Source organism: Odocoileus virginianus, chromosome 11 (genome assembly GCF_023699985.2).
Source record: "Odocoileus virginianus isolate 20LAN1187 ecotype Illinois chromosome 11, Ovbor_1.2, whole genome shotgun sequence".
NCBI lineage: Eukaryota > Metazoa > Chordata > Mammalia > Artiodactyla > Cervidae > Odocoileus > Odocoileus virginianus.
In genome coordinates, this window is record NC_069684.1 from 12,130,859 (window position 1) to 12,401,167 (window position 270,309).

The following is a 270,309-nucleotide window of genomic DNA, read 5'->3' on the forward strand; positions in this document are numbered from 1 at the left end:
GGAGTCAAGTACTGTTTTCTCCTACTAGCATTGAAAGTATTGAAAGTAAAGTGGTCACACTCTATGCTTCAGTATTATTTTAAGAAAAATTCATTTCAGTCTACAAATCCTGCTTATAGAACATGGTCTTCAGAAAAAGTGTGATCTGTGTTTGCTGATGTCTCTAATAATGCATGCTTCCATCAACATGCTTATTTCTGCAACAATAGGTCTTTTTAAAATAACTTTTTATTTTGTATTGGGTTATACAATGATAACAATGTTGATTGTTAATCAAAACTTATTAACACTGATTACCAATGTTGTGACAGATTCAGGTGGACAGTGAAAGGACTCAGCCATATACATATATCCATTCTCCCCCAAACTCCCCTCCCATCCAGGCTGCCACTTAACATTGAGCAGAGTTCCCTGTACTATAAGGTAGGTCCTTGTTGGTTATGCATTATAAATATAGCAGTATGTACACATCTATCCCAACCTCCCTAACCATCCCTTCCCTCCATCCTTACCCCGGGAACTATAAGTTCGTTCTCTAAGTCTGTGAGTCTGTTTCCATTTGCCTACAACAATAGGTCTTATTTACACTTGTACATCATGATCCTAAAAATGATCATCAAAACTAGTGGAATTCTCAGGGTGTTTAAAGAGGGTTTCAGAATGGAACCATTTCACATAAATCCTGAAACAGATTTGGAAACAGACAAGCCCAGATTCAGATATTAGTTCTGCCACTTACTAGCTCTTAGACCTTGGGCAAGCTTCAGATACAGTTCCCACACCTGTAAAATGGGGATGAAGAAAGCAATCACAGTGAACAAGCGGTGCTGCATCTCACGCACTATGCTGAGTGTTTTACAGCCATCATGTCATTTAATCCTCACGACCAGCCGGCGAGTTACACAGTGCTCATACCCATTTTAGAGAGGGGAACACTGAGGCTCGGAAAGGGTGCATGTCCTCACCGTGTTGACGTGGGGATAACTGAGGAGAACCACGTGGGGGGCTTCCCACTGGAACAGTTACTGCTGCTGCTGTTCATCATCACTCCGGGTCCCCTTATCGAATGTGTCCTTTTAATACTTTAGTCCAATTGTGTACTCATTTCTTGGAACACACTTTGGTTGTTTGTCAAAGTCTTTTCCTTCCTGTCTCACAGCCATCACTCTATAAGTTTTTCATTCCCAGTTCTTTCTACTTTCCTTAACTTGTCAGAAGTGAGATGATCAGGTCTGTGGAACAAAAAAAGGTAACTTGTATTCTTAAGTTTCACATTCTTAAAGTTAAAGGCATCTTCTCTCTTAACCGAACATATCGTGAATACTTAAGCTGCTGTGTTTTACATTATTTTGATTTATGGATCCACCAGATAAGCTTCCAGTTTAGGCAAACTTTGGAGTTCCTTTGATTTTTATTATTTATTTTTCTGATTGCTCAAATTATACAAAATTCAAACACTGTAGAAATAATTAAGTTTAGAAAGGAAAGAAAGTCCTCCTCACCAAAAATGTCAAAGATGGCCACAGTTAACCAAATGAAACATATCCCTCCATCTTTTTTCTCTCTGCATACTAAATTATTATTTCTATTACTTATTTACATATATATATATACACATTTACACACATATATATACACATTTATATATAGGTATAAATGTATTTCATTCTTTTCAATGACTCTTTAGTATTTTGTTGTGTGAATATACCTAACAATTCACGTAATTCTCATATATTTTGCCTCTCAGGAAGTCAAGCATCTAAGGAGCACACATCCATACATATATGCACACACAGGTGAAATATCTCCCATAAGCCCATTTCTGCTCCTGGGAAATTCTTTCATTACTTCTTTGCTATTGAAATACTTTATTTCTGGATGTGTGCTATTCTGTCCCAATCCTGGTACCCTGAGTTGGTAACTCATTAAATGATTAACACTTGGAGCTTGGTGCCTGGATAAATTGAGGGGGAAGGAGCAGAAAGAGAAAATGAAGATACAAAAGAAAAATTTTTGCCATTATGGTTGTTTTCTGAATGGTCATTTTCACAGGGCCTGGATAGTTGCCTGGGGTCAGAGTGCAAAAGAATGAACACAAAGAAGCATAAAGTAACTTTTTGGGGGTGATTATAAGCATGTAATTATATGTGTTATATGTGCAGTTATACATTTGTCAAAACTTATCTAACTATGGGCTTCCCTGATAGCTCGGTTGGTAAAGAATCCGCCTGCAGTGCAGGAGACCCCGGTTCGATTCCTGGGTGGGAAGATCCCCTGGGGAAGGGAAAGGCTACCCACTCCAGTATTCTGGCCTGGAGAAGTCCATGGATTGTATAGACCAGGGGGTCACAAAGAATCAGACACGACAGAATGACTTTCACTTATCTAACTATGCTTAAAATGGGTGCATTTTATTTCATGTAAGTTATATGAAATAAACATATAAAATTTTGTTTAATGTTATTTGTTGTCTATTATTTTCTCATTATCCCGGATTCATCTTGTCTTTGTTTACTGTAACTTTATAAATCAGGGGCTACTTTATAATCTTTTCTGAGTCTCTTACATCTCCTACTTGGCAGGCAGATTCTTTACCACTAACACCACATGAGAAGCCCAGTCACAGGCATTAATACACTTATTATATAGCCAATTAGGAGCATATCCCATTTCAAAGAAGTGTGCCTTTCTCTGTTTGGTGGAGAAGTGGTATGTGTTTTTTCCCAAGCTTTATGAATATTTAGAGTTTGCTCTTGTTAATCAGCTCTCTGTGACTTTAATTGAGATTAACTTAAATTAATCAATTTATTCAGGAAAAATTGTCAACTTTTCAGTTTCAGTTTTTATTTAGGTTTCTTATCTAGAAAAATGATAAGTATCGCTTCTCAAGCTGTTTTATGTGACTCAGGGATTTTTCATTAGCTTTCTTGAGTCTTTTCTTAAATATTTCTAACTATTTTATATTTCTTATGCTATTATATTTGAGTTTTCTTCTTTTATACATTCAAGTTACTTTTTGTTGATAAGGAGAAAACTATTGGTTTTTATGCCAGTATATTTACTTCGTAATTACTAATTTTTTCCTGTTTGTATATCCTGGTTTTCAGCCACAATACCTACAAATAATAAAATAATTTCCATTTCCCTCTCCAGTATTTGCAATTCTTATTTATTTTACTTGCTTATAACATTAGCTATTATTTCCAAAATAATATTAAGTAAAAGGGGTAATATTCTTATCTCTGATTATAATGACAATCAATGCCTACAGTGTTTATCACTAAATAAATGTTAGCTAGTGGTTTGTGGTAGAGTTTCCTTACCAAAAAAACTCAATGACTTATAAGGTCACTTTACCAGGAATTTATATTTTAGAAATATTTTCAGCACTGAGATAAAATCACCCCCATTGTTAAGTTGCTCCAGTGTCTTCTCAGTATAATGAGAAGAAAATCCCAAATTCCTTACTATAGTCTATAACAGGGCCCCATAACCCCGGGCCACACAGCAGGAGGTGAGTGATGGGCGGCAAGCAAGTGAAACTTCCTCTGCATTTACTGCCGTTTACCGTTGTTCACATTACAGCCTGAACTCCACCTCCCATCAGATCTGGGGTCAGCATTAGGTTCTCATAGGAGCACGAACTGTGAACTATGAACTGTGCATGTGAGGGATCTAGGTTACATGCTCTTTATGAGAACCTAATGCCTTATGATCTGATTCTGCATTAGGGTGAGTTGTATAATTATTTCATTATACAACCCAATGTAATAATAATAGAAATAAAAAGCACAATAAATGTAATACACTTGAATCATCCTCAAACCATCTTCCACACATCCCTAGAAAAATTGTCTTCCACACAACCAGTCTCTGGTACCAAAAAGGTTGGGGACCACTGTTCTATAAGCCCTGAAGAGTTCTTGTCATCAACAAACGCTTCAACCTTATCTCTCCCTTTGGCTCTGACATATTAACTTAAGTCTTATTGTCTTTTGGTTCATATGCATGCCAAGTTTTTTCTTAATGCAGGGCCTTTGCACCTACTATTCTCTTTGCCTAAAGAAAATTACTTCCAGATTATTTCATACCTGAATCTTTCTTTTCACTTAGATTGTGTCTCAAATATCCTCTCCTTAGAAACATCCAGTATAAAGAAATTATCCAAACTCTGGTCCCTCTCTAACATACCTACCTTTATTTATACTTGATACAATCTGATATTATTTTATGTACATGCATAATTTTTCTGTCCCAATCACCTCCCAACTAGAATATAAGCTCCATGAGAACAGTCTTGTCAAGGATTTTGCAAAAGTTTTATAGAAATGGCCAGATAGTAATTATTATTATTATTACTTTTGCAGTATGGGCCATATGGTGTGTATTGCATTTAGCTACTCTTCCCTTAAGGGAAGTCCAGGTGACTCAGTGGTAAAGAATCTGCCTGCCAATGCAGGAGCCACAGGATGCATGGCTTCTATTCCTGGGTCAGGAAGATCCCCGGAGGAGGAAAAGGCAACCTACTCCAGTATCCTTGCTGGAATAGTCCCTTGAACAGAAGAGGCTGGTGGGCTACAGTCCATGGAATTGCATAGAGTCAGACATGACTGAAGCAACTGAGCATGCACGCACTCTGCCGTTATCAGTTCAGTTCAGTTAAGTCACTCAGTTGTGTCCGACTCTTTGAGGCCTCCCTGTCCATCACCAACTCCCAGAGTCCACCCAAACCCATGTCCATTGAGTCGGTGATGCCATCCAGCCATCTCATCCTCTGTCATCCCCTTCTCCTCCTGCCCCTAATCCCTCCCAGCATCAGGGTCTTTTCCAATGAGTCAACTCTTCACATGAGGTGGCCAAAGTATTGGAGTTTCAGCTTCAACATCAGTCCTTCCAATGGACACCCAGGACTGATCTCCTTTAGGATGGACTGGTTGGATCTCCTTGCAGTCCAAGGGACTCTCAAGAGTCTTCTCCAACACCACAGTTCAAAAGCATTAACTCTGTCCTTATAGCATAAAAGAAACTATAGACAATAACCAAAATGAATGGTCATGGCTATGCTCCAATAAAACTTTATTTAAAAAATAGATAGCAGAAGAAATTTGCCCCAGGCACCATATTTGCCAGCTTCTGTCTAATCAGTCTTGTTCTTTTCTTCATCCTCAATGCCTAGAAAAGTATCTGGCTCATAGCAGGTAATCAATAATATTTATGGAAAGCATGAATGGTCATCACAATTTTATTTTGATACACTTACTCAGTCTTGCAGAATGTGGTACATTTACCATTTTTACTTTTAATTGATTTCATTTTTTAAAATAAAATTTAAATATTTTTTACTTGAAAATCTTTCTTTTATTCTTAAAATACATACTTTATACTTGATTGCAATAAGAGGTTTTTTTAATTCAAGTAGGGCTGATTTAAATATTAGTTGAATCACAAAGATTAAGGTGTGCAATATAAAGATATAAATTTTTATAGATTATACTCCATCTAAAGTTATTATAAAATGTTGGTTATATTCCCTTTGCTATACAACATATCCTTAGCTTATTTACTTCATACACAGAGTTTGTACCTTGTAATCCTATTGGGAGCCAGATCTGGCACGATGCAGTATCTGAGTGGAGAGAGGAGAGCCATTGATGGTGCTTAAAGAGACAGTGGATTGGGAGGAGTCCAGAAGTATCACTGGAGCCAGGACCATCCCAGTCTGCACCACAACCCACGCTGAACACCTACTCCAGCCCATCTGGCCCCAGCACTGTTTCCCTGCAGGGCAATGGTGCAGGTGCTGGAAGCAGGCATGTCTAGCTCAGACATGACCTTCGGGCTTCTGTTCCAGCGACTTAGGGCCTGACTTTGCCCTCCAATAGGATGGTGTTGGCCACTGAACAGAGGAAACGCCAGGGTTCACACCTGGCTCTGGCTCTGACCCCATCCATCTCCAGCCCCACCTCCTACCAAGTAGGAGCCAACTCATCCTGGGGAAAGACATGATTCTTGCTCACTTCAGATACCGTTCTCCCACCAAAGCCACTGGGAAGCCTACTACCACACAAGGACACTTCTTTAAGACTGGGAAAGGTAACTCTTTCATCTAATTTCACTGAGGCAGAGAGAATAGGGCAAAATGAAAAGGCAGAGAAATTTGTTTCAAATGAAAGAACAAGGAAATAATTCTGAGAAAATGACTACTGAAACAGATAAATAGTTTACCAAGTAAAGAGTTCAATCAAGGCTTCTAAAAAATGATGCTTCTGTGCTGAGAAAGCTTGATAAAAGCATTGTTTAAGAGTGTTTAAGCATCTATCAGGGTTTAGCTGTACAGAATTGTGCAAATTCACTAACACAGTAGTTTTGAAAGAAGAAAATAATAATAATTGTTATTATTTTTTAAACAATAATAATTAGAGCTTAAAATAGTTTATTATTCTCTTTGTGTTACACTTTGTACTGAGCAATTAACAAATCAATCATTTTATTATAATTTGTTAAAAGTTCCTAAGGAATAAGAATTTAACTTGATAGATGCATCCCAGTGTGGATTTCATAATTTTCAAGTAAAGTATCTTCTTTCAAGTATTACTCTTATAAATAAAGTTGAAATGATCTCTACTCTCATGATTATTGAAGAACAAAAAATAAAATATAAATCAATATGAAAGTTAACTGTCCAATTGTTACTATTTTGTAAACATTAAATATACTGAAATCAGGTCAGTGGTCATTAGACTCCATACAGACAGACACTGAGAGTGCAGTTTGTGAATTATCTGGGTCCATTAGCCCTCCCTTCCTTTCTTCTTTCTTTTCTTCACTCCATTCTTCCTCCTGACCTCTCTCTCACCCTCCTTCTTTCTCTTTCTCTTCCCCGGTCTCTCTCCTCTCCCTCTCTCCAAATAAGTTTGGTTGCTGGAACTGATCAGAAGATGTAAGCCATGTGAAGGTAATATCAGAAATCTGTCAATATCTTGGCAGTTCTGAAAAGACAGTTGGTAAGCAAAAGACCTAATAAGACCTAATATAAGATTTTATTGGTGTGTATTCCCATTATTTAATGTGCATTTCAGTTACCTAAGTTGACCCCCTCTATTCAGAGTGAATGAATAGATATGAATTGGCATCTATTGCCAGAAGGAAAGGATATAGTAGTGTAACAAACAAATGTGAAAAGAGTATATTTTATTTGGGATTTTGCTTTACATTTTAATCCTGAAATTTATCAAGAGAAAAATAAAATACTCTTAGTAGACAAATCTAACCCAGCCAACCTTCTAAATGTGACAAAAAAAGTGGGTATGAGTAAAACTATTTAGATCAGTTACTAAGGAAGTTTTAAAAAATTCTTTGAAGTAACTTAAGAACATATTATCTCTGCAGATGGTGACTGCAGCAATGAAATTAAAGGACGCTTGCTCCTTGAAAGGAAAGTTATGACCAACCTAGACAGCATATTAAAAAGCAGAGACATTGCTTTGCCAACAAAGGTCTGTCTAGTCAAAGCTATGGTTTTACCAGTAGTCATGTATGGATGTGAGAGTTGGACTATAAAGAAAGCTGAGCACTGAAAAATTGATGCCTTTGAACTGTGGTGTTGGAGAAGGCTCTTGAGAGTCCTTTGGACTGCAAGGAGATCCAACCAGTCCATCCTAAAGGAACTCAGTTCTGAATATTCATTGGAAGGACTGATGTTGAAGCTGAAACTCCAATACTTTGGCCACCTGATGCAAAGAACTGACTTATTTGAAAAGACCCTGATGCTGGGAAAGATTGAAGGCAGGTGGAAAAAGGGATGACAGAGGATGAGATGGTTGAATGGCATCACAGACTCAATGGACATGAGTTTGAGTTAACTCTGGGAGTCAGTGATGGACAGGGAGGCCTGGCATGCTGCAGTCCATAGGATCGCAAAAAGTTGGACATGACTGAGTGACTGAAGAAAATATTATAGTTTATTATACAATATTCATATATGTATTTCACAAATTTTTCCTCTAAAGTAATTCTTATACATTTATATGACCAGCAATCCACCTTCTAGTTGCTTACTCAAGAAAAGTGAAAACTTGTGCTTTCACACAAAAAATGTGTATTTGAATATTTATAATGACTTTATTCATAATTACCAAAAACTAGAAACAACTGAAATGTCTTTCAGTTGGTGAATGATGAATGGATAAAGAAACAGTTATATCCACAAAACAGAACATTGCTTAGCAATTAAAATGAGTGAGTTTCTAATACACTCAACAACAAATAAATTGCAAATGCATTACACTAAGTGAAAAAGCCAAATTCAAAAGGATAGATATTATATGGCTCCATTTATATGACAAAAATACAGGGATATAGATTCAATGGAATCTTTATCAGAATCCTGGCACGTTAATTTGCATATATCAACAAACTGATTCTACAGTTTATATGGAGAGGGAAAAGACCCAGCACAGCCAATGTGATACTGAAGGAAAGAAGAAAGAACAAAGTTGAAGAACTGACACTATCGGACTTTAAGACTTAACTATAATGTTATAGTAATCAAGACAGCCTGGAATCAGTGATAAAACAGAAAAATAGATCAATGGAACATAATATAGAGCCCAGAAACAGATCCCCAGAAGATAGAAAACATCTTTGATGAAGGAGCAAAGGCAATACAATGAGGTGAAGATAGTCTCTTCAACAAACAGTTCAGGAGCAAGTAGACAGTCAACGTTCAAAAAATGAATATAGACATAGACCTTAGACCCTTTACAAAAATTCACTCAAAATGAATCACAAACCTAAATGCAAAGTGTTGAGCTGGAAGACTCCTAAGTTGATAACATAGAAAAAAAAAGTAAATAACCTTGAATATTATCTTTAGATGAAAAAAAAATACACAATTCATGGAAGAAATAATTGATAAACCAGACTTCATTAAGATTAAAAACTTCTGCTCCACAAAAGAAAATGTCAAGAGAATGATAGATAAGACAAGCCACAATTGGAGAAAATACATGCGAAAGGCACATAAGATAAAAGACTGATTCAAAATATACATCATTACTTACAACTCAACACTAAGGGAACAAATATTTAACTGAAAAATTAGCTAAAAACTTTACCAGACAACTCACCAAAGAAGATGTACAGATGGTAAATAAGCATATGAAAGATACTCTGCATTTTATGTCATCGAGCAAATGCAAATTAAAACACTAATAAAATATCACTATTATTGTTCAGTTGCTAAGTCATGTCTGACTCTTTGAGACCTCATGGACTACAGCATACCAGGCTTCCCTGTCCATCACCAACTCCCAGAGCTTGATTAAGCTTATGTCCATCGAGTTGGTGATGCCATCTAACCATCTCCTTCTCTGTCTGTCCCCTTCTCCTTCCCCTTCAAACTTTCCCAGCATCAGGGTCTTTTCAAATGAGTCAGTTCTTCGCATGAGGTGGCCAAAGTATTGGAGCTTCAACTTCAGTATCAGTCCTTCCAATGAATATTCATGACTGATTTCCTTTAAGATTAACTGGTTTTATCCCCTTGCAGTGTAAGGGACTCTCAAGAGTCTTCTCCAACACCACAGTTCAAAAGCATCAATTCTTCAGCTCTCAGCTTTCTTTATGGTCCAACTCTCACATCTATTCATGACTACTGAAAGAAGCGTAGCTTTGATTAGATGAACCTTTATTGGCAAAGTAATGTCTCTGCTTTTTATTATGCTGTCTAGGCATAGCTTTTCTTCCAAAGAGCAAACGTCTTTTAATTACATGGTTGCAGTCATCATCTGCAGTGATTTTGGAGACTGAGAAAATAGAGTCTGCTGCTGTTTCCATTGTTTCTCCATCTATTTTCCATGAAGTGATGGGACCAGATGCCATGATCTTCATTTTTTGAATGTTGAGTTTTAAGCCAGCTTTTTTCACTCTCCTCTTTTACCTTCAACAAGAGGCTCTTCAGTTCCTCTTCACTTTCTGCCATAAGGGTGGTGGCACCTGCATATCTGAGGTCATTGATATTTCTCCACTTACCTTGATTCCAGCTTGTGCTGCATCCAGCCCAGCATTTTGCATGATGTACTCTGCATATAAGTTGAATAAGCAGAGTGGCAATATACAACCTTGATTAACTCATTTCCCAATTTTGAATTGGTCTGTTGTTCCATATCCAGTTCTAACTTATGCTTCTTGACCTGCATACAGGTTTCTCAGGAGGCAGGTCAGTTGGTCTGGTATTCCCATCTCTTTAAGAATTTTCCACAGTTTGTTATGATCCTTACAGTCAAAGGCCTTAGTGTAGTCAATGAAGCAGATTTTTTTTTTTTAATGCCCTTGCTTTTTCTATGATCCAACAGATGTTGGCAATTTGATCTCTGCTTCCTCTGCCTTCTCTGAATCCAGTTTGTACATCTGGAAGTTCTTGGTTCACATAGTATTGAAGCCCAGCTTGAAGGATTTTGAGCATTACCCTGCTAGCATGTGAAATGAGCACAGTTACATGATAGTTTGAACATTCTTTGGTGTTGCCTTCTTTGAGGATAGATGAAAGGTGACCTTTTCCAGTCCTGTGACCACTGCTGAGTTTTCTAAATTTGCTGGCATATTTAACAGCATCATTTGCTGCATGTAAATTAGCCTCAATAAAACTGAATGATAAATAGAAATAATCAAGGTAATAAAAGAAGACATTTTTTTCATATATTATTTATAACTTTGAGAATCAAAGACTATCAGAGTTTTTACCTGTTTAATCTTTGGTGTTAATTAGTAGTGGAGGACAGGGGAGTCTGGTGTGCTTCTGTTCATGGGGTTGCAGAGTCAGACACGACTTAGCTACTGAACAACAACAAAATAATTGTCTAAAATTTCTAAACTGCTTAGTAACCAGTACAAATTATATTTTAAAAATATATTTTCTTCACCAATATAATGGCATAAAATGAAAAAAAATGAAGCAGGCAAGAATACTGGAGTGAGGTGCCATTCCCTCCCTCTAAGGGATTTTCCCAACCCAGGAATCAAACCCGGGTCTCCCACATTGCAGGTAGGTTCTTTACCATCTGAACCACAGGGAAGCTCATATAATGGCATAGAACTCAGAATATGGTCTATTTAGCTGAGTTCTGAGGAATAAAATGAAAAAGTATTTCAAATGTCAATTATAATAAATTAGTGGTTTTGCTTTGTCTTCACCCAAAGATGAATGTTGATGCTTCCCTCTGGGTATCAGTGTTATCCTTCTCTCAGGGCTTCTGGTCCTGAAGACAACTGAAGGCAGTTCTCCCAGGAGAAACCTCCCCAGAGACATAGCGGAAAGAAAAGCTGACAAAACTACTTTTTTTAGCAGAGCAGGTTGCTGATGCTTCTTGAATACCAAGTATATTTTGAATCAATAATTCTAACTACAATTGTATACCTTGGCAATATGTACATATATTTATTATCATCACAGCCACTTGATATAATCACTTTGATTCAGTTTTATCTTCCTCTAGTTAAAATTGCTAGTATTATGGGATTTCTCTCAAGTCATAGAGACTCAATATAAAACCAAATTAGAAGTGACTTTCACTTTCACATTATCAAATGACCTTTGTGTCTAAATGTTGTGGAGCTGTAACGGCTCCATGATATTTCCTCAGTCTTCTTTTTATTACTACTGGATGGTCCTATTTCTGTTGCAGTGAGAAAAGATAAAATGCTTTGATATCATATGTGGGATGTTTTAATTAAGCATATATTGGCTGTATTGTAAATTTTTTCCAATACCATCAGGGAAAAGAATTTCTGAATAAAATCATTTGTGTCTTCAGTAAAATACAGAAAGCTGTGGTTCTGAGATAATGCTTTTAATTCAGTAGATATATTTGTCTTCATTAGCACATTTACATTATAATGTCTGACCAGTTGTCAGGTTTTTTTTTTTTGAAGGAAGAGCAAAGCCAACTATGTCTTTAATATATGACACGAAAGCCAATTTCATAAATTAGCTGAACTAAGTATCACTTAAATATAGAACAAATGCTTACAGATTGATGGAGCATATGGCTGCAGGGAAAAAAAAAAAAAATGCCACTTGGCTCAGAGCAAGCATCCAGAGGACAAAGGAGTATTACCAATTCATTAGGCAAGAACTAGGGCAGTAGCCACTTATATTAATAGTAGCACAGGCATGGTTAGATTGAAAATATGCACAATGCTCCATCACATGAATACCTAAATGGGAGTCTAAAAATGTAAAATATTGACCTTAAATCACATCCAACAAGGGGCTTCATTATAAACAATAGCTTACTGGAGATCCTTTTAACTCTGTTTTGCAGCATGTTGTTCACGGCTCTGAATGTTGATTTGCAATGACTCCTAGAGATCCAGACTTTTGTTATCCTAAATTGCTTTTATGAACTGTTAATATGTTGAAAAAATGTTGCAAAGTAACTCATAAGTTTATAACCTTAGTTTCTATTTTATATTTCCAGACTCATAGTATGTGGGATAATAATTTAGGTCAATTTTTGTTAACTGTTTCAATTTATTCAATAAGAGTGTCTTTATGATGACAGTGAAGAAATGAAAACCCATTTTAGGGATGTTTCACATATCTCATTTTTTATGGTCACTCAGTAAGAAAGTTCTACTGGAGATTCAGGATGCATGTTATAATAACAAAAAATTAAAGTGATAAAAAATAACTAGAAATAACCAATGGACTGACTGAAAATGTAGTGGAAATTAAAAATAACACTTTAATAACATATTGGTTAATAAACATCAACTTTTGCAACATGTTGATTGAGACCTTTTTTCTTTCAGCTACTTCATAAAAATATCTGATGATGGTGTATCTTTCACTGAACAAAATGAAAGCTAACAAGGATCATACTGGGTTATCTTGGAAAGTAATAAAGAATTTACTTGTTGATTTGTGTAAGAGGTGGCATGATTTACACTCTAGCAAAGTTAAAATGAAATAGCTTTTCCAAATTTTATCTAGGATCAGGTTTTCAGGGTTAGGATTCTGTCATATACAACAATTTCTGAGCAAAGTCTAAAGTTTATTCAGAACATAACACAGAAGGCATGAGAAAGGACTGAAAACCACCCACTAGGTAAATATTTAAATAGGAGCCAAGTTTACATCATAGTGGGTGAGGCAGATTTCCTCATGGTCTTGGCAACCTTCAGATATGATGTGGGCAAAGAATGACCCCCTAGGGGTCCATGCAGAAGTAGTAGCAGTTTTTTTCTGGAAGAACACAGCAGTGGGGGACCCAAAATTGAGGCCAAAAGAGAAACTTACTCTTGTGAACTTGGCTTAAAGCAAGGCTCCAACTTAGGTCATGGATGCAGGAACACTGAAAGTGAAACAGAAATCTTGCATTTCAAAGGATTTGGGCAGTTAGAGTGGAGATTGGCAGTTACCTGCGAAGTAGAGAATAGTGAAGGGTGCCAGTGACAAGCTCCAGGCCAGTCTCTCTGTGACAGGTTAACGGGCAAGATTCAATAGGCAGAGTTTATTCTGTACAAACACTCTTCTCTGCTTCTATTTGGTGGACAGTCAAGGATATTTTGATATAATAAAAAGAGCAGAGATTTTGTAGACTGAAAACTTGAGCTCAAATTCTGGGTCTTCTATCTACAGATTATGATAAAAGCTGCTGGCTGTTCACCAAAATGTTATCTCATTTTTCCTGGACACCCGGTGAGGTTGCATTTCTCAGCTTCTCTCACAATTAATCATATCACATATGACTGTGTTCTAGCTAGTAGAATGACAACAAAAATGATGTTGGTGTGATTTTGACAAAAACAAAGATGCTTAGGAGTTGTCCTAGAGGGTAATTAGGCGTTTGCCAGGTGGTCTATTTTAGAGCATGTGCTTGCACAGATTCAAAAAGTAAAAATGGAAGAAGCCTCATGGTTCTCCCAAACTCTATGTTCTTATTCAAGAACAAACTGAGTCCATGCTGCTAGTCCTCTTTTCACCGTGAAAAGAAAAGAGAGGTTTTTTTATGTACTAAAAATGAACCTCATTTAACTAATAAAAGGTATTTACAAAATATCAAAAGTAAGCATCACACAGCATTTGGTGAAAATCAGAAATATTTTTCTCTACTATCACTTAATTAAAACACTGTAATGGGGCATTTTGCCAGAGCACTAAGACAATAAATGAAAAACATTTTTAAAACCCTGTCAAAAAGAAATTAAAATATGCAAAACTTTAAGAAAACTATAAAATTATCCAGAATGACAAAAATAATAATCTGAATAAGTGGAGAAATTCATTATAATTCTCAAAAAAAAATAGTCTTAAATTTAACGTAGCCCAAATCCAAATTCCAACAGGATTTTTGAAGGAATTTGACAGGCTGATTCACAATATCATGTAGGAAGTCTTAACTATAAGATTATCAGAGACATTTTTGACAAAGAAGAAAAAAAGTATACTATGAAAGCTTATCTAAACAACATAGAGAAATTAAGCTGGCTAGGATCACAATAGGGCTTCCCTGGTACTCAGTTGGTTAATAATCTACCTGCAGTGTGCGAGACCTGGGTTCAACCCCTGGGTTGGGAAGATTCCTTGGAGAAGGGAAAGGCTACCCACTCCAGTATTCTGGCCTGGAGAATTTCATGGACTGTACAGTCCATGGGGTTGCAAAGACTTGGGCACAACTGAGCAACTTAATAAAAAAATAAAAAAAAAAGGATCACAATAAGAATAGCATATCAATCAATCAAGACAAAGAAGAAACAGATGCATTAGTAAATGTAGATTTTGTAAATAAATAAAATTGGTGTTTTTAAACCACCAAGGAAATGATACATTATTCAATAAATGGGGTTGGAACAATTGACTACTAATTTTTAAAAATGGTAAAATTAAGACTGTACCTCACAGAAATCACAAAATGGGTTATAAATTAACTCAAAATATAAATCTAAGGCAAATTTTAAGATAATCATGAATAATATATCTATAAGCCTGGAATAAGTGATGGAACCAAAGCAAAAACAATAGCCAATTGTGGATGTGACGGGTGATAGAAGCAAGGTCCGATGCTGTAAAGAGCAATATTGCAAAGGAACCTGGAATGTTAGGTCCATGAATCAAGGCAAATTGGAAGTGGTCAAACAGGAGATGGCAAGAGTGAACGTTGACATTCTAGGAATCAGCGAACTAAAATGGACTGGAGTGGGTGAATTTAACTCAGATGACCATTATATCTACTACTGTGGGCAGGAATCCCTTAGAAGAAATGGAGTAGCCATCATGGTTAACAAAAGAGTCCAAAATGCAGTGCTTGGATGCAATCTCAAAAACGACAGAATGATCTCTGTTGATTTCCAAGGCAAACCATTCAATATCACGGTAATCCAAGCCTATGCCCCAAACAGTAATGCTGAAGAAGCTGAAGTTGAATGGTTCTATGAAGACCTACAAGACCTTTTAGAACTAACACCCAAAAAAGATGTCCTTCTCATTATAGGGGACTGGAATGCAAAAGTAGGAAGTCAAGAAACACCTGGAGTAACAGGCAAATTTGGCCTTGGAGTATGGAATGAAGCAGGGCAAAGGCTAATAGAGTTTTGCCAAGAGAACGCACTGGTCATAGCAAACACCCTCTTCCAACAACACAAGAGAAGATGCTACACATGGACATCACCAGATGGTCAACACTGAAATCAGATTGATTACATTCTTTGCAGCCAAAGATGGAGAAGCTCTATACAGTCAGCCAAAACAAGACCAGGAGCTGACTGTGGCTCAGATCATGAACTCCTTATTGCCAAATTCAGACTTAAACTGAAGAAAGTAGGGAAAACCACTAGACCATTCAGGTATGACCTAAATCAAATCCGTTATGACTATACAGTGGAAGTGAGAAATAGATTTAAGGGACTAAATCTGATAGACAGAGAGCCTGATGAACTATGGACAGAGGTTCATGACATTGTACAGGAGATAGGGATCAAGACCATCCCCATGGAAAAGAAATGCAAAAAGGCAAAATGGTTGCCTAAGAAGGCCTTACAAGTATCTGTGAAAAGAAGAGAAGCAAAAAGCAAAGGAGAAAAGGAGAGATATTCCCATTCGAATGCAGAGTTTCAAAGAATAGCCAGGAGAGATAAGAAAGCCTTCCTCAGCAATCAATGCAAAGAAATAGAGGAAAACAACAGAATGGGAAAGACTAGAGATCTCTTCAAGAAAATTAGAGATACCAAAGGAACATTTCACCCAAAGATGGGTTCGATAAAGGACAGAAATGGTATGGACCTAACAGAAGCAGAAGATATTAAGAGGTGGCAAGAATACACAGAAGAACTGTACATAAAAGATCTTCACAACCCAGATAATCACGATGATGCGATCAGTCACCTAGAGCCAGACATCCTGGAATGTGAAGTCAGGTGGGCCTTAGAAAGCATCACTACGAACAAAGCTAGTGGATGTGATGGAATTCCAGTTGAGCTATTTCAAATTATGAACGATGATGCTGTGAAAGTGCTGCACTCAATATGCCAGCAAATTTGGAATAAGTGATATCATCACTTAAAATATTAAAGGAGTAATAAATTTCACTACATCAAAATTAAAGCTTTATCTATGATAAATGTGACAATAAAAATTTTTAAACCAAACAATAGAAAAGGGAAATATATTTGAAATCTCTATCACAAGAAAATAGTTAATGTCCAGCCATATAAAAACACAACTCCTACAAATTAAAATTTTAATGCTCTACAAAAATAAGGGAAGAATATAAATTGGCAGTTCCAAAGGGGAAGACCAAACAGCCAGTAAACAAGACATGCAGCCTCACAGGTCAGGAAGGAAATGGGAATTAAAGCTACACGATGATGCATTTTTTTAAAAAAAACAATCTAATTAGGGGGAAAATGCTATAATATCAAAAGCTATTGAGCCTAAAGGTGAAAAGAACACTCCAAAGCTGCTAGTAGTAAATTGGTGCAGTCACTTTGGAAAACAATTTTGTAGTATTTGTTAGATTTTTTTTTTCCTACCCATTTGATCTATTTTCATTAATGATAACATTCTTATGTATTACCATATCATTGTGTAATACATTGTGTAATACAATATTGTGTAATTTCAGCACACTAACAACTCTTGAGGTAGGCATTGATGCCATACTTCTGAACCCTTGTTTTATTTTAGAATCACCTTGGAGCTTTAAAAACTTTGTTATGTGCTTCCTCTCAAAGATTGTGGTTACATTTTTCTGAAGCATCCAGTAATCTTAATTTTTTTTTCATTTATTTTTATTAGTTGGAGGCTAATTATTTTACAATATTGTAGTGGTTTTTGCCATACATTGACATGAATCAGCCATGGATTTACATGTGTTCCCCATCCTGATCCCCCCTCCCGCCTCCCTCCCCATCCCATCCCTCTGGGTCATCCCAGTGCACCAGCCCTGAGCACTTGTCTCATGCATCCAGCCTGGACTGGCGATCTGTTTCACACTTGATAATATATATGTTTCAATGCTATTCTCTCAGATCATCTCACACAGATTTTTTTTTAATTGGAGGATAATTGCTTTACAACGTTGTGTTTGTTTCTGCTGTGTAACAACAAGAATCGGCTACACGTATACATATATTCCCCCCGCCTTGAACCTCCCTCACATTTCCCAGCCTCATCCCACTCCTCCAGGTCATCACAGAGCACCAGGCTGAGCTCCCCGTGCTGTTTGGCAGCTTCCCACTAGCTATCTATTTTACACGTGGTAGTGTGTACATGTCAATGCTATTCTTTCAACTTGTCCCACCATCTTCTTCTCTGCTGTGTCCACAAGTCCATTCTCTGTGTCCGTGTCTCTATTCCTGCCCTGCAAATAGGTTCATCGGTACCATTTCTCCAGACTCTACATATATGCATTAATATACAATATTTGTGCTTCACTTTCTGACTTACTTCATTCTATATGACAGACTCTGGATTCATCCACATCACTAAAAATGACCCGATTTCATTCTTTTTTTTTTTTGACCAATATTCATATATATAAATATATATGTATATATATGTACCAGAACTTCTTGAAGCACATCTGCTATGTCTTGCCACTTCCAGCCCTAGAGATCTCTAGAGACCCATTCTAGTAGTGTGCCTAGAGAGATATGCATGAGGTATTGCACCAATTTTAAGCAGTTAAAATTGCTTGTTTAAAAAAAGAGAAATAAGCATATATATCAACAAAATGATTATACTCTAACATACTATATCCTTTTTCTGAACTTTTAGTATCTTATGCGAAAATGTTATTTGGATATGGGAATATACATTATCATTTATATCTTTAAAAAATAATACTATGTACCATTTTTGTATAGAGACATTTGTTTATGCAAATATATAGAAAGGCCTCATAGCATATATGATATTCATTGATAGTAATGGCTACTTGGGCACTTCCCTGGTGGTCTAGTGGTTAAGAATCCACCATGCAATGCAGGGGGCTGGATTCAATCCCTAGCCAAGGAACTAAGATCCCACAAGCTGTGGAGCAGCTAAGCCTGTGGGCGGCAACTGCTGAGCCCGTGCTCCAGAGCCCAAGCGCCCCTGCTAGAGAGTCTGTACTCCACACAAATGATCCTGCATGACAGTGAAGACCTGATGCCGCCAAATAAATGATAACAGTCACCAGAAGGGAAGGGCCTGGACATTAAGTGTGATGGTGAAGTAAGACTTGGTGTTAGCATAATATTTTTACATATTTGACAATGAGAACACATTTATGTGTTCATTATTAGTTGTGTAATATAATAAAACTTAAAAATATTTTGGCATGTTTAGACTCCACTGGATTGGGTTTCAGGAGCTTTCTATATCCAGCAGCTAAGTGTGGCAGACAGAATAATGGTCCCCCCCAAAATGTGCATGTCCTAATCCTTGGAATACGTGAATACGTTACTTCATATTAAAATGGAGACTTTACAGACGTGTTAAAGACCTTGAGTTGTGAAAGTATCCTGGAATATCTGGGTGGACCCAATGTGGTCACAAGGTCCTTATAAAGAGGGAGGCAGCAGGGTCGATCAAAAGCTGATGTGACAATGGAAGCAGAGAAAGAGAGATTGGATGATGCCACACTGACTGCTGGCTTTGAAGATGGAGGAAGGGACCACAAGCCAAGGATTGCAGGTGGCCAAGGCTGGCGGGCTACAGTCCATGGGGTCGTAAGAGTTGGACACAACTTAGCGACCAAACCACCACAACCCAAAAGCTGGAAAAGAAAAGCAACCAGACTCTCCCTCAAAATCTCCAGGAGGAACACAGCACTGCTGATCCTTTGTGAACTTCGGACTTCCAGATTGGAATATAATAAACCCTTGAGTTTGTGGCAATTTGTTACTATAGTGATAGGAAACCAACAAGACTAGTTGTAACAATAATTTATCAGTCAGTATATAAATAAGGCAGGCGACCTTACTTATTAAATAGCTTCTACTTTATTGTTGTTGTTCAGACGCCCAGTTATGTCCAACTCTTTGCGACCCCATGGGCTGCAGCAGGCCAGGCCTCTCTGTCGTTCATCATCTCCAGAAGTTTGCCCAAATTCACGTCCATTACATCAGTCTGATACAAAAAAAGTGTTAATTTCAGGATATGTTTAATAAAAGTTCCTAAATACAGAGATGGTATATCAAAATACAGATAAAAGAGTAAATATAAATTATTAATGCCAGTGACCATTTTTTGTTAAAAATGCTGTTTATCACTTTTTTATTTCTGTCAAGGACATTTTTAGTGATGTTATCTGGCTTCTGGGTCAAGTTATGGAGATATTTTTAGTACTGTTTATGAATAAGTTCTCAGTTTCAACAAATATATATCTTACTTACCAGCTCATTCATCTTTTAAATCAGATGTTGGTCTTACCTGAGATATAGAGCAAAGGTTTTATAGCTCTTCTGCAGGCAGAAAGCAGCCTTATAGACAGGCCGGGACCATCAGAATGCATCTATATCAGAGAGGGAGTTTTTTGTCAGCAAACTTTGCAGGTCACTCTAAGCCTCTTTATCTTCTTAAATAACAGAAGAAAAACATATATTTTAAAATTAATTTTTATTGGAGCATAGTGGCTTTACAATGTTGTGTTAGTTTCTATAGCAAAAAAAAAAAAAAAATCAGCTATACATATACATATTTCCACTCCCTTTTGGACTTCTTTCACATTCAGGTCACCCCTCCCCCCCAAAAAAATTTTTTTTTTGTAAAATCTATTTTTAGAGTAGTTTAAGATCCACAGCAAAACTGAGAGGAAGGTACAGAGATTTCTCATATACTCTCTGTCTCCACACAGGCACAGCCTCCCTCTTTATCAACATCCCCCACCACAAAGTAGTGAATATAACAAAGAGGAGACTCACAGATACAGAGAACAAACTAGTGGTTACCAGTGGAGAGGGAAGGGGGAAGGTGCAAGATTGGGTTAGGAGTTAAAGGGCACAAACTATTATGTGTAAAATAAATAAGCTACAAAGATGTATTGCACAATGCAGGGAATACAGGCAGCATTTTGTAGTAGCTATAGGTGGAATATAGCATTTAAAAATTATGAATCACTATGTTGTACACCTGTAATTTATGTAATATTATATGTCAACTGCACTTCAAATTTAAAAAATGAAAAAGAAAATCCCCCATCAGAGTGGTGCATTTGTTACAGCTGATAAGCCTATACTGACACACCATTATTTCCCAAAGTCCACAGGATACATTGGGGTTCACTATTGGTGGTGTATAATCCTAAGGGTTTTGACAGATGGAGAATGTCATATACCCATCATTACAGTATTTTCACTCCTTTAAAAATCCTCTAGGCTCTACTTACTTATTTCTCCTTTCACTCGAGCCCCTGGCAACCACTGATCTTTTCACTGTCTCCATAGTTTTTCCAAGTAAAAAAATTTTTTAAAAAAAGACTAATAAAGAGTATTTTTAAATTCCTGTTTGATTTTCCCTTCTGTTAAAATCAAACTGATCAAACTCACTCACCAATTGCATTTTCCACTGACAGCATTTTTCCATAAAGTTGTCTCCTGATTTATTTTTCAGTGTCGAAAAGCACTTAAAATATCAATGACCCTCTCCAGAACAAGTTCATGGATGAAAGCCCTTGACTGGCTACTGATGGATCAAGTTTATAGTCTACTTCTTTAAAAAAAAACAAAAAAACATTATCTCCAAGTCCAAGAATTTAAAAAAGATTACTTTTTAGAGAATACTTAGGAAAGTCTAGAGTGAGAGATGCTATTTTGGGGAGAGGAGTGGGATGGGGAGAGAAGAGGTTTAAGATAAACTTTCCCATTGATGGCATTAGTCTATTATCTTGAAACTGAAACAAAAGACAAATTGCCTTCCTTTCCACTTCTGCTATTAATGTCATCTTTTCAATGGACAGTGTCTTATGGTTCTTGAGAAAGTTGTTCTGCTGACAGTCTCTCAAGCAAAATTGCACTCAGCACAGAGTGAAAGGGGGCAGGTTATGAGGATGATAGAGCACAGCGTTGCAGTCTGTATGAACCAAGCACTGAGGAAGAATTTTTTAAATTGAAACAGGTCATATTATTTTCTATTCTCAAGACAATTCCGTTTAATCATTTTATGGAGCTCCCTCAAGTAGATGTGATTTTGTTCTTTTTCAATAGCCTCAGCCGATCAAGCAGATCAAGATAGAATCTGAAATCGAGAGAATCAGATTTTGAATTACATCTCTGCCAGGTCCTAGCTTCTTCCCTAGGATAGTTTTCATACAGTGCTTTAATATTTTGTTTCCTCCACCATGGAATATTACTCAGCCCTTAAAAAGAATTCATTTGAATCAGTTCTAATGAGATGGATGAAACTGGAGCCCATTATACAGAGTGAAGTAAGCCAGAAAGATAAAGACCATTACAGTATACTAACACATATATATGGAATTTAGAAAGATGGTAACGATAACCCTATATGCAAAACAGAAAAAGAGACTCAGATGTACAGAACAGACTTGTGGACTCTGTGGGAGAAGGCGAGGGTGGGATGTTTCGAAAGAACAGCATGTATATTATCTATAGTGAAACAGATCACCAACCCAGGTTGGATGCATGAGACAAGTGCTCGGGCCTGGTGCACTGGGAAGACCCAGAGGAATCGGGTGGAGAGAGAGGTGGGAGGGGGGATCGGGATGGCGAATACATGTAACTCCATGGCTGATTCATGTCAATGTATGACAAAACCCACTGAAATGTTGTGAAGTAATTAACCTCCAACTAATAAAAATAAATGAAAAAAAAACAGCTGATAAGAAAAAGTTGATAAAAAAACCAAGTGCATGGGGGAAAAAAAAAAAGATTTTGTTTCCTAAGCCAGCACACACTAAGGATTCAATAGACAACAAATGTTCCTATTTGATTTGTACTTTTTAAATCACGGTGATAATCAGGAAAATTTATTGCTATGACTAATAAAATCCATCCACTTCTTTTAAGCCAATTTCTTCTTGCTTAAATCTCTGCAGTCCTGGACTGAACACTTACCATGACACCTACTTAATTATGCTAATTGGGAAAGAAGTAATTTAATCCATAAGGTCAGCCCAGTCCACTTATTGATGGAATGGACTAGAACAAAGAATTATGTTGGGTTAGGTAATAAATCTGAAGAAGATACCCTTTATATATCACATTTCTCCAGTAATGGAATACCCCAACTTAATTTCTATCAAGACTACAGATTGAGAAACTAACATTAAATTCTGTTACTTGAGCAACCCTCTGTTCCCTGAGACATTTATCCTCAAAAAGGAGAATGAACCAAAAGGGGCACTATGGTGAAAGGCTCCAGGTTAGAGTGTGGGTCCATGAATAATTAGTCTCATTTATTCATTTAATCAATATGTATATTTTGAACACCTACTAGTCAGGCATAGTTCCAGGATCTGGAAATAGAACAAAGAATGAAACAAAACCCAGATAAAGGTTTAGGTCATGTTCTAATGTGTACTAATATAAAAAATAAGGCAAGACAGAGTCAATAAGAGGTGTCAGCTTGGTAGTGGGAGCTAGGGGGTCAGAGATAGCCTTTCTGAAAAGATGATACCTGGGCAGAGGTATGAAGGAGTGTGCCATGTAGATATCTAGGTGTAGAATGTCTCTCCAAGGATTCTTGTACTAACAATACACATTATATTTAGTGGCTTAATGCCAGTGACTAGCTCTCAACTAAAAATCTTCCAGAAAGAGTAAAACAACATTCGGAATTTGTATAATTAATGACTTTAAAAATATTTTTTTCAGTTTTACAATTCAATGACATAACAAAGTCAGCAAGAATGGAATCTTAGAATGTGTATAATTTTCCAGTACTTTGGTAAAACCAGTCCACACAGGTGAGTCTGCAAAGAATCAGATGCAGAGCAATGTCCAATGAGGTGTTTTGTTGTGGACTGAAGAGGGAAGGGATTCCAACCTGGAAAACAGGAAAATGCTTCACCATAGCATGTGGATAAATTAGAAGGACAGTGGTGATGGGCTTCCCAGGTGGCGCTAGTGGTAAACAGCCCATCTGGGAGCTCTATCCCTGGATCAGGAAGATTCCCTGGAGGAGGGCATGGTAACCCACTCCATTATTCTTGCCTGGAGAATCCCATGGACAGAGGACCTGCAGGGCTACAGCCTATATGGTTTCAGAAGAGTCAGACACAACTGAAGTGACTTAGCATGTGTGCGCCATGGTGACCCGGCACTTGGTGCCAGCCATAGGAGGTGGAATTGTTCTATTAGGGAAAAATTTTCAGGCCAACCAAAGGCAACATTCTTAAGCAGTCTCAGCAGCCTTAGACAGGAGCCACACTTGTTCATCAACAGATGTACCTAACGTGTTCATTGAGAAAAGACACAGATGAATACACAAACAGCAGCTTCTTCTAAAAAGAGAATGATGCAAAAACGCCCTTTCTTGATGCCAGAGCAAACACACAAGTTTATTCCATTTCATATGTCTTGGTCACACACATAATAGGCATTCAGTTCTCAATGCTATAAGACACTGCGTGGTATGAAAATATTACATTTAAAGTAGAAGAAACAATTTAGCCTTACTCACCAAGCAGTTTTATGATGGGGAGTCTTGTTCTGAATCACAAAAGACCTGTCTTAATATTCTCTGCCATCATTTGGCTTGAGAAAACCTCTGTGTCAGTTTCGCCTTGGGCTTAGATATGATATTTTTATGGGTTGCATTTTCAAAGGAATGCAGGTGACTGCCAATATATCTGACACATGCTGATCAAGCAACTATACCTCAAGCAATCTGCTAATGCAAAATTTAATAATGTAATTGCAAAACTTGCACATGTTCATACTAGAGAAGCTTTCCCTGTCTGATTCTGTATCTACTTTCCAGGACTGATAAACTGTCTTGACCCTTCTCCTCGGTTTCTTCCTATTCAGTATCACAGGCTCCTGGGCTTCTTGGGAAGGTTGTCTGAGCTCATTCAGAATAGAGGAGTCATGAAACACATGTCAGATATTTCATGTTTGCTGTGGATTATCAGTTGTTGAAAGTGGTGCCATACTGTATAAGGCAGAAGCTATGAAGCAATTTATACCTGACAATCACATTATTAAATTTAAAGAGCCAGGCTCTGTGCAACATAAAGAAGAGAGTGAGAAAAAAAGTGTTTCTAATCATAGGGTGACTGCAGTGATTTAAACATTTTAATAGATTCTAATTTGTCAGTTACATTCTAAATGGAAGTTTAGATAATTGCATTTTGAAAAACTAGAGCAGTATAGATAAGAATGAAATAAAGATACCGAACTGAAGATGAAGGAAAAGATGAACAGAATAAGGACCAAGCTAACATAGTATAAAACTGTAAGATAATTACCAATTTAAGATTGTATCCCTCTATCAAATTTCATAGCCATACCACACTAAATGAAGAACAAAAGTTATCACTAAGGCAATCCACCATTAAATGCAGTTTATTATAGACCTGAACATTGTGCTTGAAATTATGGAGTTTCTATAAATTAGCTGAGCATTGGAAAGCCCTGGAATGGATGGGAAAATAGAGAAAGATGGGGGTACAGGACATATCATTTCATCAATTATTGACCACTTGTAAAACTTGAGAGAACCAAGTAAATTAGTGCTTTTAAAACACTAAAATTTCCCTTCAAATTTAGAGAAGTTGAGCATCTGAAATAAACAAGATGGGACATGTTTGAGCGATCAATTATAGAATACCTCTGATTGCCAAAGTCAAGATATAATTGCACCTGGAGAATTAATTGATCATTAAAACATGTCTGATCAATTTTTAATTCATTGAGGACCTTGGAATTGTGAAAATCTGTAAATAAGGTCTAGCGTGATTAAGTCCTAAAGGATGGAATCAGTTAAATGTGGAAGTTGAGAAAATGCACTTCTAAACCAGCATTTCGATTTCTGGCAAAGATGGTAAAGTGAATTTTTTTTTCATTTATTTTTATTAGTTGAAGGCTAATTACTTTACAATATTGTAGTGGTTTTTGTCATACATTGACATGAATCAGCCGTGGATTTACATTTTAAACATACAAACACACACACACATCAAACCATTCTTTATGCTTCTTCATTCTATCCATTGGCTTGAATCATTTTTCTTTTTAATTAATGCTAGCCCATATTTAAAGTGACTTCACAACCCTAGAAGGTTAAGGTCATACCAAATTACTAGTGCTAAAGGCTTTATCTAGAGCATCTCAATTAATCCTCACAATAACCCTGTAAGACATCACCATATTCATCCTGTCAGATGGGTTATTCAGTGAAAACACACTTGACCTCAAGAGCGTGATTGCTGAGTGTGACAGAGCATGACAAAGCATGTTAGACTGAGCAGACAGCCTCTTGGATCCAGCAAGGAGCCCTCATTGGACAAGGGCATAGCTCTTATTTTTACAGTTCACACCTTGGCAAGGACAGTGTGTTTCAGCAGTCAGTTATTTTCTTGACTTTTTCAGAAATGTATAAATTTAGGCACCAGTGTTCAAAACATTAAATGTAGACCAGGGAAAATCCAGCAATGTGAACAAGATAGCCTAAGTTCGAGGAAGGCAGGGATTCACCGATACCTCACAGATGTCTAGGAGAATACTTGACACATACACAATAGATACATGATAAATATTTGTTTAATAAATGGCTGTATGGATTCAAATATATTGTTTGAATGCAAAGTTTTAGGTTGTATGTACCTGTGTTTGGGGTCAATGACCCATACTTTTCATCAGATTCTCAAAAGGGTCTGTGAAATGAGTTATGATCCACAGCTGGAAGAAAGGGATCTATGTGTTGGGCAGCAAGTAGGACTAGATGATCTCTAAAGACTTTTCAACTCTAACGTTTGACCTCAAAATACTTATATCTTTTATAAAGTTAGTATGCTTACACATCAATTGCATCAGTCTTTAAAGCCCAACTTCTACTCATGAGATTGAAATTGCTCTTCTTAGAAAGAAGCTAAAAATTGTATTGAACCAGAGGGGAGCCTGATGGAATTCAAGAAACCTGTGATATAGGGCACCTCCAGTGCTGCTATTAATAGTATAGGAAGCCCTGCCCTTCTGTCTTTTTTTCTATCAAGATCAGACCACCATAAGCGCTTCAGCACAATCCACATGTTGTGAATTTCCAGCAGTGGGAGTAGATTTAATTTATGGCAACCACATTTTCTATCGTTTCATATAACTAATTAATTACACTACTATGTATACTTTCTAAACAACTAATTAGTGCCTAGAGTCTATAAATATTTGTCTGACTTGTGTTTATATTGAAAGTCTCATATTGTCATAAAAATAATAGCAAATCCTCTTGAAGAATGGATTTGTGGTGATCATAAATTCTAAACCTGACATTTGGGACACAAAGCCAAAAATTTTGATCCCCAAATTTATTATCCTCAAACCACATACAACTCAACAGGGAAACCATATTAAATTATAACTTTGGTATGTGTGTGTCTTATGGTTCACAGGTTAAGATGAGAAATTATGAATTTTATATACTTATAGCCTCAAATTATCATCACGTGCCTGATTCCAATTTCAATATTCTATAAAGGTCAAGAAGAAAGAGCAAAAATTCAGGAAGTTGAGAGTTCTCTGAAGTTTGGATTAAAAAAAAAAGCAGAATAAAAAGCAGGAAAAGGGGGAGGTCTGGACAGGGGATGCGGGCATGGTTACACTAGATGAGCAAGAATTTCTCTGAATCCTCTGGTTCTAAGTTTACTTTCTCCCTCACGACCTGCCCTGATCTCCACCTAGTAGACCCCCTTCCCTCCTTCTGCATTTCCCCCACTTTGTTCTTAAGGAAATTCCTCTAACATGGTGTAAGGATCTCTATTCACAGTGCAAGCTTGGTACATGCTGTTCAACTAAACAAACTTGATACCATTTTAATCCTATTATGCAGTCCTAGACTAAAGTTATTACAAAGTTCCTATTATTCCCACAGTGAGCAGAGTGCTATCCTTGAACTTGGAGCTGCATAGAAGAAAATCAGGTGGAACTATTATGTCTCTCTGAGTGCCTCATTATCTCTGCCAAGGAAAGGAGTGTTTCCTGACTCTTCTCTGTTATTCTCCAGCATGAGGCCTGGGTCTCATATTTATTGACACTTTTATAGTTGACCATCAAGCTGCTTGACAGATTTCAACAGTGATGTTTAACAAGGAGAAATAAATCACTCTTCCCTACCAACACTGTGCTGTTGATGGCTCCCGCTCCTTGCTTTCTTAGCTCTATTATTTATTATCATCTCATAATATAAATAAAGAACCAAAAGTGGACTCATATAGTGTTGGCCTGTGAACTGCATTAGAAAAAGTGTAGCTTGCTCCATATCGTTGAAAAATAGAGCAAAACACTAAGGATAAGAAAATGCTTTTCTAAAAGAATAAGGTTTGAAGCAGATGCTTTTGAGTCTATATTTGGTGTTTACAAATCCTGGCAGATATGGACCAATGTTTATAAATAGAGAGTTTTCTATGTGATATATTTTGTCATTTTTCAGAAAACACAAATATAGTGAACAGGTCAAATTTTACTTCTCTTGTTGTAATATCTAGTTTCTTCCAATTTAATACGTTGTATGTGCTCAGTTTTTGGTCACTTCAGTTGTGTCTGACTCTTTGCGACCTCATGGACTGTGGACTCCCCAGTCATGCCCTCAGGGGATATTCCCAACCCAGGGATCAGACCCATGTCTCCCGCATCTCCTCCATTGCAGGCTAATTCTTTACCACTGAGCCACCAGGGAAGCCCCGATATATTCTCTATGGATATACTAAATATACATGTGTGTATCATTTTTAACTATTTATTTATATCCAGTTGTGTGTGTCAAGTTTACATACATTATTTTAGGGTATTTGTTATTTTTTGAAGACTTACAGAAATGTGAATGCTTAAGACAGCTTAAAACTACATTGAAAACTAGAAAAGTGTTATTTAAAATTTAAACTGAAGGAAGTGGTCTTTGAAAACAGCAAAGAGTTAAGAGCATTTCAATTATTTTGAATTTAATGATTCCCTATGATCATAATATTCTGTTAATAAACATATTCATATGGAAGATAATATACTCTAGACTGCACTTGGGCTTCCCCAGTGGTTCAGTGGTAAAGAATTTGCCTGCAAGAGACGTGGGTTTGATCCCTGGTTCAGGAATATGCCCTAGAGAAGGAAATAGCAAAGTATTCCAGTATTCTTGCCTGGAGAATGCAATGGACAGAAGAGACTGGCAGGCTACAGTCCATGGAATCACGAGAGAGTCAGACACGACTTAGACACTAAATACACACACAGATGACACTTCAATTCAGTTCAGTCACTCAGTCACTCTTTGCCACCCCATGGACTACAGCATGCCAAGCTTCCCTGACCATCACCAACTCCCGGAGTTTACTCAAACTCATGTCCGTCGAGTCGGCGATGGCATCAAACCATCTCATCTTCTGTTGTCCCTTTCTCCTCCCACATTCAATCTTTCCAAGCATCAGGGTCTTTCCCAATGAGTCAGTTCTTCTCATCAGGTGGCCAAAGTATTAGAGTTTCAGCTTCAGCATCAGTCCTTCCAAAAAATAATCAGAATTGATTTTCTTTAGGATTGACTGATTCAATCTCCTTGCAGTCCAAGGGACTCTCAAGACTGCACTTACACACCTATAATAATGGGAAATTATATTAATTTAAAATAATGAATTAAAACATTTGATAAAAGCATGGATACCATGGCCTCTGAGCATTTTGCCAGAAGGAATCAGAGAGCTGAAGAAAGTATGTGATTTGAAAATTCATCTAAAATGATCTAAATGTTAAAAAGGAGGAGGAATGTGAGAGACTTGAATGTCATGAAAGAAATTTAAAACTAGCTAGAACTATCATAGGTTTTAGCTATACAGTTTCAGTTAAAAAAAAAAAAAATCAGTCAGGTGCATGTGTTTTTTCTACCCAATGCCAGAGATGATTTATACAAAAGCACTTTGAAAAACTGTATGCCTGTGACTAAACAGAACTTTGCTAATTGTAAAAATTTTTAGACCTTGGAACAGGTTGCTAAGATAGAAAGAGTGGAATTTTCTTCCCTGGATGCTGCTAATGCAGAATAAAGAGTTGTCTGGCCTCCTTCCTGCACAACCTTTTAGGGTTCTTTTCATTTTGCCACTTTATAAAATTTTCTAAGGCTACAGGATTAATATTGGCATTCTGCAAGCTCTCTTGACTTTGGACTTTTATTTCCATTTTCTTTAGTAAGGAAGAATCCAGTCTGGGTAGTAAATGATGGCTTTGAGCTTTAGTACTTCAAGATTTTTCTCCTACTTCTTTACTTGTTTGTTGTAAAATATGTACCAATGCCTCATAGAAGGAAGCTGTGAGCTTTCCATGGTATTTCTGGAACAAATGAATCTTGCATGCTGTCCTTGGTACTCCCTTGATTGTTGCCCACATATCAAATCCTGCTTCATCAGAGCATGACATTGATAATCCTCATAAATTCAGTATGACTGTGATGGACAGCCATGTAACCCAAATGTTCATGGGTTCACTGACCATGATGTGGTGAAGCCTAGCCATTGTACTCTCTACACAGACAAGATCTATGGATGTGGGTTTCACTACGTTAATTAACATAAAGCAATTTCACACATTAACCATCATTTTGATGTGGGTGAGAAAAATTTCGAGAATAATGACCTACCTGACTGTGTATTTTTTCAGTTCCCTTAGATCAGCATGACCATGTAATCTATTGTCCAGTTTAGGACACTTTTGAAAGCAAAGCAAAGGATGAGGGAGTCATCAATAACAACCCTGGGACCACACATACATAGATGGGGACCATCCTAGTAACCCAGGAAAAGTGGCTGCCCCGCTCTGAATCCGAGCACTAACAGATAAGAAAGACAGTTGTCCTGACTGAGGCACAATACTAGAGAAGTTTATCACTCCTAGTTATTTACTGAAAAGGAAGACTGCTAAGTGGGAAGACATAGAACAAGTGCATCTATCACTTTTCTTATGCACTATAACCTCTTCACTATTTTTACAAGATATGTATTATTAAAATTTAATTTCAGTAATTTTGTACAATTTAGGTATTTGCTTTTATTTGAAGGGTTTTGATTTAGGGGGCTCCAGTTCTAACATCTTGCATAATAACCACCCCGAACAGAGTAGCATAAAGAAGAAGCAATCATTTCTTATCTCTTCCAATTCTGGTAGTTGACTGGGCATAAAGTAGTTCTTGTTCCATGAACTTTCTTGAAGTTGCAGTCAAACGGTGTCTGGTACTAGTGTCATCTCAAAGGCTGCCCTCTTGACGTGATGGGTAGTCGTTGCTGACTATCAATCAGGACTTCAGATGGGCTTATCAGCCAGAACCCCTCACAGCCATTAACAATACAAGATAAATACAGAATAAATACAAAATAAAAAGTTAAAAAGAAAAACATAAAGATGTTCTTGAAAGAGAGAGAGATTCCTGAAGGTGGTAGAGTTCATCTTGCTCAGGAAAACTCACAGAAACAATACAGTAATGCGTGAGAGTTGGAACTCATTTTGGTCTGCTCTAGGGTAAACTTGGATTGTGACAATGAACTATAGGTCTTACAAGAACTTGTTTAACCATTTAGCTCTTTGGGGTGCAGAAGAGCATCCTTAAATGTATTAAAATTGATCCCTTTCTCAGTAATTAGTGTTATTGGAACTGCACTTGAAGTCATCATAATTTAATTTTCAAAGAATGACTTAGAATTGTGAGCCTCCAAAATTATTTATGTAAAAGACTCATTCTACGTGCCATACTAAAAGTTAAGTTCTAACTCAGAGTGACAAGTGGCTAGGGGGAAGGCACAATTGATGGAGATAGTGATAATGGTGACAAGGCTGGAGAAATGGCTTGAGACATCACATTCAAGCAGCTACTTTGATGTCTTAGGTCAGAGAGGCTCGGAGCAGAGAGAATAGGCTGGAAATCATGGACCCCTAAGACCCACAGGGCTGAATGAGAAAACATGCCTGGAAATGTCTGGTCTGTAAACCCACAGTAATTCTGTTCCACTCCTTGAGGATATATGAAAATAGTTAGAAAAATTTTTGTCTTGAAGCCAATTGTTCTGCTTCCTAAATTCTAACTAATTTGATTCAAATTGTTCACTGATGTTATGAATTTTCCAATGCAGCATTCTCTTTCACCATAAGCTCGGAAAGAAACTATTTGGAAATTAAGTCATAGTGCATTTTTCTTTAACTATTTCAAAATAATGGAAAGATCATCATCTAAATGTAAATACCTGGTCAGATGTCTTTCCACTCTATCAGCATTAATTTAAATAAATGCCTGTAAAATTTGTTTGGTCTTCTGTTACAGTTTTAAGTATAATAATGTTTGCAGTTTTATTTCTGGAATAAATCATTCGTGTTTTAATTATAAGCAGTACGTGCATGTGCATGCGTGCTCAGTCAAGTCAGTCATATCCAACTCTTTGCCACCCCATGGACCAGAGCCCGCCACGCTCCTCTTTCCATGGGATTCTCCAGGCAAGAATACTGGAGTGGGCTGTCAAAGGATTGAATCCACATGTCCTATGTCTTCTGCATTGCAGGTGGACTCTTTACCCGCTGAACTACCTGGGAAGTCCTGTAAGCAGGATAGTATTGAGGAAAAAGAGCTTCCCAGGGCCTCAGTGATGAAGAATCTGCTTGTCAATGCAGGAGATGTGAATTTGATCCCTGGGTCAGGAAACCTTCCTGGAGAAAGAAATGGCAACCCACTCCAGTATTCTTGCCTGGGAAATCCCATGGACAGAGAAGCCTGGAGGGCTACAGGCCATAGGGTTGCAAAAGATCTGAATGCTACTTACATACTAAACAACAGGAACAATAACAACTAAGAGAAACAGTGAGGGTTAGAATTCTGAATCTACAACTCACTAAATGCGTTACCTTGGATAAATTATTTAACTTTTCTGAGTTGCAATTTTTTCACCTATCAAAGGAGGAAAGTATAGTGTATAGTAGTATTCAAAATGATAACTACTAATACTAGATATTCATGTGGGAGGGCTTCCCTCGTGGCTTAGATAGTAAAGAATCTGCCTGCAGTGAGGGAAACCTGGGTTTGATCTCTGGGTTGGGAAGATCCCCTAGAGGAGGGCATGGTAACCCACTCTGGTATTCTTACCTGGAGAATCCCATGGATAGAGGAGACTGCTGGGCTAGAGTCCACGGGGTCACAGAGTCAGACATGACTGAGCGACTAAGCTCAGCACAGCATATTCATGTGGGATCTCACCACAGATCACATCAGAATTAAAAGCAATCATATTCTACCCATAAAGTCTGGAGCAGTTTGTTCTTGCAGTGACAAGCAGAAGCCACAGGAATTGTTGTTGTTTTCTGATAAATCTGTAAACCCAAAGCTCTTGTTAACCATCTCCCTATCAGGACAAACTGAGCGACTATCACTCACTATCAGCGACTATACCCACAGATATTTTTCATACTAAACATTTAACTCCTGAACTCTAATAACTCAAAATGCTCTCAGAAAATGACTAGTCCTTTGTTCTAAAGATAACCGTCCTTTTTAGAGAAGGAAGAAAGGAAGATTCGAATGTGGAAAGAAAGGACTTCTTTTAAAGAAGTCTATTTAATATGCAATACCTGTGGTTCCTAGACTTTCCATAAAGGGAAAAAATGAGTTATTTTAGTAACTCTTTGCTCAGATAATATTCAAGAGGGACAGAGGAAATGATCAAGGTGTCTGATTCTACTTTCCTGTGAGTAGCTTCTGGTTGTTCTGAGGCAATTGAAGCTAATCTCTTTCTACTATTTTACAATGACTGATAGACCTCTTCATTCAACATAATAGCTAGAAGTCATGAACTGATTCAGAATAACATGAAGAACTGTCCATCAATAATTTAGTGTATCAATTTTTCCAAGTACATCAGGGCTAGATTTCTGGAACATATTTAGCCTGTGGCAAAGAATGTCATATTGTAATTTGTTTGAACTAGGGTGGGTTTGAGATCTGAAGTAAGACACAGAAGATACCAAAATGTTTCTTCTGCTTCTTCCAAAAAGGAATCTACTTGGAGCAGTATAAATGTAAAAGAGGACACAGGATGAACAGGAGAAAAGGGAAATAAAATAGAAAATGATCACTGGACAATATTTTAAAAGTTGGAATTTATGAGTTTGCAATGGAATGAATATTTGATTTTTACCTATTGGTCACTCCATTTCCTTTCCTTAACTGAATCTGGATTCTTTGGGGATATTGCTTTTTCTGCAATTCCCTTAATGTGAAACTCTTTACTGACTTGTGCCCAGGCACTGCAGTGTCCAAATGCATGGTGAATGTTAGTTTATTTGGCTGCCCACACTCGTTGCTGCTCTCATTTCATTTCATTTTCACCTTCATTTGAACCCTCCTCCCTCCTTTAGTGTTCATGACGTTTGATTACACCAAAAACTAGCTGTATTTCTGCTGGTCATGTTCTACCTGACCTGGAGGCTGTCAGGGAAGACTTACATTCTCCTGGCTCCTCACTGCGGTTTCCAGGCCTCTGGTGACTGTCCTCATTTCACAGAAGCTCCTTCTTTGAACCTCATCCCTCCAGCTGACACCAGCTTAGTTTAATTGTCCACGTTTCTAGGCTGTTTCTGTTTAACAAGGATATTAGTACCAGGTTCACTGTTTTCCTCTCTAGATTGGCTTCTTCTGTCAACCAAGGAGATCTGACTGGCTCAAGACCTCTGTATCATAGCTCTCCAATCCATTCTACTATAATGATAGTAATAATTTGTATCTAATTTTATAGCCCGATACAAATATTAGTCCCATCTAAAGATGAGAAAACAGAAAAAGGTTAATTTTTTTTTCATTTGCACAGGAGCTAAATAAGAGAATTAAATATACACATCCAACTCTGTCTGATCTCGAAAGCTGAGTTTTTGGCAACTAAGTTCTGCTGCCTCCTAATGATCCTCGTCTCGATTCGGGTTTATCTCTTCAATTCTAAGTTCTTTTAGCATGAATTACATCATTGTCCAATTTGATTCACTTTTGAAATACTGAACTATGAAACCTCCAATTATAACTACCAATTTCTTGCATTCCATGTCTCACTCTTTCTGACTAAACCCTCCTTTTCAAGCTCACCACAACTTTTAATTTCTAGATAACTCCCTGTTTTCTCAATTTCCCTGCGACTCCCCTCTTTGTCATCCTGAATTCCATTGGTAGAATAATCCAACTCTATTTTCAGTGGTTTCCCTCCCTTGTCTTGCCTCAACAAGTTTGCCAGCTGTCCTCTTTTTCATTCCAGACCCAGGGTGTTGCTGAAAGGGGTACCAACTAGTTTTGTGCATATTTAACAGACACGGCAGCTAATACGATAGGATGAAGATATACAACCCAACCTCAAAGAACACATAATCTGGAGGAACATGGCATGCAAATAGTTGAGCACAATAAATGTTATTTAAACTGTTTGTATTCAGTGAATATAGATAGAGGTCCATTTAAGTCCAGGAAATAAAAAGTACTGTTGGTTGTCTACATGAAAATTGAGGTCTCCTAGACAACAGAACTTTGGATAGAAGAAGAAAAAACAGTGAGTCCTTTGTCAAAAGTTCTACATTATTAGTGAATAAAAAAGGGGCAGTTAGGAAGTTCAGTGTTGCAGTTGAAGTATTGGTGAAAATAGGAACTATCACTTTTCTTCTCCTTTTGACAACAATCTTGATTTTCCTTTGGGAATTTACCCTTCCACCTCTCTGTGTCCAAAGTTGGCCCAAATACAGTGAATAAGAGAACTTTGGCAAGAGCTACCAAAAAAAGAGACTCTCTGTTTAGAACTGAATTTGAACTTGAGCTACCGCAGACATCTGACCATCGTGTAAAGTTTGAGAGTGAAACCAACCTGCCAAAGGCACATAAAGTAGCAAAGACAGGAAGTCAGATCTCTGATGGAACTGTTAGAGACTGAAATTAGGCTGCACCTGAAACCAGCTCCACTCCTGGATAAGTTTTCAAGTTCATGAACTGTTAAGTTTCCATTTTTATTCTCAAGAGGTTTGGACTGCATTTTTCCATTACCCACAACTGGAAAGAACCGATAGACCATACATAATAAGGAAGGTAAATGGAGCCAGACCTAAATAAAATGTATATGTTCTTGTACATACAAAAAAAGATCAGAAAAGAGGCTAATAAATCACATTCTTACAAGCAGATTGCTTGTATCTAAATTCCAGATTTGCTGCTCATTGGATGTGTAACTTTAGGCAAGTTACTTAATTTCTCCATATTTTCATAGATAAAGTGAGAATAATAATAGTTCCCATCTCATAAATTTGCTATGAAGATAGAGGAGTCAAACTCTTAGAATGATATCGGTACTATTCGTCAGATGGGGATAATCTGAGAAAGGTAAGGAGAGTAGGAGAAGCGGAGAAGAGGAATTGCAGCAGAAAAAGTGAAAATTTATATTTAGAAAAATCAAACGGTGGCATATAGAAAGCAAAGTGAAAGAAAGTGTGTTAGTTGCTCAGTCATGGTCAACTCTTTGTGATTGCAAGGACTGTAACCAGCCAGACTCTTCTGTCCATGGAATTCTCCAGGCAAGGATGCTGGAACGGGTAGCCATTTCCTTCTCCAGGGGACCTTCCTGACCCAGGGATCGTACCTGCATCTCCTGCATTGCATGCAGATTCTTTACCATCTGAGCCACCAGGGAAGCCCAAGCTGGAGAAAAATCCAAGATCCCAAACAGGCTGATGTCAAAGAGAGTTTTGGAGGGAGAATGAAGTTTCAGGGTCTGAGGCCTATGAGGGTAAGAGAAATGGGGAAAGATTTTCAAAAAGGGTTAGAGTGGTTAGTAAATTGGTCTTTTACAAATCAAAGAGATAAGGCAACAAAAGTTGTTTTAATGTGTATCCTGCTCTAAGCCTGGGCCAAGCAAACTCCAGCTCATAGCTGGTTTATGTATTCTTTGACAGCATCACTGGTTTAAAAGCAAGATAAGATAAGCACAGAGGAGTGGAAGCAAAGTTGAGAAAAAATTGAGGAGCATGTGGGAGTTTTCAAAGGCTTTCTCAAATCTAGTGGTAGAGGAGTAGATTGATTTTCATGATGAAATTATCCTATTTCTCAAAAAAATAGAAAAAACAGCTTCCCTGGTTAGCCATGGTGCTGTCTCCTGCGGGGAAGAGGAGGTGTTTACACATACATGTGTTAAGTGTCAAAACACTGTTGACTGAATAATATATGTACCATCTCATTACTGACTTCAAATCTCATCTCCTGTTGTGCCCATGTATGAAAAAAGGAGGAAAAAAAAATACAGTCCATTTCACCTGCTGCTGATTCATAGAAACTATCAAGATTTGTAATAAGATTAAAATACTTGAGGGAAGTCTATGCAGAAAATATCCAAGGTATAACCACCTTTGTGCTCAGTCATGTCTGACTCTGTGGCCCCATGAACTATAGTCTGCCAGGTTCCTCTGTCCATGGAATTCTCCAGGCAAGAATACTGGAGCGGGTTATGCATGCCACCTGGGAAGCCCATCCAAGCTATGGTCTGTCTGTATTTGAATAGTAGCAATAATTACTCAAGATTTTAAAATTAATGACCTACTTGCCCAAGTGTAAAAACCTATACAGACAAAGATGTTTTCCATGAATTTCCTGGCACTAAAAAACTGCAAGCAATCTAAATGCCCATTAATATGGAGTGGTTAGATTAATTACAACATAATAAGCACATTTTTGTCTTGCTTAAAAGTGTTACAAGTGTGAATCAATTTATTAATTAGAAAATTTTGATGTCAAATTATATAAAAACTATAATGTATGATGTAGCTGCTGAAAAGAGTAAGGTGGATATGTATGCACTTACATGGGATATATTTATGATATAACATTTTTAAATTTAAAAAAGCTACAAATTATAGTAGAATCTCACTTTTTAAATGAATGATTAAAATTCAGCTATTATTGGTGCTATTTGTGTATCCTTAGCGAGAATTGTACAAGGTTACATATCAAACTGTTATCAGTGGTTACCTACTGAGATTGGTAAACAGAAGATGGTAACTTTTTAACATATAGCTTTTGTATTATCTGGATTTTTAATAATCACATATTTATTTTATTTAGTATAAAACAAAACAATAAACTATAAATAATCAAATATTTTAAAGGATATTTAAATAAGTGGCTTTAAAAAACTATTTTAAATCATGTGAAGAGCTCTTTTTCAAGATCTCGAAATATCATTAGCTTGATGCTTTTTCTGTGAGTATAATAAAGGAAAATGAAATACTTGTATGCTGGGAATAAAGCTATATGTAAGATTCAAAAAAATATAATGTGTAACTGAGAATCAGAATTCATGCTTATTAATTGTCAAGAACATTATCTGGATCTTTGCTACGATCTAGAGACACTTAAGAATGAACTAGGATATTTATCTGCTAAATATTCACTGTTTCAGTTCAGTTCAGTCAGTGTGTCCAACCTTTGTGACCCCATCATCTGCAGCATGCCAGGCTTCCCTGTCCATCACCAGCTCCCAGAGCTTGCTCAAAGTCATGTCCATCGAGTCGGTGATGCCACCCAACCATCTCATCCTCTGTTGTCCCCTTCTCCTCCTGTCTTCAATCTTTGCCAGCATTAGGGTCTTTTCCAAGGTGTCAGTTCTTCTCATCAGGTGGTCAAAGTATTGGAGTTTCAGCTTCAGCATCAGTCCTTCCAATGAATATTCAGGACTAATTTCCTTTAGGATTGACTGTTTTGATCTTTCAGGCCAAGCGACTCTCAAGAGTCTTCTCCAACTTCACAGTTGAAAAGCATCAGTTCTTTGGTGCTCAGCTTTCTTTATAGTCCAACTCTCACATCCATACATGACTACTGGAGAAACCATAGCTTTGACTAGACGGACCTTTGTCAGTATTGTCTCTGCTTTTAAATATGCTGTCTAGGTTGGTCATAACTTTTCTTCCAAGGAGCATGCATCATTTAATTTCACGGCTGCAGTCACCATCTGCAGTGATTTTGGAGCCCCAAAAAGTAAAGTCTCTCATGGTTTCCATTGTTTCCCCATCTATTTGCCATGAAGTTATGGGACCAGATGCCATGATCTTAGTTTTCTGAATGTTGAGTTTTAAGCCAACTTTTTCACTCTCCTCTTTCACTTTCATCAAGAGGCTGTTTAGTTCTTCTTCACTTTTTGCCATAAGGGTGTTGTCATCTGCATATCTGAGGTTATTAATATTTCTCCTGGAAATCTTGATTTCAACTTGTGCTTCATCCAGCCTGGCATTTTGTATGATGTATTCTGCATATAAGTTAAATAAGTAGGGTAACAGTATACAGCCTTGACGTAATCCTTTCCCAGTTTGGAACCAGTCTGTTGTTCTCTCTCCAGTTCTGTTGCTTCTTGACCTGCCTACAGATTTCTCAGGAGACAGGTAAGGTGGTCTGATATTTCCATCTCTTGAAGAATCTTCACAGTTTGTTGTGATCTACACAGTCAGAGGCTTTGGCGTAATCAATAAAGCAGAAGTGGGTGTTTTTCTGGTATTCGCTTGCTTTTTTGATGATCCAACGGATGTTGGTAATTTGATCTCTGGTTCCTTTGCCTTTTCTAAATTCAACTTGAACATCTGGAAATTCACAAGTCACATACAGTTGAAGCCTGGCTTGGAGAATTTTGAATATTACTTTGCTAGCATGTGAGATGAGTGCAACTGTGTGGTAGTTTGAGCATTCTTTGGCATTGCCTTTCTTTGGGATTGGAATGAAAACTGACATTTTCCAGTCCTGTGGCCACTGCTGAGTTTTTCAAATTTGCTGGCATATTGAGTGCAGCACTTTCACAACATCATCTTTTAGGATTTGAAACAGCTCAACCGGAATTCCATCACCTCCACTAGCTTTGTTCATAGTGATGCTTCCTAAGGCCCACTTGACTTCTCATTCCAGGATGTCTGGCTCTAGGTGACAGTCCTCCACTACTTAGCTATCTATCGTTTTCTCCTGTAATGCAACCACTGTTTGCAAGATCTAATCTACTGTTTTGCTCTGGAGAAAAATAAAGACAAAAATTTAAATAGTGTCTGTAAGCAAATAATTGCATATGTGAATTCTCTAATGTGTTATTATTTTTTCATTAAAAAAATAATTTTTTGAAGAGACTGTTTTCTCCTGCTAAAGTCCAAATGAGTTGCCTTTTCATTACTTATCAAATTGGTAATTCTTCCAGCAATGATTATGGAATGCATTGATATTGGTAAAAATCTATATTTTCATAGCAAATCAATATAAGAAGTCTAAATAATTATGGCAGTGTTATCATAAAAAATTTCTCTTCATGATTATAGTTTTAGCTGGAGTTCTGTTTAATTATTAGACTTTTTCCTTACTTCCAACTCTCCTTCCAGAGGGCTTAAAATTCAACAGATGTGACATATAAAGTGAAAATTTGTAAAAAAAAAAAAATTACAAACAAAATAAAATATTTTGTCAATTACTTTATTCTTTTTGACTCTGGGATGAACTTGTCAGAAAGTTTTATTTAAAGAGAATTATGGGGTAAATTATTTTGTTCTAAGCTGTTAACATTTTTTACATTCAAAATCACTTTTATCTATAGGAGAGCTTCCAAAATATTTTTAGTGAATATTATCTTCATAAATATTGATATTTCACTTCAGAAAATGAAGATGGGACACTAAAGTACAGAGCAGTAAATGATATATAGTGAAATTTTAAGACATAGATTTCTTGACTAATGCATTTTGCAATATAATGTGTTTGTATATTTATACAGCTTGACCAGGTTGCAGCTATGAAACTTCCTTGGGATTGAGAATGAGGGTTCCATTTATTGTCAAAAAAGGAAGCTTATATTAGTAATAAAAGCATGCTGTCCAAATGATCACCTCAAATTATAGAGAATTAAATTGGTTGTGATACATTGGGGAAAAAACTGGTAAAAAAAAAATCTGATTATACTTTGAGTGTTGTTTTGATGGCAGAGAGTATTTTTTTCCCTACTGCAACATTATTGTGCTGTGACTATAAGGAAAAATATTAGAAAGGAGTATTATAAATATTAGTCTTTTTGTTCCTTCTCAATAGAGAACTTACCCTATGTTTTGAAAATTGTCCACTTTTGAATCTTTGTTTTCTCTTGAATATACAAATTAAGAAGGCAATAAGGTTGAAAGATTTAACAAATCAAAACACAGAATGCCCAGCAAAATTTAAATTTCACATAAACAGAAAATAAATTTTCAGTAAAAGTATGCTCAATAAGGATAGCCTCCAAATTCTGCAACCCTAGAAGACAAGATCTTGCTTTCCCAGTCTCCTATGGAGTGAGGATGTGACACAGAATGGTCCTGTGACCTAAGATTAATCAATTAGATGCACTAGATTGACCAGATCTTGAATCAGAAGAAGCACGCACAGTGGGGACTCCATTTAGTCACTGGCCTGGCAGGCGCCACGGCAGCAGCATCAGGTTTCCATGGTAACAACAAGGACACCTGTGATGCAGTGGTGCCCAGGATGAAAGCTTTGGCATACTGTGGCATACTGTATGGCATGCTGTATGTATGTATGGCATATTTTTGGCATACTGTAGCAGCGGCAGAAACAACAGAATCTCCACTGGTCTGATTCAAGGGCGTGATTTGGCTCCTTGGTGTCTCTTCTTCCCAAAACATTACCAAGTTCAATTCTTTGGAATTCTTGATGATTATTTGATCTACCCAACATCCTTTCAAACCTAAACACCATATTGGAAAGCAGAGACATTACTTTGCCAACAAAGGTCAGTCTAGTCAAGGCTATGGTTTTTCCAGTAATCATGTATGGATGTGAGAGTTGGACTGTAAAGAAAGCTGAGTGCTGAAGAATTGAAGTTTTTGAACTGTGGTGTTGGAGAAGACTCTTGAGAGTCCCTTGGGCTGAAAAGACATCAAACCAGTCAATACTAAAGGAGATCAGTCCTGGGTGTTCATTGGAAGGACTGATGTTGAAGCTGAAACTCCAATACTTTGGCCACCTGATGTGGAGATGACTCCTTGGAAAAGACCCTGATGCTGGGAAAGAGTGAAGGCAGGAGAAGAAGGGGACAACAGTGGATGAGATGGTTGGATGGCATCACAGACTCGATGGACATGGGTTTGAGCAAGCTCCGGGAGTTGGTGAAGGACAGGGAGGCCTGGTGTGCTACAGTCCATTGGGTTGCAAAGAGTTGGACATGACTGAGCGACTGAACTGAACCAAACTGAACATCTTTTCAACAAATTCCTTTTCTGTTGAAATAGTCCAGAATCACTTTTGTTCTTATATAAAAAGTGTAAGTCATTCATTCCGTCATGGCTGACTGTTTGTGACCCCATGGACTGTCCCCATGGAATTCTCCAGGCCAGAATACTGGAGTGGGTTGCCTTTCCCTTCTCCAGGGGATCTTCCCAACCTAGGGATCAAACCCAGGTCTCCTGCATTACAGATGGATTCTTTACCAGCTGAGCCACCAGGGGAGCACAGGAGAGTGATTTGTGGAGGGAGGAAAAAAAGAATCTAAGCCTTCAAACACAATACATTTCCCGTCATTCTCTTGAAGACAGTAGAATCTTCACTCCCAAGAGCAACAGAGCAGCGTTAGAACGTGGGCGCTGGAGCAATGGCGCCTGGGTCTACAGCCCAACTCTGCCACTTACTACCTGAGGAACATTGAGCACGTTGCTTATTTTTTCTGTGGTTCAGAAAAGTTTGTTTCCACACCTGTAAAATGAGCACAGGAATGGTTTCTATCTTACAGAATTGTCTTAAATTTCAAATGGTTAATATTTAGAAGAGGTACTTGTATACAATAGGGCTTCCTTGATGACTTAGACAGTCATCAGTAGATGACTGGTTCAATTCCTAGGTTGAGAAGATCCCCTGGAGAAGAAAATAGCAACCCATTCCAGTATTCTTGCCTGGGAAATCTCATGGACAGAGCAGCCTGGTGGGCTACAGTCCATGGGGCTGCAAACAGTCACACACGACTGACCGACTAACTTTCACTTTACTTTTCACTGGTATATAAAGAGCACTATATACATGTTTAAAAAACAACAGCAGCAGCAAAAAACCAATCAGCATTCACAATTCTGAGCTGTATTCAGAGGCAAAATCAGTCAATCATAGTTAGCATATTGGCTTTCTCCTCCAGGTGCTAGAAAAGGGCTTCAGAGGAGAGAGACTTTCATATGATAAACTATTTCATGATCATACATGTCTGAACAAGCAAAACAGTCTTAACATTAGTACCCAGACCTCTAGCATCATAATACAAAACTCGAGAGGTAGGTGGCCATATTTGAAAGTGAAATAGGTGAGATTTGAGAGGAAGTATAAAAACATCTATAAAAACATCCATACACCAACAACATCACCCCCCACCCCCACCGCCAGCTTGTTGTGGTCTTAGAGTGTTATTATGAATGGGCTAAACAGAAAAGGTGTATTTGGAGTGATCAGAGAGCTAAAAAATCAATAGCAGATCATAAAGGAGAATGGATTTGATTAATTGCTATTACAGGTCCTGGAGTTACATCATATAGGATGTGGAATTTTTAGGAGAGTCCATGATGAGAAGCAAGAAAGGGGAATTTTATCACCTCTTGATGAAGAGAGAGATGTGTGAGTTGAGGTCAAGAGCAGGACAGAACAATAGACCTAATGTCAGGACTCTGAATGAGATGATATGAGAAAGGAGATGGTGGGAGAATGACATCTCCAACTGACAAAATGACCCTTTATTGACTCATTTAACAAATACTTATTAAGTGCCTCCCCTATACCAGACATAATTTTATCTAGACTCTGTTTGGAACCAAAAAAATATAAGACATAGAATATAATATTAATGAGATAAAGTTAAGCCTAGAGCCAGTGCTAATTCTGCTTGTATTTCCTTAATCAATGGGCTGAAAAAGCAATAGACTTCAAAAATCATTTGGCATAAACTAGAATCAAAAGGAACCACGGGAATAGATAGCACTTATTCCAAAGCCAGAAACACATGTAAGAAATGGAAACAGATTTCTTTTCTTGGCAATTAGTTCTGGAAATTCTTTTAAGAAAATACTGAATGTATTCTTTAAAAACTATGTTGATAAACATTTTGGCAGGAGGGGGAGGTCCCAGGGGACATAGTCAAGTGAATAGAAACACAGGTACTAAATTCCTTGTAGGGCTCCATTAAACTTAGAACACTGCCCAGTTACCCAAAGGGTAAAGATCATTCTTCTGGGTGTTTGGTAAACTGATTTTGCTTTAAGCCCTCCATCCTATTAATGCTTGAATTTAAGCAGGAAGTCAAAACAACTTTCAGTTTTTCAAATACTCTATTTAGGACAGAGGGGTCTATAACTACAGATTTAGGATATGTTGTTATAATTTCTTTGAAAGTTCTTGTTTATCTTCAATTTTTTGGCTTAGTTGGTGTCCGTAACATAAGACCTCTAGCAAAGAGTAAATAAAGCAATCTACTAACATAATTTTAATGGCTCAAAATTCCTCCTTAAAGAGAAGTTGAGAAGTACTCTGTCACTGAGAAAGGTGGTAATGAACAACCTTCTTAACAACTTTCACATTTTAAGAAATATCTGTGTTTGGTGACAACAAAAATTGGAAGAAGAATTTAGATTCCAGAAATGAAGAGATTATTGCATTAGATCAAAACTGACAAGAATTATTTGGTACTTACTGTGTGTCAAGAACCATTTTAGCATCTATTAAATGCATTACCTTAATTTGCAGAAGAATATTGTGAGTGTTAATCTCACTTCTCAGACAAAGAAGCAGGTTATAAAAATATTTGGGGGAACAAAAGTACCATAAAGCTAGAATAAAGTATTCTAATTCTACAGATTTGGGTACCAAAATACAGAGAGTTTGTTACTTAAAGTCATTCATTAAATTCAAATATAAAGCTGATTTTCTGCTCCATTATTTTTGGAATACTCACAGTTTCTTAAACTTTCTAGAGCGTTTGTATTTTTAAAAGTGATAAATCTCCCACTGCAGTTTTGGGGAAGATTACGCTACTTAATACATGTGAGACACTTGGAACAGTGCCTGGCAAAGATAGGCACTCAGTAAATACTATAAACTGTTACTATTCATAATATTAATGCCAGAGTTTGAGCTTCTAACAATATGAAAACATTTGGGGATGGGAGAAAGATATCTGGAACAAGAGACTAAACAAATGGTCAGGAAAATGTGGTTTAAAAATTGACCCTGAAGTTGAGTCTGCTATCTAGACTCAATTTTTTCTGTTAAATCAAGCAGCATTTATTAAGCGTCTACCTGAAGTACAGCATTATGTCAGGTACTGCGGGGAACATAAAAATAAATGAAACAGTCCCTATAAAACAAAGCATAAAGGGACAAGGACCATGTGAAATTAATTCATTACCATGGCAATACAGAACAGATTCCTTTCAAATAAGGCTGTGAGCAAGAAGTAGCAGCTGAGGCAGATAATCAACACGGAAGCTATTCAAAAAGATGAACATCTCAAACACAGGTACAGTATGAGCAAAGGCATAGAACCAGAAAAGAATGGGATTCATTCATTATCCAGTCACTCATTCACCAAAATATTATAAGCCAGACGCTGTCTGAGGCCTAGAGACATAGAAATGAATGAAAAAAAAAAAGACAAAAACCACTTCCTGTACTTAAAGGCTTTGTCATCAACTGGGAGAATACAGGGAAGCTAGTAAGAGTCACAAATTATTAGAGATACCATAAAAAATATAATAAGGACAACTAGGTGGGAATATCTGGTTATAGAGGCAAGTTTATAGAGTTTTAAATACTTTACAGGAAAGGGTCTGACCAGTCAATAGTGGTTTACGGCAAAAAGGGAACAATTAGTGAAAATAAACAAGAAGTGAAGTCTCATAGGGATAAAAAATAAACCACTTACTTACTTAATGATTTCTGATAATCCCAGGTAGTCTAGAGTCTGCAACTCAATAACCACAAAAATATAGAGGTATGACTAGACAGAAATCAAAATAAGACTGCTACATGAAGCTGGTATACACAAAGATATTCTACATTGGGTGTAAGATCCAGGTAAAAAGCAGCCACAAGAAAGGGACTTCCAGTCTCAGATTTGGCTCTGAGTAGACTGGAATTGAAAAGAAAAATGTCTGCCTTAAATGTGATAAACCACTGGGTGATATTCATGTGACACAAATTTTATGAATGTGGCCCAAAAATGCAAGTCAAAAGTTTAGTCTGGAGTAGATTCAGGTTGACAGTCCTCCCAGGTTGCTATTAAATAGCTCGCCAGCTATCATTTTTATAGTTGCCAGTGACAAGTCAGCTGTCAAGTTAGTCACCACTTTTTGCAGACACTGGGATGCAGCACAAGACTGATCAGAATGAGCATTGTTCAGTTCCCAAGGAAATAATTCATAGAAAAACCACAAGTGTGGAGTATACATCTTGCATAAACGTACTTGGCTGCCCTCAAAATTTCTTTCCTACTTTATAGTTTCTTTGGTACTTTTTATATTCTTGTTTGTCTTTGAGGTTCTCAATTTCACTGCAGAAAACCTGTATATAGATTTCTTTTTTCTTATTCATTGAGTTCATTTAGATTAATGAATCTAAATTGTGATGCCTTTTTTTTTCATTCTGAGAAAAATCTCAGCCATTCTTTCTTCCCATGTTGCTTTCCCTCACTCATTCTTTTCTTTTGTTCAGAATATGCTCTTTTTCTTCTATTTTTTATTTCTCTCACTCTCTCTTTGATATGCTTTATTTTTATCTCTCTGTTAGATTTTGTGTAATAGCTTAACATTATCCTCCAATTCACTAATTTTCTCCTTGGTTTTGTCTAATCTTCAACTTAGCATGCTTGATGAGATTTTTCAACTTTTCCAACAATTATTTATTTGTAAAAGTAGTTTCTTAATATTTGCTTGGTTAATTTTTATAGCCTTTTATAATTTCACCATACTTGAAATTCTTTTTTATTTCTTTGAATATATGAAGTATATCCTGTATCTAAGACTTTTAATACTTTTGTCTGATTTTTCAGTTTGATTTCTGCTAATCTTGCTTATGGTGACTTGTTTCTCATGTGTTTAGTGAATTTACAAATTTTGAGCTTATATTTCTTCTATATTTGTTGAAATTTTTAAGATCTACTATTGTAGATAGATAGAATATTTTAAATGCTAAGATAAAATAACTTTCAATGTAAAAATTTGTATCCAAAGAAACTATCTCCCAATATCAAACTTGAAATAAAGAAGTTTTCCAAAAACTGGTAAATAAAAACTGAACAAAATTACCACAAAGATGCTCCACTAAGAATCTTCAAAGGATGAGTGACATTATCAGAGAAATGCAAATCAAAACCACAATGAGGTACCATTACACACCAGTCAGGATGGCTGCTATCCAAAAGTCTACAAGCAATAAATGCTGGAGAGGGTGTGGAGAAAAGGGAACCCTCTTACACTGTTGGTGGGAATGCAAATTAGTACAGCCACTATGGAAAACAGTGTGGAGATTTCTTAAAAAGCTGGAAATAGAACTGCCATATGACCCAGCAATCCCACTTCTGGGCATACACACCGAGGAAACCAGATCTGAAAGAGACACGTGCACCCCAATGTTCATCGCAGCACTGTTTATAATAGCCAGGACATGGAAGCAACCTAGATGCCCATCAGCAGACGAATGGATGAGGAAGCTGTGGTACATATACACCATGGAATATTACTCAGCCATTAAAAAGAATTCATTTGAATCAGTTCTAATGAGATGGATGAAACTGGAGTCCATTATACAGAGCGAAGTAAGCCAGAAAGATAAAGACCATTACAGTATACTAACACATATATATGGAATTTAGAAAGATGGTAACGATAACCCTATATGCAAAATAGAAAAAGAGACTCAGATGTATAGAACAGACTTGTGGACTCTGGGAGAAGGCGAGGGTGGGATATTTCAAGAGAACAGCATCGAAACATGTATATTATCTAGGGTGAAACAGATCACTAGCCCAGGTTGGGTGCATGAGACAAGTGCTCAGGCCTGGTGCACTGGGAAGACCCAGAGGGATCGGGTGGAGAGGGAGGTGGGAGGGGGGACCAGGATGGGGAATACATGTAAATCCATGGCTAATTCATTTCAATGTATGACAAAAACCACTGCAATGATGTAAAGCAATTAGCCTCCAACTAATAAAAATAAATGGAAAAAAAAAAAAAGGATGAGTGAATGAAGAAGAACAATTGAAGAAGGTCAAATATTCCACTCATATTATGAGCCAAAAAAAAGCACTGCTAAACTTGAGTAGATTGAACAAGTAGGCTATATAAAACAATAATAAAAATGTTTAATATGTGGGATGCATTTTTAGATAATAATGTCACCAATTGAGAGAAGTATGATTTGGGATACAGAATTTTAAGTTCTTTTTCTTGATTGACAGGATGGTGAAAAATATTAGTTGACTATAGAATTTGCTAACTACATCAGCAAATATTAAAAGAATAAAATTACAAAAGTGTAACTCTCAAATTAGTAGGAAGAACAAAATTGGGGAAAAGGGAATTTCAAAAACACAGAAAGGAACAAATAGAATGCACTAAATAAAATGAAATAAATAAAACCTAAGACCTCAATAAACATAACCAATTTGAATAGACAAATTTCTCCAGGAAAAAAAAATTATGAAACTAGACTTTTTAAAAATTAAGATATATTCCAATTAAAAGAAATGTACCTGATACATAAAGTTTTAAGTAAATTTCTAACATAAAAATACATACAAGTGCTAACCAATAAAAGCTGACATGACAAAAACAAACATACAGATGAAAGAAACAGAAGAGAAAGCCCAGAAATAAACCCACAGGCCTGTGGTCAATTAATCTTCAGCAAAGGAGGCACGAATATACCATGGAAGAAAGGCAGTCTCTTCAGCAAATGGTGTTGGGATACCAGGATAGCCTCATGTAAATCAAAGAAATTAGAACCTTCCCTCACACCATATATAGAAATAAACTCAAAAATGGCTTAAAGACAAATATAAGATTCAAGAGCCAGAATCTCAGGTCTGAGTTTGAATTTCCGCCACTTGGTAGCTTTGTAATACAGAGCCACTTATTTTTCTAAGAAAAGTACATTATATACTTATATCCCTGATAACTCAGTTGTTAAAGAATCCACCTGCAATGCAGGAGACCTGGGTTCAGTTACTGGGTTGGGAAGATTTCCTGGAGAAGGGAAATGCTACCCACTCCTGTATTCTGGCCTGGAGAATTCCGTGGTCTGTATAGTCCATGGGGTCACAAAGATTCAGACATGACTGAGCGACCTTCACTTTCAAGAAATCAATTTACAAAAGTTAGATTATCTTTTCACTTTCCATATGTCATCATTCATAAAGTGTACTTTTTTCAGATTTTAACATCTTCAAAATTGATATAATCAATGGTGTCTCGGTGTCGCTGTCAGTGATGTTGAAATTGTGAAGTGTTTATCATTGACTGTGAATCTACAAACATGACTGTTTAATTCCTGGTAATTCGACTAATTGCAATCCCTTGATGTTTTGGTCAGTAAACCAAATAAAGATATTTTGTGGAAGGAATATAAACTCTTACTGGCATCTAAATAGTTAGATGGAATTGACACTGTAATTAAGAATATTAATCCTTATGAACATTCTGAGTATCTAATGTACAGCATAGTCACTAGAGCATAGTCACTATTATACTGTACTTGAAATTTGCTAACAGGGTAGATAGTAAGTGTTCTCACTGAATACAAGCAAGCAGGGCTTCAGTGATAAAGAATCTGCCTGCCAATGCAGGAGAAAATAGTTGGATCTCTGGTCTGGGAAGATCCCACATGCCCCTTGGCATCTAAGCCCCTGGACAACAACTACTGAACCTGTACTCTGGAGCCTGGGAGCCGAGACTAATGAAGCCCTGTGCCGTAGACCCCTTCTCTGCAATGAGAGAAACCACCACGGTGAGAAGCCCATGCTCGCCGCATCTAGAGAAAGCCTGTGCGCAGCAACAAAGACCCAGCACAGCCAAAAATAAATAATAAAATCATTAAAAAATAAAATAAAGTGGGAAGAGATATGATTTCTTAAAAAGCAAGCAAACGAAAAAAAATTAAAAGGTATGTGAAATGAAAGTTGTGTTAACTTGATTGCAGTCATTTCCCAGTGTATATCAAATCATCCCATTGTACCCTTTAAATATATTACAATTTTATTGTCAATTATGCCTTCATAAAGCTGGTGGAAAGATCCTAATCTAATCCTCCCCTGCTCTCCTGACCTGATATCTCATTCTAGGTATGAGCTGCGTAGGGCAACCATTGTCTCCATCCAATATACACCTTACATTCTTTGCCTCAAACACCCTGAAGTCATTTCAGCCCCAGGCCTTAATACTGGTTATTGATTCTACTTAGAATTCCATCCCCCACAAATTCCCGCAATCGCTTCTTTCTACCCCTTAGGTTTTCAGTGAAATTATATTTCCTCTGAGAAAATATCCATGGTCACATGACTCAAAATAACCCCCTCTCCACTCCTCTATTTCATCTTGTCCTCATGTTTGTGATTCTATGTCACTTGCTTCTGTTTTAATTTCTTTGTTAAATGTCTGCTTCTCCCCCTAGCCCGCATAGACACTTAAATTGGGTATAACTTCAAAAGGGCAGTGTTCTTACCCATCTTTGCAACAGCCACTCCAGTTCTAAATTTCCTCCTGGCCTCCAGTGGGATCTTTGCCTTGAACTAGTGAATGCTCACAGCCACCTAATGCAGTGGGTAATGGCATTCTTGTTTCACAATTGGAAATTCAGGCTTAGAACACTTGGCTCAAACACTCAACTGGTAAGTAAACAAGATTCCAAATCCAGGTCTGTCGTTCACAACACTTGACTCTCCTCCTAGGTCAGGAAGTGACTCTTTTTAAGCAACAGGGAATTGAGAAGACATTCCACTCAAATGCATAGTGGGAGTCTGTTAAGATATTTGCAACTCAAGATCCCTTGGTTAGTAGGAAAAATAAAAGATAATTTTAAGACATTTTTTCATGTGATTTTCATTTGGCACAACTTGCCTTTTGCACGTTTGTAATATTCTACCCTCTTCTCTATGTTTGGCTAACTTCTACTTGTCCTTCATGCCCCCCTTTGATGCCATCTCCTCTTGGATATGTAGTCTGACTTTTTAGACCTGGGCTGGGTGCACATATTATGTTCACCTAGAACACCTTGGGAATGAATCCTCTTATTACTCTGTACCGTAATTAACTGTTTACTTGCTGAAAGTCCTTGGAGGGACATAGTCTTGATCACTGCTGTTGTATACCTGCTACTGTGTCTAGCATAGATGGTCTGTGTGCAAAACTTATGCAGTTGAATATGTCATGCTCCTTCAAAGGCAATGTGAAGGAAAAAACTGTCCACACTTTTAGCAAAATAATCACAACAATTCCATCAATGAATATTTACTATTCTGATCACTGAGGTTACAAAAGGGGACAAGGCAAGCTGCCCTCTTGGAACGTACTGAAAATCAACCAAATACAGAGCGTCTACACTATATTGTTTGTGTCTGCATGCATGCTCTGTCTTGTCCAATTCTTTGTGACCCCACAGACTGTAGCCCCACCAGGAGCCTTTGTTTATGAGATTATCCTGGCATGAATACTGGAGTAGGTTGCCATTTCCTCCTCCAAGGAATCTTCCTGACCCAGGGATCAAACCCATGTCTCCAGCTTCTCTTGCATTGGCAGGCAGATTCTTCAGCACTGAGCCACTTGGGAAGTCTACACTATATAGTACATTATGTAAATGGTGATGAGTCTTATGGAGGAAAATAGTCTAAGAGGAGCAGGCAGTAGCCCACACTTGCTACTTTACACACTATGATGGTATCCTCAAGTGGGGAAGACTAACTAAGCAAGTATATGAGTGAGAAAAAATCCAGTCAAAGAAAAGGATGAGCAAGGGTCCTGATGTGAGAGAGGACCTGGTAAGTTTCCAGACTGCGTGGCTGAAAGAGAACATTTACAGGAGAAAAAAGAAAATAATAGGAAACTAGGTTAAAGAAGTAGCCCAGTCCTACGGTGGCTTTTAGCCATCAGGTATTGCTCCAAATGCAATAGCAGCCATTGGGGAAGGATCTCTTAAGTGCTTGACAAAGCGAATTGGGACATACTGACCTTCTCTACCCTACTGGGGTCTCTCTTGGTTAGATTTCCTAAGTAAGTCATTCTTCTAGCTGCTTCAGCCTCTAGCAAGCCTGTATGTCTTCCTGTCCATATTGTTCTAGATTTTCCCCAGTACCACTGCCTATTCTTCTTCCAGATAATTCATGGAGAGCTTCTGGTAGGAAAAGAATTTTAACATCTTATTGTTGGGGATATGTGGGTCTCATCTGGATTTAATGGATTCCAATGGTTTAACTATGATAGTGTCTTCAGTTAATATTTGTTGCTTGGGTTTATCTCCTCTCCGCTAAGGCTACCATTTTGTTTCTCTTCCTGGTAAGCCATACTTTCAACATCTCAAGCTATAGCACATTATGGCAACACACCTCTGGGAATGAAGTCACCTGGGAACCAAATCTTCTGTTTGATATGCTAGGTTTTGTGGGAGTGTTATTAAGTAGTTTGTGGGAATGGCACTGAGTTTGTTCTTTCATTACTAAGTTGCTTTGTGTGGGTCCACACACATACTGTTACACAATCAAAAGTAAGAAGCTACAGTGTTTTGTGATTTTGATGTTACAATGTCAAGATAATAATTTTTTTGCTTTTAAATTATGTGGGATTACTGTATTAATCTTTATGAAACCTTGTAATAAATGATTATGATACTTAGGAATATGCAAGAAAATACAATGAATTCCCCAGGAATAATATGGCACTGCATTGACCAGCACAATTTACTGACAAAATGTGAATTGAAAAGTCATAAGTTAGTAAAGAGTGCCACAGTGTGGTTATAGTACCTAATTTCATATAAACTTGACCACAGTTTTTGAAGCTAAAATAGGATTACTTGGTTGCTATTAAAGTTTCTCCCATAACTGCACATTAAAATAAAAAATTTTAATCTGTCAGTCATTTAGCTTAAAAATTCTCTTAAAATAGACACATATGGTGATTTGTTATTATTAATTAAAGGCCAAAAGTCACACTACTGGTAAATGGATGAGCAGTACTAAATTTTACTTTTATCTGATTTCAAGTTCTATGCTTTCAATAATCTATGATGTAAGCAAACGCCTGTATAACCTAAAAGATATCCTCCACCTCACCCCACCACCACTGCAATAACTAATGATCTTGGCTTCACAGGCCTACAGGATCAATTACTACACATATTTTTCAGAAATCACATTAATACCTCAAACAGGACTTATCAGGTTTGAGGGACTTTACAGTAATCTTGTCAAACAGAAGAGACTGATAGTAATAATCATTTTTTTTCAAGCAAGGAGAATAAAATTCAAACTATATAGGTATAAATTTATATGGCACTTAAGTGACAGAAATCAGACGGGGGTTTCTGGCTTACAGTCAGTGCATTTGGATGATTATGAGAACATGTGGGGTCAGAGGTCAGGAAACCCTGTCTGATTAGTTGTATAGTGGTAAGCAGGTCACTTAAATGCATGAGTTTCTAGTTGTTTTTTTGTAAAGAAATTAATCCTACTCCCCTTGCTTGTCTTTAGAGACTCTCCTATCAATCAAATGAAATAGTATGTTAAACACCTTTTTGCAGACTGTGAAGTACTATGCATGTTAGCTGTTTTATTATTTTCTTTCTACCACCACAATATAAAAATGCTTCAATAATGTGGTGAAGTTTAATAATTGTTTTTCAAAATGCAATTAACCAATAACTGTAACCTAAGCTAAAGTGTCCATTTTAAATTACTCATTCAAAATTAGGATTTTTATACCAGTCTGAAAAAATGCATAATCATCAAATTCTTACTGATATCCTATCATTTAGGGATACAATGCTATTGGCTTAGTAGAGTCTCCGTTAAGTACAACATATGTATTACATGTAGTAAAATAGATCTGGAGTTACAGAAGGTAAGCTTCAAGGATAATGTGACAGTAATTCTGATATTAGATAAACCTTCAAAAAATCCAAACACTGTACACAAAGGAGATGAAGATAACTCACATCTCACAGGACCTAACACGGTAATAAATTTAGATGTTTGCTCTTTAAAACTGGCTAGAAGACCATCTCCTTGCGCAGCAGGTGACAGCAGTGATTTCATAAAAGGTTCTTGAAAGTATTGCTAAGGAGTCAAGGGGTGTATTTCCTATATGTGGTTCAGACCTGTTCAAATTCTGTAACTCAAGGTTATCTGTTTTTATACATATCATTAGTTATTAGTCATGAAATGAGTTCAAGCAAGTTCTGAAATAAGGTTATCTACATCCTTTTATGTTACAACATTGTTATAAAATTAACGTAGCAGCTTTAAAGAGCACTTCCCCATTCACAAAACAAGGTAAGAAATTCTGGACGTTAACAACTCTTGTTCAGTCCCTGAGTCCTCCAAAGGACAGTCACCTATAGGGAGTGCCATAGTGCAGATAAACACGGGAGTGCAGGTGAAGGAAAGAACCATAGAGGAGAAATGGACCTTTTTTGCCCTTAGGAAGAAGGTCAGGAAAAAAGTTGAGAGCAGTTCAGTTCAGTTCAGTTCAGTCGCTCAGTCGTGTCCGACTTTGCGACCCCGTGGACTGCAGCACACCAGGCCTCCCTGTCCATCACCAACCCCCGGAGTTTACTCAAACTCATGCCCATCGAGTTGGTGATGCCATCCAGCCATCTCATTCTCTGTCATCCCCTTCTCCTCCTGCCCCCAATCCCTCCCAGCATCAGGGTCTGTTTCAACGAGTCTGTTCTTTGCAACAGGTGGCCAAAGTATCGGAGTTTCAGCTTCAACATCAGTCCTTCAAGTGAACACCCAGGACTGATCTCCTTTAGGATGGACTGGTTGGATCTCCTTGCAGTCCAAGGGACTCTCAATAGTCTTCTCCAATACCATAATTCAAAAGCATCAATTTTTCGGCGCTCAGCTTTCTTCACAGTCCAACTCTCACATCTATACATGACCGCTGAAAAAACCATAGCCTTGACCAGATGTGAGAGCAGTTAGCACCTGGAAAAGCTAGGATTTTGCAGAAATTACAGGCCCAGGGACAATATGTATAAAGGCATGGCTGAGAATGTGTTAAAAATGGGAAGGCGATTCTCCAGTGTGTTGGGTAGATCATTCACTTGTAGGTTTTCATTATGTCTTTCTCATTACTCTATTTTATTCCTGAGCATCTTTAAATTATTCACAGTAACAAACAAAATGAACAAAAAGATGGTTGAATCATTTTTAAAAACATGTGTTACACTATTGCAATCCAATTACATATTATACATGTTTTCTAAGTGCAGGATATGCTCTGAAGTTCTATTTCTCATTAGAGAAATGTAACTATATGTGCATTAACAGACCTATTGACGTGGCAATGTTAGTCACTCAACTGCGTCGGACTCTTTGCAACCCCATGGACTATAGCCCACCAGGCTCCTCTGTCCATGGGATTCTCCAGGCAATACTGGACTGGGTTGCCATACCCTCCCCCGGGGTATCTTCCCTATCGAGAGATCCAACCCTGGTCTGCCTCATTGCAGGCGGATTCTTTATAGTATGAAGACGTGCTAATGTAGAACAATTTTGGAAGAATGCTTCCATCTAGTGGTCAAACCGAGAATTTCAGTCAGTTCAGTTGCTCAGTCGTGTCCGACTCTTTGCGACCCCGTGGACTGCAGCACGCGGGGCCTCCCTGTCCATCACCAACTCCCGGAGCTTGCTCAAACTCATGTCCATCGAGTCTGTGATGCCACCCAACCATCTCATCCTCTGTCGTCCCCTTCTCCTCCTGCCTTCAATCTTTCCCAGCATCAGGGTCTTTTCCAATGAGTCAGCTCTTTGCATCAGGTGGCCAAAGCATTGGAGTTTCAGCTTCAGCATCAGTCCTTCCAATGAATATTCAGGACTGATTTCCTTTAGGATGGACTGGTTGGATCTCCTTGCAGTCTAAGGGACTCTCAAGGTTCCTCTCCAACACCACAGTTCAAAAGCATCAATTCTTCAGCACTCAGTTTCCTCTTTAAATTCAACTCTCATATCCATACATGACCACTGGGAAAATCATAGCTTTGAATAGACGGACCTTTGTTGGCAAAGGAATGTCTCTGCTTTTAATATGATGTCTAGGCTGGTCATAGCTTTTCTTCCAAGGAGTAAGCATCTTTTAATTTAAGGCTGCAGTCACGATCTGTAGTGATTTTGGAGCTCCCCAAAATAAAGTCTGTCATGGTTTCCATTTTTTCCCCATCTATATGCCATGAAGTGATTCACTTACATGCAAATATATTTCTCAGTGTTTCTTATGAGTTTTACATACTGATTAAATATCTTGTTATTCATCAATATTTAATAATTTCTCATTTATTTTCAGTTATTGGGGGTGGTAACAATTAAGTCTTATATCTGGTCTCTTGATTCTTGAGGAAATATCTGCTATAAAGAAAAAGTAAGTCTCAAAAAAAGACCTTGCATTTGTTAAAGTTTTGTTGCTGTCAATTCTTAATGAATTAATTTTAATTGGAGGATAATTGCTTTACAGTACTGTGATGGTGTTTGCTATACATCCACATGAATCAGCAACAGGTACACATGCGTCCCCTCCATCCTGAACCCCCCCCCCGCCTCTCCCCACTCTACCCCTCTGGGTGTCCCAGACCACTGGCTCTGGGTTCTCTGCTTCAAGCACTGAAATTGCACTGGTCATCTATTTTACATATGGTAATATACACGCTTCAGTGCTGTTCTTTCAAATCATCCATTCTTGCCTTCTCCAATGAGTCCAAATCTTTATACCTGTGTCTCCCTTGCTGCATGAATGTAGGACCATCAGAACCATTTTTCTAAATTCCATATATATTCATTAATATGCAGTATTTGTCCTTCTCTTTCTGACTTACTTCACTCTGTATAATAGGCTCCAGATTCATCCACCTCATTAGAACTGACTCAAATGTGTTCCTTTTTATAGCTGAGTAATATTCCATTGTGTAAATGTACCACAACTTCCTTATCTATTCATCTGCTGATGGATATCTAGGTTGCTTCCATGTTCTAGCTATTGTAAATACTGTTGCAATGAACGTTGGAATACATGTGCCTCTTTCAATTCTTGTTTCCTCGGGGTGTGTACCCAGGAGTGGGATTGCTGGGTCACATGGACTCGATGGACATGGGTTTGAGTAAACTCCGTGAGTTGCTGATGGACAGGGAGGCCTGGCATGCTGCAATTCATGGGGTTGCAAAGAGTCGGACACGACTGAGCGACTGAACTGAACTGATGGCAGTTCTATTCCCAGATTTTAAAGGAATCTCCACACTGTTCTCCATAGTGGCTGTACTGGTGTACATTCCCACCAACAGTGTAAGAGGGTTCCCTTTTCCCCACACCCCCTCCAGCTTTTTGATGTGACTGGTGTGAGATGATATCTCACCTGGTGGTTTTGATTTGCATTTCTCTAATAATGAGTGATGTTGAGCATCTTTTCATGTGTTTATTAGCCATCTGTATGTCTTCTTTGGAGAAATGTCTGCTTAGGTCTTTTGTCCACTTTTTGATTGGGTTGGTTTTTTTTCTGGTATTGAGCTGCACGTGTTGCTTGTACATTTTGGAGATTAATTAAACTTTTTATACACCCTTTGTCATTTGATAGTCATAGTCATCTTATGAGAATATAAAAGCATTTAATCTTATTCCCCCTTTTATAGGTGAGCAAACAAAACATAACAGAGTAAGAAATTTATCCCAAGGGTGTCATGCAAAAAACTGACTCATCAGGACCATTCAGTTTGAATGCTCCATTTTCTTGATGCCTTAACATTAACTCTCTTGGTAAAGCTATGAATCCTTTATGTGATAATAATCATATTGATTTTGTAAGCCTGGAATTTGGAAGATGTGAAGGTTTTCATAATATAACATATCAGTCGGCATAGGCTACTTAATGCCAGCGTAATGACTCCTAGATCTCAGGAATTTCACACAAGAAAGTAGTACTTCTCATCTTGATTCAGCAATAACTTACATCACATCTGCTTGCAATTCATCAGGGAAATAAATGGGAGCAAATTACAGGTTTGAGGAGGATTACTTTCCACCACAGGAGCTATACTCCATTTTCTCATTTATTAATGGGTATATAAAGTAAAGCTCTTCGATCATTGGGCTTGCAAAGCATTACTGTGTTTTTGCTTTTATTTCTGTTTTGTTTTGTTCCCATAAAGGACCTCAAGATCACAGAGTTGTTTTCATGTTAATCCTTAGCTCCTGGCGTTTTCATGACTAGTCCATGTATGCATGCACGTGTGCTAAGTCACTTCAGTTGTATCCGACTCTGTGTGACTCTCTGGACTGTAACCTGCCAAACTCCTCTGTCCATGGGAGTCTTCAGGCAAGAATATTGGAGTGGGTTGCCATGCCCTCCTCCAGGGGATCTTCCCCACACAGGGATCGAACCCACATTTCTTATGTTTCCTGCATTAGCAGGTGGCTATCACCAGTGCCACCTGGGAAGCCTGGGCCATGTATAGCTCTCTTCTAAGTATGTATATATGCCTGCGTGTGTGCATTTAATAATGTAATAAGCACCTCTGGCGGAGAAGGCACTGGCACCCCACACCAATACTCTAGCCTGGAAAGTCCCATGGACTGAGGAGCTTGGTGGGCTGCAGTCCATGGGGTCACTAAGAGTTGGACAGGACTGAGAAACTTCACTTTCCCTTTTCACTTTCATGCATTGGAGAAGGAAATGGCAACTCACTCCAGTGTTCTTGCCTGGAGAATCCCAGGGATGGGGGAGCCTGGTGGGCTGCCATCTAGGGGGTTGCACAGAGTCAGATATGACTGAAGCGACTTAGCAGCAGCAGCAGCCTTTAAACATTTCATTATTGTTGTTGTTTAGTCGCTGAGTCCTACCCAACTCTTTTGTGACCCCATGGACTATAGCCTGTCAGGCTCCTCTGTCCAAGGGATTCTCCAGGCAAGAACACTGGAGCAGGTTGCCACTCCAGAGGATCTTCCCAACTCAAGAATGGAACCTGGGTCTCCTGCATTGGCAGATGGATTCTTCATCACTGAGCCGCCTGAGAAGCCCACAAAAACACACAGACCATGACTAACACAAATTATGCCATTGAATGAGAAAGTTGTGTGAGATCCAATTGCCAGTTTGGATGGTCCATTTGAAATGGGAAAATTTGAAATGTCAAATAGGCAGTTTGAAATGTCAGGAAGCAGTGTGATCAGGAAGCAGTGTGATCAGGCTTCCTCGGGTTGTGTTTCAGACAGGTAGAATAAGTGAGGCAGGCACACTTTTGGCCGTGTTAATGTTTCCCCATCCCCGCCCCACTGCACTGATTCAGGAGTCCTCTTATTTTGTCAATACATTGAGGTTTGAATGCATTTACAGCGGGGGAGGGGTGGGTTTTAGCACCTGTAGTAGGGGTAGGTTATTATTTGATCTGAACCAGTATTTCTCTTTTTTCAAACCAGTACTTTTTGAATTTCCAATCTAATTTTTCCTTTTCTTAGGCCACTAACTGGGTTTTTCTAGCTAATTTTTCTTAAGTTACCATTTGAGGACATAGCCCTTCAGACCGTGACAGAGATCTGGCGGCTGATGTTTCCTTGAAAGGAAGCAATCCTGTAGAAAGATTAGCAAGGTGGTTTCCTCTAGCTTCCAGAAAGTCAAGTGGAGAATGCCCCCAGAATCTTACTAAGAGCTAAAATGGCAGGTAACAATGTCGTATTCCATAATTCCTGGCCATAAGGGCCATTTTAAATTTTATTTCTGCTGGAAGTAAGGAAGACATGTTACTTCCACAGCATTCCAAAATCATGAACTACTTCAAAATATGTCCACTGTCAGTGTAAATATTGGCAATTTTGCCCTTGGTTAAAGTACAAAGTTATATAAAAGTATATAATTCATCCTGTTGGGTTGACACAGTCATAGGGAAGTACGCTGCCTCAACAATACCAACAGGATTGCAATAGCATATCCAGCACAGTATTTGCCATTGTAACCCTTTAAATAAAAGCATCGGTGAACCATGAGAAGTCAGTGCTACTCAGAGACTTTTCCTGCAGATGATCCCTCTGGGGGAGATCTGTCAGCATTAAGTAGATAGAGATAAGGATGTTGATACTTTCCATTTCAACCTAACACTAATGAATACATTCTGGTTTTCATTAGCATATTTTTTGAGAATTTCATTCTTCCTCTGAGATGAGAAACCTGGCTTTCATTACATTTAATACATTTAATTAATCTCCATTTTCATCGTCAGTGCTCTTTCTCTACCTGGATGTCTTCTGACACTGTGCTTATTCTGATGTCCTACTTTGATTCATGGTGGCTCCATGACCATCACCATCTCTGCCTACTGGTCTCTGCCCCACTTGATGACTTGAGGATGAAATACTCTAGGAATTAAAAAGAGAGGAGGGGGAAAAGAAAAGAAAGAGGAACAACTGCCAAAATGTTTTATGAAAGTTTTCAATATCAGAGTAAAGCACTTGTGTCCAAAATTTTCTATTTCATAAAAATGAAATATGTGTTTAGGTACACATACACAAACACATGCACACACACTAAACTTTATCTTAGTGTTTTTATTACTTAACAAAAAAAAGTTACCTGAAACTTTTCAGCCCGTACTGGGTGAAGTAAAGTAGGGTCCTGGTCAAGAACATGAACAACAAGCAAATGCTTATGTCAAAAAACAAAGAACTAAGCCAAAATTACCGGTGCAGGTGGACAATTTGCAGGAAGACTAAGAGGACATCTCACTTGTCAGCCATTCATTGAGTCAGAGATGATAGGATGAAAAAACGCATTTATAGATTTAATTTGCCATCAAAATGTGTTTTTATAAAATCAGAACTCTAGCAAATTTATAAATGAACAAATTGTTAACACTGAACTAGTGAAGGAGCCTCTGTAGGTAATGGCATTTAAGAAACCAGAAGCCTGTGAACAAAGAAAAAGCAAGGATCCTAGATCATTCCAGTTTTATAATCACTAGTCTTTAAAGTTTCCATCTAATTAATTTCTTGGAAACACATCAGTTATGATATAAATGCCATGAGGTCAAGGGCAGACATTAGTCTGCTCAGACATTAGTAACCTTGGACAAGTCTCTTAAGCTCTCTGGTGGTGGTTTGGTCGCTAAGTCGTGTCCGACTCTTGTGACCCCATGGACTGTAGCCCGCCAGGCTCCTCTGTCCAGAGGATTCTCCAGGCAAGAATACTGGAGTAAGCTAGCCATTTCCTTCTCCAGGGAATCTTCCTGACCCAGGAATTGAATTCTCGTCTCCTGCATTGCAGGCAGATTCTTTACCGACTGAGCTACAAGGGAAGCTTTCTGGTCTTGTTATTTCCCAGGGGGTATTTTGAAAGACAAATGAAATATGAACAGTATAGCCACAGCTTGAAAAAAATAAGTGAAAATTAATTTTTTACATTTCCCACCCTGTTCTGGGCACACTGGTCTCTTTCTTATTCCTGGAACATGCTTGGCGCTCTACCTGAGAGCATATGTATCTGCTATCCCCTCTGCTGGGTATGTTCTTCCCTTAAATATCCACAGATTCTGCCCACTCAGCTCCAATATTCCTGCCTGGGAAATCCCATGGACGGAGGAGACTGGTGGGCTACAGTCAATGAGGTTGCAAAAGAGTTGGACACAACTTAGCGACTAAACAGCAACAATAGCCATCTCATTGTGATCATCCCTGGGGCTAACATTCTAGGGACTTATTTGTACAGTTTATTATTGGTCATCTCCATTAGAAAGTAAGGGCCTTCAAAGTGTGAAAGTGATTGAAGCTGGATCTCCTGCATTGCAGGCAGATTCTTTGCCACCTCAGCCACCAGGGAAGCCCAAGGTCGGTGAAGGTAGGCACTTTTGTCATTGTTGTCCAATGCTGTGTCCCCAGACCCTGCAACACGCCTGATGGCCTAGAGAGGGCAATCATTTGCCATGTGCATGGATCAACCAATGAACGAACTTTCAGGGGTTCCCTTCCGGTTACCATGTCTTTCTTCACGGGTAGAAACGTGAATGAAAGGTGAGAGGAAAAAAGACACATGAACAGAGAGATTCAAGAATGGTAGACTCAGGGGAAGAAAAGTGAGGAAGCCCTTCTATTTGGGATACTAACTCTGAATGTTAGTGGTTCAACAGGAACAAGCCACAGTCATGCAATACAGACTGTCCCTAAGACAAGTCTTTCAGATACAGCACTTGTCACTCTTCTGGATTTTTCTCTGAGGTCAACTGCTGTCTGTTGCACAAATAGGATAATATCAGCAAAGTAAACTAAAAGGGGTTACATGTTTTTTTCCTATATTCTGAATAAATCAACACCATTTGCTCAAAAAACACATGCTTTCTCTTCTAAGAGAAATCACCATGATTTAAAATGTTGTTTCACATTTGAGTTTAGGGTTAACAACTTTTGTGTCTGAAAGCCATGAATCTGAGCATCTGTCATAGCCACAGCGCAATAGTTCATTAAAGATAACAAACAAAAACTCAGTTACCTTGTTTATTTGTATACAGATGTATTTATTTCATATATGCATATATAAATAAAAAATAGTGTTGTCTCATGGCATGAATAAATCCAGTCAGTGAATTACACTCACACACAATACAAAGTCTTACTTTTAAAGATTGAACCGTTAAATATTCTAAAAAAGGAACCACCTTTTAAAAAAGAGGACACATAGATAGTTGGTGAGGAATGTCTAAAAAATACAGTATATGTCCCTACATTTGCATCAGGAAATTCATACTGATAGAAAATGTAGCTGAGTTATATTTTTACAAAATCAACATCATCTGTCAATCTAGCAAAGTTTTACAAGTATTGTTCTCATGCAGCTAAGTAACTGCAACTTTGAGTATCAACCAGTCTCTTAAGATCAGTGCTAATACCTGTCCTGGGCTTTTAAATCCAGTTGTGGAATTTCAAACTGCCTCCGCATCAGAAATTGCTACCCTTTCCAGTACACAAACTATGCTGTGGGTTTGCTTAGAAACTCCTTGTTGAAGAATCTTCTTGCCTCAACACTACTGAGGGAAACAGAGCAACGAGATGGATTCTGCCTTCTATATTCGATGCTTTCGACTATAGCATTCTTTATTACCTGCAAATAGAGGCAAAAGATGTATAATTAGTGTTATTCAGAACTCACTGAAACAGTTGTTTGGCCAAGATATACATATCTCTATCTATCTATATAACCTATCTATCACTTATCATCTGTCCATCTATCTATAAATAAGGCAAGTCAAGAAGTTTACAACATCATAGCTCCTCCCACCCAGAGCTGGTGTGGCCCACGTGACCTTGGAGATGTGTAGGGATTTCCCATTTCCTCATCCAGTCTCCATGGGTAAGCTGGGAGAAATGTGTGACTTGGGTGATGCTAACCTACATTAATCTTCTGTGACTTATGTGAGACCCGCTGGGCAGGGCCCTCTATTCTCTAATGGTAACTTTAAATAAACCGTCATGTTCTAGGAAGAGGGATTTATCATGGGAATGTGATACCTTTATTTGCTTTGTGATTTTTAATTTTATATGAGTTTTTCCCAGAAGATAATTATATATATAATTTTAATTTAATTTTAGCTTTATTTTATAATTTTCCAATTTAATTATAATTTTATAATCATAGTTAAAAGTTACAATTTAATTATAATTTTACAATCTATTATAATTATATATATAATTGTCTACTGAAAAAGATGAGTTCAAATGTTACTGAGTCTTTTAAGTAAAGCAGATATCCACTGACCCCATCTTTCCCATGAGTCAGGGAAATATAATTCTACAGAAATTGAAGAGGGGGGCTTCAGGTCTATAATGGAGACCTTGCTAGATGGCCTCCAGGCACAGGGACTTCTTGGCTGTGGAGATCAAGGGGAATTAACTTATATCCCCCAGTCTATTTCTTCTTCTTTAAAACAGAAATAATAATATTAATCTGGGCTTTTGTGGGAACTGGAGATCATTTATTAATGCCTGGTATATAGGAAACATTTCACAAGTAGCATCTATTTATTGTTGGTATTTTCACTAACCATACATGAGAAAATTTAGGAACTTTACCTTAGGTGGGAGGCTGTAATATTTACTAGAAATAAACCCCCCATATATAGCCAATAGCAGACTTTTTGTGGTAAAAGTCAGCAAATCAATTCCACTATCAAATGTGCCCTACTATGTCTCCTTTTAGTTAATCTCACTGTCATTCTGGAAATCATGTCAGCAAGTTTTCAGTTAGTTTCTCCTGAAAAGAGCACCAAAGCAACGTGAGACATACCAACCCTCATTTCAGAGAACCCAAGTAAAATTAAAAATCAGCTATTTACTTCCCAAGTACCTAAATACCTTTAAAATATATAAAAGATCACTGGGGACATTACATTGATAATGACTGCAGTCAACCCCTTCACAATGAATTCATGAGCACAAAAAAAAAAAATCAATGTTTGAGCAAAAACAACAATATGAATATCACAAATTAGTGGGTTTATCATAGGTGGAATCTGGCAGATACTTTTAATAAAGGGTCATTCTTGTCAAGGAAAATGGATATCCACATTTATAACTCTGAAAAACCCAAATCATATGCAATTAGAATATGCAAGCTGAACCACTAGGTGGCACATTAACCCTATTAAACACTTAACAAGGCTTTCAGACTATTGCAGGAAATACTCATTGATTGTGATGTATCAACAGGAATGGCTGAGGCTTAATACTATATCAGTTGCTAAATTCAAACCTTTTGGCATGATATGTGGTACAACTAGACATGTTCAAAGAGGCATTAAGTTATGTTTGAGGCTTTCTATTTTCTTATTAGAGTAGGAGTAATTATAAATAGGAGATAGTCACTCAGTCATGTCCGACTCTTTGCAATCCCATGGACCGTAGCTTGCCAGGCCCCCCAGGCCATGGAATTCTCCAGGCAAGAATACTGGAGTGGGTTGCCATTTCCTTCTCTAGGGGATCAAACCCAGGTCTCCTGCATGGCAGGCAGATTCTTAACAGTCTGAGTCACCAGGGAAGCCTCTGTTGTAAATAGTGTTTATATCTCTTTTATTTTTTCAGTCCCCTCTGAATGTCATTGAAACTCCAATCCTTCCCATCAGTGTCATTCTAGCACAGCTCCTCAGATCTCAACCTCCTCCATCCACATCAGTTAGTTCAATTCAGTTCAGTCGCTCAGTTGTGTCTCTTTGTGACCCCATGAACCGCAGCATGCCAGGCCTCCCTGTCCATCACCTATCCCCAAATAAGATATGGGTCATCTTTCTGGTGCCATTTAATGGTCTCCCAATCTGTCAGATCCTTTAAATATTTGGCAGTAAGGGCAAAAAGCAAGAAAACATGCAAAATGTCATCACTCCCCAAAAGGAACAAACTTAGAAACATGAGATTGGAAACACTCCACAAGTAAGCACTGAATTCTCAGAATAGAAAATTTTAAATGAGCCTCAAAAGAAAGTTACAGTACATTCTGCCAGAGAAAGAAGACTTCTAAATATAACAAAAGGAAAGAGGATAGTCTGGCCTAAATTACTGTGGATTTGCTGGTTAATGTCTGCCTTCTGAATAAAAACTGAAGTGTTATGAAAGCAAAGGCCTTATTAGTCTTGTCATTTTTGATTCCAGCACTTAGAACATGGAAGGGAAAGAATAAATATTTGTAAGATTAATGACTGTCCAGAAGGTGCTCACTGGAGATCAAATTAAACAGGATAAAGCTCAACCCGTGGGGACAATGAGACTTGAGCTGAGGTGAAGGACAAGCAGGATTTGCTACGAGAGTGGAAAGACCGGGTCTTCTCAGTAAAAGGATAATTTCACACAGAGGCGGAAGGCACGCACAGGAAACATCTGGGAAGTAGGCTGGCTGGAAAGGAGGCTGTGTAGGGAGTAACTAGGAAATAAGGCTGCTTGAGAGACAGATGGTTCAAAAGTGAGGAGTGAGGAAAAACAGAACAAAACAACCTATGACCCCATCTCAGCCCCTCAACAAAACTGTGCGTCTTCCAGAAATCAGCCACAATAATCCACGACTCAGTTGTCTCACATAGAAATAAAAATGCCTACCTCAATAGGCCAGCTCTGAGTGCTCAGGATTTGAAAAGGATGTATCTGATTTATATCAAGCACTCAAAATTTTCCTTGTTTTTTTCATGGTGTGCATTATTTATCCTAAGTTCCTAAAACAGTGCCTGGCACTGTAGGTAGTCAATAAATATGTGTTGAATTAATAAATAAATAAGAAGTAAAAAGATTCTGGGTAGCATTAAAGGTAAATGAATTTGGGCCTAATATTTAAGGCCATGATAATCAACAAGGACCTAGTGTACTCCACAGGGAACTATACTCAATATTTTGTAGAAACCTAAAAGGGAAAAGAACATGAAAAGGGATATATATATATATATATATATATAGAGAGAGAGAGAGAGAGAGAGAGAGATATGTACATATATATCTATATATATCTATATATATATATAGAGAGAGAGATGTACACATATATGCATATATATATAACTGAATCAATGTGTATATACTTGAAACTAACTTGAACTTTAAAATTGTAAATCAGTTATGCGTGTGTGCATGCTAAGTCATTTCAGTTGTATCTGACTCTGTTCAGTCTCTTGGACTGTAGCCCACCAGGCTCCTCTGTCCATGGACTTCTCCAGCAAGAATACTGGAGTGGGTAGCCATTCCTTTCTCCATGGAAATCAGCTATACTTCAATTTAAAAACAAAGAAATGCCTAGAGATATCACACTTTTAAAAGGCTATGATATATAATAAACTTCTAAATTATTATGTAAAAGATAAAAACTTTAACTTGTACCTAAATACTCTTAACATGATGAGGAAATATCAACAAATAAAGAAGTAGATACAAATACTTATGGATATATGTTTTTCCTCATTTTGAGTGATAAGTGAAAGTTGCTCAGTTGTATCCAACTCTGTGACCCCATGGACTATATAGTCCATGGAATTCTCCAGGCGATAATACTGGAATGGGTAGCTGTTTCCTTCTCCAGGGGATCTTCCCAACCCAGGGATCGAACCCAGGTCTCCCGCATTGCAGGTGGATTCTTTACCAGCTGAGTCACCAGGGAAGCCCTTTCTTCATTTTAGTTAACACCTAATATCGAATACTTTATAGGATCATTGCAGAAAGGATTTTAAAAGCTCATGATTATGCAGCATTGGTGTATTATTGAATAAACTGTCACTGTTTTTATAGTATGCCTGCTAAGTTAATACATTGAATGAGTGAGACTGTGTAACAGCAATTTTCCTGGGATAACTGAACCATCAAGGTCCTGGAAAAGAAACCTTGGACGGTGTGTTACCTCCAGATCAAGGTGGCAGTTTATGGGTGGAGCGTGGAAGCACGTTACCTGCTCAGCATGCATTTCACGGAGTTACTCCAGGGTCAGGCATCTACCTCCAGAGGCCTGTATCCTGACACTCGCTACCTCCTCCTCCTATCATATTAAACTCTTCAACAGTTTCAGCCAGTAAGTCGATGACATTTTCTAAATGATTCGTGGACATTTTATTACATATTTACTTTGGTACTGGCTATTGTGATCAGTATCTCTAGAGGAAACAAGGTGAATAAGGCAAGCCATTGCTTTTAAAAGATTTAAATTTATAATTAAAAGCAGAAGATAAATATAAACACGAATAAATATTACCATCCTTATCAATATTACACATTTCAGTTTATTGAGTGTCTCATACATGCCAAGCTCTTAAATTATATTCTTTTACTTAATCCTCATCCCGATCTTGTAAAATATATATCACTGCTTCCATTTGCAAATGAGGAAAGTAAAGTTTGGAAAAGTTAACCAACATGCCCAAGGTCACACAGCAAAAATTTGAGCACCAAATTTGGTCTGACTCCAAAGCCTCTGCATTTTCCACATACCACCTGTGTACCAGTGTAAGTCACTATATGTTAGGTTTCCTTAAAAAAAGACAGACAAAAAGAAAAAAAAATTGATATGCTGCCACTGTAAAAGCACTTGAGCAATGTTCAGTGAGAAAGAATTTGGGAGGACTGAGTAAGGGTGGAAACCCGACGCTGATGAGAAACCCAGCCTGCTGTCACAAAGTGAAAAGAAACAGAAGCTTCTTAAGATGAACTGGAATTCAGCTTCAGTGAAGCAGGCCCACTGAGATCTCTGGAAAATGAAGCAACGAAGCACATAGCTGTCAGAGACAGGTTGGTCTTTTCAGAGTCAATGTTTAAGTCGGAATGTGAATCAAAGATGAAAATTTGCCTTAAGTCACAGTGGTGGTGGCCACAAAGTTGAAAACTGCCTCCATGGGACGGGCAGCCAGACATCTGTGCGTGAGAAGAGTTTATATACACAGTGTCCACAACTGGTGAGCAACTCTGCCAGTCTATGGCAAGTAAGCATTTGCTGTGTTACTGTTGTATGAATTACTCACTTATCTCATCAAATGGTGTGGGAGTGAGTGACTTAGCTCATGACTGAGCCTAATGACCTAGCAGCCTAGCTCAGAGGTCAGCTCTTCTTTATTTCTCATCATTTATCAAGAAGCTTTGATTCTGATAAAATATATCTTCCTGGTTAAAGACAAGGAGTGGGCATCATCAAAGGAGAGGTAAATGTCAGTGAAAACTGGAAGTCTTACCTGGGTATGAGGCGCACACACACATATACACACCCAAGAAAAATCTCAGTGGCCATATAATTTAAGAGGGAAGCCTAAATTCATTCCTTCAAAAATACATGCATTTACCGCCTAGGCTGCTATTACCTGTACTGACTTGTTTATATTCTTACTTCTCACCATTCGCAAAGGTCTTGACATAGATCCATCATGGTGCAGGATATAGACACACATAGGTATCCTTCCCAATTATTAAGCAGCTTCGGCTTGCAGGGAACTGTTTGTTCATCCATCACCTGATTGAAAATTCACTATTGCCACCATGATAGGTACTATTACACTTGTTTCAGAGATGGGGAAATTGAGGCTCAAAAAGTTTAAGTAGCTTATTCAAAGTCATAAAAATAGCCCATCTAAGAGCTAAACATGATATAAAGTCCATGACCTTGCTTCTACTTACTGTGTCAGGTAAGTTTAGAAGTAATTAAAACCTGCTTAATTGGATGGCTTGTGAAAAATCTGTGTTTGATGAGCTCTAAGTCAGGACAGTTATTTTGGGATTCAGTCTGGGTTTTTTTAGGTGTGAACTTTTTCACCTATGTGTCAAACAAAGAGGAATTCTTCATACTTTGAAGAATGTTTGTAAAATATATAAATAGAACTATATCATTCCCTAAATAGCTTAGTGAGTTTTATATAAACCAGAACTGAAAACAATGACAGAGGTAAAGTTGTGTAAATTATATACACATATATGTATATATATGCCATATATATACACATACGTAAATATACAGATATACTTGTATGTTTGTGTATGTATCCTTTTATTTTCCCAAGTCCAATGGGTATTTATACATTCCTATAATCTATTTTTTAAATCCATTTGAGGACAACTGACCAAGTTTCATACATTTCATCCCAATGAGACAACAATATAATTATTTGTTTACTGGCTTCATACTGGAAAATTAGGATTATTACTCTATTAACCCTAGTTCTTTTTTGTTTTAACAGCATGAGGTTTTATAAAACACAACTCTATTCTGAGAATATCTGTTTGCTCCCTAAAATCGTAGATTAAAATGTTGATTTTCTTTTAATATTCTTTAAATTTTCACCATCACCACAGAAACAATGTAGCATTCAGATTTCAGATTTTCACTGAATAATAAGGTAAAAGAAAAGGAATAAATCTATTTAGAAAATGATATGTACTATAAACGTTGCTACTCATGTTTTACTTGAACTGCCCCATATTACTCACAAATGAACACTAACAAGAAACACTTTGGAGTTGCAGAAACTGAAGGTTATTGGGGAAATTTTCATATGTTTAAAAAAATTAAAGATATTGAATAATAAATAAATTATGGCATAAATGTTACAACTGCACACAATCGATCATTACTAGTTTCAGACCAAACTAAACAAACAAGCAAACTAGATGTTGCCAGAATTCTAGTAGATCACAAAAATCTAATGTAATCTCATATGCACAGAAGACTCATTCACACACGGTACGTTCTTTTACTCCATTCATACAATCTCCAAAAGGACTGGCAAATCGGGTGTGATGCCTTTTCCTCTTCATTTAATTTGTCTTTCTTTTTCTTTTATGCTTTTTTCTAATGTACAAAATCCAAGCAGACTCATGAACTTGGACTTTTACCACTGATCATCATTTGTCAGACACTATGATGTGGAACCACAAGCCAACATGACTCCAATTACACAACAGTGGTCCTAAATGGTGAGTTAGCAGCTAAAGAATTTTACACAGATACAGAACCTTAGCAGCAGATACACTCGTGATAGGAATAATACTGAAGAGAATGACTTGTTTTAATGTTTCGGAAGCAAAGCACACTTGATATCTCCAGGGCTAAACTTGGAGAGGCTGCTACTTCAGGAGACATTTCCAAGATCCGCAAAAACAAAAAGACATTTAAAAGCATGAGTCTGTTCATTAAAATTCATGCTATTTTGGCAGATTAACCACACTTCTGGTAGCACTCACTTCTCTACTCGTATTTCCATTGTATCACTTTTCTTCCAACTTACAGTTTACTTTATCATATGATAAACCTACTAAATACTTTGGGAAAGAAGCTGAGGATTAACTAATCCTTCAAACAATAGCATAAAATGTGGGCTCTGCCAATTTGGAGGCACTGGGTTCCTTATTTGTGAATCTTATGGGGTTCTTCTAGTGATTACTAGAATTCACAAAAATGAAAATGATGCATTTTGGGTTTGTATCATTCATAAAAGTTATTTTTAATGAATTAAAATGAGGTATTGCTATGTTCGTGTGATATGGAAATATTTGACGTTGTCAATGATCATAGGAGATACTTACATCAATGTTGTTCAGGGTATTGAAGTACATGAGATCATGCAGCCTTTTAAATGCTTGGTTTGGGTATTGAAAGTTGAAGGTTGAAAATGGTGATTCAGGGTCATCAAAAATATCAAAATCAGCTATTTCTTTCTCTTCGTTAGTTTCTCTTGGAACACCTAAGTATAAGAAGAGTTTCAAATGATGTTATTTCAAAAACCACAAAGTATCTCTAAAGTCCAGGGCATAAAACATACAAAGAGCCATAAACACAGCCTTGGGAGCCCCTTCGGGAGTCACACGATCCTTAGTTTACACTCTGAGGCCCCTGCTCACATACCCTGGACTTGACCATTTCTGTGTACTCTGACTGGGCACCTTCCGATCGCCAGTACCTGCATCTGTGTGCCCCTAAGGGCTTTCCACTGCTACTGTTCAGTTGCTGAGTCGTGTCTGACTCTTTTGCAACCCCACAGGCTGCGGCCCACCAGGCTCCTCTGTCCATGGGATTTCCCAGGCAAGCATACTGGAGTGGGTTACCATTTCCTTCTCCAGGGGATCTTCCCAACTCAGGGATCAAACCTGTGCCTCCTGCTTGGCAGGTGGACTCTTTACCACTGAGCCACCTGGGAAGCCCTGAAGGCTTTCTACCCCTCCCTGTATCTGCTCACTAGCAGCAGGCTGGAAGTTCCAGTCAATAATCCTCTGTCCCAGGAAGCAGTCAACCAAAGACCCTATGGTAATGGTATATAAATTCCCTGGTTCCCTTGCCACCTGCTATGCGAGTGGAAAGGCTGATCTGACTATAGATTCCATTTCATTTCCTAGAGCTTCCCAGTAGGATCAGGTTCTCCTTGTGGTAGCAGGCTTACTAACACATCTTCTGTTGTCTGCTTTTCTTCCTTTAATCAGTTCTCAGCTCTCTGACTAAGGTTTCCAACTTCACCCAAATAAATTATTTGCACTTGAACCCATTGCTTGGAATTTGCTTCTGGTCGAACCCAAACCCAGACATTAGTTAACTGTACTCATGTCACAAGAATCCCCTCCACAACCTGTTTTTGAGAATCAATAGTGATAGAAAATTCAAAATTGTCTATGCTTAGGTATTTCACTGTTCAATAACTAAAAATTCCACCTAATTCTTCCTTCTTTTGTGTTGAAGTATGACTCAGGAGAACCTCCACCTCTATTGACCTTTTCTCTGACTTCATCCACTATCTAGAAAAAGATCGCTTTCCTCCCCATAGTCTCAAATCTTCCATGACTATTTTTTCATCTTTTCTTTAATAGCTACATTTTCTGGTCTGAAAATAATATAACTTTGAGGCATTTAGTATCTTGCCAGTCAATCTCTAGCTCTCCTTTTGCTAATCAGTATCTTCCAGGATATAGAAGAGTCCATAGACTCCTTTGGATGTGGCAAAACAAAATGCCAGTGCCTTGAACTTGATTCTCTTTTTCTAAAGGAATGTAACATGGTGACCTGAAATTACTATCCATATTATACTGCTAGATTTCATGAATTTTTATGGTCAGTTAACAGTCCCACAATTTTTTGCACGATTTGTTCTGAAACAAGGCCTCCCTTATGAAGGTAGCAATCAAAATATTTAACAATGCCTATGACAAGGGCACCAATCCATCAGAACAAATATAAACTGAGATTACGGAGTAAAGCCCCAGAGGTTTTATTGAGCTAGTTAATCACCCTTCAGTTTCCAGATTGTGAGGACCTCAGGAGACTGTGGTGAGAAAGAGGGGGAGTGCTTGGGGTCTCAGGATGGTCTCCTTTACCATTTACCAAGGTGAAGGAAGTGTTCCATGTTGTAACAGCTGGTATGACAGTGCCAGCATGAACCGCCTTAATGTCATTCTTACGCTTTATCAGCTTTCTGCCTTACAGACTATAACTCCCGATGTACCTGGAGCCTTGTACTTTCTGAAGTTGATGTTGGCCAGAACAAAGTGAATGATAGTTGGGCAATCTTTCTCGACATCAGGATTCTTGGGTTTAAAAACATAGCATTCCTTCAGTCCTTCTCGATCAAACACGTAAGGATCAATCTTTGGGAAGGGGAGCTTGTTCATTTTAGCCCACTTTTCTGCAAGTAGAAGTTCCTATGGAAGAGAGGGAAAGATCATTTGTTCAGCTGCTCTGCTCATCATTCACTATTCATTAGCTATCTACGATGTGTTAGTATGCTTCTTTGTGAGATGAGTAACAATCCTGTTTTTAAGAAACTTATCAATCTCAAAAAATACAAAATTACTCCATAAACAAACTCATGATCATTTTTTTTAGTTCTTTATATAAGCCTAGTTCCATAGGAGGCATTGGGAATATTATTAATGAACTGAGCTGACTGAAATTACACTGATTCAATTGCCAGAGATTCTGGGCAGGCTTTCCCGGTGGCTCAGTGGTAGACTCTGCCTGCGAAAAGGTGGCTCAGGGAAAATAGCCGGAGTAAGAAGTGACAACTCACTCCAGTATTCCTGCCTCGAAATCCCATGAGTCGCAAGAGTTGGACACAACTGAGTGACTAAACAACAACAACAATGGGTTCTGGGCATTTACAAGCCACGCGAATGTTTTTTAACCCTTCAAAGTTAAAAAAATCTGTTGAGGCAGAATGAGGAGCACTCTGTTATTGAATTTTTACCTGCATATTCTCCACAAAACTGATTGAAAATGAATACATCTTATGAATGCAAAATCATTTGAGCTACTCTGAATTGGCTTCTTTTTTCTTGCTTCTTTTTATGAAAAGAAGCTGTTCTGTTGACATGTAACATGACCAAGAAGTACATGTTTGCTGTTGACTACTGAGGTTTTAGGTTTGTTTTCGCATCAAGGATGACTAACAGAGGGTAAGCACAAAAAATAATTAATTCAAACTGGAGAACATAAATCAATACAGAGAGGTGCAGTGAATAGAGCTTCTTTCTATTGAAATGCAGCTTAAAGGCACAGGTAACAAGTAAGAAACAGACCATGGTAGCTGGGAAAGCACAGACTCTGGGGCCAGACTGCCTGAGTGCACGCGCTGGGACCTTGGGAATGTTCCCTGAGGTTGCTGCACCCAACACCCTCAAATATAAAATAAAGATGGTAATAATACATATCTCATAAGACTGCTATTAGAATTAAATCAATTAACATGAGTGCAGCAGTTAGTAGCATGCCTGACACATATTCCTTTCTATACACATGTTTGCCAAATAAAAGTCAGTAAAGAGAGGAAAATATTTGGAAGGGGGAAAGTGAAGAAAGAAAAGAAGCAGGAAGAGAGAGAGCAACAGTGTTAGGGAATCCCTGAAGAGCAGAAGTTTTAGAGAAATGATCACTACCATCTTAAGTTTTTTTTTTTAACTAGTCTTGTCATCACATTGATTCCTTCAGTGATAATCATTAGTCGTCAATCTAAGCTCTATGCTAGGAGGTGGGGACATAATGGTGAGTAAAACTCTAGTTCTTACAAGGTGTACGTATCCTGGTGGATGAGAGACAGTAGTCAAACAACCCTTTAGGTTTAAAACTGTGGCAAATGCTATGAGAAAAGTATTTATTTGCCATGAGATTTTGCAGCATACCTGGACTATTTCCTCACAGTGTATATTAATTTACTCAACATTATGACCGAGCACCTATGTTCCAGGCATAAGAGAGGCGCTGTCCTTGAATACTTGGACTTTCCTTGTGGCTCAGGTGGTAAAGTGTCTGCCTACAATGTGGGAGACCCGGGTTCAATCCCTGGGTTGGGAAGATCTCCTGGAGAAGGAAATGGCAACCCACTCCAGTATTCTTGCTGGAAAATCCCATGGATGGAGGAGCCTGGAGGGCTGTAGCCCATCAGGTCGCAGAGAGTCAGACATGACTGAGTGACACACACAATCCCAGTTTATCTACATTTCAGCTGTTCTTATTTCTCAGCAACTCATTTGTAAATAAATGAGCTGTAAAATGAAGTTGATACTACTATCTTCCTGAGCATTGCTGTGAGGATTAAGCAAGATCGTGTATTTTTATAAACTCAGTAATTTATATTTAAGAAAACTATTTACTTATTTGTGAGTTTTCCCCATAAATTATTTTTTAATTGGATGAAAATTGCTTTACAAAGCTGTGTTAACCTAGTTAAGAAAATAGTTACTTTAAAATAGCACCTTAAATTTAGAAAAAAAATGCTTTTCACTGAGCTTTCACTGTTCCTAATGCTTCTGGAGTGTCGTGAACATTAAGTTGATCGACTCTCTCAATGCCATTTACTGAGAAATAAAAATCTGGGAAAACAGATTTATATTAAAACATTTGTTCCATAAACTGTCAAGCTAAATGTGATTATATTTCACTGAAAATCACATACGTACACAGGGACAGTTGCGTGTTTGAAACTTGAGACACCTTATCTCTAAACCCTTTTTCTTCCTATTCAGCTGAATTATTCAGCCTGTTATCTCCTGTCTAGCACTGTTCACAGTTATTCATTGATGATTATTCAACATCAAAATAAAACCAGAAGTTCACATTGTGGAGCTGCATGAGAAAGGGAAAGAAAGGGCTCTCCAGTGTTTACAAACATGACTCAATGACATGACCAACGACGTGTGAATGTGTGGAGAAAGAGGAAAAGGGAATTGCGTGAGGTAAAAGACCAAGCTATTTTTAGATAGACATTTTATGCAGGAATCAGGAAGTGATGGAAACTTTCCCTTTCCTTATATGAGCCTGATGTGGAAAGGATTAAAACCCGATGACTATAAACGCAGTGATTACAGGATGGAAAAACCGTCTCCCCTCCGCTGTCTCGCTTTACTGTTTGTAAAGGCTGAGAAACAATGACACAACTATGAGTGGAACAGACAAGTTTGAAAAGAATATTTCAAAAGAATGCAGTGAGCAAAAAAAATTGCTATTCCACAAATTACAGCAGAACTGAGTTCTAACCATCCATTTTGGTTACTGCCTGACACCTCAGATTTCCACAGACAAATTCATGGTAAATTTACATAGTATTAACTAAAATGATTTTCTGTGAAGATAAAAAGTTGAAAGCATCCTTCAAAGAGGTACTTTGTAGGATGTTTATACTCATCTAAGAGTACTAAAACACTTTGAAAGATAGGAAAAACAATCTGCATAATATAAAAACATGTACGAACTATAGTGTGAATGGCATATATATGCCATTTTATTTATTTATACATGTAGATAAATATATACTTTAAATTTATTATATATGTATATATATAATAAATTAGCTTTTCTCCAGAGGAAACGAGGTTTTTTTCTCTATATACCTAGGGCATGTGTTTTCTCATTTTTTAAAATCTATTTTTTAGATTGGATAGAGGAGTATAACTGTGTAAATAAATTTACAGAATCTAGAAAATTTTTGAAGGAACTAACGTAAGATACAATGGATAGAAACAACAATTTAGAATTCATTATTTTGTGGTTATGATCATTCTCACTTCCAAAAAAAGGGCTAGGATCCCAGAGCTTTACAATGCAATAGGCACAAAAATAATTTTCTATATCTAACAGTGTACAGAGTACTTTACATTTCTCCTTAGCTCTTCTTCACTGAGAGGTTGCTATACATTCACAAAAATACGCAAGGAGAAATTAATGTTGGGTATATTTCCTCACGACAAGGCCTCTAATCCTCCATGAGCAAACAGGTGTAGTGGGTCGAACGTGGCCCTCCAAAAGATAAGTCTCTGCCCTAACCCCCCAGGACCTGTGAATGCAACCTCATTAGGAGAAGCGGTTTTTGCAAGTGTGATTAAGTTAAGGGTCTGAAGAGGAGATCATTGTGGATTAGCTGGGTGGGCCATAAAATCCAGTGATGAATGTTCTTATGAAAACGCACAAACACAGAGGAGGCCATAGGAAGACAAAGGCTGAGACTGGAGTGATGTAGCCACAAGCCAAGGAATGCCTGGAACCACTGGAAACTGGAAAAGACAAGGAAGAATTCTCCTGTAGAGCTTTTGGAGGGAGTGTGGCCCTGAAGACACCTTGATCTTGATTTCTGGTCTCCAGAACTGTGAGAGATGAATACATTTCTGTTGTCTGTGGCAATTTTGCTGCTATAACCCCAGAAAACAGACTAAAGCAGGAAGCCTATAAAGGCTACACTCAGTAACATACACTTCCCTTCATCAGCCCTGTTGGACTGATGCCCAACAGAGCTAACACTTGGACTGGTTTGGCCCTGATGGTTTAACCCAATTTAACAATCTAAGTACAACGTATACAGAGGTTCTAAACCAAGGAGCATGCCATAATGTCAACAAATAAATCAGGTTAGTGTTGAAAAACACAGATTCCTTTTTGTATTATTTGTGGTGGTGGTTTAATCACTAAATTGTGTCCGACTCCTGTGACCCCATGGACTGTAGCCCAAAGGGCTCTTCTGTCAATGGGATTTTCCAGGCAAGAATACTGGAGTAGATTGCAATTCCCTTCTTCAGGAAATCTTCCCAATCCAGGGTTCAAAAAACCCAGGTCCCCTGCATTGCAGATGGATTCTTTTGGAATAAAGGAAGCCCCTTTTTGTGGGTAAATGAAATTTTGACCTTGATAAAGTTAATTTAGATACATTACTTCTATAATTTGTAAAGAATATCTACTTTCAAATTTCCTTTTAATTCTCTTGTCCTTTCCCCCTTCCCTCATTGTTTCCTTCTCTCCTTTTCTCCTTCTTTCTTTCTTTCCCTTTATTTTTAAGAGGATGAACTCATTGTTCCGGCTTCCAGCCACTAAGCATTTAAAAGGACACTGAAAAACAGCTAGATTCATGTCCAATATATGGCAGCATAATATAAAGTAATATAATTTATGGCATAACAATTCAAATCCATTACTCTACATAAAACTTTATAAGCTAAAGGAAAATATCTACAATGGTAAACTCTGAACTTCCCTGTATTCCTTGCTTATTCCTCAAAACATTCAAAGCTTTTTTCCCCTACCTTAAATTCAACCTACTTATTTTGCAGACTTGACTATGAAGGTATTGGCTTATTTTTATGACCAATATGAAGAATAAATCTTATTAAAATTTATCTTGGATGAACCCTACAGGTAAACTAAATTTGCATCGCATATATCTAAGTTATTAAATGGTAACAAAAAAACTTGATAAATTGAAACCCAAAATTATTTTTTCTTAAATCAATTAATAACACTATTTAGAGTTATGAGGTTCTGTGTATTTGGACTATTATTAGAGTGTGTAGCCACTAATCTACAAAAAACAAAATCCTTCATTATCACTGACATTGACGTCATGAACTTTCTAGGCTAGTTATAAAGTAGATATAATATGAACTGTGTTGCCTTTATCAAAGGCATGATATCCATCATTCTATATCTCCCTGACAAAATCTGAGATTTAACTATATTTATGAAATGCCTAAGAAACATCGTTACTGGCTGTAAATTTTTGCTCAGGATTTATGCTCTACTCCTTAATTCAAATGGTATCCAATTTCAGTCTCACAAATAGAACATTTGTTGGCGTCATTGCTGTTTAGTCATTAACTTGTGTCTGACTGTTTGTAGCCCCGTGGACTGTAGCCCACCAGGCTCCTCTGTCCATCAGATTTTCCAGGAAAGAACACTGGAGTGAGTTGCCATTTCCTTCTCCAAGGGATCTTCCTGACCTAGGGACTGAACTCACATCTCCTTCACTGGCAGGCAGATTCCACTGAGCCACCAGACAAACCACCCAAATAGAAAATTATTCATTATTTAATCACCTTAAAAAATCATATCGTATATATCCAGGTATTGCATTGGAACTTCCCTACTATCAAAAACTTCTATGTACAATTCATTTTTTATGGCTCAGGAGTAAAGAATTTGCCTGCAATGGAGGAGACACAGGATACCTGAGTTCAGTCCTCGGGTTGGGAAGATCCCTGGAAGAGGGCATGGCAACCCACTCCAATATTCTTGCCTGGAGAATCCCATGAACAGAGGAGTCTGGAGGCCTAGTCCGTAGGGTCACAAAGAGTCGGATATGACTGAAGTAACTTGGTACGTAGTATACCTATAATAAGTATTCCACTTTAGTATGAATAGTATTTTTAAAATATTTTTATTAATTTAAAAATTACATCTGAGAAATCTTTTAAATCTATATTGAAATGCATATTATTATAATGACAATCTATATAACAATACTCATAAGTTTAAAAAATCATTTTCAATATTCCAAGTGAGACTGAAAGTTTCATTTCACTCACTTTGAATTTTCTGAAGTCCATTTTTAGAGGAAAATGTATCATATATAATATGTTACAATTTCTTTTATATTAAGTCTCTGAAAATACAGTTCACTATTTCCAGAATGATAGGCTTCATGCTATACCAAACCAATAGTTAAAGGATATATTCACACAGGAGGAAGAGGGTAAGGTGTAAGGAATAGACTAATTCTAAAGCACATCCATGAGCATAAACAGCTGTAATATTTTTCCATGCCAGTAAAGCCATGTAAAAATAAGGATTTACCTGTACAATCTAATACAGTAATATAAACTGGTGCAGCTTTTTGGGAAGGTGATCTGGAAATGCTTATTAAAAATCTTAACATATACATATCTAAGAATCTAAATAAGGGAATAATAAAAAGTGTGATTAAAGATTCATGTGCAAAGATGACAATTAGAAGAAAGAACTGACAAGATAGCAATAATCTAAAAGTTGAAAACAGAGCACTGATAATAAATTATTGCTTATTCATATATAGAGATATCATTTTGTGTCTAAAATTATGTTCAAAAATACTGAATGGCATAGGAAAATGCTTACAATGTAACTTTAAGAAGAAAGAAGCAGATTGCAAAAATATATGACCCTGGTGTTGATACACACACATATGCACACATGTATGCACATATGCAATGAAGAAAGAAAATAAAAACAAAATATCAGCAGCCATTGTCTATGAATAGCAGAAGCACTTGATGTATTTTTATGAGTATGCTTTTTAATCAGAAATAGTGAATCAAAGTATGTTTAAAAACTACAATAAAGTACAATGGCTCTTTTCAGAGGTACAAAGTAATATTCTTAAACCTTTTAATATAAGTTCATTAAGGTAGTGGAGCTCTGATTCAGGTATAAAATGATGACTTTGACATGTTACACTTCCATCGGTGAACTGAATAATCAGGTTCTTCCACCTCCAGAATGAGCTCCTAAATTATCACAGTGGAGTCATGCATTGAAACTACCCCCCCATTGCTGCTCATCCATCACCAAATCCTGCTCTTGGTTTCTTCACAGTCACTCTCCCTGGTGCATACACTTACATTACAGTAAATCCCTCTTAATTTTAACCTTTTGTTCTCCATCCTCCAATTCATCCTATTTTCTGTTATCAGATTAATCATTCTAAAATTCCAATTTCATGAAGTCATTTGTCTGCTGGAAATCCTTCACTGATTTTCCATTTGCTATCATCCAACCATAAATTCTTCTTTACAGTCCTCTTAATGGGAGTGTAAAATTTATCACTTTAATCAGATCACTCCTTAGATGTGCTTATTGCCATTTCTGTGCCATTTTCACCCTATTTCACTTATTTCCCTGCTTTTCTACTCCAGAACACACCAATCTATTTTTGAATGGATCTCCTATAACACACACAGTTGTTGTTTAATTACTAAGTCAGGTCCAAGATCTTAGGTCCCCAACCAGCGATGGAACCCATGCCCCATGCATTAGAAGGCAAAGTCTTAATCACTGGACCCCTGGGGAAGTCCCCTGGGCTATGTTCTTTTCACCCATTGTTGTTGTTTAGTCACTTAGTCATATCTGACTCTTCTATGACCACCATGGACTGCAGCCTGCCGAGTTCCTCTGTCCATGGGATTTTCCAAGCAAGAATACTGAAATGGGTTGCCATTTCCTACTGCAGGGGAATCTTCCCAACCCAGAGAATAAACCCATATGTCCTGCATTTCAAGCAGATTCTTAATGGCTTGATGGGAAAAACTTTCATCCATTATCTTACTTAATTTCTTGGCGTGATGAGGTTTCTTGTCTCATCAATCCTTGTTTCCTTCTCTGAATACTACTAACTACATCAAAAAGGTGAAATATGAAAGCACTTTTAAAATAAGAAGTTTATATATGTTAAAGAGTTATTATAACCATTATTGGGTCTTGAGATACATCTTAATTATGTACAGTAGAAATGAAAACAAGTCCAAGGACCTGGGTCCTTATCACCAACTCTTCGCAGTTGGGAGATTGTGAAACATTTCACTTAATCTCTATGAGTACTGTTTCTTAATCTATGAAATGGAGATAGCAACTTCATCTCTATTATAACATTTCATTCATTTACCCATAAAACATATCCTACATACCATAATTTGGGCTAGCACTTATAAAGCAGTTAGAGCCAAATGATTAAAACAAAACACAAATACATACACACACACACATACAAACACACACACAAGTTAATGTTTTAGTCTCCAAGGGGTTCACAGAGAGTGGAAGCAATATGTATGCAAACAAAAATAGACAGTACAATATGAAACTTGCTATGTTAGGAGAATGTACTAAGTCTTTCATACTAAAACTATACTTGTGGAGGTCAAGAAAAGTAATACTTGAGCTATATTGAAAGGAAGTTTGAAGTCAAGGTGACAAACAACATTCATGTCTCACTTAGATGCTTCCCAGCAATCTTTCCACATGACCCTAGTTAGAAATTTTCCTTGTTTCTTCAGACAGGCAGATTTGCTATCCTCGCAGCCCTGGCTCCACCTCCTCTCTACTCAAAAGATAGAGCTGACAACAGATTCCTCTAAGAGTCAGAAGTCATCGCGTGAGTGCTTTTCCATCTTCCCATCTCTGTGCCTACAGCTAACCTCCAGTCCACACACAATACCCCCCTTCTCTCTTGTCCCAATATGGATGTATCTAGACTCCTCTCCTTCGGTGTTTTTGTATCTCCCTTCCACTCTCCTACCCTATAACCTCCCAGGGATGTGATGCTATTGTATATGTCATCTCTCCTTCTTCCACAACATTGCTTCATTCACAAGTCCTAGACATCAAAACAGTTAAACACACTCAAGGATTTCCAACCTACCCCTCCACACACATGCAATTTTCCTACTCCCCACATCCTCCTGCAGATATAGTCCATTTCCTTCTTCCTGGAATGGTTTATGGGATTGTCTCCATTTCTTAACTTCCTCTTAACCTTCAGATCACTGCAGTATGACATCTGCCCTCTCAGCCCTATTGAAACTGCTCTCATCCACTTAACCAAAGACATCTTGTTGTTAAATATCTTCAGTTAGTTTTATAACACTGTATACTTCCTTCGTTTTTGTCCTTTTCCCCAGATACTGCTGCTGAATCATCAAGATACGATTTCATGTCCTCTTCTCTCCTCATGAGTATACATTCCCCATGCATAGCTTTGAAAAGTGAGAGTAAAAGTCATTCAGTCGTGTCTGACTCTACAGTCTATGGAATTCTCCAGGCCAGAATACTGGAGTGGGTAGCCTTTCCCTTCTCCAGTGGGTCTTTCCAACCCAGAGATTGAACCCAGGTATCCTGCATTGCGGGCAGATTCTCTACCAGCTGAGGCACCAAGGAAGCCCAAGAATACTGGAGTAGGTAGCCTATCCCTTCTCCAGGGGATCTTGCTGACGCAGGGATGGAACTGGGGTCGCCTGTGTCCTAGGCAGATTCTTTACCAACTGAGCTACCAGGGAAGCCCATGCATGGCTTTACTTGGCTTTACTTATGTTTTACCTGCTAATTCTCAGATTTCAGCCTAATTTGCTTCCTGAACTTCAGATGTATTGCACTGTGCTTATCCTGCTCAGGACTACGAACTTGAATGAAGCTTGGGAAATCAAATAAAGGCTTTGTTAAGTGGAAAAGTGATTGAATCACATCTGTGTTTTAGAAATATTACTCCAAAAAATGTAGAAAATAGGCTAAAGGGATAAGAAATCAGAGTCCAGAAGACTAAGATAGCTACAAGACATGCAAAAGAATGTGGTAGACGATGGATGCTATATAAATTCTCCTTACCTTGAATGGAGGACTGGAATCACTTGGTCTTGCAGAAAAGTCAAAGGAGATGATGAGATCAACTCCTCTCTGAGGCCTCAGGATCAAGGGGTATGGAAGGTTAAATGTGAGGCCACTGTCCACCACGTGAATCTTTTTACTTTTGACATCCAACGGCTCATATATCTGCTCAAATTCATCAGGATCTTTAAAAAGGAAAGAAACAAACAGAATGGATTAAATGATCACTTAACATTATTTAGAATTTAAAACTATTTGTCATGTAAATATGTGAGAAGAATTCCATACGGCTAGGCCCTCAGGCCTTGGAGACTCTTCATCTGTAATATCAGAGTAAAAGATTCTATCAGTAAGAGTGCTGTGAGGAATTTCTTTAAGATTTTTTTTTTAATATGGACCATTTTTAAAATCTTTTTTGAATTTGTTATAATATTGTTTCTGCTTTAAGTTTCGGTTTTTTGGCTATGAGACATGTGGGATCTTAATTCCTAGACCAGGGATCAAACCCGCACCCCCTGGGTCTTAACCACTCGACTGCCAGGGAAGCCTCTGCTGTGAGAATCAAGTGGGACAAAACATTGAAAATGCAAGTAAGGCTCAGGCCCTAAGAGTAAGTTTAAGTTGTATACCATGAGCCCTGTCCTAGGATTACTTACATTACATGGGTCTTTACTGGTTTAAAAACACTTCCTCAGGCATTATCTTGTTTAAGACTTAGAACAGACATGTGAGATAGAGGATACTATAAATGGATGAAATAGAGATGAAATTCATCTCTAAAGTGGCCTAACTAGTGAGTGGCAGAGTCTGAAGGATCCCACAAGCATCTCTCTAGGTGATGGAAGTCCAGGAGAATAGTACAGTCAACTGAGCAAACACACATTGTCTGTTACTCTTTAGGCACTACTTGAGTGCTGAACAAGTGACGCAAACTCTGCTCCAATAGAGCACACTGCTGGTAAATCAGTAAACAAATCTATTAAAAGATGGTTCAGGCACTGATAAAAGGAATGAAAAAAATACTAGAGGGTAATAGGATTGGGGGGGAGGGGTGCTTCTCTGGTGACTCAATGGTAAACAAGCCACCTGCCAACGCAGGAGACACGGGTTTGATCCCTGATCCGGGGAGATCCCCTGAAGAAGGGAACGGCTACCCACTCCAGCATTCTAGCCGAGGAAATCCCATGGACAGCAGAGCCTGGTGTGCTATAGGCCATGGGCTGCAAAACCATGGATATGACCTGGTGACTAGACAACCACAACAACAATAGGATAGGGAAGAGCTGCAGGTAGGTGGTCAGGAGAGACCTCTCTGAGAAGGAGAATTTAAGACCAGATTCAGGGGCTTTCCTGCTAGTCTAGCAGTTAAGAATCTGCCTTCCAATGCAGGGGACATGGGTTCAATCCCTGGTCTCAAACCCAACTTTAACATCTATCCATCTGAAATTTTTATTGTTTAACAGTTTTATAAGGTAAACAACTGACTCTTTGCAACTTCATGGACTGTAGCCCACCAGGCTCCTCTGTCCATGCGATTTCCCAGCAAGAATACTGGAGTGGGTTGCCATTTCCTTCTCCAGGGGCTCTTCCTGAGCCAGGGATCGCATCTGTGTCTCCTACATTGCAGGCAGATTCTTTATCACTGAGCCACCTGGGAAGCCCATATATTAGTAATTTCATATATAAGATTAACCAGAAGACAAAGGAAATATCATTTATATTATTTTAAAGATAAAGAAATGAGGCCCTAATAGGTCCACTTTAACACGATAAGAAGCAAGATTTAAAGCCTGGTCCATGAAGTCTAAAGCCTATACACAGTGTCACAATGTCACTTCAGAAAGTGAGTGGCACAGCCATAAGACTAAAGAATTTTGAAATGGGTAATTTAAAAACACAATAACTGCAATGCACAGAGGTGATCTACATATGCATCTATCAGTCATGAAAACCACATTGATATGCATATTTCACAAAGAGCATAAAAAATTAAAAACATTAATGGGAATATTTATTTACAATGCAGTGATTTTTCCTAATTAAAAAAACTACAATGATAATTCACAAATAATTTTTTTGGTTTCATAAAGTGATGCTTTAAATTTCAGCTAAAAGATTAACCAGTAACAGACTATTTCTCTCTTATTTGATTTGCTCCCTCTCATCATGAAACTGATAGTCTCTTTTTTCCTCTTTTAAATCCAAGGTTACATTTGAGAGAAAAATCCTTATGTAGACCAACTCACAGCTCTGGCATGTGGTTAACCACCATGATTCCAACTATCCACCTAAACTGACAGGAAACAATGTTTCTTAACTGTGTTATAAAAAATACAGTTTTGCAAGATATTACCAGATAGTTTATGTAAAAAAATAAGAGTTGCATGATTAAATAGGTTTGAGAAATACAAGATTCAACAACTTAAAGTAACAGCAAATTATAATGTGCATGCCCTATTTTCCTTACTATGCCTTTGACTAACAGCACTTTTTAGAGGGGATGTTACTTAAGCCTGACGATAACTCTATAAGACAGTTAACAACTACTTCTATTTTAAAGTCAACCTTTGGGGTAAACAGTAAGGATGGCTGCATACTCACTAACTTACAGGTTCACCGGGAGCAGGGTGCTGGTTTTTGTCTCACTCCACTTTTCTCTTATTGTTTACTGAGGTTATGCTAAGTAATGGCACAGGACTGTCCAACTAACAAATGACACAACTGGGATTCAAATACAGCCAGTCTGCTTTTAAAGTACTATACTTGAGCAGTCTTTAAGTAGGACTTCTCAGGCTCATTAGAGCATCCCATTGCATTGTGAAGAGGGAGGTGGAGTTGTCAGTTTTACCAAACTTATTTGAACTTGATCCCTATTTACTACCATTCACTAAAATGTTATAGAAAGTTTGATAAGTGTCACTATGAAAGAACATCATCCTGTAAATGAAAGCATACATGGTTTCCAAACCTGTGAATGAATGAATCAGATTCTTTGATAGGTATGGAAACTTGCTCTGCTTTATAACTATGAACCATTTCCTTAAAGCAATTCTGCTATGAAAATTTTATCATGGTCATTTTACAAATACATCAACAGATTCCACTTATGATGCACAAATATTTGGATGTTTGTGTTTTGAACTCTTCCCTAGATGAACTCATGTCTTGATTTCTTATTCCAGATGGCGTGTGTTGCAGAAGATAACATAAACACAAAAGTAAACAGGAAAGAAGTCACGTAACTAATGATCAGTTTATCCAAAATTAGTTTCCACAGGTATACAACTATTTTGAAGTAAACAAACGAAGGGGATTTTATCATCTGATTTCTCTTGTTTTCAAAAGAGGGACTGCAAGGTGAAGTAATAAGCACAAAAATAGCACACTAACTTTTTCTCATTTTAGGTTGATTGTTTCAAGATGCTCAAATTTTAATCTGTTAAAATAGTGAAGTAAACGTGCAATTTTCCCAATATAATATATAGATAAGACAAAAACTCTAAACATAAGATAAAAGAGGAATAACCTTAGTGTTTTAATTAAATTGTGGTGTTTTAACTATATGATAAATAAAATTTTTAATGAAGACTTTATGAACCTATTTGACTACCATTTATGCTAAACCTTTTAACTTTTCATTCCAAACACACAATCATTCTAAAACTTGAAAATAACCCTGGAAATAACCAGAAGGAGATAAATGGAGTCCATCTTGGTAAAAGTTTTATCTGAAAAAGCACTAATCAATTTAGTACATTTAGTCTAAAATGTAGTCATTTTTAATAATGTTGGTTTATAAACAATAAATTTGAATGAACTTGTCACTCATCTGACTAGATTTTTGACTAGTCAACATTCTGCATGCATTTTTTCAATCAGCTAAATACAAAATAACAAGTATAATTTGATGAGATATTCACTGACAATATTTAAAGTTCCTTCCAAAGTTCATTACTTTAAAATAATTTTGGGCTTCCCTGGGGGATCAGACAGTAAAGAATCTGCCTGCCAGGTTTGATCCCTCCGTCAGGAAGACATCCTCGAGAAGGGAATGGTTACCCACTCCAGTATTCTTGCCTGGAGAATTCCATGGACTACAGTGGGCTACAGTCCATGGAGCTGCAGAGTCAGACACAACTGAGCGACTAACACTTTAATAAGTTTAGGTTAGAACAAATCAAAATTTCCCAACAAAAGAAATATTTAGTCTATTTAATATCATATTTTAACTGCAGTATTAAAATATGTATTATCATGTTTTAGGATGAAAAGAAGAAAGATGAAAATGAAGAACAATCTGAAATAAGAGGCACAAGGGTATCCTAAGGGTATCCAATTAATCTAATAAAAATGTAGGATGTCCAGTTAGATTTGAATTTCAGATAAATAGCAAATGATTTTTATACGAGAATGTCCCAAATGTTACAAAGGAGTGTACTTATATTCTTTCTCTCTCTTTCTCTCTCTCTCTCTATATATATATATGAATTGAAATTCAAATTTAACTGAGCACTGTGCTTTACCTAGCAACCCTAACACTTCCAAATCTACTGTGAAATCACCAGGAAGTTGTTAAAACGTTGAGTGCAGAGCCCGTGCTGTGTAAACCACAGAAAGATCAAAGTAGTAACATAAAACAGATGTAATAAGTACACACAGGAAACTTCCATTTTTACATCAGCAAGACAATGACTAATAAAACCAAAGGCTATGAGGAAGGGAGTGAGCAGAAGGGAAAGGCTTCTGAGCAATGTCAAGAGGCCTATTCAAGTGTCCCAATTCCAGTTCAGTTGAGCAATTCTAGGCAAACATGATGCTGTCTCCTTGGACCTTCCTTTTCTATGGAGTAAAATACTAATGATTCTTTCTGGTTCTAAATGCTCTGTGAGGCTAAGTTGTTTTTTTTTTTTTTTAAGCCTATCATCACTCATCTATAAAGCCTAAGTTTCTAAAGAAGATGCATTTAACTGGTATTGCAATAGCAATAAGTAAAATCATAAGTGACACACACACAAATAACATCACTGTACGGTCAAGGGTTTTTATTTTGGATGAATTTAAAAAGAGACACTGACTTTATCACAAATATTCATAGACTTTTATTATAGTTCATATGAAAGGATTTGCATGGCAGGTTTATAATCAGATATATCTCATATCCTAGACTTTGATGTCACAAACATAATGCAAAATATAGTGAGTTTCAACTTCTCTTGTTTAAAAACGGGTAAATTTTGCTTCTGCAATTTCCCTTAAACTCAAGCAACAAAGAAACAGCATTACCTAAACAAAAAGATCTAAAGCCATGTCCTAATTTTGACAAATATAGATAGAATCCTTCAACAAAGAGTAGCAGAAAGTTTTTTGGAAAATTTTCCATTTACATTTTCATAGCCTCCTGTCAATGTTCTTAGGCAGTAATGATTGAAAAATGACATTTGGGCAGTTAAGGGAAACAAGATGACATGATGAAGTAGAAAAAGTTTATGATGACAGGAGCATTATAAGAAAGATGATTATGTAGTGACTAGTCACCAAGGCAAATTTAACTTTTAATTTGGAATACCCATGGAAACGAAGAATCGAGAGAAGTATTCTTTAGTTTGGCTAACTGACAATCCTGAAAGTGAGTGGGTTCTTAATGAGATTCTTAAGGGGCTCTTTCGGAGAACCGGAGGGACAAATTCAATAGCCTGTTAACAGATGATATTTCTTTCTCTCTTTCTGACTTCACTTCACTCTTTATAGTAGGAACTCTATGGGGTCCAGACAGTACTGATGAACCTATTTGCAGGGCAGCAATGGAGAGGCAGAGAGAACCGTGGGAGGAAAGAGAGGGACGAATGGAAAGAGTTAACACTGAAACATACACATTACCATATGTACAGTAGATAGCCAGTGGGAATTTGATGTATGAAGCCAGGAACTCAAACCTGGTGCTCTGTGACAAGTTGGAGGGGGGAGATGTGCTGGGGGTGGGAGGGAGGTCCAAGAGCGACGGGACATATGTCTGCCTACGGCCGATTCATGTTGACAGTTCGGCAGGAACTAACACAATATTGTAAAGCAATTCTCTTCCAATTAAAAATAAATTTAAAAAAATTCATAGCTGGAGGGACGCTGCAAATAGGTAAGCTCAGCTGACTCTCACCCCTAGGGGGCAGGCATTACCGCTCTTCATACAGAAGATTCCCTCGCAGCTCTGGGTCTGCTGAGACTTAACTTCCTTCGCCAAGGAGAAACACCCACATGAGATTTGAAGGAGGAAATGAGACAGAGACTGCGTTTGTGCTATTTCTATTGCCAAGCACTGTTGTGGGGGCGTTTATGGGGGTGATTCTGAAGTTTTTTTGGAATCACTCCTAGATGCTTAGCCTGGAGCTTGCTCCTCCACGCCTCAGAACAGTTTTGTAAACACCCAATTCCATTCTTTAAACCCCTTTCGCTTAAACAAGTGACAGGGTTTCCTGTTTCCAGTGAGTGAGCCTTGACCAACACAAGGAAACAAAGTCTCTCTCAGTATTTCAATGAAAATTGTTTATGCTGACAGGACGATGCCGTTTCCTGTCCAGTGTATTTTTTCTTCCAAAAAAACCAATAATTCACAGTCCTTCCCCCATTAAAAAGAAAAGAAAGGGAAGTCGCTCCATTGTGTCTGACTCTTTGCGACCCCATGCACTGTAGCCTGCCAGGCTCCTTCATCCATGGGATTCTCCAGGCAAGAATACTGGAGTGGGTTGCCATTTCCTTCTCCAGTGGCTCATCTGGATCCAGGGACCGAACCCAGGTCTCCCACATTGCAAGCAAACTCCTTACCATCTGAGCCGCCAGGGAATTCCCTCCCCCCATTAAACGCATGTTTTAAAATTGGATTATAAATGAGTTACTAGTAAAAATAATTAAAATGCTCCTCCCCAGAGAAGGAAGAACAATCTCTTGAATTAGCTTCCGTGGGTTATACTTTGTTACCTACCTGCCACAGCGGCATCCAATTCGTCTTCATCCAGGGACTCTTGCATGGTAAAGTCTCTCAAAGGAGACATCGGATAGGATGTATTGAGATTCAAGCCCAGCATGAAGTTGTGCACCTTCCCGGCACGTCCTTCTCTGGTATTGAACAAAGCTGAGTCACTCACCAAGGCCATGAGCATACGTTGGACCCAACTTGCTTGATTATCATTTTGATAGTCCCTTTCTGCTTCTTCATTTTCAGTGCCTAAGGAAAAAGATCATTGTACATTGTACCAAATCCATAAAAATGGAAAAAGATATTTGGTCTATGGAGTGTTAACATTAGGGGAATGCAGGCTCTCAGTTCCCCAACCAGGGATTGAACTCATGCCCCCTGCAATGGAAGCACAGTCTTAACCACTGAACTGCCAAGGAAATCCCTTCAGTTTTTGATTCAACAAATGTTTATTCATGTAAATTAATACAGTCAATATTTCAGTTAATCATTTTTGTTCTTAAATTGTTCTTACCTTTACTGACTCCCCTGGTAGCTCAGACAGTAAAAGCATCTGCCTACAATGAGGGAGAGCCAGGTTGACCCCTGGGTTGGGAAGATCCTCTGGAGAAGGAAATGGCAGCCCACTCCAGTACTCTTGCCTGGAAAATCCCATGGATGGAGAAGCCTAGTAGGCAACAATCCACGGGGTCGCAAAGAGTGGGACACGACTGAGTGACTTCATGTTTCTTTCTTCTTACCCTTTACCTATAGTAAGTCTAAAGGCTATATTCTTGACGGTGTTACTTGGCTTATTCTTTGATTTCCGGAGAAACTTCTATTTTTACATTTTTTTTCCCTTTCCCCAATTCTTTTCTTCTCTTTTCTTGGCTATGGCTATGCATAACAGGGAATATCCATAGTAGCTAACCCCCTTCCTTTCCCAAGTTTCCTTCCCTGTCATGTTTATTAAACATCCAGAAATCATGCAAACTGAGAGCAGACCGTTGAAGGATTCAACATATATTTGCTTCTCTATAAACACCCTCTGAATTGTCATTGCATTCTTGCTTATAAAGTTTGGGGTTTAAAAGTCTGTAATTTAAATTTATGTTTTAAAATGGCTTAAAATTCAACAATCTTCCAAAAGAAGCAGTTTTCAATGACTTTTTCCTTAAAATCGATGCACTCGTCACTACTACTGGGAAGCCATATTGTGTCATTATTTAGAGCGCTGGTCCCAGAATCAGACTGCCCAGATTCCAATCCTCTCTCCACTGTTTACTAGTTAATTGACCCTTTTCAGTATTCATTTCCTCATCAGTAAACCTCACTGGGTTGTTATGAGGATAAACTAAGTTAATGCATTCATGCAAATTTCTTAGAAAGGTGCCTGGCCTACATTAAATTCTCAGTAAACACTAGCCGGTAGAAGTAGTTGTAGCAGCAGCAGCATCGTAATCAGCAGCAGCAGCATTCTTCATTCATAACTTAAATCTAAGAACACTGTATAGTAGAGGATAATCCCCTTACCTAGAACACCTCTGTTCAGATTTCTGGGAACTTTGAATATAAATATGTATGCATATATAAATCCATATGTGTGTGTGTATTGAGAGAGGAAAAAGAGAATCTATATTCAAACTTCATAATTTTCAATAAATGCTAATTAAACATACATAAAACCATAATATCTTCAAAAGATTAGCTTAACTGAGCTCAGTAAGTGAAGGGCTCTTTCTCTCCATAACCAATCCAGATGACTGCAGTCATGAAAAAACAATTATACTCTCTTTTCTACTCCCACACTTTTCTAATGCCAAATATGACAAATAAAATCTTTCATTAGAACAAATCAAGCTTTAAAATAAATGATTTATATCTTCAGTTACACAGGATATGAATAAGATACTCAATTATTTTCCAAAGATTTGGTGCTTCCCCTTCTTTTCCTTTTTCATCATCACTGTTGTTGTTATTAAATTTATCTCACTTCTATACCAGCGATGGATCTACCTTCCATATGACATATTTGGAAATGGCAACAAGATAACATAAATGATATATCTTGCTTATTAGCTTTAATATGAATAATAAATTTCTATTTATTAGCCTTTCACAATTTAAAGCCCTTTGTGTGCATTAGCTACTTTTATGATGACAGCAATTCTGTAAGAGGAGGCAAAATGATGCCAGTATAGATTTGAAACAACTGAAGTTGAAGATGCCTAAAAATTGTGTTCAAAAGCACTTGACTAAATACAAAGAAGCCTCAAGAGAAGAAGACAAGGCACAGGCTGGGAGAAAATATTTGAAAAGACTCATCAGATGATGAGGTGTTACCCAAAATGTACAAAGGACCCTTTAAAACTCAACAATAAGAAAACAAACATCCTGATTTAAAAATGGGCAAAAGACCTTAACATACACCTTGCCAAACAAGACCTCTCGGGGACTTCCCTTGCAGTCCGATGGTCAGGACTTCACCCTCCAGTGCAGGCGTGCAGGTTCAATCCCTGGTCGGGTAAGTAAACTACCACATACCTCCAGGCCAAAAGACCAAGCAGGAAAGAAAATAATTTTGTAACAAATTCAATAAAGATTTTAAAAATGGTCCAAATAAAAAAATCTTTAAAAAATACAGATGACAAGTACATTTATGAAAAGATGTTTCATCCCATGTCATCAGGGAGATGCAAATAAAACCGAGATGACACTACACACCTATTAGAAATGTCAAAATCCAAAACAGACAACACCAAATGCTGGTTAGAATGTGAAACAACAGGATAGTCAAAAACGGATGGTGGAAAAGCAAAGTGGTGCAACCTCTTTGGAAGTTTCTTACAAAACTTACTTATACTCGTAGCACATGATATTGCAATCACTCTCTTTCATTTTTATACAAAGGAGTTGAAAACTTATATGCACATAAAAATCTGAACATAGATATTTATAACAGTGCCAGTCATAATTGCCCAAATTTGAAAGCCACCAAGATGTTCTTCAGTAGGTGAATGGATAAACTGTGTAATAATACCCAGACAATGAAATACTATTCAGTGCTAAAGAGAAATGAAGCCATGAAAAGACATGGAGGAAACTTAAATGCATATTACTAAGCAAAGGAAGCCAATCTGAAAAGTTTATCCATTGTATGATTCCAACTAGATGACATTCCAGAAAGGCAAAATGATGGAGACAGTATAAAGATGGAGTTGCCAGGGGGGGTGGGGGATGGGATGCAGAGGGATATTTAGAGCACAGAGGATTTTAAAGGTAGTGAAACTACTCTTACGACACAATAATGTTAGACATGTGTCATTATACGTTTGTGAAAACCTGTAGAACACACAATATCAAGAGTGAGTTCGAAAGCTTAGACTTTGGGTGATAATGGTGGGTCGGTATAGGTTCATTGACTGCAGTAAACGTACCTTTCTAGTACAGGATGTTGAAAGTGGTGGAGGCAATGTGTGTGGATACAGGGAATATATGGGAATTCTCTGTACTACTTGCTCAAATTTGCTGTGAGTCTCAAACTACTCTAATACATATAGGTTATTTAAAAAGAATATTAAGAGCTAATAAGAAATCCTCAAAAACACCCTAAATATCATTCTCCAATGTTGGCTGGTATTGAAACCAAAGCAGCCATATTCAGAGGGTCCTTGAGCTTCTCAGCTTTAAGATAATCTGCCAGTACTGGCAGAGGTGATCAAATGCACTGATGATTTTGGCAATTTACTTAATAATCAATAAATCATTATTAATCCACTTGATGGTCCCAACATCAATACAAAATTAATTCTATGAATGGTAGGCATATGCTGTCCATCATTTTTTCTATCCCCCTTTGTTAAAAGGAAATTCAAAATAGAAGAAAAAAGACCTGAACAAAACTGAAAAATAACAGCCTGGCTATGAAAAGAGAACTTTAATTTCAGTGTTGATCCAGCAAAGATAAAACAGCCTCTTCTAATAGCCTTACCTTAGCTGATGGAGTTCATTAAGTTTTGGACAAAAAAGTATTTAATCTCTTTTAAAATCTAGATGATTTTATTCAAACTATAACAGGACATGTTCATCTAGTTGTTGTAAAATCTTCTCCTTGTTTGTTTGTTTTTTTTTTTTTTTTTTTTGGTTTTTGAGCTGTTGGGAACATTTGCCCAAATGGCTCTGTCCAAATGTAAAATCATTCCATTTTACCACATAACAATTGCATCAAATATGCCAGATCTCTTCCACAGGTCTTCCCTGACTCCACACGGACTATCATGTTCCACACAGGTGAAAACTGCCTTGTCAAGGTGTAAAAGAACTTATTTACACAACAAAGTGATACTTGAAACAAAAAGTTCTCAATAAATCTACTCCATCACTGATCCCTTTTCAGAGAGAGAATTTTGGCAATGGGATAAAGCTCAGGAATGGAGAACTTAATTTTTCAAAAGTTACTTAATAACAACATTTTAAAGGATGAAATTTTAGTTTTTAAAGCTACATAAAAATGTTCCCACATCACCATTTCTATGCTTAGAAACCTAGTGCTCTAATCAGATTTAACACAGAATTTGGTATTTCTGTTATACCATCTCAGTTTGTTCTCTGTTCAACTGATAAAATGTTTGGAGTATATAAAATAAATGAAATAAGGCATACTTATATGTTGCATATTTTATTGCATATATGGCATTGATTCTCTCTCTAAATTGAAAGCTACAATTCTATCACTTAAAGCCTTAAACAGAGACTACAATTAGTATCTTGAGTGAGAAAATCAGACAAAACATTCAGTCTCTCCTAATGCAGTTCTGCCAGAGAAGGTTTCAGCTCTCTTACCTTTGGGTTCTTGTGATTCGTCATCACTGTCTGAGCTATCATTACTCACAATATGCTTTGCTGTAATATTTTCTGCAAAAAAAAAATAAAACAATGAAAGAATCTCAGGTGTCAAGACTCACAGTGAAATTTACTGTAAGGAAGTACTCTCAGCAAAACCACAGTCAGCTTGACTAGATTTAACAGTGTAAATCTAGATCAATTTAGTAAATTCAAATGTATTAGATTTACTAGTATTTTTCAAATTTCTCACTGGAAAACAAAATTTCCCAGAGCATGAAAAATTAGTTTAGAATTTATTCACATGTGATTTAAAGGGGAGAATTTTTGTTTATATTAATTCTTACAGGAAGAACAGCTTGATTATAGGATTCTTATTACCCAAAAGATACATTTTTCTTTAATTAAATATGTTGAGATGTCATTTATGAAAGTCAATATAGGGTAAAGCCAAAATCTACAATGGGCTGCAACAGCTTTACTAAGATGAACGGTTACTAATATGAGGGGGCTTTTTTAAAAATAATAATGAATATCATCTATTGAAATGTGTGTTTTGGTTTCGATTTGTGCTTTCTCAGAATGTATTAAGAGAACAGTTATAAAAACTAAAATAGAAACCATAAAGCCTTAAAGATAAGAGTAAAATTTAGCATTATACCTAGCTCTCTTTTTTCAAGTAAAAAAGTACCCAAATAATGGAATACACAGACCATTTTATAATCATCATTTATAGAAAAATTAAACTTTGGGGTGACATTTACAAGAAATCCTTTTCTGTAGAGTGACTTTTTTTTCCCCTTCTATTAGTCAATCGAATTTTTATTTTTTTGACGGACTTCAAATTTATAATTTTCAGTGATAAAACCATTTGGGCTTTTAAACTCAGAAAAATATAGGTATAACGTTTGGTTTGCCCATATTACCCTCCAATTGACCTTAAAATCTTTCTTTGAAAGAGAGAAAAATGAAACCAAAACCACCTCTGAACATCCCTCTGAGAGGCAGACTTTTGCTGGCCAATGGATGAAAGGGTCACCAGGAGTCCTGAGATTCCCCTCAGTCACTCACCTCTCTGGTCTTATTCCTGGAAATCCTTCCCTAATCTGAGGTAACATGCATCCTGCCGGCTGGGGGTTCTCAGGACACAATATTCCCCTTAATTCTGACATACAGTGAAAGCAAACAAGCTGCCAACCTCTGGTCTCAAAGGGGACATCTAACAACAAAGAATATTCTCAAGAATACTGAGTATAAACATTCTCCTTTTCCTCGGCCTTCAGCTATTGTCTCACCCACCCTCAGATGTGTTATTTCAGTCCTATTCTCTTCCTGTTTTAGGAGGAAAAAGCAACAAACTGTGGGTTTATCTGGATTAATTCAAGAGAGAAGAGCACAGAGAAGCAAGCCTCACAAGAGGCAGTAATTCTGTTCTTTTTCTTTCCTTTTTTTTTTCTTGCCTGAAATCTTCACATAACTTAGAAAAGAGTTTATTATACCTACAAAATTAGGTGAGAACAGGATATTCATCTGGGATACAATGTTCATTAAAATAAGTCAAGTCAGAGCATTTCAGCACTAAACACTTTGCCTTGCAGTTACCCTTAGGAGCATATGGCTCTGTGGTTAAGGTCAGACAGCGCTCCAAAGTTCCACCAGCCTACAGTACTTCACAGGAAATGTTGAAGAGCTCACATAGTTTATAGAATGTTGTACTGAAAGTGAAAAACAGAATGCTTGATACGGTGCAGAATGGTTTTAAGTATATGGGTTGTTTACCATTGTGATTGTGTGGCTGATGTGACTGGGAGTGGCAGCTTGCTATTGGGAGGGAGTATCGTACTGCTTATCGCTAGACTGAAAAAGATCAAAACTCAAAATCTGAAGTATGGTTTCTACCAAGTAATATCACTTTTACACTATTGTAAAGTCAAAAAATTACACCATAGTAAGTCAGGGACCACTTGTATTCTCTAATACAAATAGTATGTTTTGATATATAATAACTAAAAGGAATAAAAATGCTCTAGTAAAATTGATTCCACTGTAGATATATACACTGGAATACTACTCAGTAATAAAAACAAATGCATTTGAGTCAGTTCTAATGAGGTAGACAAACCTGGAGCCTATTGTACAGAGTGAAGTAAATCAAAAAGAGAAATATAAATATCATATACATAGATCATATAAGTATATGGACTCTAGAAAGATGTATGTTACTGATGAATTTCTTTTCAGGGCAGCAATGGAGAAACAGACATAGAAAACAGACCTAAGGACACTGGCGGGGAGAGGAGAGAGAAGGTGAGATGTGTGGAGAGAGTAACACGGAAACTTACATTACCGTGTGTAAAACAGATAGCCAAAGGGAATTTGCCATATGACACAGGGAACTCAAACAAGGGCTCTGTGACAATCTAGCAGGGTGGGGTGGGGAGGGAAATGGAAGGGAAGTTTGGGAGGGCGGGGACATGGGTGTACCTATGGCTGATTCTCGTTGATGTATGACAGAAAACCACAAAATTCTGTAAAGCAAATATCCTTCAATTAGAAAAATAAAGTGGCAAAAAAAAAAAGAAAAGATTCTTAGGAATCAGTAGTTTCTATGAACTTCACAACTTCAATGTCAAAACAATAGTTAGGAGGCAAAAGCATATATTTTGACAAATAATTATGTTGATTCAACTAAAATACTGATAGCATTAGAATAATTACAATTTTATGAAGATGTACCTTTATATGTATATGTTAATGAAGTTTATCAATATAGCATAATTATTATCAATGGAAGAATGTTTTTACAATACCTAGTTCTTCTTCCATTGTGGAGCCTTTACTTTGTGATCCAGAAACTCCCAAGACTCTGTTGAACAATATAGAAAAGGCACTACCCCAGACACCTAAAGGAGAGCAAAAACAGAATATGACTTAGAATGAACCGAGATTTAAAACAGTCAAACAAACTCATGGTAGATTTTGACCACTTACCCATTAAGAAATGCAAGGGGTTTTCTTCGTATTTCTTTACAACTGTTCCCATAAAAAATTTGCTTCCAAATAAGTCAGGTGCCATAAAAGTACCATATTTAGCCATGCCAATCTCAAACGGACTAAATTCAACCCAATCTGAAATGATTTTTAAAAGTGCAATCCATTAGTAGAAAAATACTACAGAGATATACACACAGATTACTCCAACACTGGCATAATTATTCTCATTCCTTTAAAATATTTTAAAAAATTAACTAATATCTATCATGTATATGAAAGTGAAAGTGTTAGTCACTCAATTATGTCTGACTCTCTGCAACCCCATGGACTATAGCCTGCCAGGTTCCTCTGTCCGTGAAATCCTCCAGGCAGGAATACTGAAGTGGGTAGCCATTCCCTTCTCCAGGGGATCTTCCCCACCCAAGGATTGAGCCTGGGTCTCCTACAGTGCAGGCAGATTCTTTACCGTCTGAGTCATCACGGGAGGAGAAGGGGGTGACAGAGGATGAGATGGTTGGATGGCATCATTGACACAATGGACATGAGTCTGAGCAAACTCCAGGAAATAGTGAAGGGTGGGGAAATCTGGCATGCTGCAATCCATGGGGCCGCAAAGAGACACGTCTTAGTGACTGAACAACAATGAACAACCATGTGTATGACATTATATAGAAATTGGGGGGGAAGTTCATAGATGAATAAGATGAAATCACAAAAAGATTCTTTATTTGCACAAATTGAATACCCTTTGGCATTTAAAAACTCAGGTATCTTTTATAAAGTCCATCTCAATTAGACAGTTTTAAAACTGCTGACTCAGATGTTTAAAATCCATGAAGGAGACAAAAGAAATTAAACTCTTTCTGGTAATGGAAGCAGACTATAAAAATGGAAGAAAGTGGTGTCTAACATTTGCCTTTTCTTCATCTTTCCTTAATTTTGCTTATTAACCATTATCCTAACTCTTAAGATTATAATGCAAAGTTTTTATATTGTATATATTCAGAAATGCATAGGAATAGAGCCAAAGCTTATTTTCTCAGAACAGAGGCTCTGTAGCCAGAAACTTGGGCTCAAATTCTGTTGTGTTGTTTACTAACTATGCAGCTTTGGGTAGATTACATGTTCTCTGTGTCTTAGTTTCTTAATCCGTAAAATGCGAATAAAATCAGTAGATTGTTTGCAAGATTTGGGGTAAGAACCAATGAGTTAAGAAACTTAAAGAACTTAGAAGAGGACATAGTATATTTTAATCACTCAGTAAATAGTAGCCACTCATATTTCATGTATCCCTGTGGTTATAACTATGTCTAAAAGTCATCTGAGTCTTAATCTAGCCAAGCAGAATTCCCAGCTCTGACTCCCACTTCCTTGTCAGTCTCAATTTCCCCCTTCTTCGCAAATGGTCCTTCTTTTCATATATTCATACCACCATCCATGCTATCCATACCACACTTTAGAATAACTCTTTTTTAGAGTTTAGATTTTTTTTTTAACATGGAACATTTTTAAAGTCTTTATTGAATTTGTTACAAGATTGCTAAATGTTGCTTTTTTGGCCACAAGGCATGTGTAATCTGAGCTCCCTGACAAGATCGAACTCACGCCCCGGCAGTGGAAGACAATCACTTAACTACTGGACTGCCAGGGAAATCACTAGGATTATTTTTGATGGTCTTTTTTCTCTTATATCTCAAAGACAAAAAAAAATCAAGTTCTGTAGGCTCTATCATCAGATGTGGTTAGAAACTAGCTAGTGATCCATTTGTTCACCAAGACCATACTGGTATAAACGGCCATACACTCTCCCGGATCTTCATAACAGCCTCTTAAAACATTTTCTCTATTCCCTACTATCTTTTAGATACCCTGTTGCCAGAATGAATTTTTAAAGATACAAATCACAGCATACTAATGCCAGTTGAAAACTTTCCAATGGCTTCTTATTTATTGATATAAAAACATGGTCGAGAAGTGTTCACGATGGTCTGGCTCATGTTCCCTAACTGACCCATGTCCTAAACAATCTCCTAGCACATTTTGTCTTGCTTATTCCTCTTCAGCCACATACCTTCTTAATTTCCTCCAAGAGACCAAGCTCATTCCCACCTTGCAGCCCTTATGCTCACTATTTCCTTCTGTAATCATAAGGCTTGCTCCTTCTTACCCTTTAGTTCAGTCTTTGTTGACCATTTTCTATGGAATCCAACTACCATGCATCCCTGCCTAACCCCAAACCCTCTGTCCTCCTTTTTCATCCCAGTTTTCGCTTCTAAAATTTTTGCATGTCTCTAACCCCTTATCCAACAATCTGAAATTCAAATAACTCCAAAATTCACACTGGATTTTGCAATTCCTTTGCTATTCATTTGGTGGTAAAATTTGCCCTGAATTCATTTAGTAGAAAACCAGTCTTTTAATCTTTACATGAGGCTTAATCTTTAAATATCCCACTCAATGTGAATATCAATACATCCCACTGAAGAAATCATTATTTGATTATAGGACCCCAGTGGGGCATTACGTAATATATAGTATAAGCATATATAATATATAGTATAAGTATATTTTTAAACTTCAAAGTCTAAAATATTCTGAATTTTAAAACATTTATCCTCAAAGATTTTGGGGAAAAAAAGTCATGGATATGTATGTTTTTATTATTTACTCAATAATATAGAACGTTCTACTTTTGTGAAACAAGTTATAAACCACAATCGTGATGAGAACACAATGCAATTCATTTCACATCAAAGCCAAATGGCACATATACCCTTCATGACAAAGTGGTATGTTTTATAATGATTTACATGGGGTTAGTGAGACATGATTAGCAATGAATCAGAGACCATTAGGAAACTTTCTATATCACCACAAGTAATTTCATATCTGTGAGTTTCACACCCTTATCCACAGTACTAAAACAAAGATTTCCTGGTTCCTACTTCTCCAGCAATCTCTTCTTGATTAATGCTGTGGTTTTGTGCACACAGTAAAGAGAGACATTTTTCAGAGGCAGATTTGCTCTCTGATCCTTACTGAAGAAGTCATCGTGCTATTTTGACTACTATTTCTCTGATGATGAATTTGGACATTTCAAACTTGAACTTCTCTCATGAACCTCCATCTATTCATCTCCAACTCCCTGTTGTGCATTTACCCTTGGGTATTCTGTCATCACATTCCACTACACTTGTGTGGAAAGGAATTCATCACCTTTCTTCCTGGTATAGCTCACCTGTTTCTATAAACCATGCTATCACAGCCCAGAAAAAAATCTTAACTGAAATCACTCTCATATCCACTCACATCAAATCCATCCATCCATCACACATTTCACTGGTAATATTTAAGCTTTTCACATCCATATTCTCCTCTCTTTCCTTATCAGTATCTCCCTAGTTCTAAGCCCTTATTTACAAAAACATAGTAATACCACTGCTTTCAGTTTCTTTCTGTGCCAATCTACCCATATGAACTATCAAAATACTTTTTTTCAAAAACACAAGGTAAATAACTTCCTACCAAAAATCATTAAATGTTTCCCCTTATCATGACTGAATAAAAACATTTCTATCTGGAAGTCAAAGCTTTCTATAGCTTGACACTAATGGTTTTTCCAAATATACCACCTATTCTTCACCAATTTATACATTAACCAAATCTAGTGTCTTCTTACTGCTCCCTGAAACACACCTTTGGCATCCCTTCTGAGCATTTTGTTATACTGTTTTACACAAAGATGATGTTTCACCCCCAATTGGTAGATCTTTCCAAGTTCAACTTGAACCCGAGTTCTACCACCTTTATGAAGTCTTTCTTACAACTACACTAAATCTCTAATATCTTACACTTTATGTCAGGTCTATATACTCTAACAGACAACAGTGTTCTACGTGTATTTTTCTTGCTAATAGGAATGGAATCTTCTTGAGGAAGAGCACTGTGTGTTTCTTCTGTAATGTCTGTTAAGAGACTTAACATGATGTGAAGTTGTAAATTGTGCTCAGTAATTGCAATTCACTGACAATGCAAATTAAAGGTTGAAATCCTGTCAGAAATATAGTGAAGTAGAGGAGTCAAAAATATGTTACCATTTGAAAAACTCACGTTTATTTGTTTAAAATCTTCAAAAGGTGAAAATGCTTAAAACTTTTCTAAGAGGGAAGAAAAACATTCTCTAGTATTATTGAAATAAAGCTGATAAAAACTTCTGTAAGCCAAGATAACTGGGATCTTTGACTTTTTATAATATAATTCAAATAATATTTTAACTTGTTTCCTAAATAGCCAACCCATTTTAATCCAAGCAAATTTTAAAGGCATAAATTATAGACATGCCTCTTTTTTTTTTCCCCACAACTCAAGCTCTTTGAACATTCATAACATGCACCTTTGAATGTCTTATCTGCGTACAAGATCCACACAACTAATGCTTCATGGTTTCATACAACTCTGTTGGAAATAACCGCTTGAACCTCCTTATCATAGGAGCTTAACAATGAAGGTTAATGGGGCTTGTCTTATCTCGGTAACAATATCTGTCAGGCAGCTGGCCCAAATCAGGCACGTTCATGTTGAAACATAACATACCAATTGAACATAAATAGCCTTTTCTGACTCTGGATGAATCAAAAATATTTACTAGCTAAAATATTATTCATTCTTTAATTATTTTATTGAGATTTTCTCTTGAGAACGGCCACTGACTGGAAGTACAGAATAAAGAGTCAACTGTGAAAATGCCCTAAGAATCATAACAGTAATAATAAAACTATTATATTTTAATATTTTTCATATCAGTATTATCCATATCTCATTCAATTGTCTTAATAACTCTGTAAGATAAAACTGACTTATTAATATCCTTTTTAATAATGAAAATAAGAATCAGTGAGATTAAGAGACCCACTTAAGGTGTATATTTACCAACCAATTTCCAAGCATTCCAAGACTTCACAAGACACCAGCTAAAGGAAAACAAACAAACAAAACAACAACAACAGCAATTTATCATGACCTTTTCTTTTCATATATGATAGAACGTAAATCGAGAGAAGTTCTAGATGTACAAGCTGGATTTAGAAACGGCACAGGAACCAGAGATCAAGCTGCCAACATCCGTTGGATCACAGAAAAAACAAGAGAATCATGGAAAAACATCTACTTCTGCTTCATTGACTACGCTACAGCCTTTGATTGTGTGGATCACAAAAACCATGGAAAATTCTTAAAGAGATGGGAATACCAGACCACCTTACCTGCCTCCTGAGAAACTTGTATGCAGGTCAAGAAGCAACAGTTAGAACCAGACACAGAACAACAGACTGGTTCTAAATTGGGAAAGGAGTATATCAAGGCTGTATATTGTCACCCTGCTTATTTAACTTGTATGCAGAGTACATCATGCAAAATGATGGACTGGATGAAGCACAAGCTGGAATCAAGATTGCCAGGAGAAATATCAATAAACTCAAAATGCAGATGACATCACCCAAATGGCAGAAAGCAAAGAGGAACTGAAGAACCTTTTCATGAAAGGGAAAGAGAGAGTTAAAAAACTGGCTTACATTCAATATTCAAAAAACTAAGATCATGGCATTTGGCCCCATCACTTCATGGCAAATAGATGGGGAAACAATGGAAACAGTGACAGACTTTATTTTCTCAGGCTCCAAAATCACTGCAGATGGTAATTAACTGCAGCCATGAAATTAAAAGATGCTTGCTCCTTGGAAGAAAACCTATGACCAACTTAGACAGCATATTAAAAAGCAGAGGCATTACTTTACCAACAAAGGTCCATCTAGTCAAAGCTAACGGTTTTTCCAGTGGTCACATAAGGATGTGAGAGTTGAACCATACAGAAGGCTGAGTGCTGAAGAACTGATGCTTTTGAACTGTGGTGATGGAGAAGACTCTTAAAAGTCCCTTGGACTGCAAGGAGATCCAACCAGTCAATCCTAATGGACATCAACCCTGAATATTCATTGGAAGGACTGATGCTGAAGCTGAAGCTCCAATACTTTGGCCACCTGATATGAAGAGCCAACTCATTGGAAAAGGCCCTGATACCGGGAAAGATTGAAGGCAGGAGGAGAAGGGGACAAAAGAGGATGAGATGGTTGGATGGCATCACTGACTCAATGGACATGAGTTTGAGCAAGTTTTGGGAGATGGTGAAGGACAGGGAAGCCTGGCATACTGCAGTCCATGGGGTTGCAAAGAGTTGGACATGACTGAACAATTGACAACAACAATGATCTCTTTCACAAAATGTGGTTCCTTATTACTGCAGAGTATGCCATGATTATCCTAGACTCCTAGGTTATCCTAGAATAAAATTGAATGTCTTAATCCCCATCTGACAACTAAATTTGCTTTCATATACAAATCAATTCATCTTTAAAATCCAGACCTCTAACTTTTCTCATACAGTTTTCACAGAAGATTCCAAATTGTTAAGATTTACTGAAACTTCGTTTGGGCTTACAATTAAGTTCTTTACATACTTTATCTCATTTAGCAAAAACTATGAGATTCTCATCTTCACTTTAACAGATGAGGAAACAGGCTAAAAGATATCACATAATTTGGGCCCAAAAAAGAAACAGTGCATAGTACCATTCTGTTCTTCTTTTGCCTTAACTTCTTTAATAACTGCTGTAAATTTCTCAGATTCCTAGGTCTTATAGGAAACGGGTAACATACTGTGGAGGGGAGGAGAGTTCATACTTCATGCCTGGAGCACTACATTCTACATCATCAGCAATCAGAGAAATCAATATTTTCATAAAAGGAACAAAGTATTTCAAGACCAATTCTTAGCTCTTTACTTACTTTGTATGTGGCAATCATTGAATCTTTCTGAAATTTTGTTTTTTCTTCTTTGAAGCAATGCTCAATGTATCTCCCTCCCTCCCTAGGTTATAGTTAATATTGAATGAGATAATAAATATGATAAGTGCTTTCTGAACCATATGCATGAGAAACATTTTAGTCAATATAATTGATAAACACTTGTTGAATGAATGATTTCCAGGTGTACTGCTTTTATAAACTATTCCAAATCTTGCTTGAGGGTAGTCAGTTGAAGAAAAAGTAAGACTTGGAAAAAATGCAAAAGAATTCTAGATATAAATCTGGAATTAATTTCATGCCATTCACAATAGTTTTTTTAAGCTCAGGATGTGACTAATGTCACCGAGGTGCTTTTCCTAAAAATATAATGAGTCCTACCAGCCACAGTCATAGATGCTACCACACTGCAAACTAAGAAGAACAGTGGTCCCCAGAAAGAAGCAGAGAGTCATCGTTCTGAGAGCACTCACCAAGAAGCAGAGCTACAGAAGAAATAACTGCTTATATCCGAGACTTAACAGATGGAGGCATTTTATTAACCATCCGTCACAAATGAGACTGGTACTTTTAAGGTGCTAAATTATAAAAATTAGAATAGAGTTTTAAATGATAAACATATGTCATGTTACCCAACTCAACGAACAGATGAGCAGCAAGCAAAAAGATATGCATTGCCTAAAACAGGCAAGCTATTCTGTTAAAACTCCTTGACAAATGGATAATTAAGATTGACTATTGACTACATTCATGAACTACTTTTTTATATCTCCTTTCCCACTGATTTGAATGAAGATATATTAGTAACTAGTTTCATAGGATATCTCTGCAACCAGAAAGTTATCTAGTGTAAAACATTCTTAGATATTCAAACAAACATTTTTATGTTACAGAAAATATATTAAAATAAGCAACTAAAATTGCTTATCATCTTCCTCTAAAGAAAATCACTAAGAACCACAGTTCCCCAAGTTTCCAGGAAATGTTTTGCAAGAGGAAATTCCATACCTGCAAACATCAGCTCTGAGACATCGGGTTTGACATGGAGACAGGTGAAAAGAGGCAAAGGACACTGCCCAGTATTGACTTTTTCCTTCAAACTACTCAAGGTAGTGTTCATTCTCTGTTCACAGAAGAAAGAAAAGGTTTTACATACATAAACTGTTACAGATAAGAAAAAAAAAATCTATGTAAAACAGTGCTTCCAATCAAGACCCTTAAAAGTTTTATGATAAAAATTAGCCTTATTATTACCTAGAAATCTCTGATCCTGAAAAAAAATAAAAGCTCACTGGAAGTAATCATCCTTATTCTGAAAAACAGCCATAACTCTGGGGACCATGTTGACATTTGAACTGGAAAATGATTTGGCAGCAATGGAGCCCAGAAGGAATTTAGCCCCCAGATTCTCTGGCACAGGCTCCACCCGCCTACTTTATCTTCAGATAAAATATCACCCTATGGTCATGAGTCAAATGTGTTTCTTCTATGTGATTCATTCCTTTTTTTCTGGCTTTTTCCAGGCAACCTCCATTCTTCCTCTGCCACTTAAATATTACTTGTATTCACTTCTTTATCTAAAAACATTGCTACTTGGGCAGAATGGGCAGTTGAGGGTTAAAATGTGTAGCTTTCTAAAGAAAAAGAATACAAAAGTATCTACCTATCCATCCAAACTGACACATGGGGAGTTCCCTGGAAGTCCAGGGGTTAGGACTCCTCACTCAAGCTGCTGAGAGTGTGGGTTCTATCCCTGGTTGGGGAACCAAGATCCCATAAGCCAAGCAGCACAGCCAACAACAACAACATATAATTGACACATATAGCTAGAATAAATTAGCAAGCACAACTGTAGCGTGAAATGTAGAAGAGTTATATCTGGCAGGGAGTATGTACTCAGTGCATGTTTACAGGATAATGGGAGTCAACTGACTTTTACTAAAATGCATTACATTTTGTTTTATTTAAAAACATGATATACATTGTCTTCTTGTATTAAAAGGACTGTAGACTGAGACAGAGCTTACATTGTGGATTAGTGTTTCTCCTATTAACATCCCGAAGATATCAGTAAAGGTGACAGGTTGTCCAGAACTTTTTTTCCTCCATAAAGACTCAACATATCTTTTAATTTTCTGTGGTGTCAGAAGTAACAGAGGGTTGTGGCTGACATTTTTCATTAGCTCTTCGTTAATCTCCGCTGGCCCTTTCTCTGGAAAATCAGGATGAGAATATAAGGTTGACATATACCTGTAAAGAAAACAAAAGATAATCAATAAAGATAAAGGGCATCACATAGCAAGTAGTCTCCAAAGAAAGCAGGCATCTCTGCTATCACAAAAAGAAAGAATAATGGAAGTAGTTGATTAACTGATCTTCTGATTGAAGATATTAACTCATTTAAGAAAAGAATGCATCATTCGGAAAATAGCCAGATGTAAAGGGGAGGTCTCAGAGGAAACACTGGGCTTCCCTTACATAGTCCAGAGGAGAGAATGCCTCCTGGGCCAACTCTCCACTCTCTATTCTCTAGGAATGGGCATCCCTATCTGACCATCAGACACTAATAACAGAACACATTGAGAGCCATGTGAATAAATGGACTTTTCTGGATATAATGGACTTCCCTCGTGGCTCAGACAGTAAAGAACTTGCCTGTAATGCAGGAAACCTGGGTTTAATCCCTGGGTCAGAAAGATCCCCTGTGGGGAGCCAGCCTGACTGCTCAGGCTCCTTCTTGGCTCTGAGAGAGATCAAGAGGTCCCTCTCTGTCCCGCCACCCCTGATTTATTAAAGCACAGGTTGGCCTTTCTCACCTCCCTCAAGGAAATTGCTGTAGCGATCTTTCACCTGTTGCTGATAAACTCGTCATGATTGAAGCCTGTTTTCTATCCAGTTAATGTTCTATTGATCTTAATCATGTTGGGCGCTAGGGTGATGCTTTACTGATCTTAAGTGGAGGAATTTAAAACATCTGTGCCTGTAGCTCTGCACATATGCAAACCTTTGATCTATTAGCAACTCCTGTTAGCATATATATAGGTGTGGTATTCTTCAATAAAGTTGGCAGAGTCAGACGCAAGCTGACTCTGTCCCTCTCAACCCCATCTTTCTAAGTCTGTCTAAGTCTTTCTAAGTCTGTCTGAGTCTTATATTTCTCAGGTACTCTGGTAATTGCGTTCTCGACCAGTTCGTTTGCCGGCAGGCTCCGGCAAGAGTGGCGCCCGAACAGGGACGTGGACGGATTCCAGCGTACAGCCACCCGAAGACCGAAGGTTCTCCCGCGGGAGGTATTTGCGAGTTCAGGCATTGTGGATGATTGCGGGTGGAGAGGGTATAGTTGAGAGTAAAACTCATGGGGCAAAATAGTAGTAGATAGTTCTTTGTTTCTATGTTAAAAATTATGTTAAAAGCTAGAGGAGTTTTTGGTGTCTAAACGGAAACTGGAAAGATTTCTTGCTTTCATAGAGGAAACTTGTCCTTGATTCCTGGAGGAAGGAACTGTTAACTTGGAAACTTGGGCAAATGTGGGAGAACAAATTCAAACTGCTTATACTCTCCATGGGCCAGATAGGGTTCCTCTTGATGCTTATTTCCTATGGACTTTGTTTGACCCCAGAACACGAAAGCAAGAAACTTGAAACAGCTTTGAAACTTATAACACCCAAATGTTCGAATATTCCCCAGAGGGTAGTAGAGCACATATATGACTCACCAATAATTCCAGGTCCTAGAAAAAATGCTGAGACTATTGTTCTCGAGCAAGATTCTGATTCAGAACTCTCCCCTGAAGACCCAGATGATTTAGAAGAGCAGGCTTTTGAGTATGAGGGTTTAACAGATTATATAAGAATTTGTGCTGACATTGGCCCTTCCTATCTTCAGGGATTGTCTATGGCTGCTGCTATCCAGGGAAAAACTGTCAAGGAAGTTCTATATCAACAGACTAAGAACAAGGGTAGTGTGAAAAAGGGAGGGCCTCCCAGCAATTGCTTTTCATATGGACAACTGGGACATCATATGGCCCAATGTCCTAAGAAAAATAATTTAGATAGTACAAAGAATCCTGATGTATGCCCCAGATGCAAAAAAAAAAAAAAGAAAAAGAAAAAGAAAACATTGGACCAGGGACTGTAGATCAAAAATGGATATAGAAGGCAAACCTCTTCCTCCACAGTCGGGAAACTGGGTGAGGGGCCAGCCTCAGACCCCAGAAATGATGAATCAAGGGTTACTTCCCCAGCAGGGGTTAGGAAGAAATAATCAAGGTATTACCCAACTAGTGCAGACCCAATCAGTTGGAAAACTGATGAACCTGTCTGGGTTGATCAGTGGCCCCTGACTAAAGAGAAAATTTCTGCAGCTGAGCAATTGATACAAGAGCAGTTGCAATTAGGACATATTGAGCCATCCAGCTCCCCTTGGAATTCCCACATATTTCTTATTAAAAAGAAGTTTGGCAGGTGGAGGTTGTTACAAGACCTTTGCAAAGTTAATGAAACTATGGTGGTTATGGGACCACTCCAGCCCAGCTTGCCCTCACCTGCTGGGATACCACGTGCAACCTATAAAATAATTATAGATTTAAAAGATTGTCTTTCTGCTTTTGTGGTTAATAATACTTCTTTTTCCTGGCAGACTGGATATACCTTCGCTCAAGAAGTCGAACTTTCAGTGGTTCACAAAGTCTGTTTTCAATATCTCTTACAGCCTTTTAATTTGTTCTGTTTGTCCTCAATTTCTTCCAGTCCCTCATCTAGGTGTCAACCCTCATGGACTCTTACCTAATCACCTTTGGCAGATGGATGTATGGAAAGACCCATTAGACAATTCATGGCATGGTCCGGATCCAGTATTAATTTGGGGGAGGGGTTATGTATGTGTTTTTCCACAGGATGCCAAAACACCGCGCTGGCTCCCGGAAAGGCTGGTACGCCAGACGGAGAAGATCACTGAACCAGCAACTGAGTCGGCTGTCTCTACAGCAGAGAAATGCATTCCCGACAGATCTGCAGATGCATGAGTTCATCTTACAAGCAAGAAGGATGACCGTTGACACTGCTCAACCCCGATCTGCTCTGGCCTATATTGTTCTTATATTAGCATGTGCAGTAATTAATCAAGCTTTCCCCCAGTGCTCTTGATCAATTTGAAGGTGATTATCATCAAGTTTGGGATGAATATTTCTGGACGACCCCTGAAAAAGGACAGCTACTGACTCCTGCTGACATTTGCTGGGAGCAAAAGACTCATATACCAACATTTGAAGGCTGAACACTCCCAGGAAACCTGATGAAACATATGGGACTATTGCCTACCCAAAAATGTAAGACTGTAATGGATGCCAACAAGTCTGTTAAATGGCCAGGGACAAATTGGGAAAATAGTCCTAGTATAAGATGCGTAGCCCCAAATAACACTTGATGGATTTGTGAATACAACCTTTGGTTCTTGCATTTGTCAATGCCTATCTGAAATGATATATAAAAGATTGTTGATGCTTTCCCATTTGCAAACGCAGCCATTTCCTTTGAGGGAGATATAAAGGCCATTAGTCAAAAGAAAAGGGGGAGATGTGGGGAGCCAGCCTGACTGCTCAGGCTCCTTCTTGGCTCTGAGAGAGATCAAGAGGTCCCTCTCTGTCCCGCCACCCCTGATTTATTAAAGCACAGGTTGGCCTTTCTCACCTCCCTCAAGGAAATTGCTGTAGCGATCTTTCACCTGTTGCTGATAAACTCGTCATGATTGAAGCCTGTTTTCTATCCAGTTAATGTTCTATTGATCTTAATCATGTTGGGCGCTAGGGTGATGCTTTACTGATCTTAAGTGGAGGAATTTAAAACATCTGTGCCTGTAGCTCTGCACATATGCAAACCTTTGATCTATTAGCAACTCCTGTTAGCATATATATAGGTGTGGTATTCTTCAATAAAGTTGGCAGAGTCAGACGCAAGCTGACTCTGTCCCTCTCAACCCCATCTTTCTAAGTCTGTCTAAGTCTTTCTAAGTCTGTCTGAGTCTTATATTTCTCAGGTACTCTGGTAATTGCGTTCTCGACCAGTTCGTTTGCCGGCAGGCTCCGGCAATCCCCTGGAGAAGGAAATGGCAAACCACTCCAGTACTCTTGCCTGGAGAAATCCATGGACAGAGGGGCCTGGTGGGCTATAGTCTATGGGTTCCCAAAGAGTTGGTCACGACTGAGTGATTAATACTTCACTTATATTTTTTCCTGTATATAATACTAGCCAAGCAATCTGATAATTTCACTTTCCATGGTGATTATCTATAGATAGAGAATGTGCTATCCAGACTATTGTGAATGCCTAATTCTCCTGATACATGTGGTTTTTGTTTTAATTGTCCATTGGCCAACGAGACAAAAATCCCAAGTCTTGCCAACTGTAAATGTCAGAATTTCTGAGCATACAAATCTAACGGTGAAATCCTAGAGAGAATAGTGCTGGCGGGTAAATGTTTTCTTGTGAAGATTCTGGCACCAGCCATTTGGCCACTTAAGGTGATGCTGGAAATCAACATATCTCTTAGTATTTGATACTGAGATGATAAATGAAGTTACAAACTTCCTGGAAACCAGTATCCTTACTACTGTAGCTCTCATACTAAATATTAATTATTAGTTTTCTTAACTGTCTCCCTTAAATAGTTGTGATCACCATCAGGGAAAACTTTACTTATTTATATCTGTTTTTATCTCAATGATTAGCCAACACCTAGTATATGACAAGCATGGTGTTTTGAACTATTGAACAGAGAGCACAAAAATAATGAAATATTCCACCACTCCATCCAACCAAAGAGAATATAGTAAATATATTTAAAACTCTTGTTTCCTTATATTCAAGTCAAATTGCCATCACAGTGATTTATCTTCCCTTCATGCAGGGGAGAAAACTAACTCTGGTATGTTCTAGGCCTGAGCAGGCTAATTGCTCCTAAGCTATTGTCTTGAAGACTTGTGATAGCTTAAAATAATTCTTCTCTTTTAAAGATAAGCAGAGGATTGATGAATTTAAATAGCATGTTCACAGTTCCCCAGTTAATAACAGAAGAACTCAGATTTAAATTTGTCCTCTCCCCTGATAGGTTTTATTTCTTAAAAAATCTTTAAAATGATTTCAGGTCTTAGAGACCAAATAATTCCCACTACACATTGAATTGAAATTTTGTGCTGGATTCAGAGTTAGAGACAGACTGAGATTAACTATAACTTAACAAATGGAGAGTGATTATAGACCAAACATGAAACATACGCGCTGCAAAAAAATTTAAAATTCTTAAAAGATCTTTATTACACAAACTGGATTCTTAACATTTCTCATAACATGCAATAGTATCACTGACTCATGGACATGAATCTGAGCAAAATCCAGGAGATAGTGAAGGGCAGGGGAACCTGGCATGCTGCAGTCCATGGGGTCACAAAGAGTCAGACACAACTTAGAGACTGAACACAAAAACAACAAAGATAAATCAAACAGGCTTACTCTGAACTCAAGCCTGGTATAATCAACAAATATCTTCTAAAAACATAGCTGATGTTGCCAGAAAGATGGAAAGTCCATTCATTTCTATAGCTACTCCAAGGTCTACTACATGATTCATCTATATGAACAATGATCCAATTCTGGACCACTTCATACTTTTCAATAAATGCACATATTGGTGTAATGATACTGGTTTATATTTAAAGATACAATATAAATAGAACAATAAAAATTCTCTTTGAGTCTCTAAGTGATTAGTTCTGGAACTATTCATGTGTTTCATCCTTTATGATAACATTAAGAAATTATTTACGAGTTCTTACTTACTATCAAGAATAAGTTCTATATCCATGGACTGCTGGCTTGCCCTTAACTTATAAAAAATGTATATTATACAACTATGCATAGTTTGGATTTAGCCTTGAATTCTAGAAAATTTAAACCCAAGCCTATGTCTCATGCCTCCCGAAGCTACAGGTTATAGCATGAATTTTTAATTTAATTTATAGTTATATATATATGTATATACACACACACACACACACACACACACACAACACACATATATTGAAACTTTTTTCCCACTTCTATATTGCATGAAATCCAGTTTTACTTTACTTGTAAAGCTACATTAAATCATTTCCTTAATGAAGCAGGATTAAAAATAAGAAAAAGGAAACGAATCAAACACTTGATGTCAGTAGAAATCAATTCAGCCACAGAATAATTTTTCAAAGGTAGGTGAAAAGGAAACAACATGATAATTCTGCTATTGGAAGTTGTTTTTAATAGTTCAGCAGAAAGACGCAATTACTCAAATCTCATTTACATTACTTAAGACTTCTCTATATTTACTTGGTCTTTAAATGAGTCAATGTATGATTTTACCAAGAACCTTAGCCTCATAAATTTCCTCCAGAAAAATCTGGAGCCTCCTCTTTTCTTGTTCCTTCCTCCCATTGGATCTAGATTGAAAATCCTTCCTCTCAGATTAAAGAATTGCTCAAAATCTAGGACTTTGTGCCACAATTTCAGAGGTAGGTCTTTATCAAAGGTCAAATGTACATGGATGTCAGCTCAATTCTCTGTTTTTGCTCCACGTAGAATGGCTGCAGTCCATTTTCTGCTATCTAAAGGTTGAAGTTATCTAATTCACATGGGGAGTCTCTTTCCCCTTTCTTTCTTCCTCTCTCATGAGAAGGTTGGCTCAAGTATATAAGTTCCATAGAAAGACAGAAAGACCTAGAACACCTCAACCATTTGCTCTGGAGCTAATGTTCTCTGCTTGTTCAGTATTTATAAGCCCATTTCCCTTAGAATTAACAAGTGTGAATTGGATAGACATTTGATGACATAATTGCAGTGACATCTATGACTTGAATTTTTGCTTTGGTGATGGCTAAAAATGGAATAGAAGGCAACGGTCAATTTTCCTTAAATAACTTTTTTTTTTTTAACTTTTGTATTCACCTTTATGTTTTTCAACATATTTATATGATGGGACGCCTCATTCTCTTCATATGAATGCATTCTAGGCTAAACACAAATTTTAAAAAACAACTTAAAAAATTATTCCAGAGAGCAAGGAATTCTCAGCTCAATTCCTGATGCCAAATCACAGAGTTGATGTTTTAAAATATTAGTGCCTGGTGCCTCAGGACCTTCCTAATCATAATCTTCAGGGATAAAGATTTAGAATTTCTGTGCTTAAAAAAGTTCCAGAAGTAATTCTCATATGCAACTAATGCTGCACATGCTTAACAAGGTCCTCAACACTGAAGCAAATATCCTGAAACCCTAGAGAAATTCTTAGATTAATTTTCCCCAAAATGCAATTACTTATGCAAATCTTCATTTAGTCATTAAATATGTGACAAGTGGGAGAGGTTCACTAGCATATACAAAATAAGCATAGTCCCCACCTCAAACAACATATTCTTTCTAACACACTCTTCATCTTTTAGTCTATCATTTCTTATGGGTCAATTTCTATTAAAATTGGCTCACTTTTCAATGTCCCACAAATTCTTCAGACTGTTAAACTGAAAGTTTTCATTCTTGAATTCCACCTTATAGCTTCAAATCAGGTCTTATGGTCTATAGGCACAGAACAGCTCTCATCTTTCCTTTCAGTGATAATGCCATACAAATACAGCAGTCAATATCCAATAATCTAGCAATCCCACTACTGGGCAGATACCCAGAGAAAATCATAATTCCAAAAGACATGGTTCACTGAAGCAGTATTCACAATAGCCAGGACATGGAAGTAACCTGGATGTTCATCAAGAGAGGAGTGAGTAAAGAAGATGAAGCATGCATATACAATGGAATATTATTCAAACTATAAAAAGGAAAGACACTGGATCGTTTGTAGGGACATGGATGGACCTGGAGACTATCACACAGAGTGAAGTAAGTCAAAAAGAGAAAAACAAGTATCGTATATTAATGCATACAGGCAGACTCTAAAAAATTGGTATTGAACATCTTATTTGTAGACCAGAAATAAAGATATAGACGTAGAGAGTAAACACAGGGACACAAAGGGAGGGAAGGAAGGGTTGGGATAAATTGGGAGATTGGGGTTGACATACCTACATTATTGATAGTATGCATAAAATTGATAACCAATGAGAACCTACTGTGTAGCACAGGAAACTCTATTCAATGCTCAGGGCTGACCTAAATAGGAAAGAAATCCAAAAAAAAAAAAAAAAAGAAGGGATGTATGTATACAAATAGGTGATTCACTTTGCTATACAGCAAAACTAACACAACATTGTAAAGCAACTCTGCTCCAATAAAAATTAATTTATTAATTAAAAAAGGAGAAAAAAAATCCCCCACCCCTTGATACTCCAAAGGAACAGCTGTGCTGAGGGAGAGCATTGTGTTCACCTAGGGAGAGAACGCAGGGTTATTGCCGCTCGTTCACTCAGGCCAGTCCTCCTGGTTGGCTAGTCTTTCTATTTAATGAACAACAACCATCGTCCAAAAATAATTTCAGGAATAATTACAATAAAGGCAGCAGCAATTACAAGAGAAGCTTTTGTCTTACATAAAGTTCTCTTCTATGATCACAGAAAACATGATGGGAGGTCCCAGCCTTCTCCAGAGATTCCCGTATTACCTAACTTGTGCCAGGGAATGGTCATGGATCAGCAGAATATAAAAACTTACACAAGAGGGTAATTTGTTTTTCCAAGTCTTTCTGAATCCCTCGTTCGAACCGTCTACCTTCTCCTCTATACTTTTCAAAAGAAAATTGTTAATATGAATCATCCTGGCCATTTTTTCTTTTGTCTCAAGAAGTATGTCTTCTGATGGTTGACAGTTTTTTATCTTGTCCCTATCCTGTCTCTGCCCAAACCTCTTTCTATCCGTGATCCATCTGTTTCTTTATTCATCTATCCCTCTACACTATTTCCTTTACCTCAGACTTCTACAAAAACACTCTAGACCTTACATTCTGAAAGCAAAACAAAAACATTTCCTGGGTCCTATATTCCTCTTCTTGAAATAGTAAATGGCTCCTACTGAGGTTCACATTCCCACCTTTTTTCCTTTCATATTCTATTCATTTCTTATTGGTAATTTCATGATCAAAGGTGCCCTTCATTTACTTTATCTACTTTAATTTTTGCTAAAACCATGAAAACTCTAAACCCATTTGTAAGTGAAGCTTCTCACAGATTTTTGCTCTATTAAAATACCCACTACTTGTGAAGCACTCTCCACCCTTAGATACTTTGCATTGTCTATTAAGGTTTGCTTTCTTCTTCTTCTTCCTTTTTTTTTTTTTGGCCCACTAACTTTTTGGATGTTTTGGAGATCTACAAATGAAACAACTGATGATAATAACTCAAGTGATAGAAGGTGGTGAGATTACCAAGGGAAGATGTGTAAATATAATGGAACTAAAGGGAGGTTCTGGAGAAAAGTTCATTTTAAGGGGAAAAGTAGTAGAAGTAGAAAAGACAACAATGAAGAGAGAGCAACCAGAGAGGATGGTGGTGGGGGGGCGGCGGGCAAGATAGGTGGGATCTGAAAGAGTGACAATTCAATGTATGAAATGTCTCAATTCCCAACCTCATCCACCCAGATCCCCTGCAAAAGTCAAGGAAAATAACTTCAAAAGACATCATTATATTTGGAAATGAGGTGGTCTCCAGGTAAAAAGGGATTCTAAGAATTTTAGGAGTGCATGCATGTGCATGCTCAGTTACTTTATTCATGTCTGACTCTGTGACCCTATGGACTGCAGCCCACCAGGCTCCTCTGTCCATGGGACTCTCCAGGCAAGAATACCGGAGTGGGTTGCCATGCCCTTCTCCGGGGAATCTTCCCACCCTAGGGATCGAACCCACATCTCCTGTGTCTCCTCCACTGCAGATAGATTCTTTACTATTGAGCCATCTGGGAAGCCCTTAGGAGTACACTACCTTTAAGGAGACAGAACAAATAAAAGAAGGCTAATCTGAGGAAATCAGACATTGATGGATAGAGCAGAAATGTTGTATGTATAAAATGGTTACCTACAACATTTAAATGATTGGGCTGTAATATTTAAAATTCCCTTGATTATTTTTTTTTCAGAACCCTGACAGAGGATTTTAGATGTGTCCCTAAATTTATAACCAAAGCAATAACTGCAGCTCTAATTAAGCCCAAATATACACCATTACACCCTGCAAATAACACTGAAGTTCTGGTCTTTCTCTATCAGATGAGTTTAAGAAGACAAGTTTCTTGCAACGTATTAGTCAGTGCTGGACCACAGGGATCTAAAAAAAATAATGAATAGATAAAGAAAATTATCTGAAGAGTAATAATAAAATGCCTGAGTAGGTGAAGTTAATCTAAGGGTCTAAATTTTTCCATCATATTCATATTACTCATTAAACAGGCAAGTGCCTGCTCTTTCCTTCAAGGGAAGGAATAATGATGGGCTACACCCTTCTTTCAAAAGAGATAAATCATGTTGAGGGGACAGACAAAATAGATGGCAATCATGATTCTAGGTTCCTGTTTTTCAGCTACAGAATCTGGTTCAAAATATTTAAGGAACTATAGATTCTTTAAGTGTGACTCTCTAGGTAGAATAGATAGCTGTACAAGAAAAGGTTATGGTTGAGTTGAAAGAATCCAGAATAGGGGATGGAAACCCTGAGTTTCTATGTTGGCACTGCTATGATTTGGACAAATCACTTGACTTCTGAGTCATATTTTCTTTGCTTGAAAAATGAAGAAGCTCACAGCCAACTCATGGGGTGAGAAGATACAGAAATTTTAAAATACAGACATACATAATATATATTATTACATATATATTGCAATTATATAATATATACTTATATAATACTTATGTTATATAATTACATACAATACAATATTATAAAAGATAAGTTTTACCACAGGCTGAATGACTAAAAGGCCTTGTAAACCACTCTGTAATAGGTGATACTTTTATTTGGGACAGCTAAGCAAGACACTTGATTTTCAATGTGCTTGTGTGAGGTAAGCAAACCAAAAGGTACTAAGTATCATCTTTGAGAATGTTTTACAAATATATTTTTGAAAAGGCAGACCTACAGTATACAAATATTTACAAATATTATACATACTGATGCCTTAACTCTATCCAAATTTAGCTGAGCTTAGATACATTTAAAGGATTAATTTCATAATTAGTCAGATATAAATCACTGAAATTTATAGCATTTATTCATTCAAAAGTTGTTTTCCTTCTTCTGTATACTAAAGTATCTTGCATTTCACTCTATTTGCCCTAAAGAAGAAAATGAATACCTAGTGAATCATGTGGACTTAGACATCATCACTGCAAGATTACAAATCAGTAAATTATAGGAAGATTAAATTAATTATGGGTGGAGTACATTATTCCACGTATGAGATATTTCTACAGAATTATTTCAATTGATCTATTTTTTATGTTTAACTATTACATTTTAAGTCACAAATGGATTTAAAGGTAGCAAACATATGATGAGAGTCATCAATAGGTATGAATTTGCCTTAAAAATATTTTTAAGAAACAAATTTCTGCATCAAGCTGGAATATTTCAGTAATTGGAAGTTAATGTCAACTTTTAAAACACTTTTTTCTGGTTCCAGGTAGATAAATGCTAATCATTTAGGGTGATAAAACCAAGATGTAAAATGCATACTAACCATGTGGATCCAGAAAGACCAGCAATGTAGGTAGCACAGTCCAGAATCCCCGACTCATACAGAGCCTTCATCACACCAGAGAATCCTACCATGGCTCGGAATCCCCCCCCGGAGCCCAGGATGGCCACCACGGGTACCTGTAATGATGAAACACAGGCTCATTTATCAAATAAAATCATAAAATGGGTCCTTTTCATTTCCATTTTGATATGTCCCACATTTGGCAATAAGGAATTATAAGCTCACTCATATTTTGATATTATCTAACTGTTAAAAATAAAATAGTGTTTAAGAAAATCAAGAATTAATGTCTGTTAGAAAGCAGGCATTATTAAAATGGTCAACTAACCCTATTTGAAAACAATAATAATAGCAACAGCAGTCCTTTATATTTGCTTGACTCTTTGCAGATTGGGGCTTGCTTTGGGGTATACTTTTTGTTTTAACTGGTCCTTTCAAAATTGAGCAAAAACAGTATTTGGGCATTCTGCAGATGGAAGTTCTGAAAGGATGCTATACTTATATAAGATCTATTAGCTGGTAATCTGTAGTTGAGTAAGCACCTTGCCTTCTTGGTCCAGAATTCTTAGCGATCCTTTATGCTGACCAACTTCAAAAAATATGCTATTATTTAAGCCATCAAAAAGAACGTAATCATCTTAAAGACATATAAAATTTATTTCTTCTTTGTTTAATTCGTTCATCAATCTGATTAAGTGGCCTTTGTGTTTCAGGCATCCCCACAGTGGATCTGGGGAATACAGTTAATTTAAGTGAGGCAGAAATGTAATAGTAATTACAACAACAACACGACAGGAACAGATGACATCACTGAGCTCTTATTATCTGGTAGGAATTGTTCTCAATGTTTTATAGACATTGCCTTATTTAACCCTCATGAAATCCCTATGAGAGTTTCATTTTACAAGTGAGGAAACCCAGGCCTTGAAAACTTGTGTCGAGTCATGCAACCAGTAAGTAGCAGCATTGAGTCAAGAGTCAAACCTTCGGCCCTGGTAGCATGCCTTATCAAAGTCAAGTGCTACGGGTTGGCAACACATCAGGCCCAGAAGGTATGGTCAGTTCCAATCAGAAGGATTGGAGTGGTGGAGAAAGCTTCACAGACAAAGAAACCTGAGCTTGATGTTAAAGATGCAAAATTATTCCATAGGGTGGTATAAAGACAAGGGAGAAGGCTGTTCTGGGGAATGGGAACAGCATAGGCCAATGAAGAGAGTACTTGCAGTTAAACAGAGAGGCACAGACTGTAACATGACTGAAACGCAGGTGTGTTTCTTTGGAAAACTTGTGTAGAATCATGCAACCAATCAGTAGCACAGTTGAGTCAAGAGTTGTACCCTTGGCCCTGGTAGCACGCCTTACCTCATGTGTGCATAGCTTTCAGGGGACCCACAAAGTCAAAAGTCTTTTCACAATAACAAGAAGATCTTACCTTCCTTTTTTCATTCTCATTTTCTCATGAATGGAAAAGAGAGTTTTCCAGAGACTATATGATATTAGATATAGCAACAGTTTGAATTTAAAAATATATTGCAAAGTAATTAGCCTCCAACTAATAAAAATAAATTTATAAAAATATGAGAATAACTTGCATTGAGTTTCAAGCACTTAAATCCTAGTGCTTGGGTGTTCACTCACCAATGGGATAAATACAGATATTCATGACATCATTATTTGGGAACTAAAAGGACCAAAAAGGTTATAGAATTCTTACATATAGAAAGGGATGTCTACAGAGGTTAGGTCTTACTGGAGGTAGAACAGTGAATGGGAACACAACCAGAACTGACTTCCTAATCCAGGGCTCTTCTGTAGTACTTGGTGACTATCAAATTTCAAGCCAACTGAAGCCCTCATTCATGAAAACACAGTGCAATGAAGCAACTGAAATGGCTTTGAACCTGTGTATATTTAGATGAACAGAATGCTCTGAAACATAGTATTAAAATTGTAAATAAAGTAAAATATATAAGTTCCGAAAAACTTCTATGGAGAGGGATGAAAGCTAAAATAAGAAACTAAAGTGGGTTATAAAGCGGGTGAAAGGAGTATAATACAGTATTAAGAGTAGTTGTAAGGATGCCAGATTAGAAATTAGGAGAAGCGATTTGAGTTGGGCCTAGAATGAAGGGCTGAGTTTATAGATACTATAATAATAATGATAATAATAAAACATTTACTGTTACTATGTGCAAAACACTAGATCTAAGGTCAGGTTAAGATAGCCACAAATAAGAAAAGGTATGTGATTCTGAGATGCAAAAATCAGTCTTAGTAGTAGGACTACACTAGGGAGCTACAAAAAAAAAGATTATGAAAGACTTTAAAGGGAAAAAAATATCGGGGTTGATATTGTAGAAGGAGGAAGACTATTTATATTCAAAAATTATGTGGGGGTTTTTAAGTCTGTTGATTTGGTTACTTGCAACACTGTGTTATTGAAAATAATGTTAAGCCCAATACAAATAAGGTAGTTCAGAGTAAAAGTAACAGGTAACACTATTTCATCTCAACATAGAATAGAAAACCTACAATATTATTCAAACAGAAATTTCATAAGAGAAGTTGGAAAGTTGAATGTAAGACTTCTTTAATCCTAAGAAAACAATTCCCCAGATGTCCTTCTTCGCATGCCAGGAGCCCAACACATACTTATGGATGACAATCTTATGTTAGGAATTTTCTGAAAACAGCCACTTATTAAACTGGGACTCATGTAACTCAGTTTTCATCACTGCTTTACAGTAACCCTAAAGAAGTTTTCAGGTCAGAAATTTGGATTGCTATCAGTTGAAAGAAAAGGCCATATTATTTGTATATAAAAATTAAATAAGGAAATAATTGAACTGTACAGAATTTACAACATTATTTATTGCACATGAATTACTATGTTTTGTGCATCATTTAATTTTTGCAATTCTATGAGATATATCTTATTGCCATTTTATTTATTATTTATTTATTTATTTTACTTTACAACATTGTATTGGTTTTGCCATACATTGACTTGAATCTGCCACGGGTGTACATGTGTTCCCCATCCTGAACCCCTCTCTCACCTCCCTCCCCATCCCATCCCTCTGATTCTTCCCAGTGCACCAGCCCCGAGCACCCTGTCTCATGCATCCAACCTGGGCTGGTGATTCGTTTCACATATGATATTTTACAAGTTTCAATGCTATTCTCCCATATCATCCCACCCTCGCCCTCTTCCAGAGTCCAAAAGACTGTTCAATACTTCTGTGTCTCTTTTACTGTCTCGCATACAGGGTTACCGTTACCATCTTTCTAAATTCCATATATATGTGTTAGTATACTGTATTGGTGTTTTTCTTTCTGGCTTACTTCACTCTGTATAATAGGCTCCAGTTTCATCCACCTCATTAGAACTGATTCAAATGAATTCTTTTTAATGGCTGAGTAATATTCCACTGTGTATATGTACCACAGCTTTCTTATCTATTCATCTGCTGATGGACATCTAGGATGCTTCCACATCCTGGCTATTATAAACAGTGCTGCGATGAACATTGGGCTACAAGGCGTTGAAACACAAGAAACATCACTTTTTCACTGTCATAAAGCCAGAAAGTGGTGTCCTGTGGATTTAAAGCTGGGTTTGTCAGATTCCAAAGTTTTAAATTCACTGTGCTCCACTCAGAAAGATTCCCCCGTAACTACAGCGACCTTAGCAAAGGAAACCCTCTTTGAAAAACATAAAATTTGGAGGTAGGATTAATAAAATTTTTGCCACTGATAACATTCTGGACCCTATAAGTCATAGGGAATATGCATTTTTAAAATATAAAATTAAAATTTTTATTAACTATAAAAAGAAAGGATATTTAGGCTTCTGAAGAAAATTTATTTCATTTAATCTTGTGTGTGTGTGTGCTCAGTTGTGTCTGACTCTTTACAACCCATGGACTGAAGCCCATCAGGCTCCTCTGTCCATGAAATTCTCCAGGCAAGAATACTGGAGTGGGTTGCCGTTTCCTACTCCAGGAGATCTTCCTGATCCAAATATCAAACTTGTGTCTCTTGTAACTCCTACACTGGCAGCCGGATTCTTTACCAACTGCGCCACCTAGGAAACCTCCTCAAAAGGAGATTATTATTATTTTCATGTCTCAAATGAGGAGGTATTTAAGTGCACACATTATACCATATCTGCATCCATATTGCTGATAATCAGAATGTGAGATGCGGAGTCATGGACACATAACTCATGCTCTTTCCTTTTCCCCATTATTCAAAAAGAAAAGAGTAATCCTTGCTGAGAGAAACCATTTGGTATTTAGATAAATTACTTTTTTTTTTTTTTTTTTTTTTGCCATGGATAATTGCTGCTGGGATCTTCCTGACCAGGGGTTGAACCTGCACCCTCAGCAGTGAAAGCACACAGTCCACCAGGGAATTCCCTAAGTTACATTTCAGATTTAGGCATCACTTCAGATGCCAGCACAATCTTATGTAATGAATAAAGACTAACTTTGGATGTTTCAATAGTGGTAGTCATTCTGAAATAACTTACAAAGAATAATGGGGGACTTATAAGGTGCAGATGTTAGTCCTGGCTCTAAGTCTAAAAAAATGAAACAAATAAAAGTTGCTGTGAAATTTTAGGTTATATTTAGACTTAATTGCATCAATATTTGTGTATAAATGATATCAATGAATATTTCTCATACTTCTGTCATATGATTACAGGAAATGAATTTTATTAACCAAAAACCCTGTGTTTTGATTAAATTATCCTCATGCATGGGCTTGCGGATATTATTAATTTCCTCCTTTGCAAAATAAAATTTGAAAATGCTCAAGGATTTTTTTTTATTTTATGTTTTAATAGATTTTAAGTTCCAACAATTATATAAGACTTTTGCCTTCTTGGCTCCTGTATTAGCCAGAGTTCTCCAAAGAAATGGAACCAGTAGGTAGGTAGGTAGGTAGGTAGGTAGGAAGGTAATCTATCTATCTATGTATGAAAGTGACTCACACAATTATGAAGAATGACAAGTCCAGATTTGCAGTTGTAGTCCAAATGCCAATAGGTAAGGAACCAAGAGAGCTGATGACTCAGGTGAAGCCCGAGTCTGTTGGAGAATTCTCTCTTGCTTGGTAAGGTTGATCCTTTTGGTCTAGTTAGACCTTCAACTGATTAGGTGGGGCCCAGCCACATTATAGATGACAACTTGTATATTCAAAGTTCACTGATTTAAATATCAATCAAGGGAACAGCATGGAAAGATGTATATTATCTAGGGTGAAACAGATCACCAGCCCAGGTTGGATGCATGAGACAAGTGCTTGAACCTGGTGCACTGGGAAGACCCAGAGGGATAGGGTGGAGAGGGAGGTGGGAGGGGGGATCGGGATGGGGAACACATGTAAATTTATGGCTGATTCATGTCAATGTATGACAAAACCTACTACAATACTGTAAAGTAATTAGCCTCCAACTAAAAAAAAAAAAAAAAACAGTAAATAAATAAATAAATATCAATCAAGGGACTTCCCTGGTGGTCCAGTGGCTAAGACTTCATGTTCCCAATGCAGGGGGCTCAGGTTTGATTCCTGATCAGGGAACTAGTTCCCACATGCTGTGACCAAGAATTCTTACACAGCAACTAAAGATCCCATGTCCTACAAGTAATACCTGGGCAGCCAAATAAATAAATAAATACTAATCAAATAAAAAAAATCCTCCACACTGACGAAAATTGACTATCACAAGTCTACCCCTTCTCAACTCAGCAGCCATATGCATCCCTTTAGCCATACTTAATCTCCAAATAAGGGACTTCCCTGGTGGTTCAGATGGTAAAGTGTCTGCCTGCAGTGCAGGAAACCCGGGTTCAATCCCTGGGTCAGGAAGATCTCCTGGAGAAGGAAATGGCAACCCATTCCAGTATTCTTGCCTGGAAAATTCCATGGGTGGAGGAGCCTGGCTGGCTAAGTCCATGGGGTCACAAAGAGTCAGACACGACTGACTGAGTGACTGCACTTTCACTTCAATCTCCAAATAAAGACAACAAGGTCACACTCCTAGCTAACATGACACAGATATCCTGTATGTAACTGGAAATGCACTAATCCTTTCCCCAGAAAAGAATGCAAAGTCCTTAAATATGCTTATTCTTCTCTTTGATACCTCATAACTTAAATACGAATCTGTTTTTTTAATTCTGTGTGTGCATGCACACACACACATATTCATAATAAATTAAGGGAGAAATATTCATGGCAAATACAATCTCATTTCAGTCATCTGGTAATAGCTGGTATTTATAACTACCTCCTATCACTATCCATTCTGTATTTTCTTTGCTTTCAACTCACACCTCAGCTGGTGGGTGATCTAACCTTCATTTCTGAAAGTTCTGGGTCATTAGCAGTCCTTCCTGGATTGGGTTCTTAAGAGTTTTCCATTGATGTAACTCAGGGCATGGTAATATTACAGACAGACACCACAGAGGATCTCTTGTATCTCAGATATACTCTTTCTTACCACATCACAGAGTAATCCAATTCCTCTTTAATAGCCAGGAATCAATCACCCCCACCAGGATAGTAGTTCCCTTCTTTACCTGCTGAGTAAAGAGGAGCCCAAAAAGGTCAGGGAGCAGTCTTAAATTACAGTTCAGTGGAATCATTGTCGCACTTTCGGTGGAAGCATTCCTTCCTCAGAATTAAGACCTCTAAGTCAGAAGAGTATAAGGTCATGCAGACAGAAAACAAATATTTTGCTAGTGGATCACTAGGGGTAATAGTGAGTGGAACCACTTCCACTCTTGCAGTCATGAATCCGGGGGATAAATAGCACCAATTTTGGATGCTGATTCAGAGGATTTAAACCTTCCAGAAAATGATATTCCAGGTCTGCAAGGTATTGCCACTGCGCTGGCACTATAACTGAATCTTCAAAAGGTATTCTACCATTCCATCAAACTAGCTACTTCATGATGGTGGAGAAGATGGTAAGGCAGGTAAAGCCCGTGACATGGCTCATTGCCATACTTCATTTGCTGTGAGATGATTTCCTTGATCAGAAGCAATGCTGTATGGAATATTGTGACACTGAATAAGGCATTTTGTATGTCTACAGATGGTAGTTTTGGCAAAATTCTTGAGTGCAGGGAAGGCAAATTTGAATCCAGGATAAGTGTTTATTCAGGTAAACACAAAACATTGTCCCTTCCATGATAGCAGCAGTCTGGTGTAATCAATCTGCCACTGATGACCCATAGCAGTGATGCCATGCTGGGGACTCAGAGCTTGTCTCTGCTGCTGGCTGACTGAGGACTTACTTAGCAGCTGCTGTAGCCAGTTCAGCCTTGGCAGATGGACGTCCACATTGCGGAATCCAAGCATAACCTCCATCCCTGCCATGATGGCCACTTTTTTCATGATCCTATTGGGTGGTGACTAGGGAGACTTGTGAAAGAAACTGACTGGTATCCACAGAACAGTTCATCTTATATACTTCATTATTAAAATCCTTCCCTGCTAAGGCCACTCTCTGGTGGGCATAGACCTAGGACACAGCTATTTTCCATCCATTCAGAAAGATAAATTTATATACCTCTGTACAATCTTTTCCTTTTTTGTCATCTGTTTTCTAATTGTGTTCTTTTAAAGTCCCTAACCAAGCAGCCCAACCATTGGCCACAGGCCATGTATCAGTATATAATTTCATGTCTGGCCATTTCCCCAACCAAGCAAAATGAAAGACTCGGTACCCTCTTATAACTCTGCCCTCTGGGAAGACTTCCCTGCACAACTTTCCTTCAAGGGTATCCCAGAAAGGGGCTGGGTCCTGCAGCTGTCCTCTTTCAGGTGGGACCAAAATACTATGCAAAATCACCTGTGACAAGAAAAAAGGGTTCTCTTCTCTTGTCAACTGACTATAGGTATCTCCCCCATGAGGCTCTGGATGCAGGACGGGAAAGAGAAGTTAGGGTAACAAAAGTGGGACACATGGGCATTTGGGCCACTTCTTCATGGAATTTATGTGTATCTTCAGGGGCTGGTCAGCCTGAGTTCATATATAACACTTGTATAGTATGATGGAGTGCATCTGTGCACACCCAACTTTATGGCTTGGTGGGTCAGATAACATGATGGTCAGCTGAGGTCACGTGATAACTTGGTCACTCACAGTTAAGCATGCAATCTCTACTAAGGCCCAGTAAGCAGGCCAAAAGCTACTTTTCCAAAGGATAGTAGTTAGTCAAAGAGGATGGCAAGGTCTTGTACCCAAGGTGCCTGTGCTGAAAATCACCTACAAGTACCTACCCCAGCAGGCAAAGAGCAGTCCTATCTGCCACACACACTTCAAGCAGCAACAGATTTGAATGGTCATATGGTCCCCGGGGCAGAGCAGCTCACAACTTAACTGAGTCCTATTGCAGAACCTTCTCTAGTTTTGGACCCCATTCAAAACTAGCTAAGGGGAGTTCCAACTGATTGTCCAACCACGTTTATGACTAAAAGGAATAAGAATTGACAGAGGGAAGTGCTATTGTCATAAGGAAGGTGGAAGCAAGAGGAAGAATATTCTTAATGAAGGAAATAGACTAAACAAAGAAATAAAAATTCTTATTGACAGACCAAGGTTGATTTTTATTACCTCCTTCTTTGAAACTATTTGGCTTTTTCTCCCCCTCTGTCACTAGACATTCTCTTCTTTCTCTAGTTTTTCACTTAATTTATCTGACAAACAAGTAGAGAATAGTATTCTAGATAATAGTATATATTATTTAAGAATTACTTATACTCCTATTTTCATACAAAGTTATCTATCTGTATATCCCTTATATTCTGCCTTGAGAAGAAACATTTCCTTCTTTATTCGTCCATGAAAGTTGAAGCAAAATTTCCTTCTCTCATTTCCCTGCTATTTTAGTCTCAAATCTGAGTCCCCTAACCAGTTCTTGCTCTCTTTATAGTCAGTTTTGTGGGGACATGAAAACTGTTAAGTAGCATTTCTCTTCAAATAAGAGACTCTAATCTGGAAACGTCATCTGATTAAAAGCTATTTTGGAACAAGAACATTTAAAAGGACTGGCCTTTAAATAATCCAAATATGACCAAAATTCCCACACACAAAGTGTCACAGATCTTACTCACAGGAAAGACCTCAGCCCTTTTTATTTATGGAGGAATTATATTCATCAGAGACACTGTTCCAACAACAAGCTTGCTTATCAGATTTTAATTTCACAAAAACAAAGTTGAAAGAGAAAGGGATGCTTTGAAGAAATTACTTTTGTGGGATACATAGAGCCTGGAGAAATGGCAGTTGATCACAAAGGCTGCGAACACAGAGCATTTAAACCACTTCAGTCTGGGCAAAGAGTTAGGCTCCTTAGAAACTTTTCACCCAAATGACTAAAATCAATACATTTTATAACTTTTTATTATCAAGAATAATTTTTTTTTAAGTCTGAGTGCTGAGAAGAAACTCTTGGGTTACTCGAAACGTTAACTATTTGATTTATTCAAGTGGCTCAGATGTTAAAGAATCTGCCTGCAATGCAGGTTTGATCCCTGGGTTGGGAAGATCCCCTGGAGGAGGGCATGGCAACCCACTCCAGTATTCTTGCCTGGAGAATCTCCACGGACAGATGAGCCTGGCAGGCTACAGTCCATGGACTCGCAGAGTCAGACACGACTGAATGACTAAACACAGCATTATCCAAGTAGGAAAGCTAAGGTTTTATTGAATTTGACATTGCCCTGGGGTGTTATATAACAGCAATACCCACATATTGGTTTAATAGCTACTATTGTATTAAGTGCTACTATAGTAGTAAGTAACCAAGATGTGCCTTACACATTATTTGGGCTGCTTTACAAGCCTTTATACTCATCCTTTTAGTTGAATAAGAGACATTGTCTCTATTTTACAAGTGAAACACAGAGAAGAAGCAAGGGACCCAAATTCCCTCTGCAAAATTCATCCTACACTTTAAGTCAACATTGGTGTCCTAAACTGGATGCTGCAAAACACTTGTTGAAAACTGGGAACAAGACAGGCACCATCTCTGCATCAATATTGAGTAGGACTGTTCCGTCTTAGACAAACTGCTATAGCACTCTGCTCCTTTTACCTTCAGGAGGCCAACTAGCCAGTACTGAATCGAAGGTGAAGATCTCGGCAGGGAGCAAGGGAAATGGGAACTTAAGAGGCCCTTGGCCCAGGAGAAACACAAAATAGGAAAATGATACTTGTGTTATGGGAATGGGTGGTGCTGAATACATCTAAGTGGATGATTTCTGCCAAGAGAAAAAAAGTCTCAACCAAAACATCAAAAGTTTTAATTCTAGGAATGACTACTAAAAACATGAGTTTAATATTTTTGAAGACTAGCCCAGAGAGAAGCATAATTACCTCATTCTCCATCTGCTGCAGAAAAGTCAATATGTATGAATAGTAGGCCAAATTTCATTTTCCCAGAAAGACTTCTTTTCACAACAGGAGTGCCTAGGAGATGAGGCAGCAACTTTCCTTTTGAAAAGGAAAACCTATGAGCAAAGGCCACTGGACTTTTGTGGCAATGTGCCCCACAGACTTTCAATTCAACCCTTCAAACTATGATCTTTTCATCCAAACCTGTCTCCTCCCCAGTGTGTGTTAGTCACGCAGTCGTGTCTGACTCTTTGTAAGAGTCAGACTGTACCTCTGTCCATGGGATTCTCCAGGCAAGAATACTGGAGTGGGTTGCCATTCCCTTCTCCAGGGGATCTTCCCAACCCAGGCATTGAACCCGCATCTCCTGAAGCTCCTGCCTCAGAAGGCGGGTTCTTTACCACTAGCACCACTGAGAAACCCCCTCCTCCCCAGTAAGCTGATCAAATAGTCCTCAGCTACGAGCCCCTGCTCTCTCTCTCTAGTGAACCCATTCCCTGGCTGAAATGCCAAACCACGGCCTACATTTGTGCCCTGACTCTTACTGTTCCTGATGAATTTGAGGTTCTTGATGTCTCATTATGAAAGAAATCAGTGAGAGACAAACTGATAGGTAGGAAGTGGATTTATTTAGAGAAAAATACACTCCACCAAGTATGAGCCATCTCAGAAAGCTAGGGAGCACTGAAAAATAGTGTGGTTAGTTTTCACGGGCTGGGTAATTTCATAGGCGAATCAGTGGGAGGGTTATTCCAATTATCTGGGGGAAGGGGCAGAGATTTCCAGCAGTGATACCACGGTCCACTTTCTGGCCTTTGATGGTTAGCCTCAGAACTGTCATGGCGCTGGTGGGTGTGCCATTTAGTTAACTATTACGATGAGCGTATGATAAGGCTCAAGGTCCACTGGAAGTCGAATATTTGACCACCTTGGACCTAGTTGGTTCTTTTTTTCTGTCGTATCTTATGGCTATGTCATTCTTTTAAAGGCTGTGCCTTGCCCCCTTCCTTCCTGTTTTCATTACAACACCAGATTTACTGAGGGTCTACTGCAAGCTATAGGAGCTGAGCTGGTGCTGGGAATATAAAGGTGAATAACACAGACACTGCTGTACTCGTCATGAAAATTATATTCTAATAGAAAAAAAACAGACATTAAATGAATACAGTATTTTAAAAGTTTGATTGAGGGAAATTCAGAGAAGATAATGTACATATCTGCGCTATAAAAGAACATGACTGAGAGACCTAACTTGGACCCAGGGGGAGAGACAGAAGGATGGAGGAGCAAATGATGAAGACTGCTTGAGTAACATGTGTTCTGATTCAAGACTGAGAGGCTGTAAGTTCACTGAAAAGGGGGTGGGTGGAGGAAGGGGGGATGGGGGCGGCAAAGGCAGACAGAAGCAACAACGCGCACACAAGAAATGCAAACTGGGAAAGGGTTCTGCCGAGATCTGGAACCAAGAGGTAATCATTGGAGGGGGTGGAGGCGATTTGAGATGAACTAGCAACACATGGGTGTCTTAACCACTAGATCATCAGGGAAGTCCACACTTTGCTGTACACTGTACTTCCCAAGTGGTGCTGATGGTAAAGAACCCGCCTGCCAGTGCAGGAGACATAAGAGACACAGGTTAGATCTCTGGATTGGGAAGATCCCCTGGAGGAAGGCACAGCAACCCACTCCAGGATTCTTGCCTGGGAAATCCCATGGACGGAGGAGCTCAGCAAGCTACAGTTCACAAGGGTCACAAAGAGTTGGACACGACTGAAGTGACTTAGCACGCACAGCAACACATGAAGCTGGAAAGATGCTTTGAGGCCGGTCCTAAGAGCAGGGGAAGGATTTTAAGCTTGAGTTTGATAAAATCAGATTTGTGTTTTGGAAAGATCATTCAGATTTCGGTGTGAACAGAAAATGGAAAGAAGGAGGACAAGCATCAGTAGGACTGTAAGGAAGAGAGGATTTGATGTTCAGATTCAGATATCCTGAGTGTGAGATGTGAGGAATACAAGTGAATGAATCAGAAAAAGGAGGTACCAATATTCAGGTCTGAAGATTACAAAGGAGGTTCTAAGTCACTGAGAATCGTGAAGGTTCTTAGCCCAAAGGTGTTGTTGGATGACACATGGAAGAGAGAGAAAATTCTTAAGAGAGCAGAATGCAGAGAAAAAGGGCTTGGGGTTGAGTATCGAACAACTCATAATTAAATAATGCACAGAGAAAGAAGATCTGGTAAAGGGAACCAAATAGGCATGATGAAAAGAAAGAGAAGATAGTAGATAGACAGATGCCAAGGGGGAGAAAGGGGGAGAACACTTGGGAGATTGGTAATGACACACAGACCCTATTGATATTACGGATAAAATAGGTAACTAATGAGAACCTACTGAATGGAACCAGGGTCTCCTGCATTGCAGGCAGATTCTTGAGCCACCGGGGAAGCCCAAATAGCAGAGGGAACTCTACTTAACGCGCTGTGGTGGCCTGGATGGGGAGGAAGCCTGAAAGGGAGAGGATACACAGTATGTGTATGGCTGGTTCATCTCGCTGGACAGTAGAAGCTTACACAACATTGTAAAGCGACTATACTCTGATAAAAACTAATTTTTAAAAAAGAGAGATGATGGTAAGTGAAGGAGAGGGAATGCTTCAAATAGCAGAAAACCGGAGTCATTTGCAGCTATAGAATTAGGCTTAAGACAGCGCCAGAAGACCCTTTGGCACGTGTTCTTTGGTCCTGGGGACTAGTGGAGGCACTGCAGTTAAGTCCAGAGGGCAGAAGCCTGAGGGAAGCAAGGAAGTAGAAAGAGATTGTGCAGGAAACTGTGGGAACATTTGTGAAGATAAGGAGAGAAGCAGAGCGGAAAAGAGAAGGGAACGTCCATTCCAGGGGGATTTTTCTGGTTCGGTTTTTTTTTTTTTTCCTAAATGTATCAGAGTTTAGAGCATAGTTATGTTTTTATAGGAAAAGTTCATGCAGAGGTTGAGGCCAACAATAGAGGTGGGGAGGGGCGCTGGGAAGACTGGAAAGTTGCTATGTTGGGGTTCCTAATGGGGTTTGCAATCCCTATCTGTGGTGTGAGGTGACTGAATTGGAAAGAAAAGGCATGGTTTCTTCTACTGAACTCAGAGGGAAGTGGCAAAGGCTAAGCCCTGGCTATGGAATATGTCAATCCTCTGGCAAGAACTGAAAGATCTGTCATCTCCTGACTTTCATTTCCCAGACTAGCAGGCCAGTCTATCCGTTGTGAGGGAGCCAGAGGGTGGGTCAGCAGCTGGGAATCAGAAACATTCTTATTCCATTTGCAAATAAATGGAAAGCAACTAGGTGAGGAAGCACCTAGACAGCCAGAAAGTCTCCCAAATGAAGCTGGTAGCCATGAATTAACAGAGGTACCCATTTCCATCACTTTTTATCTGCTTAAACATCTTCCTCCCCAGCGAGACTTTAAACCTCACTAAGGAAAGTGACTGTTTGGAATCAACCATTTCAGCTTTGTCCACCTTCAGTTCCTAGCATGATGTCTCAACAAATGACAAATGGCAGAAATGAAAAATAACTTGAAATATCATTTCTCTGCTCCAAGGATATAACAGTGCCAGCCAAGGATGGGGACAAAAAGAAGGTGTAGAACTGCTGATGAAAGGATTATTGTAGAAAGCAAAATCATAAAGACATCCCAGGAAGCCAGAAATTTCTGAGTAATATGTAGTCAAGGAAGTGTCTTCAAGGACTTATTGACTGAGACAAGGAAAAGTGAAAAAAGTGAAGTCACTCAGTCATGTCCAACTCTTTGTGACCCTATGGACTATGGCCTACTAGGCTCCTCCGTCTGCAGGATTTTCCAGGCAAGAATGCTGAAGTGGGTTGCTATTTCCTTCTCCAGGGGAATCTTCCTGACCCAGGGATTGAACCCAGGCCTCCCGCATTGTAGGCAGACACTTTACCATCTGAGCCACCAGGGAAGTCACGTTAACTGAGACAATAGTCAACCACAATATGAAGGACTGAGAGAAGTCCCTCATTTTTTCTTAAATAGAAACATCCATGGAGGTTTTGCTCCTCCTCCAAGCTTCCTTTTAGCAAAAACTCCCCATCAGCAACATCTTATCTTATAGTTTGCTCCTATCATAGCAAAGCCATTTCAGCATCAGCAGACCGGCTTTTGACCCCAACACCCACCTAGAAACACAGGTAGATACTCTGTCATCACATATGGAGCAGGTACACATCTGGTCCCCTTACTCAGAATTTCTCTCTCATTTCCAATTGCATTTGGTCCTTAATTTACAATAATCTTGAATCCCTGGTCTGTGAGTACATGCATGGGAATAAATATGCATGTTTATAGATATATATTGACTTACACATTTACTAGGGGCTTCCCTAATAGCTTAGTTGGCAAAGAATCTGCCTGCAATGCAGGAGACCCCCAGTTCGATTCCTGGGTCAGGAAGATCCCCTGGAGAAGGGAAAAGCTACCCACTCCAGTATTCTTGGGCTTCCCTTGTTGTTCAGCTGGTAAAGAATCCACCTGCAATGCAGGAGACCTGGGTTCGATCCCCGGATTGGGAAGATCCACTGGAGAAGGGAAAGGCTACCCACTCCAGTACTCTGGCCTGGAGAATTCCATGGACTATACAGTCCATGGGGTCTCAAAGAGTCAGACACAACTGAGTGACTTTCACTTTCACGCATTTAATATCTTTCTAAAAGTAAATTATATTCATCTAAAATATTCAATTAACAGAAAAGCTCAAAACAATAAGTAAAAAATATTACCTGATATGCCGTTAAGAAGAAATTCCATTATTATCATTTGATGAGCATCACTACAGCACTTTTTTTAATGTTGTTTCATTGAGGTATGATTGACATATCTTATAACTGCTTTAGGTGTACAACATAATGATTTGTTATTTGTATATATTGTGAAATTATCACCACAATAAGTCTAGCTAATATTCATCCCTATACATAGTTATAAAAATTTTTCTTGTGATAAAGACTTTTAATATCTACCCTTAGCAACTTTAAAATATATAATACAGAATTATTAACCATGGCAGGAATTTATTTTGTAGATTTCAGAAAGAAGAATAGACCAATAGATGGATGGATGGATGGATGGATGGATTGGGAGATAGGTAGGTGGGCAGGTAGATAGATAGATACATACGTACATTCATACTTACATACATAAATCAGAGAAGGGGTAAGTAGATAAACAGACAAAAACTGGATTATATAATATGTTACTGAATAAAATAAATGCCATTTACTTTGCTGGAATTTAAGGGAAGAAAAAGGAGTTAAAGTACAATTAAAGGATTGTACTTTCAATATTCGTTGACAAACTTTTTAAATTTTAACATCTGTCTATAATTAGAATCATGAAAAATATTCACATGTGGAATCATTGTTTTAACTACCTGGTCAACTTTGGATATCTTTTCACTCCCTGCTATGAAATAGTAATAATTTTAAACATTTCCTTTTATCTCCCCTATTCAAGTCTTTTAAGAAAAAAATTTTGTTTATTGTTGTCTTTAAGATTTAGAACATTTTGTTCTGGTTCAATAATGATAATTTCCACAATTATTTAATCTTGGTTTGTATTAAAATGAATTCAATGACCCATTTACAGGTTAAACGTTTCCTACAAATGAAATGAACATCTCATTTGTGCATCAGTATGACTATGCCTCTTTTAAAAATTACATCTGATAAATACTACCAAATATGGGCAGTCCTTGTGATGATCTTCCTCAAAGAGTTTCCATTTATAAAACACTCACCCTACCTTAGAAAGATAGAGAAATAATACTCAGTTTCAATATCTTCACATTTGAGAGGAATTTGAGAGAAAGTACAAACAAAATTGTTATTAAGTTGCAAAAACATTTTGAAAAATTTCCAACTCACATCACGTGTAGAATGTAAGCCTTCACTATTCTTTGGACCCAGGAGTTTCTTCATGTTTTCCTTTATGTTTTCCTTTCTCTGTTGTCTGAAAGCTTTCTCTTGGTCACACAGAGCCATACTAAATCGGAGGTCTGGGGATGAACTGTATATAAAACAGAGATAATAAACTAATGTCCTCAAGTCTATAGCCTTGTTATACATCATTCAGTTCCCACAAGCCCCCGTAACTACACTGATATATCCTCACTTCATCCCTCAAGCCGTTTCCAAGGAGGGGATCTGAAATAAAACTATAAAACAATGCTATTGTGTCTTATCACAGCAATATCTAAGGGACAGTCCTCAGTTTTATCTCCTCTTCTGTTCCTCACAGGTAACCACTACCTTAAGCGTGCTCTTTCTTTTTCTGATGTACTTATTTATAATCTTACCTTATACATTTAGGTCTAAATATCAAGAGTCGTTTTATAGGTTTTTAACATTTTGTGTAAATGCTATCAACCAGATGTATTCTGCAAATCACTTTTTCCACTGAACTTTTTTTTGAGGATTCATTTGTGTTTATAAGTAGAACTAATTCAAATATCTTTACTACTCTGAGGCATTTTCATTATGTGATTATTGCACAATTTATGTATCCATAAATATTGGTGTTATGTCCATTTTTTTAACTACTACAAGCAGTATTACCACAAACATGTGGAAAAGTTTCCTGTAAGACATGCTCTTTAGAAAGAACACCTCATTAAATTGTCACAATAGATACACTTACAAAGTACTTTTATTTTACAAATAAGTAAAAAAGTGATTAGAAATATTTCAACCATTAACAAAATTAGCAAGCAGATATTTAAATCCAGGACTTCTTATTCTACAACTCATGTTCCTTGTAATACACTATACTGATCATTATCTTACATTAAGCACAAGAAGAATGATTTTTAAAAGATCTACAAATAAAGCAATGAACATAAATGTTTAGAAGACATCAGTATGAAAATATGTAAAAGAAAATTCAAAACATTTTGAATAATTTTGCAAATATAGTAACAGAAGTATGGTTCATATCTTCTGTACTATCTTTAAGCTCTCTAATTAATTTCTTTCCTGATTTTATTTTTTATTTAATTGAAGACATTCCATTGAGTTTTTCTTTAAAGAGCATTTCATTTTAGAGTCAAGACAAATTAACACATAAAACTAGAGTTTGATTAAAGTTTACTGTAAATATATAGTAAATTGCTTTGGGACCTATGTATACTATTTAGCTGAGGTATTTTTCCTACATTATTTTTGACAATTCTGCTTTGTTAAAGCTAACAGTATCCTAATTACACCAGTGGAGATCATTTCCCATTAAAATGAATAGCATTACTTTCATAGTCAAGTAACAAAAATATTTCTAATCTCATGCCAAAATATATCACTTATAAGCTAGAATCAATGTATGCAAAATAACAGAAGTAAAAAAGTTGGACTGTCCTTTGATACATCCTGATAAATACTGAAGGGCAGCAGTAATTATGTAATAATTTTCTAAGTTGAATCAACATTATCCAGGGATCAAAATAACAAAAATATATAAACCCAATGTCAATGTATCCATAATCATTCATTTAGCAAATTATAAGATTTAAATGTTACACTAATTTTGTGGTGTTCATGTTGGAGAAGGCAATGGCAACCCACTCCAGTACTCTTGCCTGGAAAATCCCATGGATGGAACAGCCTGGTAGGCTGCAGTCCATGGGGTCGCTAAGAGTCAGACACGACTGAGCGACTTCACTTTCACTTTTCACTTTCAAGCATTGGAGAAGGAAATGGCAACCCACTCTAGGGTTCTTGCCTGGAGAATCCCAGGGACGGGGGAGCTTGGTGGGCTGCCATCTATGGGGTCCCACAGAGTTGGACACGACTGAAGCAACTTAGCAGCAGCATCAGCATTAGTAACTTTGGTAAAAATCCACTTCAAAGAGATGCAGAGAGCTTGAGGAAGGTAGCATCTATTGACCTCAGTCTTAGGTGAGAGATGAACTTATTCTCAAGGCAGGCCTGACTCCCCTAAGCCTCACCATTTGAAAATAAATAAATTGAATTTCCAGCATTCATTATTGGAGGCCACTTTGAAAGAACAACACACATCATGGAACCTAATAATTTGTTTTCCTGCTGATCATTATGAACAAAGGCAGTCTCAATTTTCAGTGTCTCTTCTTAGAGTTTCCTGTTCACTTTCGTGTTTTTTAATATCCATCTGAATCAACAATGAAAAATCACCTTCAATAGCTGTATTTATTTCTCTGGGAATAGATATTTAACTTGATGGAGGGCCCTTTCTAAAGGCTCTTCTGAAAATTATGATTTAACCACCAAATTATCAGAAACTTAAGCAAAGAATATTAGTTTTGTTTTTTTTAATGCTATAGCTAATAGGAGAGAGCTAAAGAAAAGCAAAGTTCATTTCATGCACATTTTTGATAAAGCTGTCAGAATTACTTCATATATTAAAAGCATAATGTTTAACAATTAAAATCAGTGGATCACTCACAATATTTTCCATCCAATGAAATAAATGCACTTACCAAACTTCAAGAGACATTTCCAGAATCATTTCAGTGACCTAGAACAGACAAATTAGTCAGGTAGGTCATAAAATGGATATGTGTTATATATAATGCAAACAAAGTCAAAATAATTTTTGAGTGACAGATGACTTTTAACCTAAAACTATGTTAAAAATAAAAGTACTATAGCTCTAATAAGATCCTAAATTATAGGTGTATTTCAGTAAATAATTCTTTGCTATTTTTTCATGAGATAAGCTTACTTTATAATCATTCTTTTCTTTTACTTTTTGGCTGTGCCATGGAGTATGTGGGATCACAGTTCCCTGAACAGCGATCCCACTGTAGGGCATGAACCTTCATCCCTACAGTGGAAGGGCAGGGTCTTTACCACTGGGTCACCAGAGAAGTCCTATACATGATTTTAGCAAGCATAACAATTGCCTTGATAGGGTTGTTATCCTCTTTCATAAAAAAAAAAGCAGTGCATTTAAAAATCATTTTTCAAAAATCATAAAAATTTCCTGAGATTTAAAACTACAGAGATGTGCACCATTATTTAGGGGCTATCCCCAGGCCTCAAAATCAGGGGCCAAACTTAAAGAAAACCTGGATGAAAAGGTCACATTTGTGCATTTGTGACAAATGTAGGCTGTAGTAAACCAAAGACAGAATGCCTGTCCAGGGTGGACAGCAAGACCTGGGGGCCAGCCAACTGTGGTCAAGAAACATCTGAAATTGGGACGTGGGGCTCAAGTTTTAACTTTTTCAATACTGTGTGAACCAACCAAACTTCTGGGAGGACTCTATCCTTCCAACAGGCCGATTTGGGTTTAATGAAGAAAAGAATGACTAACATCCACGAGAAAAGGCATATTAAAAATGTCTTTCCAGAGACTATAAATCTATTGTATAGAAAGACCTTCTCAATATTATCCCTGCCACTAGTGATAAATGATGTAACTTTAGATGGTTATGAGAACCAAATGAGAAAATGTTTCAAAGTTTGCTGCACAATTGCAAGCTGGTGCTATTATTTTTATTACATCAGTTACCTTAAGAATATAGTTTGAATGAATGTGCTGAATACCTTCAAATAGAACAGAAGTAGGATATGGCTCTTAAAATGGGAAGAGGATATTTTTTGAGCCAACACAAAATGCTGCGGATTATTGACTTTCTCTTTTTTTGGTTTCAGGAGATGGAATAAAACAAACTAGACGGAGCTTTCCAAAATGTTAAAAAAAGCTCATGGATACTTCTCAGTACCGAATTTTATGAGTAAGAAAAAGGCATGGAAATTATCTGTACAAAAATTTGCCTCTCCCACTAGATTGTAAGCTCTGTCTTAAGTAGGTCTCTATTACAAGTTCATTACACAGTGTTTGGCATACAACATACAATCACTAAGTATCTGTTGAATTACTGTGCATGTGTGTGTGGAAGAGGAGCAAAAATAAGGTATCATTTCCAGTCAAGAAACATTTCACTGCTACTAGAGGAAAAAATCATAGGCTGGTCCCACCCACACAGCAGTTCTCATAAGGAATTCTATGAATATTCAGTATTACTCTGAAGTTGATAAAATAATCAAGAATCCTAGTACAAATGGAATTATGCATACCTAGATAAATTGTAGATCAGTTTTAAATCAAAAAGGTGATTGGCTTGTAAACAATTCATGTAATTGCTGTGCATTCTATCAAGGAAAGCATTGCTCAGACCACATTTCAGCACATTTCTATTTCCACATTCCAAATGGAGTCTTTCCCAAAGAGGGGCTTGGAAAGCATTTTACACTGAGTGAGTTTAATTCTTCAGATATTTAGTAAGAAAAACAAGTGGATAAAACACAGTCTGCTTGTTTAAAAAAAGAATACATGAAAACTGATATTAAAATGAGATTAGATTTACTGTTTTTATCTACAAAGGGCAAAAGCCCCAAGAAAGAATGGAAATTAAAAGAACAAGATTACCATATGGAGTTTTCTAACTCATGGAAAGATTCAAAGTTGGAATGGGCCTCCTAATTCAATATGACACCTCATGACAGAAAGTGGAAAAAAGCTGGCTTCTCAACTGGTAGATCTCTAAATATTTTACATTTAAAAACATCTGATGCCCGAATATATCTAATGCTTACTTGCCCCAACAATAATAGAAGGAAAATTAACTGCTCTGTTTATGGTCATATTTATTTTCTCCATGAGAACGTCCCTTCTACATCCAAATGCAACATTTCTTGGCTAAGACACTCATGATCCTAGACAGACTGAGAAGACTCTTTAAATGAAGGCAGGAGGAGAGAGGAGAAGACACGACTTTCCTGAAATTTGGAATATTATAGAAGGTGCTGCCATGGTTCCTGTCACATGGATTCATGTCCTTACTTCCACGTATTGCCCCAGAGGACCACCCACAACCTGGAAGAAATTTTAAAGTCTCCCACTTGATGCTCACCACCCACAACCTGGAAGAAATTTTAAAGTCTCCCACTTGATGCTCTATGTTCAGACATGCTATGAAGATGGACATTCACAATCTCTCTGCATCTTTCACCTGGAACATATCATTACAGATAAAAGAGCCACAGAAATATGACTTTCCTATGAGGCATTAAACAACTATTGAAAACTCCTTCCCACACACTGCATGAAGCAGTTCTGTATCACCATCTTCCAGGTTGCTTGCATTAGCAAGGCTATTAAAAGGAAAGGTGGTAAAATCTCCCTGGTCTCCTCAACCCCTAAATACACTTAGTCAGGACAATGAAGAGAAGTCCACCTCTTCTAGGAATTACTAATATAAAAAGCAGGCTACTGCATATTCTAGGGGGAAACAACAATCTCTTTTTTGAATTTCACAGTATAAAACAGTTTTAGATGCTTACAGTGAAGATGTTCAGTTGGGGCAGTCAGGGGAGGAGAACTATAGACAAGGAACTATTTTTTAAAGTCATTTCAGACTTAAAAATAATTTTTAAGGTATCTCACCCACTAATTCTCTTGTAAACTCCCCAGGGTTATTTTGAAAGAATAAAGCAAATATAATAAGCATAGTGCCCAGCATTAAGAAAGTCCTTTAAAATTATTTCCAAAGGATACACACAGTCAAATAAGTTTTAACTTGAAAATCTATCCTGTTAGTAAAGAGCTCTTCAAATATGCCACACCATCACTTATTATAACACTCGAGTATTTACAGACTTTACTTTCAATAAAACTTATTTTGAATTCTGATCCCTTCTAAGTACTTTACTCATTTTACCCCCTTGTAAGAAACAAAGAGCAGCTTATCACCATGTTGACTCAATAATCATTACATCTTTCAAGAGACTGACATGATATTTTCTAATTTATATGTATTTACCTGACCTAGGCAAGATAACAAAAAAATTATATCAACAAATAAGGGTCATTTTTACAAAGAATCATGTTTACATAAACTGTAACTTCATCCTATGAAGAAGGAATTGGATGTGGATGTAAAAAAGTAGGCAATCCAGGTGCAAAGGGGAAATTATAATCTCACCAATACAAGTCACAGCTAAATAAATTTTGCATGTTTAAAGCTGAATGATACACTGCTAAAAGCATTTTTTAAAAATATATTTGATTTTTTTATATCACTGTAAACTAACATTTTTTAATTGAGATGTAATTCTACATACCATTATATTAGTTTCAGCTACATAACAATGATTTGGTATCTGTATGTATTGCAATAGGATCACCACAGTAAGTCTTGCTAACAAATACAGTTTCTTAATAAAATTAAATTTGCATTCACTATCAGGAATCATATAATCCATCACCCAAGAATTCAGAGCAGTTATACCTCCCAAAATATCCCAGACAGTCTTAAAAGATTTGAAAGACAAACAAATACACTATTATTTCTGTGGCCATGTTTCACTTTATCACAGAGTTTTCCTGTTTACATTTGACAACAGTCTCTTTTTCCATAAAGTCCCTTTTTTTTTAACATGGACATTGGAAATTCAGAAAGAACTGTGTAACTGTCAGCTATCATACAATAAACCAGACTTCCTAAAGCACTACTATGAAACAAAAATACTATCTTTTTCAAATGGGAATCTCTCATGCTCTTAAGTTTTTCTCTTTTTTAAACTTCATTTACTTTCATTATGCTCGTCTGAGCACTTTCCAGGTTTTCTGTGTTTCCCACAAGGGCATTCTTTTATCCATTCTTTCAAAAATGAAAGTATCTGATGCCTGTCAGGTCAGATAAGTAACATTAAATAGACTGAAAGTGTCCTACTCCTTGATGAAGCTTCGATCCAGAAGAGGATCCCAAGGATGCAAGGGCATTCTCAGATGCCCTGAAGTTTAAAAGTTATAAATTGTAGAAGTATCAAAATAGATTCACGTAAGTTTCCATTGCTAGTATGCCAAAATACAAATGCGTTCTCTCATAAAGTCAGGAATTGTTTGGCCTGTCTGAACTCTGCCCTATTTTAATACAATGGCGTTCACATCTTAGCTGAAGATCTCCCAAATTTCTCACAAAATTTTATATTTCTCTTGCTTTCCCTCCAAATTCTGCTCTGTCTCATTCACTGTGCTAAATCGTAGTCTTTGCCTTCACATATCAATACACAGTTTTCCAATGCAATCATTCTGATACTAACTCACCATCAAAACTACCTTTTCTTAATTTTGTCACTATCTTTTCCATAGGACTCTCTCATTCATCTTCAAGTTGCAATCAGGAATGCGCAACAACCAAAGAAAACATTCAGTCAAAGTTAAGATACCACAGAAACCATGAAATATGGCTATTTTAAAACAATAACACTAACTTATAAATAAATATGTCCAATTGAAACACCATACAGTGGGAAATCTGAGACCACCTTCCTCAGAGTATTGGCCAAGATAAAGATTCATCCAGAGAATTAAAAAGGTGTAATTTTTACCCATCTAACTTCAAAACCTTAGCCTGTTCATGATTTTCTTGAAGTGGGTGATTTTGCTTACACAGAACATACTAAATTTGGAAGAAACCCTATCTTTCCACTTAAAAATGGGATACGGCAACAAACACCGCACTTGATATATCCAGTAATGGGTGACTAGAGCAGTTTTGATTCTGAACTGGGTTGAAACAATGATCACTAAATGTACAGTCCCTACCTACATATAAAGAAGTTCATTTCAGTCAGTAAGTTCAAATCAGCAAGAGTAATAGTTAAGTCAGGTTCATGAAACACTTGACAAATACTTCAATCCAGCCAGTATAATTATAATGAGAATATTTAATATTTATTTGGTGCTTAGTGAGCCAGGCACTGCTCTAAAAATTTCCATCTATTAACTCATTTAACCATAACCACAACCTTTAGAGGTAGGTACTACATATAACTCTGCTTCACAAATAGAAATGCATGGTTAAAAGAAAAAAAAAAATTCATCCAACATCATGCAGTGAATAAGTAGCCAAATCATGAGCCCAACCCAGACGGCTGTCTGTCTGACTCTGAGCCTAGGGTCTGAAAATCTGCACGTCTCACCAGTCTCACTCGCAAGACAACTCTGACTCTCTCCAAACTTATGATTCCAACAATCACAGCCTAACTCAGGTTTTATGAATGTTAGCTGGGAAACAAAACTGTGGGCTCAAATTGGTTTTCTCCTCAAAAAAAAAAAAAAGAGAGAGAGAGCATTCTAAAATTGAATTGAATGATAAATCATAGTCCCAGGAAAAGCTGAAGAACTTCCTGCTTTCCAACTACAGCTGATTCTCACTGTCACTGAGCAATCATTCCATTCTCTTTGTCTTAACACTTTAAACGTAATGCCACACTTATTTTTTGCTCATGTCACCCTGTATTCTTCACATCTATACCTGCCACTTTCAACAGAGCTAGTCTGTTAAAGCTGTATCAACCTTCTTGTTTTCAATATTAAACATTCTATATCTTTACCTATCAACTTTTGACTTAGTAATACTTCTGAGGAAAAAGCCAAATCCTGTTTGCTCTAAATTCCCCCATGACCTGGTTAAAAACCTTCCATGACTCACTGATATCAGTAAGATAATACTCAAATTTCAGCATCTTGAATTTGAGCCCTGCTGAGGTTTGATCTCCACGCACCTTCCTTCACACATGAATGCCCTTCCCACCCCCACCCCCCACTCCCACTGGTACTTGTCTAAACACCATTTCCTGAACATGCTTGTACTTTCTAGTCCTGGAACTGTGAGCAAAGGTCCAGGACTCTTCTCTCCACCAGAATGGCCTTCTGACCTTTCAGTGACCCAACCATATCCTTCCTTTAAGAGCAAGCGGCCACCATTGACCCACAAGGGTCCACTGTGACCACATGCCCGTCCTCACTTCCGGCCACCCTCCCTACGCCTCTGTGCTCCAGCCACGCTCTTCTCTCGCTGTTCTCAACAAGTCAGGCAAACCTCCGCTTCAAGACCCTCCCACTCCGAGCGCCTTCTGCCTTCGGATATCATCACAGATGCTGTTCTCAGTCACACTTTGGAACTGCATCTGCAACCCTCTTCACAGACATACGCCTACTCCCCTCCTCCTTCCTTGATTTATTTAGCTCTCTATCCAACATAGGTGTCCTTTACTTATTCATCTTACTAGGGATTGGGTTAGGCAAAAAGTTCATTCGGGTTTTCTGTATGCTGTTAGGGGACTAACCTAAACAAACTTTTTGACCAATTCAATAGAATATGAGTTCCAGGAGGGGAAGGGATACCTGTTTGTTTGTGTATTGCTGAATAGGTAATGCCTAAAGACTATGCACACAGTAGGTGCTCAATGTATAAATGGATGAATAATTCTCCTTATAATTCTCATTTTATACATTGTCTCCATGATTTATTTGGTACTTGCAATTACAATTCATAAATCCTGAACTCTAGTTACTGATGTGCTGAAGTGTGTTTAGGGATGAAACAGGCTGTTGTCTGCAGTCTACTTTATTTTTTAATCATAAATTTATTTTTTAATTGAAGGATAATTGCTTTACAGAATTGTGTTGGTTTCTGCCAAACATCAACATGAATCAGCAATAGGTATACATATGTCCCATCCCTCTTGACCTGTAGTTTGTTTTCAAATGTATCAAGATGGAGAATTTAGTGGATGCTCGCAGTGGTTAGGACACCATAGTTTCACTGCCGAGAGGCTGGGTTTGATTCCCAGTCAGGGAACTAAGATTTCATGAGCCTTATTATGGTCACTATATATATATATACATATATATATATACACACACACACACACACACACACATATATATATATGTATATATATATACACACATACATACATAAGTATGTATCAAGATGGTTTGATGGATGGACAGATAGAAAGATATGTGAAAAGCAAAAAGAATAAAATGTTAATTGTAGAATCTAGGTAGCATATTTATGGGTGTCCAATGTAAAAACATTTCAACACTGTATATGCTTAAATTTAAAAATAATAATACCTTTGAAAGGCCTTTTTTGACTATATAAACTCCATTGCCCACCAACTGTTCTCTATCACACCCCTCTATTTTATTTTCCCCATAGTATTTATCACTGGCTTATATTATGTTGATTATTCTTTTGTTTCTTGGTACCTATTTACTTTCCCCATCAACATGCAAGCTCCCCGGGAACCATCATCTACCATGTCATCTGCTGTCTGCCCACCACTTAGAATATCCCTGGAACACAATCAGAATTGAATAAATAAATCAATGAATAGGTGTGTCATGAGACTGCTTATTCTATTACTTATCAGCTTATCATAATGTTTACTCCTTCTCCAAACAGACTATTAGTTCCTTGAAAATGAAACTTTTGATAGCTTTCCTGATATGAAACAAAGTTTTAGGTACACTGTAAAGACTCAGATTCTCATATTAAAAAATAAGCTATGGCTAGGTCAATACTTCAAAGATGCATAAAAAAGATTTTTTAAATTATTACATTATCATTTTCATTAGATATCATTACATTATCATTAGATTTTAATTATTACATTATCATTTTCCATATCTGTGAAGGGGAAGCATTGAAAATTTCTGGGTAAAAACAGTCAAGTGACAAGCAAGACATTCTTTCTAGTGCATAGAAATTCATGAATTAAAAGTATCTAGAAATAAGTTAATGGAGGGACTTTCCCTGGTGGTCCAGTGGTTGAGACTCAGCGCTCCCAGTGCAGCAGGTGCAGGTTCCAGCCCTGGACTGGGAAGATCCCATATGCCTCAGAGCAACTAAGCTTATGTGCCACAAGTACTGAGGCCGTGCTACAGAGCCCATGCTCTCAGAGCCCGCGCTCAGCAACAAGAGAAGCCCCCACAATGAGAAGCCTGCACATCAGAATTACAGACTAGCACCTGCTCGCTGTAACTAGAGAAAAGCTAGCTGGCAACAATGAAGACCCAGTGCTGCCAAAAATTAAGAAATAATTTTTTATAAATAAATTAATTAAAAAAAAAGAACTCTCATTCAGATTGAAACTACAAAGGACTCTGGAGAATGGTGTAATGAAAAAAACAAGTTGCTTGGCCAACTGTTTTTTCAAGCACGGTAAAGAAAATACTTATATAAGCTACTCAAAATTCAAGAATGCAGAAAGTCTTTTTCAGAGCCCGGCAATCACACACCTGAGCATAGGAAATGACAGGAAAGGTGATGCATGTTTTCCTACAGTTTCCTCTCTTAAAATCAATCTTTGAGTCACAGACTGAAAAGCAGAAAAAACCGTTCCATTTTGGAAAGGCCAGTCATGCTTACAAAGTCCTCAACAAGGGTCTGTTGAGAACTGACCTTAGTAACATGCGTAGGTAATGTTAACCTTTAACCATCTCTAACTCTCTACTCACTGCCTACCAGCACGTACCTGCCAAGCTGTGTAACTTGTCATGCCTCAGCTTGCTTTCTTCTTTCAAGACTCCACGCCTTGGCAGTTTCTACTAGAAACCAGAATGCTCATAACTGCTTCTCTGCCTACTGAAATCCAGCTTTTTACAAACATACATATTGCTTAATAGGCACACACACGCATGCATGAGCCACTGAGTACTATATGTATGGATGGCTAATCTGTGCGAATATTATATGTATTTCTGTAATCAGTTATTGTTATATATTTTATATATGGGCTTCCCACGTGGTGCGAGTGGTAAAGAATCTGCCTGACAATGCAGGAGATGAAAGAAATGTGGGTTTGATCCCTGGGTTGGGTAGATCCCCTGGAGTAGGAAATGGCACCCCACTCCAGTATTCTTGCCTGGAAAATTCCATGGGCAGAGGAGCCTGACAGGCTGCAGTCCATGGGGCCTCAAAGAGTTGGACACGACTGAGCACATTTTATATGTACTGTTATATACTTAACGTATAAACCAATATATGACCATATTTCATACAAAATTATATACATATAAGTAATAATTATATCATTATATTTAAATATAATATGCATTACAATCTATTCTATATATTATATATAAATTATATAGATAAATAGAACTAACTCATTTAATCATAGTGATTCTCCTGTGAGATATTATCTCCACTTTGTATGCTCAGTCAGTCATGTCCAACTCTTTGAGACCTCATGGACTGCAGCCCACCATGCTCCTCTGTGAACCGAATTTTCCAGGCAAGAATACTGGAGTGGGGTGCCATTTCCTTCTCCAGGGATCTCTATTTCACAGATGAGTAAATTGGCATTCAGAGAAGCTAAGTGATTTTGCCAGGATGAAACAGATGGTAAGAAACAAAGGTGGGATTTAAACACCAAACAACCTGGCTTCAAATGACAAGGTGTTAACAGCTATGTTCACCGTTTGACCTGCTCAAAATCACCTACTGATATGGATCCACACCTGGCCTCCTCGCATAACACCATCTTTCTTTATTCTGTCTTCCCGCTGCACTCTGTATATACCTCACTGATGCTTAATCTCGCTGTGTGGTGGTTTCTTTTCATCACATGTATCTCCCTGTATCCATTTGCTTTCCCAACCTCTACCTCACCTCTGCCCCAGATGAAGATAATTGAGGGAAGAGCCTCCTATATCTTATTCTTCTTTAGATGCCTTGAACACAACACAATGATGGGTAGACACCAGTAAACACTTGAAAGAGTGAAATATGAATGAAATAACTTTAAAATGTGGCCAGTGTATCTCTTGGCACTGGACAGAAAATATATAGAAGACATGCTTCCTGGAGCAGCTAAGGGGATCAGTGGGGAGTGTGTGACTGTAGTGTTCATAACGCACCAGGGTTCCTCTGATTACATGAACTGGTCAAGTAGTCCTCAGGGCTTAAGTCAGTTCTTAAGCATGCATGACCACTATTCTAAATTCCTGGCCTACAGGATTTTAGTTTGAAGAGGTTAAGAGATTCAGTCCCAATGAACAACATGTAATTATCATGGAGGTTCAGGAAGAAAGAGATAATTCAAGATGGTAACTGTTAGGAAAGGAGGTAAGATTACGGCATATGTACATTTGAGGGAGAGGAGAGAGATTTGGAAAGTCATTTGAAGGGACAAAAACACTGAGCTGCACCCAACAAGAATAAATTAATGCAGTGACAAGCTTTCTGAATCTTGGTTTACCAGTTGCTTACATTTCTTATTGCAAAATACTAGTTTCTTGTAAAAGTAAGTTTCCTGTAAAAAGAATCTAATGTTTTCTCAGTGTAAATAATTTTTTTAGAGTCTTATTATTCTTTAAAAAATTATTGAAATCTCAGAAATGCAGCACACCTAAGAAAAAAAGAAAGGAAGGAAGAGAAGGATTTCCAAACATTAAACTCCAACTTTCCAGATTAACTAGATTTTATCTGACATAAGGTTGAAAAATAGCTTCCTTCCCCAAGTGATGATATTAATACAAGAAGTTGGAAATCCTCGACTGGAAGATAATCCTCATCTGACCATACTGACACCCTGATCTTGGACTTCCAGCCTCCATAACGTTGATCGTAATGCAGGTGAAGGAATGAATGAAGACTATCCAGTAGAAATTCATGAATATTTATCAGCATGTGAGAATTCCATTGGTGCTGTGGATGAAATGCTGAAGACCATGATGTCTGTTTCTAGAAATGAGTTGTTGCAGAAGTTGGACCCACTTGAACAGGCAAAAGTGGATTTAGTTTCTGCTTACACATTAAATTCAATGTTTTGGGTTTATTTGGCAACTCAATCCCAAGGAACATCCAGTAAAGCAGGAATTGGGGAGAATCAGAGTATACATGAACAGAGTCAAGGAAATAACAGACAAGAAAAAGGCTGGCAAGCTGGACAGGGGTGCGGCTTCAAGATTTGTAAAAAATGCCCTCTGGGAACCAAAACCTAAAAATGCATCCAAAGTTGCCAATAAAGGAAAAAGGAAAAATTAACCTTTCAGTTTTGATGTACACATATTTTAAAAGTACATAATTTTTATTGTTTTCCACAAAATGGATGATGATTATGTGGCACTGTAAGGTTTAAATGTATTCCTTATTGAATTCATGTATAAAAGTTGCATTTGAAATTCGTAATGGTAAAAACTTTTCCCCCCAGAAAGATTGTTATCTTTGTTGGTTTTCCTATAGAACACTATGAGGTTTTTAACATTGTAGTGTGTATATATATATATTAATGTTTTATTTTATATGGGAGTATAGCTGATTAATAACATGATAGTTTCAGATGGACACGGAAAGGACTCAGCCCTCCATTATACATGAATTGATTCTCCCCCAAACTCCTCTCCCATCCAGGGTGCCACATAACATTGAACGGAGTTCCATTTGCTCTATAGTAGGTCCTTGTTGATTATGCATTTTATATTTATGCATACATTTACAGCAGTGTATACATGTAATCCCAAGCAACATTGTAGTATATTTTATATACATATTTTACTGTCTCTTGACCAGACTCTTATTTGCTTAGGTCAGTCTTTCAAGTGCCATTTTATAAGCAACTATTAAGTTTAAATTAAATGTTCCTTGTAAACATTTGTCTATTTCGATGAATAATGATTTTATGACATATGCTGAAGTTATAAATACATCTGTTCTCACTATATGATATTAAGAAAGAGTGAAATGACTTAAATGTCCATTTTTTCTCTGTAGTTATTTCATTATGCTTTCATGATTTTGGGAATTACTGCTTTCTGTGGTATTTGAAGTATGAAATTAAGACTTTAAGATTATTCTTTAATTCTTGGAACTTTGCCACTATGTCCCATTTAAAGTAAAATAAATTCTCATTAACTTTAGATGGGAAATGAGGTTGTATATTGATGGCTGAATTTTGACATAATAGCTATACCCTATCAAAGCTATTAATGTATGGCTGACCTGTTTTTAATTTTTCTCTTTTGAGTAAATGTTTCCTTGAAATTAGGAAGATCGGTTTTAGAAGTCCTTAGAAGTGAAGGAATTCATGAGTTTTTGTTCTTTGTGCATCGTGCCGATAGTTAACTTGGCCTCAATTTTTTCAGATTTTTTTTAATATTTATGAGGGTATAACAAGTATGTACAAGTATTTTGGAACAACTTTGTATGTTATATAATGCCACTTAATCAGAGGAGAAATCTGAAGGAGAGTACATTGTATTTATATTCTGATTTGTTTTTCTATAATATTTGTTACTGAGAATTCTAAATATTAAAACTTTTTAAATGTCTAAGCCCAAGAATTTTAATTATATACCTTTAATGCTTTCAGTCTTTGAATTCACATCATTATGTATAGGAATGCCAAATACAGTAAAGTACTTGTACTTTAATTTTTGAAAAAAAGTTGTTAAAATTTTCTGTGTGATTAATTCCCCATAAGTAACCTTGAATAAATGGATTTCTTGATTTATGATAGCAAAAAAAAAAAAAGAAAAATAATTCTGTTGTGTTGCTTACTTGATTGAAAATAAAAGGAACCTGTTTCTTCTCTCCCACTTTCATAGAAGATATGGGAAACGTTGTTGTCCCAAGAGTTTCATCCATAACATAATTGGCGTCCATTAATGTGATCTGTAGAGAGTAAAAAATAGAACACAGGTATCAAATTTTTCTGGGATCCTTGGAAATTGTATCTAAAATCTCCACCACACTTTAAAAAAAGTGAAATTTTTCAAGTAGTATTTAATAGTCATTTGAAATCCTAAATATTCTACTAGTAATAATACTTTGTCTTTTCTTTGTGAGTTTCTAACATAAATCATTCACTTTTTCACTTTTGTGATTGACCTATTCATTATCATAGTTTGAAAAATGAAATTTCTCCCCTCTCAGAGGAAATGCTATTTTGGAATATGAGAAAGAAGTTAAGGTAGAAAACTCTTGCAACTGTTGGAAAAGATCTATGTGAACTTATTTTAAAGCTAAGTATTTCAAATTTAAGCTAATAAAATTAACTTATTTTGACGTCCTAATCAATTGGCAATATTTTATCCTTTGTACTTGGATCCCCCCTTTTAAAACAGAAAGAATGTTTTCTCCAAAGTGCAATTGACTGGCATGGTTTAGTCACTAAATCATGTCTGACTCTTGTGACCCCATGGACTGTAGCAAAGTACATGGTGAGGATTGAAGACTCTAGCCCCACCTAACTCCTGCATTTGGACACTCACATAGCTTGATGTGTGGCAGCTAGAAGCTCATCTACCATATACTGCACAGATGGACTCCAACTATCTAACCGAGAAGAATGAAGGCAGTGAGAGGAAAAATTTGATGCTTTCAGGCTCAACTTGAAGATAACCCCCGCAATGACTCACTTGACCCCTGTTGACCCACTATCCCCCAGTGACTCACTTACCTCTAAAACATTTTCCTGATTAGGATCCAAAATAAATTCAAAGGTCTCATTCCACACAGGGTTTATGTCATTATTGAAGTGTCTTGTTCTCTTCCTGCTGTCAGGGGTTGAAGAGATGAAAAGTTCCACATAGGGGTCTGGAGTGTCAACTGTAGACAGTAAACACAAGTGAGAAGGAAGCAAAAATGTGATTAAATTCTCTTTTTTTATCGACATGTGTTATCAGGTTATTTTCAATGAATCTACAATTACATATTTGAAATGACTGAGACCAAATAATACATAATGGAAGAACACTGTAGATTATATACTTTCTACATATTACACCCAGGGACTTCCTAACAGTCCTTTGTGAGGGAATCATTTATTAGGCGATCTATTCAGAATTCCTCTGACTGTCTAGAGGCCGTGGTCATTGCAATCAACATCTCAGTCCAACTACAGACAATGATAACAATCTCTTTTAGCTAACCACAACATAACCTCCACCACAGGACTACATGGTGACAAGATTATGAGCTCAGGATCATCATGATTGTTTATATTAGAAAAATTACCCAAATATGTTATTTGCCAAACCAAATAATGAAAGCCAGTGTGACATAAATACTGTTTATAGTTATAAGGATGCCTTGGATGGTTGCACAGGTTGTACACTGAAAAACTCTAAGGGGAAGCATTTACAATAGTAGTCAATACATATTTCTGTATTTATTATAGCGGTACTCAATCAGATGGGAGTGAGTGTATCAAGGAAGTGACAGCTTTTTCTGTTGCGTGTAAAGACCCACTGAGTCAGGACATGATATGGGTATCATTTTAAACTGAGAGAAATAACTGCAATGAACTGTTCAAATTTCCTCCCTCTCTATATGTATATTTTTAATAGCAAGGCAACTGACCCTGTGTGTGGAAATACTGATCATTCTCTCTTTAGTGGCTCCTCTGAATCTTATACTACTGCACTTTTCCTACAAGAGTGTGAACAACTTGAGGTTAGGAACTCCTCTTTGTATCTTCAGAATCTAACAACTATCACAATATTTAAGGTCTCCTAACCTAAGGACTTGACTTTTCTCTTTAACACATCCTCTCCTGTGTGGCCATTATAACTCATAACCATGAAAACCAGACACTGAGTGATGACTGACAGGATATCTGCTGAGCACTTCACATGCATGAATCTCATTCTAATCTCACAAAACAGCACTATAAAGTACTTTTAGTGTTGAGGCGACAAGAAATGAGAAATGTTAATATCACACAGCTAGTGAGTGTCAGAGCAAGACAGGACTGCAACGGCCATTTTCTCAATGACATCACGCTCCTAAGTGCTAAAGATGTGATCATAACGGGTGGCTTGCCAAGGAAAGAGGAGCTAGAAAGGAGTTTTGGAGAGGAAGGGAGACAGGAGGAAGGGAAGAGAGGGAGAGTGGAAACAGAGAGAGGGTAAGGGCGGGAAGTGAGAGAGAGAGGTGCAGAAGTTCACCAAAAAAAGATGCAAAAATTGAAAACAAAGGAAAAGCAAAAACAATAGTTCTTAAATAACTTGTTTTCAAAGAATAATTTTTTGAATAATTTTTAAAATAATTTTTTAAAATATACTTTGTCCTTTTACAATAGTTATGGTCAAATAATGTAATTGATGCCCATCACAGTTCTTCTCTGTGGTCATCAGACTTTTTAAGTGAACCTTTTTTTTTTTTTTTTTTACTGTTAAGTTAGAAGACCTACAAATGAAGAATAAGCCTTTGGGATTGTCATTTAGTTAATTTTTCCACTTGGATTTTATGCATCATTGGTCAAGAGCAGCTGAGTCTTAAAACTGAGAATATAAGATAAATGCCTAGGGTTTTGATTAAATACACAGAACTTTGACCTTCATTCCATAAGACCCATAATCAGATCTATAGTGAGACTGGGGATCTGCATTTTTAAACAATTACTCAGTTGATCTGAGGAAGTCATGTCTGTTCACACTTTTGATATCTTTATTTTAGAGAGAAGGAAATAGCTAGTTATTTTCATTGAATTTATGTATTTCTTCATATTGAGATATAACTGATATATAACATTGTGTAAGGTACACAATGTATTGGTTTAAAACATTTATATATAGCAATTTCTAACTTGATGCTTTTCTCTCTCGACAGATCAACAGTAGACAAATTAGAAAACAGGAGATTAGACAGGAAGGATGGCAAGAGAAAATGGGCCAAAGAAGAGAAGGACATGCTACAAGGGGACTCAACCCACTCCTCAGCCAAGAGATGACCGTTCCTTTTCCTTAGCTGTGTTTCTGCCGTGTCACCAGTGCTCAGGGTTGCAAACCACAAATAAAACTACATATTTAGAATAGCAAGTAGAGGACTTCCCTAGTGGTCCAGTGGTTGAAAATCCACCTACCAATGCAGGGAATACTGGTTTGATCGCTGGTCTGTGAAGATTCTACATGCCGTGGGAGAAATAAGTCCATGAACCACAACTACAAAGCCTGTGTTCTAGAGCCCAGGTGTCACAACTAAGGAGTCTGAGAGCCACAGCTATTGAAGCCCCTGACCCTGGAGCCTGTGCTCCATGACAAGAGAAGCGTCTGCAATGAGAATTCCATGCACTGCAATCAGACTACAACTAGAGAAAAGCCCACAGCTGCAAAGAAGACCCAAAGCAGCCAAAAATAACTAAATAAAATTACTAGAATAGCATGAGGTGGAAGATTATAAAGAAAAATACCTTTCCTTTTCTGAGTAGAAGTACATACTTTTAAAGAGAATATGCACTGGCACTTCACATTAAATGTACAAAAATGTAGCCCTTCCTCATCCCATAAGTTTAGTTTTTTATGGGACTAAAACTCTTCCTCCCTCCACCCCTGAAATATTAGAAATGAAGAAGGAAATGGCAACCCACTCCAGTATTCTTGCCTGGGAAATCTCATGGACAGAGGAGTCTGGCGGGCTACAGTCCCTGGGGTCGTAAAGACTCAGACCCAACTTAGTGACTTAACAACAAGAAGAAAATATTGGAAAACAAAAAACCAAGCAAAAGCTAGTCTTGAAAACAAAAAATATGCCAGGAAGGGGAAGTAAACATGGTAAACATCATTCATTCATTCAACAAATATTTGGGTGCCTACTGAACCCCAGGGACTGCCCATCAAGAAGCGGTTTGAGGGAGCCAACCATGAAAGTGCAGATTTGAAACATGGAAGTGAGTCAAATGCTAATTTGACTAATTTTAGAGGCAAGGAAGACAAGCAGATACACTAAACTAGTGACTAGTAACTCAGTCACCCAGGTTGTTACACATACATAATGTTAAATCGTAGGTGGAGAAATGGCCTTATGCGCTTTGATCTTTATTTGAATCTTTGAAAAAAGAGGAGGGACAGTTTTTCTCCAGTCAAACAAGAAAGAGAAAGTAGAAAGCGAAGTTCTTTGTGAGGCACTAGATAGGCGCAGGAAGCAGCAAATTGAAGCGGCATGAATCAACTAGTGATATTACCATCTTCTCATTTTGGACTCTCATTGGGTCATATGCTTTTCCAGATTCTAACTCTTGCAAAATAATTAAGAAAATACCATACAACATGATGCCAGCCCTGTGTTTATATATCAGAACATCAACAGATTTTTTTTAATCTTTTGGCCATGCCACATGGCATGAGGAATTTAGTTCCCCAGTCAGGAAGTGACCCATGCCCCTTGCATTGGCAGTGCAGTTTTAACCACTGGACAACCAGGAAAGTCCAACAGACATTTTTTTTAAAAAGAAAAAAATTGAAATCGAGTGCAAATTTGTCATTTTAGATTCTTATTTTTACTTTTGAATACAGTCAATACTCTAAAAGTTTTTGTCAAGACTGGTGGTTTTTCTAGTTTTGCTTCATTAATAAGACACATCAAAGAGGAGACATCAAAGGCTGCTAGACAGTGGAAAACCACTGACAGCTGCAAACCGTGATACTGAAATCTGCATCATTGCTTATCTTTGCAAGTTAAGAAACAGCTGTAGCGGTGGTGGACAACACAGGATGAAAGGAAGTTTTAAGAAGCTATTTTAAAATTGGGTTAAGAGAATCACATATCTCAGCTCACTTAAAAAAAAAATCTATAATCTTCATTGGCAGGAGGCTTTGAAAGGGGACATCAGTCCATTTTTGGCAGCAAAACTTAGCTATACTTTATAGAGTAATTCCTAGAAACGCATTAAGGGGAGAAGAAAGTGAAACACGTGAAAAAAAACCTTATTTCACGCCTTTGTGAATTAATGCCTATCGGATTAACAGGGTGTTGAGTCACTGATTCAGCTTCACCTTGATTAGCTCCAATGAAATGGGTGGTAAAGATGCAATGTGTGGGCACAGACTTTCTTACATCGTATCCTTTTGTTTGAATCGTGACTAACAAAAATGTTGGGGATGTGAGATACAGATCTTTTTTTTTCGCTCCCATAAAGATGACATGAAATTACATGCATCAGAAATAACTTCAGAATTCCCGGGTTGTAAAACTTCTCATAAACTTCAGTAGTTAAAGGAGTGCCCGCCTAAATTCATAACAAGGCCATCTGTCATTTCAGCTTTGTCTGAGTCATATATTATATGATTCATCCCAGGAGCTGGTGGCAGCTTCCACACTCCAAGTTTGATTTTAAATATGCTCCATTTGCTTCTCATACCCACCTTGCTCAGCAGCACCTTAAACCCTTTGCTTCAAATAACGAGGGTCCATGTGCTGTGCTTAGTCGCTCAGTCGTGTCCGACTCTTTGCAGCCCGTGGACTGTAGTCCACCAGGCTCCCCTGTTTGTGGGATTTCCCAGGCAAGAATACTGGATTTGATTGCCATGCCCTCTTCCATGGGATCTTCCTGATTTAGGGATCAAATCCGACTCTCCAGAGTCTCCTGCATTGTAGGTGGATTCTTTACTTCTGAGACACTGGTGAAGCCCAAAGATGCCCCATAATGTTACAATTAATGTGATATATGCAGCAAAACAAACAAACAAAAAAACCAAGGGAAAAGTCCCCCCCAAATCTACAGCAAAATATCCCATTCTGGGGACTTCTCTGGTGGTCCAGTGGTTAAGAATTCACTTTTCAATGCAGAGGACTCAGGTTGGATATCTGGCCAGGGAACTAAGATCCTACATGCCTCTGAGCAACTAAGCTCATGAGCTGCAATTACCGAGCCTACATGCCACATCTGAGAGTCTGTGCACCACAACGAAAGATCCTGCATGATGCAACAAAAGGGCCAAGTGCTGCATCTAAGACCCAACGCAGCCAAATACACAGAATCAAGAACAGTATGTACTCCTGTACCGATCAGTCTAGCTTACTCTGCTCACCATTAAGTTTGTGAGATTCATCCATATTGACATGTGTAGAATAACACATTCATTAATTATTAATGTAAACTGTTTTACTGTTTGAGCATTTCATAAAATATTTATCCATTCCACCGTTAGTGGACATTGGATTGTTTCTACTTTGGGCTATTACTAATGGTGCTGCTACGAACATTCTTGGACGTGACATTTGGTGCACACATTTTTATGTTTCTGATGTGAAATTCCTAAGAATTCAATTACTTAGATGTGGAATTATTATGTCTTTGTACATCCTGATATTAATACTCACATGGCAGAAATCATACTCAATATTTAATATTGTCAGTTTTGCAATTTTAAACATCTGGTGGATATGTAACAATATCTCACTATAGATTAAATTCACACATCTTGCATGACTGTCTGAGGTTGAATAATTCTTTATGTGTTTCTTTTGGTCTGTTGGATATGTTCTTGAGTAAAAGACATACTCAAAATTTTGTCCAAAAAACTTGGCATTATTTATTAGAAATGCTGCCTTTAACCCTAATACTACATATAAACATTTCATTAATCAAGTGGTTGTATAAGTGTGTATGGACTTACAGACTGTCTACTGTATTCATTTAAGCTTGTAGCAACTTCAATTAGTGTTATTACAGTTTATAATAAATAATAGCTTTATAATAAATTATTATAATTATTGTATTTTATAGTAAATTATTATACTGTAAATTATTATTATTATTTTATTTCAGCACTTAAAAAATGTCTTTCTGTTACCTAATGGCTTCTATCTGGTCTGTTGAGGGATTTACTTTCAGTTCTTTGCTTTTCTCTTGTTCAGTCGCTCAGTCGTGTCTGACTCTTCGCGACCCCATGGACTGCAGCACGCCAGGCTTCCCTGTCCTTCACCATCTCCCAGAGTTTCTTCAAACTCATGTCCATTGAGTCATGATACCATCTAACCATCTTATCCGCTGTCGCCCCTTTCTCCTCCTGCTGTCAATCTTTTCCAACATCAGGGTCTTTTCCAATGAGTCAGCTCTTGCTATTCTGAATATATCTTTCCCCCTCTGGATGCTTTTAGGATGTTTTTTCTTTGCCTTTAGTTTTCAACAGTTTTAATGCAATATGCATAATATCTGATTTTTTTGTATTTACCCTTGAGTTCATAACAGCCTTTTTATCAGTGACAGAAAATTCTCAGCCATTATATCTTCAAACATTATTTCTGCCCCATTCTCTTTCTCTTCCCCAGAGATTTTTAAATCATACCCCAGATATTCATTATACTTTAATCTATATTTTATTTCACATTTTGTTCTCTGTATTTTAGTCTGGATACTTTCTACTGGCCTATTCAGTTTACTAATTCTCTTTTCAACTGCCTTCAAACTATGGCAAACCCATCTACTGAACTTCAATTTTCATTTAGTGTGTTTTGAGTTTCAAATTTTCCATTTGCTTCTTTTCTATGCATCTGGATCCCTGGTAGAATTCTCCATCTATTTTCTTGAACATCTATTTTCTTGAACATATTAATCTTGGTTAAAGTTCATACCCAGTACTCAGGGATCTATTTATTTCTGATCTTATTTTTTTGGTCTACCGGGCAATTCTTGACTGAATGCCCAGAACTTTTCATGAAGAAGTGGAGGAGCTAGATCTACCTCCTCAGACACCCATCTTATTCTCTGGCAAGCAGTGAGAATGGGTTGAATCTGCTCAATTTAATAAAAAACTGACTTGACTTAAATCAAAAACTGACTTGACTTAAAGTTCAGTCTACTTCTTATCCACTCTCATCCAAAACCTCTCAACTGAGAGCCTGGGGTGTGTCCTTGGCCCCTTTTATTTGGCAGTACTGATACCCATTTTTCTTTTCCTCTTAGCACCATGACACTGCCAACAACGCTGCTTTGCTTTTCTCTATTTTGTGTCGGCTTCTTAGCCTGTTGCCTTGTATAAATTACAGATTTGGCTCCTACACATGGTGAAGGTGCTGACTTCCAGGCTTCTCTATGCTTCCCCTCTCTCCGGAATCTTGCCCCTCAAATTCTAACTGACTTGGTTCTGAAATCCAGCTTTCATATCCCCAAGTCCTCTGAGATTGCCAAAGTTCTAGTGGATTCCCTGCTTCTTCACTACTTGGCCACATCTCACATCCCCATCACCCCCACACCCACTGAGATTCCACAGTGGATTGAGTGGGAAGTGGCTAGCAGAATACTGGACCTAATTCAATGCCTTTTATTCTCACTGAGATCTTAGTCCCTCAAATCCTAGTTGACTCAGAGGCTTTTAAATCTTTCAGACATTTAAAAAATTAATTTAATCTGTATTTTCTAAATTGCTCTTAGGAGACAGGAATGCTCCACTGTTAGTTACATCAGCATAGTCCAATGATCATTTAACTATTAACTTGAACAAACATATAACTAATCCCTATTCTTTTTTATTTCCATCCTCCATGTAGTTGTTCAAACATTTACTGCTTTTCTCGAGTCACCTACCCTACTCACTATTTCTCATCTCAGAAAACAATTCGGGTTCACACTTCACTAGGAAAACAAGAAGGAGAGGATTAAATGCTCTCTTCTTGTTTCTCTTCCCCATCCCTCACAATTTAAAAAATATATTTATAATAGGAAATTGTATTTATTCATACTTAAATTCTTCCCTGATGTCTTAGAAGAAAAAGTTTCCATATACTCTTTTCTCAATTTCAGACTATTCCACCTCCTCTCAGAGATTTCTCGTTTATTTATCCCCAACCCCAAATGTAACCTGTAAATATTTGCTTGGGCATGGCTACTTCCTTTCAACTTATAAATATAAACAAACATTGATTATTCTAAAAAACAAACACAATTTTAATTGATTCTGCCAATTCCTCAAGATTTTTCTTCTCTTTCATCAACGTTTTTGGAAAAATAATATAGTTTATATTTACTGCTTCTAAGGCCCATTACCCATAAACTCCTAACCTATTATGCTCTGCCTTATTTTATTACCATAATCAGTCTATTCTCTCTTATTTTGCAGTTTTGTTGAGATGTAATTGAGAAATGACACTGTGTAAGTTTGAGGCATACAATATGATTATTTGCTACACATACCTACTGCCAAATGATTACCACAGTTGAGCTAGTTAACACCTCCATTTCCTAACATAACTGCCTTTTCTTTTTTGTGGTAAGAACATTTAAGATCTACTCTCTCAGCTAATTTCATGAATATAATACAAGTTTTTTTTTTTAAATTTTAGATGTATTTATCAGTGCCAGGTCTTAGTTGTGGCACGTGGGATCTAGTTCCCTGACCAGGGATGGAACTCACGTCCCCAGCATTGGGGGTGCAGAGTCTTAGCCACTGGACTACCAGGGAAGTCCCAGAAACATAATACAATGTATTAACTACACTCAGCATGCTGTACATTACAGCCTCAGAACTTATTCTTCTTATAATTGGAACTGTGTATTTTTTAACAAACATTTCTCTATATCAACTTTCTCCCCTCATCAACTCCTGACAGTCACCATGCCCCTATCGTAACTTCAATGTAAAATTCAATAAGTTTTTTTTCTCAATTTTCATTTGATTTGGCATATATGCAATGCCCTTTATGCAATTATCTTCTTTTCTGTTCAAAATATCTCTTTTTTTCTGATTCCCTAACTACATCTCTGTTTCCTCATTGTATCTGAAATATTTTACCCCCAACTTACCACTAAACTAAGGACTTTCTCTTCATTGATCTTACACATCTCCATTAGAATGTTTTAGAAGAAACTGAACTCTTTAAAAAAATTAGTGCTCATGTAGTCAAAGCCATTTGAAAAGGAATTATCACAGCTATTTATACAGTTTTGAGGTTTATTTGTGGCCCTATCACACAGCATGTGGGAATCTTAATTCCCTGACAAGGAAGCAAACCCATGTCCCCTGCAGGGGATGGACAGAGTTCTCACCACCGGACCACCAGGGAAGTCCTATACAGTCAAGAATACCCAATGTGCACCGTTCAAGTCACACGCACATATCAGTCCTATAGTATAACTATTCTCAGATTCTCTAAAGCCAATCTTCTTCAGGTTGAAATGGCAGCCATCATACATTCCTCCTTGCAGCCGTGAGGAAAGGACAAACACAAGATTCTTGATTACACACCCATATATCATCTATTGCTAAGTAGTCCATTTTGAAATTTTTTCCCTAAATGCAAATGGAAAGAAAAAACAAAGCAAAATAAAACCTAAGAAACTAAAATAAAAACGTGTTCTTTTTCCTGACTTTGTTATTTTTATTGAATAGTACCATCATTTCTAGCTGTTTGAGCCAGAAACATGAGAGTCACTCTCTTTTCCTCATAGCTCCTGTTTCCAACTTTTACTCATTTCACCTTTAACATGCTGGCTCCTCAGTTCCTCTCAAAATGTCCCTTACCCAGTTCAACTAAGTCACCTGGACTAGTCACACAATTTTCATTGTTGCTTATCTTCCCACATTCAAGCCACTCTCTGTAATGCTGCCATACTTGTCTTCATGAAACACTTTTGACCTTCATTGCAAGTCTAACCACTGTGATAACAGGCCTACCAGGGCCTCCCCCACTGGACCCCAGGTTTCTTTCTGGTCAGTGACCCTCCTCCAATAGGCACTAGAACATTCAGGCCATGGAGCATCTCTGGAATCCACATATTTCAAACACAATGCACGGTCATATTGATGGCAGAAGCATCTGTTCTATCCAAGAGAACATTGCTTCTCTTTTACTTAAGCATATCACTGTGTTTTCATTGGACAGTTTAGCTGATAACTAAACACTAGTCATTCATAACTAAAGATTATTCAAATCTTTGTCCTTGTCCTAAGACTATCCAAGATAAGGGTCCAAAGACTGTACACTTAAAAGATGCATGGAATGAGCTGTTCTCTCTATGCTTCCCTTATCTAGTTCATAAGTCCATTTCTATTTTCCTCTCGGGTTACATCGGGCACTGCCAATCATGTCTCCTAGTGGCCTCATCTTCATAAAACAAAAATAATTCCACATAATCTTTAACTAGCTTTCAGCAATACTGCAGAAGTGGTGACTTTCATTATAGGCACAACCATCTCTCCTCTCTAATTTCTTTCTAGTCTTTGTTAGTATGTTTCATACACCCTAGTACTTTGTCCTACCCCATTTATTTGTATTTTAATGCACAAATATCACTGTCAGTTATTTTTTTCCAAGTGCATTTGTATCTAACTTTTATTTCCAAGTATTAAACACAAATATAAATGAATAAATAAGAAAATCTTCAAATCCCAGGGCCTTCCTTAATAACTCAAAAAGTAGGGCAAAGTGCCAAGGGTTTATGAGTAGCAGCCCCTACTCCCTCCAGAATGGATTCAAAATTAGAATTGTTATGGCAATAGGTGCTGAAAGGCAACCCCTGCAAATTGCTGGAAATGCAGAAGCTGGAAAAGTTAGTGAAGAATTCGATGTGGTTTAGTAAAACAGATCTTTGACAGTGATTCTGTATATACTGGAGTTGCTGCTGCTGCTAAGTTGCTTCAGTCGTGTCTGACTCTGTGCGACCCCATAGATGGCAGCCCACCAGGCTCCTCTGTCCCTGGGATTCTCCAGGCAAGAACACTGGAGTGGGTTGCCATTTGAGAGATGTGCAAAATCCTTATAATTAAGGCAGCATTGCCTAGGAACTCAAATAATTATAGAATGCTTTTTCTTCATTTGAAATTATGAAGCCATTTTACTAACACTGTTTGGGGATCTCTTTATCAGGCAGAGTCTCCAATTTGAACACCTCCTATTTTTTCATTTTCTTTTTTTCTCACAGCCTCTGATCTTTCACAGTGTCTTCTCAGGGTCACATGTTTCCTTTTGAAATGCACATGAAACTATCAGAATGTACCATCAGCCAAATAGATGTCAGAAAGCCCAGTAACATCTACTCACAATTGACTTGGTACATTTTGTACTAACAACTGACTTACTAAAGTAACGAAGCAAGCTACCATTGGCATTTAGCAAAAATGACTTATTATAAAGAACGCTGGTGTTGATGAAAGAACAAAGATATATGGAAAATGACCCAAAGAAAGATAAGCATAGATCTAAAACAGAACAGCAAGTTTCATTGTTGCCTGCATTTCCCTCTTACTTAAATCCCTATGATACCTTTTTGGAAGAAAACAAAAATACTTCTGTTATCAGCATTTCTGCTTGGAATGTTTTAAAGATTCATAAACTAGGGATGTTTCTTGGAATCCCTTTAGGCTAGAGACAGTAAATCTCTAGAAATTCTTATGTAGTATTATAAATCATATTAATATATTTATATAATTAATTTTAGCTATATGGATTTATCAATATATTATATGTATATGTAATCTCGCTCTATGTAAGAATAATTCTTTTTCATTAAAACAGGAGTTCTTAACTTTGACATTACTGACATTTGAGGGTAGATAATCCTTTTCTCTGGGCACTGTCTGTGACCTCCACCCACTAGAAGCCAGCAGGATCTCCCAATTGTGACAGCTAAAAATGTCTCCAGGGACTTCCCTGGTGGTCTGATGGTTAAGACTTCATGCTTCCAATGCAAGGGGTGCAGGTTTGATCCTGGTCAGGGAACTAATACCCTACATGCCTCACAGGGTGGCCAAATAAATTAAAAAATAAAATAAAAAATAAATCAAGATAAAAATGTCTCCAGACATTTCCCAAGGTGCCTGGGGCCAAAACTAATCACCAGTTTAGAATCACTGCACTAGAGGGCATTATACCTGCTAACTGATATTTATTTTTGGGATAAATCATTAGAAATTAGCCAAACTCCCTAAGTAGTGTAATTAGATGGATTATGTCAATCCCATTTTTAAAATATTTCCTTATTTTTTTTTCCAAATTGAAATGTCCCTACATCCATATCCATTCCAGGCATTAAAACTCTACTTAAGTTATAAAACCCATCTCCACCTCTATTCAAGCTGCAAAGCCTTCTCAGAAGCTACTGTCAACACTTTTCAAAATTAGTAATACTGTGTAATCTAAACACACAATCTCTGAGCTATTTACACTCATTTCATCTTCCCAACTAGGTTATAAATAGCTCGAAGGCAAAGCTGCTGCACGAACAGACATCAGCGTGAGACAGGTTTGAGTTCTCCCCTCAAAACAGAACAGTTGTGTGACTCTGGGCTATTCATTTAATGTCTTTAAACAAATCCCTACACTGGTAAAATTAACAACATCACATATTTCACAGTGCTATAGAAATGAGTATATGAAATATAAAATCCTAAGAACTCTGCTTAGCATTTTTGTTTATTCATTTAACAAATAAATTGTGTACATTATGCATCAAGGACTTTTCTAAGGATTTCATAATCTCATTTAATCCTCATTAAAAAAAGTTTAGGAGGGAGGAAGGATAAATTAGCTTAAGGTTAACATAAACACACTACCATTAATATATATAAAATAAATAACCAACAAGGACCTCCTATATAGCACAGGGAACACTTTGTAATAACTTATAAGGGAAAAGAACCTGAAAAAATCATGTGTGTGTGTGTGTGTGTGTGTGTGTGTGTGCGCGCGCATAATTGATTCAGCTGTAAAGAATCCACTTGCAATGAAGGAGAAGCAGGAGACTCGAGTTCAATCCCTGGGTCAGGAAGATATCCTGGAGAAGGAAATGGCAACCCACTCCAGTATTCTGGCCTGGAAAATCCCATAGACAGAGGAGCCTGGAGGGCTATAGTCCATGGGGTCCCTAAGAGTTGGACACGACTGAAGCGACTAAGCAAGCACACACATGCATGCATAACTAAATCTCTGTGCTATACACCTGAAACTAACACAACATTGTAAATCAACTATACTTCAGCTTAAAAATATCTAGGAGGAAGCTACAATTATTATCCCACACTGAACAGCTAAGGAAATTGAGACTTAGGAAAGCTAAGTAACTTGCTCAAACTCACATGGTTAATGAAGGAGAAGAGAGATGCGAATCTAAATAAGTCAGCTCCTGACACAGTCAGTGTCCAAACCACTAGCCCAAGCTTCCCCGCTGGTATGAAACAGGCACTCTAAAAAAAGGGATCTACCATAAGTACTGCCTTCATTTCTTTTGTCCTTCTGCAAGACACTGAATGAGTACTGAGTCCGCAACAGATGCTCAGCATGCATTGATGACATTAATAATGCTGGGATAAGCACTGGGTTATGTGTAACATTTCTTTTCCAAAGTTGAAATTTCAGAACTGTTATTTCATTTTGCACCTGAAGGTTTAGATTACCCTTTGAACACTAACTTAAAATAATTTTGTCTAGGATTTTATCTAAAATATTTTATGAAAAACATACTGATACATCAAATGAGGATTGAGAAGGTAAAAGTGCTTCCAAAGAGTAGTAAAGTCTACAAAACCCCTCATACCAGATCTCAGTGAACTTTAACTTTAGTCATTTCAATCTCTGCATCATACAACTTTATTTTTAAGAAAAAAAGTTAAAATATTAAATATACTAAAATAATATATATGATAAGTGTCTTCTCATAAATTTTAGACCAGTAGAGCTACTCTTTTTGAAATGAAAACTTGAACAGTATGCTCTTCTTTGGAAATTTAAGAAACATTTAACCTGTTTTCTAATTTAATTTCACTAGATACTAATCATAGCGGTTCAATATATTAATAGAAGTGGTATATGATTTTAGACAAAGAGCGTCTACTTAGCACATAACAATGAGGTTATCATCACTCAGCTGTAAAAATGGTTTTAAAAATTAGGGGTTTTTTTCTTTAACTTTAGAAAATTAAAGATACTTTGTAGAACATTGAGATATTAAAGAACATGTATGAAAAACATGTATAAAAAGATTTTAAGATGAAGAAGCTTAAGTATAAGATATATATACAATAAAGAACTAAATGAGGGAATTTCCTGGAAGACCAGGTGAGTAGGATCCATTACTGATAGGTCTTAAAAAAATAAAAAGAGAACACATGGGTTATGTCCCTTTTACTACTGGTAATAACTCTTCACCTTGACAGGAACCTACTAATAAATTATCTCACAAAAGCATGGCTGCCAAATATACCACTGGAATATAGCTCCATTTATCTCCATGGATAAATGGAATATATCTCCATTTATCCATTTATTGAATAAACGTGGTGAAATCCACCAAGGATCCATTGATGTTAACAAAATATCACAAAATAGTATCATTCACTACATTTACCTAAAACACACAAATATATACCTGTAAACAAACAAAAAAAATCCATTGAAATTTAGATAGAGAGGGAAAAGACTAACCATACTCACAAAACCATTTGACAACTTAATAAATTGCATGACATTCTAATTACGTTCAGAACAACAAAGCCTTTCTAATACACTTCTATTTTCCTACCACATAGAAAATACTAGATAAGAGATAAGAGACAGATGTGTGTGTTCCAGAATACTTTGCTCATCTTGAAATTATTTTCCATAAAAAGCCCATTGGGAAATTTCAGAATTTTTAGAGTCATGGGTGGATACTCAAAAATATTACAAATATATTTAGTAAACCAAAATTCATGTTCAATCACAACTGACGTTAGGAAAAAGTTTGATTCAGAAGAGGTGACAACAGCAGTGCCATTTATAAAAAGAAGTATTTGCAATTCCATAATTAATCCAAGAAAAGATTAATTATGTTATAAATCAATCCAAGTTTGAAACCCATGAAGATTTTGGGTAGCTATGGATAAAAATAGCAGAAGTGCTTATAATCTACAAAAATGCAGTATGAAATCGTTTTTTTAATTCTCTCGCTGCTGCTGCTGCTGCTAAGTCCCTTCAGTCGTGTCCGACTCTGTGCGACCCCATAGATGGCAGCCCGCCAGGCTCCCCCATCCCTGCAATTCTCCAGGCAAGAACACTGGAGTGAGTTGCCATTTCCTTCTCCAATGCAGGGAAATGAAAAGTGAAAGTGAAGTCGCTCAGTCGTGTCCGACTCTTAGCGACACCATGGACTACAGCGTACCAGGCTCCTCCATCCATAGGATTCTCCATTCTCTCTCTAGTGAGGCAAAAAAGGAAGCAATATCCAAGAAGAAAGGTATAGTTATACATATTTATGCATTTTATTCATTCATCCAAAATTCTCTGATATCTTCCAGACTCAAGCACTTATTTTCTAAAAATTAAGAAATAGGCCCCTGCCTTACAAGAACATGTGACAAGTATTTTGTGGGAGGGGGTTGTTTTTGTTTCATTGGGGGGCCATGCCATGTGGCTTGTAAGATCTTAGTTCCCACACCAGGGATTGAATCCTGGCCCCCTGCAGTGGAAGCAGAGTCCTAACCACTGGACCACCAGGGAATTTCTGCATGTGATGAGTGTTAAACAGAGGCCTGGACAGCTGTCAAGGCACCAAAGGAGTAAATTGTGCTCAAGAGTATCAACAAGACAGTGGAAGCACCATTCCACCATTTCTCTTGAGCTGAAAAAGAAAAAAAAAAAAAGCAGAAAAAATTCTGTAAAACAATTATCCTTCAATCAAAAAATAAATAAATTTAAAAAAGAAAGACCAGCGTGGGGGTAGAGTGGGGGGAAGGATCCAATCATCTGCTCAACACAGAAATTCAGAATGGAAATTTCCTATTTCCAAGATAAAAAACTGAAAATTATATCAAGTGCACAATCTACCTAAATAGAAAATTCTTTGATTCATTTAAAGGTTATATTTAAGAAATCAATGTCTTCTTACATTCATATCCAAAATCATTTTAACAATAATATATAATATTCATTGAGTAATTACTATGCATGAGGCATGTAAATGCATCACATATATCAATTCACTGAATTCTCTCAACATCTTTAAGATGAGGAAAAACAAGACAGAGGAAACTTGCCTGAAGACATAAGACCAATGAGTAGCATTTTGCCCCTGAAGACCAGGTTCTTTCATAAATACATCCTGCCTCCTCCCTGGAGATTCTGATCACTGTGGAACTCAAGAATGGCTAGAGGAAGGGACTTTCCTGGTGGTCCAGTGGTTAAGAATCCCTGCTTCCATTATCGGAGGTCTGAGGTCGAGCCCTGGTTTGGGAACCAAGATCCCTTACGGTCATGAACTAAGATTCCCTATGTTGTGGCCAAAAAAAATTTTTTCAAAGGGCTATAGGAGAGGATAATGTATTTTCATAGTAATTTCAACATTGCCCTTGCTGCTAATGAAGATTCTCAAAAGATTGAATAGGTAATGCTTCTCTACATACAGACCCAACACCATGCCTCTCGCCCCAACATTTACAAATAGGAAGGATGAGTTCTGACTGCCTTTCCCAGGGAATTATTAACACTTTGTGTTGGGAGTCACATCCTTTGAAGAAGTTTAATCCTCTGGATGGTCTAGAGGTAACAGGATTCAGACTGCTGCTTTGGAGAGACAAGACTGGAGTTAAGAGGGCTACCTGTCCTAAAGCTCAAATGAGTTTCGATTTTCTGAAGTTTCTACAAGAGTTGAAAAGTCATGCTTCTGCTGTACTGGGCACAGCGTGATGACTACGGGATGGTCACGGAGTCCGATCTGGAAGCACAGCAGCCCTGACCACAGGGGGAGAGTCTCTCTCTGGTGTGGCCTGTGATTACCAGGAAGACTGCTCTGAGACATATCCTAGTGCCTGTCCAAGTGGAAAGCCCGGATCCATGCAAACAACATTTAGCTGAAGGTTTGATAGCAACGACAGCAGCCAAGGCTTATGGCAGGCCCCACTCCTGATTTATAGGCAACTCAAAGTACCCGAGGGCTTCCCTGGTGATTCAAGAGGGTAAAGAATCCACCTGCAATGCAAGAGACCTGGATTTGAACTCTTGAGTCAAGAAGATCCCCTGGAGAAGGGCATGACTACCCACTCCAGTATTCTTGCCTGGAGAATCCCATGAGAAGAGGAACCTGGTGAGCTGCAGTCCATGGGGTCGCAAGAGAAACTCAGCACTAAGTGACTAAAATACCTGAAGGACCCCGAGGAGGGAGAGATCACCCATAATCCCCCACCTAATCTGTGAGCCAGGGGCTCAGAGCCAAAGTTTACGTGGTTTAGAAAAATCATAAAAGATGAAATTTTATGGACTTGATTAGTGTGGAGAAGAGTCGTTTCACTACACAGAGATGTGTGAACTCTTAGAGTAATTACTCCATAGGACTGAAAAACATAAAAAGCAGCACAGAATGATTCGAAAGGAATTGAACACTTGAAAACAATTAGTACCTGATGCCTATTTTACATATGAATAGGTGTAAACAAAGTCTACTTCAAACCATCTTAAAGATGCTCCACTTGCATGCTCCAGGTCACAAGCCCTGCATCAGTACTGTTGTTGATTCACCCTCACTCCACGCCACCCCAGAAAGTAGGAGTGAAGCCACAAGTGTGTGTGTTTCCTCTCTCCACAGACCACCAAGGGGTACAAATCCAAAGTTCTTACTGAATCCCCACAAGAAGTCAGGTGGTCCAGAATATTTTAAAAGTCTTCCATTCCTTTTGAATAACTATGTTTTTATGCATTCTTTGACAATAAGCTGACAACTGAAACTTCTTTTGTGAAGAACAGCCAAGTTCTCAGTAATGATAAGCATTTATCCAAACTTCCTGCAGTCAACACACTTCAAGTACACATCTCAGTCAAAGCTCTTTGCAGAGAGAGAAATAGTATTTCACCATGTTACAGCAAAGAAAAGCAGAGTACCTAAATTTACCCTGCCTGGGTTCTTAGAAATGTCTTTAATAAAATCACAGATTACTAAGTTGAGGGAGCATTAAACTATATTAAAATATTTATAGAGAATATATTTGTGTATATGAGAGGAAAAGTATATTTGTGTATATGACAGGGAGAGTATATTTATGTACATGAGAGAAAGAGTGCCCTATATTTGTACAGGTATACACTACCTTCCATATGTCCAATCATTTCACTTTAAGTGTGTACGCTGACCTTTGAAATGGTAAAAATAGATGCCTTACTCTCTTCATTGCTTTCATCTAAAATGATCATGCAATTATATTATAAATTTCAGAACTTTGTAATATAATTGTGTGGATATAATTAAGATGTTTGTGTTTATTTCTATCATTTTTCTCAAAGATAATATATTGAGTCATGTAATTAATCCTTTATAGGAATTTTAAAAATAAAAAGTATTAAAGTGTTCTTGGTTATTTCATTTAAGAAAAGGCAAATCAGCAGAAACCCCAAAACATTAGAATCTTTGCCCATTTTGGAATACTTAAAAGTTTCGATGTTTTTTCATTTCTCTGAGCTTTTAAGCACAGTGGACTCGGGATATGTGTGTGTTAGTCACTCAGTTGTGTTTGACTCTTTTCGACCCCATGGACTGTAGCCCACCAGGCTCCTCTGTCCCTGGGGTTCTCCAGGCAAGGATACTGGAGTGGGTTGCCATGCCCTCCTTCAGGGGATCTTCCTGATCCAGGGATCAAACCCCCGTCCCCCGAGTCTCCTGCACTGCGGGTGTATTCTTTACCCACTGAACCACCTGAGAAGCCCCAGACTCAGAATAAGCAAACATAATGCTCTAGACCCTGCCCCCGCAAATGCAGTCTACAGATGGGCAATGTCTGCATCACTTGTGTGTTAGAATCTACTCCTCAGACCTTCTGAATCAGAATCTGCATTTTGGACAATATCCCCTGGTGATTCATAGCCACATTAAAGGGTGAGAAGCACTATCTGGAGCGATTAGGTCAGCCTCAGATCTGCTATTTAAAAATGAGGAATTTGATGGAGATCTTGCTGAGTTTATCTGAAATAAAATACACATTACCCATAGACAAAGACATTATGAAAAACTAAAGTGTGGAATCCTTAAAAAAAAAAAAGAACCTTGAAAAGTTTCCTTAAAATATTAAGCAGGAAGAACTTGTAAAAATTGGTTTAAATACAAAGAGTTCACAATTCACCCAAGTATTTTTATTTTCTTCATAGAGTTTAAACATTGGTATTAAGCTTAGTTGTCTCCTGAATGCTGAAAGAAGATCTACCAGCATTTCTATAACTGTCCTTAGAAGCCCTAATGTTTATGATGCTAATTTTGTAGTCTAGCATCCAACAAGACAAGAATTCACAGTACATGTGCATAATTAGGATACTAAAAATGTTGAGCATTGATAGGGTATTTTATTGTTTCAAGAACACCATGGTATTTATTACCTGATATCATCCTTAGGGATTTCATCTTAGCCAATGATTTCATCGACCTAGTTCTGAATTCTGGGACAGCCTCCATTATCACCTGTTGTCATACAAGATCTGTTTCCCCCAACTTTTTTAAAGGAACAGAAATTCAATGAAGGAGCTACAGCATTTGTGCCAGCTATCTTATTTGGTTATAAAATGAGATTTGTGGCCAGGGACGTGAGCTTTGTTTCATATTGCATAAAGGAAACTAAATAACCAACTGAAATTGTACTGTCGCTGTGCTCACTCTACAAATATATTATCTTCTGTTAGACGAGGAAAGGAGCAATGCAAAATACAGAGTTTAATATAATATTTAATATAATATTAACTAGTCCAACCAATGCTTGGCACTGGCACGACTGATTGGCTCCTGGTCAGGTCAAATTAATGCAAACTACTTTTTTAAAAATAAGTCTATGGTGAGTCACCGACTCAATGGACATGAATTTGAGCAAATTCCAGCAGCGAGTGGAGCACAGAGGAGTCTGGCGTGCTGCAGTCCATATGGTCACAGAGAGTCGGCCACGACTTAGCAACCAAGCAACAACATGGTGAGTCAGGTGCGTATCTGAACTTCAAACTACGTCTTCCTGTGGCATGAGCATAAGAAGGCAGGGAAAGGCTGGCCCTGAAGCCCTGGGTATTCATGATACATTTGAACACTGAGATTAACAGCAATGTCTAGGAAGGGGCTGTCTTGTCCTTGGCTGGCCCAGTGCTCTGAGGTTAAAAAAATACTAAAAAAAGGAAATGAGTGTGATGTTATGATTCAAACGTCAGCTCTTACTCCTCTCAAGAGAGACTGTGGGGTGCTCCTGATGCTATGATGATGTTTTAGCAACGCGGGATGGTATTCCGAAATGAGATTAGTTAGAATAGGAGGACTTTACAAGGGACAAAATAAAAAATATATACAATCTTAGTATTAGATTAAAAAAATAATCAGATATAGGTATTTTGTTAGATGTCAGCTATTTGATTAAAGTGGCATCCTTGAGACAGCTGCCACATGCCCAGGAAAAACTGAAAAACCCAATAGCAATCAGTCATGCTTCTCTACCAACATGCAAAACTATATGGAAATTTGCCTTTTTAAATAAATGTAGACACTATCAACAACAGAAGTGGGCGTAGTTTCCTGTCATCCTTTGCAGATCTTAGGACACTTTTTATAGTTCTATCCTTGGCTATCTTTAAAGAACTTCTAAGCACAAACATGCCAAACTCTGTTTACTAGGTAAACAGAGTTTGTATGGATCAAGCTCACCAAGCAATGCCATCAAAACTCTTAAATGAGACAAGTGCTCAGGGCTGGTGCACTGCGAAGACCCAGAGGGATCGGGTGGAGAGGGAGGTAGGAGGGGGGATCGGGATGGGGAACACATGTATTTCCATGGCTGATTCATGTCAATGTATGACAAAAACCACTACAATATTGTAAAGTAATTAACCTCCAACTAAAAGAAAAAAAAAAACTCTTAAAGTGACAGCTCGGGCCGGCACATGGCTTTTCTCACAATAATCACCTACAACTTTTCAAAAATAGTTTGGCACTGTGTATTGTCCCTCTACTTTTTCTTACCAACCCTTATTATTGAATTTATTTCTCTAAGACTCTCTTTCTGTAAACTCATCAAGGTGACATCAAGGGGCGACGACAATTCCTCCCCCTCAGGAAAAGATTATAACTCAAGCAAGATAAAGTCAAATGACAAATGCTGTTTAAAAATGTTAAGAGAATCTCACAACACAATCCCTCCTCCAGTAGTGATTAATGTCAGGTGACTATTCTTTTCATGGTTAGAATTCCCTAGTGGTCCAGAGGTTGGAACTTGATACTTTCACTGCTGTGGGCCTAGATTCAATCCCTGGTCAGGGAACTATGAACCCACAAGGCACCTGGCATGGCCAACAAATAAATAAGTAAATAAATAAATAACAAGCTTTCTGGAAATCAGGAGTTCAACCTGGGATGTATACACTATGGGGATCCAAAACATACCTGTTGGCTATTTTGTGAGATGAATTAATGTCTCATGTTTATTTTTGAATAATGTTAGCAATATCAACTCAAGTAGGTTTTTTTGTGTTTTTTTTTCAAGCAGGTTTAAAACGACACTTGTGGCAGTACTCTCTTTCCAGTCCTAACTACAATAAACGTGTGTGTGTGCGCTTAGTCGCTCAGTTGTGTCTGACTCTTGCAACCCCATAGACCATAGCCTTCCAGGCTCCTCTGTCAATGGGATTCTCCAGGGAAGAATATTGGAGTGGCTTGCCATTTCCTTCTCCAGAACTACAACAAAGAAGCACTGCCAAAGTGCCTGAGGATTACGGAGAAAGTACTGACTGATAAGAAATCAGATCCCCACTAGTTGAAGAGATTCACAGTAGAATTTGAACTGCTGGTCACTTCACCTCAAGCATAGTAAAGCTCCTTGTCTCTCTAGGACAGAGTTCTGAACTGATAGAACAGAAGAGGATGCTGCTACTTTATATGTATGTGCTCAGTCGTGTCTGACTCTTTGCAAACCCAAGGACTGTAGCCTTCCAGGATCCTCTGTCCATGGAATTTTCCAGGCAAGAATATGGGAGTGGGTTGCCAGTTCCTACTCCAAGGTAAGTAGTTCCTACTTCCTGACCCAGGGATTGAACCCACGTCTCTTGTGTCTCCTTCTTTGGCAGGCGAATTCTTTACCACTGAGCCACCCGGGAAGCCCACACTACTTTGCATAAGAGATAACTAAATTTTTTAAAGTCAAATTAGGTCAGTAACTTGCATGGCTGATGAGTCACTGACATAGCCTTTAGTTGAATTATAAATGGCTTTTCTAACTAACAGTACAACCTCTAGAGTTGTAAGGCATGTGCTTTTCTCAAGGTCACAGGGTTACCAGATTTTAAATATGGCATCTGATCTGGCTTCTTTTTCACAGTTACGTTTCTTCTAGTGAACTCTCATTGAATTGATGAAAATTCATAGTATTAAAAGCAAAAGAAGAATAACAATAAAAACATTGGCAGAAGCATGATTAATTGAAGTATATCAGTGTATGAGATAAAATTTAGAAAATAAATCCCTGATCCAGATTAGATGTAAAGAAATTGTCCTTGTTCCATCATGTCTCCTGAGAAGCACTGCTCATCAGATCCCACCTCTTGGTCACCCCCTTATTTCCAACTTTCACTAACTTCCTGGACACTCTTCTTCAATCACTGAAGGCTTGAGCTCAAATTCGTCATTCCTTAATATTTAACCTCTCTCTCTCTCTCTCTCTCTCTCTCTCTCTCTCTCGACCCATTTTCATTGTGATTTTAACAAGCTCAAGTCACTCCTATTTTTAAATATAAAAAGTATATTCTAAAGTCACCTCCAATATATTTAACATACTATGGCAAGATCATTTTTTTAAACTTTTTATTTCATGTTGGAGTATAGCCGACCAACAGTGTTGTGATAGTTTCAGGTGTGCAGTGAAAGGACTCAGCCATAATTATACATGTATCAATTCTCCCCCAAACCCCCCTCTCATCCTGGCTGCCACATAACATTGAGCAGAGTTCCCTGTGTTACGCAGTAGAAGCTTGTTTGTTATCCATTTTAAATATAGCAGTGTGCCCATGTCCCTCCCAAATCCCTTAACTATGTTTTCCTGCCATCCTTCCCCCCTCTCCCAGCAACCATAAGCAAAACAAATATTTTTTAAAATAAAGGGCCAATCATGTGACTTGTGACTCAAACACCATCAAGTTCTTCCTGCTGCATTTCTGATAAAAGTGCAGCCTTGTTGAATTAGTCTCGGTCTCCTTCACCTTTGTTGTGTGTCTAACAGCTCACGACCTCACAAGTACTCTGCCCTTCTCTCACCCTTGAATATGCCATTTTCCCTGCTTGAGACTCTCCCTGCTCTGAGCACTAGATCCTCCTCCTTCAAGTACCAGTTTAAATGCCGTTTCAGCAGGAAAGACTTCCCTGTTGCCCAGACTGATTAATGGCAATCTACATTCTTTCCTCAGAACCCATTCTGAGAGGTAGATTTCCATTTCCATATTTTAGCAATAATCTACAATTAACTTTACCCAACTCAGCATCACAGTACTCATTCATTTTTCTTTGTATTCCCACATCCATGACTCCCAGTCGTTTGAATGGTAAGATTAACCAGGAAAACTGCATTTTAAAACATAGAGACGGACACTGCCAACAAGTTAATTCAAAATTATCCTCAGGCTTTCGGTCACATCACTTCAAACTGTCCCACACCAGTTTCTATAGCTATTTTCACACATAAAAAACACAACTTAAAGGAGTAAGAATTAAATAAACTGCACTGTAAAAAAATTCCTATAGGCACAATATCCCACAGAGGCAGTTAATTTAAAGTCTTGACTTAGTCCTCTTTCCAAAGGAGAATACAAATGTCTTTGAAATCCGAAACTCTGCATATCATAGGACAGTCATTTTATCTGACTCCAAGTACTCGCAACTTTGACCACCTGATGTGAAGAAATGACTCATTGGGAAAGACCCTGATGCTGGGAAAGATTAAGGGCAGGAGGAGAAGGGGACGACAGAGAATGAGATGGTTGGATGGCATCACCAACTCAATGGACATGGGTTTGGGTGGACTCCGGGAGTTGGTGATGGACAGGGAGGCCTGGCGTGCTGCGGTTCATGGGGTCGCAAAGAGTCGGACACGACTGAGCGACTGAACTGAACTGAACTGAACTTGCAACTGATGTAAAGTCAATGTAGAACACTATCCCAACAGATAAAAGAGCGTCAGAGACCATTCAAAATATTAGCGTTCAAAGCTGTAGACAAAGATAATCACATCTGAAGAAGGGACAGCCCCTGGCTTGTCGAACTCAAGCCACTGAAGAGTGAATCATATTTACATATTTTCAACAGAAGAGCAAATAAGGGAACTTACGCATGTCGCCAAAGGTTCCCTTTGTCACTTTTGTGGCACGCAGCACCACTACTGTGAACTTGTGGGAATAATGGTGCTCCACCTGGAAGAAAATAAACGATAATGAATTTAAAACAAACCTGAAATATAGGATTCAAGCAAATTGTTCTCATTCCTTCCTTGAGACAAATTGAAAATATTCCAGTTGAAAGGAAGTAACATGCATACCAGAAACATTCTTTGATCTTGAGATTCTTCCTTTATTGATCCTCTCCTCTCTGTAGCACAGACGACTGAGACGTTTAGATCATGCTTTAAAATGTCCCTGCAGCGTGACTGCTAGGACAGCTTTGCAGTCCCTACTTTACAGGGTTTATCAAGCCCTGAGGAAAAATGTAAATAAGGACTGCAGGCTTTCTCCGTGTACAATCAGGCTTTGTACTGGGTGATAAGTAAGACCTGCCTTAGAAAGCTGAAGTTCAGAGGAAGATGTTTGCATTATCTAAATTTGCTTGTTCTTATTGTTACTGTTCAATAAACCCCCCCCGCCTTTTTTTTAGTATAACATTTCCAGAGCAGTTTTCAAAATCCTTTGGATCTAAAACAATAACAAGCAAACCACTTAATTTTAACATATCTGTTAAAACCATACATGACAATGTCAAAAGTTTCTACTAGCCTAAAAGCTTGTATGCACATAGGAAATATTAACAGGTAGAAGACTTTATTAAACACTTAACTGGAAATTAGTTCTCAAACAATTCTACTCACCAAAGCAGAATGGGAAAGCAGGAATTCACAAAATTCTCTGAGCAACTGAAAAGATTACAGTCTTAATCTAAAGTTCAAGCATTTTTGTTTTAGGAGAGACTCAAAAACTTCCCTGGTGGCTTAGAGGGTAAAGCATCTGCCAGCAATGCAGAAAACCCAGGTTCTATTCCTGGGTTGGGAAAATCCCCTGGAGAAGGAAATGGCAACGCACTCTAGTACCCTTGCCTGGAAAATCCCATGAATGGAGAAGCCTGGTAGTTTACAGTCCATGGGGTAGCAAAGAGTCGGACACGACTGAGCGACATCACTTTCACTTTCACATTTATAAGTTACTACTGTATATGTTTGTGTGCATGTGTGTGTGTGTGTGTGCACATGCGTGCTCAGTCATAGCCAACTCTTTGCAACCCCATGGACTGTAGCTCACCAGGCTTCTTTGTCCATGGGATTTCCCAGACAAGAATACTGGATTGGGTTGCCATTCCCGACCCAGGGATCAAACCCGTGTCTCCTGCATTGGCAGGCAGATTCTTTACCACTGACCCACCTGGGAAACCCAAGTTACTCCTACTTTTCATAATTTTAATAGACTTGCTAAACTGGTTGAAAAGTCCATAACTAATTAAAAGAAGCTAAGAAACTGACAATACTAAGAAGTGAGTCTAAAAGCAAGGAGGCAGAAAAAAAAATTAAAGAACAGATTCAAAAGAACCAGCAGTAGTGAAATATAGAAGTAAATGTTATAAAGTATTCAAAAATTTCTGAAGTTATCACTCTATCAACAGAGTAATTTATGTTCAGATTTACAACAACAATAAGATGAAATGAAGTTATGAATAAGCATATCTTGTTTAAAAAGACAGAAGCATATAAAATCTTTCAAGATAATTCTTATTCAAGATTATTGTCAAACAGAAATACCTTCCATATTCAGAAGAGCTCTGAAGGGCCAAAGTTGTTCCACATAAATGAAATTATCAATCATAAAAAGGTGAATGCCTAAAAACAGGCATATTGTCTTATACTACTACCAAAAAGCACACACACTCCTCCCACCAAAAAAAAAAAAAACAAAAGGAAGAGAGAGAGAAAGAGAATTGAAGGAATTCCCTGGTGGTCCATGGGTTAGGACTCCGTGCTTCGACTGCATGGGGCACAGGTTCATTCCTGGTCAGGGAACTAAGAAGTTCCATGTCTTTGGCATGACCGAAAAAAAGAAGAAAGAGATTGAGAATCCACTATCGTAAGTTGAGACTTCAGTTCCCCTTTATTGGAAATGGATAGATCCAGCAGGCAGAAAATCAGTATTGACAGAGTTGATCTCAACAAATCATCAATCAACTAGACATAATTGACAACTATAAACTACTTCATCCAACAGCAGCAGAATACATATTATTCTTAAGCTCACATGGAACAAAAATTCAATGTCTATTCTCACAATGGAATTAAATTAGAAATCAGTAAAATAATAACAGCTAGTATAATCAGAACAGTATGGTATTGATGAAAAAATAGACAAATAGATTCATAGAACAGAATACAGACCCAAAAATAGACCAACCCACAAATAATCAAATGACTTTTACAAAGGAGCTAAGGTAATACAAAGGGAAAAACAAAGACTTTTCAACACATGGTGCTGGAACAACTAGACATCCACATGCAAAAAAGAAAAAAACAGAAAGATTCCAGGCAAATGATATCTGAGCCTGAACAAGAATAAGTAAATGCTCTTGAAAACCCTGTTTATGAAAAAAAAAAGAAAACCCTGTTTATGGATTAGATTTCTCCACTAAAGAGAACTTTTCAATAACAATTATTATATATAATATTAAATAGCACATACTCCCCAAACCATCTAGGCTCTTTTTTTCATATCCTAGACTTTTAATACCACAAGATTTTTCAAATGTCTAAAACCTTTCCTGTAAGATAAAAATGATTATCAATACTCATCTATTATTTAACACAATTTTTGAAATTGCTACAAACATACTCATGTCAAATGTTTATTAATAACATGTGCAAAGAGATGATATTATTATTATAAGGATTTATTGAGAATGAACCATATGTTAAATATTCTAATAGGTGCAAATTCTGTTTCCCAATAATCCTACAAAGTAGATGCTACTATATATATTTACAGATGAATAAGTGAGATTCTGAGATAGTAAGTAATTTCCGGTATCTCACAGACAATAAAAGCTAAAATTGAATTAGAAACCAGTCTTCTTGTCCCCAATGTGTTTTTTTCTTCATTTATTTTTATTAGTTGGAGGCTAATTACTTCACAACATTGAAGTGGGTTTTGTCATACATTGACATGAATCAGCCATGGAGTTACATGTATTCCCCATCTCGATCCCCCCTCCCACCTCCCTCTCCACCCGATCCCTCTGGGTCTTCCCAGTGCACCAGGCCCGAGCACTTGTCTCATGCATCCCACCTGGGCTGGTGATCTGTTTCACTATAGATAATATACATGCTGTTCTTTTGAAACATCCCATCCTTGCCTTCTCCCACAGAGTCCAAAAGTCTGTTCTGTACATCTGTGTCTCTTTTTTCTGTTTTGCATATAGGGTTATCATTACCATCTTTCTAAATTTTATGTATATGTGTTAGTATGCTGCAATGTTCTTTATCTTTCTGGCTTACTTCACTCTGTATAATGGGCTCCAGTTTCATCCATCTCATTAGAACTGATTCAAATGAATTCTTTTTAATGGCTGAGTAATATTCCATGGTGTATATGTACCACAGCTTCCTTATCCATTCGTCTGCTGATGGGCATCTAGGTTGCTTCCATGTCCTGGCTATTATAAACAGTGCTGCGATGAACATTGGGGTGCACGTGTCTCTTTCAGATCTGGTTGCCTCAGTGTGTATGCCCAGAAGTGGGATTGCTGGGTCATATGGCAGTTCTATTTCCAGTTTTTTAAGAAATCTCCACAATGTTTTCCATAGTGGCTGTACTAGTTTGCATTCTCACCAACAGTGTAAGAGGGTTCCCTTTTCTCCACACCCTCTCCAGCATTTATTGCTTGTAAACTTTTGGATAGCAGCCATCCTGATTGGCATGTAATGGTACCTCATTGTGGTTTTGATTGGCATTTCTCTGATAATGACTGATGTTGAGCACCTTTTCATGTGTTTTTTTGCCATCTGTATGTCTTCTTTGGAGAAATGTCTGTTTAGTTCTTTGGCCCATTTTTTGATTGGGTCATTTGTTTTTCCGGAATTGAGCTTCAGGAGTTGCTTGTATATTTTTGAGATTAATCCTTTGTCTGTTGCTTCGTTTACTATTATTTTCTTCCAATCTGAGGGCTGTCTTTTCACCTTGCTTATAGTTTCCTTTGTTGTGCAAAAGCTTTTAAGTTTCATTAGGTCCCAATTGTGTATTTTTGCTTTTATTTCCAATATTCTGGGAGGTGGGTCATAGAGGATCCTGCTGGGATTTATGTCGGAGAGTGTTTTGCCTATGTTCTCCTCTAGGAGTTTTATAGTTTCTGGTCTTACATTTAGATCTTTAATCCATTTTGAGTTTATTTTTGTGTATGGTGTTAGAAAGTGTTCTAGTTTCATTCTTTAACAAGTGGTTGACCAGTTTTCCCAGCACCACTTGTTAAAGAGGTTGTCTTTTTTCCATTGTATATCCTTGCCTCCTTTGTCAAAGATAAGGTGTCCATAGGTTCATGGATTTATCTCTGGGCTTTCTATTCTGTTCCATTGATCTATATTTCTGTCTTTGTGCCAGTACCATACTGTCTTGATGACTGTGGCTTTGTAGTACAGTCTGAAGTCAGGCAGGTTGATTCCTCCAGTTCCATTCTTCTTTCTCAAGAGTACTTCAGCTATTCGAGGTTTTTTGTATTTCCATACAAATTGTGAAATTATTTGTTCTAGTTCTGTGAAAAATACCATTGGTAGCCTGATAGGGATTGCATTGAATCTATAGATTGCTTTGGGTAGAACAGTCATTTTGACAATATTGATTCTTCCAATCCATGAACACGGTATATTTCCCCATCTGCTTGTGTCCTCTTTGATTTCTTTCATCAGTGTTTTATAGTTTTCTATGTATAGGTCTTTGTTTCTTTAGGTAGATATACTCCTAAGTATTTTATTCTTTTTGTTGCAATGGTGAATGGTATTGTTTCCTTACTTTCTCTTTCTGTTTTTTCATTGTTAGTGTATAGGAATGCAAGGGATTTCTGTGTGTTAATTTTGTATCCTGCAATTTTACTATATCCATTGATTAGCTCTAGTAATTTTCTGGTAGAGTCTTTAGGGTTTTCTATGTAGAGGATCATGTCATCTGCAAACAGCGAGAGTTTCACTTCTTCTTTTCCTATCTGGATTCCTTTTACTTCTTTTTCTGCTCTGATTGCTGTTGAATAGTAGTGGTGAGAGTGGGCACCCTTGTCTTATTCCTGATTTCAGGGGAAATGCTTTCAATTTTTCACCATTGAGGGTGATGCTTGCTGTGAGTTTGTCACATATAGCTTTTATTATGTTGAGGTATGTTCCTTCTATTCCTGCTTTCTGGAGAGTTTTAATCATACATGAGTGTTGAATTTTGTCAAAGGCTTTCTCTGCATCTACTGAGATAATCATATGGTTCTTATCTTTCAATTTGTTAATGTGGTGTATTACATTGATTGATTTGCAGATATTAAAGAATCCTTGCATTCCTGGGATAAAGCCCACTTGGTCATGGTGTATGATTTTTTAATATGCTGTTGGATTCTGTTTGCTAGAATTTTGTTAAGGATTTCTGCATCTATGTTCATCAGTGATATTGGCCTGTAGTTTTCTTTTTTTGTGGCATCTTTGTCTGGTTTTGGAATTAGGGTGATGGTGGCCTCATAGAATGAGTTTGGAAGTTTACCTTCTTCTGCAATTTTCTGGAAGAGTTTGAGTAAGATAGGTGTTAGCTCTTCTCTAAATTTTTGGTAGAATTCAGCTGTGAAGCCATCTGGTCCTGGCCTTTTGTTTGCTGGAAGATTTCTGAATACAATTTCGATTTCCTTGCTTGTGATGGCTCTGTTAAGATCTTCTATTTCTTCCTGGTTCAGTTTTGGAAAGTTATACTTTTCTAAGAATTTGTCCATTTCTTCCAAGTTGTCCATTTTATTGGCATAGAGCTGCTGGTAGTAGTCTCTTACGATCCTTTGTATTTCAGTTTTGTCTGTTCTGATCTCTCCATTTTCATTTCTAATTTTGTTAATTTGGTTCTTCTCCCTTTGTTTCTTAATGAGTCTTGCTAACGGTTTGTCAATTTTGTTTACCTTTTCAAAAAAGCAGCTTTTAGCTTTGTTGATTTTTGCTATGGTCTCTTTAGTTTCTTTTGCATTCATTTCTGCCTTAATTTTTAAGATTTCTTTCCTTCTAGTAACCCTGGGGTTCTTCATTTCTTCCTTCTCTAATTGCTTTAGGTGTAGACGTAGGTTATTTATTTGGCTTTTTTCTTGTTTCCTGATGTAAGCCTGTAATGCTATGAACCTTCCCCTTAGCACTGCTTTTACAGTGTCCCATATGTTTTGGGTTGTTGTGTTTTCATTTTCATTCATTTCTATGCATATTTTGATTTCTTTTTTGATTTCTTCTGTGATTTGTTGGTTATTCAGAAGCGTGTTATTTATCCTTCATATGTTTGATTTTTTAATAATTTTTTTTCCTGTAATTGAGATCTAATCTTACTGCACTGTGGTCAGAAAAGATGACTGGAATGATTTCAATTTTTTTGAATTTTCCAAGGCTAGATTTATGGCCCAGGATGTGATCTATTCTGGAGAAGGTTCCGTGTGCACTTGAGAAAAAGGTGAAGTTGATTGTTTTGGGGTGAAATGTCCTATAGATGTCAATTAGGTCTAGCTGGTCCATTGTGTCATTTAAGGTTTGTGTTTCCTTGTTAATTCTCTGTTTAGTTGATCTATCCATAGATGTGAGTGGGGTATTAAAGTCTCCCACTATTATTGTGTTACTATTAATTTCCTCTTTCATACTCATTAGCGTTTGCCATACATATTGCAGTGCTCCTATGTTGGGTGCATATATATTTATAATTGTTATATCTTCTTCTTGGATTGATCCTTTGATCATTATGTAGTGTCCTTCTTTGTCTCTTTTCACAGCCTTTATTTGAAAGTCTATTTTATCTGATATGACTCCTGCTTTCTTTTGGTCTCCGTTTGCGTGAAATATTTTTTTCCAGCCCTTCACTTTTAGTCTGTATGTGTCTCTTGTTTTGAGGTGGGTCTCTTGTAGACAGCATATATAGGGGTCTTGTTTTTGTATCCATTCAGCCAGCCTTTGTCTTTTGGTTGGGGCATTCAACCCATTTACATTTAAGGTAATTATTGATAGGTGCGGTCCCATTGCCATTTACTTTGTTGTTTTGAGTTCACGTTTATACAACCTTTCTGCATTTCCTGTCTAGAGAAGATCCTTTAGCATTTGTTGAAGAGCTGGCTTGGTGGTGCTGAGTTCTCTCAACTTTTGCTTGTCTGTAAAGCTTTTGAATTCTCCTTCATACCTGAATGAGATCCTTGCTGGGTACAGTAATCTAGGTTGTAGGTTATTCTCTTTCATTACTCCAAGTATGTCCTGCCATTCCCTTCTGGCCTGGAGGGTTTCTATTGATAGATCAGCTGTTACCCTTATGGGAATCCCTTTATGTCTTATTTGTTGTTTCTCCCTTGCTGCTTTTAATATTTGTTCTTTGTGTTTGATCTTTGTTAATTTGATTAATATGTGTCTTGGGGTGTTTCGCCTTGGGTAGATCCTGTTTGGGACTCTCTGGGTTTCTTGGACTTGGGTGGCTATTTCCTTCCCCATTTTAGGCAAGTTTTCAGCTATTATCTCCTCGAGTATTTTCTCATGGCCTTTCTTTTTGTCTTCTTCTCCTGGGACTCCTCTGATTCGAATGTTGGGGCGTTTCACATTGTCCCAGAGGTCCCTGAGGTTGTCCTCATTTCTTTTGATTCTTTTTTCCTCTCTGCTTTATTTATTTCCATCATTTTATCTTCTACCTCACTTATCCTATCTTCTGTCTCTGTTATTCTACTCATGGTTCCCTCCAGAGTGTTTTTGATCTCATTTATTGCATTATTCATTTTTAATTGACTCTTTTTTATTTCTTCTAGGTCCTTATTAAACATTTCTTGCATCTTCTCAATATTTGTCTCCAGGCTATTTATCTGTAACTCCATTTTGTTTTCAAGATTTTGGATCATTTTTATTATCATTATTCTAAATTCTTTTTCAGGTAGATTCCCTATCTCCTCCTCTTTTGTTTGACTTGGTGGGCATTTTTCATGTTCCTTTACCTGCTGGGTATTTCTCTGCCTTTTCATCTTGTTTAGATTATTCTGTATGGAGTGACCTTTCTCTATTCTGGTGGTCTGTGGTTCTTTTTTATTGTGGAGGTTTTTCCCAGTGGGTGGGGTTGGACGATTGGCTTGTCAAGGTTTCCTGGTTAGGGAAGGTTACATTGGTGTTCTTGCATGTGGAACTGGATTTCTTCTCTCTGGAGTGCAATGGAGTGTCCAGTAGTGAGTTTTGAGATGGGTCTATGTGTTAGGTGTAACTTTGGGCAGCCTGTATGTTGACTCTCAGGGCTATGTTCCTGCGTTGCTGGAGAATTTGGTGGTATGCCTTGCTCTAAAACTTATTGGCTCTTGGGTGATGGTTGGTTTCATTGTAGGTATGGAGGCTTTTGGATGGTCTCTTATTACTTAATGTTCCGTGTAGTCAGGAGTTTTCTGGTGTTCTCAGGTTTTGGACTTAAGTCTCCTGCCTCTGGATTTCAGTTTTATTCTTCCAGTAGTCTCAAGACTTCTTCAACTATACAGCACTGATAGTAAAACTTCTAGGTTAATGGTGAAAAGATTCTCCCCTGTTAGGGACACCCAGAGAGGTTCACAGAGTTACATGAAGAAGAGGAGAGGGAGGAGGGAGATAGAGATGAGCAGAAGGAGAAGAAGGGGGACTCAAGAGGAGAGAGACAGATCTACGCAGTTATCTGTTCCCAAAGTGTTCTCCGTAGCCCAGACACCCACAAAGATTCACAGAATTGGATTGGGAAGAGAAGGGGAAAGGAGGAAATAGAGGTGTTCTGAGGTAGAAAATGGAGAGTCAAGATTGGGAGAGAATAATCAACACACTCCTGAATAAAAATGGGAACTGAATCTTGATTCTTAAATGTCCACAATTATATCATATACTGAAAAACAAAGATTAAAAATCTAGAGTAGAGGTTAGACTCTTAAAAATACTATATTAAAAACAAAAACCAAAACACACAAAAAAATTTTAGGAATATATATGAAATTTGGTTTAATAATAGGGCTTCTCTTTTTTTTTTTTTTGGTAAGGTTATAGTGTAATGAAAATGAAAATTAAGGAGTAGTAGAGGAGTATTAGAGAACTTTAAAAGGAAATAAGAGAAAAAGAAAAATAGAAAATAGTAGAGAAAAAGGAAAAAAAGAAAAAAAATTTTTTCCTAATTAAAAAAGTTGTAAAAATCTATGAAAATGAAAGTTAAGGAGTAATGGGGGAGTAATACGGAATTTTAAAAGAAAATAAAAGAGAAAAAAGAAAAAAATTTATTATTTTTTTAACTTAAAAAAAAAAAAGTAAAAATATATCTAGGAATTTCTCTGGAGCTGTTGTGGTCAGTGTGGGTTTGGTTCAGTTCAGATAGCTCCTCGTTCCAGCTTACACTTCTCGATATCTACAGGCCCCTTCTGGTGTAGTCGGTGTCACCTACAGGGATTTTAATCTGTTGCACCGGTCCCTTCTGAAGCAGTTCCCTTTGTTTATTTGGCTTCTGTTTGCTGCTCTCTTCAGTGCCTAATTTCCGCCCTGACACAGGCGCGCGGAGGCAGACTCTTATTCAGGTTGCTGGTTCCGTCGCGCTGCGGGGAAAGGCTGGCACTGCTTTCCCAGTCTACGCTGCTCAGGCTCCCGGCTGTTCTATATGGAGCGTGCCCTGCGCTGCGCGCGGTTCCAGCCCTCGGGTGTTCCACAAAAGCGTGGAACAAAAAGCTGCGCCTGCGTTTTGTGCCTTCCCTGTCCGAGTGGCTCAGGCAGCCAGGAGCTTGACCGGTGCACTCTCCCCTCCGCGGCCCCAGTCTCAGTTTCCGCCCGCGTCGGTCGGGTGCACGAGCCGTCTGCCCTCCGCGTCCCCAGCCCCAGTCCCCGCCCGCGCCGGTCAGGTGCCTGCGCCCTGCATCTCGCTGCGACCCTCCCGGCGGATGTCGACCATCCAGAAGCTCAGGAGGTCTTTGATTAGAAACTGGAGGCCTTTGATTAGAAATTGGAGGCCTGTTTGCAGTGCGGTAGGGGATGCGGTCCTTGGGGCCGAGCCTGCCCCTTTCCCCTCCCCCGTGCCTCCAGTCTCCGGCGGGGCCGGGCGGGTCCGCAGCCTGCGAGCTCTTCTCTGGACTTGCTCAGACCCTTTGTTCTGCGAACGGCCGGCAATGTGTTCGGGCCGGTTAATTTTCTCTCTCTCTTTTGCTATCCCACAGTTTAAGTTGGTAACTCACAAAAGCTCCCTCTGATTGTCCTCAGGGCACTTAGGCCCAGTCCTTACCCTAAGCAATGCTGCCCGCTCCTCTCCGTTCCACCCCCACTTGCTGGTGGCGGATGCGGGTATCTGGGGTACTTTTCTGCTGGGAGTTGCTTTTAGGCACGTAGTCTGTGGCTTTTATTTATTCTTCCCCTCCCAGTCAGGTTGCCCTCCAAGATTCAAAAACTTCCCCCAGACCCGCCAGTGCGAGGGTTTCCTGGTGTTTGGAAACTTCCTCTATTAAGACTCCCTTCCCGGGACGGCCGTCCTTAGCTCTTTTGTCTCTCTTTTTATCTTTTATATTTTGTCCTACCTCCTTTCAAAGACAATGGGCTGCTTTTCTGGGCGCCTGATGACCTCAGCTAGCGATCAGAAGTTGTTTTGTGAAGTTTGCTCTGCGTTCGGTTATTCTTTTGATGAATTTGTAGGGGAGAAAGTGGTCTCCCCGTCCTAGTCCTTTGCCATCTTGGCTCCTCCTCTGTCCCCAGTGTCTTTATTCTTTCTATATTCCTTTACTTATAGAGAATAATAATACCAACACTGTTTCATGATAGTAAAAAAGGGCTACTTCCATTTATTAAAGTGTTACAGATAGTTATAATCTAGTCTATTATATCTGAAGTTAATCTAAAGTCTCTCTAGTAATTGAGTAATTTTCTCCATCATTTAACTCTCCATTTTAATCTGTTTTTATTTCCATTAGCCTCAATTCTATCTTACTAACTACAATCAGAACTTGTATATATGAATTTGCACACTGCTCACAGAAGATAAGGAGCAACAACTTTCTTGGTTTTTATAAGTTAATTTTGGAGGCACCACAAATCTTCAGATGACCGGTAAATTACCTTCAAAACAAGAGAGTCAAAACTATGCTCTTTTAAAGTGCTGTAAAGAGCCATGTTTCCTGGGGCCAATATCACATATAATTTCAAACTAGTATGGACTAGGCTAGCTTCTAACTTGGATAAGAGGCTTTTGGTTATGTCTCAGGAATGATGCCAGAGGAAATATGTTATTGAATACAAAACCAGTGTTCCCTGTGGTGCGGTGGGGAACCTAATGACTCAGCGCAATGCTACTTGGTAGTCGACAAAAGAGACGCCATATTTCAAGTGAGACGTCAAATACAAGCTCAATGCCCTGACTCAGTCACCAAGATTAGGCCTTGCCTTCAGGTCTTGGATTACCTTACTCAGTATCTTTCCTTATCCAAAATCTTTTTCATAGTGCAAATCATGATTCCCCCCCCCCCCGCCCCCGTTTTTTTTTTTTTTTCCCCCACAACTACAATTTCCAAGTCATCATGAAAACTGCTACTGCATTAAATTCATTCTGGAGAATTATACTGACCTCTGTAACTAAAATGATTGGGAAAAAAGAACTAATCAATTTATACAAAATCAATTTGATGATTAGCCTAATCTGTTGAAAGTTCTACTGTTACAAAGAAGAACCAAAGAACAATCATAAAACAAATCTGATGGAAGAGAAGGTAGATTCTGCACATACATTTTTTTTTTTTCTGTTCAACTGCCATTGCCTAATTTTAACTCAAATTAAAGCTAAAGGCTGTTAGGATGGTAAGGACTACAGAATCTCAATACTGAACACAGAGATTGTGATCACCGTAATCGGCCACAGGCAATTTCAAACAGATCTCAGCAATTTTGAAAAGAATTGCTGCATTGATGTCACCCAAGAGTCAAGATGCTTGTTTAGATAAGATACTTATTTTCAGTGTCACATCCTAGTGTGATTTCATTCTAATACATTTAAGAGGCACAGACCTTGTGCATTCTTCTCACACATTTTTTAAAGAAAAGAGCAATCAGTTTATTTAAAATCAACAGTTCTATCTAAACTTGCTTTAAGAACTATTAGTCATGGATTGGCTGTATGTACAAATTACCCTAATGTCCAAAACACCAAATTTGGCAACAAAATTTAACTTTATCAGACATCAATAAGGAAAATTATAATCAGAAATATGACTTGCATTTCCTCTCCCTCATGAACAAGAAACTTTCCACTTGCACAATAAGTATTACATATGTCAAATATAGTAATAACATTATATTATAATATATGCATCTTTAAATATTCAAGTAGAGCTCATTTTCACTGAAATTAGAAGATTTTAGGTTTTGTTTTAATTAGGATTACTGGGACTGCTCTAGCAGGGAAACCAGTACCAAATTTAAAAAATTGATAGTGACAACTTGGATCTAAAATACTCATTTAATGATATTCACTATGAATGTATTGTGACTCTAATATCTTCAAAATATAAAAAGTAAATAATCACCCAAATATTAATTGATATAAATTCTAGTCAAATGGTAATTACCTAGCTATAAGACAACACACAAAAAATTTTTTTTAACATTAGCTTTTTTCCCTCTCTCAATACTGCAAGCAGATAGGTTTGGGGAAGTCCCAGAGAGAGAATCAGGTATGGCTTTCTTGACATAAGAGAAGCCATTTTTGGCCTGAGCCATTTTGGGATCTAAGCCTGGCCTCAATGCTTGCCCTTGAACAGGTCTCAGCAATTAATGATCTTAAGGGAACAAATGAATGCAGGGAAAAAGGATTATTATCAGGCAAGAGAAATAACAAAAGCAAGATAATATATCAGTTGTTAAGACTCCCAGTTCTAATTCAATGATAAAGATAAGGCTGAAGCTGTTAACCACCAGATCAACTGGAATCTAAGGGAAGATGATATTGACCTTTTAAGATGATGTTCATCTTTTCTAGCCTTTGTGACTTCAGTCAACAAAAGCTTGGACTCTGTCAATCTTTGCTACAATTATGCCAAACTAAAGGCTCAAGCCCCTTCATGAAGATTCATGTACTCTTAGCTTAAAACTTCCCCAATTTTGCAGTTTGGAAGACACTATTTTGGGAAAGAATCCTGGCATTCTCCTTACTTGCCACAAATAGTAAATCCTTCCTTCTCTTGATCTTTTGCTTGATTGTGTCTTTTGCTTCAACATTCACCCAGTTTTCAGGTAGCAATAATTCTGAAAAAAATCTACACTCTCCTAGGAGTAATTATGACTAAGTTAAGGCCTGTGAAGTATAGATATACCTTTCTCCTCTTGGAGGGGCTCACTAGAACACAAGAAAAGTGCTCTTGAAAAGTTCTCCCCATAAGTCCTTAAAGTGCTTTGGGTGTCAGATACTTATTTGTTTTAGAATTACTGACCTAGGTGATATGTCATGTTCATTCACATCTAAGATGTCTTTGCACTGATGATTTTTAGCAGTGAACTTTAAGTCTAGTAGACCCAACAGACTTGGAAATATGAATATATTTACAGATAATATTTTGGATAATATACCCTTATTTTAAGGGACTTGTTAAAAAACCTCTTTGTCTTACATGTTCTTTCCCTTAAGCATTAATTGTAAAGTGATTAATATCTAAAAGACATAGGCAAAAGTCAGAAGGAATTTACAATATAGTGTTTTGTACTTTCCATCTTCATTTTCTACCCTTTCAATGCTATGATTTATAAGAAATGTATATATATTTGGTTATTCAGATAATCAAATATACATATATCATCATAACAATTTTATAATTATATAATTATGCATTTTATAATCATAGAATTGAGTTGAATTCTTGGTCACTCTGCTAGTGTCTAAGAATTGTTTGTTGATGTGGAGAAGCCTTCAAACACATGTTGGAACTAAGTCTGGGAACCCCTTGCAGCCTCGGTTTCCTCATCTGTAAAATGGCAACTATAATATTACCAACTACATGGGATTTCGCAAGGGTCCCCTGTTACAAACCCAGATTCCAACATTAGAATTTCACACAAGGCAATATTTAATATCAAGTTTGGGGGATAATTTTACCATCTGTGGAAATCTTTTAAGATGAGATGATTATCTTTTTGGAATTATCTAGAGGCACAACAGATTTAGAGTAAAAGGAAGACACTGAATTCCACTTGTGATGGTTGCAGACTAAATAATCTGAGTTACCACTTCCCACAGAAAATAAATAAAAACTGAATGAGGTTTTACAAGGTAAGTAAGCATTTTCCTAAAAGTAACTGTGATGTTTAATTTCATTTGTCAACTTGGCCACAAAGTGCCCAGATTAAACATCATTTCTGTGTGTGTCTATGAGGGTGTCTGCGGATAAGATGAGTACTTGAATCACTGGAGTTGGGAAAGGAAATTGCCACCTCCAGTGAGGGTTGGCATCATCCAATCTGTTGAGGGCCTGAAAAGAATAAAAGAAAGAACTTTTCCCCCATTTCACTGCTTGAGCTGAGACATCTCATTTTATCTCCTGTCTTAAAGTGAATTACACTGCTGTCTGTCCTGGATCTCCAGGTCGCTGATGGCAGATATGGGACTTTTCAGTCTCCATAACCTCATCACACAATTTTTCACAATATATCTCCATGGTTAGATCAATCTGTTATAGTCTGAATGTTTGTGTCCCCCCAAAATACATGTTGACATTCTAAGCCCTCAAAGATGATGGTATTAGAAGATGGGACATTTGGGAAGGAAAAAAAAAAAAAATGAATGGATAAGTGCCTTTATGAAAGAACTGAACTGAGATTCTTTGCCCCATCCACAAAGTGGACACTGCAGCTATGAACCAGGCCCTCATCAAATACAACCATGCTCGTGTCTCAATCTTGGACTTCTCGACTCCATAAATGTGAGCAATAAGTTTCTATTGTTTATAAGCCAACCAGTCTGCAGTACTGTGCAGTGCTTTGCGCTTAGTTGCTCAGTCATGTCCAGCTCTTTGCAACCCCATGGACTGCAGCCTGCCAGGCTTCTCTGTCCATGGGGAGTCTCCAGGTAAGAATACTAGAGTGGGTTGGAGTGAAATACTAGAGTGGAATACCGGAGTGGGTTGCCATTTCCTTCTCCAAGAGATCTTCTTAACCCTAGGATCAAACCCAGGTCTCCCACACTGCAGGCAGATTCTTGACCATCAGAGTCACCGGGGAAGCAGCCCAAACAAATTAAGACATTCTATCTATCTCCTTCTGGTTCTGTTTCTAATCAGAGATCCTGACTATTACAGTAACAAAAACTAACAAGATAGGAATCCTTAATTCCCATGACAGAGATCAAGAAGTGCACAGAAACACAAGGATGCGCACAGTTTGACCACAGGACATTTGCTGATCCAAAGAGGAGGAGGCTGAGAAGCTGAGGGATTAGGAGCCTCCAAGGGAGAAAGAACCTAGTAAATAACTCTTTTGTTTCAAGCCTAAGACTCCGCAGACTGCGCCATAGGAATGACTTGGTACAATGCCCCCTACCCCGTACACTCAGCCAGTTTTAATGTCATTCAGGAAACCCAAAGAACAAGTAACCTGAAACTGGGATTACCTTTATCCCAGACTGCTGGCTTCCCGAGGAGCCTGCCGGAAACCAATGAAATTCTGAAGAATTATTTCTAGAGATGATTTTTCATTATAATGATGTTCAGCAAAATCAAAGGTAATTAGGAACACGAGGAGGTATCACACCAAGGCTCCAAACCAGCACAATAAATTAACAGGCACAGAAACAGTCCTCTCCATGAAACAGTGAAACTACACTTACCATGTTTAAGGAAATTGAAGTCAAACTTCAGTATGATTATATTAAACTTCAAACTATTAAAAAAGATGGCTCAGAAGTTTTGAAAAAGAGCCAAATCAAAATTCAAGAACTAAGAAGTAAACCTGGTTTACTTCTGGTTTACACAGGGATTCCCAGCCTGTGCTCTGCGGTGAAGAAGCAGAAATATGGACATTATTTTAAGTGCACACACTTTTGCCTCAAATGGGAGGCTTGTGGCAGGGAATGGCTGGTATCAGAAAAACAGCAGAAGCTTATCATTAACCATCCTCTTCCTCACTTTGCTAGAATTTGTTAGTGCTCACCAAAAATATGCTACTGCCATAAAACTCATTATCCCTTTGTGCACTGTGCTGGTACTTCTGTAAAAGTTTTGGCACCTTTATATTTCTGATTTCCCCAAAGCAGTATCTCACCTCCTGCTGCCCCCTGGAAATATCTTACCTTATGAAGTTTCTAAAGGATACTTGTGTATATAATGATTTATTATTTATAAAGCCCTGTGGAACAGACATACAGGTACTATTCATACTACATGTGAAGCAGCTAAAAGTTTAAGTGCTCAAGAGCACGTAACTGAAGTCTGGAATTACCACTAAAACACTAGTTCTCTGATGACCTATTCAGTGGTTTCCCCCACCCCCCATGTTACCATAATAATCTAGAATAATAGCTTTGTACTCTTTTGGTAACATTTCCAGTCATCCTACAATGACCTTTTTCAAAGGTCCCTGTATTTTAGCAGGCAGTCATGCTCGCATACCCAGGTGGTTGACCTCAGTGTGGACACAACCTCAGTTTTCCGTGGATGTGGGGCACTGGCCCTCCATTGCCAATAGATGGTGGGAAGAGCTCTGGATTTTCTTCACTCCAGGGAAGTGACTCATCCCTTCAGAGTAAAAAGATGGAATTTTTTAAATAAATATTTTATATTTGATCTATCTTTGTAACACTGATATCTTCCTGATCCAGCACTACTTCAGTAGACCATGGAGACATAAAGACCCTTCAGGTCGGACAGAACCTCAGAACAACTCTAGACGTATGGACATTGCATTCTGCCACAGATGTGTTACTCCACTTTCTCCTCCATTCTTAAAAGTTGGCACCACTGGAAACGAGAACTTGCTATATCAGCCCACAGGATTCTCCAACATGTCCCTGCATCACAGGTATGGTGAAGATGAGTCCAATCTTCACTGCCTTGCGGCAGATGAAACTGCGTTGGCCCATCTGGCACCCTTCACTACGAGTAAGTTGGCTTAGCTTTCCACATCTTTCCTTTTTAATAAAATTGTTGTGTTGAGTGCACTCACCTATATATTGTGAAAAGTATCTTTCTATGAAAACTAGAGCAGGAAATTTTGTCACAAAAGCAATTTACACACACACACACACACACACACACACATGCATAGTTGTTTGTTTTTGTTTTTTAAACACGTAACAAAAACAAGCATGCATAATACCAGAGAGCTCTTAGGATCCTCTGTATTGGAAAGGGCTATACAGTCACAGGGAACTCTGCTCAATGTTATGTGGCAGCCTGGATGGAAGGGGAGCTTGAGGGGAGAATGAATACTTGTATATGTATGGCTGAGTGCCTTTGCTGTCCACCTGAAGCTATAATAATATTGTTAACTGGCTATATTCCAATATAAAATAAAAAGTTTTTAAAAAGCGTCCAGTTCTGATGCTGGGGAAGGTCAAGGAAAATGTGACACAGATACGTGGCTTTGGCACATTTCATCATATTAAGGTGCCATGTGAGTAATTACTGAGCTTCCCTGCTGGCTCCAGCAGCAAAAACTACGCCTGCAATATGGGAGACCTGAGTTCGATCCCTTGGTCAGGAAGATTCCCTGGAGAAGGGAATGGCAACCCACTCCAGTATGCTTGCCTGGAGAATTCCATGGACAGAGGAGCCTGGTGGGCTACAGTCCATGGAGTCGCAAAGAGTTGGACACAACTGAGTGACAGAGAGTCAGAGAACGATAGTTATTATGACCTACGTATCTGACTACAGTTAACAAAATCTGCAAGGAAAGGTGACAGAAATGAGCCTTAAAATACCCAGATACGGTTTGATTTTAAATATGTTATCCCTTGTTAAAAAAAAAGAGAAACTAAATGGCCAGTTAACATGGTCAACTGCCAAAAGACATGTGGGGACTGCACAGGCATTAATAGCAAGTCCTGGTCAAATGAGGTAGAAAAGAGAAGGTCATTTAAAATAATAATGTTTTTCAAAATGTATTATCCTCCAACCGTACCTAACTTCTTTCATTTCCGCATGGCATGTACTTTCTTACCTCCAGACTACTTACTTCACACATGCCCTTCCCAATCCAGTCATTTTCTCGCTCTTTTCCTAACCTTCAGGTCTGGGCTTACATGTCACTTTGTCAGGGAATTCCAGAAGGATTCCTGTTATTAGTTATTCACGTTGTATATTCCCAGAGTAATGTTCATTGTCTCCTATCAGAGTTGTTACGATTATTATAGATTGTTTGTCTGCCAGATATAAGCTCAATTTGGACATGACTAAGTGACTGAGCACTAATATAGCACTATAAGCTCAATTCAGGGATTATTTTGATTCCTAGCGCCTACTGACTGGAACTAGAACACAATGGGCATTCAATAAATTATGATAAAGGAAATCCCTGACAGTTCAGTGGTTTCAACTCCACACTCTCATTGCCAAGGGCCTAGGTTCAATTCCTGGTCTGGGAACTAAGATCCTACAGGCTGCATGGTGCAACCAAAAACATAAAAATTAAAAAATAAAATAAATGATGATAAGTGCTCAGAAAAAAAAATGTTAAAATAGATCTGGAGACAGAGTGAATTCAAAGTCCAAATGTTAAGATTTATAATTATCATTGGTTTTCGTCTCAAGCTCAGGGTTATACACTTTAACCTTATCTTTCTTCTCAGTTTCAAGTGCCAAAGTGTTCATGTCAATGAACACTTTCATTGCATTCTTTGAATTACAGAAATTATCCATATATCTTGAGATGGTAGAGTGAGGAAAAAAACTAAGCTGCACAAAAAATATAGAAATATCATCATTATGAAAAACCAGTTAAAAAGAACCTAACTTCATTGTTTAAATTCATCTACAGAAAACAATAATGCTGGAAGGAATGTAGGATATTGTTTCAGGAGACAAAGATTATCTCAAATTAAACCTTGATTATATGCTTTTTACAAGAACCACACATTAAATATAAGGAAAATATAAATTGAAAGCAAAAGGATGTACTTATCAAAGAAACTAAAAGGGACTATTTTAATAAGAGACAAAGCAAAAATTCAGTTTCCAATAATGAGATAAAAAAGACCTATTATAGTGATAAAATATCAATTAAACAGAGATATATACAATTCAAAACTTATGTGCATTAATAATATATCTTAAAAATTCATAAAGCAAAAGCTGAATATGAAACACATTGTTGTATATAGAACCTTTACCAGAATAGACAATGTGTGAGGGCATCTCACGTAAAAATTGAAACAGCAAAAATTATAGAGTATATTTTCTGAACAGAAAGGGATGAGATTAGAAATTAATGACAAAGAGAAACAAAAAATTACCAAATGTTTGAAAATTAAGAAATAAATGTTTATGTGTCAAAAAACAAATCATAATAAAATTTAGAAAATGCTTTTAATTGAACAATTATGAAAATAAAATATTTTCAAACTTGTAATCTATACCTAAAATAGATGGTCTACAATCAGTAAAGTGGAAAAATAAATGAACATTAAAAATTAAAAAGGAAGAAATAAAACTGGAATTATTCACCAATAGCAGGAATGTGTAAGTTAAAAATCTAAAAGAACCTACAAACTATTAGAATTAATAAAGAAATTTCATAAGTTCACTGCATCTGCAAAAATTATTTCCATATAAATGAAACATTAGTATTTTAGTTTCTAGTTTAACATTAGTTTCATGCATTGAGGGCTCCCCTAGTGGTTCAGGCGGTAAAGAATCTGCCTGCAATACAGGAGCCCCAGGTTCAATCCCTGGATCTGGAAGACCCCCTGGAAAAGGGAATGGCAACCGACTCCAATATTCTTGCCTGGAAAATCCCATAGACAGAGGAGTCTGGTGGGCTTACAGTCCATAATGTCGCACAGAGTTGGACATGACTGAGAAACTAATGGTTCATATATTGTAAATGGATTGGAAGATTCAATATTATTATCATGTCATCTCTCCCCTAAATTACCTACAAAATAATTTCAGTTCTAATAAAAATCCCAGCATTTGTGTGTGTGTGTGTGTGTGTGTGTGTGAGTTGACAGAGTGATTTCAAAACTTATATGGAAATGCAGAAGCCTAAAAAAAGACAAAGAATCTCAAAGAAGAAAAAGTTGGAGGATTTACACTACCATTTCAAAGCCATAGACATTAAAGTAGATTGGTATTGGGGCAAACAAAGACCAATAGAACTGAAAAGAAACCAAATCATACACTGCCTGATTAGCAAAGGTACCACTGCCATTTATTTAGTGAGGGCATGAGGGTTATCAGTGGACTAGATAAGTAGTTTGCAGTATACTGTATGCAGGGCTTCCCAGGTGGCGCTAGTGGTAAAGAACCCACCTGCCAATGCAGGAGACTTAAGAGACGTCAGTTCGATCCCTGGGTCAGGAAGATCCCCTGAAGGAGGGCATGGCAACCCACTCCAGTATTCTTGCCTGGAGAATCCCCAGGGACTGATGAGTCTAGTGAGTTACCATTCACAGGGTCGCAAAGAGTCAGACACGAATGAATAGATTTGGCACGCGTGAGCACAGTATTCAAAAAATGAGATACTACATGGCAATGTGAAAAGAAAGTGAAAGTGAAGTCTCTCAGTTGTGTCTGACTCTTCCCGACCCCAAGGACTGCATCCTACCAGGCTCTTCCGCCCATGGCATTTTCCAGACAAGAGTACTGGAGTGGGTTGCCATTTCCTTCTCCAAGTGTGGAATTCTGCTACTCACAACAGCATGAATGAATCTCACAAAGAGTGGAATGCAGGCATCTAATGAGGGTCAAGAATAGGAAAACTGATCCTTGGTGATAAAAGACAAATAACTGGTTAGTTTTGTGGAGCTTATGGACTAGAAGGGACATGAGCAACTCTTTCAGGGTACCTATAATGCATACCTTTATCTGGATGATGGTTTCATGGGTGAAATACACGTGCAAAAATCCATCAAACTGAACAATTAAAATTTATGCACTTTATATATCTTACGCTTCTGTCTTTAAAAAAAATCAAACATTAAAAGAAGCTTGCAAAAAAAAATAATAATAACTTTTCAGGGGAGTTTTAAGAAGAGAATGACCAGCAGAGATGGGGGTGAGGGGTACCTGAAGAATCTATTTAATTCAGCAGCAAAGAGGCCCTTGATGATTAACCTTTTGTGAAGTAGAAAAGCTGAATACAGCTTTCAATGATTCAAGTTGTGAATGTAAGAAAGAACTACAAAAAGTTACAGCACATTAATCCTTGCTCTCCAAGCAGAGAGGGAGGATGGCAGCTTGTGGGAGCTTCAGGTTCAATTTAAACAGAAATGAGGCTTTGTATTATTCCTTAATATCCATAAAAACTATTTCTAGTCTATATAAATCTTACTGGATCTCAAGGGTTAAACATAGCAAAGAAATTTTTTCTCCTCTGCTTCTTTGATCAGAAGAGAGAGCACACTTCTAATGGAATTTGAAAAGTTCCACACTAAAATCTGAAACACTCAACTTTTTACTAAAAATAACCCAACCTTAAAAGAGTTTGTTTAAATATATCTTGGGCTTCCCAGGTGGTATTGGTGATAAAAAATCTGCCTGCCAATGTTGGAGATACAGGAGGTATAGATTCAATCCCTGGGTTGGGAAGATCTCTTGGAATAGTAAATGGCAACTCACTCCATTACTCTTGCCTGGAAAATCCCATGGACAGAGGAGCCTGGTGGGCTACAGTGCATAGGGTCACAAAGAGTCAGACATGACTGAGAGATTGAGCACATAAATTATATCTAACTAAGGGATAGTTTACAAAATTAATTACCCTGAAAATGCATACCAAAGTATAGTCCTTAATGCAATAATTATTTTAGCTCTCTGTCATTTCATATGAAGGGTGCAGGTTGACAACTGCTAAGTGATAACTACACTTTTTATTGTTTCATGAACATTCAATACTATTACAGATATTTTGGTATTTTCCCTTCCAAATCCCTCTTTTCTGGAAACTTACAGTGATAAAACAAAGAGATGAGTTAGTTTTATTACGGATTCTACCTTATTTGAATCACAGTTAAGTTCATATGATTTTCATTAAAAATGTAAAACTTTTCATAGATTTTTGTACCTTTGTCCACTTAAAAGAAAGCTGCAAGTTAAGTTTTGTTTGGGGCAAAATGAGGATTGCAACCCAGGAGACAGAACCTCAGATAGCTCTAAGAACCTGCTCCAAAGAGGTTAGTATATATGTGATTTTGGTGAAAGGTGAATACATGCAATCAAGCACATATTCTCCAGACGGTTTCTACTAGTCTTGTGAAGGTGTTGTTAGTCACAAGGAGCAGTTGTCACCATGAAGGATTTTAATGCTTTTTTAGATATGGAAGATACAAGAATTAGGCTCATAAAATGGGCTCCTGAAAATATCTAACGACCTTCCTGCCAGTTCCCCCTCCCCACCTCCAGCACATGCATACTCTCCATCTGCCTCATTTATACTCTCTACCCTGAACTCCTTTCAGGGGGTGGTTGAAGGTCAGCAGAAGCACATGATTTAATACCTGCAAAGGTAGGTAGATGGCAAGTGCCAATTTGTAACTGACACTTAACGAGCAACATCAGCGATACTCATGCACAAAAGTATGTCTGACCCACTCCCAGAAGAATATATAAGCAGTAAATGACTTACTATAATGTGTTGATAAGGATCTATAAATGACATGTTGGTTTCAATTACGAGAAATCTCTTCACACTTCAAAAGTCTTCTTTGGCACTCTAGCTTCTTTAAAACCTACAAAATAAACAATCCTTATTGTTAAGCCTTTTCTTGGATGCATTTACAATATTTAAATGATGATGGATGTGACTCTTAGGAAGTAAGATTCTACCCAAGGGGACTTGTGTGGATTGAAATCCCTAATTGTTTGTACGTGTGGGTACACACACATAGCTTAGAAAAGGATAAACATATTCTGCTATTACTGCTTACTTTCCATATTTGTTCAAATTTATTCTGTGAGTAATTATTAGGAAACTCCAGGATTTTTTTTTTTTGCATTTGCCAAGTACTTCATGAGAAATTTATTGAAATCATGGAAAATTAAAATTATTTTTGTGCTATTTATAATCAAAAAGTCACATACTATTGTTTGTTTTCTTAATTGGATCAGTACTACACACATTCACAATTTTAAAAAAGGAATGCTTTTCATTTTGGCTATGTGTTAAGAGTTTAAAAAACATATTCATGTTAAATTTCCACCTTTAATGCTGATGATTTAAAATAAATGATTTGTTCATTCTAAAATACCAGTTTAATTTGAAAGCAGTTAAATGAAATTTTAAGAGATTAGAAATAGCGCTGTACAAAATGATGGGAACAAGCAAGTGAAACTAGAGAATAACTGGGAACTTGATCTCAGTAAAGGAGCAACTATAGCGGGTGAGGAGGACTGAATTTAGAATTTAGAGTTCCAGGCAGGCCGTTTGAGGAACTGAGAGAAGACACTGGCTGGTGAATGGTGTGAGCAAGAGTAAAAGTGGCTCATGATGAGTTTGGAAATATGGGGAGGAGCAGATCATGCAAGGCCATGGAAGCAACCACTATTCACCTAGATATAGTTCATCTACTCTCCAGGACACAGCTTAAATGTCACCTCTACTGAGAAGACTTTCATGATGTTCAGAATATGTTTGGTTTGCCTGTTCCCGGTTTCATTTGTACCTTGTACTTCGTTTTCAAGTCTTTCATTGCACTCACACAATGTCTGCCTTTCCTGAGAGAACTAAAGATGCATAAAGTCGGTGACCATATTTATCTTGTTCATAGAGTTATCCATCCCTACTGCATAGCGCTATGCCTAAAATATAGTAGGTTGAGGATAAATATTTGTTGGATAGATGGGTGGATGGATGGATAAATATTACATGATTTCAGGTTTATGTATGAAGGAAATTCACAGAATAGTACTGGTACTCTCTTTTGATGTCCCTCTTTTTCATTCCAAACTATTCTTAATGTAAAAGGATGTTAAATATCCATCTCTAATTTTAACAGAAAAAAAGCAGAACACGTGAAATCCGAGAAGGAGTGAGACTAGTACTCAAAATGTTTAGAGGAAATTTGTTGCTGGTGCCCAAAGTTTGGTTTCAGTGACTTTACTTCCTCTTTCCATTTCTAGCAACTCCATTCATAACCCCTGTGCTTACCACCTAACTCTTCACCACTTCTGTCCCTACTGTATCCTGCATCAGGACCTAGATAGAGGCTCTCTCCAAATTAAAGCCAAAAATGGAAACATGCATACAATAGCTAACTGCCCCAGTCTACGGTTTTTCCAGTAGTCATGTACAGATGTAGAGTTAAACCATAAAGAAGGCTGAGCACCGAAGAACTGATGCTTTCAAACTATGGTGCTGGAGAAGACTCTTTAGAGTCCACTGATCAGCAAGGAGATCAAACCAATCAAGCCTAAAGAAAAGAAACCCTGAATATTCATTGGAAGGACTGCTGCTGAAGCTGAAGCTTCAATACTTTGGCCACCTGATGTGAAGAGCTAACTCATTGGAAAAGACCCTGATGCTGGGAAAGATTGAAAGCAGGAGGAGAAGGGGACACCAGAGGATGAGATGGTTGAATGGCACCACTGACTCAATGGACATGAGTTTGAGCAAGCTCTGGGAGATGGTGAAGGACAGGGAAGCTGGGTGTGCTACAGTCCACGGGGTCATAAAGAGTCGGACACGACTTAGCGACCGAACAATATAAGATATTATATTGGGGAAATCTGGGTAATGGATATATGGAAATGGCAATTTTTGCTGTTTCTTAACTTAGATTATTTCAAAATAAAAAATATATCTTAAAAGTCCACTATATGTGAATAGGTGCAATTTATACATACAGTTTTCATTCCAAACTTAAAGAAGCAACATAGGTCATATGGGAAAACTCTTGGGTAAGGTTCACTTTCTTCTGAAAAATATCATTGGTTATTATTGCCAGACAGTGATGACATTTTCAGTTCCAGTTACAAATAGGCACCCATTCATCCCTTTTACCTCCCTACACTGTTAATAGCAGCAATAGGTATCTTCAGTTTCCATGGAATTATGACATTTCTGTCCACCTAGCCACATTAAACACTGAGAAAATGCCACCCCTCCTCCATCCCCTGCAACTAGCATAGCCTGGAAATATTACTGCAACTAGTTTGCATAACCACTCTCATGAATGCTTATAAAACAGCAATTTGGAGCGGGGTGCGGGGGGAGGGTTGTTTTTACTAATTAAGCTAAATAACCAATCTTAGTGAGTGTACAGTCTTTTAAGTCTTGAAGCAACAAATACTTTCTTTTATTCTTTACCTTCCCCCCTTCCTTGTAATTAGATACTTCCTGAACACTAATGAGGGGGAAATGCAGATATACTCTTCAACACACACTTGCCTGTGCGATGTAACTATTGGCTTTCAGTGAAGGCTTCATAGTGTGTGGTCTGTCCAAAACCCTGTTAGTCATGTTGGCAGGAGAGATGGACTTCTCTTGGGAAGGTGAAAAAAAAAAAAAATACCCACAGACTAGAAGGTTTTGTCATTGTTTTTCCCCACCTACTGGCTTCTCTGGTGGTTCAGGCAGTAAAGAATCTGCACCATGCAGGAGACCCATGTTCAATCCCTGGGTGGGGAAGATCCCCTGGAGAAGGAAATGGCAACCCACTCCAGTATTATTGCCTGGAGAATTTCATGGACAGACAAGTTCGGCAGGGCACAGTGCATGGGATTGCAAAGAGTCAGGCACAGGACTGACTAATACGTTTCCCTGCCTAGAATTACGGGAAACAGGAAAACAAGGGGTTATCATGGACGTGTGAAGGTGGACTGAAGGTGTTAGTCACTCAGTCGTGTGGGACTCTTTGGGATCCCATGGACTGCAGCCCTCCAGGCTCTGCTGTCCGTGGAATCCTTCAGGCAAGAATACTGGAGTGCATAGCCATTTACTTCTCCAGGGAAACTTCCTGACCCAGGGATCAAACCCATGTCTCCTGCATTGCAGGTGGATTCTTTATTGTCTTAGCACCAGGGAAGCCCAATCATGGACATACTTCAGAGATATTGCAAGTTTGGTTCCAGACCACCAGAACAAAGGTAATATTTCAATAAAACTAAGCACAAAAATGCTTTAGTTTTCCAGTGCATATTAAAGTTATATTTAAACTGTAAGGTAGTCTATGAAGTGTGCAGTAGCATTGTGTCCAAAGAACAATGGACAAACCTTAATTTAAAATACTTTATTGCTAACTAGCATCTCAGCCTTCCAATTCAGTTCAGTTGCTCGGTCATGTCAGACTCTTTGCGACACCATGGACTGCAGCACACAAGCTTCCCTGTCCTTCACCAACTCCGGAAATTGCTCAAACTCATGTCCACCGAATCAATGATGACATCCAACCATCTCATCCTCTGTCATCCCCTTCTCCTCCTGCCTTCAATCAGTCCCAGCATCAGGGTATTTTCTAATGAGCCAGTTCTTCGCATCAGGTGGCCAAAGTATTGGAGGTTCAGCTTCAGTATCAGTCCTTCCAATGAATATTCAGGCCTGATTTCCTTTAAAATTGGTTTGATCTCCGTGCGGTCCAAGGGACTCTCAGTCTTCTCCAACACCACAGTTCAGAAGCATCAATTATTTGGCACTCAGCCTTCTTTATGGTCTAGCTCTCACACCCATACATGACTACTGGAAAAACCATAGCTTTGACTAGATGGACCTTTGTTGGCAAAGTAATGTCTCTGCTTTTTAATATGCTGTCTAGGTTGGTCATAGCTTTTCTTCCAAGGAGCTAACATCTTTTAATTGCATGGCTTCAGTCACAATCTGCAGTGATTTTAGAGCCCAAGAAAATAAAGTCTCTCACTGTTTCAATTGTTTCCCCATCTATTTGCCATGAAGTGATAGGACCAGATGCCAAGATCTTAGTTTTTGAATGTTGAGTTTTAAGCCAGCTTTCTTACTATCCTCATTCCCCTTCATCAAGAACCTCTTCAGTCTTCAGTTTCTCCTCTCTTTCTGCCATTATGGTCTTATCATCTGCATATTTGAGTTTACTGGTATTTCTCCTGGCAATCTTGATTCCAGCTAGTACTTCATCCAGCCCAGCATTTCACATGAGGTACTCTGCATGTAAGTTAAATAAACAGGGTGACAATATACAGCCTTGACATACTCCTTTCCCAATTTGGAACCAGTCTGTTGTTCTGTGTCTGGTTCTAAGAGTTGCTTCTTGACCTGCATACAAGTTTCTCAGGAGGAAGGTAAAGTGGTCTGGTATTTCCATCTCTTGAAGAATTTTCCACAGTTTGTTGTGATCCACACAATCAAAAGCTTTAGCATAGTCAGTGAAGCAGAAGTAGATTTTTTTTCTGGAATTCTCTTGCATTTTCTATGATCCAGTGGATGTTGGCAATTTGATCTTTGGTTCCTCTAGCTTTTCTAAAATCAGCTTGAACATCTGAAGTTCTCTCTTCATGTACTATTGATGCCTTGCTTGGAGAATTTTGAGCATTATTTTGCTAATGTGTGAGATGAGTGCAATGTGCAGTAGGGTGAACATTCTTTGGCATTGCCTTTCTTCAGGATTGGAATGAAAACTGACCTTTCCCAGTCCTGTGGCCACTTCTGAGTTTTCCAAATTTGCTGGCATATTGATTGCAGCACTTTTACAACATCATCACTGAGGATTTGAAATAGCTCAGCTGGAATTCCATCACCTCCACTAGCTTTGTTTGTAGTGATGCTTCCTAAGGCCCACTTGACTCTGCATTCCAGGATGTCTGGCTCTAGGTGAGTGATCACACCATCATGGCCATCTTTGTCATTAAGGTATTTTTTTATAGTTCTTCTGTGTATTCTTGTCACCTCTTCTTAATTTCTTCTGCTTCTGTTAAGGTCTATAACATTTCTGTCCTTTATTGTCCCCATCTTTGCATGAAATGTTCCTTTGGTATCTCTGATTTTCTTGACAAGATCTCCAGTTTCCCATTCTATTGTTTTCCTCTATTTCTTTACATTGATCACTGAGGAAGGCTTTCTTATCTCTCCTTGCTATTCTTAAACTCTGCATTCAAATGGATGTATCTTTCCTTCTCTCCTTTGCCTTTAGCTTCTCTCCTTTTCTCAGCTATTTGTAAGACCTCCTCAGACAACCATTTTGCCTTTTTGCTTTACTTTTTCTTGGGAATGGTCTTGATCCCTGCCTCCTGTACAATGTCACGAACCTTTGTCCATAGTTCTTCAGGCACTCTATCAGATATAATCCCTTGAATCTATTTGTCACTTCCACTGTATAATCATAAGGGATATGATTTAGATCATACCTGAATGGTCTAGTGGTTCCCCCTACTTTCTTCAATTTAAGTCTGAATTTAGCAATGAGTTCATGATCTGAGCTGCAGTCAGCTCCCAATCTTGTTTTTGCTGACTGTATAGAGCTTCTCCATCTTTGTCTGCAAAGAATATAATCAATCTGATTTTGGTATTGACCAGCTGGTGATGTCCATGTGTAGAGTTGTCTCTTGTATTGTTGGAAGAGGGTGTTTGCTATGACCAGTGCATTCTCTTGGCAGAACTCTGTTAGCCTTTGCCCTGATTCATTTTGTACTCCAAGGCCAAACTTGCCTGTTACTCCAGGTATCTCTTGACTTCCTACTTTTGCATTCCAGTCCCCTATGATGAGAGTGAAAGTCAATCAGTCATGTCCAACTCTTTGTGACCCTGTGGACTATACAGTTCATGGAATTCTCCAGGCCAGAATACTGGAGTGGGTAGCCTTTCCCTTCTCCAGGGGATCTTCCCAACCCAGGGATCAAACCCAGGTCTCCCACATTGCAGGTGGATTCTTTCCCAGCTAAGCCACAAGGGAGTCCCAAGAATACTGGAGTGGCTAGCCTATCCCTTCTCCAGTGGATAATCCTGAACCAGGAATCAAACCAGGGTCTCCTGCATTGCAGGTGGATTCTTTACCAACTGAGCTAGAAGGACATCTTTTTCTGGTGTTGGTTCTAGAAGGTCTTGTAGGTCATCATAGAATCGTTCAACTTCAGCTTCTTCAGCACTAGTGGTTGGGGCACAAACTTTGATCACTGTGATACTGAATAGCTTGCCTTTAGTGAGTCATAATCTTTTGCTCGTGGCAAGTCCCACCTCAATGTTGATGGCTGCTGACTGGCCAGGATGGTGGTTTCTGAAGGCTGGAACGACTATGGCAATTTCTTTTGTGTGTGTAGCAATTATTTAGAATGAGGCAACAATGAAGTTTGCTGCATCAATTAATTCTTCCTCACAAGCACGATTTCTCTGTAGCATGCAACGTTATTTGAGAGCATTTTACCTAGAGTAGGACTTCTTTCAAAATTGGAGTCAATCCTCTCAAACCTTGCTACTGCTTTATCAACTAAGTTTATATAATATTTTAATTGTTTTACTGTCATTTCAACAGTCTTCACAGCATCCTCACCAGGAGCAGATTCAACCTTAAGAAAACACTTTGCTCATCCATAAGAAGCAACTCCTCATCCTTTCAAGTTTTATCAATCAGACTGTAGCAATTCAGTCACATCTTCAGGCTCCCTTCTAGTTCTAGTTCTCCTAGCATTTCCACCACAGTTATTTACTCCACTGAAATCTTGAACCCCGCAAAGTCAATCTTGAGGGTTGGAATCAACTTCTTATAAACTTCAGTGAATGTTGATATTGTGACCTCTTTCCATGAATCACAAATGTTCTTCATGGCATCCAGAACAGAGAATCCTTTATAAGGTTTTCAGTTGACTTTGCCCAGACCAATCAGAGGCAGCAATCGCCATATAAAATTTACTTCTTAAAGAATAATACTTGAGTCAAATAAATGGATGCTGTGTTCATCTCTATTTGAGCTCTTGGGTAATAACTGCATTGTCAATGAACAGTAGTAATATTTTGAAAGGCCTTTGTTTCGAGAAGTAGGTCTCAATAGTAGGCTTAAAATATTCAATAAATCATGTTGTAAACAGATATGCTGTCACCAGGCTTTGTTGTTCCATTTATAGAGCACAACAGAGTAGATTCTTAAGGGCCCTAGGATTTTTGGAATGGTAAATGAGCTTCAACTTAAAATCACCAGATGCATTTAGTCCCTAACTGTAAAATCAGCCTGTCCTTTGAAACTTTAAAGCCAGTCAATGACTTCTCCTCTCTAGCTACTGAAGTCCTAAATAGCATCTTCTTCCAATAGAAGGTCGTTTCATCGCCACTGAAAATCCGTTGTTTAGCCACCTTCAGTGATCACCTTAGCTAGACCCTTTGGATAATTTACTGTAGCTTCTACATGAGTGCTTGCTGCCTCGCCATGCACATGTCTTCTTTACTGAAACCTCAAGAACCAAACTCTGTTAGATTCAAACTTTTCTTCCACAATGTCTTCACTTCTCTCAATCCTCATAAAACTGAAGAGAGTTAGAACCCTGCTCACCATTAGGCTTTGGTTGAATTAAGCTTTGTAGTTAACTGGATCTTTCATCTAGACCACTGAAACTTTCTCCATATCAGCAGTAAGGCTGTTGGTCGTTTTGCTTTCTTATCATTCATGTGCTCACTAGAGTAGCATTTTTAATTTCCTCAAGAACTTTTCCTGTGCATTTCACAACTTAAGCTAACTCTGGCACAAGAGGCCTAACTTCTGGCCCATCTCAACTTTCAACATGCCTTCCTCACTAAGCTTAACCTTATTTCTAGTGTTTTATTTAAAGTGAGAGACACATGACTTTGCCTTTCATGTGAATGCTTAAAGGGCCTATTAATTGTTCTAATTTCAAGATTGTTGTGTCTTAGGGACTAAAGAGACCTGATGAGAGGGACAGAGGTGGGGAGCAGACAGTGGATAGACTCTTCAGAACACACACAATATTGACTAATTTACTGTCCTATATGGGTACAGTTTGTGGAGCCTCCACACAAATATAGTAGTTTTTTTATCGGTAATATGGGAGAAATGGTTCCTACACCTCACAGAGGCAATGGGAGGATGAATTGAAGAAATGTATGTCAATAATTAGGCACAGTACCTAGGAGGTCATAAGTATACAAAATTATCATTTGTTATTATTAGGTATGAAACTGATGCCTTCTCCCAAATTCCTGAGATTTATTTGGCTCTATGAAGATTTCTAAGAAACTCAAGTAAGCAAATTTGATGAACATCTTTTCTATAAAGACTGTGTATTTGTCACACTCAAAAATGAGTTTTAATGGAGATTAAAAAGTACTGCTATTTCTGACCCATTAAATTATATGTATGTATATGCGACTTCACTTTCACTTTTCACTTTCATTGGAGAAGGAAATGGCAACCCACGCCAGTGTTCTTGCCTGGAGGATGCCAGGGATGGGGGAGCCTGGTGGGCTGCCATCAATGGGGTCACACAGAATCAGACACAACTGAAGCGACTTAGCAGCAGCAGAAGCATATGCATACATATGTGTGTGTGTGTGTGTGTATATATGTGTGTATATAACTCTGATTTATCTGCTTCCAAATTCAAAGCTTTCTCCATTATTCTGGATATAGAAAGATGTTCTAAAAGCATTAAGAGTAGTGCATTACTGTTTCCATCATCATCCATAAATATAAACACACACACACATACACAGTTACTAAGACATCAGTAAAGTTTTAAATCCTTAAATTATTTTGCTGTTGCTTTTTTAAAACCTAGGCTAAGAAAAGAGTTAGACATCACTAACAGACACAGAAGAACGAAGAAACAGTAAGAATTAAGTCAATGAGCTGCTTTAAATTCAAACTGTCTCTCAGGCTGTGCGTGTGTGCTAAGTCACTAAGTCATGTCCAATTCTTTGCAACCCTATGGAGTACAGACCACCAGACTTCTCTGTCCATGGGATTTTCCAGAAAAGAATACTGGAGAGGGTTACCATTTCCTTCTCCAAAGTGATCTTCCCAACCCAGGGATCAAACCCGTATGCCCTGTATTGCCTGCATTGGCAGGCAGATTCCTTACCACTGAGCCACCCGGGAAGCCTGTCTCTTAGGCTGAACCTTAATTTGAATACAAGGGCTTCCCTGGTGGTACACTGGATAACAGTCTGCCTGCCAATGCAGAGGACACAGGTTCAATTCCCGGCCCAGGGAGATTCCACGTGAGCTGGAACAACTAAGCCTGTGTACCACAACTCCTGAAGTCCACACGCCTAGAGCCTGTGCTCTGGAATGAGAGAAGCCACTGCAAGAAGCCCTCCCACCACAGTACAGAGTGTCCCCTGCCCCCCTCAACAAGAGAAGGCCTGTGCAGCCACAAAGACACAGGGCAACCCAAAATTAAATAATTACACACACAAACACACACACACACACACAATCTGTTAAAACAACTCTCCATTTCCAAGGAAATGGAAAAGCATGTCCTCAGATACAAAGGCACAGATCAATGAACTGGGTCTATTTCTCAAGCCAGGAAACCAAGAGCTTGTTGTGTGCCTCATGGGCCCTGCAGTGAGATGCATGCTCCCTCACTGATGTTCAGCCACACTATTCTTTTTGAATTGACTTTTTCCACTGTTTTTATTCCTAGACCACTGACACTGCTTCTTTGTCTCTCAAATTTGTATTATTGGAAGTTCATTATTTATTCAGACAAGCTTATATGGAAAATCTACTGGAGTTTCAGAACAGAGAAAGTCATGTGGTTCAAAACAGACAAGGCTTGCTGGAGAAGGCAAAAAACTGAGCTGATATTTGAAACCAGGAAAGGGCGCAGATGTCTAGAAAGGGGGGGATGAAAACATGTGCTGTGGGAAAACGTCATGAATAGCAAGCTACAGCCACAGTGGAGATGCCCATCCCATCTCAGGCTCTCATCGGAGCTACCCAGCCCCTTCAAAATGCTGCCCACAACCTTCCTACCCTCCCCACATACCTTCTTGGCCTTGCCACGCATGGTCTGTGAGATCTTAGTTCCTGGATCAAGGACTCAAACCCGGGGCCCTTGGCAGTGTAAGCACAGAGTTTTAACCACTGGGACTTTTAATCCAGGCACTCCCTCCCCCACATGCCTTCAGTACAGCATAGTCTCTGCCTGTCCTTCAGGATCCTGCATAAACTCACTCTGAAGTGAACCGTCTCTTTTATCTACATGGTTAGGACCCTGGACTTCTGGATATCTCTTACCACGGCATTATATACTCTTCTACCATGATTAGAGGGTATGTCTTCTCAAGCTGTGAGCAACAAGAGGAAAATTCTGTCTCCTTCTCCCTGTATTCTTGTTGGACCTCAAGTGATCACCCAACTAATATTTATGAAAGGATGAATGAACAAACTTGGGAATTTGTATGGAGTACAGGAGAAAACTGATTAAACCATAGATGAGGTTCTGCATTGAGTAATAGTTAAGGAGAAGGAGAACTTAATCATAGAACCTGGAATGACAAGCTGGAAAATAACTCAGCAATTACTAATTTAAATACTTAATCTTCAAAGTTCACATTAAACATTTGCTAGATGCCAGTGATGCTGTGCTAAGTGATTTATATATACCATCTTGCTTTGTCTTCATAATAAGAGAGGGATTGCTATTGCCATTTTAGAAATAAAGGGTGAGTGTTTAAAATCAGTTTAAAAATCACTGACAACTCAAACTGAGGCAGATGGGCCCCCATATACTCTACAAGAGAATACTGACTTCCAGAAAGACTAAGAAATGTTTCCCAGCTCATCCGGCTGACAAATGTTGAGCTGGCCCTAGAATCCTAACCCTCTAACTCATACCAAAGTCTCTTTCCACATCATTCTGCCATTCTACAGAAGAACCCACAGCACAGGCCGAGAAAGGGGACACAGTGGAAGTGACACCTTGTATTCATTTGCCAGGGCTACTGGAATAAAGCACCACAACCTACATGCCTTAAACAACAGAAATGCATGTTCTGACAGATTTAGAGGCCAGAAGACTGAGATCAAAATGCCCAGCAGGTGTGGGGTTTTATGGCTGTGCTGTATCTTAATTGCAGTACGTGAGAGTCTCTAGTTGTAGCTCTGGCTTCTCTTGCGGCGCAAGGGCTCTAGACTGCAAGGGATCAATACTTGCAGTACACAGATTTACTTGCCCTATAGCATGTGGGCTCTTAGCTCGCTAACCAAGGATTGAACCCATGTGCCCTGCATAGGAAAGTGAATTCTTAACCACTGGACCACCAGGGAAGTCCCAGGTTTGGCTTCTTCTGATGCCTTTCTTCTTGGTTTGAAGATGCCATCTTCTCCCTGAATCCACACATGGTCTTTCCTCTGTACCCATGTTCCCCTGGTGTCTCTTTGAGCGTCCAAATCTTTGCCACCCCATGAACCATAGTCCATGAGGCTCCTCTGTCCTCTTGCCTGGAATCTCCAGGCAAGAGTACTGGAGTGGGTTGCCATACCCTTCTCCAGGGGATCTTCCCGACATAGGGATCAAATCCAGGTCTCTTGCATTGCATGCAAATTCTTTACCATCTGAGTCACCAGGGAAGCCCCTTCTTATAATAACACCAGTCAGTCTGATGGGGGCCCAACTCGGTCATCTCTTTAAAGACCTAATCTCCAAAAGCAGTCACATTCTCAGGGCTTGGGTCGGGGGTGGTGGTTAGGACTTTAACATATGAATTGGGAGGGGCACAAATTAGTCAACATCACAGTTCAGTAATATAAGTGCAACAGATAAACAAATAAGCATACAATTGTTAATGGAAAAAGGTGGCATTTGAGAAGGGAGGAGCAACCAGCAGAGGTCCAAATGTCATAAAATAGGCACCTAAACTAGCACTGTGAGGAGATAAAGAAGAAAGCATTGTTTAGATAGACCAGCCTCCCTCATCGGGTTGCTTTGAAAGCACACCCCGTAGGTGCGCATGTGCGCGCGCGCGCGCACACACACACACACACACACACAGTGTACTTAAGTGAGACACAATGCATAATGTAGTTTATTTTACCCCTTCATGAATGGGAAGTGCAAAACTATTTTAAGGACCAGAAAACTGGCTAGCCCAGTTTCACACGCTGCATTACAAAAAAGCAATAATGTCTCCTCACAGTTTACTGTTATTTTTCCATTGTTTCACCTCTTTGGTGGCAAAAAATAAGGAGCCACTTGGGCTCTATTTTAAGATCACAAAGAAGAAGCAGTCATAATCACCACCTAGACAGACCTTGTGCTCATTTGTAAGCTGAGGTCTAAAGTTATAAACAAACCTAGAGTTCACCCAGGGAAACAGCTGAACTCATCTTGCACTCTCAAGCTGGGGCCTTTCACACCCTTTCAGCATCCCTTTCTCTCCTCTCCCTCCACCCCCCAGAAACACTCAGGCTAAAAAGGTAGTAGAGCCAAAATTAAAAGAGCATTTATATACAACTTAGTTTGACCACTATTTTAAGTTGCTAAGTTAATTTTTGGTGGTGTGAAGCAGGCTTCAGATATGAATCTGAAGGAGAGGAATAACTGAGTTTCTCTCTGTGATTGGTTAAATAAAGCTTGAAAAGAGCCATTTTCATCTTTTATACTTTTTTAGCTTTGAATCATAGTTATCAGATGCTGACTTACAAATCCTATATGGATGGTTTTTTAAAAATTCCTCTTCTCACAACGGACCTAGAGTCTATCATACAGAGTGAAGTAAGTCAGAAAGAGAAAAATATCATATATATATATATGGAATCTAGAAAAATTGTACAGATCAATCTATTTGCAGGTCAGGAATAGAGACTCAGATGTAGACAACGGATGTGTGGACACAGAAAGGGAAGGGGAGGATGGATGACTTGAGAGTAGCCCCGACATGTATACACTACCATGGGTAAAATAGACAGCTAATGGGAACCTCTTGTATAGCACAAGAGAGTTCAACTTGGTGCTCTGTAATAATCTTAATGGGATGAGGGGAGGTGGAGGTGGGGAAGGAAGCTTAAGAGGGAAGAAATACCTGTATACATATAGCTGGTTCACTTTGATGTACAACAGAAACTAATATCATATTGTAAAGCAATTGTACTCCAAAAATAAAATATGAAAAAAAAGTTTTTAAAAATTTTCTTCCCCACACAGACCATTATGGAATAATGTCTCACTGACATTGAACAAACTATCTTATGCTCATTTTCAGAAAATGTTCCACCTTTTATTTAAAAGAAACTGATCATGGAGAGGAACCAGTATTAACACTTCCTAACTATACCTAACAACGTGGCCACAAAATGCCAGGAAAAGGAATGGGTTTTGAAAAGTGCATTTATTTCTACAATTTTCTCTCTCCAGACCAGACGGTTTGCAAATATGTCCCCCTAGAGTGTATACTGTGTTTTGTTGAGGGCTCCACTTCCTCCTTAATTGCTGCCTCTTTTTATGACGTACTCAAGATTGCCACAGCAGGGAAAGCCATATCTTTTTCTAAAGAAAGCAGTCCAGGGAAAACCCCCAGGAAAACCGTCATGCTGGCTTCAGTGTTTCATGAAAGCCATTTTATTACTGGATGAGTTATAACATTCTGGAGAAGTTTTACTTTTCAACTCACACTGTAACTATTTAAAGCAGCCACTGAGGTTGATCTCATAATTAAAACTGGGATGCTGACTATGATCTCGAAGTGGAAAAAAATGAAAGAAAAAATAGCAGGAGTTGTGGAAGATCAGAGGCACAGTATACCCACCCATATCATGGGTTACTGGGAAGCTAAACCACGAACCATGACATGAGTGTTCGACAAATCCTGGATTGTGTAACACTTAATATGAATTCAAGTTCATCATTCTGTTTTCAGGTTGTAAGAAGTTTTAGAAGGGGCTTTAAGACACTGTAAATGACAATTCACTTTTGAAATAATTCAGAAATTTAGTCTTTTGCAGGATTAAGAACTCTGTTCATAGGAAGTGTGCATCTGAGGAGGAATTCTCAGGAGCCCTTAATATGTTTTGTGCCTTGGATCTCTTTGGCAGTCTCGTGAAGCCTACAGACCCCATGATATAGTCTGATACTGAAAAATTCTTAAAATAAAAACACTAGGTTACAAAGGAAACCAATTACATTGAAATACATGGAATCCATGCAGTGTAGTATGCCTCTTAAATGGAATTTATGCATGCTTTGAAGGCGTGCATTTTCTCTCGCTACCTCTGTGAAGTATACCCATGCAATTCTAAAGTTCAGTGTAAAATTTTTGAAGACAGAAGAACTTACAGAACTATAAGGGGTGGGACAATAGAAAATAAAATTGCTTTTGTACTACCTCTGCTATCACTGTAATAAACATGTAAACCCAACCCGAATATTTAGGGGTTACATGTAATAAGCACATGGAAAAGGAAAGAATACCCCCTCCGGTATTCTTGCCTGAAAAAGCCCATGGACAGAGGAGGCTGGGGGCCTGCTGTCCATGGGGTTGCAAAGAGTCAGACATAACTGAGCGGCTAACACACACACACATAATAAGCATAGGTTGAAATGAACTAGAAATACTCATTTGCTCCAAATTAAGAAGTTTACATTTCCTCAACCTTTGACCAACAGCAGAGAACAGAGACAGGAACACTAATAAAACTGATAAGAATGTTTTGGTTGAGCTTCTGCTCATGAGATATAAAGCCTCAGTGGGTTTGTGAAAATGCAAAATTACCAAAAGCAAAGTTACCCTCCTCCCTTCATTTTGGACAGGAAGAAGTTTGATAACTATACCACAGCCTAAGGAAATATGGGCAGCACCAGGAATAAAGCTCAGGATGACTTTCCAACACATGTTAGACATGTGTCATTGAAATAGGGAGGGAAGGAGGACAAAGAGGCATCTCCTGAGTGCCAGGCAGTGCATCTGAGAAACATCCGAGCCAGAAGCAAACTCAAGTTCATCTGATCACAAAGAGCTTCCTCTCCATATCTCCCTGCCCAGCCTGACACACACAGATTCACTGCTTCCATTCATGGAAGCACCTGGCCATCAGCAGTATAAAACTAGAGCACTTCAATAAAAGTATTTATGAAAAATGGCTATTGAATCAAAAATTCATTAAACTTTGAGGAAATACAAGAGTCAGTATTTCTTTTTTTTTTAATCTTTATAAAACTTTGTATTTCATATTGGGGTACAGCTGATGAACAACGCTGTGATAGTTCACGGTGAACAGCGGAGGGACTCAGCCATATATATACATGTATCCATTCTCCCTCCAACTCCCATCCCATCCAGGCTGCCCCCATAACATTGAGCAGAGTTCCCTGTGCTGTCCAGTACATCCTTGTTGGTTATCCATTCTAAATATAGCAGCGTGTACATGAAAAGACCGTTCTTTTCAATGGTGGATTACAATTACTAAATGTTTCAGCTCTCTTTACATTGCACAGTTGTAATGGTTCCAAGTCTATAACCACTGTCTTCAAGGGAGCACTGAGGTGGCCTTAGGAGCTTGCAGGAGCTGAGGAGTAAGATATAAACCGTACATAAGAACCCAGCGAGACATCCAAGAAAGGTAGGCAAGGCAATGGTTAAACACTTAGAACTTAACAATCTATCAACTAGGAAGGAAAAAGCCCAGCAGGATGGCTCCTGGAAACAGGTAAAGGCACTGAAGTATAGAAATAGGTAAAGTCTCTGAAGTAGAGAACCAGGCCTACCAGTTGGCTAGGCCCAAAATCCAAGAGTTTAAAAGAACAAAGACTCAGTCCTTGCCAATCAGATGCTGGAAATCAAGTTAATTTGTGACTACTCCCTACTAGTTAATAATTACCCTAGAAAAAAGGATGTGTATTCTACAAGCTCATGAATTTCTATGTCTTTTTGTTTAAGGTGTTTTGTTTTGTTTGCTGTGTGTATTTGGTGGTTTATTTTAAGGATTTCTAGATTTTCTTTCACTCTTTAAAGATTTCACTCTTTCTAGATTTCTTTCACTCCTGCTGAAACAGAACAAAACAAAACAAAACTCTCCAGAAAAACTTAAGGCCATTCTGGCTTCTCTAGGCTTGCTCCTAGCATTTAAACATAGCTGGAGAAAAACCACCTAACCTGGCAAACTGGTTTTTAATCTTAGGTTCACTTTCTCAAATCTCAAGAGGCGTTCTCACGACTACACATCATCTTTCTAAATTGTTCTGGGGCCCTTGTATGCCAACACTAGAAAGACTTTCTTCTCCCCTTCCAGTCTCTCACCTGACCCCATCCTCACTCTTGGCTGTGACCTCATTTCCCTTCACTGAAAAAGCAGAAGGTGGCAGGCGGAAGTTCCCCATCTTCCCACCAGTGACTCTGCAAACTCCTCTGCCAGGCACTCGGGTTCTCCTTCCCCCTGTCATGAAGGAGGCAGAGTTCCTTCTCCTGTTGTGACCCATGGGTGGCTTCTAAACACAAAATCCCTCTGTTTTCCTCAGGTACTTCCCTCTAATGGCCATGCCTTTCTTTTCTAAGTTATCAAACTTTACTTTCTACTAGATCATCTGATTGGCAAACTTTGTTAGTCTCCCCCTAACCATGTTTTCCCTTCATGTTTCCACTTTAAAAAAAATAGTAGGAATACACCACTTGCTTTAACAATTATGGTTACTATTAGAATACCAATAAATTACCAAATAAAGCTGAAAAAAAATCCCTTCCGACCTGTTTTCCAGTATCGAAGATTGCCTTCTGCCTGGATGTTTTTCCACCCCCTTCTTCCACCAGTGAACATGTCTGGTGTTTCTCAAAAGACAAACTAAACTCCCACTTCTGTACTCTGTGACCACGTCAGTACCAAAGATGCCCCAGCATAACTTCTCAAGTTTCTGCCAAGAGTATGTCTCCATTTTTATGTTGTGATTCATGGACAGATTTCTTGAAAGGGCCATTTGCTCACAGTGTATCTATCCATGTCCTCAGAGTCCTTACCTCCCATCCCCTCTCCCATCTTATTGAATTCCCACCACTTCACTGGAACTGCTCTTATTAAGACCACTAATGACTTCCATAAAATTAAAAGACGCTTACTCCTTGGAAGGAAAATTATGACCAACCTAGATAGCAAGTTAAAAAGCAGAGACATTACTTTGCCAACAAAGGTCCGTCTAGTCAAGGCTATGGTTTTTCCCAGTGGTCATGCATGGATGTAAGAGTTGGAATAAGGAAAGCTGAGTGCCAAAAAATTGATGCTTTTGAACTGTGGTGTTGGAGAAGACTCTTGAAAGTCCCTTGGACTGCAAGGAGATCCAACCGGTCCATCCTAAAGGAGATCAGTCCTGGGTGTTCATTAGAAGAACTGATGTTGAAGCTGGAACTCCAATACTTTGGCCACCTGATGCGAAGAGTTGACTCATTTGAAAAGACCCTGATGCTGGGAGGGATTGGGGGCAGGAGGAGAAGGGGATGACAGAGGATGAGATGGCTGGATGGCATCACTGACTTGATGGACATGGGTTTGGGTAGACTCCGGGAGTTGGTGATGGACAGGGAGGCCTGGCATGCTGCGATTCATGGGGTCGCAAAGAGTTGGACACGACTGAGCAACTGAACTGAACTGAACTGAATGACTTCCAAGTTTTCAAATGTGGTTGTCAACTTCCCCATCCTGTTTCTCTGGAACCACTGTGCTTCCTTGGTTCCATGACATCATTCTAACTACTGGTTTTCCATTGGATTTCTTGGTTGTTCCTTTGCAGGCTTATTTGCAAATGCTGTTCTCTGTCTGAAGCTCCCATCTGAGCTCCACCACCCTCAATCCCTTCCCTTTTCATGCCTGGCTTCTCAACCCTCACATCCCAGTTTAAATTTTACCTCCCCAGGAAACCTTTCCTTCACCTCCCCAGGTTAGCCTGTATTAATAAAGTCCATTTGCTCCTCTTATTATTTATCATTTGCCTAATTATTATCTCTCTCTTCCAGAAGGAATTAGCTCTTTATTCAGGTATGTCATAAACATAGCACAGTACCTAGCATGTAGTTAGTATTAATTGAAACATACTGAATTCATTAAGGAAAAAATGTGCATAGCCCAGAGATCAAACATTCCTGGATAATACCAGCATCTGCCTTTTTTTCCCCTTGACCAGCAGGTAAAATTCTTAAGTGAAAAAGAGAGTACAGACTATCTAAGATGCTTTCTCTAATACCTCTTCTTCTTCTAAGAATTAAAAAAAGGTATATATTTCCTACTCTTTTCTTAGGCATGTTACACATATTAATGAATGTGTGTGTGTGTGCTAAGTCACTTCAATCCTGTCCGACTCTTTGCCACCCCATGGGCTGTAGCCTACCAGGCTCCAGCTCTTCCCAGGAATTCTCCAGAGAAGAATACTGGAGTGGGTTGCCATGCCCTCCTCCAGGGGATTGTCCCAACCCAGGGATCAAATCATATTCATGAACAGTATCTAGAAATTCTTTTCTTCACAGAAAATTATAATTTCTACAAGAGTCCTCTTTTCATTGTGACAATAGCTCATAAGGTATTAACCAACTAAGCCAATTTATCAATTTAACACATAATTTAAGCAGACAGTAAAATTTTCTGCAAACACTGAATGAGTCTCACAAAACTGATTCTTTTATTGCTTTTCAACCCCTCTGACAACAGAGGGGTCATTAGTGATAAAAATAAGAAAAAAATCTCATATAAACACTGTGAACTTTTATACATTTTAAATATAAACCCCTGGTTGTCACTGCCTCAAAAAATAAGTACCACACATCTTAATATTTTGCAACTAACTTTTTAATTAAGAAATCTTTTTAAATTAGAATTTTTGCTGTGAGAAATCATCCCAAAATATGTTAAGAGCATACTTATCAATGATATAATGATATTCTGAAGTTACATTTGAACATGAATTCCCATTCACACTGAAAGCAATGATTTTGAAAACTATTCCACGAACTATAGAAATTCCCTAAAATTGTCTCTTTGAGATCTAAGTTCATATAACCTCAACCAGTTTTAAACTCATCTGCCACTTCTTCATGACAGTTGCATGGAAAAAATGTTGATACCTGTAAGAGGTAGATAATAACAGGGATTGATGGATACTAAGAAATCTTAATTAAAAATGCAGGAATCTAGTATATCCTCATAACCATATGCATCTCTAGATACTTTCCCCCAGGATGCTGTTCTAGAAATTCTTACTTAATTGCTCTGAGTTACTTTCCTTACTGGACAGGTGGTGCTAGTGGTAAAGAATCTGCCTGCTAATGCAGGAGACACAAGAGACATGAGTTTGATCCCTGGGTGGGGAAGAACCCCTGGAGAAGGAAATGGCAACTCCCTCCAGTATTCTTGCCTGGAAAATTCCATGGACAGAGGAGCTTAGCAGGCTACAGTCCATGGGGTTGCAAAGAGTTGGACACAACTGAGCACGTATACACACATTCACTCTCACATAATATTGTGTCATAATACTCACATAATATTGCATCAACTACATATAAAAAGACCACAAAATGGGCTACCTTTTTGTTTCAAGAAATAAAAAATGAGCACCTGGGGACATTCTGGCATTCCAGTGGTTAAGACTCCAACGCTTCCACTGCTGAAGGAATCAGTTTGATTCCTGATTGGGGAATTAAGATACAGCATGCCAAGAAGAGGCTGAAGAAAACTTACAGATACCATTTATCTCCCCTTAAACAATCCCAGGCAGACACTGTCTCTTCTACAATTACAAGTGCAAGAATCTTGCAAGAATACATAAAGGGTCTAACATCTCAATTTACTGCTGAGGTATGGCACTCAACTTACTTCTTTTGTTGAAGCTGTGGACATAAAAGTATGGGGCAAATAGGAAGCGCATCAGTTTACTGACCAAAATTCAGGAGCTACCTGCTGACCTAACTCGTCAAGTGCAGCTTCATCTAGCAGTCAAACATGATCTGCTGTGTATTATTTATGATGGTTTTATATATATATGTGTGTAATAATAAGCCACTCTATAACTAAAGTTGATTTTTACTCCAGAAAAAAAAAAAAAATCTAGTTTAGGTAAGCTACTGAGTTGTTTGGAAAGGTAACATAATGATGAGTTTTTCATACAAATGATAAATCCAAAGTCAGAGTAACTATTTTGATACAAATGCTTTAAGCTAACCACCAATGTTAATAAGGCCAAAGAACTATAGGTTCTGCAGGTTGTACTCAGAATATTCTAAAAGAATGCTCTATTACCAAATAAAAGTAAAACCTTCGGTAGAATTAGTGTTTTTTGCACAACTCATAATATGTCTATTTTGTATTTTTGGATTAAACTGCATATACCTTATTTTCTCAAAGTAGTATATATCTCTATACAATGCTAAATAGTTACAAAGTAAGAAATTATAAATTATATAATACTTCTTGAGTCTTCCCTGGCAGTCCAGTGGTTAAGACTCTGTGCTTCCAATGCAAGGGGTTCAAGTTCAATCCCTAGTCAGGAAAACAAGATTCCACATGCCCTGCGGTACCTCAGGCAAAAATAAATTAATTAAATGGGAAAAAAAAGGGAAAAAAATTTTTTTAATTAAAAAGGAGCTAATTCAACAAATAAATAAATCATATACTACTTCTTCAATCATTCTTCAATGTTTATGCAACTTCCTCTATTATGTCAATCAGTAATCCCATTATAAGAACAGAATAGTTAATAGGGGAACGGGCGGGATGTGTACTTTCTAGTTCTCCCCCTATAATTTTTCTGATGTTAACACAAACAGGAAGAGGTTGACAGCCTTAAATAACATCCATCAAAACTGGAAATATAAACCAATCAATTAGTCAATTGAAGCACACAAAATACATCAAAATGAAAATCATAAGACTTGGATACTAAATAAGCTAGAGCAAGTCCCCAACATATGAACTAGTTCTATTCCAAGAGCATATGCATAAGTCCAACAAAGTTAGCCTAGGTACCCAATTAATACAAGTGACTATATAGTACTGTACTGTAACGGGTTTCTATGAATAATATTTGTCACACAAATAATATATACATAAAAAACCAACACAAAATAAAGAAAACATTTTAAATCTTACCGTATAGTACTTTGAGATGTACGGTAGTATGGTATAACAGCTGACATATAGGGACTGTGAAATATGTTCTCATCTTTGCAAGTTCACAACTTGAAGGTTTGTATATAAGAGACTTACGGTATTTAACTGTCCAACAACACCTCTTTCACATTTGTAAAATGTGAATATCTACTCTGCTAATTTACATGGTTATTATGTAAACAAAGTTTTTAAGCAATCTCTTTATAAACCAAAAAATGCTATGCAAACAAAAGGTATTATTGTCCCTCTGATATTTTGTTTCAAACTAGGTAATCAGAAAACAGCTTGTAAATTAAATAAAATGAAAAACAAAGCTCAGTGTTATAAAAATTAGGTTTTCATATTATGGAAGACCGAAATCACACATATTATGGAAGACCGAAATCACACATATTATGGATATTTGCTTTCTAACTCAAAACAGACTATTACCTAAAACGCATAAACTTCCCTGCAGACCTCAGAAGTCAAGCAAATGAAGAAGATTAAGGAAAAGGGAGCAGTTGATTTACAAGTGCACTCTCCTCCCTGTGAAAAGGGAAAGGAAGGGAAACGAGTGCAACGTGGTCTCAGCCCTTCATCTTTGACTCAGTGGTTACTAAACTCTGCCAGGGATCACCTACAGACGATTGCTGAGCTTCACTAAAGCTATTGCAACTCATTCAATAAGCAATCAAACTGGTGGTGCAGCTTCATAAATTGGCTTATGGAGAGCACTGAGTTATTTAAGCTTATTTTATATTTGTATGATGAAGAAATAAATTATATTTTCAAAGAGTGTTCTAAGGGTGGACCAGGAATCAAAGAGAATCCAAAAATAAGTGAGAATCACACACTGGCAAGGGTATGAGAATCACACACTGGCAAGGGTAGCAAAATTTGGGCACATCTCTTTTTCTCAGGTGTGTGGTGGGATCAAAAGACAGCAACAACATCAGCTCTGTTGTACTGTTTCCTTTGGAAAGAACTCCAGAACCAACTCTTTGGTTCTCCCAACTGTCACTGCTCTAGCGGCAAAGGAGTAGAAGATGAATGGCTAAAGCTTAAATTCATTGTCTCTAAGTTGGTTCTTGACAAACATGGACACCGTTTTTCTTACAGAGCCTTTAGAAAGAATCATCTGTAACCTTAGTCCTATCTCCTTCTTCTCTGCATTAAGCAAATCTGGACATTCCTAAAGCTGTGGGAGATTCTACAAAAGTTTTGGCCCTCTTCTCGGAAACCTCTTCTACTTCCCTGATTTTGTAGAAAATGACAGTCTGTGAGAATAAAAATAACCTGCCTTCATTTTTCTATGCATCTCACCCACATTTTAAGAAAAGTTATCAGGAAACAATATGAACAATTCTCTAAACTCGAAAAAAGTAATGTTTACAGAATTTCTATATCCATTTCAAAATTTGGCCTTTAATGTTAAGACCCCTAACACTCTTCAGAATTATTGAGGACCTGAAAGGGCCTTTGATTATATAAGTTATATCCATTGATATTTACCATGTTAGAAATTAAAACTGAAAAAAATGATTTAAAAATTATATTAAAAGAGGCAATTCATAAACACAGACACAGAAGAGGCTGCCATGAAAACTGTTCAACCTTATTTCTGAAAGAAATGCAAATTTAAATAAAGAAACCATTTTCATATAACAATTGTTTCAGTTTTTTTGATTTTCTGTTATTTGTTCTGTTTCAATATTAACATCATGTTGGCTTAGGGAAATTATACTCATGCTATTTATAAATGGATACAATATTTATCAACAGAAAGATGACAAAAATAATGACTAGCACTCCCCAATATTTTGCTGAATATTTTTTAAATCCTCTAGATACTCAATAAATATTACTAATCTTTTACAGTTGACAAAAGAACATTTTGATAAAGCTTTTGACTTAACGATCTCACCTGTCCTTAAGGGAACTTCTAATAGAACTTGAAAAATACATTTTAAGAATCTATCCAGGACTTCCCCGGTGGCACAGGAGATAAGAATCCAGCTACCAACGCAGGGGAGACTGGTTCGATCCCTGTCCAGAAGATTCCACATGGCACAGAGCAACTAAGCTGGTGCGCCATGACTGCTGAAGCCCCAGTGCAGCAACTACTGAGCCCTCATGCTCCGGAGCCTGTGCTCCACAACGAGAGAAGCCCCGCCAATGAGAAGCCCAAACCCTGCAACGAAGTGCCCTGCTCGCTGCAACTAGAGAAAGCTGGCACACAGCAATGAAGACCCAGCACAACCGAAAATAAAGAAATAAATGAATAAATTCTAAAAAATCTATCCAAATGAAATAAACAAACATTTATATTCAGAGGTCCTGAGTGAAACACTGTTAAGAACAGCAGAAAAATGTAATCCATATAAAGATCTAGCAATTTATAATCAGCCAACACAGAATTTCCATCGACAAAAAATTAGATCTTAGATCCATACTCTCCGGCTCATGGCTAGATTGCCATCACTTGCATAGTGCCTGACACGTAGGAGGGCTCAGTAATATTTGTTTATTATATGAATGAATATTAAAGGAAAACTAAAGACTATAAAAAATTTCATGATTGAGAAGCATGTTACAAAACAGCATGAACAGCACGTTAAATTAATTAAACACGGATGTCACTAGACCAAGGTGACCCTAATGCCACCACAACCTGCATCAGCAAACCAAAATCTAAGCCAGTAAATGCCTCAAAGTTACAAAATCAAAAACTAAGGACAATCATTCAGAAACAGCCTACTAAGCTTTAAGCTGTAGCCAATCAATAAATTCCTTACTCTGCTTCTGCTCTGCTTCCTCTATAAAATCCCTCCCTCATATAGTCAGTGAAGCACCCCCAACCACTTCTGGTTGGACACTGCCTCACGCTGATGACTTTTTCTTCAAATAAACTAAAAAAATTTTAATATGCCTCAGTTTATCTTTTAACAAGTGTGATCACAACTTTGTGAAACATACATATGAATGAATGTATTATAGAAAAATGTCTAGAAATATAAAGAGATGTATATACTTGAATTCCTTGTCTCTATGCTGATGCATGCTAGTTACTCAATAAATATTTCTGATTGAATAAATGATATTTTAAAAGTAGTTACCCCTTAGGGGACTATATGTACAGCTTTCCTTTTCTTCTTTGTAATTTCTATATTTGACAAGATTTAACCAATAAGCATGAATTATCTTTGCAATAAATAAGAATATGATAAAACATAATTATGCTGGGAAATGTCATTAAGAATTTTGGAGCAAAAGTTGCAAATATAGACTTCCTACAATCTACTAAGAAAATAACATGTATCTTACTTCCCTATTATGTTTTACTGATTGCATTTGGCGATAAGAAATATCAGATGTTACAGAAAAATGGCAAGCTTAAGATTGTACAGCTCATTACTATTGGAGTGGAGTCTAGAATGTAGATCATTTGATTTCCAGGCAAGTAGTTTTTCCATTACACCAATTATTTAGAGTTCTGAAATACTAAGTGAATAAATGCAATATTTACTATAAGGCAGTTCTTTACTTATACGTGAAATAATTTGCTAATTATTTTATACTGTCAGAAAACTCCAAAATTCTAAGAAATACTATGTTTTCACATGACATGAATCATTTGGAGAATCTGAAATTCCTAAAGGTGTTTAAAAATTTGTGCATTTTACAGGAGCATATGTCATTATTTGAGGAAGGGGTCTATAGCTTTCATAAGATTTGTTAAAGGGTCTGGGAAAATAAAAAAGAAGTTGAGAATGACTAAAGCTTAACTCTGCAAGCAAGAGGAAGGAAAAAACTAATGGTAAATAAAAGGCATAAGAGAGGAAATGGAACCACAGCTAATTCTGCCTTCCTCTTTTTTATTCCTGGAACATATTTTTTTAATAAGCAAATGATTTGGTCTTTATGACTTTGCTTTCTAAGCAAACGCTAAGAATGATACTGATGGGTTAAAAACACAGGCAAATTACCTCTGTGGGATAAGCTTTATCAGGTACTGTTAGCAAGAAGCTGATAAATGTAGAATGTAAAAAAAAAAAAATTAACATTGCAAGTCACTTTTGAGATATTTTTCATTCACGTTTAATTGAGAAAAGGAAAATTATTAAACAAATTTCTTAGTTTCTTGTCCCATGAAATGTGCTTCCCCTACAGGAAGTTTGTAAAGCAGTTTTGAGCAAATGCAGATTAAACACTTCTCTGTGCATTTCACAATTATTGCTTAAATGAAAATTTAACTCTTTCTTTGCACAGTGAAAGAATCAAATACCTGTTGGTTAATCCCAATATTCAACTTGATCAGCAAGGTCTAGAGATATCTGGAATATAATTTCAAGACTCTAAAGCAAGATTTGTTTCATTACTCTTCCCTGCAAACATCTCTTAGGCCACAATTTCAAATTTGTGCAACAGAAATACATGTAAATCCATGGCTGATTCATGTCAATGTATGACCAAAACCACTACAATACTGTAAAGTAATTAGCCTCCAACTAATAAAAATAAATGAAAAAATAAATAAATAAAAACAAAAACAAACAAACAAACAAAAAGACAGAAATTCCCCTTGAACCCAAAAGTTTATACATGCAAATATCATAGCTTGAAATTGACATACATCCAAATGGTCTGCCTCCAGTACCTCCATCTCCCTTAGATGAGTAAGTGCTTATGTCATCAACCAACCTGAAGACCATTTCTTGTTTTACTTTTTGAGGTCATTTCTAAGACTAAAATGAGTACAATATAGGAGACTTAAATAAGTTAAACCACTATCATTTCAAATCCAAGTGGCTTTTTTATTTTTTTTTTTTAACAAATGCTTTCAATATGAAATTACTAAAATAGTGTTCACGCTCAAAACTTAACTTTCTTATTTGAGCAAATCTTTTCCACCTCTAGTTTCAAGCTCTGCCCTCCTGGCATGTCCAATAACTTAGAAGGACGAATCAGAAGGCCAGTCACTGTACGATTAGTTTTTCAATGTTGTCTGTCTATTCGCACAACACTGCCACACATTAAATACCCAGGTACGCTTTGCATAAGTGACAGAAATGACGGTGTTTCAATTAAACCTTAAATGAGTCGATAAATTCCTTCGCTAAAGATCCTCAGGGCTGTCAAAGGGCAGGTTGCAGGAGTATGGGCATTGGCCACCACCGGGTGGCCTCACGTGGAGGTCTAACTAGAGTCACCTCCCCGCGGTTCTGAACGTTAACTTTCTTTCCGGGCTGTAAATGAAGGAAACGCCTTATCTCGGACTCCACAGTGCATCTAGACCCCGGAAAGCAAACTGGCATTTGTTAGAAGGAAATTAAGGCCCCCCGATCTGTGTCTCATTGCAAAAGGCGGAGGACAGGCAGACTTTCGAGAGAGCGGGGACTCCTAGCCTTCCCTCCGTCCCTTCTTCCTTCCAAGGAAGGTAGAAACTAAAAGTCAGCGAGAGTGGGAAAGCGACCGGGAGCGAGCGGGGGTGGGGGTGGGGTGGGGGGAGAGTAAATAGATTGCTTACAGTTCCCAGAGTTAAATGAGATCCTTCTGGCTCCTAGTTTTCTGTCAGGATCCTTTCTTACCGGGACCACAGAAAAGTTCAAGTCTTATCCTTGGTAGGAGGGGCTAAAATGTGGGCCGGTTTCCTCTCGTCTTTGCAGACGCGTTAAGGTGGAATTAAAGAGGAAGCGCGGGAAAGCGCAGTTCTTGGAGGAGCTCACATCTTAAATGCAAATATTTACTTTTTAGAACTAGGAGTCTGAAGTCAGCCAACGCGCGCGCGCAAGTAAAATGTAAATTAACCAGTTCTAAATTTCATGGATGCTGTGTGTGCCTGTGTGTTTGAAAGTACTTTTTGTCCTTAAGTAGCTACTGCTTCCTCCTTTTTTTTCCTAAACAAGAACTCAATTGAAAAGATGAATAAGCCAGAGCATTTTTTTTTTCCTCTTTACAAAGGCAAAGTTTATAACGAACCTAAAGTATAGGCTATACATTTTGGAGATGAACTATTAGATCACTTTAAAAATGAAATCCATTTAAATATTTCCTCCTCAAACACCAAAGGCCAGTTAATAACCACGTGTTTGTAAATTTAAGATTAAAGACATACCAAAGAATGTAATACACATGTTGAGATTTAGGGGGGAAAAAAATCAAATCAGGTTAAATCAGAAATATGCAAAGTAAATTTAAATACCTGATGTCACAAAGAAGGTATATAGATTAAATTTATCCAAATTCTGTAAGAATCAATTAGTGTCTTTAAAGACTGACACATTCGTTTAATATATCTTGTTTTTCAAACACAGGATCTTCTAATTTGGTCTTTTTTAAATTTCTTTTTAATTGGAGGATAATTGCTTTACAGTGTTGTGTTGGCTTCTGCCATAAGTATACATATGTCCCCTCTCTCCTGAAACTTATTCCCACTGGCTACTGCATCCCACCTCGGAGGCTGTCACAGAATACCATGTTGAGCTCCCTCTGTTATACAGTAATTTGCTGTTAGCTGTCTACTTTACACATGGTATTATATATGTTTCAATGCTATTCTCTCAGTTCATCACACCTTGTCCTTCCCCACTGTGTCCATAAGCTTGTTCTTTATGTCTGCGTCTCTATTCCTTCACCACAGATAGGTTCATCACTACCAATTCTCTAGATTCCATATATGCGTTAATATATGAATTTTGTTGTTCTCTTTCTGACTTATTTCACTCTGTATAACAAGCTCTAGGTTTTATCTTTCATACTGAGCACACCCTTTTAAAACATTTTCAAAGAATATAACTTCTGCAGATGCCGTCATTAAATCTTCTGGATTATTTGCTTTCTGTAGCCCAAGATCCAACTCCTTTTTGTCTTGATTTTCTCCCATAAATTCAAACTGCTATATTATCACTCTCTCCTTCCTAAAAAAAAAAAAGGTCTGTGGTGGCTCAGAAAGTCAAGATCTTTTGCTTTCCAAAGAAGATTCTGAATTTCTGAAAGATTAAGCAAGCAAGGAACAGAGAGCACACTACCTTTTTTTTTTTTACCTTTTTCCCAAGGTAAAGAAAGAGTGTGTTTCACAGGGCACACATCCTAAGACTCTTGTGAAGAAAGGCTTCTTTGAAAAGCAGCTTCGTCATGCTCAGATCAGTTTGATAATAAAAGTTGTACCTCAGTATTTGGAGGGGATAGCCAACAGTGTGTAACCTGTTGAAGATAAAAGTTTTGTTTCTGTTGTTCAATCGCTTAGTCGTGTCTGACTCTGTGACCCATGGACTCCAGCACGCCAGGCTTCCCTGTCCTTCCCCATCTCCCAGAGTTTAGTCAAACTCATGTCCACTGAGTCGGTGATGTCATCCAACCATCCTGTCTTCTGTTGTCCCTTTCTCGACCTGCCTTCAATCTTTCCCAGCATCAGGGTCTCTTCTAAGAAGTCAACTCTTCACATCAGGTGGCCAAAGTATTGGAGTTTCAGCTTCAGCATCAGTCCTTCCAATGAATATTCAGGACTGATTTCCTTTAGGATTGACTGGTTGGATCTCCTTGCAGTCCAAGGGACTCTCAAGAATCTTCTCCAACACCACAGCTTGAAAGCATCAATTCTTTGGCACTCAGCCTTCTTTATGGTCCAACTCTCACATCCATACATCTTTAAAAACATTTAATCAAAAAGGTTTTGATTAAATGCTTTTAAAGCGAATTTCAGGCTATGTTATGATTAGGGTTAAAACATATGGGGAGGACTCCCTTGGTGGCCCAGTGGTTTGAAATGCCATGCTTCCACTGCAGAGGGCATGGTTTTGATCCCTTATTGGGGAGCTTCCACATACTACACAGTATGGCAAAACAAGCAAACAAAGTGTATGGGCAAATGAAGTAACTGACAAATAATTAATCTCAAAAATAAACAAGCAGCCCATGCAGCTCAATTCTAGAAAAATAAATGACCCAATCAAAAAATGGGCCAAAGAACTAAACAGACATTTCTCCAAAGAAGACATTCAGATGGCTAACAAACACATGAAAAGATGCTCAACATCAGTCATTATCAGAGAAATGCAAATCAAAACCACAATGAGGTACCATCTCACGCTGGTCAGAATGGCTGCTATCCAAAAGTCTACAAGCAATAAATGCTGGAGAGGGTGTGGAGGAAAGGGAACCCTCTTACACTGTTGGTAGGAAGGCAAATTAGTATAGCTTCTATGGAGAACAGTGTGGAGATTCCTTTAAAAACTGGAAATAGAATTGCCATGTGACCCAGCAATCCCATTACTGGGCATACACACTGAGGAAACCAGAATTGGAAGAGACACATGTACCCCAATGTTCATTGAAGCACTGTTTACAATAGCCAGGACATGGACGCAACCTAAATGGTCAGTGGCAGACGAATGGATGAGGAAGCTGTGGTACATATACACAATGGGATATTACTCAGCCATTAAAAAGAATACATTTTAATCAGTACTAATGAGGTGGATGAAACTGAAGCCTATTATACAGAGTGAAGTAAGTCAGAAAGAAAAACACCAATACAGTATATTAACGCATATATATGGAATTTGGAAAGATGGTAACGATGACCCTATATGCGAGACAGCAAAAGAGACACAGATGTAAAGAACAGATTTTTGGACTCTGTGGGAGAGGGCAAGGGTGGGATGCTTTGAGAAAATAGCACTGAAGCATGTATATTACCATATGTGAAACAGATCGCCAGTCCAGGTTCGATGCATGAGACAGGGTGCTCAGGGCTGGTGCACTGGGACGACCCAGAGGGATGGGATGGGGGAGGGAGGTGGGAGGGGGTTCAGGATGGAGGACACGTGTACACCTGTGGCTGATTCATGTGAATGTATGGCAAAACCCACTACTATATTGTAAAGTAATTAGCTTCCTATTAAAATACATAAATTAATTTTTTTTAATGTATGGGCAGATGTTCACATCTTTCCAGCCCTGCTAAATCAGGCTGACTTAGCGCCATCCCTATAGTGAATAATCTACTGCATGTATGTCTCTTCCTCTTTGGAACGGATGTCAGATCACCTCCCGTTGCCTACATTCTATTCAGTTTGGCTCCCTACCTATGATCTCATTGTTTACATAGACTCCTTGATGAGTGATGCCTATTCAAATTGGCTATCCTCGCTTTGTCCTAGTTCCTCCAAAAATATTTCCAACATTAGCCTACTAGTTCCAAGAATCTCCACCTTAGGTAATACAGCCCCTGCTTTCATAGCCTGTCTCAATATATAGGATGAATTAGGTGTGAAGACTGTTATTCATCCTATGTACTGGGCCTGCCCATCAAGACGATTTGTTAGAAGGAATACAGGTGGGCCCATCTGAAACTGAGCAATATTGTATGTAGCAGCCTCTTTAAGTCCAATCCCACCAATCATTAAGTTTCAGATCCTTTACCATTAATTATGAAAATTTTGAAAAATTTAGACTGAAGATAATAAGGTAATTTAATCACTAGATAAGTAAGAAAAAAGAACAGCCTAAGAACTTGCCAAATTAACTAAAAGAAAGTATTTACTTGTCAAAATTCATGGCTTAAAAAGCAGAAAAGAAAACTCTAATGTTTTCATGACTGATTTTTCTTCCTTTATGTGCAGTTGGTTTCTATTCTGTTTTTCACTACTTCTACTTCACCTTTCCTATATTCTAAGCACGTGAAAATGATCTGTCTCCCATGACCCTGGACTTGAGGAATTAGATACTATTTGATAGTTTTATCCATACACCCAATGAAAATTATTAGCCAACACAGGATGCTTTTAGAGAGACCTGAATAGAGGAATCTAATACAGATTGCAGATAGAACAGAGAAGGTTCTAAATTGTCAGCAGTTAACTAATTTACTTATAATAATATTTCCCTATCATATACTGCTTCACTTGGGTGTTCTAGTCCTTAATGCAACAATAGTGATAGTAAAACAATAAATTGGTATTGTCACTGTTTTTCTGCCTGTGAATATAATTAATGAGTCATTCCTCTCTTTATGTATTAACAAAATCAAGTTAATAAGACACCCCAATCAAAGAAAATGAAAGTAATTTCTAACCTGTGAATTTTTTTGGCATCCAGCTAATTAACTCTCATCTTTCATTCAGACTGCCACAGAAACTAATCTCCTAGCACAACTTTCTCTTAAATTCTACTAAAATAAACCTACTTATTCTGCCAGGCTTACCTTAATTATAGCTTGTCTTAAAAGTTTCTCTACCCACTCCCTTTTCCAGCAGAATTATTCTTTCAATTTCAATATGAACACTTATTAAAGCACTGATAAATTTGTATCACACTTGGCTGTCCAAGAAAAAATATTTTACGCTCCATGATGGTAAGAAACAAACCTTAATTTTAGCAAACCTTTTTTCCACACAAAGTCTATAACATATTAGGAGCTCAAAGGATGTTTGTTGAATTTGTTATTGATGATACTAGATTCAAAGATGTCTTAAACCTAACACCCAATTAGCACCCTACTTGTCACTGCCGTTTTCATCATTACTAAAGAAGAAATAGTTTATTTTTTTTGTGTGCCCCTACGTTGTTGTTGTTGTTTAGTTGTTAAGTCATGTCTGACTCTTTGTGACTCCACAGACTGCAGCTGGCCAGGCTCCTCTGCCCATGGGACTTTCCAGGCAAGAATACTGGAGAGGGTTGCCATTTCCTTCTCCAGGGGATCTTCCTGATCCAGGGATCAAACCAGTGTTTCCTACATTGGCAGGCATTGGTAGGCAGATTCTTTGTTGCTGATCCACCAGGGAAGCCCTATACCACCCACCCCCCCACCCCTCTTACACACACACTAATAAAATTCCTGGAAATATGAAGCTAATCAGAGACAAGGGTGAAATGAACCCTAATTAAAATACATTTACAATTAATTTAAAAATTAGATATCATGGGAGTTCTCTGGTTAGTTCTCTGGCCTAGTGGTTAGAATTCTGAGCTTTCACCACCATGGTCTGGGTTTATTCCCTGGTCAGGGAACCGAGACTTTGCATGGTGCAGCCAAAATAAATCAGTATTTTTAAAAATAAATAAAAATTAAAAGTCATGATGAAAGCACAGATCTAGGGAGAGTATATTTATGAACAATAAGAATTCTCTTTTAATAGCTAAATACCTACTAGGGGTTATCATCTATACTTTCAATGTACATTTACTGTACCCATATGTTTGCATCAATATTTTGACTTAAAAAATGAAAGTAATATTTTTCTCTCAATAACTGTTTTTTTAATTGAACATGTTAGACAGATTACTACTACTTTATGAAACCTTTTCCTCCTCAATTTTTTTTTAGACTACATTAAGAGAGCTATACCAAATAATGTATAGCATTACCGACTCAATAGACATGAGTTTGAGCAAACTCTGGGAGATAGGGGAGGACAAGTAAGCTTGATGTGCTACAGTCCATGGGGTCACAGAGTCAGACACAACTTAGCAACTGAACAACAACAGCAACAATACCAAATAAAGCAGTAGTAATATCATTGCTGCTCCTTGTCTAGAGCCAATACTGGGCCACATACTTTGTTTTATCACTACATTTGCAGCATCATTAACCACTGTATTCATTAAATTAGGCATTATTGTCCTTATTTAGAACCCTAAGCACACAAAATCAGTAGTGAAACCAGAATTTCAATCCAAATCTGTCTGACAGTTATTTCAGTGTATCATGCCATCTCTTAGAGCAAGTTTTGTTTGACCATCTTTTCAGTCTATCCCAAGTCAGCGAAATCCCTGACTTACAAATTTATATTGTACAAATGGAATCATATTTTCAATAATTCATATGACTTAATACACAGTAGAACCATGTTCAGGAACTTTTGACAAAACCAAGTGGTCCTAATTCATTTTACTTACTCGGGCAATAATGTACAAGCTATTTTCTGTTCTTCAAGATCCCTCTAAATTTGGTAAAGTAAGCTTATGTCTAATTTCAGCCATTCTGTCAGAATGGGCACAAACCCAGTCATACAGCTCAGAAACTGACTTGCAGACACTTTATAGGGATTTAAAAATTCTTGTGCCTTTGGTATTTAAATGTACTGGCAGTCATACAAGAGGTTGAATCCATGTCTTTTGCTTTGAAGGCAATCTTGATTAGGAAGAATTAATGCTAAGCAAATGTCCAGAGTTCCTCAATTAACTGAGTTCTGATGATGTCAGTAGAGAGTTTCCATTAGAGAATGGTAATAGCATTTCTATATTTATGTTTATAAAACCAGTGACTAAGCATCTCAAAAGCACCTTTGCTATTTGACTTTTTAAATATATTGTCAAGACCAACATTTTCTCTTTGGAAAGATATGTTTTCATTCATTCTTTACATATATAAAGAATGAATATATATACATATATATATATATATATATATATATATATTCTTTCTCTGATTGGAAACACAACAAAGACAACTCTTGATCCTCACCCAAATAACAAAAATAGTCACATAACAAATTTTAATTTCATTACATTTATAATTTAGCCTTAAAGTCCAGTTAGTCCCAAGTTTATTTTTTTGGATAGATTAAATTTGATCATTTATAACCACAATAACAAAAATCCAGAAGTTATAAAAAAATGTCTGCTAATCTAACTCATTCCAAATTAACAAAATGATCCAACTGTTTTCTACATATAGACAGGACTATTAAAGAAAACAGTTCTGATTCAACAAATTTAAACATCACCTAATTAATACCTTACTGAAGTACTTTTGCTTTCCTGAAAGTAGCAGTGGTCCAGTAATTGAATTAAAAATAAAATTTTAAGCTAACATCCTAAACAGTTGTATGTCCATTGTCACTTATAAATTGTTAAATTTAAAGAAAGCATTGAAATATCAGATAATATTTTCCTTTATCACTAAAATAGGAAGAAAGAAGGTATGACTATTTTACTATAAATAATAGTTCTAGAAAAACATTCTCCTTTTCATTTGACTCTCTAGATAGTTCTATTTACTTTCCTTAACAGCCATTCTGCTACTTGTAATAAACCTATGACTTAAGTTATATATCGTCATTATTTTGGAATGTTCCACCAACTCTCACACATCATTCTCTTTGGATTTAATGTGTGTTTAGTAAACAGCATCAGTTCACCCAATTAATATGATTCATTCATTTGGTCCCTCATTCACAACAGTTTTTAAATGTCCATACTAGGAAATCCTTTACAAATTTTGTAATACACTTGGGGAAGGAAAAATTAAACTCAGTAAGCACAGAATCACTACTGAAGTAGCCAAGTCCCTTCATCCTTTGAAAATAAGACCCGTCTACCCACCTCTGTGCCAAGATTGGGCCTGAGAATTCCTGGAAACATAACCCAACTTTACCAAGGGCTCCATAGTCCCCAGAGGTCTTGCCTGCTCACCCTGTGCCTGGCATGCGGTTAGGCAATGGATAGAGTGAACAATGTCCATATTTTCATGGAGGTTACATCCTAGTGCATGCAGGAGACAAGGAGCAAGTTAAACATGATAATGACAAAAGAAAAATAAAAACATGTCCAGAAAAGGCTGCTCTGAGGATACATTTTGACTTGAAAGATGAAAATACGCCAACCAACCATGAAACCATGTGAGAGGAAAGTTTCAGACAGAACCTGTATTGTCACATGAACCATGAAAGACATATATGACCAAAAGCAAATACAAGTGTCTTGAACAGAAAATACAACAGTAAGGAAGAGACAAGAAGGCACTAAATCAAGTCTGAAATCCAAACTGAGCCATGAAACTAGGATTGGATTTTGGTGGGTAGCTGTGATCAATTTAAGCAGCAAAGATAAAGGGAGGAATTAATGATTGAGAGGAAATATAAAGGCAATTCTAAGAAAGGAGAAGAGCCTGTGAAGAGAGCAGTTCAGAAATGTACACTAAGGATCAGACTTTAAAAATTCATGAAAAACAGATGGAGGAATTTAGACATTTTCCTGTGATGAAGAAGAAACTTCCTGGACTTGTCTGGCGGAGCAGTGGATAAGAATCCACCTGGCAATGCAGGGCACACAGGGGACCAAGTTTTGATCCCTGGTCCAGGAAAATTCCACGTGCCGAGGCGTAACTAAGCCCAAGCTTGAGGGCCTGAAATCCGTGACCACTGAGCACAAGTGCCCTAGAGCCTGTGCTCGGCAAAAGAGAAGCCACCTCAATAAGAAGCCCATGCACCACAGGGAAGAATAGCCTCCCCCCAACCCCACCGCTTGCCACAACTAGAGAAAGCCCTCACCAAAGCAATGAAGATCCAGCACAGCCCAAAATGAATTAATCAAAAAAGAAAGAAAGAAACCTTTCAGGTATCACCGACGTGGAAGAAGGGGGATAATTTAGGAGTTTGGGATTAACATGTACAGACTACCACATATAAATAGGTAACCAACAAGCACCTACTATATAGCACAGGGAACTATCCTCAATATTTTGCAATAATCTATAAGGGAAAAGAATATGAAAAAGAATAGATAGACACATATAACCGAATCACTTTACTGTACACTTGAAACTAGCCAAAACACTGTAAATCAACCATACTTTAATAACAAAGAAAATTTTTTTAAAAAGAGAATAAATAGATGTGGCAAATTCAAAAAAAGAAACTTCTCAACTATTAAATGATGGAACTAATTAGTTACACTGTTTTGTTTTGAATTTGGTAGTTGATTGTCAGAGACGGGTGTTGGTTTCTTGGCCTAGTAAGGGAATGACATTATTAACCCGGTATTTAGGAAGATAGCAGCAGAGACGGAAGAATGGAGACTGTAATGTGGGGAGGGGAAAACCAGAATTATTACTGTGTCAAAAAGGAATGGTCAACTCCCAAGGGAGGAGACTTATCAAAATGGGAAAAACTCGGTTGAGGCAATTTGACAAAAACTCAGCTACAGGAATAAACCAAGCCATTTGATAGGAGAAGATAATCTGTATCAGATGGATGATTCAGACACTCAATCTAGAGACTTAATGTCTTATACATGGTATGTATTTAACAGTGTTTATTAAGAATTAAGCAATGAGTTGGACACGACTCAGCAACTGAAGATATAATCTCCAAATTGCCTCTTACTTCATATATTTATGTCTGAACAAGTTAAGTCAGTTTATTCTTAGTTGGGATCAGTTTTGCCATCTGAAAATTGTGAAAAACAATTTAGGGGAAAAAGATATTCAGGATTATAAAATGTATCCTCTGCTTTTAAGTCCTCAGAGGGGCAGACATGATTGCTTAAAGAAGAAACTCTTCAGTGTACTGAGGTCTTCCGATGGAGTGTAAACCCTGAGATTAAGGGGGGGTCTTGGCAGCATGACCCCAACCTTGTAAAGTAGAAGATTTACCCAAAATTGAACATCAAAGTTTAACCAAATCTGTGACCTCAAATTCCATATCTATAGCCATTTCCCATTGCTTGTTCACATCTGGTTAAATAGCATCAGTGACTCAGTCGACATGAAGTTGAGCAAACTCTGGGAGATAGTGGAGGACAGAGGAGCCTGGCATGCTGTAGTCCATAGGGTCGGAAAAGAGTTGGACACAACTTAAGAGACTGAACAACAACAAATTCACAGATAAATTAATTGAGCCTTAGAAGTCAGAGAAAAAGCTCCCAAATAAATAGGAAATGGAAACGTTTCTGAGTTTTTTGTCTACAGCTGCTTTGTTTGGTCCCTGATAACTTTTTTAAAAAATTTCACATTAGAAAGGTAACAATTCCATTGTTGAACGTTTAGAAAATGTATGTGCCATCCTTTTGTGTTTATCCCTCATGATTGTGGGTATTTTTTCCTTTTTTACTCCCAAGTCATGATTTTGTGTTCCCTTAATAAAAAATCTTTTAAGAAGTTAAACAACCACCATAAAGATTACTACTGTGGACTCCCCACTTTCTTCCATGCCTTTTCCCAATTATGTTTGAAAAGCACAAATTCTTGTAGGGAATTATGAAAGGGAGCAAACATGAAGACGAGGTAGAAGGGATCCAGTTGGTTTATGTATTTACAGAGAATTGGTAGCCCCATGCCTCAGATAAAGAGCAGGTATCAAGACTTCTGCAGAATGGCTACCTGACTGCATGATAGAAGATAATTTGTGTAGGATTGCTGGTTCAGAGACTCTTTTTAGAATTAAGGACTTTAGTGCCTTATACATAGTAAGTTATAGATATTATTACATAGTAGTACATAAGTAATACACAGTGATACACAATAGTATGCATTTGATATGTATTTTTAGATTTTATCTTTAAATTACACACATCATGAATTAATTCTTAGTGGGAACCACTTTTACCATGTGAAAATGAGAAAAACAGGACTTCCCTGGTGGTCCAGTAATTAAGATTCCACCATCCCAGGGCTTTCATTGCAAGGGGCATGGGTTCAATTCCTGGTCTGGGAACTAAGATGCCACATACCATGTGGCACCACCAAAAAAAAAAAAAATGAGAAAAACAATTTGAGGAAGAATGAAGAGATTTGGGATTATAAAATGCACGATGATGGGGTTAACGTTGGACTATATCTGCAGTAGTTCACAGGACTCAAACTTGGCACAGAGGCACGAGAACAATTCTTAGATTTAAAGGCATGCTGGGCTTATCATAGATGAAGAAAATATGCCAAAAGCAGAAGATTCTATTTAAAAGTTTGGAACTTTACAGTATCCACAGGACATTTGCACAAACTTGGAGAATTTTAAGAGGAAATAAGTTTCAACAGTACTGGAAATTCAACAATTTGACTAGAAAAATAGAAGAAATGTGGTACTTCTTACATCCTGGCTTATAGAAGTCATAGCCACTGGCCTAGTTATACAGAAGAAAAAAAATAGAAATCATACACCCTAACACCCAGAGTTAACAATGGTTAACATTTGTTGTATTATCATTCTGGTTTTTTATTGTATGCCTGCACATATGCTTTTTCATATCATTACACTGTATACATTGTTTTATTTCTATTTCTCCCTATTCACAGCATGTTGGAAATATTTAACGTGCCAATTTTTAACAATTGTGTAGAATTACAATATATGGTACACTAGAATTTTTTAAAGGATGAGTATTTTAGGGTATGCTGTTTCCAACTTTTCACTGTTATAAACAATGCTTTGATAATTTTTTTGTAACTAAAACTCAATTGAAATCCAGAATTAATCAAAGAGGCAAACTTTGATTCGAGAAGCAATGGGAAAATTAACATTTGCATGTTTCCTTGTGGAGAACATTCTAGATCAGGCAGATGGATGTCCACCATCCTATATATTCAAAGGGATCTAAGTGGAAGTTAAGCATTAGATACTAGAACTGGAAGAATGAACTTGAGAAGAGAATAGCAACCATTTATTGAGGGTCCAGAAAACATATTGATGCTCTTTCATTCATGTTCAGCTGCACTGTGAAAAGGTATTATCCACATTAATTAATAATTAATAATATTCCCATATAAATGAAAGACTAAGGCACAGTTTCCCTAAATTGCCCAAGGTTAAGTTACTAAGTGTTGGAGTGGAGATCCAGATTCAAGTCTTCCTGATTTCAAAGCCCATGGCTTTTTTAATTGTTTTTTTCTCTAAAAAACTAAACACATAGACCTTCTTAAGCCTGCTTTATATAGAGATGGAAATTACACGCTTATGTTTACAAAGCTCTTTTCCACCAGATGAACTATTTTAGCTAAGAATAAAAGTAAAGTGAAAATATAATGTCAATAAACATTTTCAGTGATGCTCACTCATCGGATCTTTATTTTCTAAATATTTTCAATATAAATTACTATATATGCAGCTATTTTATGTGTCACCTCCTTAGAAAAATGCCACAAGTCACGGAAGTCTTAAAATAAGAGGTTTTAAGTTTCTGTTCCTATTCTGGGATTACTTTTCAGCACCCTTAAATGAAAGCACGATGACTCATCAGAATTGTGTTGTGTCTTCCAGGGGTATATTTACAAATCTAGTAGCTATCAAGCAAAGGAAAACTCAGAAACATCTGCTGTCTTCCAGCACATAAGCAACTAATGCTGCTTTCTGGGGAAGAGAGGTTAATCCCCTGGTCGATGATGCTGATTAGTGGCTCAGTCATATCTGCTTCTTTGCAACCCCATGGCCTGGGACCCCATACATAGCCCGCCAGGCCCCTCTGTCCATGGGATTTCCCAGACAAGAATACTGGAGTGGGTAGTCTTTTCCTTCTGCAGGAGATCTTCCTGACCCAGAGATCAAACCTGCATTCCCTGCATTGGCAGGCAGATTTTTCTATCACTAAGCCACCAGGGAAGCCCCAAGCCCCTTCTAGTCTATCGTAAAAGACACAGCTGTGGACCTAAGGTGTATTTCAAGCCCTTAAGTGACTTAGGGTATGTTTGATTCACAAGTAAAGGCAACACTGGTTTTTATCCTGTCTCTCTGGTAGGTAGAACTGAGGCTTACACAAATTCAGTTTTTGGGCCATTGTGAATAAGACAAAACGTTATAGCTTTGTGAACTATACCATAACTAGAAAAGTCATATACACAAAAATGTTATTAACTGTCCTTTCGCAGGAATAAGAAGCCTTACTATTTACTGTGAGATTTTATGCTCTTTGAATTTTGGTGTTAGGGACTTTCCTGGCCATCCGGTGTCTAGGATTCCACACTTGTGCTGCGTGGGGTGTGGGTTCAGTCCCTGGTTAGGGAACTGAAATCCTGCATGCTGTGGGGTGTAGCAAAAAAAAAAAAATCCAATATAAAAATGATTAATGAAATAAATTTTTTAAAAAATTTAGCATTAAAAATAGCAATCCAAATTTTTATTGGGGTTATTGCTTTGTTTTGTTTTTCGGAGGGGAGAGGGAAGTAATTTTTGATCCCTGATATCCAAAGGTCTGAGAACCAAAAATTTGAACCCTTTCCAGAAAGGCTAGAAAATCTTGCTTTCTTAAAATGCTTCTAGCAACACAAACATTTACAATCTCACAATGAGTGTTGTCGTCAAGAAAGAAGACTTTCCAGGCTGCATAAATGTGATATATCATCATACCAAACTTCTTGCTTTTTCTGCCATTAATACAGAATTAATACAGAATTAATACCTTATCTGGTAGACGTATTTTCCCAGAGGCACATATAAATATACACATGTATGTTCCCCACTTTCATTCATTTTCCTTCCAAAGCTTTCTCCAATAGGATCCAATAAGATCATGATCACTGTGCTACACAAATCTTTTGTCACTTTCCTTCAGTGACTCCCCACTCCCTTTGGGATGCTACCCACTCTCTTTGACACCATCTCAGAATATCTTGACCCAATAATCATCATCTGTTTCTCATATTTGCATTAATATATGATATTTATTTTCCTCTTTCTGACTTCACTCTGTCTCTACAAATGAGTCAATTTCATTCCTTTTTATGGCTGAGTAGTATTCCATTGTGTATATGCACCACCTCTTCTTTATCCATGCATCTGTCAATGGGCATTTAGATTGCTTCTATGTCCTGAGTATTGTAAATAGTGCTACTGTGAACACTGGGGTGCATGTGCCTTTTTAATTATGGTTTTCTCAGGGTATATGCCCAGTAATGGGATTTCTGAGTCATATGGTAGTTCTATTTGTAGGGTTTTTTTGTTTCTGTTTGTTCCATGGCTATGTAGACTTCTTTCAGTTCAAAGAATATCTCATACTCTTGACTGTCTAATTATCATCCCATGTATTCCATTTCTTTTTCATTATCTCTGCCATGCTGGCATCTAGTTAACTTCAGTGTTCAATCTAAACATTACTTTTTTCAAAAAGATTTTACCAGGTCAACACTTCCCTTCTTCTGCCCAGACAAACCAGGCTTCTCCCCTTTTCCTTCTATTTCGCCAGCAATTCTCCATCTTAAAACTTCAAGTTACTTATGCAACACCTTCATTCCCTACAGTTTCATGCTCTGGGCTGTCCTCTTGGGGAGCAAAGGAGCTGTCCATTTTGTGCTCTGCTATAAAACCAATGAAAAGGTCAGCCTTCATCCCAATCCCAAAGAAAGGCCATGCTGAAGAATGCTCACACTACCACACAACTGCACTCATCTCACACGCTAGTAAAGTAATGCTCAAAATTCTCCCAGCCAGGCTTCAACAGTACATGAACCATGAACTTCCAGATGTTCAAGCTGGATTTCGAAAATGCAGAGGAACCGAAGATCAAATCACCATCGTCCGTTAGATCATCAAAAAGCAGTTCAGTTCACTTCAGTCGCTCAGTCGTGTCCGACTCTTTGCAACCCCATGAACCACTGCACACCAGGCCTCCCTGTCCATCACCAACTCCCAGAGTCCACCCAAACCCACGTCCATCAAGTCAGTGATGCCGTCCAGCCATCTCATCCTCTGTCGTCCCCTCCTCCTCTTGCCCCCAATCCTTCCCAGCATGAGGGCCTTTTCCAATGAGTCAACTCTTCACATGAGGTGGCCAAAGTATTGGAGTTTCAGCTTCAACATCAGTCCTTCTAATGAACACCCAGGACTGATCTCCTCTAGGATGGACTGGTTGGATCTCCTTGCAGTCCAAGGGACTCTCAGGAGTCTTCTCCAACACCACAGTTCAAAAGCATTAATTCTTTGGCGCTCAGCTTTCTTTATAGTCCAAATCTCACATCCATACATGACCACTGGAAAAACAATAGCCTTGACTAGATGGACCTTTGTTGGCAAAGTAAGGTCTCTGCTTTTAAATATGCTATCTAGGTTAGTCACAACTTTCCTTCCAAGGAGTAAGTGTCTTTTAATTTCATGGCTGCAATCACCATCTGCAGTGATTTTGGAGCCCCCCAAAAATAAAGTCTGATACTGTTTCCACTGTTTCCCCATCTATTTCCTATGAAGTGATGAGACCAGAGGCCATGATCTTAGTTTTCTGAATGTTAAGCTTTAGGCCAATTTTTTTTCACTCTCCTCTTTCACTTTCATCAAGAGGCTTTTTAGTTCCTCTTCACTCTCTGCCATAAGGGTGGTGTCACCTGCATATCTGAGGTTATTGATATTTCACCTGGCAATCTTGATTCCAGCTTGTGCTTCTTCCAGCCCAGTGTCTCTCATGGTATACTCTGCATATAAGTTAAAAGAGTTCCAGAAAAACATCTACTTCTGCTTTATTGACTATGCCAAAGTCTTTAACTGTGTGGATCACAACAAACTGTGGAAAATTCTGAAACAGATGGGAATACCAGACCACCTAAACTGCCTCTTGAGAAATCTATATGCAGGTCAGGAAGCAACAGTTAGAACTGGACATGAACCAACAGACTGGTTCCAAATAGGTAAAGGAGTACGTCAAGGCTGTATATTGTCACCCTGCTTATTTAACTGATATGCAGAGTACATCATGAGAAGCATGATGGACATGGGTTTGGGTGGACTCCGGGAGTTGGTGATGGATAGGGAGGCCTGGTGTGCTGCGGTTCATAGGGTTGCTAAGAGTCTAACACAACAGAGCGACTGAGCTGACTGATAGAACCAACGTAAAGCATGATACCTAAATAAGTTGATATTAACTTATTTATTAAGTTAACTCAATAATGTATTAATTAACTCTATAAATATTTTCAATGAATGAATTCTCTCTTCTTAGCTTTCTAAGCTCTTTTGTCAAATTATTTTCTATTCTATTAGTTTCAATAACTGATCTAAATTCATCCAAGAGACAATGGAATAAATCAGTATCCCACTTTCCAAGCTTTACTGCTCTGCATTTAATATATGATCACATGTTTTCCTGTAACATTTCTTCTTTGTGTTACCAAATTCTGAGTTATGCTTCCCAAATTCTGTTGTTTTTTTTTTTTAAGATGCAATGAACACAGGACCATAAATGACACAAGCTAGTACGCTTCTATTTCTCATATTAAGGTTCTAGAATGAAGTCTTAAGACTCTGCCACATACCTCAACTGGATGATTGATGACAGTAGGGCTTCTTAGTCATTTCTGAGGATGTGATATGGTGAAATGGTTGAAAGTAAACAGAAAAAGTGTTTTGTCAAATAATTACTGTGGAGGAAAAGGAAACCACAATAGAAGACCATCTCATAACTATGGATTAAGTTGTCATTTAAATTTAAATGTTTAAATTTTTTAAAAGAAAAAATAGTAGGCAGTTGTGTGGAGCAATGCTTACTGAGGAGAAGAAGCAATCACAAATATTTTCAGGCCTTGCAAACTAAAATAATTTACTATTGTGTGTAAAACCTGGGAAAAATTTCTGATTATATGCTTGTTTTTAAACATATTCGTTCATCCAGATAATGGTCACTTTCAGGATCATCATTTTGAAATAAAAAGAAGGAAGGAAGGGGAGGAGCATATAAAAGAAGGAAACTGCCTCAATTCACAAGAAACTTACAAATTTAGGGGACAATGACCTTCAAAATCACCTAAGAAAATTCTCATCAATTTGAATATGAGGAACTGAGACATGAATTGCTGTAACTTACATTCACCCAGTCCATGATATATAAAGAGATCATTTTATTCTTTAGTCACTAAGTCATATCCAACACTTTTGTGATCCTGTGGACTATAGCCCCCCAGGCTCTTCTGTCCATGGGATTTTCCAGGCGAGAATATTGGAGTTGGTTGCTATTTCTTTCTCCAGGAGATCTTCCTGACTCAGGGAAGAGTCTTTACCATTTACCATTGAGTCACTGGGGAAGCCCAAGTGAACCATTAGGATACCTTAAAAATGTACTGAATTTCGTTGTGCAAAAGCTTTTAAGTTTATTAGGTCCCATTTGTTTATTTTTGCTTTTGTTTCTAATATTCTGGGATGTGGGTCATAGAGGATTCTGCTGTGATTTATGTCGGAGAGTGTTTTGCCTATGTTCTCCTCCAGGAGTTTTATAGTTTCTGGTCTTACATTTAGATCTTTAATCCATTTTGAGTTTATTTTTGTGTATGGTGTTAGAAAGTGTTCTAGTTTCATTCTTTTACAAGTGGTTGACCAGTTTTCCCAACACCACTTGTTAAAGAGGTTGTCTTTTTTCCATTGTATATCCTTGCCTCCTTTGTCAAAGATAAGGTGACCATAGGTTCGTGGATTTATCTCTGGGCTTTCTATTCTGTGCCATTGATCTATGTTTCTGTCTTTGTGCCAGTACCATACTGTCTTGATGACTGTGGCTTTGTAGTATAGTCTGAAGTCAAACAGGTTGATTCCTCCAGTTCCATTCTTCTTTCTCGAGATTACTTTGGCTATTCGAGGTTTTTTGTATTTCCATACAAACTGTGAAATTATTTGTTCTAGTTCTGTGAAAAATACCATTGGTAGCTTGATAGGGATTGCATTGAATCTATAGATTGCTTTGGGTAGTATAGCAATTTTGACAATATTGATTCTTCCAATCCATGAACACAGTATATTTCTCCATCTGTTTGCGTCCTCTTTGATTTCTTTCATCAGTGATTTATAGTTTTCTATGTATAAGTCTTTTGTTTCTTTAGGTAGATATACTCCTAAGTATTTTATTCTTTTTGTTGCAATGGTGAATTTTAAGCAGCCCTTAACACATCCCTAAAATTGGATTCTATTCCAAATTCCCCAGTGCTCTTAAGATCCATAGGCTCATATTCCTAGAGTTAAATTTGTCAGAACTCTCTCCATGTTATACTACATTTAATGAGATTCTGTCGTTTTTTTCCCTACTTAATATCTTCTATATTATTCTTTTCTAGTTCTACAGTTTCAATTGTAATTCTCCATAATTCCTCATATAGAAGATCTGTGATAAGCACCAACTGATCTCTCTATTGGGTCAGCCTGTACAAAGTAGCCAAAGCAATGAAAATAATTATCTCAAAGATCATATCCATCATAGCATAGTACATGTTATTGTATCACTTAAAATCTTAAATACTTCTCCACTGCCTAGTAAAATGAAAACATTCATAGCAATCAGGAACTATCTGCACCCGGGACAGAAAATTTCCCTTCTTGCACACATGTCTGTGAGTTCAACACCATCCTTGCTGTGATCTTGGGCTAACTGGATAAAATAAGCACAGCAGTGGAAAGAACCCAGACATTGTTTCCCAGCCTTGCCCATCATCAGGTGTATGACCTTGCTGCTGCTCTTTATTCGTTCTGAGCTGCAGTTTGTAAATGATTTCACTCTCCACCACATTGACTTGCTATGAGAATTAACAGACATAATGAAAGTATGAGATTTTTGGATGGCATCACTGAATCAGTGGACATTAGTTCCAGCAAACTTTAGGAGACAGTGAAGGACAGGGAAACCTGCAGTTCATGGGGTCACAAAGAGTCACATGTGAACAACAACAACACAAGTATATAGCACCTGGCATGTATTAAACATACTCACACTTTTAACAGCTTTAATCTTATACATTTGCCCTGCTTGATTTTACAAAGGATTTGAATAAGCCATCATCTACTCATTTTTAAATTCATTTATTTAAGCAAATATATTGAATACTTCCTTGTGCCAGGCATTATGTCAGTTGTTTGTAATATAAAGAATAAAACATAATCCTTCACCCTGAAAAAACTCACATAGTATCAAAATGTAAAAATATAAATATAAAGCAATGCACCTATGTGAGAATGGTAGTACATTGTGCATTAGTGGATCCCTGAGGGTAGAATCTTAAACTCAACTAAAATTCGAAAGTTGAGGGACTTCCCTGGTGGTTCAGTGCTTAAGAATTCACCTTGCAATGCAGGGACTCAGGTTTGATCCCTTAGGTCAGGAAACTAAGATCACACATATCGCACATACCCAAAGCAACTAAGCCCAAATGCCAGTACTACTGAGCCTGTGCGCTCTGAAGCCTGTGAGACACGACTAGAGTCCGTGCATTGCAACAAAAGATCCTGTGTGCCATAACTAAGACAGTGCAGCCAAATGAATAAATAAATAAATGCTTAAAATTTTGAAATTTGGGTCAAGAGAATTGGACACCTGATTTTAATCAACAGGAAAAAATGAGTTAAAGTTGTAAAGGCAATCAGAGAGCAAAAGGCTGTCAGAGGTATATGGGTAGATTACTGTGACAATGTGGTTGTCAGTGTGGTTATTATTATAAAGATCTCCACCGGAAAACACTACCTCAGATCCAAGTTAACTTTTGCTTCCTTACTTATAGCAAGCTATACTGGATTCTAACTTTGCCCAGTTTATCCATGACTGAACCCCACACCTACCCCCGTACAGCTCTGGACACGTTCTCTCTGAACTGGTTCTCTGCTTCTGTACACCTCAGAATCGTGGTTTAAGTTCCTGCCATCCTTCCTCACAGGGTCCTTATCCTGCTTGCTTAGCCGTTTGTTTCTTGTCTACTCTTTCTTGGCCACGTTGGCCTCCCAGGGTTTTGGAATTAGTCTGTCTGCTGGAATTTTTCCACCAGACTGGGTTCATTTCAGCCCCACATCCCTCAGGGTATGTGTGTGGCTCCTTCTTGACATCAGGTCTTTGCTTAAATATCACATCTTCAAAGGGCCCTCCTCTACTCACCTCCCTTCCCTATCCCCAGATTTAAAAGAAAAACTCAAACTCAGTCTCTTTCATAATATTCAGTTTAATTTCTGCATTGCAATTGTTATCTGGTATTTTTCCCCATGTGTTTACTATCTGTTTCTGACTCTTTCCACTAAGATGTAAGTTCCTTGAAGTTTAAATCTATTTCTGTTTTACTCCCTGTTGCATCCACAGTGTCCAGACCATTTTTTGAAACATAGAAAATTATCAGTAAATATAAGATTAGTCAATGGATGAATGAATATCTATATCAACTGACTCTCAAAACCAATAAGCTCTCCAGACTCTCAAAGCCAATAAGATTCCCTTTTTCTTTCAGTTAACTCCTAGTTTTCTCTTATGATCTACCCCACTGGTTGCCATACAAGCCCCTAGATCCACATAAGCCTATAATTGAAGATCATCCATTATCTTCCCCATCCCAATCCTTAACTCATACTTTATTAAATCAGCAATTCCACCCCTCTATTTTAGCCAACAACATTTAGTTGTCATCATTCAGCCAAACTTACTAATGTTTATCCTTGTCCCTTAACACAAGTCATTATCTTAGCTTTAGAATATGAATTTATTTTCAATGTCACTGAAGACCAAAATAAATTAATCATGTTTCCAAAGGTTGTTGTGCAGCACAGTTTAGCTCTTTCACTCCACCAACAGCTTAGACTGTGGCACTGAAGTGCTGGATCCACTGCTTTGGCTTCTGTGGAATTGTCACAGAGTTGGACTGTGCTAGCTCAGTGGGTCAATTCTAGATGGCTGTGCTTGTGGGTCTCATTGTTTCAGCACCAAAATATCAAAGGTCCACTGTTCTTAGCTTTCTTTTACTTGTTATTACAGAAAGCCCATTCTTTCCTCAATAGGCAGAAAAGCAAATTTGTAATATTTTAGGTGCTTTTTCAATGTAGCTTGCTTACAGTTTTGTAATTTATTTTCCCATATTGTGTGGCAGGCAAAAAGACCCCAGAGTTAGGAGAGTCAATGATATGTTTGTGACAGATAAGTGGTGAAAAGTAACATGTTACTGTATAAAACCCCAACTCAGCCAGGGCTTAGCTATAGAGGAACCAAAGGAGGGGCCCACTTCAACCATATTAAGAGGCAGAAGATGAGAACTAGGTAATTTTCAAAGTCAGAGAGAGATTAGCAACATTTTTTACTGGAGGCTGACCTAACAAACTATTATTTTAGTGCTTATGATGTTTTCCTTGATTTGGTTCCAGAGTCTGAAGCAGAGCCAAGCAGTGCCCGTAGGTGTCAAAAACTTTTTACAACTATAAAGTTTGTAAAAAGGCAATGAGGAGAGAGGCAGGATATTATCCTGCTGGGTGTGTCCTCTGGTCGGATCATACTCATTTGATCCCTGTGTTTAGGAGGTCCATTTGCTCTTCTCTATTCCCACTTACATACACCTGTATGGTGCTATACTCCTTTTCTTATAAGTCTGATCTTAACCTTGAATATTCCCATTGGATCAGAATTTAATTTTAGTTATATTAACTCAAGATGGTATTTTCTTATTAGAAACTTAAAAGAATTTCTTGTAATTCTGAAAGCACTGAAAATTTATTCATCTAACATTGGTTTCCTTACAGAACCATAATCCTTCATTGTTCAGTCACTCAGTTGTGTCTAACTCTTCGCAACCCCATGGACTGCAGCATGCTAGGCTTCCTATCCTTCACCATCTCCCAGAACTTACTCAAGCTCATGCCACCCAACCATTTCATCCTCTGTCGTCCCCTTCTCCTCCTGCCTTCAGTCTTTCCCAGCATCAGGGTCTTTTCTAATGAGTTGGTTCATCGCATCAGGTGGCCAAAGTATTGGAGCTTCAGCTTCAGCAACAGTCCTTCCAATGAATATTCAGGGTTGATTTCCTTTAGGATGGACTGGTTTGATCTTCTTGCAGTCCAAAGGACTCTCAGGAGTCTTCTCCAACTTCACAGTTCAAAAGCATCAATTCTTGGGCGCTCAGCTTTCTTTATGGTCCAACTCTCACATCCATACATGACTACTGGATAAACCATAGCTTTGACTAGACGGACCTTTGTTGGCCAAGTGATGTCTCTGCTTTTTAATATGCTGTCTAGGTTGGTCATAGCTTTTCTTCATATAACCTGCCAATCATTCAGTTGATTGAATAGTAAGAGCTTAACTATATAGACCCAGCTTCCCAGGTGGCGCTGGTGGTAAAGAATCTACAAGCCAGTGCAGAAGACACTACTCACAGGAACTTGAAACCTAGTGTGAACTGCACCTGTGAGAGATCTAGATTGCGTGCTCCTTATGAAAATCATCCCAAGAGCATTACCCTCATTCTCCAGTCCATAGACATGTTGTCTTCTGTGAAACCAATCCCTGGTGCCTAGAGGGTTGGGGACCATTGATATAGATGACTTGAATCTCTTTTATATTATTTTGTATGAGAGGTAAACTACTGTCCCGGAATTTAGGTAAACATTTTATATTATGGGCTTCTATCATAGTTCAGTCAGTAAAGAATCTGCCTGCAACACAGGAGACTCGGGTTTGATTCCTGGGTCCAGGACTCGGGTATTCTTGCCTGGAGAATCCCATGACAGTGGAGCCTAGCAGGCTATAGTCCATGGGATTGCAAGAGTCAGAGATGACTTAGCAAGTAATCCCAAAACACCATTTTCTGTTATAGTTCTATTTTTCATGTTGATTCATACTCAAGTCTCTTCTTTTTGGGTTCATTCTTTCCCTGTAGAATTTTGACCTCAGTCTCCCTTGAGGAGCTATAAATATTTATCTTGGAATCTTTTAAAAATTCTTGTGGCTCAAAAGATTTCAGTAGTAAGACTACTTTCATCACAATGAGGCAATCTCTCAATGAAAGGAGTATAATCTTCACATTACTAGACTGCCACCCTGGATTTTCTCTCTTAACAAAACAAAAATGTATTTGTGGATTGCCACAGCCCTCTTAATTATGTTTTTTAAAAATTTATTCATGCATTCAATAAGCCTTATTCAAATCTTTATTACATACCAGTAACCAAGGAGGAATATTGAAGTAAAGAATGACTCAATACTTTCCTTTCAAAAGCTTGTAATCTAATTGAGGATATAAAAATACATACATGCATTAAATAAAAAGTGATGACAATAATAGTTATAACAATAATAATAACAGTAGCAATAACATTCTTATGGAGATTTACCATTGTTAGGGAACATTCTCTTCTTTGATCCTACAATGATCCTGTGAAATGGATGATATTACCTTGCCCATTTTACAAATGAGGAAACCAAAGCATTTGCCACTAAAACAGAAACATTTAAGACAATTATCTATATATTCATCTAAAAATAAGAATAATAGCTTCATTAATAAGAACATAAATATATTTTAGGGACAAATAAGATTCTCCAGCCAAAAAAAAAAAATTAGTGGGAAGAGTAGCATTATTGGACATTTTTGAAATTTCTGTACTGTCTGGCTGAAGAGAGGATGTCTAGATTCTTATACTATCTCTGATCTGTCCATTGCAATATGTTGCTTCAGTTAGGGTAGATGAAGAAAATTCAGCTTCACTCAGATATGCCATTGGGAAAAGAGAAATATTTTAATAGCTCTGTAACAATTACCTTTGGACTTCCCCGGTGGTGCAGTGATTAAGAATCCACTTGCCAATCGATCCCTTCTCTGGAAAGATTCCACATGCCATGGAGCAACTGAGCCCTTGTGCTACTGAACCCACTGTCTAGGGCAGTTGCTCTTGCAAGAAGAGAAGACACCACTATGAGAAGCCCGCACACTGCAACTACAGAATAGCCCCTGCTCACCAAAACTAGAGAAATTTCATGTGCAGCAAGAAAAAAAAATAATGAAAAACACGGTACAGCCAAAAACACATAAATAAATGAAATTAAACAAACAATTACCTTTGCTACCACACCACAATATAGCAAGTGGTAGTTTCTTAAATGTGAGTTGAAATGTGGACTCTGAAACCAAAATCAATAAACTTTTTTTTTAATCAGTAAACTTTTTGTACTTTTTTTTTTTATATCCAAATTCATTGGCTTGTCTTATGTTTGAATAGGTTTTTCTACTCATGCATGATTTTGTGGCACATGTGTTTGTCTTTGGAAAATATTGGTTGATTGAGTCACACACTGTGTAAAACATTGGCCCACTTCATTATAGAAAATGAAAGGTCACATTTGTTAATATGACTACCTATCTCATCAGAAAATTGTTTAGGTATTCGGAAAGTGTTAAGCTCACAGTGCTGGATATAAGTTTTCCAAAATTCTGATTTTCATATGAAACTTCAAGTGTTATTGTCAACAAACACTGTTAGCTGTTTTCCTTGAAGTGATGGTCTCACTTCATTCATTTTTGAGAGAGTAAATGCCAAAAATTAAAGTCAAAATAACCACAATCTGTCAGTCAGTGGGCCTTTCAATTAAAAAAATGGTAGTTTATTAAAAGATGTGACTATTTTATCTCAAAACTCAGACAACTGTATGCATGCTTTTTCCTTGAGACACCATCATATTCAGGGAATAGAAGTGTTTTATGTGTTCTGTTTATATCATACAGAATATTAAAAAGGAATATACTCAAAAGTTGAGGTTTATTAATAACAAAATTATTATGTTTTACTACTTCATAAAGGGCATTTTTAAGTAATGCTGACTTTTTTTTTAACTGAGATTGTGTGGCAGTAAACGATTCAGTGACTATAATGAGTATTAGTCCTAGCGGTGAAGAGCACAGTGATTTCTAGTAATGGTTAAATAGGGTTTTGCTGGTGGCTCAGCAGTAAAGAATCCACCAGCCACGCTAGATGTGGGTTTGATCCCTGGGTCAGGAAGATCCCCTGGAGAAGGAAATGGCAACCCACCCCAGTCTTCTTGCCTGAGAAATCCCATGGACAGAGGAGCCTGGCAGGTTTCAGTCCAGGGGGCTGCAAAAGAGTCAGACCCAACTTAGTGACTAAACACAATGGTTAAGTGAATGATGGGCGATTAATACCCCAGCACTGTTATGAAAATGTTTCTCCTATGGACTTCTTAATAGGATTTTGGGGACCCCCTAAGTACTGTTGCTTTAGAACATCTGATAGTAGTTGATGCTTATGGGCTTTTCCTATGTGCCAGGACCTATTCTAAGCACTGAGTTATTTTAAATCTGGATGTGATGTCATTTTTACTTCGATGAGAACTTTAATTGTGTTGAAGTGGAAGAATATAATACTTTTTAACAAAATACGTCCAGTAAATGTTCTCAGCAACTCTTTTCCCTACAGTTTCATTGAGAAAATGGACATACATCCCTGTGTAAGTTTGAAGTGTATGGCATAATGATTGACTCACATACATCCCAAAATGATTATTATGAAAAGTGTAGAGAATATTCATCATCTCATGTGGATTCAAAATTAAAGATATAAAAAAAAATACAGATTTTTTTCCCCTTGTGATGAGAACTCAGGATTTGCTCCCTTAAATGTCATATAACATACAGTAGTGTTAATAATATTTATCATGTTGTACATTACATCCATAGTACTTATTTATCTTATAACTGGAAATTTATGCCATTTGCCCACCTTCATCCAATTCTCCCACCTCCTACCCCCAACCTTTGGTAACTATGTGTGTCCATGTTCAGACATGTCCAACTCTTTGCAACCCCATTTACTGCAGCCCACCAGGCTCCTCTGTCCACAGGATTTCCCAGGCAAGAATTCTAGAGTGGATTTCCATTCCCTCCTCCAGGGGTTCTTCCTTACCCAGGGATTAAACCCATGTCTCCTGTGTCTCCTGCATTAACAGGCATATATCTGATCTCTCTATGTATGAGTCTTGTTTGTTTTTGCCTTACAATTGACCTAGGACACTATTTTTGATCCTAGTATGCAACATAGTGATTCAATATTTCTGTCCATTTCAAGATGATCACCATGTTAAGTCTAGTTACCATCTGCCACTATACAAAGATACTGTATAAGGATTGACTATATTTCCCATAATGTACATTTTGTAGCCATCATTCATTTTGTAACTGGAAGTCTGTACTTCTCAATCCCCCTTACCTATTTCTCTCCTCTCTCCAGCCCCTCCTGTCTGGCGACCACTTGCTTGGTCTTTGTACTATGATTCTGCTTCTGTTTAGTTATGTTTGTTCATTTGTTTTGTTTTTTAGATTCACGTGTAGGTGAGATCATGCAGTATTTGTCTTTCTCTGTTAAACTTATTTCACTTAGGATAATACCTTCTAGGTCTATCTATCATGTTTTCACAAATGGAAGACTATGTTTTCATGACTGAAACTATATAGTCTACATCTTCTTTATCCATGTGTCTATTGCAGCCACTTAGTTACTTTCCATATCTTGGCTATTGTAAATAAAGGTGCAGTGAACCTAGTGGTGCATGTATCATTTGGAATTAATTTTTTTCCCTTTGTATAAATATCCAGGAATAAATTGGCTAGATTGATTCTCTGGCATTAGTCTTAGCAATACTTTTTTGGATGTATCTCCCCAGGCAAGGGAAACAAAAGCAAAAATAAACTAATGGGACTCGAGCAAACTAATTTTTCTAGGAACTTTCATACTGTTTTCAATAGTGGCTGCACCAATATTCCTACCAACAGTGTACAAGAGTTTTCTTTTCTCCACATCTTCGTCTATACTTGTGATTTGTTATCTTTTTGATAATAATCATTATGACAGGTGTAAGGTGATATCTCATTGTGGTTTTGATTTGCATTTCCTTGATGATTAGTGATGTTGACCATCTTTTCATGTTCCTGTTGTCCATCTGTGTGTCTTCTTTGGAAAAATGTCTATTCTTTCCTTTTGCCCATTATTTAATCAGGTTATTTGTTATTTTGATGTTGAATTATATGAGTTTTCTGTATATTTTGGATATGAACCCCTTATTGCATATATCATTTGCAAAAATCTCCCATTCAATAGGCAGCTTTTTTGTTTTGTTGATAGTTTCCTTCACTGTACGAAAGCGTTTTAGTTTGACATAATCCCATTTTTAAAATTTTCACTTTTGTTTCCCTTTCCTGAGGATGTATATCCAAAAAACTATTGCTAAGATCAACACCAAATAATGTGCTGCCTATGTTTTCTTCCAGGAGCTTCAGGGTTTTAGATCTTACATTTAGGTCCAGTTTGAGTTTATTTTTATGCATGGAATAAGAAAGTAATCTTGTCTGATTCTTTTGCATGTTGCTGTACAATTTTCTCAACGCTGATTGCTGAAGAGGGTTTCTTTTCTCCACTGTACATTCTTGCTTCCTTTGTTGGGGATTAACTGACTTTGTCTGTGTGGGTTTATTTCTGCCTCTCCATTCTGTTCCATTAATCTGTATGTCTGTTTTTGTGCCAGTACCATGCTATTTTGATTACTGTAGCTTTGTTGTATTGCTCTCTCAGTAATTTGAGATCTAAAGTATATACTTTTAAATTATATTCACTGGTAAACTGTAATAAACCAACATTTTTGTGGGACTGTAAGTAGAATGAAATTTCCCCAGTTCTTAGCACCAATTTCTCCCACTGGCAAAACAATTAACCAAGGATTTTAAAGAGAATTATGCCTACTTGGTGTTACAACAATTTTCAGTTAAGTTCAGTCACTCAGTCATGTCTGACTCTTTGCGACCCCATGAATCGCAGAACGCCAGGCCTCCCTGTCTATCACCAACTCCCGGAGTTCACTCAAACTCATGCCCATCGAGTTGGTGAAGCCATCCAACCATCTCATCCTCTGTCATCCCCTTCTCTTCCTGCCCCCAATCCCTCCCAGCATCAGGGTCTTTTCCAATGAGTCAACTCTTCGCATGAGGTGGCCAAAGTACTGGAGTTTCAGCTTCAGCATCAGTCCTTCCAATGAACACCCAGGACTGATCTCCTTCAGGATGGACTGGTTGAATTTCCTTGCAGTCCAAGGGACTCTCAAGAGTCTTCTCCAACACCACAGTTCAAAAGCATCAGTTCTTCGGTGCTCAGCTTTCTTTATAGTCCAACTCTCACACCCATACATGACCACTGGAAAAACCATAGCCTTGACCAAATGGACCTTTGTTGGCAAAGTAATATCTCTGCTTTTTAATGTGCTATCTAGGTTGGTCATAACTTTCCTTCCAAGGCATAAGTGTCTTTTAATTTCATGGCTGCAGTCACCATCTGCAGTGATTCTGGAGCTCAAAAAAATGAAGTCTGACCCTGTTTCTACTGTCTCCCCATCTATTTCCCATGAGGTGATGGGACCAGATGCCATGATCTTAGTTTTCTGAATGTTAAGCTTTAAGCCAACTTTTTCACTCTCCTCTTTCACTTCAATTTTAGGAAGACTCAGTTCCTAGCCTCAAGAAATTTATTTAAGCTTAGAATTAGATTCTAGTCCAAGGTTTGCTATTTTGTGGTGCATAATGCAAATCACTAACTTTTGGGGTACTGGAGTATTAAAGGAAGAATTTTAAAGTATGTAAAGTGACTTCAGGTCTGGGGCCATTAAAAAAACCCAAAGCCTGCTCAAATTCTACGGCAAGAGTTATTAAGAAGGATTATTCAGTCAGACATTCTCCTATGGAAGTGGCTAGTAAGAGAGCATTTGGAAAATAGGCACTTTTTGCTGTTGGAAAGTAGAAGATTTTTAGGTCTCATGGAGACATCAGTGAGTAACAACCACACTAATCTAGATAGTGTAAGTAATAAAGAAAAAACAACAAATGGAAAAATAGTTTCTCTAGACTTGGCTCTATACCATTTTATCTATCTTGTTTGCTAAAAGTTAGTTTCTTGTCCTATAAAACTAATGTAATAATACTGGCCTAAATGATTTAGGATTATCTAGAGCTGTCAGTATAGTAGAATTCTAAGACAGCATATTCCTGGCTAGGACGAGTCAAATTACAGGACAGTTTTGGTGTCATAGACTCTAAGAGCAAAGGATCAGAATAAATCATCAGAATATCAGAATAAAGGATCAAAGGTCCCAAATCAACCTCTAAACTTACCTGCAATTACTGATTTTCATTGTAACCTGGGAGGATGGAACATAATGTGTCCTCCATCATCATCTTCTCCAGGAAAAAAAGGCCTGTCAGATGAAACGCAGGGAAATGACCTAGCATTCTCTCACAGGTCAGCAGGGGGTGTCACTTCACCAGCCTTCTTGACGTCCTTTAAGCTCCTGTAGTTGGAGAAGAGATCTTTGAATGAACAAAGCATTCCAATGCAATTCATCCAGGACAACTGTGACTCTTCTCATTTTATTCCCTTCTGAAACGGCAACCCACTCCAGTATTCTTGCCTAGAGAATTCCGTGGACAGAGGAGCCTGGTGGGCTGCTGTCCATAGGGTCGTACAGAGTCGGACACGACTGAAGCGACTTAGCATGCATGCATACATAGGAGAAGGAAATGGCAACCCACTCTAGTATTCTTGCCTGCAGAATCTCGGGACAGAGGAGCCTGGTGGGCTGCCGTCTATGGGGTCGCACAGAGTCGGACACGACTGAAGCGACCTAGCAGCAGCAGCAGCAGCATGCATCTGATGTTTCCTTATGGTTTTCAGAACTATCTTTCTAGACTTCTGTAGAAAATTAATATATTGCTGCATAAATAAATTTTGTTCCTGGACTTAGTTCCTATCTGTGCGTGGGCAGGGTGGGGGTTGGGGGGCTCTCCCAAACCAATGATCAATTCTCAGATGCCAGCAAGATGTCCAAGAACTCAACTGATTTCTGGCCCTATCTAACTGGAGACTGAATCAGATTCCACTGGTAAAGAGCTCAGTTCCACAGTACCCCCCTCCATTTCAGATGTCAGTGTCAGGTCCAACTGGTTACCTGTGCTTCTGACCAATTGGTAATAAATCAAAGGTTCCTACGACCCCATCCTTGGGTTTCATTAGCTTGTTAGAATGGCTCACAGGATTCAAGAAAGTCCATTTACTCACTCAATCACTGATTTATTACAAAGGATATAAGCCAGCCAGACAAAGAGAAACATAGAGTGGTAAGGAGGCGGGGAAGGGGTCCCACACAAGGAGGCGTCGTCCTTGTGGAGCATGGGGCCTGACACAGTGGGACAAGGAAGTGTTCTTATAAGAACTTGTTATGACCAGATAAGGAATGCGTGATGAACAGAGGGCTTTCAGAGATTTTTAAATTTTAATTGTTAAAAAAAAAAAAAGAACAAATTTAAAATGCTTATTTAGAGCCTGTTGGGAATAGCAAGACACCCATTTTACCCATTTCACCTTTGGGTCAAAGAAGCATTTTCAGGAACTGAGCACAAGAGAGCAATTATGATTAACAAAGATACTCCCAAAGATACTCTTATTTTCCAGGAAATTTCAAAGGGTTTGAGAACTATGAGTTAGAAACCATAGATGAAAACAAAATACATATGAGAAATATACTTAACCAAAATATATTTATGACCGGGCTTCGATCCCTGTGTCAGGAAGAGTCCCTAGAGAAGGGAATGGCAACCTATTCCAATATTCTTGCTCGGAGAATCCCATGGACAGAGGAGCCTGGCGACTATAGCCCATGGGATCGCAGAGTCAGACATGACTGGAGTGACTGAGTACACAGCACTCACACACATATATGACCAAATATAAATATTTCTTATAAATCACAATATTGCAACAAAATTATTTAAAATTCTCAGCTTATATTTTACAAACGTGTCCTTATGTTTTAATCACTGTCAAAAAAATCAACTTATTTTAAAATAGAATCAAAGCAAATTTCTCATTCTTTAAAAAAATTTTTAAAAAGCAGAAAAAAAATCAGTCAGCCCAGGAAAATCTACAGAATTCCTCAAGTGATATGTAGCATTACAGACTATAACTATAGAAGAACTTTAGAATAGTGGTTGTTGCTAACAAATAAGCAAAGTTTTCCCCAATAAAATTTAAGCCAAGCATTAAGAGACACAATTCATGCTATAGAGTTGTATCTTGGCACAACATATCATATGGGAAGCTGGTAAAGAGTCCCACAGTCAGGGCAAGTGTATCAGATCAGGTAAGGAGTGAATGTGGAAGAGATGGCTTTAGGAGATTTTGCCATTTTTAATTGTTTAAAAAAAAAGATATTTGAAATGTTTATTTAGAGGCAAATATAAGACAGCTTGCAATTTGTTTCTTTTTAATTTCATTTTACAATTTATTTTTTAAAATATTATTAAAGTATAGTTGATTTAGAGTGTAAAGCAAAGTGATTCAGTTATACACACATATACATTGTTTTTCATATTATTTTCCATTATGGTTTATCAGGGGATGTTGAGTATAGTTCTTTGTGCTATACAATAGGACCTGGTTGTTTACCTATTCTGTATATAATAGTTTGCATCTGCAAATCCCAAGCTCCCAATTCTTCCCTCCCCAACCTTGCAATTTTTTTAAGTCTTAAAAAAGCTCATGGGGCAAAAAGCTATTTGAAGGAGCTAGTGAGGGAAAGCCTGCACTCTTCTACTCACTCTGTGCACCAATGGAAACCAGGATGCTGGGCTGTGCTTTCTGTTGTCACAGCTAGGATCTGGGCAGTTGTCCTCACCAACGACTGATCCCCCCAGATGACAGCAACTCAATCAACTTTAGCAACTCCTGTGTTTAAGACACTGTAGAAAGTAAGTTAATTACGTAATGTCTTCTGCGTTTATAGATAAACACAGCTCTGACCCTGTCATGATCTACTTTGACTGCAGAAGCAGTTTTCATCAACTTGGTTATTTTCCTCCTCAAGTGGGCCAGACCGTCTGGATCCAGGAGTGGCTTGGTATAATTCATGAACTTTTAAATTGTCAGGGAGGGAGAAATTCTTCTCTTTCTAGGTTCTTTCGACAGGTCTAAAAATTAAAGTGACATGAAACAGGGACTTCCCTGGTGGTGCAGTGGGTAAGAATCTGCCTACCAAAGCAGGGAACATGGGTTTGATCCCTGGTCCAAGACATATCCCACATGCCTTGGAGCAACTAGGCCTGTGCTCTGCAACAAGAGAAGTCACCACAGTGAGAAATCCGCACACCGCAACCAGAGAAAGCCTGCACAAAGCAGTGAAGACCCAGCACAGCCAAAAATAAAATCAATCAATCTATGAAATTATTTTTTTTAAAGACATGAGACAGATTAACTAACAGAAGTTTAATAAGATGTATTTATGGGAAAGATACCCCAAGACTGAGCAAGTTACTAAAATGGATAAGCAAGTCACTTAAATACTACCTTCAGCTAAATACAAAAGAGGAAGTTGAGAGTGGTGGTTTGGAACCTCAAGTAGGAGGAAGGTAATTTACATGGAGGTGGACAAACAATTGTTTGGTAAACATAAGCAAGCTGAGCCATGGAAGACAAGGAGACACAGAGCGACCTCTGATCTCCAGGCCCTACCTAAAGTTTCCCCCACCATATTTAGTCCATGTTGGCGGTGGTGGTGCTTGTTCATTAAGTCGCATCCAACTCTTTTGCAACTCCATAGACTCTAGCCCACCATGCTCCTCTGTCCATGGGATTTCCCTGGCAAGAATACTGGAGTGAGTCGCTATTTCTTTCTGCAGGAGATCTCCCTGACCCAAGGATGGAACCTGCATCTCCTGCATTGGCAGGCAGGTTCTTTACCACTGAGCCCCCAGGGAAGCCCATTTAACCCAACTCTTCGCAAATATATCCAGTGGTAGCTCTATTCGAGGAATAGGCCTTCTTTCTAAATTCTTCTAACTTAAATTCTAACTTAAATTCTTCTAAGCAGTTAGAGGGGAGATCAAAGTTTCTTTCTGTTTTTTGGCCTTGATTATTTTCAGCTCAAAATATTATCCATACTGAAAAGATATTTGGGGGTGGCAAATTTTGCTTCTCTACAGAACAAAGGTGAATATTTCCAAAGAAAAGGAATCTATAAGTATGGCACAAAACTGTTTTAATTTTATCCTACCTTTGCATCCAATAATTTACCTATATACACACAGTCAACCTAAGTAATATATATTTTCTATCTATTCAACATAGATGACAAAACCTGGAACTGTGAAAAGTAAAAATAGTAGGTGCCTGGTGATATTATAATGACAAATTGATTCATTATGTTTGAAAGAAAGTTCACATCCTGGGTGATTTATGTTCACGTTGCTAGAAACTAGTTATTTCAAAGCATTTATATTGCACTCAAAATCTCCACTCTTATGTGTGTCCAGTGTGGATATTGGTTAAAATACAACAACCAGGGGCTAGGGAGAGTAGGTAATCAAGAGGCAATGGTGTGAATAACCTTGTATGCCCTTCAGAAAATGACTGCGTAATAACCGTGTCCAGCCTTGAAACAGCATAGTTGATTATGTTTCTGAAAGCTCTATTCAGTCATTTCAAAACTTGTCCACGGTTAAAGAGTAACAACATTATTATTTCCTTTTTTCCCAAGGGAATTACCAAATTGCAAAATCCTGTTACGAGGACCCAGGCCTCTGACAACATACTGAGTAGGAAAACCTCACTCAGGATAATTGTGCAGGCGGCTCCCTTGTTCTGAATGGGGTCTCTGGTGTGCTTTCGTAAATACTTTAATTTATAGACTATTTTGGAAAAAAAATGTGGCTTATTCATTTCCAGCACATTTTATGATACCCCAAGACATCAGTGAGTTCAGTTACTCGTAGTTCACATCATGGTTTCAGCGATATTGTCTCAGAAGAGCCAGACAAAATTATTTTTATCTCCAAAAGTTAACAACGAACAGCAATGAGCAAAATTTTCAAATGAGAAGCTTACATGTTTGTTTTAAAGACTCTCCAAACTCCTATTCATCATTATCCCCTCGACTTCAGCAGTATTTATTCTTTCAGGTACCCACTGGGACCACACCGTTTAATCTCATCTCTCATTAAGGAGAGAGGAATAGACTTGAAAATAAGTAAAGAAGGACATGCACTCATTCCCATCAATCTCTTCACTTCTACGAGTAACCAATTTAATCCACAGATGGCCCCTTCTTTGAAAAGTGTTGTGGGCAAGAAAATGTAGAATGCAAAGGAATTAGGATGAAAGATGTTAAAGACTACACACGTTTCACCTGGGCTGGGACTTCCCTAGTGGTCCAGTAGCTAAGACTCTGAGCTCCCAATGCAAGGGGCCAAGATTTGATCCCTGGTCAGGGGACTAGATCCCACATGCTGCGACTAAGAGTTCCAATGCCACAACTATAGATTTTGATCTGATGCAGCCAAATAGATAATTTTATTTTTTAAGTTTCTTCTTCGCCAGTGCCTCCCTCTCCTCTGTTCTACTCTGCTATTTCTTCTGCCCTAAGGACTTAAGGCTGAAGGAATCCAAAATCTGCTCTCATTTCAAAGCTCTCCCTGATCTATGTGTCCTTGAATACTCATACTTTTTCATTTACAGAATGTTAAAGCATTCCATCTGAGAAGTAAGGAGCTGGACCAGGTAGTAACACTAGGAATAAAGACAGAACCACACTCAGTACCTGCCTTTAACAGCATGATCCCATGATTGGAGAAATGTTGTAGGTGCCCAACCGGTGTATGTCAGACACTCAGAAAAGCATCTTGTCCCAAAGGGTTAGTACAAAGGGACAGAAATGTTACTTTCAAAACTTCAATTAGGATTGACATATTCACACTATAATAATACATCAAACAGACAACGCATAGGTACCTACTGTATAGCACAGGGCACTCTCCTCAATACTCCGTAATGATCTGTGTGGGAAAAGAATAAAAAAGAGTGGATACAGAGATTTAGAGAACAAACTTATGGTTACCGGGGAAAGGGATGGGGGAAGGAAGTCTGGAAATGTCACGTACATACTGCTATATTTAAAATGGATAACCAACAAGGACCTAATGTAGAGCATAAGGAACTCTGCTCAAAATTGTGTAACAACCCAAATGGGAAAAGAATTTGAAAAAGAATAAAATAAAAATATAAAAAATTAAAAAGAGTAGATGTATGTATATGCATAACAAATTTACTTTGCTATTCAACAGAAACTAACCCAACATTGTAAATCAACTATGCTTCAGTAAAAATGAAAAATAAATACATAAATGAATGGATGAATGAATAAAACTTCCCTCATGGAGGCCAGATCAAGGCATGTGAGCAGTGGCTGGAAGTGAACAAGAGTTATTTCACAACATTACTACTCAGGAATGTCTGGTCTCCACATCTCTGCATTGGGAGATATTCCAGAAGACTCAGAAAATTCCATCAAGTACATCTGTAGCAATGGTCTCAGCCATTTTCTATACAAGTTTCTTCTTTCATGTGGAAGAAGAGGGGAACAACAAGATGTCACTGGCTGATCTAATATTTCTATGGGAGAAAAGAAGAGGCCTGCCTCTCAGAATCCCAAATGAGAAAGAAGAATTATAACTGGTTGGAAAAAACAAAAAATCTTTCCAATAAGGAAAGCAACCTCACAGTCAGAGAGCTAAGGAAGAAGTAGGAGTGATGTTTGACAATTATTCTTAATTTTATCTTGAATAAAATATATAAGAAACAATGGTAAAAAAACTATTTTTGCTTGATACCTTTTTCTTAGAGTTCTTAATATTTTGATATCTTTAAAAAAACACAAAGCATATTCCCTTTGAGTTCAATAAAGATAAGACAGTCTCTCCTGACATTCCTCAAATATGCCATCAAAAAGGAGATTTAGGATATATCCCAAGTGAAGTATTCTTCTGGTCTGCAGGGCAAGTGAGGAACATAAAGAGACTACATGATCAGTATCTTCCAGCATTTTACAGTCTATGTCATGTAGGCACTTTATTGGGCATTTCTTTTGTATGTGCTTCCATGTTTTGCCTGTAATAACTTCCTCTCCATTCAAGGTTTGTTATTGTTGTTATATTAATAGTATAATAAAGTGAAGGAAACAAATTGATGGACTATGTGGTGAATCCAACCTAATTAGTAAGTGATGACTGATTTCTTTTTTTTAAGCCATGCCATGAGGCATGAGGGATATCTTAGTTCCCTGACCAGGGATCAAAACCATGGCAGGTTCAGAGGAAATTTGGAATCTTAACCACTAGACCATCAGGGAAGTTCCAATATGTTTTTAACTAACTAAATTTAATTCTTTTTCTTTTGATGTATCAGCCATGTTTCATAATTTCTTCTCATTTATTTATATTCCTTTTTATTTTATTCAACTGTTCAACTGTGGGCTTGTTTAGACTTCAGAAGGCAACCAAAGAACACGTTTCAATAAATAATTTTAATGTTGCATGGTATATTAATTTTTTATTAAAACATAATAAATCCTCAAATTTTTCATCATAGGGAAATTTTTTTTTCCTATTTCTTTGATGCTGTTTCTATATGAGATGATGAGTCCTTACTAAACCTACTGTGGTAATCATTTCATGATGTATGTAGCCAAATTACCATGTTGTACACATTAAAGCTATTAGTTCAGCTCAGTCACTCAGTCATGTTCGACTATTTGCGACCCCAGGGACTGCAGTATGCCAGGCTTCCCTGTCCATCATCAACTCCCAGAGCTTTCTAAAGCTCATGTCCATCGAGTGGGTGATGCAATCCAACCATCTCATCCTATGCCATCCCCTTCTCCTCCTGCCTTCAATCTTACCCAGCATCAGAGTCTTTTCCAGTGAGTCAGTTCTTCGCATCAGGTCATCAAAGTATTGGAGCTTTAGCTCCAGAATCAGTCCTTCTAATGACTATTCAGAACTGATTTGACTGGTTTGATCTCCTTGCAGTCCAAGGGATTCCCAGGATCTTCTCCAGCACCACAGTTCAAAGGCAGCAATTCTTCGATGCTCAGCTTTCTTTATGGTCCAACTTTCACATCCATACAGAAGTACTGGAAAAAACCACAGCTTTGACTATACGGGTTTTTATTGGCAAAGTAATGTCTCTGCTTTTTAATATGCTGTCTAAGTTTGTCATTGCTTGTCTTCCAAGAAGCAAGCATCTTTTAATTTCATGGCTGCAGTCACCATCTGCAGTGATTTCAATTCAGTTCAGTTCAGTGGCTCAGTCATGTCTGAATCTTTGTGACCCTGTAGACTGCATCACACCAGGCTTCCCTGTCCACAATCAACTCCTGGAGCTTACTCAAACTCACATCCATCAAGTCGGTGATGCCATCCAACCATCTCATCCTCTGTCATCCCCTTCTCCTCCTGCCTTCAATCTTTCCCAGCATCAGGGTCTTTTCAAATGAGTCAGTTCTGTGCATCAGGTAGCCAAAGTGTTGGAGTTTCAGCTTCAACATCAGTCCTTCCAATGAATAGTCAGGACTGATCTCCTTTAGGATGGACTGGCTGGATCTCCTTGCAGTCCAGGGGACTCTCAAGAGTCTTCAACACCACAGGTCAAAAGCATCAATTCTTCGGCACTCAGCGTTCTTTATAGTCCAACTCTCACATTCATATGTGACTACTGGAAAAATCATAGCTTTGACTAGGTGTATCTTTGTTGCAAAGTTGGCAAAGTAATGTCTCTATTTTTAATATGCTCTCTAGGCTGGTCATAGCTTTTCTTCCAAGGAGTAAGCATCTTTTAATTTCATGGCTGCAGTCACCACCTGCAGTGATTTTGGAGCCCAAAAAAATAAAGTCTCTCACTGTTTCCATTGTTTCCCTATCTATTTGCCATGAAGTGATGGGACCAGATGCCATGATCTTAGTTTTCTAAATGCTGAGTTTTAAGCCAACTTTTTCACTCTCCTCTTTCACTTTCATCAAGAGGTTCCTTAGTTTCTTGTTCACTTTCTGCCATAAGGATGGTGTCATCGGCATATCTGAGGTTATTCATATTTCTCCCAGCAATATTGATTCCAGCTTGTGCTTCATCTACCCTGGCATTTTGCATGATGTACTCTGCATATAAGTTAAATAAGTAGTGTGACAAAATACAGCCTTAATGTACTCCTTTCACTATTTGGAATCAGCCTGTTGTTCCATGTACTGTTCTCACTGTTGTTTTCTTGACCTGCATACAGATTTCTCAGGAGGTGAGTCAGGTGGTCTGGTATTTCCATCTCTTGAAGAATTTTCCACAGTGTGTTGTGATCCACACAGTCAAAGGCTTTAGTGTAGTCAATGAAGCAGAAATAGATGTTTTTCTGGAATTCTCTTGCTTTTTCTATGATCCAACGGATGTTGGCAATTTGATCTCTGGTTCCTCTGCCTTTTCTAAATCCAGTTTGAACATTTGGAAGTTCTCAATTTACACACTATTGAAACCTAGCTTGGAGAATTTTGAGCATTACTTTGCTAGCGTGTGAGATGAATGCAATTGTGCAGTAGTTTGAACTTTCTTTGGCATTGCCTTTCTTTGGGATTGGAATGAAAACTGACCTTTTTCAGTCCTGTGGCCACTGCTAAGTTATTCAAATTTGCTGGCATATTGAGTTCAGCACTTTAACACATCATCTTTGAGGATATCTCAATAAAACTGGAAATACGTATACACTTATCATGTATATATTTATTATATACACATGTAAAATACATACATAATATTTATGCTTATATTTATGTGGCCTTCCCTGGTGGCTCAGACAGTAAAAAATTCACCTGCAATGCAGGAGACCAGGGTTCAGTCCCTGAGTCAGGAAGATTCCCTGGAGAATGGAATAGCCACCCAGTCCAGTATTCTTGCCTGGAGAATTCCATGGACAGAGGAGACTAAAAGGCTTTTATACACTGTAATATTTAAATATTTGTAATTTTTTACAGTTTAGTGAAATCACCTTACATTTTACAAAAATAATATACTTGAAAAGACTAATTAAATAACAATGAGTTGATAATCTTCAAGGTCTGGAGTATTAGGTAACTATTCAAGAATCAAATATCTTTCTAAGTCTCTAAAAGATAGCACTCAACATCATAGGACTGTTAGGAGTACAGACTCAAGAGTTTTTAATATTCTTGAAATAGTGTCTGCTATAAGCCAGGGTTAAGGAGGAAAGGGATTTGAAATGTAGAGGAAGCTGAGAATTGTTGGAATTTTATCACATTATAGCTGTGTCTAGAGATTTCCCAAAAATATAATCAGTTCAAATTGTACAAATTGAATGTCATCAAGCAGATCAAATCTTACCTGGCAAGCACAAAAATAGCATGCGAGATATTGTCTTAAAATATTTTTTAATTGAACTCAGTAAACATGATAGCATCTTTAGTTAGACTGGGCAGCTTGGAGTCTTTGGTGTGAATTTGGGGATGTAGATATCTACAGTCCTAAAGACAATGGGGAGAAGAGCTGGAGAATATGAATAAAAATGAAATGAACAGACCAATTACATCTTATATGCATGATAAATCTCTACACATTTCCTTCAGTCTAATTGTCCTTGAAACAATAACCTGGTAACAAGTAAAAACAACTGGAATGAACTAGTCTTTGTCATGTTTTGATACACAAAAATATTTGCAGGTGTGTTGATCAAAGTCCAGCATTATGATCTACATTTCTATGCTTTGAATATCATGCAATAACTATATAATATTGCAATTAAAATTGCCTTCATTTATCATGTACTATTTGTAGAATATATGTCTATGGATTGTGCTAAAGTATTACAAACTCATTAGACAATAACACCCTTGGTTACATTGTAACATGAAGACTCATGAAATAAGAATATTCATGATTTTTTTTTTATAAAGCTGTAATAAAAATAAAAGGTGTTTTATTTTACTATCTTTCACATAGAATATTTTCTACATACAAGAAGGGGAAATATAGGCAAAAAAAATAAACAAGAATCTATGAATAGACAAATAACTTGACATAGTGTGATTGTAGTTCAAGAAAAAAGAGGAGGAGAAATGGAGAGGGAATAAATTGGAAGGAGAAAAAAAGGAAGAGAAGTAAAGAAAAGCGCAATAAGACAATTCAGAGACAATCAACAGGAATCTTTTAAAAAATAAGGCAGAAACTATAAACTATAAACTATACTATAAATTATAGTATTCTTGACCTTATAATACTATGAGTAAGTAAAAATGTATTATTTTCTCAATGGCTATGGTCAACTTCGAGATGTGAAAAGACACTAGGCAACTCCTGAATCTTCCAGCTCAGTAATTGCTGATCATGTGGCATTATTTTAAAATTATTTAACAGTAAACTTGTGGTTACCATGGGGAGAAGAGGAGAGGAATAAATCGGGAGATCGGTACTGATACATACACAATGCTATATATAAAATAGATAACTAATTAGAACTTACCGTATAGCACAGGGAACTCTATTCACACTCTGTAATGGCCTATATGGGGAGCAAATCTGAAAAAGAGAGGATAGACTCTATGTATAACTGATTCACTTTGCTGTACCATGAAACTAACACAACAACACAACATTGTAAATCAACGGTACTCCAATAAAAATTTAAAAATATACAAATAAAAAATTAAACAATAATGTCATCAGTGACTCCAGATGAATAATTTTTTTTTCTTTTATTTTGTGTTGAGGTAGAGCAAATTAACAACGTTGTGATCGTTTCAGGTGAACGGTGAAGGGACTCGGCCATACATAGGCATGTATCCGTTCTCTCCCAAACTCCTCTCCCATCCAGACTGCCACATAACATTGAGCAGAATTACATGTGCTATACCGTAGGTCCTTGTGGGTTATCCATTTTAAATATTGCACTGTGTACATGTCCATCCCAAACTCCCTAACTACCCCTTCCCTCCATCCTTCCCTCTGGCAGCCATAAGTTCCTTCTCTAAGTCTGTGAGTCTGTTTCTGTTTTGTAAGTTAATTTGTATTATTTCTTTTTAGAGAGATGAATATTTTTTATCTACTCCACTTTCTCTTTTATTTCATCCTTCTAATAGTTGAACATGTTTCACATGTCAATGATGCAGAGTTAAATCATCAGATCAGTTCAGTACAGTTCAGTCACTCAGTTGTGTCCGACTTTTTGTGACTCTATGGAGTGCAGCACGCCAGGCCTCCCTGTCCATCACCAACTCCCGAAGTTTACTCAAACTCATGTCCATTGAGTTGGTGATGCCATCCAACCATCTCCTCCTCTGTCATCCCCTCCTCCTCCTGCCTTCCATCTTTCCCAGCATCAGGGTATTTTCAAATGAGTCCGTTCTTCGCATCAGGTGGCCAAAGTATTGGAGTTTCAGCTTCAGTATCAGTCCTTCCAATGAATATTCAGGACTGATTTCCTTTAGGATGGACTGATTGGATCTCCTTGCAGTCCAAGGGACTCTCAAGAGTCTTCTCCAACACCACAGTTCAAAAGCATCAATTCTTCAGCGTCCAGCTTTCTTCATAATCCAACTCTCACATCTATATGTGACTACTGGAAAAACCATAGCTTTGACTAGACAGAACTTTGTTGGCTAAGTAATTTCTCTACCTTTTAATATGCTGTCTAGGTTGGTCATAACTTTTCTTCCAAAGAGCAAGTATCTTTTAATTTCATGGATGCAGTCACCATCTGCAGTGATTTTTAAGGCCCCCAAAATAAAGTCTCTCACTGTTTTCATTGTTTCCCCATCTATTTGGCATGAAGTGATGGGACCAGATGCCATGATCTTTGTTTTAAGCCAATTTTTTTTCACTCTCCTCTGTCACTTTCATCAAGAGGCTCTTTAGTTCTTCTTCGCTTTCTGCCATAAATGTGGTATCATCTGCATATCTGAGGTTATTGATATTTCTCCTGGCAATCTTGTTTCCAGATTGTGCTTTATCCAGGCCAGCATTTCTCATGATGTACTCTGCATATAAGTTAAACAAGCAGGGTGACAATATATAGCCTTGACATACTCCTTTCCCATGTCCAATTCTAACTATTGCTTCCTGACCTGCATGCAGATTTCTCAAGAGGCAGGTAAGTTGGTCTGGTACTCTCATCTCTTGAAGAATTTTCCATAGTTGGTTGTGGTCCACACAGTCCAAGGCTTTGGCATAGTCAATAAAGCAAAAGTAGATGTTTTTCTCAAGCTCTCTTGCTTTTTCGATAATCCAACGGATGTTGGAAATTTTACCTCTGGTTCCTCTGCCTTTTCTAAGTCCAGCTTGAACATCTGTAAGTTCACAGTTCATGTACTGTTGAAGCCTGGCTTAGAGAATTAGTCTGAATGTATAAAAACTCATTTGCTTAAAAGACATTTCCATCATTACCAAATCTGTTATGGGAACAGAAGCAAAAGGGTAAGACCTCTGGTTCTCTGTGATTTCCTCTCATAATATCTGCTTAAAATGTTCTGTATTTCTTAAATGGAAGGATGTTTCATCTGACATGATATATGAGGTCATAGTGAGAGATATTTGCACAGAGGTTATCTGTGTCTGTTTTACGAATTGAGTTGTCTGGGAGGCTCTTAACCGGAGGTCCTGGAATATGGAAATCCGTAAAAGAGGAAGAGATTTGTGAGGAATGTGCTGTATAGGCAAAGTAAAGCCTGGTTTCAGGCGAGATTCCTGTGAAGCCTATCTCCAGCGGCCTGTTCCCCTCTGCACTTGTCCTCATCATGTGCCTCTTTCTCTGATCTGGCTTCCTCACCACCCCAGCAGACACTTTTCTTTTACCATCTAGTGGTCAAACAACTCCATGAGGATATTAACTGATTTATAGGGTCACATAAAAGTGCATTGGGAGGATTGTGTGCACTCAGTCGTCTCTGACTCTTTGAGGTCCTTCGGATTGTAGCCGCCAAGCTCCTCTTTCCGTGGGATATTTCAGGCCATTTTCTCCTTCGGGGAACTTCCCAACCCAGAGAGTGTACCTGTGTCTCCTGCATCTCCTGCATTGCAGATGGATTCTTTACTGCCAAGCCATGATTACCATTCCTGAAAGCATTTGCATCAAGAAATATATATTTTTGGGGACTTCCCTGTTGACCAGTGGTTAAGAATCTGCTTTGCAATGCAGGGACTGTGGGTTTGAGCTCTGATTGGGGAACTAAGATCTCACATCCAGCAGAGCAACTAAACCCATACATGTCAATTAGAGCACAAACGAAGACCCATTGCAGTCCCCTCCACAAGATGTACATATATATACTCATTTTTTTTCAGATTATTTTCCTTTATAGGTTATTACAAAATACTGAGTATAGCCGCCTGTGCTATACAGTAAGTTCCTGCTGGTTATCTATTTTATATATAGTAATGTCATATATATGTTACATCTAAGCTCCTAATTTATCCCTCCCCACTTTCTTTTCCTTTTGGTAACTGTAAGTTTCTTTTCTGCCTCTGTGGGTCTATTTCTATTTTGTAAATAAGTTCATTTGTGTGCATATATATATATATACACACACATATACATATATATAAGATTCCACATATGAGTGACATTGTACGGTATTTGTCTTTCTCTGTCTGGTTTACTTCACTTAGTATAATAATCTTAGATCCATCCATGTTGTTGCAAATGGCATTATTTCATTCTTTTCATGACTGTGTAATACTACATCATATAAATATATCACATTATTTTTTTATCCATTCATTTGTTGATGGACATTTAGGTTGCTTCCGTGTCTTGGCTATTGTAATTAGTGCATCAGTGAACATTGGGGTGCATGTATCTTTTTAAATAATAATTATTTTCTGGATATATGCCCAGGAGTGGAATCATGTGACCTACGATCACATCATAGTTCAATTTTTAGTTTTTTAAGGAAACTCCATACTGTTCTCCATAGTGGCTGTGTCAGTTGACATTCTTTTTTTTTTTCTTTAATTATTTTTTTCATTTATTTTTATTAGTTGGAGGCTAATTACTTTACAATATTGTAGTGGTTTTTGCCATACATTGACATGAATCAGCCATGGATTTACATGTGTTCCCCATCCCATCCCTCTGGGTCTTCCGGTTTCTTATCAACAGTATAGGAAAGTTCCTTTAAAAAACACAAACTTGAGTATAAAGAAATGAAATAGAATGACATTTCAAACATAGTTTGGGTGAAAGGGCTTGGGGACTGGTAGAAGCAGTGGCGAAAATACAAAATGGTAACTTCTGATGCACTGTGTAGAGATGTATCTAACACTTTTATACACAGCCCCTAGTCTTTATACCTCAGTCTTACTAATTACTGAAACTGGCACTATGGGAAGAGTTTTAGATCAAGAATGAAGATCTGACATATAGTTCTAGATTTTCTCACCCGATCTGAATGATTCAGACTATCTTACTTGTTTCTTCATTTCCACAGCAACTTCCTTTTAGCTGTTTTATTTTTAAAGTATGGAAATTGAGTTATTGTGTGCAGTATAAAATAAAAACATCCTTCCAAATTAGCAAATATTGAAGTTTAACAGAACATTCTATTAGCATCCCTTGGCTGAATTAAAATGCTGGCTTCCTGTGAAATTTCCTATTGTTGAACCCTGTCAAGCGTTCCATTCGTAAATCCAAATGACATAATTTAAAATGAGTTATGACTTCCTATTCAAACTCCCACAGAGGCTCTGAGCTGATAAGGAATCTTTTGAAAGGACTGTTCCTCCCAAGCGATTTAGAACCTAACAAAGAATAAGGTAAGTAAATGTTTACTGATGTTTTGGAAACCAGAAAGAAATCTGAGTTCAGTGAGCGAGCAGATAGTCTAAGTATAATAGTAATATGACTATAAAGATTCTTGAGATACACAACCTATTGGATTTGCTGTTTAGTTTTACTTTGAGAAGTTCTAATTTTTTGCTCAGGGGTCTTTTGTTTATTTACGATTACATAATTTTATTAGTAAGTAACAACTTTTGCTCCTCTATACTCCAGTTTATAATAGAAGGGAAAAGTGTGAAAAACACAAACAGAAACTCACATTACCCAAGCACAAACTCATAAATGACCACAGCTCTGGAATGCACCATGAAAATACTTGACCATCAGACAAGGAAAAAATTAGCTGGTTGGGAAGAGA

General features: G+C 37.8%; 1 protein-coding gene, 1 long non-coding RNA gene and 1 pseudogene across 2 annotated transcripts; 2 read left to right on the forward strand and 1 right to left on the reverse strand.

Moving 5' to 3' along the window:
• Positions 1-62,387: 62,387 nt before the first annotated feature.
• Positions 62,388-225,470, reverse strand: PLA2G4A (phospholipase A2 group IVA). The gene is made up of 18 exons (XM_070473935.1): positions 225,364-225,470; positions 198,488-198,590; positions 175,613-175,694; positions 151,066-151,214; positions 150,165-150,278; positions 137,274-137,311; positions 134,692-134,833; positions 118,325-118,461; positions 106,652-106,874; positions 105,633-105,747; positions 97,764-97,901; positions 97,583-97,675; positions 94,773-94,844; positions 89,958-90,200; positions 82,985-83,169; positions 72,822-73,017; positions 70,918-71,075; positions 62,388-62,995 (listed from the first exon to the last, which is right to left on the reverse strand). The coding sequence occupies exons 2-18, from the start codon at positions 198,518-198,520 to the stop codon at positions 62,864-62,866; spliced, it is 2,250 nt and encodes a 749-aa protein (XP_070330036.1). The 5' UTR covers positions 198,521-198,590; positions 225,364-225,470; the 3' UTR covers positions 62,388-62,863.
• LOC139037441 (uncharacterized) lies at positions 107,335-110,602 on the forward strand. Its single transcript, XR_011490264.1, has 2 exons — positions 107,335-107,914; positions 109,373-110,602. It is a non-coding gene; the product is annotated as an uncharacterized lncRNA (long non-coding RNA).
• Positions 143,603-149,938, forward strand: LOC110140706 (nuclear nucleic acid-binding protein C1D pseudogene; annotated as a pseudogene).
• Positions 225,471-270,309: the final 44,839 nt, after the last annotated feature.

What these genes read in the sequence shown, in the direction of transcription:
- PLA2G4A (XM_070473935.1), bottom strand. Translation starts at nt 198,520, where the DNA reads ATGTCATTTATAGATCCTTATCAACACATTATA. An exon ending in GAGAAACACTAATCCACAAT is followed by an intron (nt 105,748 to 106,651) that starts GTAAGCTCTGTC and finishes TTCTGTGAACAG; the next exon opens with AGAATGAACACTACCTTGAG. An exon ending in CAGAAAGTACAAGGCTCCAG is followed by an intron (nt 71,076 to 72,821) that starts GTACATCGGGAG and finishes TCTTATACTTAG; the next exon opens with GTGTTCCAAGAGAAACTAAC.